This window comes from Microtus pennsylvanicus, chromosome 2 (genome assembly GCF_037038515.1).
Source record: "Microtus pennsylvanicus isolate mMicPen1 chromosome 2, mMicPen1.hap1, whole genome shotgun sequence".
Lineage (NCBI taxonomy): Eukaryota > Metazoa > Chordata > Mammalia > Rodentia > Cricetidae > Microtus > Microtus pennsylvanicus.
In genome coordinates this window covers 141,355,325-141,641,709 of record NC_134580.1, presented here as the reverse complement: position 1 = coordinate 141,641,709, position 286,385 = coordinate 141,355,325, and the positions used below count along the sequence as shown (strand labels likewise).

General features: G+C 51.0%; 1 protein-coding gene across 1 annotated transcript; it reads left to right on the top strand.

The window, feature by feature from the left end:
• The first annotated feature begins 53,749 nt into the window (after nucleotides 1-53,749).
• Nucleotides 53,750-208,343, top strand: Prex1 (phosphatidylinositol-3,4,5-trisphosphate dependent Rac exchange factor 1). The gene is made up of 40 exons (XM_075963110.1): nucleotides 53,750-54,047; nucleotides 122,421-122,492; nucleotides 124,666-124,788; nucleotides 131,423-131,527; nucleotides 138,255-138,356; nucleotides 151,079-151,240; nucleotides 155,050-155,183; nucleotides 159,360-159,478; nucleotides 160,585-160,734; nucleotides 162,552-162,699; nucleotides 169,616-169,716; nucleotides 170,764-170,867; nucleotides 171,014-171,063; nucleotides 173,372-173,447; nucleotides 176,619-176,691; nucleotides 178,972-179,114; nucleotides 180,106-180,198; nucleotides 180,900-181,048; nucleotides 182,778-182,863; nucleotides 184,922-185,058; nucleotides 185,580-185,679; nucleotides 187,258-187,445; nucleotides 187,763-187,924; nucleotides 188,499-188,709; nucleotides 189,124-189,400; nucleotides 191,357-191,563; nucleotides 192,655-192,743; nucleotides 194,714-194,796; nucleotides 194,904-194,994; nucleotides 196,762-196,890; nucleotides 197,089-197,130; nucleotides 197,990-198,210; nucleotides 199,634-199,733; nucleotides 200,498-200,641; nucleotides 200,737-200,851; nucleotides 202,179-202,245; nucleotides 203,875-204,047; nucleotides 204,935-205,037; nucleotides 205,222-205,289; nucleotides 206,809-208,343. Exons 1-40 carry the CDS (start codon nucleotides 53,844-53,846, stop codon nucleotides 206,849-206,851), a joined length of 4,944 nt encoding a protein of 1,647 aa, XP_075819225.1. The 5' UTR covers nucleotides 53,750-53,843; the 3' UTR covers nucleotides 206,852-208,343.
• The last annotated feature ends 78,042 nt before the right edge of the window (nucleotides 208,344-286,385 follow it).

Genomic DNA, 286,385 nt, shown 5'->3' with positions numbered 1-286,385 from the left:
AGGGTCCCTCATCACGCCAGGCCCTCCGCAGGAAGTTGTGAGCGCACATGTCCATTACCCCATCAGCTGTGCAAGAGCCCTGCGAGGGTTTGCAGAGATGGATTCAGGTCAGGGCTCAGAGAGGAGAATGAATTCCCACAGGCACACAGCAGAGAACAGCTCAAGTTAGGGATTCAAACCCAGGGCTGTGTCACTCTGCAGGATAGCTGCAGGCCATTCCACCTTACCAGGAAACTTCCCACCCCTGAAACACTTCCAGAAAGATACAGAAGTGGAAGAAACAAAAACAAAACAAAAATCAAAAAAACAACCCATCTCCTTTATCAGCTACTGGGCAATAGGAAGACTCAAATCCTACAGCCCTCAGCTTAGGGTCCTGGGACTGCTAGGGAGACAGGAATTCCTGATGAAAGGGACCCTGGTTGGCATTGGAGGAATCAGAGGAACTTCCCTAGTGGATGACGTTACCTGCAAGGAGGAACTTGCGCAGTGCTGGAGAGGGCCCTTGCTGTCTGAGATGTAGATGCTGGGATGCAGGACCTGGCCATCAGAGGATGAGGCTCACCTTCTTCTGGAGGGAAGGGCAGCTTGGGAAAGCACTAGCACAGCCCCAGAGTGGTGGCAACAGGAGACTGCCCTTGCACATTGTAGGAAGAAGGCAAACCCTTACCTGGCAGGGGATGGGTGGTGGCAGTTCCAGGGGATGGCTAGCTAGCCAGTCGGTGCTGAGCACGGTTGGGTATAGAAGATCCCAGTGCCGAGTGAGATTCTCAATAGTGATAGGAAGGCCTTAGCTGGCTGAAGCTCAAGGTCATTCTTCCCCTGGCCTGGGACACAGTGGCACCCAAAATGAGTCTGGGAGAGTTAAGGCAGACAGCCAACTTCAATGCCAGTTCTTTCCCCTGTTGTTTATGCCAGCACAGTGACATTCATGACAACTGGCCTTGTCCCTCCCTGCTCCAAATTCATAGCGTAGATCTACCATAAAACCACAAAAGCACTCCGCCTGTTTGTCCTTTATAGACTGGCTATACCATGGCTTATCTGTCTTTGGCTTATTGCCATTACAAAGCCACTATAAGCAGGGCATAAGCGTGTGTTTCCATGGGTGACCGGAGATGACAGGAGGTGAAACAGCCTCACCAGGAGTCCGTTCTGGGCTGCACTGCAAATTTGAGAACAACTTGAGCTATATGAGACCCTGTTTGTTTGGCTCTTTGGTAGGTTTATTTATTTGTTTGTTTTGATTGTGTGTGTGTGTGTGTGTGTGACAGGTTCTGACTATGTAGCCTTGGCTGGCTGGGAACTCAATACATAGATCAGATCTTATAGAGTTCCATCTTCCTCTACCCCCCTGAGTGCTAGGATTAAAATGTAGTCTACCATGCCTGACTGAGACCTTGCCTTTAAAAAGATGAAGAGATTGGACTGGAGAAATGGCTCAGTAGTAGTTAAAAGCACTGGCTGCTCTTCCAGGATTCGGTTCCCAGCACCCACATGGCAGCTTACAACTGTTTGTAACTTCAGTCCCAAGGGATCTGACACCCTCTTCTGACCGCTACAAGCACCAGACACTCAAAGACCTGTGTACAGGCAAAACACCCAGACGCATAAAGTAAACCTCAAAAAATTTAAAAAGAAGAGAGAGAGAGAAAGAGAAACAGGGGATGGTGGGGGAGGAAACAGCACAGCTGAGGGCGATGCAATTTTAATTTCATAAAACCGAAAATTTCCCTCCAAAAGACGGTGTCAGCTTACCGGAACTTATGGTCGTGTTTTCTGGTTGTCACCAGCGCGTGACAACATGAACTTCCACAGTGTAGATTTCACAACCTTCGAGGCTGAGGCATCTCATCAACTATCCGCCATCTGCTTCTCCCCTCTGGCGCTGCCTGGCACCCCCCTTCACCTCCTGATGTATCCGGCAGTTTGTCTTTCATGGTATGAAGCTGCAACATTGGCTCTTAACCCAGGGGTAGAACATTCGCCCAGAATGCATCAGGCTCTTTGTTCGATCCCTACTCCCCACCATCATCCCCCTCCAAAGATGTCTGCCATTGCTGTATGGGACATATTTATAAAACATTTTTGGGGAAGCAGCTATGGAGGGAACCTGGTACTCTGCCACTGAGCCACTTCCCCCATCTTATTTATAAAGCGCCTCCCCCCAGCTGCTTTTAAAGACATTATCTGATAAAGTCTAGCCTGGGCTAAAAAGCACTAAGTAGCTAAGGTTGGCCTTGAACTCCTGATCCTCCAGCTTCCATTCCCACGTGTTGGGATTGCAGGTGTATGCCACCAGACCTGGTGTTATGGGGTGTCAGGGATTGAACCCAGGCTTTTCATGCATGCACCTGCATTTAATCCCAGCACTTGGGAGGTGGAGGCAGGCAGATCTCTGGGAGTTCAAGGCCAGCCTGGTCTACAGAGCGAGTTTCAGGACAGGCTCCAAAGCTACACAGAGAAACCCTGTCATGAAAAACCAAACCAAACCAAACAAAAAAGGTGTGGCTCTCATCTCTAGCCTTTACATATCTAAATGTCCACTATACACTATGTAGCCCAGCGAAGCCTGGGGCAAAGTCAGTAGGTCAGCACCCGGGTTGCCCTAACAATTCTGACCCAAAGTCGGTCTCTTTGAGGATTCATCTCATCTGGGCCTAGCTTCTGGTGTTTCCTGGGAGACAGGCTGCAGGTCACACAGCCGTTGCTTCTGGGGGTCAGATCTGTCTGAACAGTGGCTAGATGGAGCCCGTTGACTCACAGAAGACAGGTCCTGAGCCTGGACTGGACCAGGCTTCTCTTTTACTGGATTGAGCAAGTGGCCCGGGTACAGCGGAAGGAAGTGAGAGGCCCTGTCTCAGGACGACCAGTGTCTGGAGGCAGATCTAAGCAGAAACACTGCCAGGCACCTGGCCAGAGTCTCTTCCTACATCCATATGGTCTTTCCTTCTTTCCTATCTATCTATCTATCTATCTATCTATCTATCTATCTATCTATCTATCTATCTATCTATCTACCTACCTACCTACCTATCTATCTATCTATCTATCTATCTATCTATCTACCTACCTACCTACCTATCTATCTATCTATCTATCTATCTATCTATCTATCTATCTATCTATCTATCTTTTGAGACAGGGTTTCTCTGCGTAGCAGTCCTGACTATACTGGAACTTGCTCTTGTAGACCAGGCTGGCCTCAGACTCACAGAGTTCCTCCTGCCTCTGCCTCTCAAGTGCTGGGATTAAAGGTGTGCACCACCACCGCCTGGCAGCAGCCAATTTTCTTTAGGTTTAAAGATTGAGCAGTCAGAACAGAAAGTCACACGTGCATGGCCACTCTACTGCTGAACCCTGAACCTCAGTGGTCCCCATGACACCACAAGGCTCCTACAAGGACACAATGTCACTGAAAGTCCATGTGTAAGTGCAGGTCCACTCTGTGTGCTGTATCCTTTTGTTAAAATGTGGGCAACCAGGGGTGGAGAGATGGCTTAGTCTTTAAGAGCACTGGCTGCTCTGCCAGAGGACCCAGGTTCAACTCTCAGCACACCAACGGTGGCTCACAACCTTCTGTAATTTCAGTTCCAGGCCATCTGATGCTGTCTTCTGGCCTCCTCAGGCATTGAATGCATGTGGCACACAGACATGCATGAAGGCAAAACACCCAGACACATAAAATAAATGAATGATGTCTTAAGATGCGAGCGGCTTTCTAGATGTGCATGCCATCCTTGCGAATCTCCTCTGAATCATCCCAGTTCTAGTGTGCCTGCTGCCCAAGTGGGCACTGGACTTGTGGCTTTGATGGACTCCAACAAATGCCTAATGCCAAGCCACCATTGGGAGTGTAAGTGGTCACACACATTTATCTTTCTGCTTCAGAGCCCTCCACACCCCTCGGGTTCTCCTTCAACCCTGGCAACTGCTGATCTGTTTGTTCTTTTTGGGGGGGGTGTTTTTCCCAAGACAGGGTTTCCTTGTGTAGTCTTGACTGTCCTGGGACTAACTCTGTAGACCTGGCTGGCCTTGAACTCAGAAATCCACCTGTCTCTGCTTCCCAAGTGCTGTGACTAAAGGCATGTATCACCACCACCTGGCTTGTTTATTCTTCTTTTGTACTGTTTTTGTTTGATTTGGCTTTTTGAGACAGGGTTTCTCTGTGTAGCTCTGGCTGTCCTGGAACTCGCTCTGTAGACCGGGTTGGCCTCAAACTCAGAGATCTGCCTGTTCCACCACACCCGGCTTGATCTGTCCATTTGTCATGGCTTTTGGTATTTTTAGAAAACTGTGGCTCATGTGTGCATGAGTGTGTGGGTTTGTATGCATGTGTTTATGTGTGCATGTGTGTGTGTGTGTGTATGCACATGAATACAAGAGTTCATGAGGGCCCTAGGACTGCTCTCTGAGAGCTAGGGTCCCTCTTGCTTCTGCCACTGTGCAGGGTGCTCCAGGCTAGCAGGCCCTCTCCCTTCAGCTAGTTCCCATCTGTCTCCCATCTCTCTGGAATCTAGAATTACAGCTGTGTGCCACCACCTCTGGCTTTTTACAGAGGCTCCAGGGATCTGAGCCAGGTCATCAGGCTTGCATGCCAAGTGCTGTTTACCTCCTGAGCCATCTCACCGGCCTCCATGCTGTTTCCAGACTGTCATGTGCTTGGGGCTGTACAGCGTGCCGCTTTTCAGAAAAAGGCTTCCACTTGGCAACAGGCATTTAGGTCTCCGCATGGGCCAATAGCGCTTGCCTTCTCTTTCTCTTCTTCTTCTTCTTCTTCTTCTTCTTCTTCTTCTTCTTCTTCTTCTTCTTCTTCTTCTTCTTCTTCTTCTTCTTCTTCTTCTTCTTCTTCCTCTTCCTCTTCCTCTTCCTCTTCCTCTTCCTCTTCCTCTCCTTCTCCTTCTCCTTCTCCTTCTCCTTCTCCTTCTCCTTCTCCTTCTCCTTCTCCTTCTTTGTTTTTCGAGACAGTTTTTCTGTAGCTTTGGAGCTTGTCCTGGAACTAGCTCTTGTAGACCAGGCTGGCCTCAAACACCCAAAGATACGCCTGCCTCTGCCTCCCAAGTGCTGGGATTAAAGGCATGCACCACCACCACCACCCGGCTCTTTTGCTTTTTCTTATCTTCCTGCTGAATAATAGCCCGCTGAGCTGATGCTGGTATCTGTTTCCACTCATCTATGGAGGGACATCTTGGTTGTGTATACGTTTTGGGCAATGATGAATGAAAAGATTTATCTGGAGTCCAGGTCATCGTATGGACTTGCCTCTTTCATTTTGGGGGTAAATATCAAAACAAAGAGTATGATGCTGGCTGAGTGGGATGGTGCACGTATGCTTCATTTTGTAAGAGGCTTCCAAACAGGCTCCTTCAGCGTGCTTAGGGCTCGGTACTCCACCAGCAGGGAAGAACATTCCAGCAGCTCGATGGCTTCAGCAGCATTTAGTGTCCTGAGCCTGCACCCTTAAGCAAAAGCCTTCCCACACTCATGGCTTTCTTTCTGCTCACACATTCCTTAAGTACCAAGTATTTATTGTAGAAATATTTACCATGCTTATGTGAGGAGACGCAGCCACTGCTTCAGGGCCTGAAGAGCCAACAACGAGACAGTACTATTCCCCTCTGAAATGGGCTACGGGAGCCATGATGAAGATGAATACAGACACGTTCCTGACTATGATGTCTGGGTTTTATTCCGTTATGTTTTCAGGGAACCAACGCCAGGCCTTGTGCACACTAGACAAGGGCATCACTACGGAGCTGCGCACCCCCCCATCATCTTGCATGTTATTGACTCCCCTGAAACCCTAAGGGAGCTGCACCAATTTCCCTTGTCACAGCAGCAGAATGAATGCCTGCCTGAGCAGCCTGGAGAAGGAGAGGCTTACTTTGACCCCTCTGGCCATCCACTGTTGTAGGACCATGCTGTGTGAGGTCTGTACACCCTAGGGGATCTGGAGGCAGAGAGAGCTAGACCAGAGGCTGGGTCAGTCAAGTCGACCAGCTGAGCCCCATGTCAAAAAGGTCCTGCAACCTTCTGAAATGGTGCCACCATTGGTGGATACGTATTCAAACACATGAGCCTGTGTGTCTCTCTGTGTGTCTGTGTGTGCAGTCCAGACTCAAATTCTAATAGGAATTATTATTATAGTTAACTCCATTGTATTTATTTTTGTTTATGTGTGTTGTGTGTGTCACATGAGCGCATGTGCCTGTGGAGGCCAAAAGAGGACGTTGGATCCCCTGGAGCTGCAGTTACAGGCAGCTGTGAGCGCTCTTAGCAAGTGAGCCACCTCTCCTGCCCCATCTCTATTTTATAGATGAGGAAACAAAGGCACAGAGAGAGCCGTGTGATTTGCCTGAGATTGACCACATGGTGAAAACGGGCCTGAGAGTAAAACACGGGTGGACTGACAACACATGCTGAGGCCTTTGGTCCAGGTCCACAATCGGGGCAGCTGCGCCTCATGAATGCTGCTCCAGCACAGTTACCAAAGGCAACTCCCACGGAGCTCATCCCTCCTACTTTGGGTGGCAAATGATGTGGTCATTCTGCATCTGGAGGCTTGAAATCTTTTTGCATAAGAAGGTTTCACAGCTGGCTTATGGGAACTGCCAGCATCTAACGGGACTTCATAACCTAACAAACAAATAAAAACCCAGTGAGTTCTTTCTTTCTCTTTTTTTCATTCATTCATTTTTGTTGTTGTTGTTTTGTTTGTTTGTTTGTTTGTTTGTTTTTCCAGACAGGGTTTCTCTGTGTAGCTTTGGACCCTGTCCTAGAGCTCACTTTGTAGACCAGGCTGGCCTTGAACTCATAGAGATCCACCTGCCTCTGCCTCCTGAGTGTTGGGATTAAAGGTGTGAGCCACCACTGCCCTGCTTCTCAGACCTATGGGATTTACAAACACAGCAAATGTTCAGAGAAGCTGTGCAGTATAAAAAACAATAAAAACAGTTACTAGGCTGTTTGGTGGTAGTACAAGACTTTAATCCCAGCACTTTGAAGGCTGAGGCAGGCAGGTCTTCGTGAGTTCAAGTCAGTCTGTTCTACAGAATGAATCCCATGATGGCCAGGGCTAAACAGAGAAACCCTGTCTCAAAAAATCCAAAACCAAACAAACAAAAAACAAAACCAATGACAGCAGACATTGACTAACCTTTAATTCCAGCTCTCAGGAGGCAGATGGTGCTCTGTGAGTTCAAGGCCAGCCCGGTCTACATAGTGAGTTCCAGGACAGCCAGAGCTATATCATAGAGAGACTGTCTCAAAAGAATACACATACCATTAATCTCTGTCTCTACACATGTGCACACACAGAACTTGCCCATGGAGGTTTGAGGCCTTACATACTATAGCCCCCCAGTTAAAAACCACCCACACATCCATCACTTAGTGGCCAAACAGTAAAAATATAGATACCGTGTGAGAGGCAGGAAGCTGACCTACTAGGCAATGCATTGAACGTTGAAGGTGTTATGTTAAGGAAGGAATGAGGCTGTAGCAAAAGGCAGGGTTTCTAGAACTCTACCGAGAGAAGAATGCTCAGTGGGGTGGGGGAGAGAGAGAGACAACGAGAGAGACAGACACATAGAGAGACAGAGAGACACACAGAGAGACAGAGAGACATAGAGAGAGACACACACACAGAGACAAAGAGGTTCCAGATATGTGTGGGGAAGTGGGAGTGGACAGAGAGCCACGGGGGGGGGGGCTACAGGGCATTCGGACAGGCTCTAAAATTGGACGTGGGGATGGATGGTCGCGCAACACCAAACCATCAGACGACGCTCTTTGAAAAAGCGGACTTATAACGGTATATGTGGAATCTCAGGGTACAAGTTAAACAAGTTAAACAATAAATAAGGAAAGCAGATTTTTAAAAGGCTTAATCTATGAGGGCGTAATTACGACAGAAACTGCAAGTTTATGAAAAGGAACATTTTAAAAGCAAAGAAGTTACTGCATAGTTGAACTTCTTTATTGTAGAAAAAAATTAAATACACAGCAAAATGAGGGCAAGGGCCAGGCAAACCCTGTCCCCCTCACTCAGTCTGGTGGCCGCCACTGCCCTTCTGCTTTTAGCTACAATCCCACCCACTCCCTTGAGCTGAATGTTTGAAGTAAATCCCAGTATAACGTCACCCGTAATTGCAGCCATGCTGCGTGAATGTCACTCCCTGGTACCGTGTCTTCCTCACTCCACCGCAGGGGCAGTTTCCTTCCCAGCACCTGCCTTGGGGAAATGAGAATGGATTTGCTTTTCTTGTTAGCATTCGGTCACTGGCAGCCAGACACCTTAAAGATCCCTAGGCTAGACAGTTTTGTGAGCCTGCTTAGACCCTGGCTTTATCTCAGTATCCTCCCTTTCAATTAAGATAAATTCTGAGCAATTATATGTAAACACATACATTGAAGTGTGTGGCTGAAACATTCAAGATGCTCCTTTAAAACAAAAAACAATGAGGCAAACACAACAAACAAACAAATAAAATGGTGGTAAGAGTTTTTCTTTCTCCCCTTGCTGCCTGAAAAGTAGCTGCAATTGCTGGAGCACCTGCAGTCCTGTTGGTATATGAGGAAGATTTAACAGTCACTTTCTGAGAATAAAGGAACAGGGTATAGAAGGACTTGACTTGGTCCTCGATTTTGTGGCACTGCTGGGCTTTTTCCCTCCAGATTTAACACATGTAGGAGGAAAACACACATCTGTGATGTTGCGGCTACTATTCTTTCTGGACTCTCTTAGCTACCGCCCAACACAATACCTCCCAGCTCTCCTCCTCCATATTTTAACTTCTCCCACACATTGATTTTTCCTTGTATATATATTTTATAACCTATTTAAGCCCTTTATAGACTTAGAGTTAAAATAAATAATTTATTGAACAATTACATTACAAATCAAGCCCTTAGCTTCTCATTTCAAAGACTGACAGAAGAAAACACTTCCAGACTGAGGGTCACTTTGCCTGGGAAGCACAAAACCAAAGCTCGGAGGAGAGAGGAAATCCGTCCCTTATTACCCCAAGATGGGCACCACATGGGAATTCAATTTGCAACAGAGTGAGTTTTTAAAATTCAGAAAGCTGAACAAAGGCAGACCACATGTCCCATCGTGACAAGGGCAGCCAGCCAATGGGCAGTAAAATAGAGTATCAGATCACGACTCTGATTTAGACATGAGGGCCTTGGGGCTGGACACGGTGAGGACGTGGCTCTGTCCCCACATACACCATCACCCCTGGTATCTTCAAAGGTCAGCAAGGGAGAGAGAGTCACACAGTAGACAGGGGTCTGTGGCAGGCAGGAGCTGAGGAGAGTTACACAGTAGACAGGGGTCTGTGGCAGGCAGGGGCTGAGGAGAGTCACACAGTAGACAGGGGTCTGTGGCAGGCAGGGGCTGAGGAGAGTCACACAGTAGACAGGGGTCTGTGGCAGGCAGGGGCTGATAGTCCAGGGTTTCTATAAAAATGCACTCAGGCTGAGGAGTTGAGAGCCCGGAACTCTCCTCACAGGGCTGGGGAGACAGATCAGTCAGCAAAGCCCTTGCCACACAGCACAAGGACTGGAGTTTTTGCCCTAGAATCCATATAGAAGAGCAGTATGTGACATCAGCCTGTAATTCCAGTACTTGAGAAGTGGAGACAGGGGGATCCCTGGAGCTCACTGGGCTGGTGTACCAGGGTTTATCTTTTGTGCCACCAACTAGCTCCCAAATCATGACACAGAGACTTATTATTAGTTTTGATTGCTTGGCCTTAGCTTAGCTTGTTTCTAGCTAGCTAGCTCTTTTAACTTAAATTAACCTGTTTCTTTTTATCTTTGTTTTGCCTTGGGGTTTTAAACTTTTTCTTACTTTCTTGCTGTCTCTGTGTCTGTTTGTCTGGTGGCTGCCTGACTTCTAGCCCCGGGTGTCGCCCTGGTTCTTTCCTCTCTCCTTCTCTCATTCTTCTCGAGCCAAGATTTCTCCTCCTACTTATTCTCTCGGCCTGCCAGCCCCACCTATCCATCCTCTGCCTAGCTATTGGCTGTTCAGCTTTCTATTAATCCAATCAGGGGCCTTAGGCAGGCAAGGTGAAACAAATACAACACACTTTACATAATCAGACACACATTCTAAAACTGCCAACTCCAAATATAGCACAAACAAATGTAACACACCTTTGCACAGCTAAAGTAAATATTCCACAGCATAAGCAAATGTTGTTGGTGTTTGTTTACTCTTTAATTCCTTGGTCTTCTGTCTTTTGGAGGGGCCTGCCACCCAGCTCCCAAATCATGACATGGAGGCTCATTCTTTCTTATGAACACCCGGGCCTTAGCTTGGCTAGTTTCTAGCCACCTTTTCTTATCTTAAATTACCCCGACTACCTTTTGCTTCCGGGCTTTTATCTTTCTCTTGTTTCTGTATATCTTACTTTCACTCTGACTCTGCCTCTTGCTGTGTAGCTGGGTGGCTGGGTGGCTGGACCCTGAAGTCCTCCTCCCCTTGTTCTCTTGCTCCTCTTTTTTCAGGTTTTCCTTCTATTCGTACTCTCTGCCTGCTCGCCTCGCCTGTTCTTTCTGTCGGCCGTTCAGCTTCTGTTTTGTTTGTTTTTCAAGACAGGGTTTCTCTGTGTCTCTGGCTGTCTTTGAACTCACTTTGTAGACCAGTCTGGCCTTGAACTCACAGAGATCCTCTTGCCTCTGCCTCCCTGGTCATTCAGGTTGTTTATTAGGACCATCGGGTGTTTTAGACAGGCAAAGAATCACAGCTTCACAGAGTTAAACAAATGCAGCATGAACAAAAGCAATATATCAGGGACCAGCTTCAACAAAAACACCTCTTGCCAGGGTAGGGGTGTGGGAATCGGAAATATAAATAAAGAATACAAAGACGAGCTTAAAACTAATAAAACAGAAAATACAGAATAGTTCCAGGAGGGAGCTCAAGTGAATACTGAAAATTGCCCGCCAGGACAAATTGAACAGTTAGTTGCTTTAACACTTTGAGACATCAAGTCATTAGCATTCTGTTGTTTAGGCAGTGAAGCTGCTCTAGACCAAGTATCCTGAAGGCAGCCATTCCCCAGATAACTTCATATTACAAAAGGAGGGACAGAAGTATGCTTGCATATCCTGACCATCTGTCAGGATGGATTGATATGAGCCATTTTAGTGTCAAAAAACCAAGTAATCATTTCCTGAGTCAAGATGTGTAGTTACACTTGTTAACCATTTGAGCAGCTTCCAAACTCTCTGACCATCAGACAAGGGGGCAATAGGCTCACATTTTTGGGTCTCCACAGCAATACATCATTAAACAAATGTTCCAAAGCATAAACAAAAGTAACACAACTTAAGATAATTTTCTACAACAAATTATGGAATATTAATAAATATGTAACAAATTTTTGCCTAGTTAAACTAGTATTCCACAATAGACAGGAAGTCTAGCTGACTCAGTGAGCTCCAGGTTCAGTGAGAGATCCTGCCTCAAAAAATATGGTGGAGAGCAGCTGATAAAGAGAGATCAAACTCTAGTTTCTACGTATATTGTGCACTTTTAAACACACAGGTCTGTCTGCATGCACACGTGATGGTGTACACACACACACACACACACACACACACTCATACAGGTAGCATGAATAGGGAGTCCAGGAGCCTCTGTGGGGCCCTGCGGTAACCCTTTAGGCATTTCCTCACTGGATGAGCACATCTTGGAGAGCAGAGAGGTAGACAGAGTTAGAACAGAGCTGAGTTGAGCATCAGAATCAACCATCACAGAAACACTTAAGTATTTAAAAGACCTGCGTGGTCACGCTGTCATCATGTGAGCATCAACCCCAGTCACACGAATGTTCTTTTTTATTTCATAAGTAAACATTTTAAAAGTAGAAACAGATTTGAATCTGCATGTGAAAGATGAAATCATAAAATATTAATAATAATGACTTCCATTTGGGGGGAGTGCTTCCTACTAAATACTTCACAGTTCATGGTCTAATGTAACCCTTGCTGGGAAGCCCTGGACAGGGTTCTTCTGGTTAGAAATGACTGAACCCAGAATCTTGGAGGTGAAGGTGCTTGCTTCCAAGCCCAACGACCTGAGTTTGATCCCTGGGACCTAAAGGATGAAAGTAGAGGATTGACTCCCACAAGTTGTCTTCAGACCCCAATGTGTGTGTGTGTGTGTGTGTGTGTGTGTGTGTGTGCATGTGTGTGCATGCACACACATAAATAATAGGCAGACAACAGAAAAGTCCAGTGGGATTCAGGCACAGCTGAACCAAGGGCCTCAAAGCTGTTGTGGGAGTTCCATTTCTTCATCCCTGGCTCTGACTTCACCCAAGGTGTTTCCAGGTGGCTTAAGGCTTCCATTACTCTTCAGTACTCCCAGCAATAAAGTCTTTTATTTATTGTTTATTGTTATCATTTTGAGATAGGGTCTCATGTAGCCCAAGCTAGCCTCAAACTCAATATATAGCCAAGGGTCACCACCAACTTCTTCTTCTTCTTCTTCTTCTTCTTCTTCTTCTTCTTCTTCTTCTTCTTCTTCTTCTTCTTCTTCTTCTTCTTCTTCTTCCTCTTCCTCTTCCTCTTCCTCTTCTTCTTCGTTTTTCGAGACAGTTTTTCTGTAGCTTTGGAGCCTGTCCTGGAACTAACTCTTGTAGACCAGGCTAGCCTCAAACTCACAGAGATCCACAGAGATCTGCCTGCCTCTGCCACCCGAGTTCTGGGATTAAAGGCCTGCCCTTCTACCGCCCAGCAACCTTGAACTTCTTTACCACCTCCCTGCTGAGATTACAGGTGTGTACCAGGCCCATTCTATGTGGTGCTGTGGATTGAACCTAGGCTCTCTACTGAACCACATCCCTGACTCCAGATAATCTTTTTCTCCTAATAATCCCAATGACAGCTCAGGCCTTCCCTGAACCAAATGCCAAGCCATTCAGAATGTTTCTTGCTCTGTGCTCTCATTGGCCAGGCTTGGTCACATGTCCACCTGTAGATCTGAAGTGGGTTAACACTTCCCAGAAGACAAGGTGGACAGGGAGGTGTCACTCAGTTGTTAGAAAACTTGGGAATGCTGGGAATATGGGCAAACAAGAAGTGAGATATTTCCACTTTATCAGGAAACAAACCGAGGCTCTGGCTTTGCCTGTTTGTGGATCTGTGAGAACCTCAGGCTGTAAGAGAGTGATGATGGGGAGACTGTGGGAGGCCTGGCCAGACAGGACCCACTGGGGTAGGACTCTCAAAGCCTCAGTGAAGACTTTGGCTCAGAGAGGGAGTCAGGGTGCAGAGCAGAAGAGTGAAGTGGTTTGATGTGCACTTCAGAAAGGGTCAGGTGCGAGGCAGGTAGACCGCACAAGACTCTGTCTCGAGGCACAAGGTCTGAGGAGGTGGCCTAGCCGATCACTTGCCACTCAAGCAGAGGACTGGACTTCACACCCCAAGAACCCGTTACACCGATGGGCACGGTGGCTTCCCTGTAATTCCAGTATCAGAAATAGAAAGCAGAGACAAGGATTCCCCAGCAATCTGCCTAGCAGGACCGTCCGTCCGTCCATATCTGTGAACTCTGTGGGCGGGGGAGCAAGCTCCAGCTATGGAGTAAAGATTCTTCAATATTTTTTCTTTTATGTATGTATGTATGTATGTATGTATGTATGTATGTATGTATGTATGTATGTATTTATTTTTGTGAGACAGGGTTTCTCTGTGTAACAGTTCTGGTTGTCCTGTAACTTTGTGGACAGAGCTGGTCTCAAATTCACAGAGATCCGCCTGCCTTTGCTTTCCTAGTGCTGGGATTAAAGGCATGCACCACCACTGCTGGGCAGAAAACAGGTTCTTTTTTGTTTTGCTTTGTTTTTTGTTTGTTTGTTTGTTTTGTTTTGTTTTGTTTTTTAATACAAGGTTTCTCTGTAGCTTTGGAGTCTGTCCTGGAACTCCTTCTGTAGACCAGGCTGGCCTCAAACTCACAGAGATGGGGGGGGGGGGGACGGACAGGTGCCTTTAATACAGATTCTTTATAGAAAAAAAGTACCTTCTTCCTTTCCAGACCACCCAGGTCTTAGTCCACTGTGGAGTGTTTCACGAGTGCCCCCTAAGCGGTGCTCACCACTTAGCCTGAGGACACAATTTCCAACAAAAAGTTAAAGACCCAGGTCGGGTGGGAGACCTGCCTGCCTCTCAGGCACCCCCCACCCCCCACCGAGCAGACCCCCCGCTGACAATCAGCCAGGAGGGGAGAAAGGAGAAAGCTAGGCGGGCCCTATTCCTCTGGGTGCCTGGGGGGAGCTGGCTTGGTGAGAAGCCCCTGGCAGCCACAGCCAGCTCTCAAGTTGCCTTGAGTTCCAGTCTGTCCTCTGCAGGATGGATCCTACAATCTGCCTCACGTTCTCCAGAGGCCTCGGTGGCGTCCATCCTGCCCACCTGACCACACAGGTTCCAACCTTAGTCTCTATAGCAACCAGCGGAGGTTTCGCCCAGTTAGGGGTGTCCTTCCTCGGGGTAAGGGATAAGTTTACTGAATCTGTCGCCCCCATCTGCCAGTTCTTCCTCCCCAAATATACGCGCGCACGTGCGTGCGTGTGTGTGTGTGTGTGTGTGTGTGTGTGTGTGTGTAGAAAGAAGAGAAGGAGTTCCAAATCACTCACTGTAGTCCCTTGAGGTGAGAAGGCACAGGAGGTGACTAGGGTATCTGCCACCTTTGCTGTTCCTCAGCTCCCTGTCTGGAGGAGCACTTCCCCAGCGCAATAACTGGCTCTGGGGCAGGACGAGGGCAGCCCCAGTGCCAGTCATATGAAGACTCTGGAGCAGCTAAGTCTGCTCAGGTGTGCAACTGGGAATTGCAAATCTGGCAGTTGGATATGCATGGGGACTCACTTCTGCCATTCCAGCTCCTGGAAGGTGTGAAGAATGGTGTGTGGGGACACGTGCGGCGGCCCCTCCCTCCCACAGACGCCCTGCTGAGCCACTGGGGGTCCCCAGCTAATTGATTTCCCTGAGCCAGGACCTTTCACCTAGGAAGTGACTTACATCAAAGAGGTATTGGTGGCCACACATGTGGCTCCCACCCCCTCCCCTGCCTCCTTCCTGGGAATCAGAGAGCCTGGCCACAGTTTGTGCTGTGACCATGTGACCAGCCCCAAAGGTACTTCTGCCAGTGTCTGACTTCGCTCTTCAGAGTCCGCCATGTCTCTGGTGCTGGGGACTTGAACGCCTCTCCTCAGAGCCCCCCCCCCCATGCTGTTGCCTCTCAGTCTACGTGTCCAGGGCATTAACACTACTGCTAATGAACCTCTTACACCCCAACAATCCACCTGTAAGAAGAAAGAGACAGAGAGGCAGACAAACTATCTCAACAGGCTGAGAGTGCTTTATTGGAGCGGCGAGGGGCCCCAACCTTTCTGTGGGATGGAGATTGAGACATTTAATGGGGCTGGGGGACCCGCATGTATACATAGGGAGCTACCAGGAAGTAACAGCTACTTTTTTGTGTTTTGTGGTTTGCCTGGAAGCAGGATGGGTTGTTTTGATACCAGGGTGAGCATATTGTTTCTGCAGGTAAAGCAGACCTGTAAGCCTGGGGGCCCAGCAATTCTTCATGGCTAGGAACTATTGCCCAGCTCAGCCTGCCTCAATCCCCATGACTTGAGGAAATTACCCAGCACATTTCAGTGTCCCTCTTGAACGCCCACTCAAAACCTTTCAGAAGACTGAGGCAGGAGGATTGCTGAAAGTTCCAGGCCAGGACTGGTGGTGGAGTCCAGTGCGCGAGCACTTGCTTTCCCAGAATCCTCTGCGGGGTCTAATCATGCAACCCGAGAGCCCCTAACCGCATAGCAGAGTTCCATGCCCGGATGCGGGACAGCAGAAGGAGGGGAGCGTGGTTGCTCTCCGAGCTTGGACCCTGGCAGATTCAACAAGCTAGTCTCAACCACCATGCTCAACTCATCATTTAAAGAGACAAATGAGTAAAAATCAAAAACAAAACAAAACAAATAAAACAGCTGTGTTTAGTGCGGCCATGTTTGGAAGAGCAGCAAATAAAGAGGTCCAGGAACCCGCCCCCACCCCAAGCCTGTCTTCTGGTTTGGCATCAAGTTTAGGTTTAAGCAGAAGGTGGAAGGCTCCATAAACAAGCGCTCCTGTTCAAGGTTGGTTCCTCTCATCACTGCAAGGTAGTTTAACCTGTCAGAACTGTGTGGAATCTCTTCCTAGAGGGAGACAAGTGCCCCGCCCCCTCTAGGTGGCATGAGCCTGTCAGCTCCCCTCCCCCAGGCATGGGTTCCTGGGACAGTTTTAATTTTTGGGGGTCCATTGTGTTCCATAGCACAAGTCTCTCTCACTAGGACACTATCACTGCCGGGAATATGGCCTTTTACTTTTTCTTTTTGTGTTTTAGAGTTTCACATAGCTCAGGCTAGCCTCAAATATTCTGTGTAACCCAGGGTGACTTTAATTTCTGAATCTTCCTGCATCTGCCTCTCAAATGCTGGGATTGCAGGTGTACAACTGTAACCAACCCCATTGATGTCACCCTCCTAGGTCACATAGGAATGAAACTGCCTTCCTGTGGTCACATAAATGTGCCATGCCCCTGGCCACTAGCTGTGGTCAGCATTCTGCCTTTGCCCTCTTACCAACCTTCCAACAACTCTGAAGTTCAAGCCCTGGCCAGCTGCCCGGCTTCCTCCTTCCTCTCCATGCTCCTCCTAGAGGTGCTTAGCTTTCCGCTGTCCCTTCCTGGGGTACTCAGCTCTCTGCTGTCCTTTCCTGGGATGCTCAGCTCTCTGCTGTCCTTTCCTGGGGTGCTCAGCTCTCTGCTGTCCTTTCCTGGGGTGCTCAGCTCTCTGCTGTCCCTTCCTGGGATGCTCAGCTCTCTGCTGTTCCTTCCTGGGATGCTCAGCTCTCCGCTGTCCCTTCCTGGGGTGCTCAGCTCTCCGCTGTCCTTTCCTGGGATGCTCAGCTCTCCGCTGTCCTTTCCTGGGATGCTCAGCTCTCCGCTGTCCCTTCCTGGGGTACTCAGCTCTCTGCTGTCCCTTCCTGGGATGCTCAGTTCTCCATCCCAGCCCCAAAGGTCTCTCATTGGTTGTCCCTTTTGCTGACCTAGATTTCCTCATTTCTCATCTATTTCACACTCAGCCTCAGGTTTTGTCCCCTGCTCACAAGGCCCTCCCTGACCCCCCTAGTCTAGATGAAACCCCAGTTGTGTACTGACCTCTCTCTCTCCATGTCCCCAGTGAGCATGGCATTGGGCACCTTTCCTGTATCCACCCACTTTCTAAGACTGTGGCTCCCCAGAGCCTGTGCAGAGACACAGTGATGCCTGAACTTGTCTTGGGTCCCCAGTTTAGAAGAACAGATATGACACTTCCTGCCACTGCCCGCACTTTAACCATCACAGCCTGCTTTGTCCTCTGACAGCCCCAAGGGAGCTCCTGATTTCTTGGGCTAAACTGTAGCAGCAGAGTGAGAGGAGGGTCTTTCCCTCCCAGTCTTGTCTCCCAGAGCACCTAACAAAAGTCTCGCATAATGAACATGCTCCTTCACCCCAGACACACACTACCCTGTTCTCCTGCATGTGCGCGCGAGCGCGCGCGCACACACACACACACACACACACACACACACACACACACACACACACACACTCTTTCTGACATTCTAAAGAACGGGTAGGGAGCCATATTATGGTTCGAATGGGAATGTCCCCACAGTTCCTGTTTGTCCATTGAGTAGGACTGTTTGGGGAGAGGGGTGGTGAGACCTGACTGGAAGATGTGTGGCTGTAGCGGTAGGAGTTAGAGGTCAAAAGCCAGGTGTTTTTCCAGGCCCTTTAGTACTTCCTGGCCAGCTTCATTTGAACGAGCAGTGGCACACATTCCAGCCACCGTGGCCTTCTGGCTGTGATGAACTGTGTCCTCTCCAGCCTCAAGTTGCTTCTGTGAGATCTTTGGAAGACTTTTATTATACTAAAGAGATTGATGAATAAAAGCTCGGGGATAGGCTCTGTGGTACAGGCAGCCTTGTTACAACTGGAGGCATTTTTTTGAAAGGCCTGGGTTTGGATCCTGTTCAGCTACTAACAAGGTAGGCAACTGTTTTCACCCCAGACCCCTCTTGTTTGAGAAGCAGCGCTAAGTGAGTGGGCAGCGGTGCCTGCCAGTTAGGCTGTGTGATGGGAGCTCACCAGGTAACATCCTCAGTGTGTGGGGAACTTTAGCAGGTTACATCCTGAACCCTAACATCCTGGGACGGAGATGGGTGGGGGCTGCAGTGTGGGAGGGTTTAGGTCCTACAGTTTCTCATAGTCCCTACACTCCTTAGTGTCCCCAGTTCCCAGCATTCCTTGGTGTCCCTTGTCTCCTGACAACCACCATTGGTTGCCATGATTATTTTGCCTGCCATATTTTTTCTGGGAACCAGACTAAGAGAAGAGGGACACACTGTGGTCACCAGAGTCATCAGGGTCAGGGCTCTGCCCACCCTCAATAAGCCAGTAGAAGAGACAGCTTAGAGTGAAAGGCAGGGAAAGGAGATTTATTCAGTGTGGCGCACTGGGAAACGGAAAAAATAAAGAGGTCCAGTAATCCCTCCCAAGGCGACTCCCCCCCGCCCCCCCCCCTCGCCACAAGTGCATCCTTGGGGTCTGATGATGTTTAGGGTTAAGCAGTGAGCGAGAATCTGCAGAGTTCATCAGTGCTAGTCAAGATCTGGCCCCACCCATCACGGACACAGCATTGTTGGTTCTAGCCTGTCCTGCCAGGTGGTCTGGCAAGTTTTCAGATACGTGTGAATTCTCTTTCCAGGAGACAATCCCTCCCCCACCAGCTGGCACCTTCTCCTGCATGAGATACTGGGGGAGTTCCAATTTATTGGGGTCCATCGTCTCTATAGCCAACAGGAGGCACTTGTCCCATAGCATAAAGGGACTCTTCAGTCCTCCCAGGATGCTTACACTGCCACACATGCCCCTAGCCAGGTGGTGGCTCTCTGTGCAGCAGTGTGAAGCTCTGTAACTCAGGTGTGCACACCAGGTGTGTACACAGGTGCCCTAGCTTTGCATGAAAATGTTGGGCTCTGCCCCTGTGGGTAGAGACTAAGTCCAGGGGTCCTAGTGTGTCTCTGCAGACCATTGTGTGTTCAAGTTTGAAGCCAGAGTAGGCTGGAGTCTGAGACTCTTTTGCCCCTAAGTGACTGGGTTGCATTGGGCCAGCCTCTTGCCCTCTCTGAGCCTTGTTTAAGGGAACAGTTTAAAGAGGAAGCTCTCCAGGGTCCTTCCCCTCTGGAAACCCCTTCTTCCGTCTCTCCCGTCATTATTTGGACAGAGCTGCAGTGGGCGGGGGCAGGCAGGGAGCAGAGCCCTGAATTCTTGGTGGGCTGTGTGGGTGGCAGTGGGAGTTCCCTTTTCTTTCTTCTTAACTTTCCTTTTTCCTTTTTTTGAACCAGAAGTTATTTTAAACCCTAAGTGGGGAGCTGCTAAAAGCCGCCCGCCTCGGGCCTCACGTGTTACACCAGTTGCGGAGAGAGCGAGCAATTCTGAAATCTTGCATTTTTTGCTCTGCCCCCACCGCAGGGAGAGGCCACCACTCCATCCATCCCTCGCATGACACAGGGGCAGAGTTCAGAGCTCTGGCTCTGGACACCTTTGGCGCCTATGAGGACTGTACCCACACACCTGGGCATGCTCTTGCCTTGGGTGCGCCTGGATGTGCTGTTAGTGAGGGTTCTGGCTCTGTGGACCTAAGGAGTCACCTAGCCCCTGTGTGTGACGGTCATAAACAGGGCAGCCTGAACTCAGGGCCCAAGTCACCTTGAGTTCAGAAAACACAGCTGGAAAATTGCCTGGCAACCATTTACCTGCTATTTCTCATTCTGATTTTGCACTGATCCTTTAGCATAGATACAATGTTTTTTAAAAACATGTTTAATTTAGTGTATGTGTGTATGAGTGCACATGGATGTTGAGGCCAGAGGTCAAGGCCGAGTGTCTCCCTCTCTTGCTCTCCAGCTTCGTTTTTGACACAGCTTCTCTCACTGAACCAGAGCCCACTCCATTAGACCAGCCAGTACAAGCCAGTCAGTGAGCTCCAAGGATCAACTTCTCTGGTGTTGCTGTGGCTGATTTCTTCCCCAATATCAGAACCAGCCTTTCCAGGTTCCATGGAGGACCAGCAGCCCTCCAGCCCTCCAGTATCTAGCTGAGACACCCGGCCCTGTGGACTGAGCAACCACGGTCACAGTTCTCGGCTTCCTGGGTATGAGACGACTGTTGTCACTATTTTAGTGTGAGTTGATGCAAATGTATATATTGGGAGTGGACTTGGGCATTCAAGCTTGTGCAGCGAGCATCTTCATCCACTGAACCGTGTCACTAGCCCCTACAGTAACTTTTTACTGATGGTTTTCTAGCTCTCGGCACTGAGCTGACCCCCTAGCATAGACCACAAATTGACCCCTTCCAAGCAGCCCAGGTCTACAGTTAAGGGGACCACAGTCCAGCCCAGAGAGTCTAAGCACTTGGTGACACAGCACCAAGGCCAGGGCTGGGACTCTCAGCCCAGGGTCCTTGCTCTCTTTGAAACTCTGATAGCATGCAGAATTCACACACTTGCATTTTCCTCTTGACAATATGACTTAAAGACGGTCCTGGCAAGACACAGAGATACCCTTCCTGCAAGCAGCTGGATGCGAGTCTCTTGTGAGGAGGGTCCTTGCTTGTTAAACCAGGGACCTGTGTGGGTGCCAGAGGAAGAGAGCCAATCCAGTCCCACACTGCTGTTGGGTACACCATAGTTTACCAGAGAATCTGCAGAATGACTTGTCACTGGCTCTGTCCTTGTCAAGTGATGTTGCTTGCCAAAGAGGCAACGGTGGCTCTGGGGGGGGGGGGGGGGTTGGTGCTGATTTTGAAGCAGAATCAGGCAAGATCCAGCCCCCCACTTCCCTCATTGCTGGAGTCACCTCCAGAGGTGTGCAGCTTGGCGGGCCAGTCTGCTTTTCTAAAGAGTGGCATTTATCAGGACGGATTTTGTGGCTTAAGATTAAAGGGGACAGGGCTCCGGTCAGCAGGAGCTCCTGCCCTTACCTCGTCCACAGCTGAGGAACTAGATGGAGCCAAGAAGAAAATGGAGCTGGACTTCTCAGAACCCGCAAAGCAGAGAGCCAGACAACAGAGAGGCGAGCCTGGGGTCCCTTCAGTCTGAAATGACCACCTCTGACTTTAAAGAAAGCTGAAATGCAGGCCTGTGACCTAAATTTAAATCCTGCTTCCTACTCTTCCACATGTGGGGACCTTAGCTCAGTGGTTTCACTTCTCTGAGCTCAATTCCTCCATCTATAGCAGTCTAAAGATCAGCTTGACTCCCGGTGGCCTGGAGAGGGTTAATTGCCTCACTAGACACAGAGTTCCTACAGGAATGCCTGGTGTCAAAGGTCCACAATAAATAGTTGTTACTTCATTCTTCACAGAATTCATTGAGTAACTAGGTTTTCATTTGTCCAGTCTCTCTCTGGAGATAGTGTCAGAAGTGGTCCCTCTGGACAGCGCATGAACGTGGTGGCTCCTCTTTGAGCAGTTACAGGAGGAACAAATAAATATATGAAAGAATGAGTGAGTGAATGAATGAATGGAGGAAGTTTCACACATTCCTCCTCAGCCACAGTTGAAGCAGTTCAGAAGTGGGAGGATTTTAATTTTGTCCTCTGGGCTCTTCTGTGTTTTTCTAATCTATGGGGATCTGGTGTTATTACTTCCTGCATCTAGAAGAGAAAGTGATTAAAAAAATGATAATTCCCAGCTGGGTGGTGGCACACACCTTTAGTCCCAGTACTGTGGAGACAGAGGCAGGCAGATCTCTGAGTTCAAGGACAGCCTGGTCTACAGAGTTCCAGGACGGTCAGGTCTACACAGAGAAACCTTGTTTTGAAAATAAAACAAACCACCAACAGCAAAAATGATAAACCCTAATTCATAATGGTGCGTTTGGAAGCAGCCAAGATGTCCTTCAGTGGGTATGGGGGTCGCGGTTGCAGGGGGATTTAGTGAGACAGGCCATTGACTATCTGGACATCAAGTGAAACCTTGGGCATCTGTGGGAAGGGAGGATGCATGTAAAAGGTGGGGATGTTTAGGGCAGGAAACGGCTCCTTATGACAGCACACTGGTGACAACCACAGATTGTGAGCAGAGGCAACACCAAGACAGACTGAGACAACCGCTAACCATGTATGCAATCAGCTCATTGGTGGTCACGAGGGAGCCAGGGGCTGCAAGAAGCTTTCTTCCGGGAATTAGAAGCCCTTTCAATTTTTTTCTGGAAATCTAAATAGACTCTGAAAATGGCTTGTTAGCTCCGTGTGTTGACGCAGGCCTGACCTTCAGGCTTGCACTGTTTCTAAAACACATTCACAACAGACAGAAGTTTCCAGGCTCTTCTCTGTATGCTTTGATCCTTAGTAAGAAGGAGCCATGCATGCCGTAAGGACTGCCTAGGACTGCTTGCAGAACTGGAGCTGAGGAGAGAGGAGGTGCTGTTTTCGAGCCACAGGCACTCAGCCTTCCTGCCCTGCCATGGGGGCTCCACCTTCACTCCCTTCTCTCTAAAGTGGGTTTCCAACAGCGCTCCTCCTTGGGTGGTTGTGAGGGTTAAATGTTGTAGTATGTCCGGGACATAGTAAATACTTGGTTAACGTCACCTACAGTGACCATCGCATTACAGAGACGGTGAGGAGGGTCCGAGGCCAATCTTTGTCTTTTCTGTTTAGTGTTTCAGGAGGATTACAGAACTTCAGTAAGGACAATTTCTAAAATGAATAAACGTGTATGTATAAGTAGGCACATATTTCTGTGTGCAAGCACAAGGAAACCAGAGGTGGGTGCTAGATGCTCTCCACCACATGTCTTGAGACAAAGTCACTGAACCTGGAGCTTACCCATTGGCTAGACTAGCTGGACAGTGAGCTCCAGGGATCTTCCTGTGTCCACCTCCCCGGAGCTGGGATTACAGGCTCCACCACACCCGGCTCTTTTATGGGTGCTGGGGATCAAACTCAGGTTCTCAAGCTTGTGTGGCAAGCTCTTATTGACTAAGCCACTTTCCCAGCCTCAGTAAAGGTATTTTTGGTTTTGCTCTTTGATTTTCTGTCTTGAGATGGACTGGAAGGGAGCTTATTGGAGGGAAGTCCCTAGAGCAAGGTACAGGAACTGATGGGGACTCCCTCCTATCCTCCTGGGAATTCCAGCATAAAGTCAAATTGTGGGGTATCAACGGGGATCTCTCTGCCTGACCTAGTCTATAAAGTCTGTGAGAGTGAAGCCAGAGAAAAGAGAGCAGAGAGCCCTAACCAAAAAACCCCCAGGTGTTTCCAGAGAAATCTCCACCCATGAGACCCTGGCTGAGCTGTCACTGAGGTTGGCCACATCATTTTGTTCAATTCAGGAAAACTCAGCCGCATATGAAGCCCTGGCAGGGAAGGGTGGTACTCTTATGCAGGAAGCCTCAGGTGGCCTCGGCGGTGTTTCCAGACAGAGACGCTGGGATTCGGCAACAGCGGCTAGGCCTTCCAATAGGTTGCTTCCAGGTTTTAAGTCTAGAGGCAGACAAATGAGAGATGCCAGGAGCCAGACAGTTCAGAAGCCCGGGCAAGTTCTGAAGTCTGGTCCCTCACTTGAAGAGATGAGGAACTGAGGCCTCTGGAGACGGAGAGACCTGTTCAAGATCCCCTGAAGTCTGTGTTAGAACTCTAGCTCGAAGAGACAGGATAGCCTGTGAGAGAACTGGCTGCCTTCATGGAGGTTCAGTTCCCAGCACCCACATGGCGACGCTCAACCACCTGTAACTCCAGTTCTTGGGGTCATGATATCCTCTTCTGATCCCTTCCTCCCAGGGTATGACACATTCAGTGGTGCATGCACAGAGAAGCCGGCACGTACACATAAATATAATGGAAAAAGAGAAAAGAACTCCATCTTTACAGCCAACCCCAGCACACACTCATCCTCCTGCACACACCACCACCCTGCACACTCCCATCCTCCTGCACACACACACCCTCCTGCACACACACACCTTCCTGCACACACACACCCTCCTGCACACACACACCCTCCTGCACACACACACCCTCCTGCACACTCCCACCCTCCTGCACACACACACCCTCCTCACACACACCCTCCTCACACACACACCCTCACGCCCCCACCCCTGCAATCCCCACCCCCTCACACCCCTATCCCTGCACATACCCACCTTTCTGCACACCCCCACCCCCGCACACCCTCACCCCTGCTCATCCCCACTCCCTGCACATTCCTGCCCCTGCACACCCCACTCCTGCACACCCCACCCCCACACTCCCCCACCCCCATACACCCACCCCACCACCCTCACCCCTGCACATCCCCACCCCCTGCACACCCCACCCTGCACACCCTCACCCCTGCACATCCCCACCCCCTGCACACCCCACCCCTGCACATCTCCACTCCCCCCCCTGCACACCCTTACTTCCTCACACCCCCACCCTGCCTCAGCCACTAAGGGGATGTTCTGGAATCCAGCATCCTCACTGAGGTCTCACAGAAGCCTGCTCTGAGTGCGAGTGTGATTGTGAGGGGGGCCAGGTGCGAGGTGCGGCTGCAGGGACCTCGCTCAGGGCCCTGCCGCAGAGGCAGATTTGCTCTCCAGACCCTCAGGGAGGCATCACGACCTCTTTTTCATTTTTTTTTTTTGACATGGGGTTTCTCTGTGTAACAATACTAACTGTCCTGGAGCTAGCTCTTGTAGACCAGGCTGGTCTAGATTTTTGTTTTGATTTTTTAATTTTATTTTTTTGGTTTTTTGAGACAAGGTTTCTCTGTGTAGCCTTGACTGTCCTGGAACTCTCTTTGTAAACCAGGCTGGCCTGGAACTCAGAGATCCACCTGCCTCTGCCTCCTGAGTTCTGGGGATTAAAGGCATGTGCCACCAGTCCAGGCCTATTTTTTCTTTAAATTAAAAAATACTTATCATCTCACTCTTTTATTTTTTTAGCCTTTTTTATTTATTTGTTTCTGTGTATATGGTGTGTTGAAATAGGAGCGGCGTATATGGTGTGCGTTCATGTGCTATGTGCATATGTGTGTGTGTGTGTGTGTGTGTGTGTGTGTAGGCCAGAGGTCTATACTGGGTGTCGTCCTCAGTCGCTCGTGTGTGTGTGTGTGTGTGTGTGTGTGTGTGTGTGTGTAGGCCAGAGGTCTATGCTGGGTGTCGTCCTCAGTCGCTCGTGTGTGTGTGTGTGTGTGTGTGTGTGTGTAGGCCAGAGGTCTATACTGGGTGTCGTCCTCAGTCGCTCGTGTGTGTGTGTGTGTGTGTGTGTGTGTGTGTGTGTGTGTGTAGGCAAGAGGTCTATACTGGGTGTCGTCCTCAGTCGCTCGTGTGTGTGTGTGTGTGTGTGTGTGTGTGTGTAGGCAAGAGGTCTATGCTGGGTGTCGTCCTCAGTCGCTCGTGTGTGTGTGTGTGTGTGTGTGTGTGTGGAGGCCCCAGAGGTCTATACTGGGTGTCGTCCTCAGTCGCTCGTGTGTGTGTGTGTGTGTGTGTGTGTGTGTGTGGAGGCCAGAGGTCTATACTGGGTGTCGTCCTCAGTCGCTCGTGTGTGTGTGTGTGTGTGTGTGTGTGTGTGTGTGTAGGCCAGAGGTCTATGCTGGGTGTCGTCCTCAGTCGCTCGTGTGTGTGTGTGTGTGTGTGTGTGTGTGTGTGTGTAGGCCAGAGGTCTATACTGGGTGTCGTCCTCAGTCGCTCGTGTGTGTGTGTGTGTGTGTGTGTGTGTGTGTGTGTGTGGAGGCCAGAGGTCTATACTGGGTGTTGTCCTCAGTCGCTCTCCACCTTACTATTTTTTGTTTGTTTTCTTTTTTAGATTTTCGAGACGGCGTTTCTCTGTGTAGCCCTGGCTGTCCTGGAACTAGCTCTGTAGACCAGGCTGGCCTTGAACTCAGAGATCTGTCTGCCTCTGCCTCCCAAATGCTGAAATTAAAGAAAGAACTACAGTCCCACAAATCCCAGGAATTTTCGCTCCGGGCCTCTGTTTCCTCATCTGGGGCCAGGGCCACGAGCCCAGCTTCTTCTCTATCTCCTAACTGGAACTGTGTAGATTCAAGAAAGTTACGAGGGGGTGCAGGTGAGGGTGGGGATGTGGCCCACTTGCCTGGCTCCTGGGAGGTCCTGGGTCCATAACAGCACCACACAGACAAGCCAGAAGTGTGATGATTGCACTCTGGAAAGCACAGAAGTTGAACCACAGCTCCTGTTGAATTTGTCTTGCAACTTTTCTTCCCAGCAGCCCACAGGGCTAATAGCCTCACCGACTTCTTGTCGTAGTGAAATGGGAAGATCTTAAGGACAGAGACTTTTCTCCACCTGGGAAGAAGTGGGTCAATATTGTCACAGCCTCAGTCTGCTTCTGAAAGCCTTGCTCTGTCCAGAACTCACTTTGTGACCTGGGGTGGGTCTCCTCCCAGCTCTGGGCTCTGCTTTTTCCAGCCCTCAAATGAGAGGGTGAAAAATACACAGGTCCTCTCAGCCCTGGTATTTAGACTGATGAGGACTCACTTGGCAGAAGGGAGGAGAAACCACACTGTCCCAAAGTGCCCCTTGAGCAGGCTGGCCATCCATCCATTACTGACAGTCCTCCAGGCTGAGCTCAGCCTCCCTGGCACTTTCCAGTCCACTAGCTCCTGAGGGGGAGCAGGAGAACTAGCCTCTGTTCTCACTCCAGCTTGGCAAAGAAGAAAGTGAGAACAGGCCTTGCCAGTTTGCCTTTCCTTGCTCATTCTCCCAATTAGCTCCACCCACCCCAGGGCCTTTGCATGACACCCGTCATCCCCAGATTCTCCCCAAGGGTCCTCACACTTCAAAGGCTCCTTTCTCAAACCTCTCCAAGAGGCCTCTCCCATTCCTTCCTTTACACACACACACACACACACACACACACACACACACACACACTCACACACACACACAGATATTCACATACAGATACACACACACAGATACACACACTCACATAGTCACACACTAACACTCACACAGAAACACACACTTGTTGGGGGCTGCAGACCCCTGGCCCCTTGACTTTCTTTGCCTGCCTCAGACCCTTTGCCTGCTGGAGTGAAACAACTTGTTTTCCTGTGCCTGTTGCTGCTCTGAGCACAAGACCCTCATGAGTTCCTGATGGCAGGGGAGTGAATTCTGGTGGGTTTTACAGCTGGAAATCACAAGAGCTGGGGCATGGCTATTTTTTAACCATAATATGCTATATTATAAGCATATAACCCTATATAAGCTTCCCTGGAACGCAATAAAGTGGGCATTCCTTGTTTCAGGGATGACTAGTGTCCCCATGTCTTTGTCTGTGTGTGTGTGTTTTTAAATCTCCAGCTAGTTCCTGGCTCACATACAGTCCTATAGTGCAGGCGCTACACACACCCACACACACTGATACACATACACACACACACACACACACGAGAGATATACACACACTCACATACTTACACACAGATACACACTCACACTTATACATACACACACACAGATACACACACTCACACGCTCTCATACTTATATACACACCCACAGGAGGAAGGGAGAGACAGAGACATACACATATATTTCTTTTTTTAATAATTTATTTTTATTTTAATATTGGTGTTTTGCCTGCATGTATGTCTGTGTGAGGATATTAGAAGCCCTGGAACTAGAATTACAGACAGTTGTGAGCTGCCATGTGGGTGGGGGGAATTGAACATGAGTCCTCTGGAAGAGCAGTCAATGCTCTTAACCACTGAGCCATCTCTCCAGCCCCACATATATTTCTTTTACTTTTATTTTCCTCTTTTCAAAACACAGTTTCCCTGTGTTTCCCTGGCTGACCTGAAACTCACTCTGTAGACCAGGCTGGCCTTGAACTCAGAGATCCACCTGCCTCTGCCTCCCAAGTGCTGGAATTAAAGGTGTGTGCCACCCCCGCCAAGATATATTTCCTTTTTTAATTTTTAGCTTTCTTTTTTTTATTATTTTATGAGTATGGGGGTTCTGCCTGCATGTATATATGCATACCACAGGGGTGCAGTGCCCACAGAGGCCAGAGAGCGCATCAGGATCCTTTCGAACTGGAGTTAAGATGTTTGTAAGTGGCCCTGTGGGTGCTGGGAATTGAACCTGAGTCTTCTGGAAGAGCAGCCACTGCTAACCACTCTCAACCGCAGAGCCATCTCTGCAGCCCCTCTATTTTCAAACAGGGACTCATGTATCCCGGGATCAGCTCAAACTCTCTGTTTAGCCAGGATGGCCTAGAACTATTTGGTCCGCCCTGCTCCATATCCCTGTAGCAGGAGCTACAGGCAGGCACTACACATGCATCGCCGCGCCTGGTTTATGTGGTGATGGCCTCGCGCATGCTAGGCAAGAACGCTACTGACTCCTGCTCCTTTATGTTTTTTTAGAGGGACGGGGTGTCCTGTAGTTCAGGCTGGCCTTAATTTGTTATGTAGCTAAGGATGGCCTTGAATTCCTGACCCTCTCGCTTCCCTCTCGCGTGTGCTGAGAACACAGACTTGCACCGCCGTGCCTGGTTCCTTAGTGGTAGACTTTTCACTGTGGCACGTCGGGAGCAAGTGCTTTTACTCAGGGGTCCATCTTGTTGCTTCTCGAGGCTCTCTGCTACCACGCTAGCTCTGTAGAATGAAGATGTGTGGCTGTTCTGTCTTTTGTCTGTCCTGTCATCTGTGTTGTCCCCAGTCCCCAGCAGGCACCTAGCAGTTCCCAAGGGATACAGAAGTGAAAGTGGGTTCGAAGGAAACATTTCCTTTGTCCCTCCTGTCACTGCCTGGACCCAGGGCCATGGTGGGTTCCCTCTGTGAGACTATCTTCAACAACCAGGATGGTTTTTTTTTTTTTTGGTTTTTTTTTTTTTTTTTTTTTTGGTTTTTCGAGACAGGGTTTCTCTGTGGTTTTGGAGCCTGTCCTGGAACTAGCTCTTGTAGACCAGGCTGGTCTCGAACTCACAGAGATCCGCCTGCCTCTGCCTCCCAAGTGCTGGGATTAAAGGCGTGCGCCACCACCGCCCGGCTAACAACCAGGATGTTTAAAGCGGAATGAGGTGGCTTCCTCGTGACGAACAGCTGTGGACTGTGTCCGGAGGACTTTTCACACAGAAACAGTAGAAAATGGATGACAGGAACCGGCTAGTGAGAAGAGATGTTTGGGTCTGGGAGATGGCTGTACAAGTGTGAGGGCTGACTTTGAACCTCAGCACCTTGTAAAAGCCAGGCGTAGCAGCGGAGTCTGGGGCTCACTGGTCCAGCCAGTCCAGTAGAATTAGCGAGCTCCAGGTTCAGTAGAGACCCAGTCTCAAAAAACCAAGAGGAGAGTGACAGAGAAAGACACCACATGTCAACTTTCTAGTCTCCACACAAGTACACACACAGTGAGACACAACAAGAGGTGTGGGAGGGGGAGGAGGAGGAAGAGGGAGTTATTCCTGCTATCAGGTCCAGAGCTCTCACTTCACAGCTCATCCAGCAGAACTGGTAGGAACAGAGGCCAGTCATTCCGGGGAAGGCCTGGAGGACTTCACTGCTGTTCTTCAAGGGCTGAAGCCCCTGGAGCTGAGGTAGGGGCTTTGGGGCAGGATCTGTCTGACCCCGAGCTGCGTGACCTCAGGTGAGGGGACATTGCAGCTGTCTGCCTGCATGTCAGTATGGGGGAAGGGTCACTGAGCTGAGCCTCTGTGGAGGTGAGGATGGCGGTCAATATGTGTGGTACTCGGCACACTCTAGTTAGTTCAGTGGCGCCCTTTCACGTGTTTCTCTCTGTGGCTCCTTACAAGCCTGCACATACCCTGTGGGCTTCCTGAAGGAGGAGGTATGAAACCTCCGACACCCTGATCACTGCAGCCCCACACCCAGGTCATGTGCTGTTCCTCTGTCTGCTGGTGACTCAACCTGACAGCTGAACAGATGGGAGACCGATGGAGTTTGGCACTCACTGCTCTGCTCCTCCAAGAAGCTGCCTCAAGCAAAGGTCAAGGTGTTGGGTTTCCACCCTTATCCTGAGGGTGTGCAGAGCCCTGGGAGCCCAGGCTAGGGCCACCCCACCCCAGCTCACCCTTGTAGAGCTCTCACCTTATGCCCTGGGCAGATGGTGATGGCTTCTGTCACTCAGGGCTACAGGCCCCAGCACTGCTGGTTGAAGTGGGGCTTGTGAATACTGGCTGCTGAGCTTGACCTCGCTGCTGAGGCACAAGGGTCCGTGAAGGGTTTGCAGAACTCAGGCCTGTTTGCCTCCCGAGCACAGGGGCAGAATGTCCTCAGATCTGCGTGCGTGGAGTGTGCACACGGGGTGTGGACATGGGCAATGACCTTCCCTGTGACATAGCAGTTCAGCAGTGTGATTATGCTCACCTGACCATTAAATGGCGTGATGTGAGCTGGGCATGATATGCACGCCTTTAATTCCAGTACTGGGGGGCAGAGGCGGGCAGATCTCTGTGAGTTTGAGGCCAGCCTGGTCTACAGAGTGAGTTCCAGGACAGTCAGGGCTACACAGAGATACACTGTCTCAAATAAATAAATAAATAAACAAACAAATAAAAGATATAATATGGAGCTTGGTAATGTGCTACAGGTTTGGGAGGCAGGGGCAGGAGGACCAGTGATTTAAGGCCAGCCTTGATTATATAGCCATATGGAGGTCTACTGGGCCTACATGTGGTATGACTTTATTTGTATACCATTATAATTAAATTAATAATTCAGTGTGTATGTGTATGTGTGTGTGTGTGTGTGTGTGTGTGTGTGTGTGTGTGAGAGAGAGAGAGAGAGAGAGAGAGAAAGAGAGAGAGAGAGAGAGAGAGAGAGAGAGAGAGTATCATGCAGCCCTTTGGCTTACTCTATAGAGTCCTGGAGTGCTGGGATTATATAGTCATGCATTAACACGTCTGATTTTTGCTGTGCTGTGCTGGGGATCAATCTCAGGGCTTTGTGTTGAGCTTGTATCCCTGACTCTTCACTTACTTTTTAATAGGTGTGTTAGCATTGCTAAATTCAAACTCCAATGAAATATATGTCTCCTTCTCTCCTGGCCACTCCCACAGTCCATCCTCCTCCCACAGGTGCTCACTGGCCTCTGTCTTCTGCTAGGTGACCGGTTCTCTGTTCGACCATAAGTGTCCCTCCCCTATCTCTTTACAAACGCTGACCGAGAACCACTGTTCCTCATTACTGCTCTGTTCCTCTTGTTGTTGTTGTTGTCTCACTTATTAATAAGTCCCAGGATAAGCAGCTGCCTGGATGCCTTTCAAAGCATGCAACACTCTGAATTTGCAGGGATATGTGTCATATTTTGACTGGTGCCTTATGGATGGATACTTAGGTTATTTCCAATACTTAAAATTACAGACTATGGTACAATGAATCATTGTGGTAGGGGTGGGGTCTAGATTTTGGCTGCTCAGAATATTCCAGAACTAGCAACTGAGGGGGTTGTTAGAATCTCAGTGTTATTGGTTCTACCTCTTCCCCAGATCTGCTGGGTTGGGACCTTCTTTCTTTTTTCAAGGCAGGGTCTCATGTAGCCCAGGCTGGCTTTCAATTTACTCAGTAGTTGAGGAGAACCTTAAACTCTTCATCTTCCTGCTTTTACTTCCAGATTGCTAGAATTATATGCACCCCCTGGCATGCCCAGTCTATGCAGTGCTGGGGAATGGAGCCCAGGGCTTCATGCAAGCTAGGCAAGTGGCCTACCAATGTAGTTACATTCCTGGTCTCTGGGATCTATATATTACAATGATGTTCAGGGACCCAGATATATGTTGAACTTGAAGAAGAAGCTGTCTGAAAAACAAATTCCTAAAAGTGAGGTTACTGAGCTGAGAGTTGGGTGCACATATAATTTAGACAGGTTCAGGCAAATGGATGGCAAAACATGAGTCAGTGCACACACTCCCTTCTCATTCTGAGAGAACCTTATAAAGCTTCTGTGCCCAGCTTGGTTCCTAGCTGGTGGCATTGCTTTGGGGAAGCAAAGATGCTTTGGGGCAGAGCTTAGATGAAGGAAGTAGGCCATAGGGGGATGGAACCAGATCTGCAGTCTCTCTGTCTGGCCTCCTCGTGCACACACTCCTGTTGTCATGATGCTCTGGTCTTACATTTGGGCTGAGGTCATGCCTGCAGTGCTGGAGCCTGTGACTTATCCATTCTCCAAAGGTCTTTTTAATGTTCATGAGGACAATCCCACATAGCCTGATTGTCAGAGATCTTGGGGATCAAGGCTCCCACTTCACAGATGAGAAAAATGTGCTCAGAGTGGCTAAAAGGTGGCCTCCAGTATTTAAATATTTAAGAACAGCCAGATCAATATTTACCAGTAGCAGGTAAGCAGCTCAATGCAGGCCTCCGTCCCTAAAGGCGAGGAGGACAAACATGGCCAACAAGTGAACAGCCAACCAGTTCACACCATGGGACAATGAGCTGGTTACTGGTCTAATGTGGTTCATGGGGGCGATGTTCTTTCTATGGGATCCTGTGAAAGGCTTTTTTTTTTTTTCGAGACAGGCTTCTCTGTAGCTTTGGAGCCTGTCCTGGCACTAGCTCTTGTAGACCAGGCTGGCCTCGAACTCACAGAGATCCGCCTGCCTCTGCCTCCCGAGTGCTGGGATTAAAGGCGTGCGCCACCACCGCCCGGCGGGATCCTGTGAAAGTAAAATGATGGTTAAGTTCCAAGATTACTGTCTGGTATAATTGCAAATAGCCTCTGAGTATTCGGTAGGGTTTTTCTGAAGCTCCTATTTGGAGTTCTGGCCAGAACGTTGTAAAAAAAAATTCACCATTTCAGCTAACTAAGTGATGCTGGTTTTAGACCTGGGCTTAGCACACATTTCATGTGTGGAACCATGCATCGAACATTTTGTATGTTGCAGGGCACACTGGTCTCTGTTTCAAATGCCCACTTGGGCCCTCTAAGTACAAGAACAGCCCCAGATGGTAGGTAAACGAGGGACCATGTGCCAATAAACCTTTATTTATGGACACTGAAATTTGAATTTCATATCGTGTTGTCTTGTCACAGAACTCTTCTGAATTTTCATCCCAGCCATCTGAAAATGTAGAAACCATTCTTAGCTCACAAGCTGCACAAAACTGGTGATAGGGCTGGATTTGGCTGGTGGCCAAAGTTTGGGACCCCAGAAGATGAGAAAGTGGGAAGCAGACAGGCAGGGCAGCTGGGAGGTGACAAGGCAGTGAGGTTTAAGGCAGAAGGTGGGATCACAACACCAGGCTCTCTACCTCCGCTCCAGCCCCACTCCAGCTCCTCTCGACTCTGGAGAGATCTCCCTTGAAATGGGATTTACCCTTAACTCTGGGCAGCACCTTTTGTCCTTAGCAACCAGCATCAGGGCTAAGGGACAGCTCCATCAGACAAGTGGTCATGAACACATGAGTACGAACCCCAAACCCCCAGAAATACCAGGCTCACGGGGGGCTAGACACAGACTCACGGGACTTGCTGGTCAGCTTGTCTAGCCAAATTCAGTTCCAGGTTCAGTGAGAGACTGTCATGAAGAAAGAAGGTGACAGACCTACAAGATGGCTCTATAGGTGAAGGTGCTTGCCGCCAAGCCCGATGACCTGATTCCATCCCAGGAGAGTGACTAAGAAAGACACTTGACTTCTGACCTGTTGTAGAGGATTATTCAAAGGTGTGCTACTTTTGTTTATGCTGCATTTGTTGAACTCTGTGAAGCTGTGATTCTTTGCCTGTGTAAAACACCTGATGGTCTAATAAAGAGCTCACCAGTCAATAGCAAGGCAGGAGAGAGAAATAGGCGGGGCTGGCAGGCAGAGACAATAAATAGGAGAACTCTAGAGAAGAAAAGATCAGGGAATGAGGAAAGTAGCCAGAGAAGGAGGAGGACATCAGGGGACAGCCCCCCAGCTACACAGCCAGCCACAGAGTAAAGGTAAGATTTACAGAAGTAAGGGAATGGAAAAGTCCAGAGGCAAAAGGTAGGTGGGATAATTTTAGGTTAAGGAAAACTGGCTAGAAACAAGCCAAGCTAAGGCTGGGCACATATTAGGAATAAGCCTCCGTGTGTGATTTATTTGGGAGCTGGGTGGCGGGCTCGCAAAGGAGGGGAGTGAAAAGAACAACGCTGGTCTTCACATGTACACACACAAACACATACAACACACACATGTGCATATAAACTAGCACTCACGTGAACACACATTTGTGCACACTAACAAACACCTGCAGAGACACCAACACATACACACGCACACCGGCACGCACATGCCCATGGTAACACACATTGTCTGTATACACTAACACACACTTGCACACACACAGTAAGCTGCAGGGCAGCATGTCTAGTATTCTGTCCCAGAGGCTTATGGAGTGGCCCACACTGGGTCGGACAGTGTTCCCAGCACCAGGGTTGTCACCGTGAATGGAACACACGAGCTCCGGTGGCAGTCACGCTAATGTCCGAGGTGGGTAATGAAACAGTAGGCCAGAGCTGGAGATAGATAACAGTAGACAGTTTTCTTTCTGGATGGATGCTCTCCCTGACTCACACTACATTTGTGTGTGGACTTGGGGATCCTGGGTACTGAGTGATTATGCAAAGGGCTCTCGGCCCTCAAGGGAACCTGCTTGTATTACTTTTGTAAATGGAAATTGACACCACGAGTCCCTGGAACCCTGGTGGGAACCTAAAGTGGTACAGGCCCTTCAGATAGGATTGTCAGTTTCCTATGAAACTTAGCCATGTGTCCCGGCAACTTCACTTTTAAGTATTTGCTCAAGGAAGATGAAAACCTAGCCAGCTGTATTGGTGCACACCTTTAATCTCAGCATTCGGGAGGCAGAGGCTAGTGGATCTCTGAGTTCAAGGCCAACCTAGTCTACCTACTGAGTTCTAGTTAAGGGCTACATGGTACAAACGCTGTCTCCAAAAAAGAAAGAAAGAAAAGAAAGTCAAACAAAGCTCCTCATGCTAACTCATCTGTGAATACCCGAATATTACATGTCATCCGTGGCAGCCCACAGCGTGGACAGGCTAAAAGATGATCCCAGGGCAAATGGCTGACACGTTCACACAGAGGAATACAACTCAGCAGGAAAGAGGACTGAGCCCCGGAGCAGCAGAAGTGGGGACGTCGCTATGAGGAATGAAAGAAACCAGATGGTAGAAAGTGCACGCTGGGCCATGTGATTCCAATTACGTGACAGGCAGGACTAATCTACAGTGACAGATATCAGAAGGATGGATGCTTGTGGGGATTTAGGCAGGGCTGGAAGGGGACCCCAGGGGGATTTCTGGGGGCAGTGGCAATAGTCTTCTTGCTTGGAGGGGCGTACATACAGGCCGCAGGAATCCATCAACATTCTCTAACCCCACATCTTCAGATCTGCCCATTTCACGGCAAGGCAGCCAGCCTTACCTTAGTAACAAACCAGCCAAACCCTGTAAAGCGGGCAGAGGCACCCTGGGCAGACTCAGCCCAGACACAGGCAGCGTGGAAGGCTGTATGGAAACAGGTGATTTTCATTTTCTTCCCTCTGCTCCTCTGGGTTTTGGAAGGAGTCAGAAACCGTGCAAACTTGTGCCTCCAGAGACCAGGAAGAAAGCTTCTGAAGTCATGTGACCTGTGTGTTTATGGAAAAGAACCCGCGGTTACTTTTCTGCATCTTTTGTTGTTTAAGTCTTTTCAGAAAGGGCTTTTTCTTACATTCTTTTAAAGAAACCAAGGGACTAGAGAGGTGGTACAGTGTTAGGAACACTGGCTGCTCTTTCAGAGGACCTGAGTTTGGCTCCTGTACCTGTGTTGGGCAACATGAAAACCTCTCATAGCTCCAGCTTCGGGGGATTCTTGAGCTTCAGATGGCATTTGCACACATGTGGCAAAATACACAAACACACACACACATGCACACACACATACAAGTAAAGTAAAATTAAAAACAGTAAAGTAAAATAAATATTTAATGAAGGCAAGAAAGCCAGGCATCGTGGGTTATTCCTGTAATGACAGCCCATGAGAGGCTGAAGCAGGAGGACCGCCATGAGTTCAAGTTTCATGGTGAGCCTTAGAATGGCTTGGGATACTGAGAGACTGTCTTTAAAATTAAAAGAAAGAAAGGGATGAAAAAGAAAAGAGAAAGAGAAGAAAGAAAGAAAGAAAGAAAGAAAGGAAGAAAGAAAGAAAAAAAGAACCACAGGAGGCTTGGAGGGCTCAGTGGTTAAGAGCACTGTTTGTTCTAGAGCCGTGGTTCCCAGTCATGACCCCTTTGACAAACCTCTATCTCCAAAATATTCATTACTGTTCATTACAGTAGCAAAATTACAGTTGTGAAGCAGCAGTGAAATAATTCTATGGTTGGGGTCACCACAACATGTATTAAAGGGTCACAGCATTAGGAAGGTGGAGAACCAGGGTGGTAGAGGATCAAGTTCAGTTCGCAGCACCCACATGAAAGCTCACTACTGCTGGTAACTCCAGTTCTGGAGATCGGAACCCTCTTCTGGACTGTGGGCACTGAACACATGTGCACACACGTGCACACATATAAATAAATATAAACGGAAGAGGAGGAGTGCTTGGTGGTAGAATATTAATGTTCATGATTTTCATTACACACACACACACACACACACACACACACACGCGCGCGCGCGCGCGCGCACGCACACGCAGCAAGGAAGAGGGAGGACAGGTGAGCGAACAGCCCCCTCAGCCCTTTGGGTTGCTGTTTCTGCAAGGGTGGGGATCAAGCCCAGGGTCCTGAGCTAGTCGGGCCGGTTCTCCACCCTGAAGTTGCAGCCCAGCCCTTTCCCACCATGGGGCAAAAACTGACTCCTCCATGAAGTTCTCCCTGATTTCTCCCTGAGACCTGCACTTCCGCTAACCTCATTCCTAGCCCTGGAGGACTGGGTACTTTCCTTGGGTCTCTGATTGTCATGTCATTGCCAGGTGTCCCTGACTGTCAGCCACTGCCTGGTCCCAGGGCTGATGAGGAACTGAGAGGTGACCTCGAGCTCCTGTGGGGCAGGAAGACAGCCATGGGAGTTTTCAGAAACCCCAGTCACCCTGAAAAAGGTCAGGCGATTTGGTTTTGTCACAGGGCCATGGGGCTCCCTGAGGCTATCTGGTACAGTGGGGTAACCTTTGACCCACTGCACAGAAGTTCTGCAGGAGCCCAGGAGTGTATGGGAAATTTGGGCTGGGAGCCAGGTCAATGCTGGACTCAGGTCCCAACTGTGGGCAATACGACAGGCCGTTCTAGGGGGCAGGAGGGGATTTATTTAACATGCACAGTGGATGTGCTGTAGGGTAGGTGGCAGCAGAGACACCCACACATAGAGATGGTCAGGGAGACCCCGAGGAGGCCTCCAAGACAGAAGCCACTTTGGGATCCTTCCCCACCCAGAAAAAAGAATCAGAAGGGACAAAATACGCCCCCACCCACCACTCTTCCTTTCCATTTTATTTATTCGTTTGCTTGCTCTTGAGGCCGACTTTCACCATACAGCCCGATGTAACTGCCTCTGCCTTCCCAGTGCTTCAGAGCTTGGATTAAAGGCATCCCAGCTTGGTCTGGCAAATAAAATCCAGCTTGGTCTGGCACATAAAATCCTCCTGACAGGCAAATGCCACCAGCCCCAGCCTCGCCTTTCCACAGGCTGCCTCCAGGCTGGAGCAGTCGAGTGTCACTCTGAAAAGTCCAGCTCTGTCCACAGCAGGGAGACAACAAGGGCACAATCTAGGGTGTCCTGGCAGGGCATGAGGTTGGAGGGTGGCTGAAGGAGCCGTGGCTTTGCCTGGTTGATATCTCCTTCGTCTAGTCCCATTGTGGACCCCAGAGGCTCCCAGTCCCTCCCTCCAGGAACAGGAGCTCCCCACTCAGTCACAGTGACCAGCAATTGGTCAAGTCTAGCCAGTCTTCCTGTGAGAAAGGGGAGGTTCTGTGGACACCTGGACCTGCCTGGTTGAGATGGGTCAAGATATGCTCTCCTCTGCTGGTCCCGGCTTGAGCTGTGTTTTGCCGTCTTGTCGTAAAGGTCCTAGAATATCACAGAAGCTAAACAATGAGAGGGCTGAGAGTCCTGGATGTGGACCACCAAGGAGTCAAGGATGGCCTTGAAGGCATCTTCCCAGAGGATACTGGGCCTTCTAAGGTTAGGCAGGTGTGAGAGGCCACCGTCCATTCATTCATCCGGCACACACTCGTGGAGCTACAATGTTACAATGTTGGTCCGTATTCGTGTCACAGTATCAGACACAACAATTTATAAACAACAGACAGGGCTGGGGTCTAGAGAGGACCCTCCTGCTGTGTCATCCCAGAACAGAAGCATAGGAGGCAGCTGAATGTGCTTAATGCATGTGTGTCTCTGTGTGAGCTTATGTGGAGGCCGAGGTTGAATTTTGTTTTGTTTTGTTTTTTTGAGACAGGGTTTTTCTGTGTAACAGTTCTGGCTGTCCTGGAACTTGCTTTGTAGACCAAATTGGCCTCGAACTAGCTGAGATCTGCTTGCCTCTGCCTCCCAAGTGCTGGGATTATAGGTGTGCACCACCGCCTGGCTCAATTTATTTCTTTCTGTGTGTGTGTGTGTGTGTGTGTGTGTGTGCGCGCGCGTGCATGCGCGTGTGAGCACGCACACGGGGTGACTCTGTGAGTGCCTGTCATATATGGGTCAGAGAGGTCAGAAGAGGACAATGGATTCCCTGAAGCTGGCATTATACATGCTTAGGATCTGCCTAACTGGGATGCTGGGCACTAAGCTCAGGTCTTCCACAAGAGCAGCAAGCTCTTTGAACTGCAGGGACATCTCTCCAGGCCCTACACTTTATGTTTTGAGACAGCATCTCTCCTTGAACCTGGAGCTCACTGATTCAGCCAGACTAGCTGGTCGAAAAGCGCCAGGTGTCCTCCTGTCTCCACTCAATTGTCTCTGGGGTTATAAATGCACATGGCCAGACCTGGCTTTTTACATGGGTGTCAGGGATCCCAAGTCAAGTCCCCAGGCAAACACATTAGTCCTTAGGTTATTTTATTTTATTTTATTTTTTGGAGACTGGATGGTTTTGAACTTCTATGTAGCTGAGGATGACCTTGGATACCAGATTTTCCTGCCTCCATTTCCAGGGTGCTGGGATGAGAGGCCTGTGCAACCACGCCCCAATGAACTTTAATGACAGACTAATCCAGTCTGTGGTCTAAGCCCCTCCCACAAAGACATCATCAGGCCATGCAGGAGTCCAGAATCTTCCGGGACTGACCTCCTCTTACAGACCCTGCCATTGCCCTAGGGATAGAGCTTCCAGCACAAGGACTTTGGGAGACACACACAAAGGCAACAGGTCCCTTCAGGCTGGGTTCTGTGCTGGGGCTCAGATGTCGCAGTAGAGAGAAACCCATCATACTTAGTCAGTGAACCGCCCAGGAGAGACAACCTGCGTCCATTCCATTACCATGGCGACCACCGTCCCCATTTACACACGCAGGAGGACAGGCCCCAGACATGAAGTCACACAGCCAGTCAGAGGCCAAGAGCCGATCTGACTTCTGATTTCATAATTTCCAAGTCAGCTGTGCTTGCCACACCAGGCTGGAGAGAGAAAACACAGCCACGTGGAAATGACCTCACGTGTCTCCTGCTCCTCCTCAAAGTGAGCTCGGAGTTGATTGAAAAGCTGCAGCAGGACATACCAGGACAGCTGTGTGGGCGGCAGAGTGGGGGTTCGGATGCACAGGTCATAGTTTCTGAGCTGGGCTTCAGGATCAGATTAACAAAGGCTTTTTGGACGGAGGTGGTCAGGGCAGGGAAACCATAGATGATAGAGGGTAACCTGACTGCCTGCCTCACTTCACATGCCCACACAAAGCCTGCCTCTCCTTTATTTACTGGATGCTGGTGGTATGGGGAAGGGGGGCTGGTGAGCGAGACGTGACAGTGTTTGTCGTTGCAGCTGAAATCCTTAGCCCCCTGCCAGCGGCACCCAGACCTGCGGGTCTGCACTAAGGAGATAGACACACAAGGGTACATTTGAAAACACTCTCTGGCGAGAGCTGTGACTCACGCTCATTACTTCAGGGCTCACGAAAATGCCAAGAGTGAGGGATGGATTCGTCACTTGGAGCAGCTTGCTTCTGAGAATTCGGCCCCCCTGTGGCTGTCCTTGTTCATTAGTTTGGCAAATCTGGAGAGCAACACGTTCGGCTGACGTTCCGCTGATGTCTGGCGTGGGTTGGGGGTTGGGAGACCAGATAGTCTCCATGGAACAAGAATGAGTCTCTATCCTGGGCCAGACTCCCCTGGGGCATGAAGGCTTCTTGTTCAGGTTGTGCCCAAGTTGGAATCTGCTAGGTTGTTGACTGGGACCCCTTCACCCTCATCCGTTCATTCAGTCACTCTACTGAGGTGGGATTTCCCTCTGTACACTGCGAATATGTTTTATTACCATTGGTTAATAAAGAATCTGCTTGGGCCTATGGGCAGCACAAAATAGAGCAAGGCAGGAATTCCAAGCAGAATAGAGGAGAAGAGCAGGTAGAGTCCCAGAGATGTCATGCAGCTGCCGAAGGAGACAGATGCCGGAACATTACCCTGTAAGCCACAGACTTGTGGCAAAACACAGAATAATAGAAATGGGTTAATTTAAGATATAAGAGTTAGTTAATAAGAAACCTAAGCTAATAGGCCAAGAACGTTTTAATTAATATAGTATCTGTGTGATTATTTCCGGTCTGGGTGGGTGGGGAACAAACGAGAGGCCTCCGTCAACACTCTATGATGGACTAAAGAGTATGTTGGGCTTCGTGATTACTCCCTGTATAGGTAATGGAAAAAATGCTTACTAGGCAACTAAGACCAGGAAAATATGGCCTCGGTAAAGATTTAAAGAGAGGGAGCTCTCTCTCTTTCTCTCTCTTTGCTTAAGACTCAGCAGCCACAGGTTCTGGGACATTGTTTTTGTGAATAAAGCTTTATTGAAAGCTGGCCATGCTCACGCATTTTCAATCCCCTTGACACTTCAGAGTTAAGCTATGGGATAGACACTGCACATCCATGAAATGAGAATGATCTGTTGTCTGCCATTCATGGAAGTTAGTGGCACAGTCCAGCATAAAAGAGACCACAGCTTTGTGGGTAAAAAAAAGGCACAAGCCTTTTTTTTTTATTTTTTTGGGGTTTTTCGAGGCAGGGTTTCTATGTGGTTTTGGAGCCTGTCCTGGAACTAGCTCTTGTAGACCAGGCTGGTCTCGAACTCACAGAGATCCACCTGCCTCTGCCTCCCAAGTGCTGGGATTAAAGGCGTGCACCATCACTGCCCGGCTGGCGCAAGCCTTTAATCCCAGCACTCGGGAGGCAGAGGCAGAGGCAGGCAGATCTCAGTGAGTTCGAGTCCAGCGTGGTCTAGAAGAGCTAGTTCCAGGACAGGAACCAAAAGCTACAAAGAAACCTTGTCTCAAAAAAAAAAAAAAATCAAAAAAAAAAAAGCTAACCATCAAGAGTGATGCTCTTAGAAATGGGTTCATCAGGGTCTCTTAGCGGCCACATGTTCACACGAGTCAACCTGGGAGCCAGAACCCGGCTGTGTCTTCAGTTTCCCTAGTAGGTCTGACTTTGGGCAGGTGGGCGTAATCTATACACAGAGAGCCGTCTTGCTCTCCTGTGGATGGATGGCAGATATTTGCTCACCGATTCAAGGGGAAACAGACACAAGGAGGCTGATCTAGAAGGACAGGAGACATTGCTCCCAGCACTGGGGAGTGGAAATACAGAGCACAGCTCTCTGTTGAGAGTGACCTGACCTGACCCACTGTGACCAATGTAAAACACTCAACTGACTAATGGCTTGGCTAAGCACAACAGTGAGACCCTTTCAGACCAGGCTGTTGTGGCTCCACTCACAGCCTCCAAGGTCATTCTAGAGGTCACCAAAAGGGCAAGAAGGAGGGTGTGTGGGAAGGCTTCAGGGATTTGGCCTAGAAGGCCAGGCACAGAGGTCATAGGCTTCCAGGAGCTTAAAAGCCAGTCCCCGTGGTTTTGCCCACATACAAGGGACACTGGGAAATGTAGTCCTCAGGTGTGCTAGACTGGCTGGTGGTCTGTACCAGGTGGTCCAGGCCCAGGATGGAACCCTAAATGATCCTCACAGACAGGAACAGGAGTGACAGACACAGAAGAGAGAAGATGCTGAGGGGAAAAAAAGGAAGAGACACAAAACCAGAAACACACAAAACAGCCCAGCACGAGGTCTTTCTCGCCTTTGTATTTCCCCATGTCTGTTTGGATACACATATATCTAAACAAATGTACGGCAGATGGGCAGAAGGAACACGCTTTAAATACACCTGAGTGGGTGTCTGTGGGGGACGGGACTCTGAGGAGTGGAGAAGAAAGAAGGCAAAAATAAGACATTAAAATCAAACCAAGCTAAGGCTCTAGTCCAAGTTGGGGTAGTGGGCTGGGGCAGAGTAGGGGTTCAGCTTGGGAGAGGATTTGCCTAGAATACAGAAGAATAGAATAGAAGTGGTGGGGCAGGAGAAAAAGAAGTGAGATAAAGAACAAAAGCTACTACCATCAGCCAGGTGATGGTGGCACACACCTTTTATCCTAGCATTAGGGAGGCAGAGGCAGGCGGATCTCTGTGAGTTTGAGGCCAGCCTGGTCTACAGATACAGAGCAAGTTCCAGCACGATCAGGGCTATGCACAGAGAAATCCTGTCTCAAAAAAACCAAAAACAGAAAAGTTATATCCATTGTGGAAAATTTGAGAAATATATAAAGAAATCAATACCCATAATCTAGTCTACAGATGTGACTGTGTGTGTGTGTGTGTGTGTGTGTGTGTGTGTGTGTGTGAGCGAGCCACAGCATACATGTCGAGGTCAGAGGACAACTGGCAGGAAGTCACTTCTCTTCTTCTACCACGTGGGACCTGGGGACAAAACTCAAACTACCTGGCTTAGCAACAAGCTTCCTTGCCTGATGAGCCATCTCGTCTACCCTTTCTGTTATTGTTATAGAATCCCTTACTGTTTTTTCTGTTTGGCTACACAGTGCGCACAGGCCAGGCTACAGCGAGTTTATTTACGACGCGCGTTCCCACTCTCTTCACAGTTCCCATTTCTCACAGCCGTTTTCCCCATTCCACTAAGTATTCTTTGAGCAGATGGTCCGGTGGCTGAATAGTTTCCATGCTGCGGCTGACTAGTCTGTGATTAACTGTTTGCTGACTTGTGGGGATGCAGGTTCTTTCTGGGGTGGGCTGGCGCAGGTGACACCATGACCGCCCTCTTTGGGCAGCAGGTTGTCTGGATGGGTGGTTATTCCTGTCATGCAGATGGCCAGAATGAAAATAATTTGGTCAAAGAGCATGAATCTAAGTGTGTAAGTTTTTATCTTTAAGGCTTTGGGGGCATTTTTAAATTAGGGAAGAAAAGAGAACCCTTTCTTTTAAAGAAAAGAATGCTTAAATAATAAAATGTGGGGCTAGCAAGATGGGCCAGTGGGTAAAGGAGCTGCTAAGTCTGAGCTCTTGTGTTTGATCCCTAGGATCTACGTGTGGAGAGAAATGACTCTCCAAAGTTGTCCTCTAGTCTCTACGTGCCATACCATTACCCTCCCCCAAGCCAAGGTTAAAAAAGAAAACAAAAAGCATAAATGTCACAGATTATTTTAAAGTTAACACATGGCATCTCCACCCTATACTGGGTCTCACAGGCTTATCGGGATAGTAGACCCTCCTAAGCCTAGAGGAAACCCATGCTCAGCTTGTTTGTCCTGGTCCTTTGTCATCTGCCTCTGTCTGTTGCTCTGATAAAATGCCCAGCGGGCCACCAAGTTCACAGGTCACACTGTCGCACCAGCAGAGTGCTCGCCTGTGACCATCATAGTCCTGCAGACTTTCAGAGCTCTCTACAGGGACTCACGTCACAGGCTTTTGTTTTCTTTTACGCTTTTGGGCCAGCAAGGTGGCTCAGTGGGAAGGCACTTGCTGCCAAGCCCGAGTATCTGATCTTGGTATATTCTCTCTCTCTCTCTCTCTCTCTCTCTCTCTCTCTCTCTCTCTCTCTCTGGGCTATCTCACCCCCTTCAGTAGCTTTGACATCACCCATTACTCACCCTGACAGTGTCTCCCCTGGACCTCAGAATTGATCTTACTGTCCACAGAGCATCTCCCCGTGGAGTTTTAAATTGACATCTATAACAGTCAAGCTTCACTATCAACATGATTGGATTAAAAACTACCCAGCGTACTAGAAAGGTACTCCATTGGATGTGTCTGTGAGAATGTCCCCAGAGAGGGTGAACTGAGGGAGAAGACCTGCCCTCAATGTGAGTGTCACTATCTTATGGGCTGAGAAACTGGACCAAGTATAAAGGGGTGGGGGAAGGGAGAGAAGAACATCTGCTTTGCACCAGCAATCCTGTCTCTGCTTCCTGGTCCCTACCCCGATGTGAACAAACAGCCTCATGCACCGGATGCCATGCCTGCCCTGATGTGAAGGTCCAAATCCCCTCAAACTCAGAGGCAAATAAATCCCTCCTCCACTAAATGCCTTCTTAATTGGGCATTTTGTCAAAGCAACACAAAAGCAGCTAATACAGAAAGTTGGTGTCAGCTGGGCTGCGGTGGCACACGCCTTTAATCCCAGCATTTGGGAGGCAGGGGCAGGCGGATCTCTGTGAGTTCAAGGGCCAGCTTGGTCAGCTAGGGCTGTTACAGAGAGGAACCCTATCTTGAAAAACAAAAACAAAATAAGACAAAACAAAAAACAAGAAAGAAAGAAAAAGACGTGGGGCTGTAGCAGAATAACCTGACCAACTGGTTCACAGGCCTTCGAACTGGTTTCGGGAAGAATGTGGAAAAGCTTAGAACCCTGGACTAGAGAAACCCTGGAGTCTTGTAAGCAGCTGGCTGGGCCTCTGTGGCCGGAGTGCTGAAGACCAGACTGCTGATAGGAACGAGGATAGCACAGACTTGCTCCTGTGGCGTCAGAGGGAAGCAGACGCAGCAGGAATCTGGCTAGAGGCCACACGTGAAATAGTCTGACAAAGACTCTGGCTTTGTTCTGAGTAAGGTTGATTTGAAAAGTAACGGACCAATTTGTTTTGTAGAGGAAACGTCAGGAGAACAAAGCAGTCAGGCAGTGGCGTGGTTACTGCTTATGGCTTTTGGTCAGATTTATAATGTAAAAAGAGTATAAGGTGAAGATTAAAAGGAGATTTAAAAAAAAAACAACCCCAAAACCAGTAACAAAGTTGAGAGAACAGGACACAGAATTCAGCTGTATTGTTAAGAGAGCACTGCATTTACAGGGGAACCTCAAGGTTCGTATAGAGAAAGGTGCTTTGAGGGTGAGACTTTGACCACCTAAAACTCCAGGGCATAACAATGCAAATTTGTTTAAAAGAAGACTCCTGGAGAAAAAACAGCCTTCAGGGTACTCCAAGGGAGAACAGATATTTAGGGAAATGCTTTCCCAGGTTAAGCTGCAAAAGCCGCTGCAGCTGTGCAAATGGGGGTCATGCTACTTCTTCAGCCGACAAGGCAATGTGACAGCAGCATCCTTGTGATGCTGGTTGTGCAGCCATGCAAAATGCAAGACCTGTAGGGCCAGGGAGGATGGGGTTGTGGAGGATTGCATCAGGTTCTGGAAAGTCACCAAGGCCAGGAAACACACAGCAAGGCCAGAATTCCTGCAAGGGTGCCCCGAGAGGCTTTTTCGTGAAGCTGTGGAGAAGAAACTCGAGTGGAAGGATGTTAGAGACAGCTGTAGGCACAGAGTGGAGCCAGCACAAAGACGTGCTCTGCAGGGGACAAAACTGGAAAGGCAAGCCACTCAAGCCCTCAGAGGCCAGTGATTCCTTCATGAGACCAAGGTGCCAAACATGAAGTTACAGGATATTGGGTGTTTGCCATCCTGGGCTTCAGAAGTCTTGTCTCCCCTGATCTCTACTGGCTGTGCCCCCAGCCCTCCATTTTTGAAAGAGAGGTGTTTACCTTGTGTCAACGTATACCGGAAGTATGCTACTTGCCTTTTAATTTTACAGGGATTAAGAGTTTGTCTTGGGCTGCAGAAGGTTGGGGCTATTAAAGCCTATGGGGACTTCTGAAGTTGGACTGAATTTCTTTTGTATTACGAGATGGCCGTGACCCTGTGGAGATCAGAGGTGGAAACTTGCGGTTTGAAAATCATGTGCTGGGCTGGTAAGATGACTCAGTGGGTATAGGACTTGGTATGCAGGTTTAACAACTTAGATTAGATATACCTGGACCCTCCAGTGCACTGTGGTAAGCTTGGGCGCGCGCACACACACACTAATAACAAAAATGATGTGGGTTGCATATGGAGTTTTCAAGGGACTTGGGAAAGATGATCTTTACTGTGATCTGATTGTTTCAAAAAACGTTCAGCACATCAGAGAAGTATACCTTTGGATGTGCCTTTAAGAACGTTTCCAGAGAGTTTGATTGACAAGAGAATTTTCATGCTTAAGATGTGCTTCAGCACCCAATGGGTTGTGTTCTGGACCAGATAAACAGGAGACGAGGAGAAAGCTGGCGGAGCACCAGGCTATCCTTTCTCACCCTCCTGATCTGCCCACATGTGAGAAAGCAGCCTTATATTCTGCCGTCTGCTTTCTCCCCACCTCCACTGTGATGAACTGTATCCCTTTAAACTGGGAGCCAAAAATAAACAGTCTCTCCTCTAAGCTGCTTCTGGTCAGGCACTTAGTTACAGCAATGAGGAAAGTAGCTATCATGTGACGGTTTGAAAGGAAACCCTCACAGGCTCATAGACAGAGGCACTATTAGGAGGTGTGGCCTTGTTGGAGGAAGTGTGTCACTGGAGGTGGGCTTTGAGGTTTCGGATGCTCAAGCCAAGCCCAGTGTTACTCTCTTCCTGCTGCCTGCAAATCCAGATGCAGAACTCTTAACTACATCTCTAGCACCTTGGCTGCCTGCATGCCACCATGCTTCCTACCATGATGGTAACAGGCTAAACCTCTGAACTGTAAGCCAGCCCCAAAATAAATGCTTTCCTTTATAAGAGTTGCTATGGTCATGGTGTCTCTTCACAGCAACAGTCTCTCCCCCTCTATTGTGTATGCTTGTCTGTGGGTACAGTGCCTATTTAGGCATGTATGAAGACCAAAAATAGATATAAGGATGCCTTTTTTGTCCTCCACCTTACCTTTTGAGAAAGGCTCTTTCATTGAATGTGGAATTGATGTTTCAGCTAGTCAGCCTGGCCAGCCAGTCCTTGGCATCTGTCCGTCTCCATCTCCCCACACTAGGGCTGCAGGTGTGCCCCACCATGTCTGGCTCTGACATCCATCTGTCTCTCTTCCACACTCTAGGATTGTAGGTGTGCACCATCATGTCTGGCTTTTACACAGATGCTGGTGACATGACCTCAGATCCTCATATTTCCTTCACAAGCATCTCTCACCCAGGGAGACGTCTCCCCAACCCCAGATGTAACAAGTCTTTATGATCATACTCACACCTGACTCCCCTCCTTTTCACAGCTCCCCCTACTGTGATTCCTTACAGTTTCCTGAAGATGAGGGGCTAGCCTCTAGACTCTGCTTGCTGTTCCTGCTGGGCCTCAGGCGCCTGCTTTCCTGGCCTTTTCAGACATAAAAATGTTGGTGCTAGCTGGTACCTTTAACCTGATGTTCACTGCTCTCAGCGTTGTGCCCAGAACACACCAAACATTCAGGGTGAGGTTTCTCTCAAGCTAGAATCCAAAGTGTTTACTGCATTCCTTCCTTCCCTCCCTCCTTCCTTCCTTCCTTCCTTCCTTCCTTCCTTCCTTCCTTCCTTCCTTCCTTCCTTCCTTCCTTTGCTCATCTGGCTGACATTCACTTGCTGGTAGTGTTCCTGCATAGAGGTCACAAGGTTCCCACAGGCCACTGGCAGCATCTTAGAAGTAACAGGTGGTGTGGTACGGACTTGGGTTCTGACATCAGGGTGGCCAAGTTCTGGTCATAGAGGTAGGCGCATAAAAGACTTCTGGATTCCTTCTTTGAGTACCAGAATCTCTCAGAATTTTCTTTTCCTTCCTTTCTTTCTTTCTTTCTTTCTTTCTTTCTTTCTTTCTTTCTTTCTTTCAAAAAAATTTTTTTTTGAGACAGGGTTTTTCTGTGTAGCACTGACTCTCCTGGAACTCACTCTGTAGACCAGGCTGGCTTCAAACTCGGAGATCCGCCTGCCTCTGCCTCCCGAGTGCTGGGATTCAAGGAATGTACCATCATCATCGGCTCTCTTCTCTTTCATCTTCTTCTCCTCCTCCTCCTCTTCTTCCTTCTCTTTCTCATTCTCTTCCTCTTCTTTTTCTCATCTTTTTCCTCTGCTTCCTCTTCTTCTTTTTGAGAAAGCTTTTATTTTTTGTTTTCTGGGCACTGGTGTTTTGTTTGCATGCATGTCTGTGTGAGAGCATCAGATTCCCCAGAACTGGAGTTACGGACAGTTGTGACTGTCATGTGGGTGCTGGGAATTGAACCCAAGTCCTCTGGAAGAGTAGCCAAAACTCTTAACTGCTGCGTCATCTCTCCAGCCTGATTTTGTTGTCCCCCCCCCCGAAACAGCATCTCTCTGTGTAGCTCTGGCTGTCCTGGAACTTGGTCTGTAGACCAGACTGGCTTTGAACTCACACTAGAAGCTGGATTCCCCACATCTGGGTCCCCTATGCCTGTCTTTTGCCTTCCTGGCATGACAGAAACATAAGCTTCTGTAGCTTTATTTTATTGAGACTGGATCTCACATTGCCTTAACTTGCTATGTGGTGAGGATGACTCTTGAACATCTCGCCTCTGCCTCCCAAGCAGAGGCCTGCACCAGCATATTCCCTCTCTCTCTCCCTCTCTCTCTCTCTCTCTCTCTCTCTCTGAGATAGAGTCTTACTGTACAGCCCAGATGGTCTTGAACTCACGACAATTCCCTTGTCTCAGCATCTTCAGTACTGGGATTTAGGGCATGTGCCATCACGCCCAGCATAAGCTTCTATTTGAAAAAAAAAAAGGTTACTATCTCTGCGCATTAGCAAGCTTACGTCCCAACTGCCAGAGAGACACAGTTCAGGTTTCTTCAGAGCCCCTTCTCACCTGTAAAACAGGGATGTTCATGACCCCACGAAGGGAAGAGGGGACAAATCCGATGCATGTCTCAGTCATGCCTGGTGCATGGCGAGGCTCAGAAACACCGATGACGGGGCTGGTGTGACAGAGGGGCTGGGAATAGTCCCAGCACAGCCCCAAAGAAGAACAAAACGACAATGACTGTCTCTCAACTGCTCTTTCGATAAAGACTCCGGGAAACGGTTTGCCTTCGAAATTTGTGAGCCAGCTGCTGCACAAGCGGCATTTGGAGAGGGTGTGGCAATTTGTGTGGAACAAACTGTTGGCCCTCATCAAAGTTGCCACGGAGCACTGCTGGGAATCTGGGTTTGCACTTGGCAGCCCTGTTTTCGATCTCTAGATCCAGGAAACACACAGGGATGAGGGGAGCCAGACTTGTAAACGTGTACCCCTGCATCTGCTGAAGCCATCTGGTGGGCCCACTGCAGAATTCAAGATGCACATGGTTCAAATTCAAGAATTCTTCCCTCCCTTGGAAAGTGGTGTGCTGATCAGTACTCCTGACGATTGTCTGTGTTTTCAAAAAGAAGGAGAGAAGCGGGGCGGTGGCTCAGTAAACAGGGTGCCTGTCCGGCATGCACAATGCCTCAGGTTGCATCCCTAGTACTGCGTCCCAAACCAGGTGTGGTGGTGCATGTCTGTAATCCAGCACTTGGGAAAGTGGAAGCAGCAGGATCAGAAGTTAAAGGTCATCCTTGGTATGAACTGGGTTTGAGGCTAGCCTGGGGTATCTGGGACCTTCTTTCAGAAAAAAGGAGGGTAGATGATGACGGTGCTTCTTTGGAAGATGAGAGTGGCCATATGGTGTGTTATTAATAACCGTGCTGACACAGCAGGCCTGACCTGGGGTTGACTCTACAAACCCTGGCTTGTTGTCTTTACCCTGGAACAGAGGATTCAGCTCATCTAAGTGGGGAGCAATTGAGGAAGAGAAGGCTCGCCAATTAAAGTGCTGTAGCTACAGATCAAGGATACTGCCCTTGATTAACTTAAGAAACAAAGACATTTTAAAAAAATTATAATACAAAAGGTTCAGAGACGGCACTTCTGTAGTTCATTAATTCAGGAAGTCAGAGACACTGAAGATAACAATTTCTTTCCCATCCGTCTTCTTGCATCTGACCCATTGCACATTCAGCAATGTCCTTCCTCGTGGTCTCAAGAGGGCTGCCATACCTCCAGCCATCATGTCCTCACCCAATTAGAATAGTTCATAGTCAAGGTAGGACTGGGCAGCAGTCTAAGCACTTTGGATCTCACAAGCATTTTAATCCACGCAACAGCTCTGTGAGGTAAGAGACTCCTATTGGCCCAGACCGGAACCTTGAAGCTCCAAGACGTTAAGACATTTGCACAAAGTCACTCAGTTAGGAAGCAGTAGTGCTGGACTTTGAACCCAGGTAGCTGATCTCTAGATCAAGCACCCCCAAAGGCTAGGAAAGAAGGCAGGTATGAATGGAGGCAGTAGGCATTTCCCTTCTTCCTCCAACAAGTGTTTGCACTAATAGGATTTGACAGAGCATGGGACCCTGATTTACTCTGAAATTCCTCGGTTGTCATGTGGCAAAACTTTCCATGGAGAGAGGCAACAGCTTTGTCTACTCATGCCATAGGGAGCCCATGACAGACCAAAGTATGGAAACCACCAAAGTCCAATTTGGTGAACCAATGAATTTTACAGGGGTCACTTACAGGAGCAAAAATGACTCAAACACATCACCAGGTCCACTCCAGCATGGGTGACAGCTCACAAAGCTGGGGACCTGGAGCACACTGCACTGCCTGCCGGCAGTCCACAGGCTACAGAGCATCCTTTCTAGGCACCTTGGTTGTCTAAACCTCTTCTTTGGAGCCCAGATGGTTTTGCTTCTTCCAGACAGTGGATTTGGTCTCAGTCTTTGTACTTTTCTCCTCTGAGAGTCTTCTTTGCAGTTCAGCTTCAGTTTGTCTTGAGGGACTCTCTCGGCTTTTAATCCTGGGGCAGGGAAGGGCCTAGTGAACCTGGTGGGTTTCAGGAACCTCCTGAAGCTATTTGGAGTTGTTTGCCTTGAAATTTAAAGAGCTTCTCTTTATGGAAACTGCCATATAACAGTGATGATCCTATTACATCTAGAAAGAGATTTCCCAGGGACACCTGTGTCCATCAGGAAGGCTTCTCTGGAGCAGTTTCTACCGAGACAAAGGGAGTAACCTAACCTAACCGTATGACTCTCTGGGACAGAGTCAAGCTTTAGCCTGAAGCAGGGAAGCTGAGTCTACGTGACCAGCATGGAGCTGAGAGTGGTACAGCTGTCTCTCCAGTTCCCAGGGCAGAGAGACCGCTCCTCCTCTCTTCAACAAACTGTTTAAAGATGAGTGGGAAAGATTTCCACTTATCCCACACACAGTCATACTTAGGAAATGACCAGTCCTAGTTCAGAAACCTGTGAATTCACTCCTGGTCTATTTGGGATGGGGTACAAGGCTCAGCCCTGGTTTTGCTTTTTCCTTAAAATTTATTATCATTTTTTTTGTGTGTGTGTTTGTGTGTGTGTGAGAAAGAGAGAGAGAGAGAGAGAGAGAGAGAGAGAGAGAGAGAGAGAGAGAGAGAGAAAATATAAATGTGCCTGTGGAGACCAGGCCACATGGGATTTGGTTTTCTTCCTTCTACCTTTCTGTGTTCTGGGGATCAAACTCAGGTAGTCAGACTTGGTGGCAAGCACCATTGCCTTTTGAGCTGTCTCCTCAGTTCCTGATTTTCTTCGCTTGTTCCTAGAGAGCCCCAATTGTTAATTATCATTTCAATTTTCTATCATCCCTATATCCAAAGAGTCTGGAATGTTAAGTTGGGAGTGTAGCCCCCAGCCCCAGGGTCTGAGAGTTGTATTGGTCTGGACTCCAAATCCCACAGAGTATTTAAGTGAATTCCCAAAAGAGGATCACGTGGTCCCTTTTTCTTCCTCCTGGTTCCCCCTCGGGGCCACCGAGAGTGCAGGACTCCCATTAAACCTGGATATTTCTTAATTTGGCTTGTTTTGATTTGGCCAGCTGAATTTGGCTGGCTCATTATGTTGTTGTCAGCTAAGGAGCAATGATTTCAAGTCAGGGGCCACTAAACTCAGAAAGGTGCTGTGTCTCCCTAAGGATGGAAACAGTGCTATGCCAGGAAAGTTCCGGGACAAGAGGCTAATGGCCTTTCAGTGACACTCAGCTCCATGACGCATACCCGATGGGCTTACCAGTTCACAGCTGCATACCCAGGATACCTTGCTCATCCAAGGCCCACATCAAATGTCACAGTGCCCAAGGCCCCAAAGGAACAGGGCCATGGATGGTAGCAGCTACCACACTGTCCTCTATCCTAGGACAAACGGTAGTTTTACTCCATCTCTAGGCATCTTGAAGGGGACTAAAAAGGCAATACTGGTCCTGCCCGAGGTGATGACAGTCCAGAGGGGCTATTATATGAAACAGGGACTGAGTCCACAGGAGACAATAGATCTGTGACCAGGTAGGATTGAACCTATGTTTAGACAGGGGCTAGGTCAAGAGGGCAGTTGACACACGCAGGATTAATTACAAACGGAGGTGGACTTCCTAGGCAGTTACAAACAATTCCCAGGGATTACGGCCCAGCCTTGTTCTGGTCCCTAAGAACTGGTCGTTATTGTTCTTCCCATTGTATGGAGGTAAACCGAGGAGCTTTAAGCGGGGGTAGGGGAGGTGGATACCAACCAAGGTCACCAGTGAGGGGCTGCCCTTTGACGGTGCACACTTTGCTGTAAGAGGGGTGAGCAGGTTAGATGAGCTCACGTTAGACTGCAACATCAAGGTCACACGGAGCGGTCGGCTGGAAGCGGAGTTCTCACGGCCTCATCTCGGGTGGGATACGGGCTACACCCTGCACCTGTCACCTGAGTGGGCACCTTTGCTGGGGATGGGGTGAGCCGAGAGAGCAGGCGTAGAGATCCGACAGAAAGAGAAACAGAAGAACGGAAAAAGATGCAGTCAGGGGTTTTCTTCCAAGGTCGCCTCAGGCCCAGGATACAGGCGGCAGCGCGGCGGGACGTCGAAGGGTTCTTCTGGGCGTCCCGCGAAGCGCGTGGTGGTCCCTAGCTCGGTCCCCAGGGGCGTTCCCTACGCGTGGGTGCCGCGAGGACTCGGAGCTGCTTAGTGGGTCTTGGTCTTTACTCAGCAGAACTACGACTCCGGTTAGTCAGGGCGACGAGTCTACAGCCCCGAACTCCGACTGTGCGGCGCGCACACGAACCTGCTCTTGTCCGACGCTCCCTGGCAGCTGTGTTGAAGCTCCGCCCAGTCCCCACTAGGACCCGCCCAGCCCCCCCATTACCTCCCCTACTTCAACCACATCCATTCTCCATTAGTTCCCGCCCAGGTTCCCCCCCCCCCAAAAGTTCCAACCCTGCCCAGTCAGTCCATTTTTACCAGGCCCCGCCCACTCCACGGAAGACCCCGCCCACCCCACACACTCTCTAGCAAAGCCCCGCCCCACTCCGCCCTCCTGCCCCTGGGCTCCGCCCATGCCCCGCCCCCGCTCCGCCTGCCCCGGGCCCGCTGAGCGGCGCCTGTCCGGGATGCGGAGCCCGGACGCCTGAGCCGCGGCGCGATCTCGGCGCGGGAAGTTCGGGCGCCGCGAGGCGATGGAGGCGCCCGGCAGTGGTGGCGGCGACGGCGGCGGGGACCCAGGCGGGGACGGTGTGCAGCCCGACGCCCGCGGCCCCGGCTCCGGGCCGTGCGCGGCCGCCCGCGAGTCGGAGCGGCAGCTGCGCCTCCGTCTGTGCGTGCTCAACGAGATTCTGGGCACCGAGCGCGACTACGTGGGCACCTTGCGCTTCCTACAGTCGGTGAGCTCCCGCCACCTGTGGCCGGCCGGCCCGCGCCGCGCTTTTGTCTGTGGTTCCCCGCCTTGCGCATAGTTTGAAAATGGTTACATCCGCGCGGCCGCTGCCCGGGGCCCCGTTGGGGGTCGGTGTGGGGAGAAGCAGGGACAGGGCCCCCGCGCACCCTCGGCTGTACCGGGGACCTCTGGGCTTCGCAGCCGTGCCCCCAGCTCGAATTACACAGTCACAGCTTTAGACTGCAAAACAGCATCTGAGTGCGCCCTTGTACCACGCACCTTACGCGGTTCTCAGCAGGCTGAGCCGTTATCGGGCTCATCAGTACCGCGCATATATTTTCCGATCTTTAAGACGGGGGAAGAGTTCTGCTCCAGGGAGGTCGAGTCCCTTGCTCTGGATTGCACAGCTTGACTAAGTGGGGTTGGATGCAGGGCAGTGACCTAGGGCAGCCCCTCGGGTGCTTTAAACTCGGGTGCTTAGCTGCTCTTGAGTCTCCAGTGAGAATGAGGAAGGGGCCACTTCCCTACCCTCCTAGGAAGTGAGAAAACTCAAGGGGGGGGGGTGGTGGGATGGGCTGGTCTTGGAGACCTGAGGGCTTTAATCTCCGTACCTCCTGCTGGGGCCGCTTTAACTCCGGTCTTAACCCCGCTTCAGGAAGGGACTCTGTGTGTGTGTGTGTGTGTGTGTGTGTGTGTGTGTGTGTGTGTGTGTGTATGAGAGAGAGAGAGAGAGAGAGAGAGAGAGAGAGAGAGAGAGAGAGAGAGAGAGAGACCCCAGAAAGGAGCATTAAGAGAGAGAGGGAGAGAGGGGAGAGACCCCTGAAAGGGGCATTCTGGGGTTCCCAGTGGCTTGAGGGCGCAGGGGAGTCTGTGTGAGGTCGAGGGTTCCCACTTAGGGAGGAGGGAATATCAAGGACGGGGGAGGAGCTGTGTAGAGGTATTGAAAGCCATTTGGCCCAAGGATCCTTCTGGAAAGGCCTGTGAGAATAATACAGGGTTGGCTTTCTTTCCCATCTCTTCCTTTCTCACAGCTCCCCGGCTTGAAGCTGGCAGTTTCTAAATGAGTGCTGTAGCCACTCTGGCATTGCTGAGCAGTGACAGATTCTAGGGAACTCCTCACTTCCCCCTCAGCAGTGGCTTAGCTTCTCAGCCTTAAAAAGAAACAGGAAATGTAAACCAGTTTTTATATTAACGGGGTGTGTGTGTGTGTGGGGGGAGATACACACTCCCCATGTTCACCCCTGGCCACTGTGCCTGGTTAACTGCGGTTTTAAACTGTCCCCATGAAGAGTCTGGGGAAGCTAGGATAATGGAAATTGATCGGAGTCCACATTCTTGGAATTAAAGAAACCAAAAGAAGTTTCTCGGGCTTTTGTGCCATCCTCAGGACACCTGTTTGTCGTTTGTAGACAGTGATTTTTGCTTGGGTGTGACAGGGTATTCTGAGATGGGGCGCTTCCGCCACCTATGCTGATCTCAGTTTCCCCACCTGTACAAGAGTAGGAGTCCCCAGGCTGCTTTTGTGCCTTGCCCTTACTTGAGTCTCCAAGCTAATGCCAGAAGCAGAGGGCTGATTGTGTAACCTGAGTAGCCTGCCTTGCCCTGGGAGCCCAGGAGGCTACCTCTGGCCTCTGGGGAATGGCCCTCAGGCAACCCAAGGCCATTTAGTCCTGGAAGCCTGGAGTGAGAGCTGCATGCTCCTTGTCACCCCGCTTTCCTTCACGCACCAGCACAGAGGGGCTGGCAGCCTCCTGGGGTTCTCTCTGCCTCAACTTGTTAGCTTTTGTACACCCTGACAGGGGTTCCCTGGACTACTGGCTCTCTGGGAGGGGCCAGTCTAGTCTACAGTGGCAAAATGGGCACTTTAAAAAGTCTAGAGCAAGAGCTGGCCAGATGGCTCAGTGAGTTAAAGGCACTTGCCCCTAAGTCTGAGGACCTGAATTTGATCCCCGAGACCCCACCATGACATACATATCCTTCCCCCAAATATATAAAAGAGTAAATAGATAATATAATATAAAAAGCTCCAAATTTGGAATCAGATTGCTTGGTGTGAGGTCTTTGGATCGGTGGCTTTAGGCATGTTGGATTGAAATCTTCAGTCCTTTATTCCCTTGTAAAATTGGAGAGAATAGATTTTGTTCTGTGGGCTTTTTAGGGTAGGTAAGTTGTGTAACTACTTAGAGCCCTCCGAGCAGTGCCTGCAGGCAGTTAGCTATGCAAATATCAACTGAAATTATGAGTTATAATTATGTGGTAATTACTCTTACAGGTGGGTAGGGTAGTAGGCTCGGCTGCTGGAGAACAAGGTGGATCACAGGAGGCTGCCTGGAGGAAGTAAGGTCTGAGTCTGCAGAAGCCTGGGGGACTTGCAACGAGTTTCCTTTTGACCTTTGAACTCTAGCCAAGGAAAGCACTGGCTCTGTTCTGTTCCCATCCTGGGGCTTTGGGGCTCTTTAGTGTGTCCACTCTGGATTTGGGCTGCACCTAGGCCGTGGGCTGTATCCTTCCTTGTCTCCACAAGGTCCTAGGAGCTCTTTCTAGAGAATCAGAAAGAAGCAGGGTGTTTCGTGGAGATGTTGGCGCAGTCTCAGGTCACTTTGGAGGTTGAGTGACCATGCAGAGATGGACAAAAGGCTTTGGGGCACAGAATGGGATCTTGACTTGGAACCTTTGAGATCCTGAGCTGTCTTGGGCAGTGCTGGTGGGGACAGTAACATGACAGGTGTCGTCTTGTAGGAGCTGACCCTTGTTTACTGTGCAGCATTTTGCAAGAGGCAGCCAATTAACCTACCCCGAGAAAGGTGCTGTTGGTTCCCCACTGATAGATGAGGAAACTGAGGTGGCAGGTTGAAGTGAGCTTCCTGGCTGCCCATGTCCTTTGTGCTAGCTTTGTTGATGGTGCAAAGGTTGAGTGTGGGGCTCTAGAGCGAGATGAACTTGTACCGTGCCTCAGTTTCTACATCTGTACTGTGGGTGTATTGTAGCACCTGTTTGACAGGGGTTTCATGAAACTTGAATGGGCCTGAAGTTAACTCCTACTGCGTGACGACACACGGTAGGTGGTTGGAGACCCGATGATGGTGTTTGGGGCGAGGGTCCATGGAGTCTCTTCCCTAAAGGAAGGGGCTGAGTGAGTTTTTCATCCTGTTTTTGGTTGTTGGTTAGAGTCCTGGCATAATGGACAGAGAACGACTGTCAACTTTGACCTGGGGACTCCCCTTGGCTGAGGACAGAGACCTGTTATTTCCTGGTACCCGGAAGATCTTCTCAGAACCACCCTAGCTGGGGTCTTTGAAAGGAGCAAGGACTATGGGCACAGAGCTCCCAGAATGCATCTAGTGGTTCTGCTTTTTTTGTGGGGTGGGGGTGGGGGGGGGAGGAGACCAAAGATTTTCTCTCTGGAGTCTGCTCACCAAAACAAGAAATTGTGGTTTGCAAGTCACTCTGTGTTCCTAGCTCTGCCCCAGGGAGAAGGCCTGGGGTGCAGGGCACACTAGAGTCTGCAGCTATCCAGTCAGGATGACTAACTCCATGGCTTTGGGCATCTTCACGTGCTTGTGTCTGGAAAAGTAGGGAGCGGAGAAGTGTGGGCAGAGTAGGTCTGCTTTGGGGATGTAAGCAGTAATCATGGAGCTGGGGAGATGGCTCCATGGATAAGGCACTTGCCTTGCAAATGTGAGGACCAGGGTTCAGATCTCTAGAACCCACATAAAAGGTAGGCAGGTGTGACTGTCCGTCTGTAATCTTGGCACTTGGGAGGTGAAGCTGGGACCCTTAGGGAAACGGGGCTAGCTAATGGGAAAGCCGTGGGTCTAGCTGGAGACCCTGCCTCAATATATTAGGGGGAGAGTGACCAAGAAAAACAACTGCCTTCAACTTTGGGTCTCCATAGTCATATGCACACATGTGCATGCTCATACATGCATATATGTGCACCTGCACACATGTGAACATGCATTTGTACAGGCACAGCACAGGGAGCCTGAACCAGACAGAAGCCAATGAAATCCTTCAAAAATTTGTTTAGAAACGTATTACATTTGTTTATTTGTGTGTGTGTGTGTGTGTGTGTGTGTGTGTGTGTGTATATGCCACAGTGCATGTGTGAAGGTCAGGATAGTGTGAGGTTTCTCCCCTATCATGTGAGTTCCAGGAATCAAACTCAGGTCTTCAGTCCTGGAAGCCTGTCTTACCAGCCCCCCAACTTCAATTTATTTATTTGTTTTTGAGGTAATACCTCATGTAGCCCAAGCTGACAGCAGACCTGATGTGCAGTGGAGGATGACCTTGTGTTGTGTGATAAAACTTTGCTTGGGGAGACGAAACACACTCTTTTACACTCCCAGATAGGAAACCCATGACAGACTGAAGTATGGATACCACCAAGCCCAGCTTAGTGAACCAATGAGTTTTATTGGGGTTACTTACAGGAATATGGGTGAGGGGTCACTTACAGGAGCAGGAATGACTCAAAGACAGCTGCATCACCAAAGCCCACCCCAGCATGGGTGACAGCTCACAAAGCTGGGAACCTGGAGCACACTGTACAGCCTGCAGGCAGATTAACAGGCTGGAGAGCATCCTTTCCAGGTGCCCCTGTTGGTCTACATCTCTTCCAGGCAGCTCAGCTGGTCCCTTCTTCCAAGCAGCTGGTCCAGCAGGGACTTTCAGGGAGTTTCTTGAAGCTACTTTTTTTTTGTTGTTTGCCTCCCTGCTTAGGGAGCTAGCCTGCAGGATGGAATGTTTTGATTTTGGAGACAGTGACACAACACTCTGCCCCTTCTCCCTGTCTTACTTCCTTCCCACCCCCCCCTTTCCCCCAGTGATCCCTGAGTCTTGGAAGGGTGTCCATCTATGACTAAGAAGTAGGCCACCATGCCACAGTAACAGTCCCTTGCTCCTAGGAGCTTCATTGGTGGTTATGAGTTGAGACTGATAATACATGATCTGTGGGTGTAAACACCCATATTTAGAAGGCAGGTTTAGCAGGCACATCATATCCATAAAACCATAGAAGTTGCTCCCCCGTTGCGACTTAGGACCGCCCCTAAATCCCAGGTTTTTGTGTTGGCTTACAGTACCAGATGTGAATGAACTCTTTCTTGTGCAGTGAGCCTTAAATCCAGCTGCATGGTTCTGGTTGGTTTCACTCACGATAGCTGAACCACTGTTGCACAAGCAGGTGCATTCTGCCTGGCATGTCAGTATTTTAGCATGCAGGGTCCATAGCCAAGCAGGAATGATGGTGACAGTTCTTCACCAGCCTTCTGCAGTCAAAGCATGCACGTGGGGAGTCCTTAGCCATAGGGTCTTACATCTACGTTTGACATACAATCAACAACAGCAGCAATAGCCTTTATATTTTGTGGGGCCTCAGGAGCTTCCCTGGCTAAGAACTCAGAGAGGTAGCCCACCCCTGGGACTAGGGCTTTCATTTAGTCACTTCATGGCCTCTGAAAGTGTCCTTTAGAGTTATTTTTCTTTAATTAGCCCAGCCCCAGTAGGATTGCAGGATAGGTGGAAGTATCACTGGCTTTCCGAATCCGCAAAACACTCAGGCTACCATTATGTCATCTGTAGAACAAAACCCTTTTCCAGATGATGGACAGGACAAGGCAATATCCCTAGCCACCAACCCATAACAAACTGGGGTTACAAAGATAACCTTGGTGAAGCACTCTGGGAGTCTGCTGCCACCTGTTCTTACGGTCAGGTGACCCCAGAGATTCACAGCTAAGAAGATACTAAAGCCTAGCGTAAACACGCTCTAATATAGCACGGAAAGGTTCCATTCATTTGTATCAATTGCTTTCTCCACAGATCAGGATTGGGTACAGGGCATGGATAGGAGGCACTAACCTAATTAGCTCCCTGTAATCCTTAGGTCATTCTCTCTGAGCTGTTACATTCCATATCCTGGAGTTCTTCCTCAGAGCCTACATTTCTCCACACCCAATAAACTCAGTGGGCCTGACTTAATTTGCTCAGACTTACTCAGGACCAAGAGGCCCTGCTCTCCCCTGCTGCACTTGCTGGCTCTCAGGGTGAGAGCTGCCCTGAGTTTGCCACGTGCATGTTGTTGTATCTTGCTACTTCTTCCGCCATATCTGGTGGTTGGGGGAGTTCCTGACTGGGAAGCCATCTCCACCGCTAGCATAACCTTTTGCTGGAGGTGACTGTACCCTCCTTAGTCTGGGGGGATGATTACCCACTTCTGGGCCAGGCTTGATTGTCTTCACTTGTTCTGGTCTGTCACAGATGTCCTCCGGTGAGTATGAATCTTGCCACATTTGTCTTCCAGTAACCCAGACAGACCTCTGTCTGCTTTACTTTTTTACTACATTGCTCTCTCAGTTTAAAAACTCTCTTTTCATTGTGGCATAAGCCACTGAGATCTGCCAGAGCCTTTCTTTATAAAGATCTTGCCCCATCAATGGACTCAGCAAAGACACTAAAGCCCACACCAGTCCCTGCTGGATCAGTCTCTTCTTTAACTGCTCTGTGAACACAGCTTCCTGGCCCAGTGAGCTGGAGTTCAAGCATGGCCTCTCTCCCGCAACCCGAGACAGGGTTTCTCTGTGTAGCCCTGGCTGTCCTAGAACTCTGTAATCCAGGCTGTCTTTGACATCAGAGATCTGCCTGCCTCTGCCTCTTGAGTGTTGGGAGTAAAGGCGTGAGTCACCATGTCCTGGCTTACAATTCCCCTTATTCCTAGTTCTTTCAGTAGCATGCCCCTCCTCTATGGTTCTGCAGTTCATGGTATTTATGGAGACCTTAGGTGGAGATAACCAAGTGTTCCTAAAGACACTCAAGGACTGATTTCCCTCTTAGTGTCTTAGGTTATGCAGCCTTTGCCTTAAGGAGGGATAGCAAGTTCCACTGCAGCCAGACTGATCCTGTGCATGCCCATGTCCCACAGCCTCACAAGCCAGGCTGAAACAAGCTCTCCCTCTGCGTGTTTAAAAGGCTACCGTACATCCGGCCGGCTAAGTGCTGAATGCTTTCTGATCACACTGGCTTGCACTGGATCCTGGTTAACACACACATCTGCCTGCTGGATTACAGATTTCCCATTTTCTGATCACACTGGCTTGCGTTGGATCCTGGTTAACACACACATCTGCATGCTGGATTACAGATTTCCCCTTTTTCTACTGAAGCTTGGACTTGAGGGGTATGTTTTATTGCTTTTACCAACTCCCATTCTCTTGTTTATCTAAGTCAGCTGTCAAATCAGAGGCTAACATGGCTAGCCACATCTCCCTTTCTTGTTGCAATTGCTCCTTTACACAGACACCCTTCTGCTTAGGTGCCTTTTCTGCTTCAGATGCATTTTTTACTCCATACAATAGAGGCCAGGCAATCTCTGCCACCTCTTGCCAACAGTCTCAATTCTTGTATGCTAATCCCCAAAATGGCAAGATTTCCTCTAAACTGTGTTCAGGTCATCTCCATGTTCATGTGGTAGACCCCACTCCTCCCATACTACATATATGAAGACTGCCATCCCAGGATTGCTCCCACAGACACCCCTAACCTGATGGCTTGGCCTGAGTTGCCTGTCTCACTCACGAGAACCCTGCAAACTGTTGTCATAGCATAGAGGCACACTCTCACACATACAGGAAAGGACAACTCTCTCGGAATTTTCTCTGAGGATGCTTCCTCTTAGGCTGCCTCAGCCTCAGTTGTATGCCTCGATACTCGTAGCCAGGACTATACACTCAGCCCTCCCCAACTCGTCTTTGGGTCTAGTCATGTCCCTGTTTGGGCACCAATTACGTTGTGTGATAAAATGTTTTCCTGGGGAGATAAAAAACACTCATCTACTCACCCCATGTAGAGAACTCAAAATAGACCAAAGCACAGATACCACCAAAGCCCAGCTTGGTGAACCCATGAGTTTTCTTGAGGAATATGGATGGTTGCTTACATGAGCAGGAATGCCTCAAAGACAGCTGTATCACCCAAGCCCGCCCCAGCATGGGTGACAGCTCATGACCCTGGGAACCTGGAGTAGACTGCACAGCCTGCAGGCAGCTCCACAGGTTGGGGAGTGCCCTTGGTTGGTCTAAAGCTCTTTCAGGCAGCTGGGCTGGTCCAGAGTCTTCATTGCTTCTGGTTTTGCTTTTTCTGGCAGGATGGAGCCTAGTGAATCTGGTGAGCTTCAGGGACTTTTTTTTTTTTTTTTGGTTTTTCGAGACAGGGTTTCTCTGAGGCTTTGGAGCCTGTCCTGGAACTAGCTCTGTAGACCAGGCTGGTCTCGAACTCACAGAGATCCGCCTGCCTCTGCCTCCCTAGTGCTGGGATTAAAGGCGTGCGCCACCACCGCCCAGCCTTCAGGGACTTCTTGAAGCTCCTGTTTTGTTGATTCTCTGCTTAAGAAGCTTCCCTGAAAGGTTTTAATCTTGGAGGAGACTCTTATACAATTTTTGGTCCTCCTGTTTTCCCTTCTAAGTGCTGAGGTTACAGGCATTTGCCTGTATACACAGCCCATGTATATATTGCTGGGATTGAACTCGGGACGTCTTGTATGCCAGGCAAGTACTCTACCCACTGAGCTGTTTAATTGCTGGTAGTATTGGAAATGCAACTCAAGGCCTTGCGTATGCTAAGCAAGCATTCTACCACTGAACTGTATCTCTGGCCCCAGTGAGAACCCCGTGGTGATAACATCTCAGATGTCAAGGTTCTGTGGCCCCATTTCTATGTTTTTGCAAGCAGAGTCCTGGACATTGACTACGTTTCTCAGCATGCAGGTATTTATGAGATGCCTGCTATGATCCGGACTATGAGCCAGGCCCTGGGAATGCAGCCGCCAACAGGGCACACGTGGCACTTGTCTCTCGGAGGATGGCTGCACCTATGAATGAACGGCTTTTGCTCAGATATAGGAGGCTTATTCACCATTATCCTTACACTCTCCCTGGTAGCCCTGGATCCCGTCACATCAGGAGAGATGGATGGTGCTGGTGTTTCTGGCCTGGGAGACCTTGGGCAGGAGTAGAGAGAGTATTCCCTTGATCAGGCCAAGGAGCAGGCCCTACTGGGCTGTCTTCCTCGCTCAGGCGCTTTCCTCAGAAGGCTGTCTTTGGAGCAGTGGAGCCTGGCCAGCATCAACAGCCATTTGTCGATTGCTTTTGGTTTTCCTGGAAGATAGTTCTCAGGGTAGGATCCTGACAGAGGGTACTTACCTAAGCCAGTATGTAATGTCTCCTAGCCACTGAGCCAGGGTAGAACAGACCCTCACCCTGGTCTTTAGAAGTCTGCCAGATGGAGAGCAAGCTGAGGATCATGGGCTGAGTCTTTTGTTTACAGGTGAGATGCTATGATCTCTGTGAGAGGCAGTTCCCTGAAGTTAGCCACGGTTCTATCCGCAGATCCCTGGGGACTGTCAAACCCAGAACCAAGATCCCGGAGGAGCCAGCTGCTGAGAAGGCACTCTGTGCTGGTGTTCTGCTTAGTGGGGGCTACCATGTACATTGGGGAACAATTGCCAGTGTCATCTGTCACCAGTTAGATGCCAGAACAGTTTCTGCCCCATAGGACTATCAGGAAAGCCTCAGAGGTTGCCAGACGTCCCATGAGGGTGAAGCAAACAGAGTTTCCTGATAAGAACCCCTGGGCTGGTGGGCCCTTTCTGGCTTCTAGCTTATGGTTCCAACCTTTGGGTGTTCACATGCACTGGCAGCAGTATGGGAGCCCACATGCACATGTGTATGTGTGTGTGTTTAGGTGAGGCCTCTACCAGCGATGTGGCCCCTGTATTCTCTTTCCTAACAGGTAAGAGTGCTGACTCAGGGGCTGGGCCCATATTAGTACTTTGGCCCTGTGACCTTGGACTTAACCCTACACCTCTGTTCGCCGTCTGTGAAGTGTGGCTGCTTGGAGCCATTCCGGATTCCTTCTTGCACTGCATGACGCGATCTGATCTGGAGAAGGTGCCCCGTGCTCTGGATTTACGCTGGTGGCTGCAGACTGTTGTCCCCTTTGGAGAGGAAGGACCTCAAGCCTCCCTGTGCCTGAGCTGGGGAAGTTTAGTGTGCTTTCTCTACTCTTTCAAGGGCGGCTGGGCTCCTCCTTTGTCTTGTGGTCGGGCGCTCAATCTGAGTCTTTCGGTGGCCTAATTCCTTCCCCAATGTGAAGCTGACAATGATCCCTTGACTCTGGGCCAGGGGAGGCCAGGCTGGTGTAGGTCGTGGGCCTCTGGGGCCTGGGTAGTCAGTCTTCTATCTATCTGTTCAAGGGAACAGTGTGGAGGACAAGGTGGCTGCTTCTGCTGAGAGCTTTTATTCCCATTTGGTCAGTGGACATAAGAACCTACTAAGTTGCACCGAGAGCTTTCATTCATGAATTCACTTCCCATTTGGTCAGCAGACACAGAGTACCTACTAGGTTCCAAGTATTGTGTTCTTTCTTGGTATATGACTAGGATGTGATGAACGGGTCCCTACCTCACAGAGTCCTCACAGAAAGAGAGCACTTGAAAACGACCAGTTGGTATGAGAGTGACAACAGGGTGCCCTACTGTGCGCCAGGCACTCCAGGGTCGTCTCTGACCCTTTGCACACGCTCAGCTTCTGTAGATAGCACCGTAGCTGCCGCGCATATGAGGAAAGGAAGGCCCAGAGCGGTTTGAGAAGGTGTTCAGGTCTGCAGCTGGGATGATGACACCTGACATAAAATGAGGGTGACAGATATGATGGCACCTGCTCAAGTGAAGTGGCCAAGAAGGGCCTCTCTGGAGGTGGGAGGTGGGAGAGCTTCAAGAAGTGTGTTACGGGCAGCAGCGGGAGGTGCATGTGCAAAGGCCCTGGGGCGTGGTGCGAACTGACTGGTTGACCGGTCAGAAGCTGAAGTGGTTGGAGGGGAGAAGATGGGGTGTAGTTGCTGTGGTGGGTTGGGGCCAGGTGGCTCAGACTGTGCATGCGTGTGTATGTGTGCACGGGTGTGCGTGTGTGAGTGATATGTGCATGTCTGTGTGCGTGTTGAACACTTTGGGTTCAATGCAGATGTGAAGAACCTATAACCGTGTTCAGCAGCGGTGTGGTGGAAAGCAGCTTGTGTGGAAGTCTCTGGAGCCTCCTCCTTCCTCTGGGTATCTATCTAGGAGGCAGGTGACACACTCCGCCTCCTCCAGGCAGACCCCTTTTGCCTGCAGGTTGCTGTGTTCCCCAGGGTGGCAAGGTCCCTGCTCCCCTCTGGGTCTGGCAGGTCACAGGGGTTATAAACTTGGGCTGTTTATAAGCAGCCTGTAGGTGAGGTCTGCTGGTGGCTGCCTTCTGAGCATCTAAGCCAGGCTGTGGTGTTGTGTGTGATGACCCAGGCTTTCCTGTGATAGAGGAAGACGGCTTTGTTTTCTGCTCAGGAAGTTATTGCTTGATTAAAAACGGTCTGTTGGCACTTGGGGCCCCACCCTGCCCTCAGCCCTGTCATAGGTCCTCTGTGTGGGTCCTGAGCTCTCACCCCTGTCTGGCTGGGGGGAGGGGCTCTGGAGGCTGGAGGCTTGGTCAGGGCCTCAGCTGTTTCTCAGGATCAAGGAATCCTCCTGCATGGGCTGCGGGCTGCTCCATGCCTTAGCCCCTCCTTCTCAATCGCTTCTCTTTAATTGAGATATGATTCATGCGCCATAACCCTCATCCTTCCCAAGCTTAAAGCCTTGTGGTTCTGAGTTTATTGGTGAAGTCGTGCAACCCTCCTCTTAGGCTCCCCCCCCCCCATGTCTCATTTTCTGAAATGCATGAGTCTCTTCACTTCCTCTGCGGAGTCTTCTCCTCCTAGACCCCACCTCCTTCACTGTTTTCAGGCCTTTGCTCACCCCTTCTCTCCCCTAGGTCCTGTCTGACCTCTCATCGCCCCACCTCAGCCTTCCTGTATCTGCTTTTCTGGTGTGTTTTCCCCAGGAGCGGACACTGGGGTGTTTTATTTAATGAATGATGTCTTTCCCTTTCCCCCGGACGTTAACTGGGCCAGGTTGAGGATATTCCTCTGTTTCATTCACTCCTTTCTGGCTTCCAGAATGCCACCTGGAGCGGAGCAGACGAACACTAAAGACTTGTTGAATGGAGAGCCTTGCCTTTTGATATACGTGTCTGTGTTACGTAACGTGATGGGTTTGGATTATGTAACTGCTAGCTAGTATTTTTGTATAGACTCTGGGAACCTGAGATTAAGACAGTCTAGTGTTTTCTAATGTAGCCAAAGATGCGTGGGTGTGTGCAGGCAGAGGGGATTTGGTGCTGAAGAATGTTCTACTATATGGCATCCTGCTTAAGATCACAGGGTCCTGGGCCATTCTATCATAGACTGTCATTGCCTATCTCTGCCTCTGGGGCTGTGTGAACTAGGGCAAGGGGCCATCCCTCTCTGGGCCTTGGTTTCCCTTGCCTGGAAACCAAGTTTGGGATGTTTTGGTCCGTGCATTGCTGTGGTCCATTTCTTTGGATCATGTTTCCCATTTCCTCTGTATCCCTTCTATTTGCACAAGGACAGAGGCTTGAGGTCAGCAGGACCTGCCGTAAGCTGGTGGCTCTCCTTGGCTCAGCACGCCGGACACAGAGCAGGTACCTGACAGGCATGGCTGCCAATGGATGAGAGGCTGGTCCCCAATTGCTGCTGCAAGCCAGCCTTAAGACTGAAAGGAGGAGTCTGTTTCTCAAGTACAGCAAAACAGTCTCCCCTTTCTGTGCTGTGCCACCCAAAGGTGAAAGGGCAAGGAGGCTGCTGTTGTGGGTGGGGCTGCTTTTGTGGGCGGAGCCAGTGCTTCTCTCTGTTCCCTGCTGAGGTCACTTGTCAGGTCCCACAGAGATGCTATGTCCGTCATTGATAATGAGTTCCAGTAAGTTAAGTGGCTTAAAAGAGCCCCTGTGTGTTTCCTAGGGTTTCTGTGGGTCAGAGGTCGGGTGTAGCATGCCGAAACTGCGGTCCAGGTGTCAGCCAGGGCTGGGGTGCCGTCCGAGACTGGGGAGGGAGGGGCTTAGTTTCAACAGTAGTTTATTACTACTGTTACTCTACTGTGTGAGGAGATGGCAGTGCACATAGGGCTTTGCATGTGGTGGGCAGCGTTCTACCACTGAGCTCAGCTACACCCCTACTGTAGGGCAGACTCTATCTAGACAAGTGCTCTACCACTGAGTTACCTCTCCTTCCCCCCAGGAGAGTCTAAGCAAGTTCTCTACCACTAAGCCAGTCATCAGCCCCTCACCCAGGGACTTTAGGTGGGTGCTCTACTGCTGACCCACACCCCTGGGTGATGACTGGGGGATTTCCAGCCTAGTTCTACCATGCCCCCAGGCTGTGCTCTGTGGGAGACTGTGGGCAGAATTCATGTTGCTGTTTTAGAGACACAAGGTTCCACTTTCCCTGCTGGCTACAGTGATCAATGTCACACTTTCCCCTTGCACACTCCTGTCTAGCCCAGTACAGAATATTCAGTAGTTTCTGAAATATTGACTGACTGGGTTATAGGGCTGGAGGGATGAGCCTGGAGCCCTGCTCATGGTACCCTTCCATTGGGGACTTTAGACTCAGACCTGAGGGTAGTGTGGGGTGGCTGCCTGACTGTCCTCTTGCCCCCAGATACCATCTGCTCTTTCTCTGTGAGTTGGCATGGGTCAAGGAAGCCATTCTGCTGCATTAGTGTCTCAATATTGAGGCTTTTCCAGGCAACTTATCCTGTAGTGACTTCTGATGGAATTCTGCAGTGCTCAGAGAGTGTGCTGGGGACTCTCAACCTTTCGAACTGGATTGAAATTTGATCTCTGGCTCAGCATTGGCTGACTGGCTGAGCAACCCTTCCGAATGCATCAGAAAAGAGTGTATGTCCTCTCTTGCTGGGCTGATGGTCTGAGGTGGTCATGAAATTGAGGTGCTTTTCTGGGTGTCTGCAGCTTTCCTGGTTTCAACACCACCTTCTCCGCTGCTCACCAAGAAAGCCGTGGTCTCCAGCAAAGATGGAGATGTCTCAGTTTTTATTTACTTTGTGCATTTTGTTCTGTGTGATGTGACTTTACACTTTTATCTTCTTGAAGAAGTGGTGACCCCTTTGTCACCCTGGAGCAGATTCTGTCCCCTCGCCATGCTCCTTGTCTTGAAGACTATTTTGTTGTTACTGTGAGCTGCCCTTTTTCTTTGCTTTCTACTTCCTGCCCAGGCCTCTTCGTGTCTTTTTATCACCCTGTACATCTCTTACAGGCACCATACGGTTAGGCTGCTTTTTCAAATCCATTCTGACAGCCTCTGCTTTTTAACTAGGCCATTTAGCTCACATATGTTTATTTCTATGATTGACAGACAGGGTTGGTTTTAGATCCAGTGTCTTGCCACATCCTTCTGATTTGTCTGCTAGGCATAGTGACAATTACAAAGGGACAACCTTCCTCTCTCCTAGCCACCCTGCTGGAGGTGGAAGGAATGGACCTAGGAGGTGGGTCGAATTTTACCTCCTCCGTGTGGCTGCCCCACCCCTTGCTTCAGTCACTCTGCTCTGGCCCCATTAACTGTCTTTTTGCTTACAATCTTGCTTCACCCATCCTAGCCTGAGTCTTTCTTTTGCTGTTCCTTCTGTGTGGAGCACCACCACCTACTCTGCCTAGAGAGTGTCCCCACCTTGGCCTCTAGCTCCCTGTCTCCACATCACTGCATTCCCAGGGATTCACACATCCAAACAAGCCAACTGTTTACTCCTCAGACTCTCCAGGAGGTCCCTGGAAGCCACATCCTGTCTGTTCTGGCATGCCATTGGCATATCCCTGGGATCTGGCATAAAACAGGTACCCGTTGGTATTAAAGGAGGGAGTGGATGCATAAGAAGGGTTGGAAATGTTTTACCATGTCAAGGAAGCATCAGCATCGTGATCTGTGGGAATGTACACCCCCAAGAGGCTTCTTGGTCTCTCATTTTGTCACCACACCTGGATATCAGAGGGTCAGAGCTCTGTGCAGTCCTGGCTACCAGCTCGGGGTGGCAGCTGTTGTCTGGGAGGCTCATAGAATCACAGAGGAGTACCACGGCCAAGGGATGCATGCCAGAGGCCTGCATCCCAACCCCGCACAGCTGGTACACGTCCCATCATTATTGTAACACAGGTGCTAGGACTTGAGCCCAGGTAGGCCTGTTCATGGGTCTCCACACAGGGTCTCTAATTAACCTTTAGAGCTGCTTCCTTGCTTTTTCTGCTAGCCCCACCCTGAACACACACGGTCTTGTTACTACTTGGGTCCCTTTGAGAATGACTGTGGACTTGGAGTATATAAACTGGAGTCTCCCAAACAGGAACAATCCCAGGTAACCACAGCTCAGTGTACAAAGTTAGGAAATTTAATCTTGATACTGAATTCTCCACTCTGTAGTTAGTATCTTAAACTCCCCTATTTTCCTCAGTGTCCTGTTCTGGTAGCTTTAATTGTCAACTCTGCACAACCTAGGATTATCTTGAAATAGACTTTCAATTGAGGAATTGCCTAGGTCAACCTGGCCTGTAAGTGTTTCTGTGTGGGAATGTCTTGATTGAGAGTTGATATAGAAGGACCCAGCCCACTGTGGGCGCCACCATCCCCTAGGTGGTCCTGAACTGTGTAAGAAAGCTAGCTGAGAGTCTGGTGGTACATGCCTTTCATCCCAGCGCTCAGAACTCTCTGAGTTCGAGGTCAGTCTGGCCTACAGAGCAAGTTCTGGGAACAGCCACTTATATAGAAAAACCTTGTCTAGGAAAACCAAAAAAGAAGAAGAAGAAGAAGAAGAAGAAGAAGAAGAAGAAGAAGAAGAAGAAGAAGAAGAAGAAGAAGAAGAAGAAGAAAGGCTAGCTGAGGGCAAACATGTCTACCAGCCTGCTAGCAGCACCCTCTCCCCCCCTTGCTTCCTCATCTGTGAAGTGAGGTCCCTGGTTAGAGGTGATGCCATGTGGAAGAGCAAGCAGGTGTGCATTCAGGTGCCCGCCCTGACTTCCTTGAGTGATGGACTGGGACCTGGAATTGTAAGTCAGATGAACCCCTTCTCCCCCAGGGATGAAACTAGGACGCCTCCCCTTGGCATCCCCAGCCCGTCCTAGGCTACTGTTTCTTCCTCTCCCCTTGGTGAGGTTTTCTTTGCGTGCTGGGGTGAAACCAGGCCTTCACACCCACGCTGTGAGTGCTCCCCCCGAGTCCCGCTTTGGGAGATGAGAAGTCCCCACTGCGATGTGTCTCTGCTCACATTTGCCCTGGTGCTTTCCTCAGCTGCCTCTGTGACCTTTGGACCCGGGCTCTTGTGCTTCTGCTTTCTCAGCTGTGAAATGGGACCTCTGGTTTTGTCTCTTAGGGTCCTTCATATTAGCGACACATCTTTTGAGCCCTGCTGTTGGCTTGTTCATGGCTTGAACACTGGCTGCATCAGTGTAGGACAGATAGATGGACATCTGGCTCCCTGGTGGTGTTTTCTGCTGTGGGGCCAGCAGCATAGTAGCCAAGTGCCAGACCTGGACCTGGTTCCTGAATGCACATCCTGCACTGGCTAGCTGTACTTGAGATTGGCATGCCTGTTGTAGAATGGTTGAAGAATGGAGGTTGGTAGGCGGATCATCCCCTTCCCACAGCCAGGCCCTTGGTGCCTTTGCTTGGTCTCTGCTTCCCCTTCTTATGTCGATTATCTGCATCTGTTGGCGTGCCTGCCTCTTCTGCCCTAGACACAATGCAGTGTACTGCTATGAAGCACTCTTGGTCCCCAGGGCCCTTGATGGCCCTGATGAAAGACAGGGAGTTCTGAATCCTCACCATCCAGTTCAGATCCTGGCCACTTACTGGCTGTGTGACCAGTGGTTGCTGCTTTACCTGGTCCCCCCTTTCCAAAAGCGGTGATGCCTTGGACTGATGGGGTGTGGCCTATGGGGGGGGGGGACACCTGCAAGTCTTTTAGGGTGGTGTCTGCCACATAGTAAGCACCCTGTGTATATTAGCTATAAATTATCATAGTAATAAGAGCAGGCTATACTAATAAAACATAAATTATGCTATATATAATACCAGTCTAATAAAGTTTGCATTATTATTCAACCATTCCTCTTATATTGGACATGTGGGAAATTTTCAGTAATTCAGAGTTAGAAGCTGTAGTAGTTTGAATGTAATTGATCCCCATTAGCTCATGGGCACTATTAGGAGGTGTGGCCTTGTTGGAGTAGGTGTGGTGTTGGAGGAAGTGTGCCACTGTGGAGGCAGGCTTTGGGGTCTCATATATACTTAAGATACCACCTAGTTTCTCAGACTACTTCCTGTTGCCTGCAAGATGTAGGACTCTCAACTACTTCTCCAGCACCACGTCTGCTTGCATGCCGCCATGTCCTCCCATGACGATAATAGACTGAAACCTCTAAACTGTAAGCTGCCACCCCAATCAAATGTTTTCCTTGTAAGAGTTGCCATGGTCATGGTGTCTCTTCACAGCAATAGATACCCTAACTAAGACAGAAGCCATGTGTGTCTTTGAGTGTGTATGTGCACTTGAGTGTCTATACGTATGCATGTGTGCATAGGTTGGTCAGAGGACAACATTGGGTGTCCTTTTTCCGGTATTTTCCACTTCTTTTCCTTTTGAGACAGAGTCTCTCCCTGGCCTGTAACTTGCCCAGCAGGCTAGGCTGAAGATGCAGTGAACTCTAGGAATCCTCTTTATTCTGTCTCCCCAGTGCTGTGAAGCAGACTTGGACTTGGGCACCACACCTAGGTTTATTTATTTATTTTTTGAGACAAAGTCTCTCTAAGTTTCTGCTGTCCTGGAACTCACTCTGTAGACCAGGCTGACCTAGAACTTAGAAAGGTCCACCTGCCTCTGTCTCTAAGAGTGCTGGCATTAAAGCACTCGCTGGCTTCACACCTAGCTTTTGAAACATGGTTTTAGGGTTAAACTCAGGCCCTGGTGCTTGCAAGGCAAGCTCATTACCAGCTGGGCCAGCTCGCCAGCCCATGTCGGCTCTTCAACAGTTTTGTAGGACCCTGGGGCATACAATTGGCCCTGGAACGCTGAAATCTTAGGATGAGGTCAGGGCTAACTGAGGCAGAGAGAACACCATCCATGATCTCCCATTCCCAGGAAGGGAAACTGAGGTACCCAGCCAGTTGATGGCTGAGATAGTGTTAGCTTTAACCCTCCCTCCAGTTGCTCTTGAGCACCAAGTGGGTGTGGCAGGAGATGGGGAGTGGGGGCCTCTCTGGATGAGTTGGATGCACTGGCACTGTGTGTCTGGGAAATGCAGTGTCTTTGATTTCAGTGACCAGGACAGGGGAGGTGGCCTGTGTTTCTTGCAGGAAGTCACTGTTGGGGTTAGGTTTCAGCTGAGACTGAGGAGCTGCTATGATCAAATTAGAGCCCCTTCCTTGTCCTCCATAATTAGAATACAGGCTGCAAACTGGACCTCTTCAGGCCAGATCAGACCCGTAAGTGGGTGTTGTTGGCCTGCGCCGTGTTTTAGAGTTTTCTTGTTAGTTGTCAACTTTGATTTTTTTTTTTTAAATCTGGTCAGTGGAGGTGCACACCTTTAATCCCAGCCCTTGGGAGACAGAGGCAGGCAGATCACTGAGTTCCAGGCCATTCTGGTTTACAGAGCAGGTTCCAGGACAGCCAGGGCTACACAGAGAAACCATGTCTCGGGAGAGGTGGGTATCTAGTTCAGATTCCTGCAGGCAGCCCTGGCCACAGGCTTTAGTTTACCATAGTCTTCACTTTTTCCTATGCTCTGCCAACACCAAAAACAGCATCTATGTTGGCTGCCATTGCATTTACACTGTTTTTTTTTTAAATAATTGACTAGTTAAGAGGATAAAGGAGCATTTCTTCTAACATGCTCCTATTGCAGGAGAGAGGTTATTTTGAAGGATCCTCCCTTTGTCTGTTTGTGCTGGGCCATGGGTATTTGAGTTGGAGGTGTCTGCCAGCTCTTGGGTGGTCCTCCTCTTTCTCTGAGGGGAGAAGGTTGTCTCCAGAGGGTCTGATTCTGTGGCCCAGCGTCTTCCTTCCTGTGGCCTGTGGGCAGTCTCTTTAGCGATGTCAGCTGTTGCATAGGCTGCGCTCATCTCCATCTGTCCACCTACTGCTCTGTGTTCCTTTGGGAGGAACCGAGGAGTCTGTGTCCCTGTTCCCCTACCCCTGCCCCCATGTGACGACCCCTCATTTGCCATCAGATCTTCCTGCCTTTACATCTAAACTGGCTCTATTGCTCTTGGTTCTCCTTAGTCCAGTGTTTTTGAAACAGTAGCCACCAGCAAAAGTTAGCTGGCTATCAGGATTCTTTGGTGGCAAGTGACAGAAAAGCCCATCTCTGCTGAGCAGTGAGAGCACACACCTTTAACCCCGAAACTCAGGAGGCAGAGGCAGGCAGATGTTTTGAGTTCGAGGCCAGCCTGGTTTACAGAATAAGTTTCAGGATGGCTACACAGAGAAACCTGTCTCGAAAAACAAAAACAAAAAACCAAGCAAATCCCAACTGGCTTCAATAAGAGCAAGAACTGGGGGCTAGCAAGATGGCTTAGCAGGTAAAGGTGCTTGTGCCAAGCCTGATGGTTGGAGTTTGATCTCTGGGACCTCTGTATTGGAAGGAAAGAATTGACTCCTGCAACTGCGTGCACATATATATTCTCTCTCTCTAGATATACATATACACTCACATACATATGTGTGTATGTATGCATACATATATGTATGTATATAAAATTAAAAATATTAAATGGCGTGCAGTGATGTGCATCTTTAATCATAGCATTCTGGAAGTCTGGGTTGCATAGTGAGAACCTGTCTCGAAAACAAAACCAAAACCAAAAATACCAAATAGTAGCTACAACAACAAAACCCAGCAATTGAGAGGCCTGATTTACAGAAGGGTCATGTCCCAGGTGGGCTCTGGATTGGCTATCACAGATCCTGTGACCGTGTGGTGAGGACCTCCCTGTGCCATGGAGGGGATGTGTGTGTGTACATGCGCGCGTGCGTGCAGGCATATGTGTGTGCATGCGTGTGTGTATGTGTGTGTGCGTATGTGTGCGTGTGTATATGAACGCTCGCATGTGTTTGTGTGTGTGTGCATGTTCCTTGAAAGAAGACTGCAGAGTATTTGGACTGGAGGGGGTCAGGATGTGGGGTGTTTTTTTCTCTTTGTTGGGACCTCTATCCAGGGTTGGAAATCCTTTTCTCTGCTAAGCCCTCTTGCCACCTCTGCTTGCTTTCAAAGCCACAGTCACACTGCCTCCTCCCTGTCTGTTTGGGCTCTTTCCATGGATCTCCTATTAGCACCCGTGGTCACAGGTCTGATGTGTTTGCTCCAAGCACAGTTGGCCTCCCAGGAACTAAGTGTTAGTGAAACAGAGCCTCAGAAAGGTTTTGTAACCTGCGCAGAGTCACACATTCGCTTGCTGTGTGACCTGGGACCCATCCAGCCTGTTTGTATCTGTGAATGGCCTGTCAGTGGTGTTACATTCTTGGGCTGGGGGATGAAATAGGAAGATGGCTTCCAGTGCCTGGCCCAGCCTGAGTTCACAGCGAGTGTTTGTGGAGTGAACCAACTAACTCAGCAGGGGCTTGGGGCCTGCTCCAGGCCTGCTGAGCAGTCCAGGCTGAGGTCAGCCCCAGTGGGAAGCATCCTGTTCTGCTCTGCCCTCCCCTCTCCACACACAGAGATCTGAATGAACAGAACCCAGAATGTTCCGGCAGTGCTGGCTCCCTCTCCAAGCGACAAAGGCATCTTTGTCCTGCTCGGGTGTGAAATCATTCCAGAGGGGGAGACAGTGTAGGCTCTGGAGTCAGCTTGCTGTGTGTGTGTGTGTGTGTGTGTGTGTGTGTGTGTGTGTGTGTGTGTGGTGGTGGGGGGAGGGCGCTGGGCTGAGGTGTCCTCATCCCTGTAGGGCCCTGTAATGGGGAAGCCTTTTCTTTAATACCCCTACTTTCATTTGGGCCAGAATGATTTTTTTTGCCCCTTCTCCAGGGGTGTAGGGAAGAGGGGGTTAGAACCTAAGTCTTCGGACATGCTAGACAAGTGCTCACTCACTGAGCTACCCCTCCCGACAGTGCCCTGTTCTCTTTATTTTTTGAGAGTCTGGCTGTGTAGCCCAGGCTGGGCTCAAGGAGCAGTCCCACTGCCTTAGCTTCCTGGACTAGGGATCGCAGGTGTGCCTGTGCTCAGCCAGCGCTGTAGACTCCTTATCTTGTGGAATGAGAACGATGTGGAGCTGGTTCTGTTGAGGAGCCACGTGTCTGCATCAACCTTCTGTCCTTTCTACTGCATGTGAGCATGGCAGCTGTGATGCCAGGCTGGCATGGCTGCAGGGGACAGGCGGAACAACACGAGTGTTAAACTAGCTTGGCGGTGTCTTTAGAACATCTCAGCAGCTTGGCTCGCTTCCCTGGGGAATCTCTCAAATAAAATCAAGGGAGAAAAGCAGGTGGGGCTGGGAAGAGGGCTCAGTGGGTGAGAACCCTTGCTTTGAAAGCACGAGGGCCTGAGTTAGAATCCCCTGCTTGCATGTAAAAAGCTGTACAGGCCGCAAGCACCTATAAACTCAGCACAGGGGCACAGGGGGTGGGGGCAAAGATAGGCACATCCCAGGAGCTTGCTGGCCAGCCCACTCAGCCCAGTGATGAGTTTCTGGTTCAGTGAGAGACCCTGCCTCAGAACACTAAGGTAAGGAGAATGATAAAGGAAGACACCAGAGGCCCTTTTCTGTCTTCTGCATGCATAGTCATTGGCATGGCTGTACACACACACACACACACACACACACACACACACACGAGCATGTGAAAGACATAAAGCTGTGTTTTTTTTTCTTTTCCCAGCTGTGTTTATAATAACACAGTAAAATAAAAGGAACCAACAGGAAACCACAGAAGTGGTCATTAGCAAATATCGGACTCTGGTTGTTCATTTGCTTGTTAGGCCTATCAAGCAGGCTTTTCAAAGACTGATCTAAACGCTGACCTCTGTCTGGATATGGGGCAGTCCCAATGTTTAGGGAAGAAAACCAACAAAAAAACAAAAAGAGCACAGAAACTGGGCTTGGTCTAATTCCAGGAGGGGAGGTGGAGGCAGGAGGGTCAGGCCTCCTTCGAAGTTCATCCTTGGCTACACAGGCTAGCCCGGGCTACTTGGAATTTTATCTTAAAAAGAAGAGGAAGTAGGAGAAAAACAAAACAAAAACAAGCCAAAAGCTTTTTTTGCGTGGTGCCTCAGTCAGCTTCCTGTTGCTGAGACAGTTATCAGAGGAAGTTGGTTTGAAAGGATGGAAGATACATTTTGGCTCACGGTTTCTGAAGTCACAGCCTTGGTTGGTTCAGTTGCCTTTGGGCCTGTCATAAAGCTGTAAGTGATGGCCATGGGAATAGTTGGAGGAAGCCTGCTCACCTCAGGGTAGCTAAGAAGCTGAGGGGGAGAGAGGGAGGGGCTTGCCCCCCCCCATATTCTCTGCAGTGATCTTTCTCCTGTGAGCTGAGGGTCTTCTGCTAGGCCATGTCTCCTAAAGGTAGCAACCAGACTGGTGACTGAGGCTTTTGGCGGGGGCACTCGAGATCCAGCCCATTGTCTGTGATGGCATGTGCTGGTCAGAAGACAGAGCAGCAGGCGCATAAGCTCAAGGACACCCTAAGCCATTGCTGCACAGAGAAAGCTACTTCAGGGTGGGTACCAGGATACCAGTGTTGGCGGCCTCAGTCTGAGAGAGGGGGAGATGCATCTTCATCTCTGTCTACTTCTGTGCGTTGCTGCGTTGGTTATAATGAACACATTTTCAAATGGGTGTAGAATACATTAATAATAATTCAAGCCGTATCAGCACACAGTAGCTTGGAGAAAGCCACTGCAGGCTGTGCACCAGGCTTTTCTTTGAAGTGCTGAGACTTGAGGTAGACCTGGATTTCCTGCACCGCTGTTTGGCACACATGCACCTTGGCAGGAGATGGTAGTGTGCAGGACCCTGTCCAGGCGCTCTGTGAACCCCTAGTCCTGCTGCGTCAGGGACATAAAAGAGAGTTGCATTATAATCTGTTGTGCACCAAGACTGAGGCTGTCCTCGCCCTCTTGCCGGCTCTGCTGGGTGCCGTCTGTCACCCTCTCCCATCCCTTCACTGTACCTGATGTGGCCCTTTATTCTTCTGGCCCTGCCAGACCTCAGAACAGCTCAGCTCCATCTTCAGCCCCACTCTGCTGGGATGTTACTGCTTGGGAAGATCCCTTCCCTGACTGTCCCATCCATGTGTAGATAGGGTTTGGGTCCATTGGGTTCTCATCCACTGAGTACTTCAGAGGAGCTGGTCCCATAACCTGAATGTCTGTGGTCCTCCTTGCCCCCTGCTCATCACTCCAATCCTTATGGGATTTCTTTTGCCTGGTACAGCTCGACCTTGGCACTGGAGATGCTAGGCCCATGGTTCATAATGGGTGTGAAGGTGAAGCTCCATGCCCCCTTGTCAGAGAACTTCCTAGTCTACAGGCCCAGAGTATGGAAGCCTGTTATCTTTCTCCACATGACCAGCTATGTGACTGGGGGCAAGGTTCTTTACCTGTCTGTCTGTCTCTCTCCTCTGCCTCTGTGTGTGTGTGCCTGTTGGGGACTGTGGACCCCCAGACCCTGAATTTCCTGTGACCCCCCTGCCTGCTGGGGTTAAAAACTTTTTTTTCCTGTAGCTGCTCTGATCAGATAGCTTGTTTTCCTGTGGTTGCAGCTGCTCTGAGCAGGGGAGTGAGACAGGGGAATGGTTTCTGGTGGGCTTGGAGCTGAGAGTTAGAGCGTGGCCATTGGTCAAGGAGACCCTATATAAGCTGCCGTAGAACACAGTAAAGTTGGCCTTCTTGATTTAAGGGGGCATTCTTGGTATTCTTGTTTTCAGGATGACCCGTGTCTCTGTATGTGATACCTTGCCCGACTCGCGAACCATACTGTGGCACGTAGTGCGTAGCATGTAGAGCAGGCGTTGAGCTACATATATCTGTCCATTCATCCGTCCATCTATCCATCCATATCTATCTATCTATCTATCTATCTATCTATCTATCTATCTATCTACCTACCTATCATCTATCTATCTATCTATCTATCTATCTATCTATCTATCTATCTATCTATCTATCTATCATCTGCCTGTATACGTCTGTGTACCTATCTGTAAGTCACCTATCTTTTAGGTTCTCATGGTAATTTCTGATTGAGCCATCTCTCCGACCCCTGTTTATCATTTTGAGCCTTAGCTTTATTCTTCCTAGAGTGGGACACCCCCCCCGCCTCCAACCCTTGTCTGTGCTCCCCCTGAGTCAGGGCAGGATTGGAGAAGTTGTATATTGTGCTGCTGGACATGTGGCAGGTGACTCATGGTAGATGTTGCTCAGGGTAGCCAGCCAAGCCTGGAATTCAGAATACACAGGACAAACGAGTCAGAAAAACAGGAAGAAAAAAAAAAAGAGACCCTTTGGAGAACACCTAGGCTATAGCCCCGGATCCCTTAAACCCAGTGATGGGCCTCTGTAACCATTGTAATGGGTATCCAATCTTGGCTATGGAATGAGGCTCGTTCTGCCTATCAGGAAACATGCAGAGATGTGGTGGCACCGGACTGTCAGGACCGGGAAGGAAGACTACTTTCGGTGGGTAGCACAGAAATGTTGGTAGGTGTCTGGGGCTGAGCAGGTAAAACACTTGACTAATGGGCATGAAGGCCAGAATTCAGATCCCTAGAACCCACGAAAAACTCAGGCAGGTACGATGGCTGCCTGTAACATAGAGACCAGATCTTGGGATAAGTGAACTAGCCAGACCAGCTGGTCACTGGGCTCTGGGGTCAGGGAGACTTTGCCTTGGTGAATAAAGTGGAGCAATGGAGGAAGAGAGCTGATAGCAGCTTCTGACTTTGTGTTGGTTGGTTTTGTGTTAGCCTGACACAAGCTAGAACCATCTAAGACCAGGGACTTTCGATTGAGAAAATGCCTCCGAAAGATTGGCCTGCGGGGCATTTTCTTGATTAAGGATCGATGTGGGGAGGCCGAGCTCACTGGGAATGGTGCCATCCTGGGTGTCCTGGGAGATGTTAGAAAGCAGGCTGAACAAGCCGTGGGGAACAAGTCAGTAAGCAGCATTCCTCTATGGCCTGCGCTTTAGGTCCTGCCTCCAAATCCTGACCTGAGTTCCTGCCCAACTTCCCTCAGTGACGGATTCTGATGTGGAAGTGTAAGCCACATAAACTTTCTTCCTCGAATTACTTTTGGTCATGGATTTATCACAGCAATAGAAAGCAAACTAAGATAACACGTATGTGCACATGTATACATGTTCCTCCCACATGTGAGTATGCATATGCACAGGCAGGCATGCACACACGTACACATATAAAAGGGAACAGACAAACAACTGGTGACCGGAAGGATCTCTGCTGCTGCAGGCAGACAGCACACAGTGTTGATCTCCTGAGTCTCAGTTTCTCATCTGAGCAGTAGGCTGGGATTGGGAGAGAGCCCATGTCCACCCTCCTTCTCTCTTGGGAGCAGAGTGGTGGTTGCAAATCCCATGTTTGTATAAAGTAAAGTCACCCTTTGGGGAGCACGGTCCTTGGTACTGTCCTGTCCCGTCGTCCACCCCCCCCCAGGAGTCTGGGGTTGTGGGGGTCCAGTGACAGGAGGCCCAGGTGACCCGGGTGACCCTATCCTTCAGGTCCTTATCACTTTTGCATTCTGTGACTGATGTCATGTTCTGTTACTGTCAAGGTTATCTGCTGGTTGACCTTTGCCCAAATTCACATCTTCTCTCACTGACTTCTGTGCCAATCTGGGCGACTCTGGTACCAGACATCTCTGTTTGAGTGTCCAGCAGACACCGAGAGCCCACCGTCTTCCCACTGGCTTTGTAGCCTTTTAGCCTTGGCATGGCACTGCTTAGCCTCCTCTGTCTGCTCTTCCTCTGAGCCTGCTCCAGCCACCAGGATATCTCCTGCCCTTTCATCTCAGCAGTAGCCAGAGTCTGGCCACGCCTCTCCTCTTTCTTTCTCATCTCAGCCACACCTTATGGTGCCGGGCTCCGGCTCAGCCTCCTTTGTCTCCACCTCCCCCTGGTTTCCTGCTTCCAGTCCTAGTCCTAGCACTTGGCTCCCCCCCCCCCCACCTTGTGTAAGTCAGGCCTTGCTCCCCTCTGCTCTGAGTAAAAGCCCTGGTCCTGGTGTAGCCCCAGCTGCGTCACAATGTCAACTCCACTCTGTTTCCACTTCTCTGACACCTCCTGCCTCAGGGCCTTAACATGTGCTTGGTCTAAAATGCTCCTGAGGCATCTTACCTCTGTGTACCCCGCTACTGCCACCTGACCTGTGGATACCCCACTCTGACATGTCTGATGAGTTACCTCTGAGTACCCCGCTACCGCCACCTGACCTGTGGATACCCCACTCTGACATGGCTGATGAGCTACCTTTGGGTACCCTGCTACCTGACCTGTGGGTACCCCACTCTGACATGTCTGATAAGTTACCTTTGGGTACCCTGCTACCTGACCTGTGGATACCCCACTCTGACATGTCTGATGAGTTGCCTCTGGGTACCCCACCACCTGACCTGTGGATACCCCACTCTGACATGGCTGATGAGTTACCTCTGGGTACCCCGCCACCTGACCTGTGGATACCCCACTCTGACATGGCTGATGAGTTACTCTGACCTGTGGATACCTCACTCTGACATGGCTGATGAGTTACCCTGACCCGTGGATACCCTACTCTGACATGGCTGATGAGTTACCCTGACCTGTGGATACCCCACTCTGCTCTTTCTGTCACTTCTGGTTCTTGTGTCAGTGGAACCAGAACTCCTGGATTTGAGAGGTTTTGTCTTTTTTGTTTCCTGCTGAGGGAAAGAGCCTCTTGGTCATTGTCACCTGTCTCTTTCCATGATCAGAGGTGACCCACCGTGTGTGTGTCTAGAGGAGAGAGAGTGGACACATAGGTTATAACACTTTGGGGCGGTAAATGCTTGAAGCGGGTGTACCACCCAGGATGTTTGCAGAAATCCCAACTCCGTCTTCAATAAAGATGGCTCCGTGTATTCAGTTGACTCACACCTGGACTTCAGGCACAGCTCGATCCAGGAGCTCCTTGGCCTTCTCCCTGTGTCCTTCCATGACAGAAGCATCGTGTGGAAGAGCACTGCTTTGACTGGCCCGGTTGGGCCACATACTTTTTCCCCAAACACCTCCCAGACTGCTTATACCAGGATAATGCTTAAGGCTCTACTTTAGGAAACTGGGAACTGGGAGCTGTGGAAAGGGGTTTGGAATGGGTCTGTGGAGTTTGCTGGTGGAAGTGGGAGCCCGTGGGCTCTGATGACAGGCAGCTTTGCTTGTCCCTCACCCCTACCTCATGTCTTATAAACATCCCAGTCTTGTTGGGTCCCCTCCCTTTATCACAAGGGGACTCCAGATGGCTTGGCTCATAGGGAGTCTGTCGCTTCATAACTGTTGGCGTGTGTCCCCCTCTCCCCCCTTCTGCATATGTCGCCTCTGGGCCTTTTGGATCTTATTTCGGGGCTGAGAGAGGATGCTCAGGGGGCCCTGGCTGATCCTTACTCTTTCTGGAAGTGAAAGTGTAGTCTGTTTAGCTTGCTGAGCCTTTTGGTTCCCAGGAATGCCCTGAACCAGCCATGCCTGTCCTTCTTAACCTGAGGTCCAAACTGGGACACTTCAGTTTTCCTCTCTGTACTGATGTGGGGCCCCCTGAGTACCTCATAAGCTTTAGGAGACAAGGCTGGGCAAGATGCCACTGGTCACAGTCCTGTTCTTGGGGAAGCCCTCCTTAGTTCTTCCTTCCTTCCTTAGCCTGTCAGAGCTCCTCTCAGGATGCCTGTCAGAACCCAGTCACAGAGGTCCTGGGAATTCCTACACCAATCTTATGTGTTTTAGCTGCAGCCGTCTTGATTTCTCTGACTTGGTTTTACAGCTCTAAAGTTCCACATTTAGGGCAGAAGAGATGCTTGGTGGGTAAGAGTGTTGGTCATACTAGCTGGCGCCCCCTGAGTTTTGACTCCCCCACCCCTCACATAAAAAGCCAGGCATGGCTGCATATGTTCATGCCACCCCAGTGCTGTGGGGGTAGGGACAGTGTTGCTGGAACTTGTCGGCTGCCAGCCTGACTTCAGGTTCAGCGAGAGATGAAAGCCTACCAAGTTTGGATTCGAGTCCAACTCTGGGAAGCTGCGTGACCCAGAGCAGATTATTTAGTCTCTCTGTGCCTTGCTCTTTCTACCCATAAATGGGGAATGACAGGAAAGCTTAGCTCCAGGGATCATCGTGTGGTTCACGGGAGATGATGACATGGGGGCTTGGTGGAATAGTTTTATTCTAGTTCCCTGGTGAGACTTGCTTTGGTCCTCACCTCCATTCCACTGTTGGCTATATCCCTGAGTCAGGCTGGCTCCTCCTCCCCCACCACATCAAAGCCCCTCCCCACTCTCCACCCCCACCCCCTGTTTTGTGGCGCTTGGCCCCAGGCCCAGAGGCCGATTAGAGGGAGATGCTGTCTGGATGTCCAGCAGGAGTAAGGCTTTCAGCAAGGTATAGCCCAGGGCAGGCCACCCCTCCCTACTCCTTTTCTCTCTGATGTCATTTGGGACAGCGCCACCCATGGCTACGTGGGTACCAGTGCCTCCTCTGTATGTGGGTACATGTGGGGGAAAGTGTGGTCTTTAGACCGAAAGCTTCGGTTTGAAGCAGGTGACACCTGGGAGTCGCCTTGACCCACGGGTATAAGTCAAAGGAATTCACACATCTCTCTGTTGTCAGGTGAGCTGATGGGAGAGATCTCCATGCAGTCAGCCCCTGGGCCCCTAACCTGGGTGTGGGGTCTTGAGAAATACCTGGAGTGAGACATATATGAGGCGGTGATTGCTTTCTCAGTGACACGCCTACTTGCTTCTGTTGAAAGTCAGGGTCCTGCCTTGAGGTTAGATTCCCTGACAGCCCGAGAACCAAGACTAGATGTTTCCAGGTCCCTAATCCTGGCAAATGTCCATCACCTGCTGGGAGCCTAAGTGCTTCTGTGCCCACTGTCCCTGGGTGTGCTCTGGGGGCTGGTAGCCTGGGAGTCTGCTCTGACCCCCATTCTCTGTAGACACCCTACCCTTAGACCCCTTCTCAGGGGGCACAGGGCTTGAGTCTGAGATGAGGCAAGGGCCTGCCCTGAAGAGAGGGCAGAACAGTACCTCTGGAGGTGTGGGGGTAGGGGGTAGAGATAAGGGAAGATGCTGTAAGGGCTTTAAGCAGGCAGAAAAGGAGGTCTACCCATGTGCTTCTCTGGGGTCCCTTGGGTCAAGTGAGGAGGCTGAACTAGAAAAGCAACAAGGCTATTGGGGTGCTGTGTACGTCAGTATCTAGCATGGGCCTGTGGCAGCTTGGATCATGTCTTAGTGACCAGGAGACCAAGCAGAGATGGTCACCTGGAATTGGAAGAGGAAGGGTGGATGGAGGTGAGGTGCCTCAGTGGAGGGAATCATCTGTGAGACTTTCGAAAGAAGATGGAGACTTCCAGTTTGTGTGCCGCAGGCTTGGTGACAATTCTGGAGGTGGGAATCTTAGGCGTGCAGGTGGAGGGGCACTTGTGAAGGGCGGGAGGGTGGCTTGTGAAGTCCTCCCAACTCTACTCAGCATCCAGGCCCTGCCCTAAGGGCTGCTGTGCTGAAGAGCTGAAAGATCCAGGGTGTTGGGCACCTGCTGAGGTAGGGGCCAGGTGGTGGCTTAGCACCTCAAACCTGGGTGAGAAAGCACTTGGCTCTTGGCTCTGGCTGCCTGGCAGGCTGTCGTTTCCCTAGGAGTAAGATGGGGTTACAGCAAGGGGAGAAGGGGCATGCAAGGCATGGAAGGTCGGGGTAGAGGCCATCGTGGAGGCCCCTTTGAGTAGGGGTGTAGAGGGTGGGGACAGCCTGGCTGGCTAGGTGAGAAAGTGGGGACAAAGTGGGGCTTGGGATGGTTGTTTTCTCTTCCCTGGGCAAAGATCACTGGGAAGACACACAGAGGGGCTTGGAACAGAGACCACGCTGTGCCTGTCTTTTTGGGGGGATGGGGCCGGAGAAGAGAGCTAGGTCAGCTGTGTGAGCTTTAATACCCATGAACTTGCAATTAAATGCGGAAGTAGAACACAAGAAGGGAGGTAAAAGGGAATATTGTTCCCAGCTCCCTGGGGAAATGGCCAGTCTCCAACATGAATGGGCTTCAGTGTCCTGGGGGGCTGGGGTCCCCCCCTCTGCCTGTCATTTGGCTCTTTGTCCTGCTGTATTGGACCCAGCCACAAAGGCCAGCTTGATTCTCACTTGCTGCTTTCTTGGGGAGCAGTAGGGGGCTTTGCCCCCAGCAGAGAACTCTGTTTGGGAAGGGGTAGTAATGGAATTTGGGGGCTCTGCCATATACGCTGTCCACTATGATCCGCTGGCTAGCTCCATTTTTCCCATGGCATTTACATGTTTGACTCCTTTAGAAAAGTCTTACGTGCAGAATGCACGGTGTTAAGTGAGGCTTGTGGACTTGTGACGTGATGTCTGCGCGATGGGTTTTCAGTTCAGAGAGGGAGGGTCACCAGCACCCACAAGGCTGGCCCTTCTCTGTGTTCCCTTCAGTACCCACAATTCTGATTTGTTGTTTCAAGAAAGCATCTCATGTGTCCCAGACTGGCAAGGATGATGTTGAACACCTGATCCTCCTGCTGGATTACAGGTTGTAGATTATATATTATAGGTTATGCACTGTAACACCTGCTTTATAGGGTGCTGGGGACCTCCTGGATGTTAGGTGAGGGCCCTGCTAACCGAGCCACATTCCAGCCCTGATTTCTGTCACTGAGTGTTAACGTTGCCTGGTTTTGGACTTTAAGCTAGGATGCCGTTGTATGTGACCTTTTGTTTCTTGACAGCCTGTTTATAGGCTCTGGTGGAGGACAGCAGCTACCTGTGTGCTCTCTGTCTGGGGGAGCAGAGCTACTACCTGTGTGCCCTCTGTCTGGGGGAAGCACAGCTACCTGTGTGCCCTCTGTCTGGGGAAAGCACAGCTACCTGTGTGCCCTCTGTCTGGGGAAAGCACAGCTACCTGTGTGCCCTCTGTCTGGGGAGCACAACTACCTGTGTGCTCTCTGTCTGGGGAGCACAGCTACCTGTGTGCCCTCTGTCTGGGGAGGCACAGCTACCTGTGTGCCCTCTGTTTGGGGGGGGCACAGTCACTTGTGTGCCCCCTGTCTAGGAAGTTCGTCTTCTTTCTCAAGCATGCATCCTGGGGAGGGATGCATATGGCATGGTGAGGAAGGAAGGGATGCCTGCCCAACTAGCTGTGTTAGCCAGATCAACCCTGGTGACCAGCGGAGTGACAGATGCCATAATCACATTACCATCACATCCCCTTTGTGTCTTTTAAATTAACTTAACAGTATTATAGTCACTTTAGATATGCTTGTGTAAAACTAGATAGCACAGCTAGGCATAGTGGCAATCCTAGCACTTGGTAGACTGAAACAGGGGGATGGGTTTCAGGTCAGCTTGGTATATACAGTAAAGCCCTGCCTTAAAAGAATCTAGACAGTCTGGGAGATGGCCAGGAAAATTAACAGGCGTAAGCCTGAAGACCTGAGCTCAATTCCTCAGGCCTGCATGGACAAAGAAACACACACACACAGACACACACACGTGGACAAAGAAATACATATACACACACGCGCACGCATGCACACACACACATACACACACCCACTACAAAACCAACCAAATATAATCAACCTTGTGTAGTATGCATATTAAACATGCCCCATGTGTAACATTTACATATGTGTCAGAGGTAGCCATGTATCCATGTGTACAGTGTAGAATATGAGTTAAAGTGACACAGGTTTTGCCACTTTGCTATGGAAGATGTCACATGGTGGCCTTATTTAACCAGTAGTATCTGCTCGGGTCTCCATCAGGTGGATGTACTGTGTGTGTGTTTAAACTAAGCCCTGTTGTTGGACATTGAGGTTGTGCCCATCTGAGTCGTTTAAAACAATGGTCTGGCAGGCCATTCTGGGTCAGGCCTCATCTCTGGGCTGGTACTTTTCCAGGGTCTGGATTCTCTTTGTTAGTAATTTGTGCATTCCTATTTGTTTGTTTGTGTGTTTGAGACAGAGTCTCATTATGTAGTTCCAGCTGTCCTGGAACTCAATTATGTAGACCAGGCTGGCCTTGAACTCACAGAGATCCTCCTGCCTCTGCCTGGGTGTGCTGGGATTAAAGGTGTGTACTACTGTGTCTGGACACTTTTTACTGCTTTAACTATCCGACAGACATGGATGTGTTCTGACAGAAAATGTGCTGCAGGCGAGTAATACCCTGACCTTCCAGACCTTTCGCTGTGAGTTCATGTCGCTGATGGCTAAAACCGAGCCCACCGCAGTGACAGATGACTTTCGGGTGTAGGAGTCTGTGAGTTGAGGCCACAGCCCAGTGATGTCGTCAGACCTCAGAGCCTTGCTCTTCTGTTGGATCTGAGTCTCTCAGGGCAGAGGCCCAGCGTCTGTGCTGGCAGATGCTGGCTTTGAAGAGCAGGTGTCCGTGGCATGGTTTTACGTTCCTTTGTGTGGCGCTGGCCCACTCCTGTCTCCTACCTGCTGTTTCTCAGTGTGGCTGCTGGAGTTCACCAGCTTGTACCCCTCTCCCTGGATACCCTTTTGTCAGGGGACTGATCTGTCCTCAATTTTACCTACTAGCTGAGGCCAGCTCCCTCCCCAGTTGTGACAGTCATACATCATGTGTCCCTTGGGGATGCCTAATGGTGACCATGTGGGTATCTCAGGCCTGTAGCGGAGCTGTGCTGTAGGGGACCCAGCCGCCTTGTCTCAGGCCCTCTGCACACAGGTAAAGCAGGCACAGTAGTATTCTTCTTCCACAGATAAGGAGATGGAGGCTTGGGAAGGTTGACTCATTTTCTTGAGGTTACACAGCAAGCATGTAGCTGAACTGGGATCCCGACTCCCACTCCTTCACACTTGTTGGACACTCACCCAGAACCAGACCTAGTTGTAGGGTCAGCCGGGCATTTGGGGGTGGTGGGATAGGCTCTCACCCCTACTGGCATAGGCTGACATTCTCGGTAGAGTTGGGGTAGGAAGCCAGACGTTGGACGCCCACGTGATGTGTCAGATGGTGATGGGGTCAAGAGATGGGAACGTCACTACTGTGATGCCACCTGACATTTAGTGGTATTTTACAGTGACGGTGGGCGTGGGAGGGTTTCTGTTTGTCAGGTGTGGCACTAGAGTCCCCATGACTAACTCAGAGACTTGCCGCTGAAACGCCTGTGAGGTAACTGCTGCTCAGGTCGGTCTTCCGGTGCACTAGGGGAACTGAGGAGTAAAGATGTTATGTCTTTTGCCAGGAAGTGCGGAGCTCAGGTTCGAGAGTACCTGGTCCCTCTGTCATGCTGCCTCTAGGCCCATTGTCCTGTCCTGGGGAGGCCTGAGAGTCCCCTGCTCAGGCAGTGAGGAAGCCAGAGACAGAACTTAAGCTTTTGTGCCAATTGCTTCCAAGGCTTAAAAGACATCAGGCGTGTAGTTCGTCTTTTGACTGCGTGCTTCTCGTAATTCATTTTATTGCATTTTTACAAAGGTACCAGTCTCAAATGGATTGGGTGTTAAGGAGAGAGAATTCTGTTCCCTGGGGAGATGGAGCAAGCCTGACTCAGGAGGGGAGTGCCCCTGCCACAGATAGTTGGTGAGCTCATGTTGGTCTGAAGGTTGGTTGTGCTCCCTTCTCCCTTTTGTCCTGAGGGAGCCAGGACCATTGAGGGGCTCCACCTACTGAGCAGATGAAGAAACCAATGACGAAGTTGAGGCTCAGGTAGGTGATCAGGACCTGGAGTCCCAACACTTGGAACAGGCCTGGCGCCTGAGTAGAACTGACCCTGTAGACTCTCTGCCCATTCACCAACAACTCTGAGCTCCTGTCCAGTAGGGAGAGCCTGGGCCCCTCTTGGGGATCCCCATTCCTAGCCACTCCTCAGCCACTCTCTTTGTCCCTGTGGCCATGGCAACCTGACTGGCCGCTTGGCACTTCCAGCCCCAGCCCCAGCTCCCAGCCTGGAGCAGCTTCCTCTTCCCACTGTCCTGGGAATCACCTCCCACTCTTACTGCCAGGGGGCTTCTGGGTAGGGCCTTCAGGGAAGACAACTGTTGGGTTTCCAGCCTTCTGACCTCTTCCTTTCCTGGGAGGTTGCTTCTTGATCTCAGTCTCTGGCTTTGCCCTTTTTGTTCCTTTCCATTGCATAGCCTCCTGTGCTCTGGGGCACTGCCAGCCAACGCTGGTCTTCCTTACCCGCCACCCCTCTCAGTGCCTCCCCATCTCTGGCTGCATGCCAGGACTTTACACATGGCTCCTGAATCTCAGAGTGGGCTGGCTCAGAGCCTTGACTGCAGGACCTCCAGGCCTTTTCTCAGCTCAGAGGCAGAACCTTGCTGTAGAGGGGCTCATCTGTACCCTTACCACAGTGCAGGGACCCTAGCTGTCCTTAAGAAAGGGAAGAGTGTCTCTTAGGAGGCCTCTTGCTCCATGGAGACTCCTGGCGAGTGAGGTACTCTCTGGACTTCGAGAGGACCCTCTAGTTCAGAAGGAGAGGAAGGATCACTTCATGGGAAAGCCCTGAGCACACCTGTGTTGGGGAGGTAGACTACAGACCCTGTGTTCTGACTCTGACCCCGTCACGTGAAGAACTTAATCTCTTAGGAAAGCCTCTATGTTTTCTTCCCATCCTCCATGACAAGGACAGTCCCCCCGTGGGTCGTTAAGGTCATCATTTATGAACGGCCGCAGCTGTTCTGTAGCTACGAATAAGTAATGCTTCCACCCAGAGTGCTATACTTGGAGGGTCCTTGGAGACCTTGGTGGGATCGAGGTTAAGAGGTGTCCCAGTGTGGCCTTTGACCTAAGCTTGAGAGGAAGTGGCCTGCCTGAGCAAAGGTCACGGGCCCTGATGCCCACAGCTGGGCATGTCAGGTAGCCAGGTGCATGACCCTGTCCTCTGGCCTTCGCTCCACTTCCATTGTCGGAGTGGATAGGCAAATACTCATCTCTCCTTCAGCTCTCTGAGCCTTGGTTTCCTCATGTGTAAAATGGGGGTCACAGGACACCTGTCTCTCAGATGTGCTTTTGGAGGTTAGAGGTCAACCTCACGTGTGGGTCTTCACCTTGTTTGCTCTTGTCTCCTTCTCTATCTCCCTATTAGAGTGTCATGATTATGGGTATATCTGGCTTGACAAGTGTTCCAGGGATTCGAACCCACACCCTCATGCTTGACTGGTAACTACCCACCGAGGTACCTTCCCAGCCCCTATTTTTATTGAGAATAGAATCCCCGTAGCATGAAATGGACCCTTTCTGTGTAGCCCGCTCTAGTGGGTTCTCTTTGTCATAGTTCCACAGGGTGCCATAGCCACCTACCCCTAGGTTTTAATCTGAGGACTTTAAAGTTTACTTTTACATTTGTTTGTTTGTTTATGTGGGGGTATGCATGCCACCGTACATGTGTGGAGATTAGAGGACAGTTTGAAGGCTCAGTATTTTCTCTGTCATGTGGATAACGGGGATCAACTCAGGTGGTCAGGCCTGGTGGCAAGCACCTTTACCCGCTGAACCATCTTGAAGACCGATAATCCTAGAGCATTTTAATTGCTTTGGAAGTATACCTAAAACCCATTAGTGGTCACTTCCATCCTTCTCCTCACCTGTGGAAACCAGAGACCTATTCTTTATCTGGTTTGAACATCTCATGCTAATCGTATGACACAAGCTGTGGTCCTTTGTGCCTGGCTTCTTTCTCTGAGTGTGCTCAGAGGTCAGTGCAGCAAGTGTCAGAATTCCATTCCTTTTCATGGCTCTGTCATACTCTAGTGTAGGATATACCACATTTGGTTAGTTCGGTCAACTGTTATTTGGGTTTCCACTGCTGGGCTGTTGTGAGGAGTGCTCACGACTGTGAGTGTTTGTGTGTGGCATTTCACACACGTGTGTTTTTATTGTTCTGAGTACACACCCAGATATGGTTTGGGGTTTCTTGGATGGACTGAGTTTGGACAGTGTTAAATGAGATAGGTACTAGCTGTGTGTTAACTCTTGATATTACAGAAGAATTGAGCCTGGACACTGGGGAGACCAGGGGTCCCTTTGACTCCAAGGGTTTCCTGGGTGCAGCCAGCAGTCATGTGGTCTGGATGCTGTTTTGCAGATGAGGAAACTGAGGTGTAGAAGCATGAAGTTTCCAAAAGTCACACAGGAGACAGCAGAGCTTAGTAGGCCCAAGTGAGGCCTGGCAGCTTTGTTGCAGAGCCCAGGCCCCTGATCCACACGCATCTGGGGCTTTTGGAGAACCAGTGACCGTGAGTTCCATGTAAGGGAATGAGCCACTGCTTCCAAGGACAGAGCCACGGTTCCCGGCTACAGTTCATGAGTCCAGCATTGCAAGAGATTTCCAACAGCCGGAAATGCGGACTCTTTGGTATGAAATCATTTGCTTTTTCAAAGCTGGCAAGTCAGTCACATTTGCACCAAACAATTCAGGAGCCAAGCACAACACATCTGTGGGCCACACTGGCTGCCAGCTCCCACTCTGCCCTCTGGTCACTTGCTGGCAGAAGGGAGGAGATCTGCTGGACAAAGGCCTTGACTGAACCAGGGACTCTTCTTTTGGGGGTGCAGCCTGATTCTGGCTCAAGCTTGCTCCCCTTCTGTTCTAATGTGACCCCTCACTGAGTGAGGGAGAGGTTAAAGGTCATTTTGGGATTCCTCATCACCTCTTTGGGTTGTAAAGTCATGAATGCTACCTGTCTGACTTTGAGCAGCAGTGTGCATGATCCCAGGCTGTTGAGTTGAGCTCGGTGCCTCAGTGTTCCCACCTGCTGAGTGGTGCCCCCCTGGAGTGTCTGGCACTCAGAGCTCAGAGGCACTGGTCCTGACCAGTAGCATGCACGCGAATAGGCCGCACTCTACCATCAGGCAGAGGGGCATCTCCCACATGCACTGTCTCTGTGTTTTCGGCAGAAGTGGGTTTCATGTGTGCACGTGGCACAGCACAGCTCGAGCCTGCTAGACGGGGGCTGTTTGCTGCACGTGTGTCTCCTGCGGATGAGCGTGTCATTATTCGTGTGCATACTCCTGTACCTACACCCACTCCCCCTAGCTTGCTTTCCTACATCTCCGGAAATAAATGCACCCTGGGGTTCTTGGGCCCGGAAAACACATCTCTGGGCATTCAGGATGGTTTCAGCTGGTGGTGAGGGGAGCGGGGATGTGGTGGGAGGAGGGACTGGATCCCTGAGCTGGGCTGGTGTGACCCCAGGGTTTGTCTGTGACCCCAGCTGGTGGAGTGGCTGTGGGAAAGGTCCTGGTTCCTCTGTTCACTGTCTTGACACTGGGTGGACTCTGGGTGGATAGAGGGAACTCGGTTTCTCCAGTCCTGCCCACCAATCCCTGGAGCCTTTCTCTGTACCCCCCACACCTTCTGTTTCTTCTCCCCAGCATATGGCAGGCACTCATTTAGGCCCAGGCTCCTTGGAGTCTGAGACAAACCAAAGTGGGCAGTCAGTGTAGAAGAGACCCGGCTACCTTTCTCACTCGGCCACCAGATTCCCTTCCTCCGTCCCAGGCTTCTTATGTCACCTTGCCGCTCGCTCCCCTCTTTCCCTGAGCACTTGTAGACACAGAGCCTTTTGTTCCCCACTTTCTCCCTCTTCCTGCAGAACTCTCTAGGGACGTCAACTCGGTGTTACTCCCCCGCTTCATTTTTGGTTGCGGGGCTGGAGGGCTGAATCTAGTGTCTCAAGGGCTGGAGGGCTGAATCTAGTGTCTCAAGGGCTGGAGGGCTGAATCTAGTGTCTCACTCTGCTCACCATGAGACACGTTAGTCTCATTTTCACTCTTGACTCTGAGATAGGATCCCACTAAGTTGCCCACGCTGGCCCTGAACTCACTCTGGAGCCTGAACTTAGGCTGCCTCAGTCTTTGGAGTAGCTGGGATGACAGTTCCCAGCCAATGGGCCTGACTTCATGTTGCTTCTGAGGAGGTGTGTTGAGCTGGGGCTTTTTCCTGTCCTTGTCCCAGGATGGCTTTAGCCATTGGGTCATTAGATCATGAGCTGACATGTGTGGAGTGTGAGGGCAGTGTCCCATGTGTCCTGAGCTTTAGCCATTGGGTCATTAGATCATGAGCGACACGTGTGGAGTGTGAGGGCAGTGTCCCATGTGTCCTGAGCTTTAGCCATTGGGTCATTAGGTCATGAGCTAACACGTGTGGAGTGTGAGGGCAGTGTCCCTGTGTCCTGAGCTTTGTGCATTTCAATGCCTTTATTTTGCCGGGTGGTGATGACTCACGCCTTTAGTTCCAGGACAGGCTCCAAAGCTATAGAAACCCTGTTTGAAACAAACAAACAGACATCAATGCAATGCCTTTATTTTCCCCTGCTGCCTTGCTGTCAGGGAGCCTGAGACATAAACTCTGTCATGTACACAGGGTCCCTCAGTGAGCAAAAGGCTGAGCTAGGTGGAACTCAGGTCTCAGGGCCTATGCTCCAGATCACAGTACTATGCTGCCCCCTTTGCTGTTGGGCTCATTCAGTATGCTTGCTGAGTACAACTGTGTGCTGGGCCCATTTTCCTCCTCTGTATCCACCATCTAGATACCCACCCACCTACCCACCTATCTATCTATCTACCTGTTTGTCTTTCCACCCACCCACCCATCTATCCATACTTCCACTCACCCGTCCATCTACCCACCCACCCATTCCTTGTATGTCTACCACCCACTCACCCATATATCTGCTTTTGTATCCATCTATCCACCCACCCTCTCGCCTATCTGCTTGTATATTTACCCACTCACCTAACCACTTGAATGTTTATTTATCCATCCCCCCATACCTCCCGTCTACCTATATATCCACCAACTCACACGTCCACGTATACTTCCACATATCCCATCCATCCATCCACCATCCATTCCACTACCCATCCATCCATCCATCCATCCATCCATCCATCCATCCATCCTGACACTATCTTCTTACCTACCTATCCACCCTTCATCAGTCGGCCCATCCACTGTCCATCTGTCATGTGCCCATCCAATCAGTGTTTTCTGAGTTCACTCACTGCAGCATCAGCCTTGTTTTCCACTTAGCAGCCACTGTAATATTTACTGTGATATTTTTACTGGATCTGAGCTGCTGCTTTACAACCTTTCTCTCATCTTTAATGATGCTCATGAGCTCCTGGATTCAGTGTGATAGCCGTTGTTACTGATGTCAAAGTTGACACATTTGCAAGCGATGCTGCCAGGTTGTCCCTCCCAGCATTGCAGGGTCCATGTGGAATATACATTGCTAAGGGTGCAAGGCTGCCAGGCCTGCGCCAGGTCCTGGTGCCCTGGTTTCCCTCAGTGTGGGTCTCTGCTGGCCGTTTCTCCTGTGTGAGAGCATAGATGGCTGGGGTGGCCCTGTGCCTTGTGCACAGCTCTTGTTACAGAACCCTGAGAGGGTACCAGACCTCTCTGCCCTGAGGGTGATGATAGTGAGCTGGAATCCAAGATAGGGTTTTGTTTCTTGATTTGCCAAATGTTTTTCATGCTCCTGGTGGGGGTGGGTACTGGCTGTCTGGGGAAACAGTTCTCATCCCTGTGTTTGACGTGCTTATGTCGGAGGAAGTTTGGGTGGGAGGCAGATGGAAACAGAAGAAACGAGGCAGGGATCATTTCAGATAGTGGCGAGGGCTAGCTATACCTCAGGCAGTGGGCATGGGTGATGGCGTCAGATGGATGCATACGGACTGCCCTAGCCTGTGTGGTCAGGGTAGGCCTCACAAGGGTTAGCTTTGTCAGTGAGCCATGGGAAAGGGCAGCCATGCCGTGCTGGTATGGGGAGTTTGGCAAATGCAGAGGCCCTGGGGTGCAAGGTGGGTGAGAGTGGGGAGGCCGCAGGGCCTGTCAGGCAGAAGCGTGTGGCAGAGTCAAGTGGGGATATGTGGTGACGTGGGAACTGTGGCTTTTTTCCTAGCTATGTGGGAAGCCAGCCCCCGGGGGGACGGGAGGTTTGGAGCAGAGAAGGCGCACGAGGGGAGTTTATTTTGAAAAGTCTTCTGGCGCTGTGTAGATGGGCAGGTTGGCTGCTCAAAACCAGCTAGGAGACACTAGCAGGGAGGAGACAGTAAGCCTGGCTGTTCCTTGGGGGGCTGGAATCCAAGCTGAGTGATAGTTGATGTCAGGGAGGGACAGGAGTTCAGGGACTCACCTCCTTGGCCTGCTACCCTTGGCCTGCTCTAGGGAGGAGCCCCACCCCCCTCCCCAGGCTGTATGATCTGAGCCGAGCCCTGGGCTGTGACTCCAAGGGGGAGCTAGGCTTCTGCATCTCCAGCTTTAGGCAGGAGGTTTCCCCAGGTGACCCTGCCACCTGCCTTCCTGGAGCTATGCACTGTGGGTCATGGTAGGTCAATAGACCTACTGCATCTGAATGTGAGCTTGTTCTGGTCCTGTTTGTCTCAAGGACCAGAGTTGTCTACTGAGACAGATCCATAGTCAAGGAGGTTGAGTTTAGAGGAGCCTTGGAATGGATTGAGAGACCACAGCACTTTCCCTCCCTCCCTCCCTCCCTCCCTCCCTCCCTCCCTCCCTCCCTCCCTCCCTCCCTCCCTCCCTCCCTCCTCATTCACTCACTATTCATTCATTCAGGTATCACTCAAATCTACCCCCTCTTCTACTTGTTCAGTCGTTCATTCTCCCATTCATTCATCCATACATTTACTCATTCATTCATGCCCTCATGCATATTTGTTCATTCACCTACCCACTTTTCATTCATTTACCTACTCATTCATTTTCTCACTCATTCATTCACACATTAATTCATGCATTTGCCTCTGTATTCATTCGTGAATATGTTATATGTTTTAAGCATGTGCCTTCAGGTGGTATGGCCACTAGGTGCTTTGACGATGAACAAGCTTGAAGGTTCGGTGTGAGGACAATGGACAAATAAAACGCACAGAATGCCGGTTGGTGGAGACGAGAACAGGAGCGCAGAGTGCTTGGCGTTGTTCTCCTTTGGCTGACTTGCGTGTAGATAGAGAGTGATGTTGGAATAGTTTGGAAGAAGGTTGGGGCTGGTGCAAGCTGATGTCTGAGGAGGAAAGATTCAGGCAGTGGGCAGAACAAGTGCGGAGACCCTGGTGCTGGTCCCGCTATGTAACTGAAGCAGTGCGGGGGCTGGTGAGGCTGGTGCTGCGTGGCAAGAGCCGGGGTGGAAGGTGAAGTCTGAGGGTGGGGATAGATGCCTCTGCAGTAGATGGAGTGGAAAGTGACACCGTGTGACAGAGACTAAGCCTGAATTTGACTATGCCACCATTCTGGCAGCAGAGGTGACATTCTAAGCTGAGACACTTCTGATACCAGGATATTTAAACACAGACCCCGAAGAATTAAAATCTCTCTAGAAATTTCACGCTGGGAGAAGGGACAGGCTGAAGCCCTGGTGCCAGCCAGAGGGGAAACTTGCCCTTCTGGAGGGCATTTCAAAGTCAAGACGAAGATGGGTCAGTGATGGGCAGGGCCACATCTGTAGCAACCCTGTTTAGGTTTGTAGGTCCCTTGTCCTTTCACCCAAGCTGAGTAAATTCGTTCTCGTCCTTCCACTTTTACCCGTATCTACGGGGACAAGTGGCTGAGCCTAGCATCTTAGGGCTGCTGGAGCCCAGACTTTGTCCACAGCTGGATAGCAGAGAAGCAGTCGATGAACAAGAGCTGAGGAGCCTGGGGCTCCTTAGGTCGGAGCAGGTTGAATGTGGAATGTGTAGGAAAGGAACGCACTGGTGTGAGGCCTCGAAAGTGTCAGCTTGATCAGCATTGTAGGGGGCTGGGGAGGGCTGAGATAGGTATGATCCGAGCCTGGCCACCTTTCTGTTTCTTCATGCTTCCCTATCTGTAGCATGAAGGTAATGATGCCCACCTCAGGGGGGATGGTCTGTTAAATGAGATGCTTCATGAAGACACTTGGGCTGTGACTGGTACTTTTATTCTGAGAGCCCAGGAAGGTCTTGATGTGCTGTGATCATAGGCAGGGTTATCGTCATTATCATCAGCATCATCACCATTGTCAACATTAGCATTCCTGTTATCATCACCATCACCAGCAGCAGCAGCAGCATCGACATCAGTCTGAGTCACAGGATCATCCTTACCAGCCCTGCTGGTGGTCCCAGTGGCCTACCGTCAGGTGCCTCTGTTGTATGTTTTACTCTTTTGGCTTTTTTTGGGGGGGGGTCTACCACCCAACTCCCAAATAAATCACACACAGAGGCTTATTCTTAGTTATGAATGTCTGGCCTTAGCTTGACTTGTTTCTAGCTAGCTTTTCTTACCCTTCCCTCTGGGTTTTTATCTTTCTTACTTCTGTATAGCTTACTTTCCTTCTTACTCCATGACTGGCTGGCTGGCCCCTGATGGCCTCCTCTTGCGCCGCAATCTCCTTCTATTTATTCTCTCTGCCTGCCAGCCCCGCCTATCCTTGCTCCTGCCTTGCTATTGGCCATTCAGCTCTTTATTAGGACTATTGGGTGTTTTAGACAGGCAAAGAATCACAGCTTCCCAGAGTTAAACAAATGCAGCGTAAACAAAAGTCACACACCTGAAAATAATACTCCCCAACATGCCTCACTCTGGAGGAAGACTAGAAGTGGGTGATGAAGGACAGGGTGCCTCTTGTTATAGCCAGGCTGCAACTTCTGGGACCTAGGAGAGCTTTGGGTCCAAGTCCTGGAGTAGCAGCTGAGATTCCAAAGGACACTTGAGGGTAGCTTCTGTGACATTTCCTTGGGTGAACTTGTGTCACAGCCTGATATGTGTCCGTGTTCTGTGCCTTGAAGAAAGCTCTTTGGATTCAGGTGTTTGTAATAAGAGCGGCAGGGCTGCTTCCCGCCACCCGGCTAGCTTATGCCCCGAAATAATTACACGGAAACTGTATTCTTTTAAACACTGCCTGGCCCATTAGTTCCAGCCTCTTATTGGCCAGCTCTTACATATTGATCTAACTCATTTCTAATATTCCTGTGTAGCACCACGAGCTGGCTTACCAGGAAAGATCTTAACCTGCGTCTATCTGGAGTGGGAGAATCATGGCGACTCCCTGACCTGGCTTCTTTCTCCCAGCATTCTGTTCTAAGGGTTGGCCTATCAAATGGGCCTAGGCAGTTTCTTTATTAATTAACCAATGAAAGCAACAGATTAGAAAGAAGTCACTCCCACATCAGGTGTTGGCTTCTTGGCTCCCAGAAACTTTCTCACGGCCTTTCAGATACATGAAATTGATTACAGGTTGTGTTTGGGGTTCTTCTCCTTTGGAGAAGTTTGGCCTTAGGTGTGTCTAGCATCAACCCTGAGGCAGTCTGTAAGGGAAGGAACCTGCCTCCCAACACACACACACACACACACACTCCCCAAACCAAAAAACTAAAAGAATCACTGCTTTTCTTTGCCTGGATTTTTTTTTAAATGGCATTGTTAATTTTTGTGTCTCTTGAAAACAGAAAATAAACCATAGCTGTGTTTCCTGTCCCCAGCATCTGGTGCCCACTTGTCATCTGTGACGTTTGAAGAAAAGATGTGTTCATCATTCAGAATTGGACTGTAGAAATGTACCATTGGGTGCTGCCCTGCTGGGGCTTTTTTCTTTTGAAAACATTTTGCAAGCAGACCTCCCCACGGGCCTCCACAGGTCTTCCCCCAGCTTCCAGATCTGCCCATAAAATTCCTTACAATTTTAGAACATTTTCCTCCCTTTGAGGTAGTCTGTAGCCCAGGCTGACCTCAAACTTGCTGAGGATGACCTTGAACACCTGATAGCCCTGCTCTACCTGCCTGGTTTCTGCAGTGCTGGGGATCAAATCCAGGGTCTCTTGCATTCTAGGCAGGCGCACTCTGCACTGATCCAAGTCCTCAACCCATTTATAAGAAGGTTTGTTCTCTTTTAGCAAGTGCAGGGCCTGCGGGTCAGTGATGGCTGCCAGCTGCCCCCAGGAGCCCGCGATGCTTTGTATCAGCTGCTTAATTTTCATGCTTTTTCATTTATGTGTGTATGTGTATGCTTAAGCATGAGGGTACACACACACGTGCGTGCGTGCACATGGAGGCCACGGGGTGAAGTTCGTGTCTCCCTCAGTTGCCTTCCATTTTACTTTTTACTGAACAGTGGGGCCCAGGGATCCTCGTGTCTCTTCTTCCCAGAGCTGGGATTAAGAGGTGTACCATGCTTGCTTTTTGTACGTGGTTCTGAGGATCTGAACTCATGTCCTGACGCTTTCCTGGCACTTCACCACCTGAACTATCACCCCAGCATGAGTGCCCCCCCTTTAAAAAGTTCTGTGTGTGTGTACACACAGATGTGTGTGTGTCAGAAAAACTTGCAGGAGTCAGTTCTCTTCTTCCCATCCGTGGGACAGGGCACTGAACCCAGGCTGTCAGACTTGGCAGCACGTGCCTGTATCTGCTGAGCCATCTCACCAGCCCTTCAAAAACTTGTGCAATAAAAATCATTACAATGTGTGGGCCGAATCCCTGGACACACAGAACCAGTTTTCACTGGAATGGGAGCCTGATAACGGTCACGGTCACGAGGTTACAAATAGCAGGGGGTGGGGCCTAGAAGCGACTGGAGCGTCGGGGTCTGTCTCCAGGGTGAACGGGAAGGAAGAATGTGCTCAGACTCAGGGAGGGCCTGGGATTGACATGGTGGCACTGCCATCCATCACCATGGTGAGAGAGGAGGCCATGGGAATGGCCTCCTGCCAGCCCTGTGCAGCCTTTGCTGGGCATTTCTGAACCCCAGTGAGACCCAGGGAGTGTGACCTCGAGGGCCATTCCAGTGCTCAGTAGGTTCCGAGGCCTTAAGAGTGCTGTGGGGGAAGGGCAGGAAGGGCCAGGGCCATCAGCCAGAGACCTCCACTCCTCACAGTGACCTGCCTTTCCATCTCTTACCTGGCCATCTCCCTGCCCTTATCTCTCCCCTCTCTTCACCCTCAGACCTCACTCCTCTTCTTCCTGTTCCCCCCTCCCCAACCAGATGCTGAGGGCCCTGCAGGAGGAATCTGCTTCCAGGGCACATAGAGCATAGCTTTGGGTGGTCATTGCTCATTGGTCCTTGCAAAGGGTTCAACTGACCCTGCCACCTCCAGTGTGGCCCTGGGCCCCTTCCTCAGGGAGTTACCTGCTAACCTCTGTTCCTGGGTCCCACCTGTCCCTCCCTCCTGCTCCTTTCTCTGCCTGGAGCAGCCCTATCCCCAGGGCTCAGCTGCTCGAGCCCCTACCACCTGCCTTCTCAGGCTCCTCTCTTCTCAGCCTCTCTGTCCTCAGAAAGCTTGGTTCTTGCCGTTCTGACCCTCAGACCCATCCCTGAGGCAGGGACTCGAAGAGCCCTACACCTCCAAAAGGATTTTTTGCTGTTGATGTTTTAGATCTGAACCGTCTAAGGTCACGCTGGGGAGGTGGCACAGTGGGTGAATGCATGGCTGTGCGAGCCTGAGGACCTGCATTCAAGCCCCAAGGATGGGAGCAAACACCAGATGCTGTAGCCTAGTGTATGTAATCCCAGCCCTCCCATAGGGAGATGGGAGGCAGCGACAGTAGACTCTCTGGAAGCTGCAGGGAGGGGCTGCTAACCTGGCACACACAACAGCAAACCGGCAAGGAGGCGCATCTCAAAGAGTGGAGAGTGAGGACTGACATTTGGTGACTCGCTCCCACGCACGGTTCATTCATGTCCAGCGAGAAGTTGCTGGGTGAACTTGAAGGTCAGCAATAAAAGTTCAGAGAAGCCAGCCAGGGGAGTTTTGGCTGAAGGTCACGTTCACAGCAAGGTGGGAGGCTCCGAAGCCTAAGTTGAATGATCTGACCATGTTCCCTGAAGGACTGGGTGATGGTGGTGGGCATGGTGGCTGGAACCAAGCCTTGCACCACCAAGTGGGACAACTTAAAGCCAGGTTCTTGGGCAGAGTAGACAGCAGTGCAGTTTTTTTATGAATGAATCTCAGTGGAGTTTTGCCTGGTCTTGTCACTGGACACAGGTAGAGACAGGGCCAGTCTTGCTGTTGCCTGCCATCTTCAGGTTGCAGGAGACCTTGGGCAGAGAGTTGATTGACAGTCAAAGCAGCCGTTACTTTTTAAAAATATGAACTCTACCCAGCTGGACTTATGTATCATGACATTTAAGTGTCCATCTAATGGCTTTGCCAGCACTCTGGCGGCTGCAGGCAGAGAGCTGAGAGCTGTCCCCACCCACTCAAGCCTGGGAAGGGCCTGTGGGGCCTGTAGTGTCAAGAGAGGATGCTTCAGGCCATAGTCCACACGCTGGACTCTTCTGGTGGTTCCCCAGTACCTGAGGAAAGGTCAGAATTTTGTCTCCTGAAAAGGGAGGGAGGGTAGGCTTGAGATCTGGGTGAGGCTCAGCAAGTGGGAGGAGAGGGCCCAATGAGGCCTTCACCTTGAAGAAAGCTGAAGTCCTAAGAACAGCTGGTTCTCTTGCTGTCATTAATGGTGTCTAGGAGTGGAAGCAATTTTGCATAGAATTAGCAGAGAATCAATGCTGATTAGTGTCCCTGGGGACGTGTGATCTCCCTGATAACATTGCAGGAGGGCTCAGGCAGTGCCATTAAAGGGAATTGCCCTTGAAGAGCCTTGATAAGAAGTCTTTTCACGGAGCCTTTTCATTTCATTACATTTATTTATTTATACCTATTTAGTGTGTGGGTGTGCACGCGGGTGCGCACGCCCGTGCACATCGTTGGCTTGTGTGTGGAGGTCAGGGAGCAGCTTCCACCATTGGGTCCAGGGTTCAAACTCAGGTTGTTGGTTTTGGCTGTAAGCTCCTTAGCCCCCTGGGCCGTCTCACTGGCCCCTAGTGAGGGCCTTTAGGTCACCTCCTCAAGGACTTGATGTTTCCTTGACAAGAGCAACAACTGCTCTTAACTGATGAACTATCTCTCTAGCACCCCCCCCCCCCAATCCTTTTGGAAACACTATTCTTGAGTGGGCCCATCATGGCACCCCCCCCTTCAGTCTTGTGCCGCCTTTGTCCATTCCACCGGTGTCACACCCCCCCCCCCCCCCCCGAATTCTGCACTCACTGTCGGAGGACACCCGTTTACAAACAGCGTTGCAATGGCTCGCGGCATTGCTCCCTTCCTGATTGTGATGTCTTCAAGGTAGCTGGGCTCAGCTGGCTCCTCCACACTGACAGCTCCTGAAATTCTGTCAGCTGGAAGGAATGCTGGGGCAAGCCAGTGACGCATTCTCGAGCTGGAGTTTTCCTCATCACCCGCACGGACAGCCCATTCATGCGATGTTTTCGCCAGACCTGCTGGGAAAGTGGAGAGATGCAACTTTCCTGGCAGCACCTTGCTGAAACTTGATCTTCAGCTCCCCCGCCTTAGGGTCTGTGAATTCAGCTTGTCTGTTGCAGAGCCACTGAATCTTGAAGTGTTTCTATGGCACCCTTGACCCCCACCTTATTAACACAGCTGATAAGTCCTGGAATTTTGAAGAGCCACCAGGGTAGGATTGACTTCTGTTTGGTAAAGTGTGGGCAGTTTTCACAGCGCTGCCCCGGGGTCTTGTGGAGCTCCAGCTGGTGCCTGGGTGTTGGATTTAGTGCTGAATTTCAGCCCCACAGGGCTCACAAAAATGAGGTTTTCAGTCTGGAGGAAGATCTGAGTCAGCCTTTGCTTCGGAGAGGGCCTGAGCTTCTGGAGTTCCATTTATTCTTGGGTGAATGGTGCTTCATTCAAAGGCAAGAGAGGCAGTGTGGGAAGGGATGGATAGGTCCATGGGAGAACAACATGGCAGCTGTGTTACAATAGGTAGAACATGCTGAGGGGCTTGATTATCCTCTCCCCACCTCACCTCTCAGTCTTGTTTTGAGACAAGATCTTGGGTGTATCCCAGGATGGCCTCAAACTTACCCCATAGCTAATCCTCCTGCCTCACCAAAGTCCTGGGATTATAGATACGTGCCATTCTTATTCCATGGGAATTGCTGTTTAGGGGCATTGACATTCAGGTTTTCAGCATTTGGGGTTATAGACTTCAGGTATTATGATTTTTGTGGGAAGGCGTGGGGGAGTCTGGTTCTTTCCAGCTTTTGATATTAGAGATGCTATTGACCTTGGAGTCATGTGTTTGGAAATGGTGGCAGTTGGTTCTGAAGTCAGGAAGGGTAAGTGAGCAGGATGGCCTAGAAGCGATTGACTTGTTTGGGGCATTTTGGATGTTTTCACCTGAGGGTGAGGTTGGTAATGGGGCTGTCACAGAGGTGTTTTGGGATGCCTCTGTTCTGGAGTACTATACAGAGCCCCCGAGACTACTTTTACCCACAAACAAACAGCCAAGGGCTCCTCGCCTCCCCTCTGTGCCTCTACTCCACTTGCTGGTGTCTCCTGTACCCAGCTCTCTGGATTTCAGACCCGTGTCCTGCTTCCTTAATATTGCCTCACCTGGCGTCTGATGATGTCCCAGATGGAACACGTGATGTACCGAGCTCCTCAGCTCGCCCTCAGCACCCCTTCCTCCTTGCCTGCTTCTTTCTGCACAGGTAACTCCTTCCTCACCCTTGCTCAGTCCAGGAGTTTGGAGTCACGCTGGAGCCTCTCTCTCCAGCATTGCACCTGGCCCTGTTTCACAAGCATACAGCTTATTGCTCACACCAATCTCGCATGCACGTCTGTGCCTCTGGCAACTCCTTCCTCCCAAGCCGTATTCCAGCCATCCCCTAGCTGTCCTGTTTTCCTGACTTTAGCGTCAGGAATGTTTGTCCTGGCCCCAGGGCTCTTTGGGCTTGCCCCCCTGGTTTCTCCTCTCATTTCCCTTTTGTGTTTCTTCCTTAAGCACACCTTGAGCTTTCCCTGCCTCAGTGCTGTGGCCAGTTTATCTCCCAGGTTCTTAGCAACCAAGGTCAAGATGCCCTGTGTGCTTGTGGCTTATTGGATGCCCCTGGAAATGTGCACATAGAGGGACCTATACACTTCTCACTTCCTATTGTATCTCTGCATTCATAAAAGCCAGAGTGAGATATATTAAACAGATAGAACATTTAGAATGGCTTTTTTTGGGTTAAATTGTGTGTGTGTTACATCACACGTGTGGAGTTACTTCCGACAGCAACCCAAGTACATGTTGACCGAGTTTTCTGTCCCACCAGGTCCCACATCAGTTTCGTCCCAAATAAACACACAAAGGTCTACATTAATCATAAACGTATTGGCCTAGTACCTCAGGCTTCTTATTAACTCTTCAAACTTATATTAGCCCATAATTCTTGTCTGTGTTAGCCATGTGGCTTGGTACCTTTTTGGTGAGGCAGTTACATCTTTCTTCCTCTCTGTCTGGGTGACAACTGCAGACTGAGCTTTCCTTTCCCAGAATTCTCCTGTTCTCATTGCACTGCCTCTACTTCCTGCCTGGCTACTTGCCAATCAGCATTTTATTAAACAAGTACAAGAAACAAATCTTTACAGGGTAAAACCATTGTCCCACAGCTAGTACAGAACTACGCTGTCATCCACAAACCTTCTGTTTCCTCTGAGGACCCACCCCTCGGGTCTGTTCTCACCCCCGCAGCCACTCCTCTGTTTCTTACGCCCTATAGTTTTGTTTCTTCTAGAACATATGTATTTCACTGTAGACAGTGTCATGAAAAAAATAGTCCCTATGCTCTCCTCACAAGGTGACTCATTTGATATGCAGTCTTTTGAGGCTCAGCGTGAAACACTTGGGGTTCAACCAGGGTGTCTGTGTGTCAGCATGTTCCTTTTAGAGCGGCAGCATCCCATGGTTCAATGTGTCACAGCCTCTTGACTCATCCAGGGCCATAGAGGCCTTCTCCGTCAGTGAGTGATGTGGATGTCTGTGATAAGCGTGTGCGCACAGCTAGCCCGCGAATACGAGTTCTCTCAGGAATAAACACCAGGAGCGGACTTGTTGGGTTGTGTGGAATATGCATTTTTAGTGCCATGTGAAGCTGCAGGTGGCTTTGCAAAGGTGCTGGGGCACTCTTCGTTTCCCACTAGCAGGATCTGAGAGATTGGTGCTTTCACGTTCTTGACAGCAGTTGGTATTGTCAGTTTGCCTTTTAAGTCATTTCCGATAGACATGAAGAAGTACCAAGTTGTGGTTTTTTTTTTTTTTGGTCTCTTCCTCACCAGTGGTATTGAGTAGCTTTTCAGGTGCCTGTCTTCTGCTCTCATATCGTTTTTGCATAGCCGTGTGTTCAAGACTGATTTTTTATTGCAGTTTTCATGTTTCTGCTTATGTAGTAGAACCTTAACCTCCAGGCTGACATGCATGACTGGTGCTGTCTTGGCATCAGAGTAGCTGGGACTAAGGAGCTGGCTTAGTGGGCAAAGGCGCTTGTCTCCAAGCCTGGTGACTTGAGTTTAAGCCCCCAACTCCTCCAAGCTGTCCTCTGACCTCGACCTCCAAAGTGCACCATTGCTTGCATGCTCCCATCAAATAAACAGATCAATGAAATAAAAAAGTTGACTAAGTCACAGTAGCTATGACCCTTCGCACAAGGCCGTCATGAGAGCAGAGAAGACCTTCAGACCCTCCCACCCCACGGGATTCTAGCCACAGCTCCCTCCTGCCTCTGCGCATGATCTGCAGCTACTGCGATGCACAGAGGTGGAAGGGTGGCTGGGATGGGGTCCCCTGTGGCACAGCTTTTTTTTCCGTGAGTCATCATGCAGGCTGGGATGGGTTTTTGCATCATGTGGCTGTTTGGGGGATCACCCTTGCTCTTGGAACGTACCCTAATGAACTCACTGGTTCACCAAGCTGGGCATGGGTTGGGAGGTGTTTCTTTGGTCTCTGGCTGCCGGCCTGGAGTTAGGCATTTCTGTGTGAATCCCCAGGAGAAGTCACATAAGACACTAATTTTAAAGCTAGGTCGTTTGGTTTCTTCGTTGAGGTTAGGGGTATGGTCTGAACTTCAGTCCCTCGCTGTGATGTCATTTATGCATTCCCCCACCCAGCCCTAGCTTGTTTTCCATTGTCTTAGCTGTGCCTTCTGCATAGCAAAAAACCAGTTTCTATGCTGACTTAGCACTTATCTTCCTTTGTGCTTCTGAATGTCACTTACAAGTGATTTGATGTCACTTTGCTTTACCTCAAGCCGCAAAAATATTTTCCCTTTGTTTTCTTCTTTAAGCTTCCTGGTTTTAAAATTTGCATTTAAATGTGAATTTATGTGGGCGTGGTATATGTGTGTGTGTGGTATGTGTGTATGTGCTGTGTGAGTGTATGTGTGTGGTGACTGGGTTTATGCATGTGTACATGTGTGTGGTGTATGCACACGTGGTATGTGTACATATGTGTGGGTATGCATGCCTATGCATTACCCGTGGAGGCCACAGGTAAACTTGAGCAAACTTAGCTTATTTCTCTCTACCTTATTTTTTAGGAGAATCTCACACTGAAAGTGAACTTTGCTGTTTTGGCTAGCTGGCTCAGTCAGTGAGATCCCAGGAACTCCCTGTTTATGCACCACAGTGATGGGGTTTTAGGTGTGTGCTGCCAGGCCTGACTTCCTACGTGTGTGCTGTGGATCTGAACTTGAGTCCTCATGCCTGTGCAGCAAGCGCTTTACCCACGGAGTCACGCCTCGAGCCTGTGTGAGCCATTATCAATTTTCTTTTGTGTGAAGCGTGCCGTTGGAGATTCATTAGTCTGTACTTTGTGACTGTTTGTTGAAGACCACCTTTCTCTGTTGGCTTCCTCTCATGTCTTTGATTAGCTGCATCCTGCCTTCGTGAGAGCCTGCTTACATGTCTGCTCATTTCCATGGACCCACGCCCTTCCCCTAATTCCGTGTACCATCATAATTATTATGACTTCACAGTCATTCTGAAGATTGAGTCGTGGGAGTCCCAATGTTCTTTCTCAAAATCGTTTTGGCTTTTCTCGTTTCTTTGCTTTTTCTTAGACATTTTTATAATACAAACTAGCAAGGGTTTTGACGCTGGAAAATGCTATAAGAACCTGCATGTTTGATTTCTCCAACGAAAGCTGAACTGCCTGTCTCCACCTTTGCCTTGGCGCGGATTTGAGAGTGGTGGACACCCTTTCAGACCAGTGTCCGCCCTCTCTACTTCCTCTCCTTCTTGTCCTTAGCAGGACTTGCCTCCTTCCTTCCCCAGATACATGGCTTCTGTAGTCGTTGGTGTCTTAGTCCTGGGGACCCTGAGTGTCTTTGACTGTGGGATCTGGAATGCTGACAGCTAAGAGGAAGAGGAAGAGGACGATGATGGGAGCTGCCAGGCTCAGCCAGGACCCATCTGTGGTGTGGCTTAGCTCCTGGTGAATGGCCTCTCCGAAGGTCTTTGGCGCAGAGGACTAATGTTACCGAGTCTGTAGGAGAGGACTAGTAGCTGCTACCACAGGAAGTTGTTGGGGAAATTAAATGAAACATTGACTCTCAGACTCCACAGCCTGTGTTTGCTGCTGTTATTTTTGTTTTTTATATACTAGTATGGTGATGGCACGTGTGTTGGAGGCACTGATCTGCATTCTAGAGGGGAGGCTGGGTAATTAGAGATACCCCGTGGACCATGCAGGCACTGTGCTGCAGAGCTCCGAGATGAGGCGTGCAGCTCAGACTGGTCCCATGCTCTGTGCCCTGCGATTCAGAATCCCCTGGACTTGTGAGGCCCTGTGAGTCATGTTGCCTTAGAGCTGAGACTGTGAGTCCCTTCCCGTGCCCTCCAAAAACCGTATGTGGCCTCTGGGGCCCCAGCTGCAGTTGCCATGGAGTCCAGCTGTCATCCCATCACACTGTTGCTAGGCAGGTGTCTGGTTGCCGGGTGCTACCTCCTTGGACTCCTTGGCTGCCAGAGAGCCTGTATGGGGCTGCTTCGGAGTGGGGCCCACATGGGGCCCGCATGGTTCTCTTAGTAGATGCTGTAGCCAGGGAGGCTTTTGGGTGGCGCTGTCTGAGCAGTCCTTAACTTGGGGTCTGGATGGTCCAGCTCTAGCATCACACATTAGACCCCCAAGTCTGGGCAGGTCTCAGGTCTTTATTTCATACATGGAGACAAGAAGACTCATGATGTGAGGGAGGGAAGACGGGGTCCCTAGTTACTGCCACCATGGGACCATTGGCACTGCCCAAGGTGGAGGATGTATTCTGCCTTGCACACTGAGGACTCTGAGGGGCTTGGGGGGATCTTTCCATGCCATTTGGTACATAGTCCTTCTTCCTTAGGGTTACCCTGTCCTGCTTAGAACAGTCTTTTGTTTCCCTCCCTCGTGGTTTGGTGTCTCTTCTCATCCCCGACCTGCATCCCTGAGGCCATTGGCTGCTCCTCGGTCCTGCTTTGCTGCTTTGCTCACACATCAAGCAGGCTTCGCTGCAGACCCCCTGCACCTGCTCTCCCGCTGCCTGGCCTGGGCTCCCCACGGTTGGGAGAAGAAGGTTTCTTCCCTTCTTTTGTCTCTTTGTCTGGGGTCCTTCCTGGCTATAGCATGGAAAGCAGCCCTTCCTTGCCTTCCTGCCCCTCTCCTGCTTTGTACCTGCCCACAAGGTAGAGGTTTTGCATCTTGCTTACGTTCTGTCCCCAGGAATGAGACCACAGCACCAGCCTATGGGGTGGTAGCAGAAGCCTGCACAACTTCCCTTGAGTCCAATTCTGACCTCATGGAAAATCCCAGCAGGGCAGCCTGCACCAGACCTGGGCTGGCCTGTTGTTTTAGCCCATTGGCTAAACCGCTTCTGGCTCTCCAGCTTCTATGTGAAACTGGGCCTGAGGTGATGTGACACCGTCCCAAATATCTGCCGTCTTGTTCAGGCGCTAAGGCATGGAGACAAGATAGCAACTCAGGGTCCCTCAGCACAGAAGAGACAACCCTGGGATTCGAACCTCTGAATCAGAGCTCTGAACCCCGGAAGCCACTCTGCCCTTATTTCTGGGACCCATCCATAGTGGATTGGGCACGGGGAGTGGCGCATTGGGGGAGGCAGAGGACACAGCAAATGGCAGCTTTCACACCCCCACCCCTGATTGCCCAGCCTACCTCTTCGGCTCTTGGCTTCAGCTCCCAGCGGGCTCCTCTACCAACCTGCCCTGATGGTGACTGCTGAGGTCGCCTTGCACAGACCTCTCTTCCAAACATGCTTGTAGCCAACTCGATCTTGTGCAGGCATTTGCCAACAGGGGCCCCATCTCCACCACCAGATTTAAAATGCCTCAGATTGGACTCTTTCTACCTGACACCCTCCAGACCACAGCCTGCCCTGTTTCTGTAAAAGTGACTGTGGCCTAGCCGTGTTGGAGGCCAGAGGCCAGGGAGCTAGATTCCATGCCCTCTCCTCTCCTGTGTTCCACCTTATAAATCACACGGGCTCTGCCTTGAGAATACCAGAACCTAGTTTTCAGTCTGCCATTGTCTCTTCCCAGCCCCTCCTCCTCCACGCTCAGCCTCGGTCCTTCTCCTGCCTACAATGCTCTGTGACTCCTGCCTTACTCAGCGGAAAGTCAAAGACCCTTTGTTGGTCCACAGGGTGCTGCCTGCTGGGCTCCTGCTGGGCTCTGGGTTCATTTCCTCCTCCACTCACCCTTGCTCCTGTGAGTCATCCTCGCCGTACTCTGAACACGGGTGGGCCACTGCTGCCTCAGTGCCTTAGTGCGTGTCAGGAACAGTGTTCCTAGATGCCCACCAAGCCGATTCTTCAGCCTCATTTAGGTATCTGCTTGATGATCCTGCTTTGGTTTCTCATTGTTCCTGCTTGGCCACATCATGCCCGCTTGTCAAGGTCACATTCAGGGCCTCTCTCAAGTCTTCTGTCACTTTTCTGGTATTAGTCACTTTCTCTGGAGAGCCAGTGGCTGGCCCACATTCAAAACCCAAGGCAGCAGGTCCCGAGCTGTGACTACAGCACTGTTCACATTGAACAGATGAGGAAACAAAAGTCTTAGAAAGGGCGGATCACCCTAGATCACAGGTTGGCATATGGTGTTTCCTGTATCCTGTATCAGTGGGCCTTGGAATTGATTGGAGGCAAACCGAGGGAAAGGGGGCTTCTGGCCTTCTTTCACTCCCTTCCTCCCCATACACTTTTTTTTTGTTTGTTTCTTTTTGAGACAGGGTTTCTCTGTGTAGCCCTGACTGTCCTGGAACTCACTCTGTAGACCAGGCTGGCCTCCAATGCACAGAGATCCCCTGCCTCTTCCTCCTGAATCCTGGGGTTAAAGGTGTGCACCACCATGCCAGCTGCTGACCACTATTTCCCAGGAACCTCCATGCCTTTTCTTCCCCATGACTGTACCAAATCATCACAGAGTTCAGACAGCAGAAACTTCTAACACAGTTCTAGGGCTCAGAAGTCTGAGCTGTGCCCTGAGGAGCTAAAGTCAAGTTGTCAGTGGCCTGGTTCCCCTGGAGATTCTGGGGTAGGAGGGATCTGTTGACCCGCCTTTCCAGCTTCTAGAAGCTGCTCAGTCATGTCTGTGGGCTAGGGCTCTGCACCTGACCCGTCATTTCCTTCTGGTCCGTAGATGACCTTGGGCCCATAGACAGCCCAGGTGTGCTCTCCATTTCAAGGTCATTTCCCTTAGCTCGGGAGGTCACCAGCAGCCAGCCCCGGTGGTCGGAGGCCTGTGGGGCCTCCCTGAGAGCCCCGTGCTGCTTGCCGTCTCTGGGCCCCTTGGTCTTGGTACTCCCCCAGAAGATGTCCTTCTCTTCCCCTGGTCACAGGTTGGGCTGGTGCTAGACCCCAGGGACACAGAACCTGTTACAGGGCCTGGGGGAATGACTTTTATGTCGTTACCATCTGGAGTCGGGAGTGGGAAGTGAGTGACAGTTGGGACATGAGACTGGGCCAGAGTGGACGCTGCAGAAGGTCACTGCTTTGATGCTGGATAGCCCAGAGGTTGGAGCTCAGCTCGGTCCGCTTGGTAAAATGTTCTAGAACTGTGGCTTCAGCCATTGGGAACCTCAGGTGTGTTTGTTTTGTTTCATTTTGTTTTTTGAGACAGGGTTTCGCTGTAGCTTTGGAGCCTGTCCTGGAACTAACTCTTGTAGACCAGGCTGGCCTCGAACTCATGTCTTCTGTTCAGTGGGGTGAGGCTGGTGGAAGGAGGCTATGCCGGGGAAGTTGTGGGAACTTTACTCACACCCGAGCTTAGTCAAGCAACTCTGTTGGTCTGTTCTGAGACCTGCTCCGCACCTGGGAGCTTCGGATACCCTAGACTCCCCTCCCCAGGGTCACAGCTGCCCCAGCAAAGAACAAACAAGAAAACCTCGAGTCACATGGGCCACCCCCTCCTGTCCGGCTAGGGGCACCACTATTGTCACCCTCTCTTCTCTGCACGTCTCCTGGTCCTCCACAGTCCCTGGTAGACTGAGGGGCTGGACTAAAGTTGGTCCAGGGACAATTGTTTAGGGACTTGGGGAGGGGGGAACTTAACCCTTGGACCTGGGTGTGGGGAGGATCCCAGAACAATTGTCTCAGATGTCAAGTGTCAGACCTTCTGAGAACAGCATATCCCATCCATTGTCCCAGAGTGCAGGAGCAGTGGGACCCTAGGATGACCAGCTGCCTTGCCCTGCGCTCTGGGACCCTTGAGTGACTGGCTTTCCTTTGTCCTCACATTCCGGTAGGAAATGCCACCTAAATTAGGCCTGTTCCCAGACATCGCCGGTTTGTGGGCTTGTCACTTTTGCTCCCAGCCACCTGCTATGCAAGCTTCTGTGACCGAGGCTGGGGACTGAGACTTGCAGGGTGCTTTTGTCCACTTCGTCTGTCCAGGCAGGGGGTCTTTGTATTTTTTTTAAGTGTATCTCTGCATTCTGCATATAGCAGTCCCCTGGACTCGAGGAAGTGTGATCCTAGTGGGTTTGAGTATCAGGGTTGTGTCGCCATTACTGCTGCCAGATGCAATGATATTTATTTCATCACCTGAAAAGAAGCCACTAGAGCCGTTGTGTCTCTACTCTCCAGAGAATGGAGCTGAGACATAGAGTTCATTGTTCCCATTCCTCAGAGAAGGGAGGCAAGGCCCAGGGAGGCTTTTGTGGTTCACAGCAGACTGGGGCACAGCCAACACTTGAACCCCTGACACCTATTCTAGTTACAGTTTTGTTAGCTGGGTCAGCTGGCTGTGGCTCGCACCCAGACAATACCTGGAGGCAGGCTTAGTTGTCTGACTACAGGAAGGAAGCCAGGGAATCCGCCAGATGGCTCCCATAGCAGGGATCTACCTACCCTCATATCAAGGGAGCATGCCCCACACATGGCTTCCAACCATCCCTGCAGAAACTCCTAGCAATCAAATGTCAAGGAACTGTGGTGGAGAACCCTTGTCTTAGTTAAACTGTGGTGACCCCATTGTTCACAGGAAAAAGAAATTGAAGGGCTTAAAGGAAAGAGGGGGAGGAGCTGGGGTCTGGGTAAGAGAGATTCAAAGGTAGATTGTGGATCTAGGGTATAACAATGAGGAGACTCAGCAGGAAAAGGTCTGTGCTCCATTAGTGATGTCTGCCCCAGGCATGGGTTTGGGAAGCCTCCTTGAGTTTCCTTTAGCTGGGTCTGTGTAGTACAGGGTCTCACCTCGTGCCCACTGCTGCAGGCAGGAGGGATAAGCCAGCATTGAGTGTGTTGCATGGGAAAACTAAAGGAGCTTGCCCTGGGGGAAGGTGGTAGCTGCCTGAACGCCAGCTATCTGCATCCTTATGGGCACTTGGAGAATCATGTGCCCATTTTCCCCAAAGAGGCTGGGGTTGTAGTATTAATGGGATATCCGATATTCAAACCCACCTAAACAGGGTGTGGGTTGCTGTAGGATGGCTACATGTTGTAGAGCCGGCTCTGAGTGGGCCCTGGGTGAGGGCTGGCAGGGGAGGAATGGGTAGGGCTATGTGGGGAAAGGCTGCTTCCCCTCTGCGGCCTCTCCTCCCCCACTGTTGCATGGCTCACAGCAGGTTGTAGCAACTTGGGTTTTGCTTCAAGTTCCTCTTTGATGGAGTGCAGGGTGGGTGCCTCTCATCAGGACCTGGAAGGGAGATGGAGTGGAAGGTATGTGGAATGGATGACTGACGGATGTGTAAATCTTCACATCTAGCATATACTGAAGTACTGATGGGTCAGGCATGTGTACTGAGAGCTTCACCCTAGGCTCTGGCACACCACAGCGGCCTAAATGGACAACCCAACAGGTTGGCAGGAGAACAGAAGTAGCGCCTCTGGTGTGGGATTTGTCTGCCAGCATGAAAGTGGAGGAAGTGAAAGAGTGGAAGGTCAGGTGCTTCAGACAGGGCAGTCTAGGAAGCCCCAGAGCCTCTGCACAGGTTGTCCCCTCTGTCTACAATGCCCTTTCCCCCAGATGCTTGCAGAGCTCCTTCTCCCTTCATGGGGTGGCTCAGACACTCACTAGATTGTCTCCACCTCTCCTTTAGTCCCTCTGCTGAGCAACTGTCTGTCTACTCACTCCCACAGATAGCCCGCTGGTTCCAGGAAGTCCTGGCAGTGAGTGGGTCACCTTTTCTAAAGAGTCAGAATTGACTCAGAGGTGCTGGGGGGGGGAGGGGCAGTCTGCTGGGCATAGGCATGGGCAGGGTGTCCAGGGCGTGGCAGGTGGCTTTGTTGCTGTTGACAGGCCACACTGTTCCTCTGTCACTGCAGGAGACTTGGCGAGACAGTAAGTTCAGGTTGGAAAACAGTCTCCAAAAGGTACTAATAATCCAAGCCTCGTAGTGTGGACCTGACCTCTGCTATTTGAGAGGCTGAGGCAGAAGAATTTCAAGTTCCATGCCTCTTGGCAACAGAGTGAGTTCAAGGCTCGCCTGGACAACCCGATAGAACCTTACTATATCAGTTACTCAACTGTTGCTGTGGCAGAATGAATACCTTGACAGCAGCAGCCTGAGGACTGGAAGGTTTATTCTGGCTCACAGTTCCAGGGTGCAGCCCATCATGGCGGAGAGGGCCTGGCGGCAGAAGCACAAGGTGGCTGGTCACATGGCATCTGCTGTCAGGACACCTGGAGAGGAATACTGTCCCCAGTTCGCTTTCTCCTTTTTATGTAGTATGGGACCCCAGCCGATGGAACGGTGGTTGCCTCAACCTAATCTAGGTAGTCCCTCACCGGGCACGTGTAGGGATTCTCAGTGGTTCTAGATTCTGTCAAGGTGACAGTTGTATAGCAGCCATCACTCTATCGTAAAATAAAAACTGACCGCAGAGCTGGGGTGCAGCTCAGTGGTAGAGTGCTTGCCTAGAATGATGGGGTCCTGTGCTCAGCCCCCAGTGCCACAAACAAGCCGAAGCTTACACAGCACAGCTGGGATGGGACATGTGGCCACGCTGGCTGTCTGACTCCTTAGTGGTGATTGACTGGTGTCCAAAGCTTTCTCAGGAAACTGTGTGGAGCCCTTCACACCCAGCTCCCGCTCTCTGGAGACCCCTGTAATCTGCAGATAGTGCTGTGGTGGGCTGGGAGCCCTCCCACTGTCGAGGACATTGTGTGACTGCGCCACTCCTGTGTGTCATGTGGTGTGTTGTGTGGTGGCCTCTGAAATGCTTGCTGCAGCTGAGGTACCCACTCCTTCCATGTTTTATAGAGGCGGAAACTAAGGCCTGGAGTAGGGGGTGAATGACCTGCTCACGCCCACTGTGCTCACGCCCACTCTCGTGTCATTGGCAAAACTAGACCTTTGTGCTCACTCTGCACTGCTCAGGGTTGGGGCCCTTGCATGCCTATGTGGGGCCCAGACAGTTTATTGAGCTGAAAATGAGATGAGACCCGGTGAGCGCCCCTGTCCCTGGTTATTGTCCTGGCTAAGGGATCGTCAGTGGCTTTTCTCCAGATCATTAAATGGACTTCTGTGTCATGAAATTGTCATTGTGTGACTGTCCTGGACTGGGGTGGAAGGTGTCACTATCCCCTGAATGATAGGATAGCATGTCATTCATGGAAATGAAATCTTTGTGCTTGCATGAGGTTCATGATCTTCCTAGGAGCCAAACTAGGATTGTGAGTGGGTGGTGCATAGGACTGGGGCTATTGCAGGGCTCAAGGGGTGTTTGGGGGGACTTCCCCACATCTGGCTATGGGGGTCTGCTGGGAGTGGGCTGTGGCAGCCCTTCTGATGCCTTATAAGGCTGATCTATTACTGTTAAAGGGATGGTTTATTCTGAATTTTCTGCCAGGGTGCTATTGGTTCACCATCTTATGCTTTCTTGGGCCCTTGGTCAATGGATCACAGTGGGGGCTGAGTCCCACAGGCACCTTACTTCCTTTGTCCTTGGTGTGATCGAGGGGTACCCCCACCAGAGCTCTCAAGTTTCACCATATGTCGAGTGAGGTCACCCCAGCTGAGGTCTGGGTGTCCTTGGGGACAGAGGCCCCTGTCCCTCAGCAGCTCAAGTTGCCATTGTCTGTCTCCAGGAATGAGCACAGGGCTCTGCCCTGTTCTGCATCTCCAGGGAGACCTGTATCCTCACCAGGCTGTGATAGCGGTTCCAGACAGATGGTGCGGGTCCCCAGGCAGCTGCTGGCTGCTATGAGAGCCAGGGCCATCTGTGGCTCGCAGTTACTCACTGGAGATGAGCATTTGGGCTGGGTTCTCACCTTGAGGCCAGACCACGGCATCCCAGCCTGTGGCGCTGAGTGAATGCTTCACAGCTTGGCACTCTCAGTTCCCTTGCTCTGTAAAATGGGCACACGGGACAGCACCTCCCTCCTGGTGCTACAAAGTTTGGAAAGTGGCTGGCAGTGATAGCATACACCTGCAGTCCCAACTGCTTAGGTGGCTGAGGCAGGAGGATCCTTTGAGCCCAGGAGATTGAAGTCAACCTGTGTGATATAGAGACCCAAGGCCTGGTCTCAAAACCAAAAGCAAAATAGCAGGGCTCCAGGCATGATCATCAATTAGGTCCCAGCTTCTCTCTCTTGTTTCTCACCCTCCTTCCCAGTCTTCCTCCCTGCCTGGGATTTCCTGAGGTCACATCATGGGCCATGTGTAATGCAGGCGGAGACTGTAGTGAGTGGACCTTTGCTCTGTGCCTGGCAGCAGACAGTGAGGGAGAGGCCTTGGAGGTCAGGGCTCTGTGCACAACCTCAGGAACTAACAGTCCTCTTATGGTGTGTGTGTGTGTGTGTGTGCGCGCGCGCGCGCGGGTGCAGAACATATCCAACAGTGAGCATCAGGGCCTAGATGGAGACAGGTGTCAAGGAGGCCGTGAAGCTGGGACTGAGTGACTGGCACGGGGCAGGAGATTCCCATTCTCCCAGGGTCACATGGCCAGGGCAGGTTTTGGTCTGGGTTGTGATGGGTAACTCCTGAGGAAGGCTCTTCAGCCCTGCAACTGCGGCAGACATCCCTAGTCAATTATGCCTATCTTCCTGCTGGACCCTAGCTCTGGGGACCGTAAAGACACATGCATTGTGTGTCCCAGCAGTATGTGGGAACCACTGTCCATGTTCAGGTTTTGGTTTGGGTGACAGGTGCTGTCTCTTCATCCCCAGAACTCAGTCTGCCTCGTAGAATCGACAGACAAGAAGGCCTCCCCGGTGGTCTGAGACCTTGGTGTGAGAACCATTGAGAACCTGTGTGCTTCCTTCTGGGTGCGGGGTCAGGGGAGCTCTCACCCACTATTTAAACTTGGCTCAGCCAAGCTGTAGGTCTGCTTGATGCTCATTGCCAGGAGTCTGGGTCCCTAATCTTTATCCAGCCATTTTACCTTGGAGCAATTTGCACACCTGAGCTGGGCAGCCTCTCTGTCCCCAAGGGGGACTCACATACCCCAACCTGGCAGATGTAGTCACCATCCCAGAAGAACTCACCCTGCACCTTGGGGATGTGTTCAGGGAGCCTTGTTGACAGGGGGACACTTGACACTGGTGCAGTATTAACAGTCACTCATGTTTGTGATTATATAAGGGAAGGAACAGCTGGGGTCCCCAAGAGTCACACATGGATTCAGAGAAGTGGCCTGCCTGGGAGTAGGCACACCAGAAAGCATGGGAGTACAGTGATGTGGGATTCCTCTCTGTATGATGTGAATACCATTGGTTAATAAAGAAACTGTCTTGGGCCTGTCCAGAGCAGAATAGAGGTAAGGTAGGGAAAACTAAACTGAATGCTGGGAGAAAGGAGGCGGAGTCAGAGAGAAGCCATGTAGCCCCGCCATTGACAGATTCTGGAACTTTACCTGGTAAGCCACAGCCTTGTGGCAATACACAGATTAATGGAGATGGGTTAATTAAGATATGAGTTAGCCAGAAATATGCTTAAGCTATGGGCCAAGCAGTGATTTAATTAATACAGTTTCTGTGTGGTTCTTTAGGGAGTCTGGGTGGCCCAGAAATGAACCAGCAGCTGGGAAACGAATAAGCGGCCAAGCAGCCTCCTACTACAGTACAGAGAGAGGCTGTATGCAAACTTTGCTGTCCTGCCAGCTGCTCTCCCAAATAACCACACAGAGACTTAATATTAATTATAAATGCTTGGCTGATAGCTTAAACTTGTTTTTAACTAGCTCTTATAGCTTAAATTACTATATTTCTATTAATCTCTGTGCTGCCCTGAGGCTCATTTATCTCATGTGTGTACTTCCCATCCTGCTCGCTCTGTGTCTCATGGGGTCTCCTCAAGATTCCTCAGACTCCTGTGACTCTGCCCTTCTTCCCAGAATCCTGTCAGTTTGACTATCCACCTAATCTCTTCCCGCCTAACTATTGCCCAGGCAGCTCTTTTATTAAACCAATCAGAAGGTTCCTTGGCAAAGACACATCTTCATAGTGTACACAAAGATTATTCCATAGCAAGAGACAGGTGTTTGCATTGTAGAGCAAGTTGCCTGGTGGCCACTCAAGCCTCATGCCATGTGGGGAGATGGCATCTTGTCTTCTGGTCACTAAGACCAGAGGTGGAGGTTCTAGGAAGCGAGGCTTTTGATGCAGAAGTTTCCAGAACTATGGTTGAGCAGGAAAGTAAATGTGATTGATTGGTGATGTCTGCCACAGCTAAAGGGGGGAGGAGGTAGACTGTGGGCTTGCTGTCTCCAGCAGGCTTTTTCTAGTCCACCACCTCCCACTTGCCTGGAGTGTAGCCTGTTCAGGTTCTTTATCTGTTAGTGGACCAGTTCTTGCCAGGCATGGCTGAGACCTGTTAACCCTGCCCTGCACGTGGAGGAAGCCTCAGGACCCAGATGCTTATAGGTGCATATGAGCACAGGCAGGGTAGAAGCCTGTGTAGAATTGAGCCTGGTGTCCACGTGGCAGGTGCTAACACAGGCTCACCCCTGCCATGCTGCTGGGACCCTTTGTCCTCAGTCACCTGTGACTGCAGCACGGATCAGGATATGGATTGTTCTCAGTGCCCCAGGTCCCTAAACACACCTGGCCAGCCAGTTCCACCTCTCTTGGCTTCATGGTTGGCCTTTGAGGAGCCCTCGCCTCGCTAGAGCTTGCTCAATCTGTGTGGTGATGAGCCTACCATTTACTGTATCCTTGATGTATGTCATAATTGCTGTCATTTTGGGATGAGGGGGCTGGATGGATGCTGAGAGACTGGGTGGTCCAGGGGTGGACAGGGCCCTGGGGGAGCTGTAGGGAGCATCTCAGGATGGTGTCCTGCTTCAGGGAGGTCCCCGAGATGTGAACTGCCTTCATCTGAGTGTTCCTCTGCCGTCATGCCTTGGGTCCCTCAGCAGCCCCATCAGTACAGAGGATGCCAGCACTGCCTGCAGGCTTGGTGTGGTACTGGGGCTGCTATGACCAGGCTCAGAGCCCCCGCTGGCCCATTCTTCCCATGTCACGAGCTGTTTTTGGTGCCCAGTGCCTGTGTTGGCGTGTGTGCACATCCTCCGTGGGTGGCCCGAGCCATCCATTGTCCCAGCACAATAGCAGTAGGTCCAGCTCCCATGAAGAAAGCGGACAGGAAGCTCCATCTAGGTCAGCCCAGCAGCACTCATGCTTCCTGCCAGGCGCCTGTGCTGGGCGGGGCTACCTTTGTCTCCCTGTCTGGGTGGCTGGAGACAGCTTCCCATGGCACCCCAGGCCTGGCTGCTGCACCCTCTAGAAACCTCTCCCCCCTCCCTTTGCCTTCTGTTGATTTCGGAGTGTCTGCTGTGGACCAGACGCTGTTCTTGGCCACGAGAGACCAATGAGTCCAGCGTGAGAGATGTGAAGTTCCTGCCTTTCTGACCTACGTCACTTTATGCTGTTTCATTTACAACACACACCAAACACATATATATATACACACACCATAATACACAACCACACATATATACACACACATATCACACACACACCGACAATACATATATACACACTACACATATATATACACACCATATGCTTGAACACATACACACTAGCACACATGTATACATGTACATACACACTGACACACACATCACACACACACATACCACATACATATATACATACACCATACATATACAGCTCACACACATATCCACATACACATATACACTGACACATACATATATACACACCACACACATATACACACACCTCATACACACAAACACACACTGACATACACATGTATACATAGATATACACATACTTACACACTGACACACACATGCATACATACAACATACACATTGACACATCATATATACACACCACACACATACACACATACCATACACTCAAACACATATGTACTAACACACAAGTATACATAGACATATACACTGACATACACATACATACCACACTGACACATACATACACATTTCACACATATATACACAAGCCATATACACAAACACATACACACTGACATACACATGTATACACACACACATACATACACACTTCATATTTGGGGAGAGTAAACTAAGATTCAGAGAAGCTGGTTTACTTTCCTGAGGTCACACAGCAGAATGGAGGAAGATCTGTGGTTTAACCCAAAACCCAGTGGACCAGCAGCGCCTTTGTCACCTGCTTCTGCCTCCCCGATACCAGCACAGTCCCTGCCGTCTCCCTGGCACGTGGGGAATCTCCTTAGACAAGTGTGGTGGGATAGGACATGCTCTTAATTAGCCCAAGACAGGGAGGCCACACGCTTGCCTGGCTCAGTCCCCTTGGGCCCACACTGTAACCAGATGTGACAGGTTGATAGCCGATGCTGGGACAAGTCTATGAACTCATTTTCCCAGGGGTCTCTATGTGACCACTGCCCTGTTAACCTGGGCCAGCCCTTACATTCTGAGCCCAAAGTCTCTGTGGGAAGCTAGCCTCAGTTTCCCTTAGGTTCTGACTTGGGTCTCTCTCTTCCTCCATGTCCTTTCCATCCTTAGCTATCCCTGTAGCTTCCACAGTAGGTCCTCCTCTGCTGTCTGTCCCACCCAAGCTCCGTAGCCACCATCACCTCTCCTGGGTACACTCCACCATCTCTCCTGGGTACACTCCACCATCTCTCCTGGGTACACTCCATCATCTCTCCTGGGTACACTCCACCATCTCTACTGGGTGCACTCCACCATCTCTCCTCGGTACATACTCCACCATCTCTCCTGGGTACACTCCACCATCTCTCCTGGGTACACTCCACCATCTCTCCTGGGTACACTCCACCATCTCTCCTGGGTACATACTCCACCATCTCTCCTGGGTACATACTCCATCATCTCTCCTGGGTACACTCCACCATCTCTCCTGGGTACACTCCACCATCTCCTCGGTACACTCCACCATCTCCTCGGTACACTCCACCATCCCTCCTGGGTACACTCCACCATCTCTCCTGGGTACACTCCACCATCTCTCCTGGGTACACTCCACCATCTCTCCTGGGTACACTCCACCATCCCTCCTGGGTACACTCCACCATCTCTCCTGGGTACACTCCACCATCTCTCCTGGGTACACTCCACCATCTCTCCTGGGTACACTCCACCATCCCTCCTGGGTACACTCCACCATCTCTCCTGGGTACACCCCACCATCTCTCCTGGGTACACTCCATCATCTCTCCTGGGTACACCCCACCATCCCTCCTGGGTACACTCCACCATCTCTCCTGGGTACACCCCACCATCCCTCCTGGGTACACTCCACCATCTCTCCTGGGTACACTCCACCATCTCTCCTGGGTACACTCCATCATCTCTCCTGGGTACACCCCACCATCTCTCCTGGGTACACTCCACCATCTCTCCTGGGTACACTCCATCACCTCTCCTGGGTACACCCCACCATCTCTCCTGGGTACACTCCACCATCTCTCCTGGGTACACTCCATCATCTCTCCTGGGTACATACACCCCACCATCTCTCCTGGGTACACTCCACCATCTCTCCTGGGTACACTCCATCACCTCTCCTGGGTACACCCCACCATCTCTCCTGGGTACACTCCACCATCTCTCCTGGGTACACTCCATCACCTCTCCTGGGTACACTCCACCATCTCTCCTGGGTACACTCCATCATCTCTCCTGGGTACACTCCACCATCTCTCCTGGGTACACTCCATCACCTCTCCTGGGTACACTCCACCATCTCTCCTGGGTACACTCCACCATCCCTCCTGGGTACACTCCATCACCTCTCCTGGGTACACTCCACCATCTCTCCTGGGTACACTCCACCATCCCTCCTGGGTACACTCCACCATCTCTCCTGGGTACACTCCACCATCCCTCCTGGGTACACTCCACCATCCCTCCTGGGTACACTCCACCATCCCTCCTGGGTACACTCCACCATCTCTCCTGGGTACACTCCACCAACTCTCCTGGGTACACTCCACCATCCCTCCTGGGTACACTCCACCATCCCTCCTGGGTACACTCCACCATCTCTCCTGGGTACACTCCATCATCTCTCCTGGGTACACTCCACCATCCCTCCTGGGTACACTCCACCATCTCTCCTGGGTACACTCCACCATCTCTCCTGGGTACACTCCATCACCTCTCCTGGGTACACTCCATCATCTCTCCTGGGTACACTCCACCATCCCTCCTGGGTACACTCCACCAACTCTCCTGGGTACACTCCACCATCTCTCCTGGGTACACTCCACCATCCCTCCTGGGTACACTCCACCAACTCTCCTGGGTACACTCCACCATCTCTCCTCGGTACACTCCACCATCTCTCCTTGGTACACTCTACCACCTCTCCTCGGCATACTTCATCATCTCTCTTCCTACATTCCACCATCTCTCCTCAGTACACTCTGTTTCCTCCACTCTTACACTGAACCCATGACGTCTACTTCTTCCCAGTGACAGGTCTTTCTCTAGCACTCCAGAAGCCACATCTGTAACCTCAGCACCAGGGATAGGGAGGCAGGAGGATTGAATTTTAGGCCAGCCAAAATATAAGGAAGGATGTTAGGGTACAGGGAGGGAGGAAGGGAAACTGAATTAGGAGATATGTTAAAATTCCTAATTTTAAAATCCAGGTGGGAAACCAAAACCAAGCGATCAAACAAACAAAAAATAGACAAACAATAAAAATTCCTAATTTCGTTTTCTCAAAAAAAGGAGGGGTATGGGCTAGAGATGCAGCCCAGTACTATGGTGCCTGTCCAACATGCAGAAGGGGGTGGAGTTTCATCCCAGCCCCCCTTCCACCGTCATCCCGTCTGGTGACTCTGGGTAGCCATCTTCTTACAGGCCCCATGTGCAGGGGAAGGGCAGTGGCTCTGTCTTGTGTGAGCACTCATTCGGTTTAGAGTGTCCCGTGTGCTGCTGTTTTAGTGTGAAGAGAAGAGACAGTGGGAATAGATGTGTGTGCATGTGAACACACGCTTGTGTGTGTGGCCATCTGGGACACCGTGAGTGAGGTTCCCATGGGGACAGTGAGGGCCTCAGTGGGTAGGGCTGAGGTATAAAAGAGATGCGTCCTGTTTTTGTCATTTTATTTTTTGTTTGAGTCATATAAATGTCTTAAAGCATAAAAGGGAAAACACTACAGAAAGGGGTCATTGTTGGGTGGTCTGTGAGGTATTTGTGTGAGGATGCAGGTATGAGTGTGTTTCTTTAGACTGTAGGTTTGGGGGGTTGGGGGTGGGGCTCTGTGTTAGCTCCACACAGCTTCCAGTTCTCAAGGGTAAATTGGGGCCAGGAATGGCTTCTTCCCTGTGGAGATTGGGGTGTTACTTGCAGATGCTCAGTAAGGTTTTCACTGAGCAGCAGGAGGTGGGGATGGGGCTGCCCAGGAAAGTAGACTGTCAGCAATGGGCACCTCTTCTAAGTCCTTACCCATGTACCTGGACCATACAACCTCTCAGGTCCTAGTCAGCATTTGAACCCGCATTCCTCTGGCAGGGGTGTCCAGGATGGGGTGTGGCCACTTATCTCTGCTTGCTCTTGTCTTCACAGGCCTTCCTGCAGCGCATCAGGCAGAATGTGGCTGACTCCGTGGAGAAGGGCCTCACAGAGGAGAACGTCAAGGTGAGGGCTTGGGCATCGCTGTTGCTGCTGGCCCTGTTCCTTCCGGGTGACTCTGAACTCCAGGAGTTCAGAGGCCTTGCTCCTGGGCACTGCCTGCCTCCTACCCGCAGCTTGCTCTCCGCAGCCCTGGAAGGCCTCCCTTGGGAGGGAGACTGCACCCCAGGCCCCATTCTCAGTACAGACGCAGCGTGGCCATTCTGCCTTCTCACCTCCTGTCCATTGTGGTGCCTCTGAAAAATCTCTCCCCGAGTGCCTGGGAGCCTGGTGCCTCCTGCCGCCCTCCTACCCCTGCAGTGGGCACGGACTGTCAAGGCAGGCCCATGAGTCACTGGGCCAGCTTCATTCTGGCTGTGGCGCTGGGGAGTCTGGGCAGTGTCAATGGGCCGTCTGTGTGCCTCTGAGGCCTGTGCTGGCCAGCGCTCTGACCTCAATTTCTAGAAACCTTTTATTTTGTGCTCTGAAAGGCCTGGACCAGGAGGAAATGGATGTGAGGGGCTATGTGTATCTGAAGTACCCAGGATTCACCATCTCTGTGGTCAGAGATGACCCCTTCTTATGTCCTGACTCTTGTCAATTACATGCATGTTAAGAATTCTGACCTGCTCTTTTAATCTGCTGGAAGGCATTGCCACTGCACAGCTGGTCCCGAAGGATGGGATGGTGGGGATGGTAATGGGATGCCTATTCTCTGGGACCTATTGCTTCATCTATCTTTCCGTCCACCCGTCCGTCCATCCGTCCGTCCATCCATCCATCCGTCCATCCATCCATCCATCCATCCGTCTATCCTTCCATCGTCCGCCCGTCCATCCATCCATCAACAGATATTCACTGAGCTCTTACATTTTATTATACTGATTTATTATGTACTTATGTTAGAGCTTGAAAGCTGCTACTATCTCTTAAAATCGCACATTGTTAGTCTTTAAGAAATTGCCTTTCTGTCAGGTCTTATCCGCCATTCAACAAGGGCTGTAAGTCCTGAGGGATTAGCTAGCTGTACCACACCTGGGTTTGTCCAGTGAAGGCAAGGGGGGAGCGTCCATGTTGAGCGGGCTCACCGCCCCTCCCAGCCAGCCCTCCCCCAACAGATGAGGCTTCCACTGTCATTGATTATTTTTGTCTTTTTTAAAGACAGGGTTTCTCTGTGTAGCCCTGGCTGTCCTGGAACTCGCGCTTTAGTTTAGGCTGGCTGCGAACTCAAGAGATCCTCCTGCCCCTGCTTCCCTAGTTCAGGAACAGAGGGGTGCGCTGCCATGTGCAGCCCGGTTTTTACCTGTTCTTAAACTTTATGACAAGAAACTCTTTTGTGTCTGGTGCCCTTTGTCATACATCTGTGGAATTCGTTTGTGTTGCAGTGTGCAGCCCTGGCCCACGCTTTCCCTTGCTCAGTAACATCCACACTGCGCCCGTTCCACAGTCTAGTCTCCTATGCTGTTTCCCCTAGGGGCTGTTCTGACCATTTCTCAGTATGTCTTTTGAGTGGGCATTTCTCGTTTCTTTTGGGTATACAGTCAAGGGACGGACACTTCTGTAGTCCTTTCACAAAGTAAGTGTGACATCAAGGTCTAGAATGTCACCTTCAGCAGAACCAGGTTCAACCACGGGAGCTGAACTAGGCTGAAGGGAAAGTGAGCAGTGGCCAGATGCTTCTCCTGGCCACCTTTCTGTGATAAGCAGTCCCCACCAGGGTGGAGCAGGATGTGGGCTTCTGGCTGCTCTAGGTCTGGCAGTGACTGAGGAGCAGGCTCTGACCCTCGGCCCTGTCATTTCACCGTGTGCTGTTACGGGAGTAGGGCCATGGGAGTGCACTTGCTGGTGCATGTGATCCTGTGGCCAGATAGGGTCTGAAGATTACTGGTGTGGCCTGCAGGGAGCGTTGCTCCGATACCTCCACAGCTGGCTGGCTGGGATGTCAGTGCTTGCTCCCCGAGCTTCCAGTTTTCAAGGGCAAATTGGGGCCAGGAATGGCTTCTTCCCTGTGGAGATTGAGGTGTTACCAGTGAGTTTGCCAATCCAGATCAAGTCTGCCACTTGCCTGTACAGCTGCTGCCTGGCTCAGGAGAACTTTACCCACTGTTGCTTGTTAATGTACCCTGGGGTGCAGGCTTTTCTGGGAATGGCCCCTCTCTCTCTGAACCCCGATTGACTTTGACCTCTTGGTCCCTCCTAGATCCTTTTCTCCAACATTGAGGACATCTTGGAGGTCCATAAGGACTTTTTGGCTGCCCTGGAGTACTGCTTACAGCCCGAGCCTCAGTCTCAGCACGAACTTGGAAACGTTTTCTTGAAATTTGTAAGTATGGGGGCTGGGAGGAAGGGTCAGTGGGTGGGAATGCTTGTGTAAGCTTGTGGACTCGAGTTTGAGCCTTCAGTCAGCATTGGCTCTGTTGTGGTGTTTGTCTGCCTGTCCCTATGGTCTGGCTCTCCCAGTCACCTCCCAAGAGTCTACGGAGCATGGCCTGTGCGCAGTCATCAGACCTTCTGCTGGGTCTCATGCTAGGCTCTTGGTGAGCTTGTGTGAGCCCCTGGGCCTCAGTAGGCCTTGCTCTTCTGACCTCCCCAGGCCCAGAGCCCTGGTCAAGAGTTTGGAAACAGGCTGTCCTCTGATCTGCTCGAGGTCCTCTGGAAACACAAATCTGGTTGCTTCTCCCCTCTTCTAGAACTTTCATTAGCCCCCACTTTGTCAGAATAAATTCCCCACATCGCTGCAGGCCTGCCACTTCCTAGAGCCTGACCCCTCACCCAGCCATACAGTCTCTTTATTAGTCTAGAACATTCTAAACTGTCCCTCTGGCAGGTCTTCTAGAGTAGTGGTAATATAGGGATAAGAGACCTTGATGGTCTGTCTCTAAAGGGCAGGTGCGATGGCTCAGCAGGTAAGAACACTTGCTACCTAACCTGGTGACCAGCATTTGATCCCCAGGACCGACGTGTTGGAAGGAAAGGTCTGCCTCCAGTAAATTGTTTTCTGATCTCTGCATATGCGACATGCCATTCTTGTGCCTAGACAGATAATCTGTTTTATATTATTTTATTTTTTGAGACAGTGTCTCACCATCTAACTCTGGCTGGCTGGAACTTGCTATATAGATAGGGCTGGCTTTGAACTCAGAGATCTGTCCACCTCTGTCTTGAGTGCTGATATTGAAGTTATGAGCCACATCACCCACTAGAAATTAAATTTTAAAAAAAAGAGGAGGAAAGAAATAAGAGTCTAGCTCAAGTTCATCTGCCTGCTCCATGGGCCAGCAAATAGAGGAAGGACAAGCCCAAGGTTGTCACCACATGTTTGACAACAGAACTGGATGTAGAAACCTTGAACCAGATCTCTGCAGGTTACCTATTCAAGCTCTGAGGTTGAGGTCTCTGCCGCATCTGTCTGCTGGGATTACTGGGATCATCAGTTCATTTAAAAACCATGAATAAACTTACTTAGCAGGGGGAGTGGTGTCCCCACTGGAGGGGACAGTGGATGGCTGCTGCAGCAGACAGAAGGAACTCAGGTGACATTGGCACAGTGGAGGAGAGCATCTGTGCTGCCTCAGGCCAAGGCCGCCTGAAGATTCCTGGACCAGGAATCTGTGGGGTGCAGAGCTGTAATATCAGTGCTTGGGAGGCTGAGATAGGGGGAGCAGGAGTTCTGGGCCAGCCTGGGCTACTTAGACTGTGTCTCAAAAACTGGGGAAAAAAATAGAGGCAGCTGGATGGAGGAGACCCTGACTTTGCCTGCACACCTGGCTGAACCCCTCCTTGCGGCAGTTCTGCAGCCGAGAAAGCAGCCTCCAGGCTGCTCAGCATGAGTCAGTGTTTTTAATTTCAAATCATGTTTTAATTTAAAATGTAGCACCCTCACTTTCTCTGCCCCCATGCTGGGGGGTGAGTCATGATGGCTTGGGATTTTTCCAGTAGCTGGAGGCAGGTGTGCAGGTGGCTTTCTGGGAGTAGCTGATGAGGTCAGCTGAGTGCCACGCTTGTCTAGACCTAAGCTGCACACCATCTGGGAGGGTGCCAGAGTTGGGGTGGCCTTAGGAGCTGTGCACAGTGGCAGTGAAGGGGCCCCACTTTGGGGTAGGCAGTCATTTGCTTAGCCCCTGGCTCTTAGCAGGGATTTAGTGGTCAGTGCCAGCAAACAGTACCATGCTATTACTGGTGGACCCACAGGGACAGCATGGTATCCACTCTAGCCCTAAAGGTCACATTCGGCTTTATTCTTCATTGTTACCTTCCTGGGAACCCCAGGCAGCATCTAGGCTGTGGGAGTAGGAATTGGCCAGGCTACAGACCCTCTGCTACCCACTCAGTCCTTAGAAAGAACCTACACCCTCAGCTACAACCACTGTGTATTGAGTTTGCATAGACAAACACCCACTGGCCCTTTCCTCTGTGCAGGGTATCATTCTAAGAGCCCCACGATTACCAGCTTGCTAAAACTGCACCATTATGAGGGAGGTGGCACACAACTGTATTCCCAGCCTGGGAAAACTGAGGCAGGTGGATTGCCTCAAATGTGTAGCCAGCCTGGACTATGTAGTGAGTTTAAGGCCAGCCTGGGCTAAAGAGTGGAACTCTGTGTCTCCAAACTTCAATAGCTTTTGAAGATGGTTACTGTCACTACCTATTGTACAGATGGGGAAACTGAGGCCCAGAGAGACTAAATTCTAGTTTGAGTTTGGGTAAGTAGTCAGTGTCAGAACTGGGATTAAACCTGAGACATTCTGACACTGGAATCTGTCACAGTTGTGACACTGGCTCCTAAAATACACGTAGAAATCTGAGTGCCAGGCACAGTGGCGTGAGCCTGTGGCACTAGGCGAGGCAGACCTGCTCCCTTCTGCTGACATCCTGCTAGGTAGGTGACATGCGGAGTAACAGATCTCTTTAGATAGCCACACAGATGGTGACAGATATGAGGTGCAGGGTTTGTGGCGTGACTAGATGCTTCTGGGGACCACTCAGGGTCAGGGTTACTGGATGCAGCAAACAGGAACACAGGATGCTTTTCAGGTATATGTTAGTGCCACATGCGGTATTAGGGATGTGCCCTGCACAATGGCTTGTTGTGTGTGCCCTTCTCCGGGTCTAGGTCTTCCTATGGTTTGGAGCTGAAAACATCTTCTCCTGGGTATTTTCACAGCTATGACCACCCACAAGGCTCCCTTGGTAGCTGGGTCTTCTTAACCCACGGCTGAATGTCCTTACCTACCACATCTGTGTGTCTAGCCATGTGTCTGTCTTCCTTCCTGGAAGAACACTTAGCTCCTCTGCCCCTAGGAGAGACAAACCTTATACACAGGGACTTGATGGTGTCAGAGCAGGGTCTGCATCCACAGACCAAGGCCTTCCCAGCTGTGGCTGGGAAGCTTGCTGTGAGGGCAGTGGGTGGCTGAACTGGATATGAGAAGGGGAGGGTACTTTTTGTAGTCAGTGTTCCGTTGCTCTGAAGAGACACCCTGACCACAGCAACTCTTATAAAAGAAAGCATTTAATTGGGGCCCGCTTACAGTTTCAGAGCTTTAATCCATCTTCATCATGGCAGGAAGCATGGTGGCACATGATGTGGGAGTGATTTCTTATTAATAAAGAAACTGCCTAGACCCATTTGATAGGCCAACCCTTAGGTAGGCGGAGTAAACAGAACGGAATGCTGGGAGAAAGAAGCTGAGTCAAGGAGTCGCCATGGTTCTCCCACTCCAGACAGAGGCAGGTTAAGATCATTCCTGGTAAGCCAGCTTGTGGGCTACACAGATTAATAGAAATGGGTTAGATCAATATGTAAAAGCTAGCCAATAAGAAACTGAAACTAATGGGTCAGGCAGTGTTTAAAAGAATACAGTTTCCGTGTAATTATTTCGGGGCATAAGCTAAAGCTAGCCGTACAGGCGGCGGGGGTGCCGGGGACGCAGCCCCACTGTCCCTATTTCAACAGGCACACAGGCAGACATGGTGCTGGAGAGGTAGCTGACACCTACATCCAGATCTGCAGACACCAGGAAGAGAGTGACACGAGGCCTGGCTTGGGCTTTTAAAACCCCAGAGCCCATCCCCAGTGACTTCCTCCAACAAGGCCACACCTCTTAATTCTTTCAAGTAGTGCCACTCCCTGGAGTCTAAGTATTCAAATCTTGTGAGCCTGTGGCAGGCATTCTTATTCAGGCCACCATGGTGCTACTTGCTACTCCTAGCCGCTCCAGGCAGCAAGTCTGGGCCCTGCCCTTCTGGCAAGCTGAAGGAAGGGGTGACCTAAGAGATTGTCCTTTCCCTTACTTCCCTCTCTGCACCTGTAGCAGACATTACCAATCAATCACAGTGTTCTGTCTCTGAGTCCTTAGGGGTTCCCAGAGTGCCAGCATCTCCAGCTTCATTGCCATTGACTGGGGTTGCCATATAGGAAGAGCCAGACCTTTCCTTGTTTTCTGGCCTGGCTCATGGTGGTTTAGATGGAGGTGGCAGGGAGATATCATTTCGTTATGTTTGAGCCTTGAGCTTTGCATTTTCTTCTTAGAAGATGATTTTGCACCCAGTCAGCAGCTCACCTGTTGTTCCAGCTTCAGGGGATCTGATGCCCTCTTCTGGTCTCTCTGGGTTTTGTGTTCATGTATGTGATTCACAAGAGAAACACACACACACACACACACACACACACACACACACACACACACACACTGGTCAAGAGGATCCTTACCATCTTTGACAAAAGCAGTAACTTAGGCTTCAGTGAAGAAAGGTCTATTTTTGGTGCATGTCAGCGAAATAAATCTTTTGGGGTGTGACTTGGTTTCAGGCATCACTAGATCCAGGTACCCTATGACATTTTTAGGATCATTATTCTCTGTCCTTGGTCTGTTTCCCATGTATTGGTTTTATTCTTAGAGGGTAGTGGTGGCATATAGGGGCATCTCTTATGATGGCTGAGGTAGCCCGTATGTCTCTTCCAGAACACTATGCTTCTTTAAGGGCCCCTGTTGGTCACCCTTGCCAGGACAGGAAACTCTCTGATTGGCTGCCTATCACTCACTTTTCACATCACTTCTTTAAGGGCCCCTGTTGGTCACCCTTGCCAGGACAGGAAACTCTGTGATTGGCTGCCTATCAGTCACTTTTCACATCACTGAGAGAGTACCAGATGAGAACGATTTAAGGAGAAACTTGGATTTTGATTTGCAGTTCAGATAACATCCACCATTGGTGGGACAAGCATGGTGGATCAGGAAGCTGAGAGCTCTGGTTACAGCCTTCAAGGCCCATCCCTTGCCACTCAGTTCTTCTGGCCAGGCCCTATGTTCTACAGGTTCTGCAGTCTCTCCCAAACACTCTTGTCCGCTGGAGACCAAGAGTTTAAAGATGATCCTGCAGGGGATGTTAAACCTTTCTGGCCCTTGCTTTTGTCTGTCAGTACCTCTGTGGGCTTACACAGGTTGCAGGTAACGGTTGGGTCTCCTCAAATCCGTGTGGTTCTGTGCATAGTATCTGCTGATTCTAGTATTTTGAGTACGTAGCTTGAGTGTTGTAATGCCCAGATGGTCGGGATTCACCCCGCGGTGTATGTATGTGTGCATGCTGGGTAATGGTGGCGTTTCTTATGTCGGTACTTCCCCAGCAGTTTGTATTTGTTGCTTATGCTTTTTGTAGCTACTTCTTGGAGGGTACCTGGAGTGCCCTGCAGTGTTTACCACGTACCAGCCTTTTCCCTCAGCTCACACATATCAGTTAATCCTCCAGCAGCCCAGATGTCAGGAACATGTTATTCATAGAAACCAAGGAGGTTGTGGGGGGGGAGGGCGGAGCTCCCTGGGCAGGGTCACTGCTGCTCGGGCAGTGTGGTATTGGGTGTCCCTCCTCACGATGTTACGGGGTCCCTCAGAGCTTAGCCTATGGATTTGTGGCTTAAGCTGTGAGATGACGGGAACGTTTTTTCCTTGCTTTTTCGGGTGTATGGGTCAGTACTAACCTCATGAGGCTGTGGTGAAGAGTGACTGTCCACAGTCATTGAGATTGCAGAGTGCCCTTGACTCAGTGCTTGGTCTACACCTGATATAGCTGTTGCCTCTGGCGATAAGGCTGTTTCTCAGGACGGACACTCAGATCTGTGGAGTGCAGAGCACTTGTGGCAGGCTGAGACTCCTGTTGGTTTGGAAACCCCCGTCCTTCCTTTATTTCCCTCTTCTGTCTCCCTCCCAGGCTTTTGTGGAGGAAATGGTCCCCGTCTTGCTCCTTCTTCTGTCTCCCTCCCCCATCTTCCTCCTTGGGCTTCCTCTTTCCTGTACCCTCTGTAGGAAGCATGGGCTGTCGCGGCCCCTTTAGAAACAGGATGAGCTGCTTGCCCTGCAGACCCACCTCTTCCTTCCTTAGCTTTTCGGGGTCTCTGGTCCATCCTCTACCTCCGATCCAGGCTCTGCATCCCCAGGGGCCTCCCCAGGACATCCTTTTTTGGGGCTTTTGGAGTGAGGAATGTGTAGCCGAAAGTTTCCTCCTGAGAAGGTTCTGTCCTGTCCAGTTCTGAAACCGTGATTAGTGGATAAGGACCTGGTGACCCTTAGGTGACTTCTGGGCTGGAACAAGACCATCTTTGGGCTTAGGGTCATCTGGAGGTCAACAGAGGTAGCCTCCTGCTGTAACAACTTCCTGACATTTATTAGCATCACCTTGCTATTGAGGACACCAAGACCCAGGGTGCAGGTGGGACCTTAGGTTCACAGCTATTGGTGTCCAGGCCCAGATCCCTTTGCTTAGTCCTTGTCCTGGACCCTCATGCTGTACTTACTGCCTCCCATCCCCAGGTCACCCAGGCTGCTAGAGACAAGTGAGGCAACTGGACCCAGCCCTGAAGCTTTATCTGGAGGCCTGAGCCTGTAGCCTGTCCAAGGCCCCAGGGAGTCCCCTCTTCCTGCCTGTGTCCTGCCTCTCACAGCTCTGCCCTTGTCTTACAGAAGGACAAGTTCTGTGTGTACGAGGAGTACTGTAGCAACCACGAGAAGGCCCTGCGGCTGTTGGTGGAGCTCAACAAGGTCCCTACCGTGCGTGCCTTCCTCCTGGTAAGTGCCCCTGCCCCTGCCCCCCATCTCTCCACCATCCCCTGCCTGCCTGCCTGCCGCAACTGCCCACAGCTCCCATTTGAGAATTCCCTGGGCTATTTACAAAAACAGGCAGTGGCCAGATTGGAGTCAACTGCCAACTTCTGGTCTAAAGTAATGGTAAGGGATCAAAGTGGGTTCTGGGGGTCAAACTCAGGGGCAGGCTTGGGCACCAAGTGCTGTCACCTGCTGATCTGTCCTGCTTGCCCCGCCTCCCACCTTTTGAAGCGGGATCTTACTCTGTAGTTCACACTGTTAGGATTCCTGAGGTAATAAGCATGCGCCACAGTGCTTGGTAAAATGTTGGGTTTAATGCTGGTCAGCCCTGTGACCAGCTAAAATTTCTAAGAAGACATTAGGACAACAGTGGATTGTCTCTGTCAACAGTAGATTTGGGAACTTCATGATGTCAAGTGCCTCTCGGTCTGGGATTGAAAAGGGCTCCAGTCCTGCTCTGACTTCTGAGTCCCTGAATATTCGGCCAGGGACACCCCACTCCATGCTGCCATTTTCTGTGGGAATGTAGAATTTGGTTCATGACGTGGAATGGTTTGATGATGTAGCTGGGAACTTGAGCTCACAGGGATCCAACCTGCACCACAACACCCCATCTCCCCCCACCCCCATCATCTCTGTGCACAGCCTCCGGTCAAGCATCCCCATGTTTGATGCAAACATGGCATGTATTTCCTTCACTGGTGAGTTCCTACTGCCTGGCCCAGGGCCAGTGAGCATCTGAGGAGGCAAATTGGCCAACTCTCTTCCATTTTTGTCTTCAATTCATCAAGCTTTTGTGGCCGGTTCTACCCCACCCTAGCCCTCTGCACCTTTGAACTTTGCTCAGGAGGTCACTCTGGCCCCATCTGTGCCTTTCACCACCTCTGTTCTACCTTAGTCCCTGCTGCCTAGACTCCACCCTTGGAGGATGTCCCCGGCCACTTCAGGGGCTCTGGGAGGCAGGAAGAAGGCAGGAAGGTGAGCAGGGCATTGTAAAGGAAGAGGACCCCTCCTCTTCCTTCTCATGCTGCCTTCCTGGTGGGCCAGGCTGCCCCACTCCGGCAGCAGTTGCCCAGGGGCTGTGTAGACAGGGAGGAGTGTGGGGTGTTGCCATGTGCCATCTGTTTCCCTCCTTGCTGGCATCTCACAGCTTCTGGCCACCTGCAAAAGAGCTGTCATGGATGTTATGGGAGGTGACTGTGTTGGGAACAGACAAACTGGCTCTGTTTGAGATGGACTGTGCACTTGCTGAGGGACTCGGCTCGGGGACTCTGACTTTCTGTGCCTCTGTTTTTCTGTCTGTTAAGTGGTTGATTCATGAATTCAGTCTGGCTTTGTGTTGAGAGCTTGTCATCTTGAGGGGCTGGATCGGTGTCTGGCAGGTACTGCAGTGGACAAGGCAGATGCCTCTGCCCTCATGGGGACAGTCCAGTTAGAGTCCTACATGGTATATTGTGTGGCCTTAAGTTCTCTGAAGGAGATCCGGTGCTGAGGATGGCGGGATGCGAGAGGGAAGGAAGGAGTGGCTGCTGTTTTAGTTTGGGCTTTGGGATAATGGTCTCTAAGGTGACAGTGAAGCAGGAACATGGATATGGCGGGAGAGAAGCAGGGGTCATTACCGGGGAAAGATTTCCAGGCGGGAGAAATGCAGTGCAAAGGCCCTGTGGGAGGTGTGTGGAGGGAAGGCTGGAGGACAGAGGGGTGAGCCTGAGGGGAAAGGAGGAAGAGAAAAGGCCAGAGGCGAGAAGAGAGCAGTAGCACTGGAGGACTTCATCTCCACAAGAGCCCAAGACCTGGAAAAGCCTCATGGAGTTGGATTATCACCTGTGCACTGAGTGCCCTCCGTGTGGGTCTGACCCATGATCAGCGAGCTCCGTCCCCAGGGAGAGCATGGTGGGACTCCAGAGACTAGCAGTGTCACTCTGGGTGGGGTGGGAAGCCGTGGGGTTGAGTAGAGGATGGCTCAAATGAATTTGTGCGGGAAAGGTCCCTTGGCTTTGTGAGGTCAGAGCAAGGTTAGGCACATCTCTTCAGGCCGCTGAATGAACATGTACCATGTCAGCAGCTTTAAATGAGACCATGTGCCCCACTTAGTGTGGGGAAGTCAGAGGCTCAAAATCGAGGGGTCTCAAGGCCCCGCTCCCTTGGAGCCCTCCAGGAAAGCCATCCTCCCTCCTCCAGCCCCACGTGGTCCTGTCTTGAGCCCCTCACCCATTCCCATCTCCTCCTTCCATGGCCTACCTTCTCCTCTTACATAACTTCATGTCCTCTCCTTGGCCCATGACTTCATTTCAGCCAGTCACATCTGTGGAGATCCTGTTTCCAAATAAGATCACATTCTTGTGTCTGGGTGGGTGTGGCATTTGGGGTAACATCATTTCGTACACCACAAGGCTACTGCAACAGTCTGGGCAGAGGCACTGATGTCCAGGGGCAGGGATTGGGCTGGTGTCTATAGAGAATGAAAATCCAGTTGACAGTCTCCCTGGGAGCTGGTCTTGGGGAGCAGAAGGCTCCAAGATGGCGCCAGGACAAGGTCTACTCTGGTTTTCCTTTCTGTCAGGGCAAAATACTGTGGCAGAGGCAGCAGCAAGCTTTGTTTATTAAAATACAAGTGAAATGCCACTGTATTTCCCGTCTATCTAACATAAAAAGATGGTTGTAACTAATATGAGAAAACTATATATAGTAAGTACAATGGCTGTATACAATATATAGACAATAAACACATCAACAATGTGTAGTCCATTTGCATTTGACAAATTCAGAGAAAATACTTCGTATCTATCCTAGCTTGTGAGTTCAAAGTCTTATACTTAATTTACTTTCTATCACAACTTGCTTTCTGCATCTGGTAAACAAGGAAAACTATAATTAGCTAGTCCTCAACTCCCTCAGAGACCCAAGAAGGAAATAATACTAACTGAGTAAGCTGGAGGTACTAGCAAGTGACTTCCAAAAAAAAAAAAATGTGAGTAGTGACAGAAACAGCTGACTGCCTGGGCAGTCACCCAAAGTTCCTCTGCAACAATAGGGCCTACAGACATAGCATAAGCTCACAGTTCCAGGGTCCAGTTTGTCACTGTGGGGAAGTCAAGGCTGGAACTTAAAGTAGCTGGCCAGCTGGTCACGTCACATCCCCAGTCAAGATTAGAGAGGGAACAAATGCATGCGGGGCTTAGCACCCAGCTCTCATCCTCCTCTCCTAAAAAGTCTAGGACACAACCTAGGGAATAGTACTGCCCACACTGGGCTGGTCTCTCCACAACAATTAGTATAGTCGAGACAATTCCCCACAGACATGACCACAGGCCAGTCTGATCTAGACAGTTGCTCATTGATACTGTTTTCCCAGGTGAGCCTAGGCTGGGCCAAGCTGACAATTAAAAGTAAGCATCACAGGACCCTAACATTTGGTCTACTAGAGTAGCTGTGCCCTCAGATGGTGAGGGCTGGTCTGGGAGCAGGTGAGCAGGAATACCCTTTTAGTTGAGAGGCAAGGCATGTAGGGGAGCCTGGAGCCTGGAGTGCAGGGAAGGGGCCAGGCTGGAGGAGGGAGCTGGACACTCTTCAGTCAAGGCTGCTCTAAAGCCATGGGTCTAAGTGTGTCTACACGTGGGAAGTTAAAGTGGCTAGCACAGAGGGCCAGGATGGCCACAGGGTGACACTAATCTGAGGGTCATAGGCGTGTATGGGTTTTGAGTTATTCTGTCTCCAGGCCCCGGAGAGGCAGGAGAGCAGCGAACACAGCCTGTGCATTTGCTTGCTTTCTTTCAAATGAGAGTCAAAAGAGGATTGAATGTAGCTCAGTTGGAGTGCTTGCCCAGAGTGCATTAAACCCTGTGTTCCATACCTAGCACCACATAAACAGGGCATAGTGTCGCATGCCTATAATCCCGGGACTCAGGAGATGGAGGCAGAAAGATTAGAAATTCAAGGTCGTCTTTTCCTACACAGTGAGTCCACAGCTAGTCTGGGGCGCATGAGACCCTTTCTCAAAAAAAGAAAAGGAAAATCCAGAGTCTGGAGTTTGGAACTTTGGGAAAGGTGGTAGCTGTGGCCGTACTGTTTGAGTCTAAAGGGCTTTTGACCATTCCCTGCCAGGCTCCTGGGCTTCTGGAGACTTCTCTCTCCTCCTCAGCTCTCTGTTCTTTGCCTGGAGCTGACGTCACCTAGGCAGCTTGTGGTGAGCGCTGGCTTAGAGGACAAAGGCCCAAGTGTGCACAGTGTGGGGTCTGGCATCACCCAGCTGCCTCAGCCAGGACCCCTTGTCTGTGCCAGGGACAGATGCAGAGGCTGAGGCCGTATAGGCAGCCACAGCCGCGTCCCAGGGTACAGAATTGTGCTTCTCAGAGAAGGGAGCTTGTGATGATGCCCAGAGGGCAGTTGGGCATCCCTGGTACTCAGGCCAACTGAGGGTGCCACGGCTTCCCATGGAAAATGGAGTCGGCCAGCACACTTGTTCCTGAGGCTGCTGCGTGTGTGTATCTCTAGAACATGCTGAGAACACAGGGAAGCATAGATGGGAATTCTGGTTCCTGAGGGTCTGGGTTCATTGCTCTCTGCAGAAGAGGAAGGCTAAGGTGTTGTGATGCCATCCTTCCTTAGTTTGCTGACTTAGCTATGCGTGTCTACACTACACACTGTGAGCCTAAGGTACCAAGACTGTCCGCCTCAGACATGAAATTCATGCTTCCAGCATCTACAACGTGAGTTCTCTTGTCAGAACCCCTCAAATGGAAGGACACTGCCTGTGACATGGAATAAATGGCCTCCTGTATTAGCACTGGGTGGAGGGAGTCTTGAGAGGGACTGGGGAGATGGTAGAGTAAGCCAGGGCCTGCACTGGACCCCTGCACCTGTGAAGCCAGTTGTGGCGGGACATCTGTGATCCCAGCATTGGGGAGGTGGAGAAAGGAGGACCCTTGGGGCTCACTGGGAAGCCAGCCTAGCCAAATCAGTGTGAGTTCCAGGTTCAGTGAGAGATCCTGTCTCAGAAAAGGTGTGATCCACGAGTGATGGCACACACCTTTAATCCAGCACTTGGGAGGCTGAGGCAGGGGCCTGGGCAGTGGCAGGTAGAGCTCTGTGAGTTCAAGGCTAGCCTGATCAACAGAGAGAGTTCCAGACGGGTCAGGGATACGTAGTGAGACCTTGTCTCAAAAATAAATCAGTAAATATAATAGAAAATGACAACTTGGCATTGACCTCTGGCCTCAATACACACTTCTAGTAGCGTGCACAGCTGTAACCCCCATCTGTGACATACTAGTCCGGGAGTTGAGGGCTGGACACCCCAGACTCCAGTGTCTGAGATAGTTACAGTCTCCAGGTCTTGGCTGGTTGGCGGTCAGGCTCCGGGTTGTTGTCACATACACAGATCATGATTTTTTTTTTTTAAATCATTGCTGGGGTAGGAGAAGGCTTTGTGGGCCAGGCCCAGAATGAGCAGAGAGGCAAGGTGGCACATGGAGGCAGGGCTGTGCTGGAGGTGGTGGCAGCAAGTTGTTCAGTCTGGACTAAGCTGGGTGTATGTGAGAGTTCTGGTAACCCTTGTAGAATTCTGGCTTTGGGCTCTGCCTGTTTAGAAGCATTCACATCTCCCCATTTCACGGGTAAGTCCCCAGTTCCCAGCCTGCTGCTTCATCTTGTTTTGTTCTCTATGAATAGCCATTTGGGGCCTGGAGACATGGGCCAAAGGCCAAGAGTTCATACCAGTCTTCCAGAGGACCAGATTGGATCTCACAACCCCCTATAATTCAAGGTACAGGGGATCTGAGACTCTTCTGGCTTCCCCCGGTACCTGCACCCACGTGGCATCTATTCACACAGACACACACGTACAAGTGAAAAGAGAAACCGGCAGAAAGCAGACAGCAGTTGGGTTTCTTTCCATGCCTCTAAATGACTTATAAATGGGGTTGTGCTGTCCATAACCTTGTTCTTCTGTCTTGCTCCAGTAGGTTTTGGGGTTTACATATGCTGTTATGTTCAGTCCTGGTTCTCCCATGTTCCCTGATGTTTGGGGTGCTCTTGTATGAATCTGCTACACATTAATTTAAACAAAAACACATATGCTTTGCTTCTCTAGCAACCTAAATAAGACAACTTGACTGTCCCATCTTCCTGTCTCTTGGCATGCATGCGTGTGTGCATGTATGCACGCATATGTCCATGCATGTATGAATGTATTAAATTTCTCTAGACCAGAATGACAAATTTTTCTATAAAAGGCTCCAGAGCCAGGGGTTTTGGACTTGCAGTTCTGTGGTTCTTCTTAACTCCCGAGGGACTGTGTGTGTTGTGACCTTATAAAGCAGCGCCTGAATGCTGAATGCTGTATGAGTGAGATCAGGCCCCAGGCCGCACTGTTCGACCTCTATAAAGACTCCTACAGGGAAGCCGGGTGAGGTGGTGCACACCTTTAATCCTAGCACTCAGGAGACAGAGACGGATCTCTGTGAGCTAGAGGCCAGCCTAGTCTACAAAGTGAGTTCTGGGACAGCCAGGGCTACACAGAGAAACCTTATCTGGAAGAATAAACAAACAAGACTCCTGCAGGGTTCTAGAATTGGCCCCTCTTCTAGGTTGCTGAACTGCCTCCCTACCTACCTTTAGTATGTTTAGAGAGTTTCCACACTCCCGTGTTGTCCTTGGCCCCTATTAATGATGATCTCATGTCCCTTTATAGAGCTGCATGCTGCTGGGAGGCCGGAAGACCACAGACATCCCTCTGGAGGGTTACCTGCTATCGCCCATCCAGAGGATCTGCAAGTACCCCCTCCTGCTCAAGGTGAGACTCCTCGGTCCTGTCCCCAGGCAAAAGCGGCCAGCCCTGACAGGCCCACCGACAGGAGAAGCTCTTAACTTTCAGGAGCTATGGCATCTACTGGCAGAGTTGGCCCTGGTCCAGGCCGGACCCACACCGGCCCCTGCCTCTTTCTCTGCAGTTCTCTGGGCTTCCATGCCTCTTGTCATCTCTGTTGAGGCAGATGGCTGTCGGCATCTGGACTCACACCCTGTCGGGTTTAAAGCCAGTAGGAAGCCCTGAGCTTCTCTCTTGGAGTTCTGACGGACAGCCCGAGAGTCACTCCGGCTGTGGCCAGCCATCTGTGGCTGAGGGAATGGTGTATTCCTAATGGCTTGGATTTGAGTCATGTGGTTTGACATGAACCAATTACAGGAAACTTTGGCTTGGACCACTGATCTTCTTCCAACCTGCTTAGACCCTCGCTTTTCCTTTGAACCAGTCTCTAGCCACTGGGTAGTGCTGTGCTCTGGTTGGCTGAGATGGGCCCTGTCTTAGGGTTTCTATTGCTTGATGAAACACCATAACCAGAAAGCAAGTTGGGGAGGAAAGGGTTATTTGGCTTACATTTCCACATTGCTGTTCATCACTGAAGGAAGTCAGGACAGGAACAAGGCAGGAGTTGGTGCAGAGATGGGGGGGGGGGTGCTGCTTATTGACTTGCTTCTCATGGCTTGCTCAGCCTTCTCTCTTACAGAATCCAGGACCACCATCCCAGGGATGGCACCACCCACCATGGGCTGGGCCCTTCCCCACTGATCACTTGAGAAAATGTATTAGAGCTGGATCTCATGGAGGCATTTCCTCAGCTGAGGCTCCTTTCTCTCTTATGACTCTAGGTTGTGTCAAGTTGACACACAGAACCAGCCACTACAGGCACCCACATTCTGCTCCAGTGACAGTGTGCAGAGTTGGACTGTGTTCTGATTGGCTGAGATTTGTGTCAGGTGCTCAGACTTGAACCTTAAGCCAGTTACTAGAACCCATATGCCACAGTCCCAAGGAGGGACAGACAGGCTGGCACCAAAACCTGGGCTCCTTCTGGCGGGCGTAGAATGACTTGGCACAACCATCCATGCATCTGCTGTCACCTTCCCTGCTGGCCTCCTCGGTCTGCCCTTGGCTGAGCAGTTCAGGGTAGACCTGACCCCAGACCGCTCCAGTCTCAGCTTCAAAATCGGCAGTTGGGCAGGTCCCACGCTATGTGGCTGACTTTGTCCCCATCTGCTGCTCAGTCCTGCTGTCCCAGGCCTTACAAATGGTGATGGCTGCTGGCTAGTGCCAGCCTTGGCTGTCCTGAGGCCTGTCTGGTACTGGTTCTTGGGCTCCTGCTGGCAGGCTAATCACTGCTTGTGTCTCATTCATGAACCCGCTCATAGAGTCCACCTATGTCCTTGTTCTGTGAACTGGGAGGGTAAGAAAGGTGCTCTGGAAATCTTGGTCCTCACTTTGTGCTGGAGCAGTAGGTGACCTGAAACATCTGAACTGACAAGAATCTGGGTCTGTCAGCAGTACTGGGGTCATGATTCTTATGTGTGTATTGGGGGATATGTTATGAGTGGGTGCCAGAGACCCAACCTTGGATATATTTATGGGGAGCCATCTACCTGTTTTTGAGGTACAGTGTCTTTCTGGGGTGCTCTGTTGGGCTAAACTGGCTGGCTGTTGAGCCCCAGAAACCTGTCTGCCTGTCTCTGCTTCTCCAGTGATGTGATTACAATCGTGTCACCGCGCCTAGCTTTTATGTGAGTGCTGAGGGTCGAACGCAGGTCCTAGTGCTTGCAGAGCAGGACTGAGCCATCTCCCCAGCCTAGGACACTATGCTCTAACACAGGAAACCGTGGCAGTGGATTCAGCCATCCCCGTGCTTTCTCCAGCTCTCAGGTGCTTGTACCTTTCAGGGAGTCCAGTGGAAGCTCAGCCATGTCCTCCTGTGGCTCCAATGGCCACACAGGCAGTGGACAGTCTGGGCTCAGAAGCTGCAAGTAGAACCGGACTCTAAGAAAAGACATCTTCTCTTTTTGCATCCATACTAGATCCTAGTGCTCAGGCAGACATACACTGTGGGCTTTAGAGAGAGGATTGGTAGACCAGGGCTTTGTGGCCAGATCTAGTCAGAAACAGCCAGAAAAGTTTGCTCATACAACTTGTAAGCTAAAAATGGGGCTTACGCTTTTGCAAAGCTTTCTTTTTCTTTTCTGGTTTTGCAAACCAGAGCAAAACCACCACCAAAGAACCCCAGACAAACCAGAGTGTGCTATAGGGTCTGGTGCTGCTGGTTGAGCCTGGCTGCGTGCTCTCTGCCCCTGTCGGGCCCCTTGCTGCTCCTGCGTAAGTGCTGGGCTCTATAGCCTTGGCTGCCCGTGTCTGAGTTTCAGCTGTACGGTTTATTAGCCTTGGCTCTTGAGTAAGTCTGGCCACGTCTTGTGCCTCAGTTTCCTCTTTGTGATACAGAACTGGTGGTAGTAGTGATTCTGGATTTGTTTTAAAGTGCCCTGCAGCTTGGTTGAGAGGGCAGATGAGGCCATCGGGACACAGAGAAAGGGAAATGGCTGCCCCAGACCACAGGAGCCAGTACTGACCAGTCTCGTTTTAGAGTCTTAACCCCGGCTCCAAAGTAGCACATCTGTCAAAGAAGCATGCCTGGGAGCTAAGTCACCACGGTGCTTGAGGGTGAAGCCTGCAGTCCTTGTCACTTCCCTAAATGGGGCCTGAGAACATTGATGGCTTCATGGCTCAATGGCTAGTCTACTTTTCTGGGTTCTAAGCCTGACTTTTGGGGGAAAACTCTTACCTGCAGCCCCAGAGCTGAGTCGAATTGTTAACCCCTTGGTTTCTAAGTCTTGACCAAGTCTAGGGTCATAGGAGTTTATACAGAACAGATGCTGTGATATATGTCAATAACTCAGGAGGAAGGACCCGTGTGGCCTCGAAGCCTGGTGGACCTGAGGCCTGTTCCCTTTTTCTCTTAGTCCCAAAGGACTCCTGTCCCAGGAAGATGGAGGCAGCTGGGGCAAACCGCTGGCTGCCTCTGCAGGAAGCACCCACAGGAAGTGGTGGAGGTCTGGCCATGCCCTTTTGACAGCTGTGCACACTGCTGCTCTCTCCTCTCTCTCCAGCTGTGTGTATCGGGAGCCTGAAGGCTGCTGGGGACCAGCCAGCAGGGCCTGAGATTCCTATGGGGACATGCATGCTCTCTGACCAGACAACCGTTCGGTTTCCCCGCCTTAGCACCCACCGCTGGAACATTTGTATCAGCAAGCAGCAGGGGCCAAGGGCCTTTTACACCCTTGGGGGGGGCTCCTTTGCTCACAGTTTCCAGGGCATTCTAAAAGATGACCCTGTGCACGCAGCAGCTGACTCCAACCCCAGCCTGCTCCCTCTGCCATGCAAACATGCACCCACAGATGTCCTCAGTTCTGTGAGCCTCCTTGTTCTCACTCAGCTCCCAATGGTGCAGGCTGCAGGCTTGGGGAGCCTGGGGTGGGGGATGAATAGTGAAAGCCTTTTGGGAACAGCCCCAAAAGCTGAACTTGAACATTGCCTAAGAATAGCCAGAACATTCTATTTTGGCTCCTGAACCCGGGCTCTGGATAGACTGTTGGCGTTTTCAGGCTTTATTGAGTTTTCCATCAATGTTTCCAGGGAGATGATTCAGAGCCGGGTGACGTCTTGATGTGTGGCGAGCAGGTCCCTGGGGGAAGCCAGCTGATATTGGCCCTTTTGATTGCACCTGGCCTTTGCTGTGACCCTGCTTGTCCTGGCTGCTGACATGGCCCTGAGTCCACAGCTGGGGCAACAGACTGTAACCTGGACCTTGAGGCTTCCAGATCTTGGTGGGTCTACAAGGATTTTGAAGTGTCATGGGGTGAGCAGGGGGTCCTAGGTGACTGAGAGGGACCTTGGCCACTAGTTCCTGGTCTCCTTTGCTCCTTATGCCCCTGACCTCTGATGTAGGTCCCGCTGGCTCCATCATGGCCTCTTTGCCTTGTCTCAGTAGTGAGTTGTCTTCATCCATTGTGACTTACAAAAAAAGTTACAAGTATATTCACGGATTGAGCCACCAAAACCCACAGTAAGCCTGCAGTGTTTTTAGTACCCTAGGAAGGAGGCCCCGTCCTCTGAACAGTGTGTGCCCACCTCCTTCTGCCTCCTTCCACCTCCTCCTCTGTCTCTGAATTTACTTTTTCTGGATGCTTTATACAGAAGGAGTCATAAATCTTATCCTTGTGTGTCTGGCCTTTTTCAGTTGGTATCATGTACTTCACACTGTGGCGTGGGTTCATAGTTCATTCCCTTTTCATGACTGAGCAGCACTCCCCTATAAGCTGGGCCACGCCTTACTGCCCAATCATTGGCTGGTGGACATTTAGGACACTGCCATGACCATCCACAGCTCTCAGCACACACATCCCTGTTCTCCACATGCTGACTCTCACCCTCCCCAGCATGGCTTCCCTCCCAGCCTACCCCTTGTCTCCATCCCAGGAATCAGCCACTTCATCCTGGAGGCTTCTCAGGCCAAACTTTGGTTCATCTGTGGCCCCTACTCTCCCTCACTCCACTCCAGCTGGTGAAGAAGCCCTGTTGTCTGCGCTGCGGAGCCTGCCCAGGGTTGGCAGCTTGCTGACTCCTACACTCTGCCTCTCCTGAGGCTACCCCAAACCAGCGGGCCTCCCTACCTTTACCTCCACCCCTACTGCTCTCCTCAGCTCTCATCCCCCCTACACGGAAAGTGTCTTCCTCTGCTCTCATATTGGATCTTCCCTGGGGTGTGCCCAGATCACCTTTCCAGGGTTCTGCTTCACTTTCTCTCTGCCGCCTTTTAGCTGTGTGACCGGGGAGTTTGCTGGACCTCTCTGTTTTTGCTTCCCTAGTGGAGATGGTTCTTGTAATTCTGGTTTTCTGTGTGGATTGGACAGTGTGTGGGAGACTTGTGTTGGCACCCTGAGTGTGTCACAGTCACACCTGGCGTGTAGTCTCTGATGATGTCTGAGATGTGACTGAAGCACTGGGCCTCTGTTTCCTAGTGTTAGTAGTGCAGTTATAGTTATTGTAAAGAGGGCGGATGAAGGAGTGGAGGGACCTCTGAGACGCTTCAGTAAACACGAGCTATTTTGATTGACACCAGGTCTGCTTCCACCTTGAATAGCAACATGCTTACTTTGGCCTGCATTTGCTTCAGCCTCTTACAGTTGAGCTGTCTTGTCCTTAGGTTTAAGAAGGGTCTGGGAACACTAGAAAGGCTCCGTTTGCAATCTGATCTGATAATGTGACCCTAGCTCAGTTGCTTTCTGTTTATTGTGTGTATTGATAGGAATCGTATGTCTGTCTGTTTGTGTATATTTCTCTCCCTCTTTCCTGGGGACTGAACCCAGGGCTTCCATATGCTAGGTAAGCACCTGCTCTCTGAACTATACCCCACCCTCTTTTATTCTGAGACAGGGCCTCAGTAAGTTGCCCAGGTTGGCCTTGAACTGTCTCCTCTCCTTCCTCAGATGGGGCCTGATGTGGCCTGTATTTCTGTCTTCTCTTCACCCCCTGCTGTCATTTCTTTCCATCTCTCTCTAGGATGGTTTTCGTGCTGAGGTTGGGGGTCAACCCCCCCTTTTCTCGTGCTGCAGCTGTCTGAGGAAGTGTCACCCGTCTTCATGTTGTCTCTGGAACACCATCTCTGTAGTGCCTGGAGCTGACACCTTTGCAATGGCTTCCTGGGGAGGCTGGCCCTCCAGTCCCTAACTGGTGGATTCTAGAGGGTTGTGGTGATGCCCTGAGCATGCACCACACACACAGGCACATACACAACAGCCCTCAAATGAGTTGGGCAGCATGGCCTTGGCACAGCTGGTCAGGGCTGTGGCATGTGGTCCTGTAAGGGGAAGCCACCTTGCAGCCCATCGGTCACTGTCAGGTGGACATGGGCTATGCTGGCTGGGGACTGGCTTGGAGGTCTCTGGGGTGAGGTTAGCTGTGCCGACTCTGGACCTGAACAGCCAGCGCCTTGCTCCTGCGTGGGTGGATCTAGGAGCAGGGGTCTGCCGACATCACTGTTTCCATCTCTGCTCATCTTGGAGGCTTGGTTTCCTGGATCTCACGGGGCAGAATTGTTCAAGATATTTGCATCGAGTTTTCATATAGTTTGCCTGTGTCAAGGCTTTCTCTGCTGCGGTGGGCAGCTTTTCAAGTTCTAGAAGTTTTCACTTCTTGTTTTCTTTTCCCACTTTTCTTTTTTTGGTGTGTGTGTGTGTGGTATGTGTGTGCATGTGTTATGTACTTGTTTTTGTATGTGTTCATATGCATTTGTTTGGAGGTCAGAGGTCAATGTCAAATGTCTTCTATTGATCTCCACCTTATTTTGTAGACCCAGCTGACCTCAAACTTCCTTCCTCTGCCTCCCAAGTGCTGGAAATAAAAGCATGCATCGCTTCGCTGACTCTGATTTATTTTTTTATTTTTTATTTTTATTTTTTTTTTAATATAATGTAAGTGTTGAGGATCCAGACTCAGGCTCTCAGGTTGTGACTGAGCCATCTCCGCAGCCACACCTTTTCTTTGACGAGTCACCATTCTGTTGATGTGAACGGACACCATGACCAAGGCAACTTATAAAAGTTTAACTTGGGGTTTGCTCCCAGCTTCTGAGGGCAAGTTCATTGTCATCAAGGTGGAGTGCAGTGAAAGCATGGGGAAATAGCTGAGAGCTTTCCATCCTGATGTAGGGTAGCAGAGAGAGCCTTGACGGGGTGGGGCGGGACATAGGGGGTGGGGGAGAGGGAGGAGAGCAGCGCCGCCTGCAATGAGTGGGCTTTTGAATCTCAAAGCTCCACCTCCCAGCACACACCTCCTCCGAGGCCACACACCTCCTAATTCTTCCCAGACAGTTCTATTCCCTGGTGACTAAGCCCTCAAACCTCTGAGCCAGTGGGGGCTGTTCTCATTCAGACCTCCACCTCCTAAGATGCTCTCCGCTTGCATCCCACTGTTACCCTCAGTGTTACTGGAGGGACCCCAGAACTGCACTTAGTGTGGGCAGTGTCCTCTGAGCTAGGTTGAAAAGCCTAGTGCAGGGGCCTTTGTGAGCAGAGCTTGTGTTGGAAGGCCCCATCTATATTCAGCCCCAGGAAGTGGGGGCGTTGTTCTGTTTGGTCTAGCCTGTGGTTGACACCCCTTCCTTGCTAGCCCCCCCTTTCTCTGTAGAGGTGCTGGCATGGCGTCCTTGACTTATTTCAGCTTTCAGGCATCTACCAATAAGGGCAGTGATGGCTTCAGTGTATTTCCCAGCGACAAACCCATCTTTGTCTACCCCACAGTTGATGATGGAAAACCCGATTATCATTTCATGTCATTAGCCACCTCAACACTGTGGAAACCTAACTAAAACTTGCTTTTTCAGAAGAGAATGGAGAACAGCCAGGACTCCCGGCAGGACTGGCTTCAGCCACAGCGTTATCTGGGGCTGTGGCAAGGCATCCCCGGGCCAGTGTCTCCAGCTGTTCCTCCCTGAAGTTTCCAGCTCAGCGGACCCTTTGCTCAGGTGGCTCCTGCTCAGGCACCGCAGCCTCAGCTCACATCCTCAGGGAACTGAGGGATTACCCTCTGACCCTCCCAACCCGAGTCTCAGCCAAAGCTCTTGTTGGGTGGGTCCCTTCCTGAGGTAGAGGCTGGAAGACTTAGACTCTGACTTGAACCCCCACTGGGAGCCTGACGTAGTAGCCCAGGAGAGGGTCAGGAATTGTGGGCTTCATGGCACATTGGCTCCCCATTCTTCTTCACGCTTTCCCGTAAACCTCAGTTGGGCCCCAGGGAGACAGAACAAGCAAGCAGTTGCTTATCCCATCACCTTTGCTTGTCGTCCAGCTGGGCCTGGGGTTGGAAGCTCATGTTCTGGGTTGTACTCTGGTGGTCATGCCTTGGCAGGACCACCCCTGCTTTGGGGGCAGAATGGAGTTGCTTAGGGTCCTACCTGTGGGCACCATCTTGGTACTTGTGATTGCAGGGGGCAGAGGCATGAGGTAGCTTGCAGAAACCCAGGCCCTTTGCCCTATTTCCTCCCTTCCAGGAACCCCAGGCCACTCATGAAACCACACGGGCTGGAGCGGATGCTGGGGAGGGCCACAGCCTGGCTTATGCGGTGGCTCTCTGCTCCCCTCCCCCCCAGGGCCAGCCTCTTCTAAACGCTTTGTGAGAGCATAACAGGAGGAGACCTGTAACCATAGCTAGCATCTACCAGGCCCCACTTCCTGTCTGTGGCCTTCACAGGCTCTGCTGATCATGCCTCAGTTTCTTCATTGGGGTGGAAATGCTTGGTGATGTTGGTAACAGTGCTGGGTGCATAGCCTGGGCTCTTATCTGCCACTTATATGATCTGAACCTGAACAGCCCTGGTGTTGTTCTCACTGTATAGAGACAGCAGCAATTGCATTACTGTTGTCATGGAAATGATGGTAATGATGATAAACATTGTGCTCACTTGGTCTGAGAAGATGCTTACATTCACTTTTGTATCTGTTGTTGGGTCAGCTGGGGATGGGATGTGACCCAATTTCACGGTGAGCACACTCTGCCCCCAAGAGTTCGGTTCACTTGCCGAGGTCACACGGCAGAGAAGGGTGGAGGTGAGCTTTCTGGTGTCCATCTCTTGGCAGCAGCACCTGGGATGCTGTTGGATTAGCAAGATGCAGCGCCTGAATCTCTCTTATTGATGGGGTGCTCATGCCCTTATCAGGCAGACCTCTTTCTCCTGGAAAACTCTGGCAAACCCAAGGGTGTGATTGCTCCACCCAGCTGCAGTCTGCATCTGCACACTTTGACCTACTGAACTCCAGAAAAGCCCAGTGATTTCTTTGTCATAGCCCCTCTCCCACAAAATTGCTTGGCAAATAGCTAAGAACCTCTTTGGGCGCTGGAAGTTCTCACAGCTATCTCACTTTGGATGTGGGTCCCTGGGTTTTCAGATGGGAGTCTGTCTCCTTGGAGCCTGGTTCTGTTCTGACTCCGAGCAACCTGAATCCTGCTGAGTTCTGAATTGGGCAGGAAATCCTCACCTTTTACCACTTAGGGGGAGGGGGAGGCGGTTCCCAGGGTAAACACAGGTGATTGGGTATGGGAGCAGCCTCCTTTATCAGCTTTGTCCGTGGCTCTCTTCACCTGTTTTATTTTTACTTGTGTGCCTGTGGTTGTCAGAGGGGCCAGATTCCTGGGAGCTGGAGTTACAGGTCCTTGAGACACCTAATATGTGTGCTGGGAACTGAATCATGGTCCTTTGGAAAGCAACAAGTGTTCTTAACTGCTCAGCCAGCTCCCTGCCCCTCACACACATCACTTACTTTAAAATTACTTTATCATTATGTGTGTGTGTGTGTGTGTGTGTGTGTGTGTGTGTGTTTGAGTGTGAGTGTGTGCATATCCGTGCATGCAAGGTTGTATGTGGTGGAGGTCAAAAGATGACCTTGGGTGTCTGTGTTTGGGTACCTTCCATCTTGTGAGATAGGCTCTCTCGCTGGTCTTCATTGTGTTGGCTGGGCTAGCTGGCTCGCAGGCTTCCGTGGTCTATCTATCTTCACTTCCCATCTCACCATCTCTGGGCTTACAGGTGCACACCACCACACCTGGCTTTTTAGGTGGGCTCTGGGGATCCAAGCTCAGGTCTTCCTGCTTGCAAATGCTTTAACTCCCTCTACCCCAGCCCTCTTCCAAGCCCTGGATTGTCTTTTTGCTGTTTGGTTGTGGCATCTGTCTAGTTTGGAAATGGCTCCACTGACTCTTCTTCCCCCCTCTTGGATGGTGTCCTTGGTACATGATGGCTTTGAACTTGATGAATCTGAGTGCCACATTTGTGAGGCTGATTTACATGTGAGTGTGTCTGGGAACACATTGGCTGACCTGAGGTGACCAGGGCTCCTTTCTGCATCCTTCTCTCTCGGTTGTATGGTCTCGGTTCTTCCATTTGGGGTTCAGTACATTCTGGGTTAGTTTCTGGTGCAGTAGAGGAAGTGGTCTGATTTGATTTGCACAGGGGTGTGCGACTGCCCTGCACCGTTGTTCAGAAGGCTGCCCCCAGGAGTGCGCAGTGAGGCTGGAAGTGAACAGGCTGCTCTTTCGGGTTTCTGTCCCGCCGCTCGGCTCTCCCCCACTGCCCTCCGCCTGCTCTTCGCAGTGTAGTGTTGCCCCCTGAGAGCCTGGCTGGATGGCCCAAGGAAGCCGCCTGTGCAGAGGCTCGGGATGGGGATGGCTCTTAGTTCTTGGAGCTTCTTGGAGTGTAGCCAATGCTCCCCTGTGACTCTAGACACCAAAGTCTGCACTTCCCCTGCAGCTTGGGCCAGTTACCAGTCTGGCCTTTGTGCTTGGTTTCTGTTCCCACCCTCATTGCTGACCTCAGGCAGAAATAGAGGTGAAGGCAGTCAGCTGGGAACGGGAACCGACCCTTTTCTCCTTTTGACTGGGCCTTGGCTGCCCTGTAGAGGACCCCTCTGAGGAGGGACTGGACTTTAACAAGCAGGAGCCAGCTGCTGTCTGTGAACAAGCTGCTGGCCATTCTGGCCTCCTGAGACTTTGCCGGCCAGGCCAGAGTGCAACTGGTACCTGCTTTATCCCTTGCTGTCCTATCTGTGAGGAAGCTGGCAGTCCGAGTTCAGATCCCAGCCCCTCCTCCCCATGGCTGGGGCTACCACAGTCTTCTCTGTTAGACAGTCTGGGACCTGTCTTTCAAGCTCAGCCAGGGTACTCTGGGGGTGTTCTGTGTTATTTTCGTCATCACTGGCTTTCTAGTGACAGGTTCGTAGGGGGTGATGCTCAAGGAAGCATGTCTATCTAGTTAGCGTGCAAAACCACTCTGGAATCCAGTGCAGGAGAGCCAGGGGACATTGCTGGTGAATACAGGGAATGGAGACCTGCATGGTGGCAGAGCCTGGGCCATCTGGTGATGTCTGGTTTAGGAGCTTTCTCTGATGTTGTCCTCATGCACTGACTGAGAAAGGCTGTGATCTGGCATAGGCACCGCCACCTCAGCATCGTCCCCACCACTGCTGGCCGTAAGTCTCCTCCGTGTCTCACATACCACACCTAGCGAGTGGCTGGAACCTTTTGTTTGAGACCAGCTGGAAGTCAGTTGGCCTAACATGCAGGAAGCCCAGCTTTCCGCCCTCAGCACTGTATAAATTGAGCATGGTGGTGTATGCCTTTAATCCCAGCTCTCAGGATGCAGAGGCAGGGGGATCAGGAGTTTAAGGTTCCTCGGCTACATAGTGAGCTTGAGGCTAGCTTAGATGACATGAGGCCATGTTTCTAGAAAACACGGTCTGGCCCCTGTCTTTGTCTGAGATGGGAGTGTGGGGGGAGGGGCCGAACTGATGGCAGCTGGGTCCTGGGTGGAGAAATGGCTGGATGCTTTTTGTACTCTGTACTCTGAAGGAGAGGCCTATTTATTTACTTTTCTTTCATGTTCTGGCGATTGAACCCAGGATGAGCCTTGAGCACATTGGACCAATGGTTACCACTCAGCCACACTTGTACCCCAAGAGGTACCCCTACCCATTTCACCACGAAAGCTGGGGCAACAATTGTGTCTATGGCTGCCTCTGTCACCTGCCCATCTTCCTGTTCTGTCTTGTGGTTCCCTCACCCGGCCCCCCAATCACCTTCCATTCCTTGTCTTGCCCAGTGTCTTTCCACCCTCATTCCCTTTGCAGCTGCTCTGTCTGCCACGTTGTTCCCTAAGTGTATCGGACCTCCCAGTCTGAAGCTCATTTCCTGATGTCTACTCTAGCTCCTCACAGAGTTTCTCACTGCTGGCTATCATGACAGAGACTTGATCTGTCTTCGCTTTTCTGTCTCTCTCTTCTATAATGGGCTAGGGTGGTCTTATTTCTGTTTTCTTGTGTATTCAGATTCTGACTTCAAGGACACTCAGGTGATACCCACAGAATAAATTAATGAATGAGTGAGTGAGTGAGTGAGTGAGTAAAAAAATGGATGTCTTAGTTACTTTTTTGTTCATGGAATGACAGACCTGATGAAATCAGCTCAAGGGAGGAAGAACTTATTATGGTTCATCGCTTTAAGTATAGTTCATCAGGAGCAGTGGGGTGGCTGGTCTCTTGTGTCTGTTTTAGGGTACAGTCCATCAGGAGCAGTGGGGTGGTTGGTCTCCTGTGTCTGTTTTAGGGTACAGCCCATCAGGAGCATTAGGGTGGCTGGTTTCCTTGTGTCTGTTTTAGGGTACAGTTCATCAGGAGCAGTGGGGTGGTTGGTCTCCTGTGTCTGTTTTAGGGTACAGTCCATCAGGAGCAGTGGGGTGGTTGGTCTCCTGTGTCTGTTTTAGGGTACAGTCCATCAGGAGCAGTGGGGTGGTTGGTCTCCTGTGTCTGTAGTCAGGAAGCAGACAAAAACAAATGCTAGTAGTGCTCAGCTCCCATTCTCCTTTGGGTTCAGTCTGGAAAGCCCAGCCTGTGGGATGGCACCCCGTGCCTCCTGGGCTGGTCCACCCTGTTAAACCTCTGGGGAATCACCTTCCTAGACACCCAGAGATGTATGTTCTTGGTGACCCAAGTCCAGTTGCGTTCACTATGAAGACTGACAATTCGCGTGAATGCACAAGCTTGTGCAAACTTAGCTCACCAGCTCCTCAGCACACTGGTTCGACATGGCTCCCCCTCTGCCCAGGATATGCCTGGACTGATGTCCTTCTTTTCTGCCTTCTCCCACACTAGGAGCTGGCCAAGAGGACCCCTGGCAAGCACCCTGACCACCCCGCAGTACAGAGTGCCCTGCAGGCCATGAAGACGGTTTGCTCCAACATCAATGAGACCAAGAGGCAGATGGAGAAGCTGGAGGCGCTGGAGCAGCTGCAGTCTCACATAGAGGGCTGGGAGGTACGTGGTCAGGTGGGAGAACCCTGGGCTGAGGGTGCTGGGCCCTCACTTGCAGTACAGATCACAGCCTGGTGCTTTTGTTTGGCCCGCCCTGTGCTTGCTTACAAGTGGCTTAGTTGATTTTCAATGAAACATAAAATCGCAGATTTCAAATTTCCGTAGACAGATTGATAGAACTACTGTTTCCCTGCAGCTGCCACTGAGACTCCTGTTCCCTTAGCTCCGCCCCTGCGGGCCACACTCCCTCAGCAAGTGTGCTGTGCCTGGCCTACCCGCTGCCTACAGGTCTTGGCGTTTATGCTCCCAGCATCAAGGGCCGGTTCCATATCTGAACATGTTCCATATCTGAAAGCATCTCTTTACCTGTGACTGTGGCAAATACCTGGCGGAAACCACGAGAGGGAGGGAGGTTTATTGTGGCTCAGTTGGCAGGTACAGTCCATCATGGTAGAGAAGTCATGGGCAGGCACTTCACACGGATGGTCACGGCACACCCACAGGAAGCAAGCAGAAACGAGATAGCTCCCTGCTCCTTTGTATGCAGTCTGGGACACCAGCTCAGGAGGTGACACCACCCACATTTTAGGTGGATTTTCATACCTTAGTAAACATAATCTGGAAACTCTCCCAGTGAAATGCCAGAAGGGGGTTTGGACCCTGTCAGGATGGCAGTGTCAGCCTTCCATACCACCCCAGGTCAGGACTCTGGTTCTGTATGTCCTTGCTAGCTGAGTGACTGCTTTTAACTTCTCTGACCCTGGTACCTTGTTTTTTACCTTCGTCTGTTGCAGGTGTTATTTCCCTGGGATCCAACTGTAATTTCTCAGGGTTGTTTGTGGGACGGATCGCCCCAGAGTGTAACTGACCTTCTTTAAATCACACTTATTTGTGGGTGTGTGCACGGTGTGCCCCAGCGCATGTATAGAGGTCAGAGGACAATTTGTGGGAGGCGACTCATTTGCTTCCACCGTGTGGGACCTGGGCATTGAACTCAGGGTCATCAGGCTTGGCAGCAAGCCCCTTTACCCACTGAACCGCCCCTCAGCCAATAACCAAATGACTTTCTTAACCCTCACTTCTTGCTTCCATTATCGAACGTTTTCTGTGTGTCTATAGAAGGACAATGGAAAAATACAGCTGAGTCTAAAGGGCAGCTCAGCTGGAGTGAGAGATTAGGGGCTGAGATGAAAGGTTCTGGGTCAGACACTGCTGTCTGGACGCCCCCTCCCCTCACCCGCCAGGCCCTGGGTGGCCCTGGATGTCTGGGATTTAGTATTCTTTTCTTGTACTCCCCCACCCTGGGTTGAGGGCCCAGCTGCAGAGAAGACTGGGGCTTTGTTCAGAGAATACGGGTGACATGTCCCCTGCACTTTCCTTCACTGGGCATTTCCTCTGTGAGAGCCCCAACTCCCAGACTCCCTTGCCAGATGGGCTTTGGAATGGGCATTAAGGTTTGGCCTCCATCAAGTTGGAAGGTGGGAGAGAAAAGGTTCCCGCTTGTGTGGGAGAGGGGCTGCCCCAGGAGGGTCTTGTTTTCTGTGGCGTTAGGAGAGTGCTTCCCCTCCCCCAGCTTCCTGGGCAGGGAGGTTCCAGTCACCAGCCTGAGTTGGCAGGTTGGTGTGTTCAGCAGTCAAGGTAAGGCAGCCGACCTGGCATCTGGCTCCTTTGGCTATGGGGGCTGCACATGGCTTTGCCTAAAGCGCAGGTCACATGACCAGCCTTCCCTCTGTCACAGGCCACTGTCCTGCGCTCCCTGCAGCATCTAGGTACACATGGGCATGGACTGTCTGCCCTGGGGCTGTGGTGGGGATGGGGGCAGCTCCAAGGGGCTCACATTGCAGCTTGTGAGCAGTGAAGAGGTGGATGTGTGGCCAGCCAGGCTGGGTAGGTGACTCTGATCCAACAGGACTGTGTTTTTCCTATGACTTGGGCATGTCTACCACCAGTGTCTAAACCTGATGGCTGTCCTTTCCCTGTGGAAAGAGATACGGAAGGTACGAGAGAGGTTGGAAGGTGGTGATATGTCACCGGCTTCTTGGCATGATTAGGTCTCTTGACCATGCTTGGTGCTCAAGAAGCTGGGAAATACAGTTTATTGGTCAGACAGCCAGTGCCTGCAAAATTCCCTCCCCAAGATGAATGCAGGGGAGCAAGGATGTTGGTTGCCTCAGTGGGTGTTCTGTACTTGTGTATTTCTGGCCAGCTCCCTCTCCTCAGCTCTTAGGATCTATGTAACCTGGCCCTGCCCTGCCAGGACTCTTCATAGAGTAGGTGCTGGCTCTGAGGATTCAGAGTGACACTTTCCTAGTCCCTGTCTTTGCCCCTCCGTGGCACCTTCCTAATTCTCTGCCCCAAGTCTTACGGTGCTCAGTCAACTTCATGCACACCCTGTGTGTTAGCCGCACTGACATGGGGTGCTTATCCCACAGCTCTTAGTGATGCCAGGGACCTTCAGTGAACCTAGCACTCCCAAAGTTCTGCCCTGCTGGCCCCCACGTGACTGCTGAGCCCCTACTGCAGCCCGGGGAAGGTTGCTAGGTGCTGGAGATCTCACACACACACTTGGTGGTGGCCCTGTCCTTACAGAAGTGCTGATCTTGTAGGGGGGACTTAACAAGCCAGACTGCAAATTAGGTCACAGGGAAAGACAGACACAGGACATTCAGACAAACTCAACCCCCTGCAGGACCAGATGCTGAGCCCCTGGGTCTGCCATTAGCCATGTGAATTGGTGTGTCCGCTCCTTGCACCCCTAAGTGTCTGCTGTAGTAGAACCTGCAGTCTACTGACAGTGCTGTGCCCACACAGCCATCCGACAGATTGTGTTGGCTTTCTGTGTGCTGGATGGCTAGTGCTGTCAATTTGACAGGAGTTACCTAGGAAACAAGCCTCCAGGTAGATCTGTGAGGGAGTACTTGGCCTCTGGGCATGCCTCTAAGGGTTTCCAGGGTTAGATTAGTGGATGTGGGAAGGTCTAAGCTACGGCAGGGCCTTTCCCTGGCTGGAATACTGGACTATCCAGGTGGAGAAAGACCTAAACAGCAGCATGTATTCATGATTCTCTGTATAGGTTTTTTTTTTCTTCTTCTCTTTGGGAGTCTGCTACCCAACTCCCAAATACATAAAGACTTATTCTTTTATGAATGCCCAGCCTTAGTTTGGTTTATTTCTAGCCAGTTTTTCTTAACTTAAATTATCCGTCTACCTTTTGCCTCTGGGCTTTTACTTTTCTCTATTTTTTTGTATGTCTTTTCTTCTTATTCCATGTCTGGCTGGGTGGCTGGGTGATTGAGTGATTGTGTAGCTGGGTGGCTGGCCCTGGCATCCTCCTCTCCTCCTTTTCTCGCTCTTCCCTCTTCTCTTTTTCTCCTTTTGTTTATTCTGTCTGCCATCTCTGCCTATCCTTTCTCCTGCCTGGCTGTTGGCTGTTCAGCTTTTAGCCCAATCAGGTGTTTTAGACAGGCAAAGTAACACAGCTTCACAGAGTTAAACAAATGCAACATAAAAGTATGCAACACATCCTTGTATTATTAAACAAATGTTCCACAGCATAACGATGTAGCACATCTTCAGCTATTATTCCACAACATCTCTGCTTCTGATTGTGGCTGGGATGCATCCAGCTGCCTCAAGCTTCTGCTGTCATGAGCACCCCGCCATCATGGACTGTTAACCTTGAACTGCAGAGCAGAGAGCAGCCCTTCCTCCCTTGAGTTGCCTTTGCCAGGGTGCTTTCCTGTGCAGCAAGGAAAGGTGCTAAGACAGGTGTGTTCTTGGCTGCTCATTCCTGCCCTCCATCCTCTCCCCAGGGCTCTAACCTCACGGACATCTGCACCCAGCTCCTCCTTCAGGGCACTCTGCTGAAGATCTCTGCAGGCAACATCCAGGAGAGAGCCTTCTTCCTCTTTGACAACCTGCTTGTCTACTGTAAGCGGAAATCCAGGTATGTTGCTAGGACTGGGCCAGGTTGCCCAGGTGATTCGCCGGGGCAGGCCAGTGCGAAATGCCCCTTTCTTCAAGTGACACCTCGGGCTTGTCACATCTCTCCCTGGGCTTTTTCTTCTGAGTATTTAGGGAGTTATTCTAAATGGATGTATAGTATAAGCTGAATATGTTAATTTTAATTTTCTAGTAACCATATTAAATAAAAATAAAAAGAAACAGGTGAACTGGGGTTTAATAGTGAATTCAACCCAAGATGCTCACATGTTATATCTAATTTTAATTATATGTAACTGTCAACAAGTTTTGAAAAGCAATAAGGAGGTGTTTTGCCATATGTTTTAGCGTTCAGTCTTTGAAGTGGTTTATGTATTAGCTTTACACTGCAGTGGGTCCCAGTCATATTTTCCTTGTGACCTGGGAACACTGTGTCATACAGCATAGCTCTAGATGATTGTAGAGGCTCACCAGCATCTGAGATCCTAAGGTTCCCAGGGTGCAGAGTTGGAGGTGAGAAAGCTCTCACTGCTGGGCGGGGAGAAGAGAATGGTTCGCCAGCATCTTCACATCTCTCACTGAGAGCCCCTTGGGTCATCTTAGCAGACGGTGTCCCCTGCTTCCTTTCTGTTTCCTGTGAGTTGTCCTGAGAGTGAAACAGTAACCTTCAGAGGCTTCTCCCTGCCTTATCTGGCCGAGGCTGCAGCGGTCTCAGAGCATTGTGGCTTTCTGGCCTTAAAGCCCATTGTCTCAGGGCTCAGTTTTCAGTTTCCCAGCTCCTGAGCCCCTGTGGGAAATCCGGCCACAGGGGATGGGTGGCCATTCCATATGCATGTGAAGCCTCAGTTTCCTCTTTTACAATGGGCCACATCCGTCCTCTGCTTGTTTGCCTCAGAATTTGACCACTTCTCTATCTCCATGACTTCTCCTGACTGTGCCTCAGTTTCCTTGTTTGTAAAACAGTAGATTCTCCTGAATGTACCTTACGGGGTCATTGTGGAGGTGAAGGTAGTAAGTGTCTGGTGCACGAAGTTGGGGCTGGATGCTGGTGCCATCCGCATGGACCTCACACTCATTTTGGGGTTCTTGGTGCCACCCGTGGGCAGCCCCAGAGCGCAGAGCCCCTTTCTGTTTTGGAGGCTGCTCTTTCTTGGCTCAGGCCTCGGCCTCCCGATGTGTCATCTCCCAGTGTAGACATGCTCAGCCTGCCTTCTCTCCAGGTGTTCTGCTTTTGCTCTGTAATGATCTCTGTTGTTGTCCCATGTCACCTGTCCTGCTGGCGTCACCGCCAGAGGCCTCCTCTGACCATCCTAAGGCTGCTGTGAATTGTCACCCCCAGTCCTTCCCTGCCCTGGCTGTTAGAAGCAGGCACTTTTCCCAGAGCACCAGGGTTTGGAAACAGAATGTCCCTTCAGAACCCTGTGACTAACTCCAGCTGCTGGCTGCGCTGTCCCAGCCCTGGCTTCTTTGCCATGCCCTTCTTCCTCCGTGTCGCCTGCCCTAGGAGGAACAGCAGTTTTTTCCACCATCTTGGCTTCTTCAGGGACTATCTTTGGCCTTCCTGTGTTCATCCTAAGCTCTCTGAAGGCTGCTCCCTCCTTAGTGACACAGCGTGCTGGCCTGTGGGAAAGGGCACACCTGTCCCCTGGGAGGACAAGGAACGAGGCCACTGTCCAGCTTCTAGATTAGCAGCCAGAAGACTGAGTGCCTGCGGGCAGGTCAGGTGCTGGTGGATGGAGCCTGGCTGACTGGGATGGCTGCAGGAAGTACCCGATGTGCCTAGGCAGCTGCTGGCTCTCTTGGTCCCTGTCTGGGATGTGGGTGGAATGGCCCGTGACACAGAGAGCCCCCTTTGGCCACCAAAGGAGGAAGAGGACATTCTAAAAGTCAGCCCTCTCAGTTACAGAAGGGGAAACTGAGGCCCAGAAGAGCTAAGTCTTACACCTTGTAGCTGCCTGCTGTGTTCTGAGAGGCCAGAGTCATAGTGGCTGAAAGCCCTCAGGTCCTACTGCTGCTGCACGACTTTAGGTGAATGCCGTTTTCGTGTCTGTTATGTGTGCTGAAGCCCTGATGTCCTATGGGGTGTGCTTTACACCTCATCTAGGCCTCACTGTGAAGTGGCTGGGACAGTGCCAGGCTCACGAGTGAAAAAGAGGAGACCATTTCTATTTGACTTCCTTTGGGTATTTTGCACGTAGGTCACCTGTGTCTGAGCTGGACTTGTCTTTTTGTCCACACTCCTGTTCCAAACCTTTATCTCCTCAGTTCTTCCTTATTCCAAGAAGTAATGCCAAAATCTCTGTCGGTTAGGGTTCTCTGAGACATAGACCTAGTATGTATGTTCATAATGCACCTGCATGTTCACAGACAGAAACGTGCACTCATGCACACAGGCAGATAACCATGTACAAACTGATGCATATCCATACACGTGTGCACCCATGCATTCCCATGGTGTTTTGTACCTGCATACATATACATACGTGCACAGGCATACACAACATGCACATGTTCATACATATATGTATACACATGTATTCCCACACATCAGTGTACCTGCATACACGGGTGTGCACACAGAAATACACACATGCATACCCATGTGTACATGGAAGCAGGAGGGTGAACTTTGGTGTATATACAAATGCACACATGCTTGTAAATTTATAATAAAGCAGAGTCCTGCCAGCCAGTGTTTGAGGAAGCACATGGTTCCTCTTAACTCTCACACAGTCTGTCCCTCATTACGGGCCCAGGGAGCCGGAGTCTGGCAAACATACTCAGTGCCCTGCTGCTCCAGTCCTCACCGCTCAGCTCCTCCATGGAGCAGGAGCTCAGGTCTCCCCACATACAGCTGCATTCTCAGGGAGGTCTGGCCAGCCTGCGGTCCAGGGTCCATACTGTTGAATTTACCCAGCTGCAGTAAGTTTGTCTCAGGTAGAGACACCTGACCATAGTCCTAGCAGGCTCTGTAAGGATAGCTCCACCCCGTGGATCAAGGAGATGCAGAGGGCCTTTGCTGTGATCAGTGAGCTCCGTACCCCCTCTCCCAACACAAGACAAGTTCCCCACTATTTCATGTGCTTTCCCCGTGGTCCAGCGTTTAGCAGAGTGCCTGGCACCTAGTAGCCATTTCCAAGGACTTACTGGATTGCGTCTTACCTGATTCCCTGCCCGTAGGAAGCCCTGCCAGATGTTGTTATTGTTTTTGTTTGTTTGTTTATTGTTTGATATCTTAATTTATTTGGGTGACTGTAACAAAATGACATTAACTGGGTATCATAAAGGATATAGTTTTTTCAATGTATCCAACCTAGGTAGTCCAAGGGCAAGGCACCAGGAGACATGCTCAGTAGGCTTCCTCTGCTTTCTGTTGTGTGTATGGTGGAAGGTATCTCTCTGAGGCCTTTCTGTAAAATACACTAATCCACCAACCTCTGTGCTCCAACTGCCTCTCCTGGCCTCACCCCCAACCCCCAACTCTTGCATCAGGGTTTGGAAGGCAGCAGATGAATGTGAGAGGCCCCATGTTCAGATTGCAGGGGTGACTGATGTAGGGACGACAGAAATCTCCCGCGTGAAAGCGTGTGTCGGGGTAGGGGGTGATGGATGCGTGAATAGATGGATAGGGCAGGATGGTAGTTGCATTGGAAGGTAGGCAGATGAATGAATGGGTGCATGGACGCATGGGAGAGTGAGTATATGGAGAGCTGGTTTATGAGGTGGCTGGATGAATGAATGAGTTTGTGGGTAGATAGATGGATGAATAGTATTTGGATGGGTGGGTAGATTATAGATAGATGGTTAATAAATAGTTGGTTATAGATGGCTGGATGGACGATGGTTAGGTGTGTGTGTGTGTGTGTGTGTGAGAGAGAGAGAGAGAGAGAGAGAGAGAGAGAGAGAGAGAGTGAGTCAGCTAGTCCAGTGTGCTGAATTTCTGTTGTTGGTCCCCCATGAGTCTCCATTAGCTGAAGAGTTGATTTGTGAGATCAACCAAGCTCTTAACCTATGTTTCAGATGGGAAACCATGATTAGTAGAGAAGAAACTCACTCAGTTGCCTGCCCACCAGCAGCCACCCCATGTTCCACACCCTAGTCCAGAGCTCTTCTCTGTCCCTGGATGCCTCTCTGTGTTGCTGTCCCTTGTAGGGGATGCTGACTCCCTGCTGTCTTTCAGGGTCACTGGCAGCAAGAAATCTACCAAGAGGACCAAGTCCATCAATGGCTCCCTGTACATCTTCAGGGGTCGGATCAACACCGAAGTCATGGAAGTGGAGAATGTGGAGGATGGGACAGGTGGGCCCTGCCCCTCTCCGCTAAACCCCTCCCTTCCTGCCTTGGACCTCTCTCTATGTCTTTGTGTACCGTGTGTGTGCAGTGCTCATGGAGGCCAGAGGAAGGCCTCGAATGATCTGGAACTGGAGTTACAGACAGTTGTGAGCTGCCATGTGGGTGCTGGGAATTGAACCCTGGTCCTCTGGAAGAGTAGCCAGTACTCTTAGCTACCAAGCTGTCTCTCCAGCCCCTCACTTTAGGCATTTTATAATGCAGTCCTTTTTTTTTCTGCCTAAAGTATTTTTTTTACCATGGGTATTGTGGTGCACACCTTTAACCCCAGCACTTGAGAGGCAGAGGCAGGCAGATGTCTATGAATTTGAGACCAGTCTGGTTTACATAGTGAGTTCCAGGCTGGCCAGGGCTATGTAGTGAGATACTGTCTAAAAGCAAAATATCACCTCCTTAGTTTCCATTGCCCAGTATTTCACTTTAAATTTCTCTGGTTTTCAAAGTCATGCCTATAAAATGGCTTTAGATGCATGTGACCGTGTACATGCTTTTCCGTGTGTATAGTAAGGTGATCATAGTGCCCTGTCTGCATTCTACATGGCTCTTGCATTCCGTGTGCTGACCCTGGGATGCATCCTTGTCTCATGTGGCTGTATAACATCTATTGTCTGAACAATCCACAGGCAGGTAACCAAAGCTTAGGGTAGTTTCGCCATTCACTGAAACCGGGGATGCCGCGTCTCAGGAGATGTTCTGTGAGCCTGTCTGGGGAAGGTTCTAATGTGGTTTTGAGCTGTGGCACATGCAGGCCCACGGTCCTAAGTACTGTTTTGCTGTCATGTTTTCAGAGAGGATTGCTCCCCTAAGCTCTGGGCAAGCGTCTCCTCCACTACTACGTTTGTGCCCACATGAGCGAGGTCACGACACCTGTGTCACTGTGGTGCTTGAAGGGACTGTGCAGATCTTTGCCTATGAGAGAGAAGCTAGCCAACAATGGTTGGGGGGAAGGTTTAGCCCCTCAAGCCTGGCCCTGGTGGTGCTCATCATTTTGCGGGCTATTGGGAGTTGCATAGCTGTCTGTGTACTGACCCACGTTTGCCTCTCGTCCCTATCAGCCGATTACCACAGCAATGGCTACACTGTCACCAATGGCTGGAAAATCCACAACACGGCCAAGAACAAGTGGTTTGTGTGTATGGCCAAGACTGCGGAGGAGAAACAGAAGTGGTTGGATGCCCTGATCCGAGAGCGGGAACAGCGAGAGAGTGGGTTCCTGGGCGGGTCCTGGGCTGCCAAGGAGGTTGATGGGGTTCTTATAGGGTGAGGACTGTGCCTAGGGCACGGATCTTGGTCCCTTGCAGAAGCGTTGAAGCTACACACAGCAGGTGTTTTGATGGGCGGGGACATCTGTGACTATGTTAGGACCTGGTGGGGTCAGTCAGTTGTACCACAGCCCCCATGTGGCTTACTGGTCACCAGAGCATCTGGAAACAGCATCTTCTTTCCCCTGCAGCTAAGATGTTTGCCCAAACCTTTGTTTGTTGGTCCCTGAGTGGGAGTCTGGGGGATGGTCCTCAGAGTGCCCCTTAGGCATGGTAGAGAGCACCTCAGGACACTAACCAAAGTGGTTCACTGAAAGACAGCACAGGGTTTGAGGTGACAGACCAGGGATGGGTGGGCTCTGACCGTGTCTCTGCCTTGAACTACTATGGAGCACACCAAGCTGGAAACTTTAGGGTCTGGTGTGCTTCGTACAAGTTACTTCAGTGACCTGCGCCTGAGCGGACTCACTCTCCTGCTGCAGAGGCTATGGTCCTGCTGCCCAAGGCCTTAGATTTGACCATGGTTGCAAACGCAACATCATCTCCTCATTTGACCCAGGATCAAATTGGGCCTCAGTTTCCCCTATGCACATCCTGCTGACCTGAAACCCTAGCTGGTCTATGCATCGTAGGCACCTTACATTTGCCATGGTTCCATCACCCTCGGAGCCTGCTCAGTCTGCTTCCCAGCTCTTTGTAGCGGTAGATGGGCTTTCCACTCACCCAGTGCTGAGACACACCCTCAGGGCCACCCCTCATTGTCCCTCTTCATTCAGGAGATCATCGTGATCCTGTAAGCCTGCCCTTTGTGTGCACGGCCCAGACCACCTGCCTCTCTCCACCTCACACTACCCAAGTCACTGTCCTCACTCAGTGTCTCCACCCATTTCCTAGGGAAAGCGGGGCCTTTAGGTAGCACTTCCCATCTTAAATATCAAGCCAGAACGTATTAAAATACCAGGAAGCCAGATAAGCTCCTGTCTTTGGCCTTTGGGTGGGCAAGGGCTCAACGTCTGAAACTGTTCAGGGCTGGGGTGGGGTCGGTACTGGGGCAGGGAGTTGGCCTGGCTGGGTGGGGTTGATCTGAGCTTTTGTGGTTAGAATCAAGAGCTGTGGTTAGCACTGGGTATATGTCATTAAGAGGTGTGTGTGGTCCAAGGGGACCTTGTCCTTAGATGTGAGTGTTGTCTGAAGTCCAACCTCAGGGCTGGGCACACAGGGATGGGTTTACACTGTGGTCTGTGGTCATAGCCCAGGTCAGGATATGGAGCCAAACATCTTGGGATAAAATCTTGAAGTCACCTATTCTGACAACATAAGTTCCCTGGGCCTCAGCTTTCTGTTTGTAAAATGGGGATGGTTGTGGCTCTTTTTGTGAGGAGCACGGGGCATGTGTCTGAGGCCATGAAACACCCATTTTCTGTTGCTCTTGTTGTCTGGATGGGGTGGGATTTAGAGAGAGACCATGAGTAGAGTTAAGGATGGGGCCCCATGTAGATGGCGTGGAGGGGCAGGGCCGTGTGTGTTGGGGTAGGATAAGGCTTTGAGGCTTGGCTCTGAGTTAAAGGACCACCAGTTACCCTGGGACTAAACTTGGGTCCCTTCCCAGTCCTTCTGAGCAGTTTCTGGTAGGTGTGTGACATTGACCAGGGGTCAGAAAGTGCTCTATGGCTATGCTAGTGTGAAGTTGGCAGGCGTGAATACTAGAACCCCAGACTGCCTCCTGTAACCCCCCCCTCCGCAATCTTGTCCCCATGCAGGCCTGAAGCTGGGCATGGAGCGTGATGCGTACGTCATGATCGCGGAGAAGGGGGAGAAGCTGTATCACTTGATGATGAGCAAGAAGGTGAACTTGATCAAAGACCGCCGACGGAAGCTGAGCACTGTGCCCAAGTGCTTCCTTGGCAAGTGAGTGGCATCCCATCCCAGCTGGCCACCTTCCTTTCCCACCCTACTTCTGCTTTGCCCTGCCCTGCCCTGCCCCGCCCTGCCCGTACGCCCTTTCTCTTGTCTGGGATCTCCCTGCACAGCCACCTTACGCCCCCTCAGACCTGTAGAGCAGACTCAGATGAGGGTCAGGGCTGGCAGGGTTCTGCTGTAGTTCTGCCTGCTGTGTTTGCTCCTGACCCACTGGGTAATCTGCTTCCTGTAATGGAGTCCATGATAAAAGCTGAGATCTTCCTGACGCATCAGGCTGGCCACACTCTGCTTATCTCTGTCTGTTCTGCCGTGGCCAAGGCAGAGGAGGCTGTGCTGTGCTGGAGATGGAATTCGGAGGGTCTGGGGCAGGCTAGAGCTTGGTGGCCTGCATGGTACAGAGAAAACTGGAAATAGTGTCAGTTGTCCTGGACTAGATTGGAGATGAACGTGTGGGGCAGGCATTTAGATGGCCTCTGAGTCAGGAGATCTGCTTTGTAGGCTACCGTGTACTTAGAGGAGTCTGGGCCAGCAGCGTTGGGGAAGGGACAAGCAGAGGCCTCTGTGGACAGTGGTCAGAGAGGTGGGGGCCCTGGGTAGGGGTCGGTTCTTACAAGCTAGTTGAAGACATGGGTGGAGACAATGAAGGAAGGAGCCAGACAGGAACCTGGTTTTAGAAATATGAAAATACAGAATCCAGCTGAGTATTCATGTCCACCGCAGCCTATGGAGTTAGGAGATGGCCCAGGGTCGGCCTGAGTATTCATGTCCACCGCAGCCTGTGGAGTTAGGCGATGGCCCAGGGTCGGCCCTGAGGCCCGCTCTTAAACAGGCTAGGGGTGGGAGTTTTGGGGAAACCAGGATTTTTGGATTGCTCCATCCATTGTCCTTGGGGTTCAGCAGTCCTGGCTCTCTGAGGCTTTGTGGAAAGGAGAGACCTGGGTCCAGGAGCTTGAAAGGTTAGAGGGGCCCCTGGCTGTCTCCATTGCTAATCCCTGATTCCACTTCATAGAAGGCTTTTCTCTAGCAGCTCTCCCACTTCTGCCTGGGGGAGCACTGGAGAGCCTTCCTGCCAGCCCCGCCGGATGGGATAACCTGTCTGTGATTAAGGCTTCTGAGGCCCGGCTGTCCTCAGGATTAGAGGAGATTCCTCTTGCTGCCCATTTGAACCCCAGCCAGCATCGCGGCTCATGTAACCACGGGGCCCAGAGGACCTGACTTCCCGTTAAGAGAACATGTTTCTTCAGGCTTGGCTTCCTTCTGCACCTGTCTGGGCTTCCAGCACTCCTTCCCCGCCAATGTGTAGCTCACGAAATCTCCAGGAGCCCTGGTACCCTCTGTAAGACTGATAGGTGGTGGGGACACAGGTCTCTCCCTCACTCAGTCAGATCTTTGACATACATTCACATTTGGCAATCGCTTTTAATCTCACATAACACCGTGAGGCAAGTCACTGCCATTGTCCCTATTTTAAAGAAACTGAGGCATATAGAGGGAAAAGGTTTTGTGTGAAGTCACAGTGCCATGTGTGGAGATGGGATTCACACTCAGGACAGGGTGACTCCAGAGCTGGTGTTCTTTCTCACTGCCTCCATGCTTGCTTCGCTTTACTCTCTCTTCCGCATTTCCCCCCATCATTGCTTTCTGTCTGCTGCTGGACAGGGACTCCCTGGTTGTGGTGTGTCTGGTTTATCTTCATAACCTTTTAGGGCAGGGCTTTGAGTCAGACTGGGGCTGTGTCTTCCCCATCTTCCTGCTGGATGACTTTGGACACTGGGTTAATGTCTGTCAGTCTCAGTCAATGACAAGGAAGAAGAAGGGCTGGAGGACCCAGTGGGAATGCAGAAGCGCTAAGCACGATGCTGGCCAGGGCACTGAGAACACATGCTGGGCCATGCATGCTTCATGGTACAGGGACTGGTGGGAAGAAGTGGCCAGTTTGTGCTCCATGCAGAAAGTAGCAGACTTCACATTTCAGTGATAAAATCTGTGTACTGTGGGAAGCATACTCGTGCATATGCGTGTGCGTGCATGTGCGTGTCCACCTGCCTCCCAGCATCCTCAGATTAACTAGAGAGACAAAATTGCTCCCTCCCTAAATCCCTTTCTGATTGCCAGCAGGCAGCAGGGAATAGACAAACATCTTGCTGACAGGGAGATGACCGTCCCTACAGGAATAGGTCAGTAGACAAATGGTCAAATTAAAGAAGGAAGCCTTTGGACCAGTGAATGCTGCAAGGCAGTAGTAGAGTGATGTAAGGGGAGAATTGTGGAGCTGATTTAGCCAGGTAAGATGGGCCTCTTAGGAAGGTTACATTTTAACCAAGATCTGTGTGACAAGCAAGAATCAGCCAGGAGAAGACCTAAGAAACAGCATGCCTGGGTAGGACATCACAGATGCAAGAGTCCAGTGGCTTGGTTGAGCTGTGGTACTGGAGTGGCAAAGGATGGCATGAGACCCAGGAATTAGCAGGGCTTCATTTGGTAGCACTGAGTCATGGGTCAGGTTTTTGTTTAGGTGCTCAGTAGTTGAAAGAGATGAGTTGTCAGGCTTGGGCCACTTGGAACAAGGTGTGCCAGTCAGATGGTTCGGGGAGGTTTCTTGAAGGCGAAAGCATTTGCTGCAAACTTCGACAGTAGTTAGATGTCAGGCTACACATTGGGAGTTCTGAGGTGGGAGACTTTGCTGAAGTAACTATATACACAGCTGTGTACAACAGACCAAACTGAGCACTGCAGTCCTGGCACTCATGGGGCTGAGGTTCGAGCAGTGGGCAAGGCAGGTAGGCCTGGGTGACTAGCAAGAGCCTGTCTTAGTAATGGAGACCCTGTCTCAAAAGATAAGGCAGAGAATGATGGTGGAAGATAGCCCATCATTGACCTTTGGCCTCACGCACACACAGGACGTGAACAGGCATTGCCATGGACATTGGCAGGGACTTTGTTCATGGGACTCAGGTGTGCTTATCAAACCCAGGCTCTAGGCACTGGAGATCTCGGCCTGTGCAGGAGACAGGCAAAAGGATGTTCGGTTCTGGGGAGTATGTGGCACAGGGCCACTGGTCAGGTGGCTCTCAGCAAAGAATGGCAGAGGTGTGCCCAGGTGTTCCCTGTGCCCAGCCTTGGCCTTGACCTGCAGCAGGCTGAACCATGTCCACTGGGCAGGGAAAGGGAGAGTGGAAGCAGCCTAGCTGTGCGTGGACCCCACATTCCATCTCAGTCCCATTACGCCGGTGGGCACCCCACCTGGTCTCAGTGCCTCCCACAGCGGAGGGAACGTCTTTCTGGAAACCCGGGCTGTTTCCCTTTGTAACCCAACCCAGAGCTACTGTCAGATCCCCGTTCCCTGCTCGGAGCTGCTGTACGTTCTGATGTCTAATTCGGAACACCTCTCCTCCACCCTGAGACCCTGCTGGCCCAGTACAAGTGGAAGCCTGGAGAGGGGGTTCAAGAAAATACGGGGTTAGACAGCTGCATTTAACAACTGGGAGCTTTGTAGGAACTATCGAGTGCTCCCCTTTCGGAGAGTTGAACCCACAGGGTTGCCATGGGCTCTTAGAGCAATAGCTTCAGCTTTGGCTGGTTTGGCACAGTCTCCCCCCTCCCCCGGCCAGCACCCCCGTTCAGAGTTCGAGGTTCCTGCGGAAGAAGAGATTAACTTTATCTCCTTACCCCCTGGGTCCCAGTTTAAAGTTTCACAGGATTAAAAAGTCCACCCACTAATTCCAGATGTCCTCAAGCAAACCAGTTGTTTGAGCTGCATCCTGTTGAGTTGCGTCCAGCTGCATCTTGTTCCCCAGAAAGGGGCAGCTTTGCTTCAGTTCTGCCCAGTAAGCTAAAGATCCAGCTTGGTTTCCCAAAGGGTAGCAGGACCCAGCGTGGGCAGTCACCACTCAATTGCTCTGTTTTGTCCTCCATCTGTCTTCTGCCCCTGCAGTCACTTTGGGATACTTCCTGTCCCCACTCTGGCTACAGACCCCTAGTTAGGGGAGGCCCTGGATAAGACAGCTGGTCAACAGCCCTTGACTGGGTCTCCAGACTCCAGCCTCTGAGAGTGGGCACACCAACATCTGTTTGCCCTCTGGGGTTGCTGGCAGTTCTTGCCTTATCCCAAGAGTTGAGACTTTGAGAAAGAATCAGAGGTGGGGGCAGGGGTGTCGCGTAGGGGGACACAGAACCTGGAAAGTTCCCACCTAGGGTTCCAGAAATGTACCTATTTCTTTTCCACCTCTCTGGGTGTCCTGTAGGCTTTCTGAATGCCTCTTAGTGTTGCTACCTACATGAGGGCAGGTCCTTCTTCTGCCAGCACAGAAAGCTAAAAATAGCGCCCCCTGCTGTAGCCGGAGGTGGGACAGCTGGTTTTCATAGAGAGGGGGCCGGGCACTGCTGCCCACGCTCGTAGGTCCTGCCTGCTCTGGGCTCACCCTCTTCCGCTGACTCCAGTGGGCTGAGATCTGCTGAGCTCACGTGGCCACAGGGGCTGGGACCTCAGAGGCCTGGCTGAGTCTGACCCCTGGACTGTCACCGGGAGCCAGAAAAGCTCACCTGTCTCATCCGTGCACCAACCTTCCTGTGGACCCTAGAACATTCTTTCTTGCTCATTCCTCATTTGCTGCATAGAGGACTCTTGAGTTTCAGAGTGTGTCAGGGAAAGAGCCACAAATAAGATCAACCCCATCATCCAGGGGTTGCATTCTGGGTGTCTGTGTGGGCAGGGAAGGAAACTGAAGAACGCTCATAGAAGTCTATTAAGCCATGCTGCAGAGACTGCTTGGCACAGAATGGAAGGGTATCAGGATGGGTGGGCTGCTGGGTCGGGCCCTGGGGGTGGTATGGAAAGAAGAGCCAGGGAAGGGCATTTCGGGGTAGACTAGCAGCAATTGCAAAGGCCCTGATGCATGATGGAGTCTAGGAACTTTTGTTTTTCATTTTCTTTTTGTTTGTTTGTTTGGTTTGGTTTTTGAGACAGGGTTTCTCTATATAGCCCAGGCTGTCCTGGAACTCACTCTGTAGCCAGGCTGGCCTTGAACTCACAGAAATTCACCTGCTTCTGCCTTTTGAGCCACCACCCCCTAGTTGGAATTTTTTTTTTGGATGTGGATTGGGGGTGGCTGATGAAGGTGCACATATATCTGGGCAAATGTGTGGGACAACTGAGGTAGAGCTGAAGTCCCTTCTGATGAAAGGGGAAGCTATTGGATTATTGTGAGGACAGGGAGCATGTGATTTGAGCCATCTCTCCAGTCAGCTTTCTGGGCTTGGCATTGCCTCCTGCTGATTTTGTGTGTTTCGTCTACATACTACTTCCATACACACATACACCCCCATCTAGTATCAGCTCACCCCCATCTAGCTACACCCTCCTCCAGCTATCCGTGTGTACTTCCACCATCCACCCAGCATTTCCTGTCCACTCAGCCAGCCCCCTCCCCCTGACTCCATATCTACTCATTCGTTCAGCGTTGATCTCTTTGATGGTTCATCGTCATCCATTCTTGTCATTTGCCTTCACATCACATGGCCTGGTGTCTGTCCCTTGGCTCATGCCTCCATCCACAAATCTACCATGGAGTCATGTCTACCCATTCCTTCCCCGCCACCCATCCAACACCTGTCCTCTATCTGTCCATCATTCTTTCACCCTTCTGCTCCTCCATCTAACCACACCCATCCATCACTCATCATCTATCCATCCATCCATAACCTTCCCACCTTCCACTTACCTGTCATCCCTTTATCCATCCACTCATAATCTACACACTACCCATTCATCTGTCATCCACACTCTCCTAAGCCACCCCACCTAGCCTTCCATGTACCCATCCATCTGCTCATCTACCCACCCACCCATCCACCCACCCACCCACCCATCCATCTGCTCATCTACCCACCCACCCATCCACCCACCCACCCACCCATCCACCCACCCATCCATCCATCCATCCATCCATCCATCCATCCATCCACCCATCCATCCATCTGCTCATCTACCCATCCATCCACCCACCCATCCACCCACCCACCCATCCATCCACCCACCCACCCATCCACCCACCCACCCACCCATCCACCCATCCATCCATCCATCCATCCATCCATCCATCCATCCATCCACCCATCCATCCACCCATCCATCTGCTCATCTACCCACCCACCCACCCATCCATCCACCCATCCACCCATCCATCCATCCATCCATCCACCCATCCATCCATCTGCTCATCTACCCACCCATCCATCCATCCATCCATCCATCCATCCATCCATCCATCCACCCATCCATCCACCCATCCATCCACCCATCCATCCATCTGCTCATCTACCCACCCATCCATCCACCCACCCACCCATCCATCCACCCATCCACCCACCCACCCATCCATCCACCCATCCCATCCATCCATCTGCTCATCTTCCCATCCATCCACCCATCCATCCATCCATCCTTTATTCATCTGCTAACTGTCAACCATCCCTCTCTTCTTTCACCCTTCTATCTATACGTCTCCCTACGCACTAGCCCATCACTCACCTATCCGACCACCTGTTGTGTATCTCTCAATCATTCATTCACACATCTCTGCCCCCATCATTCCTCCATTTACCAAACATCCACCATCCTTCCAACTGCACCTATCCGCTCATCCATTCATGTGCTTGCTACCCACCCATTCATTCATCCCCTCCCCCCCACAACACCTCCACGGTGGATGAAGCAGATCTGTGTGTGATTGGTCTTAGTCACCTGAAAAGGCACAGGTAAACCACTGTCTCTTGGGCCATGGCTCCTGGTTTTGTGTGCCTGCAGGAAGATCTGCCTATCATTCCTGGGGTGGGTGGGGCCAGGCCAGCTTGGTTCTGGTTCCAGGGTTGGGGACCATCTCATCATATCTTCTGTTCCTGGCAGTGAGTTTGTTGCCTGGCTCCTGGAAATTGGCGAGATCAGCAAAACAGAAGAAGGGATCAACTTGGGCCAAGCCCTGCTGGAGAATGGCATCATTCACCATGGTGAGTGGAAGAGGTGTGGCACGGTAGCTTGATGGCGGGGAAGCGGCCCTTTCCCCAGAAGTCTGTTCCCATACTTCGAAGGCGTGGCCCAGGACCACAGCTGCCTCATGACATTTCTCCAAGGTGGCAGAATGAGTGTTTCCTTGGGCACCAGCGAGGGAGGATGCCTCACAACAGTTGGCCAGGGGGGTAGAACTTTCTATTTGCCCCTCCAGAAAGAACAAGCCCTCTGCTTAGGTTTTAGCTAACTCGTAGGTGTCTGTTGCATGTCCCTTGCAGCAGACACTGCTTGCACGCCTGTGAATGGGACAGATGGAGCGTCCTGTCCTCACAGAGCTGACCTCGTGCTTGGAGGGGAGACGAAGAAGGGAGCAGAGGGTATCGGTGTGGCATGATTGAGCTGGGAGAGCACAGAGTAGCGGTCAGGAGCTTGGGGGTACCTTCCCTAGCAATGAGGGAGGCAAGTGGGCTCTAGGTCATCATCTAGGCAGGGGGATGCTGACTGGTCTACAAGGAGCAGCAAGGAAGGCAGTGAGACTGCCTCCTGAGTGGACAGGGGCATGGTAGGAAGTAAGACCAGGTGACTCGGAGCTGGGGAAAGACTCAGCTGTGAGGTCTGGAAAGCTCATGGGGGTCACTGTCGAATGACTCCAGCCATGGCTGGTGCTGTGGAGAGGACAGACCTGCCACACTAAGCCCTGGCCCAACCCTGGCGGTTGTGTGGGTCCCCCGAGCCAACCAGAAGCCACTGAGTGTCCAGGTGGTAGTGAAGCATCTTCGTTCTTAGAGATTTGGACTTTTGGCTGTACACAGAATCTGTATCTGGGTCTAAGTCCCCAGCAGAATAGGAGGATAGCTGTGCAGATCCCAGCTGTGTGGGCTCTCCCCTGGAGTGCTTGGTTCCCATTCAAAGGGCAGGGCAAATCAGAGGTGTCTACAGGTGTCAGCCTGCCCAGGCTGTGTCTCTCAAGTCCCTCAATGTACTGGGGGACCAGAGGGTGGCGGTGGAGGGTGTTCCCAGCCTCACCAGTCCCTGGGTCTTTCCAGTCTCTGACAAACATCAGTTCAAGAACGAGCAGGTGATGTATCGCTTCCGCTACGATGACGGCACCTACAAGGCTCGCAGCGAGCTGGAGGACATCATGTCCAAGGTAGGACGTCCTTCAGCCTGTGGCCCCGATCCAGCTAGAGGTCCCTGCAGAACAAGCCTATGTCCCTCATAGCCTGCCCCTGCCCACCCTCATTTTCCCAGCAGTCTAGAAGATGTAGCTGATTCAGACCTTGCTCTTGCTTGTAGGGCGTGAGACTCTACTGCCGTCTGCATAGCCTCTACACCCCTGTGATCAAGTAAGTCCCCATGGCGTACCTTCCTGACAGTATCTGCATGGCCCCACCAGTACCTGGACCTCTCTGAGACTCAGGCTTCTCCATCAGACAGGGTTAATCACTGAGCTCCTCTGTCAGGCCATCAGGATGAAGTGAGTGGATTTGTGGGGTGTCCTGCAGGGATAGTAAGGGGCAGGTTGACATTGACTGGATCTATGTACTGGTTCCCAGCTGCGTGACCCTGGACAGTCCTCCACCTTCCTGTGCCTCACCATTCCTGTCTGAGGCAGTGTGTGAAGTGGGATGCACCTCAGGGCCTCTGCGCTTGCTGCTGCTGTGGGATGCTCTCTCCTACATAGCCTTGGCTCTCATGGCTTCCCAGAGCCTCCCTGTCAGGTCGGCTTCCCTGGCTGCCTTTACATTTTAATTTCCTGGAATGGGGCCCCAGGAAGGGACACATGCTCCGCCACTGAGTTCCATCTCAAGCCTGTCCTGGCACCCTCCCTGTGTCCCACCCAGGAACAGAGTCATGCTTTCTGGTGCTCTGTGCCTGTGTTTGTCACCCCCAGGGACACCTGTCCCCATGAGGTTTGCAAATGCTCCAGGATACGGAGCATTTGCATTTTTTTTTCTTTTCTGAGACGAGGTCCCTCTGGGTAATCCTGTCTGTCCTTTGTAGACCAGGCTGGCCTTGAACTCACAGAAATTCACCTGTTTCTGCCTCCCAAGTGCTGGGATTAAAGGTGTCTGCCAGCACCACCTGGCAGATTTTTTTTTAATTTAATAAACTTTTATTTTCATTTTATGGGCTGCTTGAGCCTGAATTCAAATGGCTATGTGGCAGGGCATTGACCTCGAGTGGCGCAATCCAGCACTAGTGTTTGTTGAGTGACTGTTTCTATTCCAGCCAGCGGGCTCGCCAGCAGCTTAAAGTTACAGTGCTGAAGTCACGGAAAGTATGCTCGTAGGCTCCTGGCATCAGAAACGAGTGGGTCAGTCTCTGTTAGGAAGCCTGTGGTTGTGGGTGGAGAGACAAGGACAGGGCGACATGACTGTTGTCCCAGGGACTTCATCCATCCAGTTCGTGGTCTGTGATGTCAGGCCCTGCAAACGCTTCACCCACAGCCCTGCCTCCTCTCTCATTCCTTTTGCTGCTCTGTGCTGGTCCTAGGAGGTAGTGGCAGACGGGCCCAGCCTCTTCCTGGATTCCAGTGACCTCTGCCTGTGTCCAGTGGCCTCCTGGGCCCCTCTGGCCTCTGCTGGTGCCCAGCGGCCTTCTTAGCTCTGTGACCTCTGCCTGTTTGTTCCCTACTGGCTTTCCCTGGGCCTTCCAACCTGCTGGCCTGACTTCCTTTTTCTTTTTTTAGATTGTGGTGGGGATGTACTAGGATCCTTGCTTCGTCTCACAGCTGACCATACCTAATCCTGAACATACTTCAGCAGCTCCAACCAGAGCTGTAGAACTCTGTGTTCATCAGCTTAAGGCTGAGTTTGTCACTGTTTGACTGCTCAGGTCCCACAGCTCCAAAGGCTAGCCATGTAGAGTGCGTACTTTACCAGGACACCCCTGTGCCCTCCAGGTTTAGGTTTTGCTCTGTTCTTAGAGCCCAGCCTGCCCTTAGCCACGTGTGTGTCAGCACCAAAACAAGGCAGAGGAATGGGGGAGCCTCGCTCACCCTTCTTAGAAAATCAAGGTTCCCCAGCCATGGACTGTGGATGTTTGGCCAGGAGAGGTCCTTGCTGTAGAGACATCTGGTGCTATACGATGCTCATGGTCCTCAGTGTGGCACTCCACCCCAGGGCAAACCTGTCTGTGCTGGCAAAGCTGCCTCAAGAGCCATGACTCCACAAAGAAGTCCCCTGGTCTAGAGAGTGTCTGCAGCCCGAGGCCTTCTCTTCATCTTCTGGTGGGGCAGCTGGCCCATAAGTCAGGAGTGGGTCAACCTCTTCTCCATGTCTGTTGAAGATCTTCCAGCTGGAGCAGGCTCCAGAAACCAACATGCCCCTCCCCCATGCAAGCCAGTCATTGTCCAACATGCCTCCCCCCTCCCATGCAGCCAGTCGTTGTCCAACATGCCTCCCCCCTCCCATGCAGCCAGTCATTGCCCAACATGCCTCCCCCCCATGCAGCCAGTCATTGCCCAACATGGCTCCCCCATGCAGCCAGCCATTGTTCAACATGCCTCCCCCCCATGCAGCCAGTCATTGTCCAACATGCCTCCCCGCCCATGCAGCCAGTCATTGTCCAACATGCTCCCCCCATGCAGCCAGTCATTGTCCAACATGCCTCCCTCCCATGCCACCACTCATTTGTCCTCCTCTTCCTCAGGGACCGTGATTACCACCTGAAGACTTACAAATCTGTGGTCCCTGGGAGCAAGCTGGTGGACTGGCTGTTGGCGCAAGTGAGTATGAGCAGCCCCAGACTCTGTGGTTTGGGATTAGCCATGTAGCTGGGGACAGCAGCGTAGCTAGGGGCAGACCCAGCTCCTTTCTGCTCTCTGTGTCTAGAGGGTGACCACACAGGGAACCTCTTAGCAAGGGACTATGTCTCTGGGCAGCGGCTTCCTTTCATGTAGTGTCCTGGTGCTCAGTGCCGGTGTTTACGCCCAGCCTTCTACCTTTCCGCCATCCGACTGTGCGGTCTTCAGGCTGGCTGCTTCGTCGTCACACAGTGGCAGCCCCAGCTCCAGGCATTGCACCCACACAGAACTGCAAAGGCAAGCAGCAGGGAGAGTTGAGCCTTTTCATTTCATGTAATGTTAAGGGAGAAATGCCTCAAGTTCTCCCTGTCCAAATGGTTTGTCCTCTCAGGTGTCACCAACCGGGAGGAGCCCCACTTAAATGCTTAATCCAGTCCATGTGAAAGAGACCAGGAGTGTTGAGGGGTCCTGGATGTCTCAGGATCCAGCCTGGGGTGCCTGGGGACAGGCTCACATGCATGGGTGGTGAGTCAGAGTTGAGACCCTAAAGGTCAGGAGTACCTAGCTCAGAGAAACCAGCCATGCTATGTGTGACCTCAGACCGTGGTGTGTCATCTTATTTGACCCTCAGGACGCACTGAACCCTTCCAGTGTAACAAATGGGGAGCCTAAGGCTTAGGTCATGTGACTTGTTCTGAGTGCACAGCCAGATAGGGAGTGCTGTGTGGGGACGCACCGCCTTGATAATAACCCAGCCATGGGCTTATGGTGACCAGGAGCAGCACATGCTGGCCTTCCTCCTTTGTGCCTTCTGGACCCAAGGGCCAGTGCCAGCAGCAGGGCAGAGAAAGTGGACAGTTGCGTCCTCTGAGCACCCCTTGCATTAATCACCGGGGCCCAGCAGATGGTGTTGCTAATGGTCTGGACATCTTAGTCACAGGAGGGGCCACATGGGCCATGCAGGGAGTGGACACAGATAAATGCAGTGTGGCAGAGCCACCACCTTGGGGCCAGTGATTGCCCTTTGGAATCTTAGTTTCCCTGTCTGTGATGTGATGGCTCACACAACCCTCAGAAAGCCTCCTTGTCATCGGGCAACCTGGATCCGCCCTCCCGTTTGTGCCTTAGTTTCCCCAGCTGTCAAGGAGTCAGTCAGTGGAGAGATGGAGCGTGGTGGGCATGGTGTCTGTGGTGATCTGTGTGCATCCAACCCTGTTTTGCTTCCACTGGTCCCTTGAAAAGTCAGGTGACGAGATGGGGATGGCTTTTCTGTGTGCCAGGTGGGGGTGTGTGCCAGGCAGGGGTGTGCACATTTTGCTCCCAGGAGCTTGGGGAAAACCCCATGACTCTCAGTTTAGAGACAGCAGCAACTAGAGATGAGTTAGAGGACACCGCCCAAGTTGTCCTCCCCCTCCCCCTCCAACTTGTCCTCATCTGGGGCACCCATATCTGTCACCATGGCTTACCCTGTGTCCCGAGGAGCCTCCTTGTTGATAGGACAGGCGGGCTAGGCTGGTTCTGAGCCCTTTGCAAGCCAAGTGGACGCCAGAGGCCCACTAGTCCTCTTGGACCGAACACCCAACCAAGGCTACCTGGATTGGCAGTCAGTCCCCTACGGGTAGGGGCAGTTGCTGCGGACTGTTCCTCCCTGTTGCCTCCTCTGTCCTAACTCCAATTTTGCCATCCCCCTGCCACTGGCCTAGGATCCCTTAGGAGCTGTTTGTCTTCTCTGTGATCCTCAGCTGATAATACAGTGAGCGCTGAGGCCAAGAGTCTCTCAGCCCCTCTCCAGGGTCCCCAATCTTCCCCCACAATTCCTTCTGGAGTCCCTACACCTGGTCCTCATGACTGGCCTCACAGCTGCTGGAAAAGCAATCAGGTCCCTTTGGCTGGGAGTACCCTCCTCCACCCTCTACAAGGAAGGTCAGGCCTGCTTGGCTAGGTGTCTGGCAGCCCTTCTCTTCTGTGTACTGTAACAGTTGCATGCAGGGCTGGCTGCCTGTGTGTCTGGAAGCCTCTGAGCCTGGCCCCTAGCCGTCGAGGTGCTCCCAATCACAGTCCTTGATTCAGTCGGCAGCTGTGCCTGAGCCTGCCTGCCCAACTCCATGCTAAGGTTCTGGTCTCTCTCTACCTGGTTAGCAGTGAGGGTTTTTTTTTGAGTTCTAAGTCCGTTGTGTTGGGATACACCTGTGCTTCAAGCATTTGGGAGGCCAAAGTAGGGGAGGGGGAGAATCCAAATTCTTGCCTGAACTGCAAGCAACACAAATATGCTGGTTTGGGGAGGGGTGGGAACTAAGGGCAGGCACCAGGAGTCAGGTCCCTGCTCCCCATCCTTTGAGATCAGCCAGGTGTCCCAAGTTCTGCTGACATGTTGTAAAGACAGAAAACCTAAATGAAAGGTGACTGTCGGAGGCCACATATCTAGAAACGCGCAGCCGTCAGTATTTCAGCGGCATCCGCATGAGTCAGACTTCTGCCCATGATGCCATCACATCCTCACATGGCTTTGTCACTGGTGTCCTCTTTCCAGAGGTCTGCAGAAGCCGTTGCAGGCTTTTCAGGCACCATAGATTTCATTTCTGCCACCAGGGACACGTCTACAGACGTAGAGAACAGAACAGACTGGGATCTGTGCCTCTCAGGAGAGCAGCACAGAGGTTGGTGGCCCGGCACACTAAGGCGCACACGAGGTCTTTGGGAACCACACTGTCTGTGTCCTTCTGCTCTGCCACCATTGCAGTAGTTTACCTTGCGGTCACATTTTGATCTAGAATGATTGCAGAAGCACTGGGTGTCACTCCTTTGTTCCGGGCAGCAGTCTGTGGGCACAGGGGACTTAGCACACTTGCTGGAGGATTTTGCTTGTGTCCACCTTAACTACCCAGGTTGTTGTGGAAGGGGGCGAGAGTTTCCTTACTAGGGAGGGATCGGGAAAGGGCCGTTGTTAGGCAACCAGAAACATCTAACAGCTTGACTCTCTCGTTAGGAGTTCATTAGGAGTAGGTTCCAAACAGGTTTGGCGACCTTGATATTCAGTATGGCAAATCTCTGCCCTCATGCAGCCTGTGTCTCCCGAGTGGCAGCCTGCCATGGGTTGCCCTTAGAGGACTCAGTGCTGGCTCCCCTCATGGCATCCCCTTCTGTTCATTGCAGGGGGACTGCCAGACACGAGAGGAGGCAGTGGCGCTTGGTGTGGGTCTGTGCAACAACGGTTTCATGCACCATGGTAAGTGCAGGGCCTAGAACTCTGCTCGGGGCCTCGGGAGCCAGTTTTGCGTATGTGGTGTCTCAGCATTGAATGCTGTGCCTTGGCCTCCCCTGCCCCCCAGGTGTCTCCCATCAGTGTTGCTGGTCATCTTCTCCCTTCTAGCCTCTGCCTCCTTTCAACGGGTGACCACTGTGTGCCCGGCATGGTGCCGGGTGGTGCCATGGAGAGGCTCAGAATCTGGTATATGTGCATGTGTGTCCCACTCTGTGTATCAGACAACCCAACATGTCTTATGCATGGATGAACAGGTGCTGTGGTGGCTTGCCCTGGCTTGGACACAGATACAGGCTGCAGAAGTGTGAGTTGGTGGCAGGAGACTGGTCCTGGCAGGCCTCAGGTCATCTCCCTGCCTCCAGGTGCTTTGCTGTAACTCAGAGTTAGTGAACTTGCTCTGCAAAGGGCCAGGCAGGAGGTGCTGAAGCAGCCACCACAACACTGGAACAAAAGGGGTGTGGCTAGGTGCTGATAAAACTTTATTTAGGAAAATAGGCTGGGAGCCATTTGTCTGTCTGTGCCCATGGCCCAGGTCTAGGCTCACCTTAGCTCACTCCCCCTAGGCTTAGCTCCCCTGTAGCCTCAGTTTCTCTCCAGGAGCCTTACAGTCTTATCCCCTCAGCTGAAGGGACCAGGCTTGGCCACCCATTGGGGCTGTTTCCTTCTCAGAAGCTGTTTGTACCCTCTGATAGCGCTGGCCCTGCCGCCTGTCCTCTGCAGGAGCCTCTCATTTGTGGCTGAGGATAATTGTGGTCCACTCAGCCTTGTTCCCGGAAGGCAGCTGTCTGGGGATGCTATACAAGGAGGGGCACTTGGGCAGCCCTGATGCCCTCAGGGCCCTTCAGGGAGGGAGATGGCAGGCTCTGAAGCTCCCCCGCACCCTGCCACGAACTCAAATATGTGCTAAAATAGGAAAGGGCTGAAAGTTAGGGTGTGGCTGTGGCAAAAGAGCAGGGTTAGCTCAGAGTGGAGGAAGGGATGGCACCTCCCACCATGTCTGAACTGAGCCTCGGAACCGCGGGAGTCTTCAGGGAGGGACTTAAGCAGAGAGGGAAAGCGAGGCTCACCGTAGCAGCCTTAGAGCCGTCCCAGGGACTTGGTCTTCTTATTCTGCTAGAGGAGAAAGCTGAAGCACAAAGAGGTTAAAGTATTAGATGGAAGGATTTGAACCCAGGTCTGTGTGCTCAAAGCTGGGAAAAGGGAGCAGGGCCTCCCTTGGCTGTGCTGGTGACTCAGAAGTCTCAGTACTGCCATGTCTGCTGGGACTTCACGGCTCAGATGCAGCGCTGACTCTTCCTCCAGCTCTGGAATCCTCTAACCCCATGTTTACAATGGAGACTAAATAAGCAGGCTGCCTGGAGCCTGGCTGCCCTGCTTCGGATGCAAGTAGCAATTTGTGTGTCTGTTCTGAAGAGGTGATGGGGTGACCCGGGAACACTCACACACAGGTAGTTTCCCTGGAGGAGGAGGAACCGCCACCTTGAAGAAGTGGTGTCTGGAGGCATCTGTGCTCGGGCTGCCTTACCCCAGAGGCTCATAGGCCTTCGACAGCTGCTAACTCTGGGCTTTGCTGTACCCTCTGTTGTGTTTCTCTGCGTAGCCCAGGCTGTCCTGAAACTCACACTGTAGACCAGGCTGGCCTCTAACTAGGAGATCCACCTGCCTCTGGCTCCCAAGTGCTGGGATTAGAGGCATGCGCCACTATGCCTGGTCTTTTTGTTTGTTTTTTATATGATTTCTTGTTTTAAATTTGTGTGTGTGCTCGCCTGTGCATCACATCCCCCGGAGCTGGGCTTGCAGGTGGTTGTGAGCTACCCAGTATGGGTGTTGGGAACCAGCCTGTGTGTGTATGTGTGTGGCTGCGTTCATGTGCACGTGAGGCAAGAGGTGGACATTAGATGTCTTTCCTCAGTCACTTTTCATTTTGATTTTTGAGACAGGATCTGTCTCTGAACCCAGAGCTGAGGTAGACCTGGGCTGCACCTGGCATTTATATGGCTACTGCGAATCCGAACTCGGGTCTTAATGCTTGCGCACGGCTTCAGCCGTGTCAGATTTTTAAAGAATCAGATAGCTTGCCCTTCATGTGGCGTTCACACTTTGGTACACAATTTTGCTTTAGTGTAATACTCTCTTGGCCAAGCCACATTTGTCCAGGGCTTGCTTCTAGCCTGTGGCTGCCGGTTGGCAAAGGCTACCGAGCCACTGCCATCTGACCACGTACTGTGTGTCTGTGGCTTACAGTTCTCGAGAAGAGTGAATTCAAGGATGAATCCCAATACTTCCGCTTCCACGCCGACGAGGAGATGGAGGGGACTAGCAGCAAGAACAAACAGCTTCGCAATGACTTCAAGCTGGTGGAGAACATCCTGGCCAAGCGGTTACTGGTAGGAGCACAGTGGGACTACCATACCTTTCTTCCCGAGTCTCCTGCGGCTCGGGAGTGGAGCAGCTTCAGCCAGTGGCCAGAGCAGGGCATGCAGCTCTAAGCACGAGTCTCGGGCACAGGAAGCCAGGTCACCGTGCCAGCCAAGATTGCATTCCTCCCAACTGGGGTTGCAGGTGCTCCTGTTTTTTCATCTACCCCACACCCATAACCTCACGGTGCCTCCCTAGTTACCTACGGCACTGTAGGTTTCAGGAGTCTGTGTCCTGCCTGCATTAAGGAGCCTTGAGGGTCTGCAGTCGGGAACATTTCCCTGCTAAGTCAGGAATGCTGGTATCTTAGCCCACCTGGGTGCTGTGCCTGCTGTCTGGCACACTTCCCCCATCTCTGAGATTCTCGAGTGTTGCTCCCCCTGACGTTCCTCTTGCTGTGTTCCCCAGACACATTCCCCTCCAGTCACGATCAACAGCACAGCTGGGGCAGGTTCAGTAGTGTCCCCAGTGCCCACGGAGCTCCTGCTGACTCACTGTGGGTACGTGTGTACCCGCACACCAACTCCCAGGATCCCAGCACATTTCCTGGCCATCCTGCCCTGGGGAAAGTGTCCCCCCCAGTTCCCTTTTACCCATTCTTCTGGCAGATAGGATCCATTCCCTTCATGTTAAAGGGCTACTGAGCCCTTGATGTGAGGACAGCAGAGAGACTCTGGGATGCAGGGGTGGGAGGGTGGGAGAAGCAAGCCGACAGGTGATCAGTACTGGCCTCTGGGACGAGAGGGTGGCATCCCCTCATTCAACATAGATGTGTTTTGTGCCTACTGTGCCCCACGACATTCTGCTATCACTCCAGTCCACTGGCCTGGCCCTGCAGTCCAGTCTGCACCCTTACCCTGCAGACTTGGGGCCCCAGCTGCTGGATCGTAGTCCGTGGTGAGCAGGGTGGTGTTGCTCCCACCTCGCTGCCTCAAGTGCGTCTTGGCCTCGGGCTTTCAGATCCCGCCGCAGGAAGACGACTACGGCTTCGATCTCGAGGAGAAGAACAAGGCTGTGGTGGTGAAGTCTGTGCAGAGGGGCTCACTGGCAGAGGTGAGACCCCAGGGTGGCCACTCAGTAGGGCAGTGTCCCAGCTGGCAGAGGTGAGACCCCAGGGTCCACTCAGTGGGGCAGTGTCCCATCTGAGCATGTCTGCTGGCAGAGGTGAGAACCCAGGGTGGCCACTCATTCAGTGGGGCAGTGTCCCAGCCGGGTATGTCTTCATGTCTTTGGAGGTGGGGCAGCTCAGCAGGTTCTGGGATGCCGGCTGATGCCTTTCCTATTTTGCTTCTATGGGGAACTTAGTCTGGAACTTGTCTGAGATGCAGGGTAGCTGGGAAATGGGACTGCGGTTCTGGCGTGTTCCACCAGCGCCACCTGCTGTACTCCTGGGGATGTACAGGGAAAGCAGAAGTCTCTCTTGAAGGGGTTCTTTCTCAGTTGGCTCGGGGCACCTCATGGCCTACTGGGTTAGCAGGAGGTGGGGGTTGGGGGTGGGGGGCTAGAAGTTTGGGTCATGTTGATGTTCATTCCACATTCTTGGTCACATTCTCATGGTCACAAAGTGGCCACCCCACTGACCTTTGTGCCATGACAAGCAGTGGCTGGCCCTGACCATTTCCTCCCATGGGAATTGCCACCCACCCTTGCCTCCTTGATCTTTTATTTACAGCTCAGAGCTCAGAGCCTGGGCTCACACACCTCTTACCACTCGTCCAGAGGGAATGAATGAGCTTCCTGGTGCTTCTCTCTAGATGGCTGGCCTGCAGGTGGGGAGGAAGATCTACTCCATCAACGAGGACTTGGTGTTCCTGCGGCCCTTCTCTGAGGTGGAGACAATCCTCAACCAGTCTTTCTGTTCCCGCCGCCCGCTACGCCTCCTGGTGGCCACCAAGGCCAAAGAGTGAGTGTGGCCCCAAGGCAAACTCAGGTCTTCCTGATCTAATTGCATGTGTCCCAAGTGCACGTGTGTGAGTGGTGTCTCAGACTTGGGGACACAGGCCCATCTGTGTAGATACAGTTCCTACCTTCCGTAGATTCAGGTGGAGTTGGGGTGTGGACAGGGGACAGGTGTACACAGGACAGGAGTGAGGTGATTAGTCAGATGGAGGTGGATATGTATGGTTGAAGAAGACAGAGTGTGCAGAGAATAGGGGCCAGAGAGATGCCACTGGGGACTGTGGTGACTCTCAGAGATTACTGAGAGTCTGGGAGGGAATCCTGGGGCTGAGGGCTCTGGAAGGATGAAGAATCTGGCACAAAGACCCCCAGGTCACCTTGTTCACGGTGTGGTAGAGGGACAGAGGCAGTGAGGGGTTGGAGTGGAGTGGGAGACAGGAGAGGTGGATACAGCCCAGGGGCCAAGCCCTGTGGCTCCTTATGCCTGTGGCAAGGTCCCATGGATGGCCACTGGAGATGGAAGCTTCCCCCGGGCTGCAGGTAGACGCAGGTGGCAAGCTGGCAGCTGCACAGCTTGCAGGTCAGGGTGGACCACGTCTAGATGTAGTGCAGAGGGCATACTTGTATTTTAAGATTATGTATTTGGTGCCATAATTTCCTGTAATTGGTCCAAATGTTGGCTGTGAGCTGTGGAGAGTTTTCAGTGGACCGGCGGGGAGGAGGGAGTCAAACGACCCTTTCTCAGGGGTCATCTAAGACCACTGGAAAACAGAGATTTGCATTACAATTCATAACCCCAACAATATTACAGTTATGAAATAGCAATGAAAATGATTTATGGTTGGGGGTCACCACAACATGAGGAACTGTATGAAAGGGACTCAGCATTAGGACGTTTGAGGACCACTGGTTTAGACTATTTCTGTAAGAAGAGATGATGTGGGGGAAAGGTGACAGGTAAGGCTTGTCTGCTAGGTGCCAGAGGTGGAAGTCCTCAGGGTTTAAAGTTCTGAGAACAGGCTCTCAGGGCGATTCTTCCTGCCTGGTAGGCATAGAAGGAACCATACTGTGTGGTAGGGACATGGCTGAGGCAGGGCGACAGAAAGCTGCATGGCAGTTCAAGATAAGTGACACCTGCCATTCCCCTTAGCTGGTGCCTCTCCTTGATACCTGCTACCCCAGCTTGTGTCTCCCATGATATCTAGCCCCCAGCTGTTCCCTCCCCTTGATATCTGCCTCCCCAGCTAGTGCATCCCCTTGATAACCATACCCCCCAAGCTCGTGCCTCCCCAGCTAGTGTGTCCCCTTGGTATCCACCCCCAGCTGGTATCTCCCCTTGATATCCACCCCCTCAGCTGGTGTCTCCCCTTGATATCCACCCCCAGCTGGTGTCTCCCCCTTGATATCCACCCCCTCAGCTGATGTCTCCCCTTGATATCCACCCCCTCAGCTGGTGCTTCTTCTTGATTCCCACACCTCCAGCCTTGCCTCCCCTTGATATGTGTTGCCTTCTCAGCTGGCATTGTCCCTCTCTGCTTTGGTTGATGGCCTTTTGACTCTTTGCCATGAGCTTTGGGGATCTGGTTGACTGTGTTTCTGGGTACCATTCCTTTCAGGGCTGATTTCTAAGAGGCCTTGGGGATAGGGTAGGGTAGTGGTAGAAAGGGACTTCTAAGGGAGTAGGAGCCACACTTCTTTTTCTCATGGCCTGTCCCTGCCCCTGTGCCTGCTAGGACCATCAAAGTCCCTGACCACCCAGAGGCTCTGTCCTTCCAGATCCGAGGAGCAGCCCCGCCGTGTGTCTTTGCTGTGGGCAGAGGTGAGCTGGAGCCTGGTGTGCGGAGCTTCTTGGGGCTGCATTCTGCTCATGGGGAGACATGGGCCTGGTGCTCCTGTACTCTGGTATCTACTACTCTAGCCGGGACCTGCACAGGCCGTTGTAGGAGGGGAGAAGGAGCAACCAGGAGACATGGGAAGTGCTGGGACTGAGGCGGGGGAAGGGAGGCATGCCATTTAGATGGGCTGGATGTCCCCCAGGCAGGCAGGCAGACAGACAGACAGGCATAGAATTCAAAAGGCACCAGAACTCTGAATTTGGAGGCCCCACAGAATCACTTCTGTGCCCATATTGAACCCATGGATGACCAATCTGATGTTCCCATGGTTTGTGCTGGTTTTCTTTGGGGGCCATTGAAGGTGCTGTTCTGTTGTCTGTGAGGCCCAGGAGACCCCTGATTCTGGTTTCCTGATAGTCTCCCGGCGACTCCCTTTAACATTTGTATTTTCTCCTTTCTGCTTAGGGTTCTACTTGCATTGATTATATTTTAGTTTTATTATTTTATCTGTTAGTATTTTTGCTTGTGTATATACATGTGCGCAGTGTCTGTGGAGGTTAGAAAGAGGGTGTTGCATCTCCTGAAACTGGAGCTAGAGACAGTTGTGACCCACTTTGTAGGTGCTAGGAGTTGAACTCTGGCCCTCTGGAGAAGCAGCCAGTGTTCTTAGCCACCGACCCATCTCTCCAGCCCCTGGGGCTGCTGTATATCACCAATTAACAGAACACACATCAGTGGAGGCAGCTAGGATCTGACAGTATTTTACAGTGGGCTGTATCGCATGTATCTTTAAAAGGCCATTTCTTACTGTGCTAGTTTGTTCTCTCTCCAGGAGATCCCTGGCATTGTCTGTAGGCAGTTTTTGGTTGTCACCATGAGGGAAGGTATGTTATAGCATCTAGTGGCCAGATGTGGATGTCGTTGGCATCCTGTAGGATCCAGGACAGCCTCAGAGAACACCAGGGGCCCCACATCAGGTGTCAGAGAGCTAGGTAAGGTGGGCGGGAGGGGGGGTACTCTACCCGAGTAGCTGTTGAGGTCTGTGGTTGTTCACAGTGTGTGTGGCCGTGTCACTTGGCGGTTCTCAGCTGTAAGAAAGTGCCTGAGTTGGTAGATTTAGAAGAAAGGTTCAGTGTGGCTCAGGGTCAGAGTTGCTCTGGCCTTTGGAGAGAGCATCACAGCAGATGGGTCTGGCAGAGTGAAACCATTCACACACAACTAGAGTGACGACTTAAGAGGACAGGGACTCCCAGTCCCTGTCGAAGGCCTGTCACCAGTGACCAAGACCTCCCTCTCCCCATCTCTTCAAGCTTCAGTAGCCTCCCAGCAGCATCTGCCGGGGTCCAGCCGTCAGCGTGTGAGACCTTGGCTGGAACTAAGAAAGGGCTGGCACGTAGTGAGTACTAGCGGTTTCCCATGCCCAGATGTCTTGAGTCTCCCAGAGTCCCGTAACGAGATGTGCTGTGTATGAATGCCACAGATGAGGTCACTGAGGCCCAGAGAAGTGAGGTAGCACGTTGTAGGCTGCAGGGCAGCTGCACAGTTGGAAGCCGGAGACTGAGGCCTGCACTGACCACGGTCCTCCAGGCCTGCACATGTCCTAAGTAGAGGCAGCCGACCATTTCTGTCTGTCTCTAGACTTGTCAGTTAACCCACAAAAGCCTGGGTCAAGAGCCACTGTTTGGGCCTTGTGGTAGAGTTGAGAGGGATGGGCTTGAGTCGGGCAACCATATTTTGACCTGGCTTTTCTGAGCCTGTGCCCTGAGGTAGCTTTGGTGTTTCTCTCTGTCACTTGGCTTTGGTCTTTCGCTATGAGGTCATGCAGGGTTCTAAAAGACAGGGGTCTGAGGTACCACCTTGGGCTAATTGCCAGTTGTCACTAAATGGGGACACCAGCTCTGCCCTGCCCATTGCGGGTGTCAGTGGCAGCTCTCTGGTTGGCAGGTGGGAGAAGCCACAGCTTCTAGATGCAGCTGTTGGCAGGGGCAGCCTGAACGTGGCTCCTCTGCCTGGCTCTGGCCTCAAGTGCTCCTGTTCCCCAGGCTCCGAGGCTGTGGCTGCTGGGCTTTGTGCAGGCCAGTGCATCCTGAAGGTCAATGGCAACAATGTGGCCAATGATGGCGCCCTCGAGGTCTTGGAGCACTTTCAAGCTTTTCGCAACCGCCGGGAGGAGGCCCTGGTGAGCACTCAGCAAGAAGGTGGGAGCCTGGGGAGATCTGGGCTGGGATGTGAGCCCTGCCAGCCTAGGTTTTCCTTGCTGAGCTGAGTGGGAAGGGCCCTTTACAAATGGGGCTTTGTAACTGTAGTGTGTAACATGTGCTGTATGCCACGAGCCACATTGACTGCAGAAACCGCTCTTGCGTGGATGGGGGCCAGGGTTCTGGTGGATGTTGACAGTCGCTCTGATGTCCACACTCACTCTCAGCAAGTGTTTACCGAGTGCCTGTCATGCGCTGTCGTGCTTCTTGGCCTTCGGGATTTAGGAGAGATGGGGACGCTTTGGCTGTGCCTCTAGTGATTTCAAAGCTGTGCTCCTGAGCTCCTATGTGGAGCTGAGGACTGAGTGTGGCCCGTGTTCCAGAGTAACATTTTAGAGGTCTCTTCAGAGGTGGCCTCATGGATGGGCATAGGACTTGTCTTGGCCTGTCCCTTCCCCTCCAAGCATGGGGGGCCTGGTCCACTGATAGTGGCTCTTTGCAGGGTCTGTACCAGTGGGTCTACCATAGCCATGAGGATGCTCAGCAGGCACGGGCCAGTCAGGGGGATGAAGACCCCCAGGAAGAGGACCAGCCTGACTCAGGTAAGGGACTGGGAGTGGGAGGAGCTTCAGTCTGGGGTCCAGGTCCATCCCATTTGGCCCTCAGAAGTGCAGCCTGTGCCAGTCCCCTTGGCTCTGTGACAGCTCAGTGTGGGCCCCCATCTTTAGTCGCTCACACTGAGGCCTCACAGCCCAGAAGAGTCTCTCTGGGTCCTGTTTCTTTCTGGGACTCTTGGGAGTCCCCTGACTTGTCTGTTTCAGCTTCTAGAAACTTCTCACCTGCCTCAGCTCCTGATTCTCCTGCTGGCTGATGGCCCAGTCCTGACAACTCTTTTTCTGACTCTCCCTCCGTCTGCCCACGAAGGACCCTTATGACAACTCTTCCCGTTTACTCCTCACTGATTCGTTGGTTGCTTACTTAACAGCCCACTTGCTGACAGTGCGGCAGATCCATGGGTTATGGGATCAGAAGTGTGTGTCTTCTGTGGGCCACTGTCCTATCTTGGCCTGCAGTGTCCCCTCTAGAGTGCCTTTTGGTTCTCTATCAGTCAATTCACTTCCTCCGCTGGCTGTTGACAGGCACCACAAACTTACTGTGGCCTCATTGACACTGGCTTTCCCCAAACCTGCCCCTGGTTCATCTTTATCCTTCTGGATTCTCGGGCCTCTTTTTTTGTCCTTCCTCCCTGGTTCCTGCGGCACTCTGTCCACACTCTCTGCCCTTCTTTCCACACCCAGGGTATGACCAGTTCCCACAACCTTTGCTGGGACTGGTTTGGTCTGGTTTTTACCAGGATTATTGCAGCAGCTTGCTCACTGTCCTCTTCTGTTTGACCTCTGCCACATGTCACACACACAGTGTCCTCACAAAATGAGAACAGAGCCTTCTGTGGCCTTCTCCCTGCTCAGGGGCAAGACGAAATCCTGACCTCAGCCCCCAAAGCCTGGGGTGGGGGTGTTTGGGGGGGGGTGTGTGTGCGCGCGCATGCGCGCGCGCAAGTGTGTCTGGGCCAGCCTGGCTCCTGGTGTCGCCTCCCTTCTCTTTCTTTCTTTGCCCTCTGTTCTGCATCTAGCTGAATATATTTCTACCCCAGCTTCACACTGTGCGCACTGCCTGGGCCACTGCTCTCCCTTCACTCCGATGTCTGCTCAGATATCATCACCTCCTCAGAGGTCACCCCCTGTCCTAAAAACATAAGTCCTTCCTGGAGCTGGACCGCAGGAGGGTGTGGGCTGAGCCGAGTCAGCAAGCTTCAGCACTGGCTCGATTATCACCTCGCACCTCTCAGCCTCTCAGGTGGCTCTTTACATGGTGGCCCTGGCAACTTGGAGTCCACTTGAGAAAGAATGTCTCCTCCCTCCCTTCTATGGAGACAGTGGGGATCCAGATGGCAGTTCCCTGCTGTCTGTGGCACCAAAGTGGGCAGGTGGGGTCAGTCTCCACTGGGAATGTGGTACTTGGGCCAGCGCTTGGGAGGGTGGTTGGGTTAGTGGACCAGCAAGCAGGTGAAGCTACAGTGTGCTTGTTGGTGTGTGGCCCACCACAGCCCGCCCAAGGTGGCAGTTTCGCTCCTAGGGCTCAGTGCTAGTCTCAATGTAGTTTGCCCCTCTGGCTTCCAGCCCTGCCTCTGCTGTCCCTGGGTCCCCAGCTGAGCCTGCACGAGGACAGTGCCGTGGTGAGCCTGACGGTGGACAATGTGCACTTGGAGCACGGTGTGGTCTACGAGTATATGAGCACAGCCGGAGCCAAATGCCACGTGCTGGAGAAGATCGTGGAGCCCCGCGGCTGCTTCCGCTTGGCTGCCAAGGTCTTACCCTATTCCCAAGTCCCACCCCAGGCATCCCCACTCCACCCTTCAGGCCCTGACTGGCTGTGTTCTGGCCCCAGGTCAGGGTAGCTGATTCCTTTGCCTGGCATCGAGTCCCTTCCCCAGTGCTTACCAACTGTGGAACTGTTGGGGAAGATGGTTACTATCCTTTTAGCCTCACTTTTCCTTTCTCCAAAATGGGTGTGTCACAGCACCAACCTCTTAGGGTGTCACGGTGCAGAAAGGGGCCCCACAGGTAAGAACACTCTGCCCCCATGGTACACAGACAAGCTCAGAAGCTGTCCTCCCTCCCACAGATCCTTGAGGCCTTTGCTGCCGACGACAGTGTCTTCGTGCAGAACTGTGGGCGGCTCATGGCCATGAGTAGCGCCATTATCACCATGTCCCACTACGAGTTCCACAACATCTGTGACACCAAGCTGGGCAGCATCAGCCAGAGGATCAACTGCTACCAGGAGGTACTTGCTGCCCACGCTCCACTTCCAGCTTTTCTGCCATGTTCACCCGAGTGAGACTAAGCTTCATGGGCTCAGTCGTGGGCAGACTGTAGATGGCCCTTCAGGCATGGTCGTATCTGGGTGCCTGAGCAGTTCCTGTGGGAATTTGTTTGCCCATATCAGCTTCACTCTGAGGCTGGGCCTTCACTGCTGATCAGATGGCCTGTGACTCTAGCTGCAGCATCCCCTGACCAAATGGCCTCCCAGGGTGCTCCTGGGTGCCCCTTGCCTTGCCCTGGCCCCAGCATTGTAGTATGAGGAGGTGACCGTGCCTGAACCTCATAACTGAGGGTCGGGAGACATGGTTCCTAAGATAGTACAGCAGCTAAACTAGAGAAGGGAACCTGTCAGTGCTCGGGGTCACAGGTCCTGCGAGGCTATCCCTGTGAGAGACACTCGGGGGACCTACTTCATTCACGGCGCTCCTGTTTTCTCCGAGCAGGAATGTCGGGTCTAGAAGCCAGGATAAAGTGGCTCCAGGGGTATTCAAGGACCCACTGATGCCACCTCACACTCCCTTGTCCCCACCTCTCAGTTTGCAGTCCAACTGAAGAGCAGGGTCAGCCCCCCCTTCAAGCAGGCACCCCTGGAGCCCCACCCGCTGTGTGGCCTGGACTTCTGCCCCACCAACTGTCACGTCAACCTCATGGAAGTGTCCTACCCCAAGACCACCCCTTCGGTGGGCAGGTCCTTCAGTATCCGCTTCGGACGCAAACCCTCCCTCATCGGCCTTGACCCAGAACAAGGTACTTGCGTGCATCTCTTAGATATTGTATTAGATCTCACCTTACAGATGAGGATGCAGAAAAATGTCCAGAGGCCACTATCCAGGATGGTGTCAGTGGCTCCACAGTCACCAGGGACCCAGGCTCCTATCTTTCTGTGTGCCATCTTTTGTTTGAGTCTTTCGTCTTCACGATGCCTCTCATGGTAGAATATGGCTGCCAGAGTACCGGCCATCACGTCTGCACTCTAGGTAGGAGAAAAGATCTCAGTAGTTAGAATGTATTACCAACAGCTCTTTTCTCAGGGTGACCTAGTTCTAAGAGTGTCACACAGGTCATAGTTGTGGTTGTATTCCTTTGTGCAGAGGTTCAGGCAGGGTTCCCTCTGTGTGAGCTGGGACCTGTTTCTCATAAGCTCCCCTACCTTCACTGCAGGCCACCTGAACCCCATGGCCTACACACAGCACTGTATTACCACCATGGCTGCCCCCGCCTGGAAATGCACATCTGCAGTAGACGGGGACTCCCAAGGCCAGGGTCTCGATGACAGCAGCTTCGGGTCAGCCGGTAGCAGTCCCAACCAGCACGACCGGGGCCTGAGCTTTCTGCTCAAACAGGAAGACCGCGAGATCCAGGATGCGTACCTGCAACTGTTCACCAAGCTGGACGTGGCCCTCAAGGAGATGAAGCAGTATGTCACCCAGATCAATAGGTGAGGCCTGGCCCTGGGGCAGCTGGGGCTTCTCAGCCCAACCCTCTCTGCAGCCACTCTGAGCATCTCAGGTCCTGTGCAGCATTGCCTGGCTCTACCCACCTGCTGCCTTGAGCATCTGTGACAACCAAGTCCCTTCTTTCCAAGGAGAGCCTTCTCTAAGGAAGTGAGAGGCAAAGGCAGTGTCTTCCTGAGGCTAAAGCGCCTGTCTGTGAGAGTCTCTCTGATTTGACATTGCAGCAAATCGGGCCAATGACAAGGTGTCCCTGTTTCTGTAGGACACTGTGATGCACAAAACCGCTGCCAGCTCTGGGCAGTGATAGCTCCACGCTCACTACTCAGGAGGTGGACAGAGGTTGGTTAAACAGCGCCTGAGGTTGCTTTTGCTAAAGCCAGGAACAGGCAGTCCTGTGTAGCACATAACAAATAAATGTCCAGGCTGTGGATGCAGGAAAGAAGAGGAGGAGGAGATGGAAGGACAAGAGGAGGAAGTGGTGGTGGTGGATTAGGGAAAGGAGGAGGTGGAGGAGGAGCAGCAGGAGGAGGAGCATGTGCCATTATAGATCAAGAGACCTGAGAAATGCGTTAGCCAGGAACAGTGTCTGGGCCAGTGTAGGGACCTGCTTCCCGTACACTACCTGGAGGGAGCGTGTGGACCCAGCCAGGGCCATTTGTGTGAGACCAGGTGCCAAGTAATGCTGAGGGGAATTAATTTTGTGTGACACTGCGAAAGCTGTGCAGTCAAGTTTAAGAACGGTAAGAAAGCCTCCAACCAGGGCTAGAGAGAAGGCTCAGCAGTTAGGAGCACTGGCTGCTCTTCCTAGAGGACCCAAGTTCAATTCCCAGCACCCACATGGCAGCTCACAGCTGTTTGTAACTCCAGTTCCAGGGGTCTGGAACCTTACAGATGTACACTCAAGCAAAAAATAAACAAGCAAATAAGTAAATCAATATAAAAAGAATAGAAAAAAAGGCAAGCTCCTTCCTACCTTGGTCTGCGTTGTGGGGTCTCTGGGCGTGTAGGGTATCTGGCTACTGCTTGCGCAGGGTCATGATATCCTCCTCCACTTGACAGCCCAGACTGTCTCCACACACTGCCCTATAGCCCCTGGTGGGCACATTTATGTAAAATTCTTACCGTCACTTACGGGTGCTAGGTGAGGCCCAGTGTCTCTTATATGCTTCAACACTATCAGCAGCCTGCCACGTGGGTCCTGCTGTCACCCCGTTTTCCAGAGGAGGAAACAAGGCTCAGAAGGAATAACTGGTCTCTAGCCTAGGAAATGCCTGCGTGAGAGGGCAGCGGGCCCATCTAGCTACAGAGTCCATACTCTTAGCTGATATTCACTGTGGCTGCCTGCCAGAGGCCAGAGTCTGTCCACCACATGCTCTGCTTTTTAAATGAAGTTTTACTGTGGACATACCTGCCAGTGGTGTGCTGCAGTGTTGGAGTTGGTGGCTGTAACTGGGGTGCTCTGACCTCTGCAGCAGCAGAGTTGGTGGCTGTCACCCAGGTTCTGTGACCTGCAGACCCTGGGTTTCTTGTTTACTTTTCTTTTTTTTTTTCTTTTGAGACAGTCTCATGGAGCTGAGGCTGCCCTAGAGCTTGCTATGTAGCTGAGACTGACCTTGAACTCTTGACTACACACACACACACACACACACACACACACACACACACACACACACATATTCCAGCCTCCAGAGTGCTAGGGACTACAGGTGTGACCTTCCCAGCCTGTGTGAGGTGTTTATAGTCAGGTCCAGCAGGAGGCAGTGCTGAGCACCCATGGAGTTGATGGCAGGACTTCAAGGGAGGGAAAGACCTACTGGGTGACTCCATCACTCCCCCCACCCCCCGTGGAGTCAGAGATGAGGTGGAGCTGAGCCCCACCTGGTGTGGCAGTGCCGCCGGCTTATATCCTTACCTCCAGTGCCTTTGCCTTGCTCTGGCAGGCTACTGTCTACCATCACAGAGCCGACCTCAGCTGTCCTCTGTGACCCACCCTCGGTGGAGGAGACCTCATCTTCCCCGCCAGTCAGCGAGGAGAGCGAAGTGGACAGGACTGACCATGGAGGCATCAAGAAGGTGTGTTTCAAGGTCTCAGAGGATGAGCAGGAAGACTCAGGCCACGACACCATGAGCTACCGTGACTCCTACAGGTGCGTGTGACCATCGAGGCCTGTGGAAAAGGCAAGACTGTGATGTTTCCCAAGATGCAGGGGCTCAGTCTCTGGGATAACAGTGTGTGTTTGGTGGGTCAGGGGGATCTGAGCCTCTCAGAGAATGTTCCAGAATGCCTCCTTGGCTCCCTTGTCCTGAGCTGAGGCCTCCGAGCCTGGTATGTGGACACCGTTCATTCTGGGTACTCCATATGTTCACAGGTGTAGGAGAGCCAGGGTTCTGTGATGTGTGTGTGGGGGGGGGCTCTGTAGACCCAAGGAGACAGACATTTTCTTGAGTTTTCTGCAAGGATGGGAGTGGTACTTCTGCAATTGTTAAATTTATCCTGAAAATACCAGCAGGGTATTAACTACTGACCGGACAAAAACCAGAACTTGCTGGGATGTGACAGGTGACCTTCATTACTACAGAGAAGGGAACCCAGTGGAAATGACATGGTGTCTGACTCGGGGTCAGAATCTGTCTCAGCCTTCAGTATGTGGGCAAAGTCTGAAGGCGCAGGATTGGGGAAGCCAGCCTGCCTGGTGTCAGTTCCCTTTCTATGCTCACGAGGTCTACCTGGTCCCCATCACCACCTTTCACCGTGACTCTGCAGCAGGATGTCCTGACTGCTTTGGCATTCTGTGTCCTTGGGGCACTGTCCCAGGTCCGTGTCTCCCCCCCCCCTCGCACCTCCGCCTCTTTTCTTACATCTTTGGCTCTTGGATTTTTGCTTTGTCACAAAGCTGTGGGATCAGTGTTGGCAGGGTGGCTTCTTGCTCCCTTGTCCTGCTGAGTTCTTTTTGGTCAGGTGTGGTGTGGGCAGGTGTGTCCAGGGCTCATGAGAGCAGCAGAGTGTTCAGAAACCTGGGTGACGCTGACACCTGAGTGATGGGAGTCCTGCCTGTGTTTCTGAGCTGGACCTGAGTGAGTTTGCTCATCTCAGACATGGGTACCGGCCCAGCCGGACTAACCCTCTGCTGCCTCTAGCCGGGCATCCGTCCAAGGCGAGGAGTTTTGTCTGCACCTCAGAAGGTGAGCTCCAGGGGCTGGGATTAGGGTAACTCAGGTGTTTCTTGTCCCATTGCAGCGAATGTAACAGCAATCGTGACTCTGTCCTGTCCTACACCAGCGTGAGAAGCAACAGCTCCTACCTGGGCAGTGATGAAATGGGCTCAGGTGAGCAGGCGGTGGCCATGAGAGTATAGCCTTGGATAAAGGGGCTTTTCTGGGGCGTCCTGATGGCAGGGTCGCAGTGGGGATCTGGGGGCTTGTTCTGCCGCATTTTATCATGCTCCTTGGCATCATGGGATGGGACAAGTTTTTCAGAAAATATTTACTGTATGCTCAAGATCAGCTAGGGGTCCTGGGGACACAGCAGCCAGTGGAATGAAGGAAAGAACCAGCTATTACTAGTGTCGGAGACATGGAACAAGTGAACACACACACGCACGCACGCACGCGCGCGCACACACACACACACACACACACACACACACACACACACACACGCATGCACTCACGCACGGCACGCACCCTCCCACCCACCCACCCCAAGTGACATTGCCGTGTGTGCTGTGTGCCTGTGAGAGACCTCTGATCTCATTCAAGCCATGCAAGCTGAGGGATTCCCTAAAAGTGACCCCCCCATTCTGCCCAAAATTCAAACAGCACAGAAAGTTCAAAGAAGTGTGTGAAAAGCTGGGTTTTCTTTCTCCCATCAGTGGCTTTTACTACTGTGAGGCTACTGTCTAGGGGTGGTCAGAAGGTTGGCATGAAGGTAGACGACTGGACCAACATTAGCCTCGCCTGATGACCTAGATAGTGCTGTGCTGGGGGCATTGAGCCAGAGCCAGACACTTGGCGGTTTTAGTTTTCATTTTAGTTATCTGTCAGCTTCAGACTTTAAAAAAATAAAATCATTGTATACGTGGGTATCACTTAGTGGTGGAGCAGTTGCCCAGTATGTATGGGGTCCTGATTCGGTCCCCAGCTCTGGAAGAAAAAAAAAAGGAAAAATTCATCTTCTGACCAGGCTTCACCTTCACACGTTTTATTATTGAATACCCCCTCGTGTCCCCTGTGAGGTGTCACCCTCCTGGGTCTCAGGCTACCACATCAGCTCTCCATTTCCCATGTGTCCAGTGAAGTCTGCAGTGAAGTCTGTCCATGAGGATATAATCTTAATTCTACAGCAGTTTAATGGAAGGAAGGAAAGGGGAAGGAAGTCGAGGTGAGAGCAGACTTTACATACTTGGGTAGCACATGAGCTGTGTGATGGATGGGAAGGCATCTGGGGAGCACTGCTGAGGGTGCTCGTGTGAGGGCTGGTAAGATTAGCTGGGAGCACTACGGAGTGTGCTCCGTGATGGAGCTGGTAAGATAGCCTTGGAGCACTGCTGAGGGTGCTCGTGTGAGGGCTACTCAAGTAGGCTGGGAGCCCTGCTAAGGAGGCTTGTGTGATGGATCTGGTAAAATAGGCTGGGAGCACTGCCGAGGGTGCTCGCGTGAGGGCTGGTAAGATAGGCTTGGTGACTCATGCCTGTAATCCTAGCATTCAGGAGGCTGAGGTAGAAGGATTGCTGGAAATTTGAGGCTAGCCTAGGCTGCATAGTGAGTTAAGAGGCCAGCCTGGGTATACAGAGTGAGACCATCTTGAAAGTCAAGACCAGTGAGGTGTCTTTGTGGGTGAAGGTGTGTGGCTGTTCAGTCTGGTAACCCAAGTGTGATTTCCTGGGCCCAAAAGTTGTCCTCTGACCTCCCCGTGAGCCCAACAGCCACCCCCAACAACATAAGTAAATAGAATTAAATATATTTTGGAAAAGAAAGACATTCTGGGGAAGGAAGGACTAGCTGAGTGATGGTTGGGGAGCCCACACTAGTCTCTCTTCGGCTTTCAGAGTAGAAACTACCACCTACTTGCTAACCCCGCGAGGCTTCAATGTCCATGGCTGCACTCACAGTTGATAAAACTGAGGCTCACAGGTGTGAAGGCTCTGGCCAGGGGTTGGCCGGGGCCTGGGCTTGTCAGATTCACATTCCTTGTGGGTCTGAGGCTCTGTAGCCATGGTAACTCATCAGGAAAACAGTTGGGAAGGTGGGAGGTGGGACAGCTGTGGCTGACGGCCATGGTGCTTTCTTCGTGCCAGGGGATGAGTTGCCCTGTGACATGCGCATCCCATCTGACAAGCAGGACAAACTTCACGGCTGCCTAGAGCATCTCTTTAACCAGGTAGGACCATTGCCCCACCTGTGCCTTGGCCCGCTCATCACCCTGTGACTAGGGGGCATGCTGTGGGTGGCAGCCTCACTGCACTCATGGGAGCTTCTTGTCCTTAGGTGGATTCCATCAATGCTCTGCTCAAGGGTCCTGTGATGAACAGGGCATTTGAAGAGACCAAGCATTTCCCCATGGAGCACAGCTGGCAAGGTGAGGGGACGTCCAAGGGCATGGCCACGTGCTGGTTCTGTCCCGCATCTGTGCGATAGCTCTGGAAGGGCCTTGGTTCTGTCAGTTCACTGCTGTGTTTACTCAAACTGAACCGAGATTTTCTTTTTCTTTTTTTCTGGGCCTGAGAATGGGGACAGCCTGGAGCGTGAGCTCAGTCCCTGTGCCGTCCTTACGTAGCTTTGCTTCCAGAGTCTGCGCATCGGTGTTGGTCGTTTTCGTCTGTGGTCTGTTTTATCGCTGATGTAACTTTTTAACACTAAACAAAACTCTTCTTATCGGAAATTTAGTGTCACAAATACCGTATTAAGCTCCATGTAGTTGAAAAACCAATATAACGTGCCACTAATTAGCGATAAACCAAAGCCACAAATCTAGTGGAAGCAATACCAAAAATTCCTCTCTACACGCTGGTCCTGGTGCCTGCTTAGAGCTTACTGAGAGGGATTCCCGAGGAAAAGAAGTCCCGAGGGCCTCCCTGGCATCAAAGGATGGGAAGGGGGAGAGATGAGCATCCCAGGTCCATCCACACACATATTCCAGCCATGTAGCCATTTCCCTCCCTACTTGTTTTCCCTGCATCCATATACCCACCCACCTCCATCGATCTATACACATCTCCCTACTCGCCATCCATCCCCTCCACCCACCTCCTCTCCATCTGCCTGTACATATTCGCGTACCGTCCGTCCGTCCGTCCATCCCTACCCTCCATCCACCTACCCATACATTCACCCACATCCACCTATCCATTTATCTGTACACATTCACATCCGTCCATCATCATCTGCCCTCTACCCACCTACCTTCCATCCATCTATACACATTTACCTACCCTTGGTCCGTCATCTCTCCATCATCATCCCCCCTCCATCCGGGCACACATCTCCACCCTCACCCACCTCCGTCCATCCTCCTGCCTACTCGTTCTCAACCACCCACATCCACCTACCCATCTGCAGTCCATCCACCCACCTGCCCACATTAACCATCTACCCATGAACCCACATCTATGTCTCCACTTGTCCATTCCTTCATCTAGGCACCGGAAACTGATTCCAGCCTGTTCCAGGCCTGATCTGGACACTGCCTCTGAGATGAGTCAGTGGCTTCCCGACCGCTGGGGTTACTTGCTGTGTATGGGAAACCAGATGCAGATAGGTGGCCATCATAGGGCAGAAGTGGCAAAGAATCTGGGAACCTTGGACTTGTCCCAGGAACACTTTCCTAGTGATGGGCCTCAGACGTCAGAGGCAGAGGAAACAACCACAGGGGTCTCAGAAACCTGAACAGGGTCGGGTGCCTGCCTGACCTATGCCTGGGCCTGCTGAGGGCAGATTCAAGGTCCAGTAGCTTCATAGCCTGCCTGCCTGACCTTAGATAATGTTCATCGTTTCTGCTCCATTCCGGGGTTGCTCCTTCTGTGTAGGGAAAGGTTACTTGGCTACCACTCATCTGCCAGCTCAGTCGATTGTGGCTATGAGGAGGTAATACCTGAGAAGCCAGCGGTGATTGATTTGTAATGTCTGCTGGGTTGGTTACAGCTGTGGGGGGACTGAGACCGATTAACAGTGTCTGCTGTGGATGTGGTTTGTGACGCTTACCATAATTTTGCCCTCCACAACCCATGAGTCCTGGTAGTTTCCTTGATCTAGGCTAGTGAGTCCTGTAACCTGGTGACGGGACACAGGCCTTTGTGCCTCCATCCCTCTTCTGACCTCGCACCTTCATGCCACTGTGTTGTCTCAGAGTTCAAACAAAAAGAAGAGTGCACGGTCCGTGGACGGAACTTGATCCAGATCAGCATCCAGGAGGACCCTTGGAACCTACCCAGCTCTATCAGGACCCTGGTGGACAACATCCAGCGATATGTGGAAGGTCAGTGGGCAGGGGGGATGTCACACATGTTAGTGGCCTTTTGGTGCTGATATAGACTGTGATGTCGTCTGGAAGTAGGCCTATCCATGTGGCTCTGTCTTCATGTCTAGTGAGTGTTCTGACTCGGTAAGGCCCCAGGCGGCCTGTGTGGCTGGAGGAGCCCTGCTCAGCCTCCTCCTCTCTCCTTCTTCCTTCCAGATGGAAAGAACCAGCTGCTCCTGGCTCTGCTGAAGTGCACAGGTGAGAACAGGTTCTGAAGGGGACCCTGGGAGTTTGCAGTGGGCGCCGAGGACACAGGCTGGGGAAATATCAGTCTGAGGGCCAGCGGTGTCCCCCTGGAGCCCCTCAGCACCTGCACTGAGTGGCAAAGGCTGCCAGCCTCACCAAGAACGACTTGAACCTCACCTCTTTCTCTGGGGCTAGGCAGGAGATGAGCCTAGGCCCTGGGACTGTTCAGTGCTGCATACTAGGCCTGCTGGGTGTTGACAGGGATACTGAGCAAAAGATGGGGGGCGAGAAAGGTAGGTCCTTAGTCAGTAGAGCCCAGCCTTGGAAGAGTGGGAGAATGGGGCTGTGAGAGCCCAGGGCGTGTGTGTGTGTGTGTGTGCCGCGCGTGTGTGTGTGTCCCCATGACCCATATGTGCCTTTTCTCACCCAACTGACCAGCTGCTTGGCATTGCCCAGGTCCTCCATCCATTGTGCTGGTTGGGGCCCGGGCATGAGGAGGTGAGGCATGGGGAGAGCACTCTTAGGACTGGTCTTGAATGTGCAGCTTAGCACTGCTAGTATTCACGTCGCCGAGGCAGAGAGGGCACGTGGTTCATGGCAGGACAGGTGGGGCAGGGTTTGGACACGGCCTTGGGAAAGACCACACGTTTGTTTCTAAAGAGAGCAGATAATTGGGCAGTGGGGTAGTGAGCTTTGGAGTGGATCTGTCCGCTTTTGAGGAATCTATCTTTGTGGAACTGACTTTTGGTTTCTGAATTGTACATTCAAAGTTGTCCACTGGCCCCTTGTGGGTGTAGCTGGTCCTGGGTGTAGGTGTTGAGGCTGGAGGTGCCCAGGACAACTCACCCAGAGGCTCCTGCACCTCCCACAGACACGGAGCTGCAGCTGCGCCGGGACGCTGTCTTCTGTCAGGCCCTGGTGGCCGCGGTGTGCACCTTCTCAGAGCAACTGCTGGCCGCCCTTGACTACCGCTACAACAATAACGGCGAGTATGAAGAGAGTAGCCGAGACGCCAGCCGTAAGTGGCTGGAGCAGGTGGCGGCCACAGGTGTCCTGCTGCATTGGCAGTCTCTTCTGACACCAGCCACTGTGGTAAGTGGCCGGGTGGGTGACAGTGTGGGAGGTATACAATTGTGGGCCTCTCAGCTCCTGTTTACCCAGGGGTTCTTGTCGCAGTGATTCGCTGGATTTATGAGATTGTGGATGAACTGTGGTTCCTTGGCTCTGTGGCAGTGGTTCTCAACCTGTGGGTCACGACCCCTCCAACAAACTTCTGTCTCCAAAAATATTTACATTATGACTCATAGCAGTAGCAAAAATACAGTTATGAAGTAGCAACGAAAACAAGTTTTTGGTTGGCGTCACCACAAAATGAAGAACTGTTAAAGGGTCACAGCAGCATTAGGAAGGTTGAGAACCACTGCTCTGTGGTGTCCTGGGAAAAGAAATACATAAAGCTGTGGTTTTGCCTTGTGACAGTTGAGGAGTTGGGTGGGGCAGGGGCATATTACTTGTGTCTAGTGCACGTGTAGCAGGCAGATGTGTAGCCACAGCAGCTCCAGAACAAGTGGCTCCAGAGATTACCCCACCCCCACACATACACAGTGCAGCCTAAGATCACCCCCTGCTGGCCACTGATGTGCACTGCTTCTGGTCTCCAGGAAAGCACCCCGCCCCAACACACACACACACACACACACACACACACACACACACACACACACACCACACCCATGCCAGCCCTCCCTGAACTCTGCTCAGGATGGAACACTAGACCCAGCTCATTCACTGACATCACCAGCACTGAGCTGGCCCTGGATCTGCGGCTCACTTCCTAGCAGGAGAGGGGACTGAGAGTAGGGAGGGGGACATCAAGCAGGGAGTGGTCTGGGAAGGCAGCTTTTGAGCTGAGGCCTCTGCCAGCCAGAATGATGGTCTGAGGAAGAGATCCCAGAAGGAAGGGCATGTGCACAGGCCTGAGCAGAGGTACGTGCGGCCTGAGGGGAGCAGGCAGGGGCCAGGAAAGCAAGCTTGGTTGGGTGGTCTGCAGGTAAAAGGCGACTCAGAAGCTGCAGCCTGGAGACTCATGTAGCCTGGGCTAAATAAGGAAGCGTGTGACCCTGGGGAGGGCCGATTAGGGGACTGGATGGAGAAGGAGCCCCTCTGGGCAGCCTTGGTGAAGAGTGTCTGGGATTGCTGGAGGAGGCAGACTGTGTCCTGGCACTTGGCCTGTCAGGTTGGTCATGCTGCTTGATGGGGTTAGGGGACCAGCATAGGGAAAGTCTCAAGGGACCAATCTGAGGGGCTGAGAAAGGGAGTGCAGATGCTCACGGAGTCAGCTGGTTTCAGATGGGCCACGCAGCAAATCAGATGGGGCACTGGCCAGGCAGTGGGATGGACGTCACTCATGCAGGGCCACACTCAGGACACCCACAGCCCAGTCAGCCTCGTGGCATCTCTAGGGAGGCCCAGGCCAGGCTGACCTCTGAGTCTTCATCGTATCCTCTCCCTGCAGAAGGAGGAACGGACCATGCTTGAGGACATCTGGGTGACCCTGTCGGAGCTGGACAATGTCACCTTCTCCTTTAAGCAGCTGGATGAGACTTCTGTGGCCAGTGAGTTATGTGTTACACGATGTCCTCCCTTCCTGCCCTGAGAGTCAGGCTGCTCGGAGCCACCCTGGCTTTCCCCTGCTGCCAGCCTAGCAGTCTAATCCGACCAGTTTCCAGTGCTTCAAACCTCACGTCCCAGGATGAGTCTCAGAGTCAGCCTTGGGGAGCACATGGGAAAGGAGTGGCATGCTTCCCTGGCGAAGTCTTCAGTTGACAGCAGCTTCGTGCCTGGAGACTGGGTTGGGCTCAGGGAAGAAGCGGTGATTGATTAGTGATGCCTGCATGGTGCAGGTACAGGCTCTGAGTCACGTTTTTTTCTTCCTTATGGGTGCTGATAAGATACAGGGCCTGTGTTTATACGGTTTTTGCCAGGGAGAGTTGCCTCTCTACCTGGGGCAGAGTCAGTGTTCAGGGTCAAGAGGAAAGCAGTGGGGGACCATGGGCTGTGGGAACAGGGAGCGGCCATCACAGGCTGGTCTGGAGGGCATGTGGGCTGTTCAAAGTTTAGCATGACGGGCAGTGGGGGTGGGGAGATTGAGGATGCCCTTCTGGGATGGTGGGGCAAGGAGGCCTCAGATAGTCAGAAACATAGAGGTCCCAGCATGCCACCCTGAAGCTGGGAAGATAAGAGGGTCTGAGGCTACCCCTGTGAGTCAAGAGAGTTGGAAGTATAAGATTAGCCCTCTTGAGTGCCACTCTGGGGCAGATATGCCTGGACTCCCCTCTGGCCTCTTAGTGAGCCCCCTGCTTTGCCTCACCCTCCACAGACACCAATGTCTTCTACCACATTGAGGGCAGCAGGCAGGCACTGAAGGTCGTCTTCTACCTGGACGGCTTCCACTTCTCCAGGCTGCCCTCCCGCCTGGAGGGCGGGGCTAGCCTCAGGCTGCACACTGTACTCTTCACAAAAGGTGAGCAACCCGGCTGGGGGCCCTGGTGAGGGAGGCGGACCAGACCACTGAGCACCTTAAGGCCCAGCCCCTCCCCTCACTTGCCTTCCCTCTAGCTCTGGAGAATACGGAGGGGCCTCCGCCCCCAGGCAGTCAGGCTGCGGAAGACCTGCAGCAGGAGATCAATGCCCAGTCGCTGGAGAAGGTGCAGCAGTACTACAGAAAGCTCAGGTAGCTGCTGCAGGTTGGCAGGGGTGGGGGGTGGGGGGTGGGGGGGTGGGGGGGTGAGGACACATCCTGTAAAGCCGTGAGCCCTCTGGAGTTCATACGGCACTGGGCACAGAGGCCACTGCTAACCCATTGTACAGCTGGCTATACTGAGGCCCACGTGGCCTGCCCCAGGTCACACAGCCAGATGAGCCCAATCTCTTCGGCTTATTCCTCCCTGTCCAGGGAGGTTACCACTGGGATCTTTGTGCTCCTAGCACTGGGTCCTGTTCTGAGGAGAACTTCCAGAGAAAAGTGGAGAGAGAGGAGACAGAACTTTGTCCAGGGCAAGTACAGCTTGGGCTGGGAAAGCAGCTAAGATCATATGGTCTCACTACAGCCAACTACAGCCACACCCACACCCACACCCCTCCAATATACCCACAGTCTCACCTTCACCAGACCTGGACCCGGCTCCCAACCATGGCCCTTCTCATTGCTCTCTCTGCAAGGAATTGGGGTCAGGTGGAGGCTGGGTTTCCCTGGAGAGGGGCACTCTCTTCCCAGAGCCCCTCTGACCATATGGAAATTGGAAAATATGGAAATTGAAGCTTCCATTCATTTGCTAGGCAATAAGACCCAGGGCACAACTTACAATTTGTAATTGTCATCTGTCGGTCCTGTGTCTATCTGACTAGCCCCCCCCCCCCGTTTTTTATCCTTTGTTCAGAGTGTTCATGGGCCCTGTGCTGACCTGGCGCTTGGAAAGCTGTCCTGTTCTTCATAAACACTTGTTCTGTCAAGGCTGGGCTGCTAAATCCAGCCCATCCCTTGTGTATAAATAAAGTTTTATTCACACGCAGCCAAGACAGTTTCTTCCTGCACCCTTTGTGACTTTTTTTTGCTGGTTTTGGCAGAAGACAAAGACTCTGGTTAAAAGGGCCAGTGCTTTCTGGTTGATCCATTTAGAAGGATTTAGAGGGAGAGAATAAAGACAGGCTTGTAAACCCAGAACAGTTTTGTGCCAGTTGCAAGGGATTTTCAGCAGAGAGAAAGCAGGGATGGGATGGAGGAGCAGGGATGGGAGAGATGTTGTTTAGAACAATCAGGCGGAGGTGGCGTTTTGAAGCCAGAGACCCTTTCTTGCTTCCCTAGGGCTACTGAAGGAGCAGGTGACAGTTGGCACATACAGCCCAGCAGAGCCACTCAGTGACTTCTTCTGAGAGTCCAGGGAGGATGCAGGGCTGTAGCTGTAGGGCAGGGGCCCAGGGCAGGGGTGTGGCCAGAGTGCGTGCGTGCATCTGTGCGTGCGTGTGATGGCAGGATCCTCAGCCACGTCTGTTTCATTCAGGGCATTCTACCTGGAACGGTCCAACCTCCCCACAGATGCCGGCACCACGGCTGTGAAGATCGACCAGGTATGCTGCTGCTCTGGAAGCTTGGGCAGGGTGGGGACACTTGGGCTGAGTAGTAGGGTTACAGCCCTAACCAGAATCAGACCTAGAAGCCCCCAAAGCTCCCACAGCCTCTGCCAGCTTGCTTTCTTTTCCCAGGACAAAGGTTCTCAACCTGTGGGTTGTGACCCCTTTGGGGTCAAATGAACCTTTCACAGGGGTCACTTAAGACCATCAGAAAGCAGGTATTTACATTATAGTTCATAACAGTAGCAAAATTACAGTTACGAGGTAGCAATGAAAATAATTTTATGGTTGGGGTCACCACAACGTGAGGAACTGTATTGAAGGATCTCAACATTAGGAAGCTTGAGAACCTCTGTCCTGGGACTTTCTTGGGGACATGCTCTTGCTTAGGGCGTTCTCATGAGCCCTTTCTTTGTCATATGTCTTTTTTTTTTTTTTTTTTTTTTTTTTTTTTTTTTTTTTTTTTTTTTGGTTTTTTGAGACAGGGTTTCTCTGTGTAACAGCCCTGGCTGTCCTGGAGCTTACTTTGTAGACCAGGTTGGTCTTGAACTCACTGAGATCTCATGCCTCTGCCTTCCAAGTGCTGGGATGAAAGGTGTGCCCCACCACCGCCTGGGCACCACTGTCTGGCAAAATCTTAGTTTTTATTTATTTTTTTCCCAAGACAGGGTTTTTCTATGTAGCCCTGGCTGTCCTGGGACTCACTCTGTAGACCAGGCTGGCCTTGAAATCACTGAACTCCACCTGCCTCTGCCTCCCGAGTGCTGGGATTAAAGGTGTGTGCCATTACTGCCTGGCTTCTTTGTCACGTTTCTTGTGCTGAGACCCCTAAGGGTCAGAGTATTAGCTGTCATGCCCCATGTAGATCCACACAGTATTCCTTCTGCTTCAGGTTATTGCTGGGCATTTAGAAGTCAAAAATCCTCCATTAAAACTAGAGGCTTTGTCATTTCTTGGCCTCTTGGCAGAGAGCAAGTGTCATGTCTGTTCTTACTAGTTTAGAGCCTCGTTGGTCCTCTGTCTAAGGAAACAACAAAATAGCGACTTCCACACAGAGAAGCCAATAGAGAAATGGAATGGTCTGAGATCTAACTGCAGGGCCAGTTCCATTGCATCATGATGGGCCTGAGTGGTTTCTGCCTCTCACCCACAATGCATCTCTCTGGCCTGGTTTCCCCAGGCCCAGGCAGGCCTTGAACTTGGAACAGGTTGTGAGGAATTGACCTTGGGGCTCAGAGGCTGTGAGCTCTGAGGAGCATGGGCACCACCTTGGGGGATTTTTGTAGTCTGTTGTCTACAAACCAGAGTGTTCCAACTACACATGGCTAAGGAAGACAGCAAAAGGAGAGACCACTCAAGCTAGCTGTGACAGGTTCAGAGAGGATAGAAAGGTTACTCACTTAGCTTTAGATGGGACTGCACTTTGCAGGAGCAGAGCCAGCTCGGAAGAAACAATAAATGCTAAACACCATTTACAGGGCGGTGGGAGCTACAGATGGTTCTTGAGCTCCGAAAGGGACATGGGGGAGACAGCTGTGTAACAGCTGGATTAGAAGGATGACAGGGAATGTGGTGAAGGTCTCAGGGCAGCGAGCCTTTCCATGACACCTGTCATATCTCTTGCAGCTGATCCGTCCCATCAATGCCCTGGATGAACTCTATCGTCTCATGAAGTCCTTCGTGCACCCCAAAGCTGGTGCTGCTGGGAGCCTGGGTGCCGGTCTCATCCCCATCTCCTCTGAGCTCTGCTACCGCCTAGGGGCGTGCCAGATCACCATGTGCGGCACCGGCATGCAGCGGTGAGCCTGCGCCAAGGCCAGATGGGACATAGGGGGACTGGGTAGGCTCTGGGTATTTAGGGGCTCACGCATATAAGTGGGAGGGTTGGGTTCAAATCTGGGAACTGCAGTGCCCATGTTTCGGGCCCCAATTTACCCGCTGGTAAAATGCAGTTGCCGAGGTCAGTGAGCCTGGGAGGGCTGTGCACCGGTCTGGTTCTAGCCCATCCAGGAGGGAGACACTCACCGTGAGCGGTTCATCTTGCCATTGTCTACCCAGGGGAATGGCTGCTTCCTTATAACTGTCAAGCCAGTGTGACGCCATCCCAGAGATGCCCACCATGTCTAGAGACTTTTGTGGTCTTTCTGACTGGGGAGGAAGGGAGGGGGGATAAACAGCAGGTGGAGACCAGAGAAACTCCTGAGTGTCTTACAGTGCAGGGGATGACACACCATCTCAGAGATGGCCTGGTGTGTTACAGTTAGGGAAACTGAGGTATAGGGCACAGGGAGACAGGATAGAGGAGTAGATTAAGAACCCAAAAGGTCTGTCTCCCAGCCTGGTCTCAGGAGCAGACTTAAGGCACACACCTCTGTCCCCTCTCTGACCCCCTAAGAGAGCCTCCAAAGACCATCCCTCAGCCAGGTGTTCACAGCAGCCTCTGCCTGGGGTTCTTGCAGAAAGCTCCAGAAAGTCCCTGGTTCATGGTACTGCCTTAGGGGGTGTGGGTATCATGCATTGAGGGGATGGAAGGTGATAGTTACTAGAAGGACTGAGTGGAGGATCCAGGAACCTTCCTGAGAGGCAGCAGACACCTGGGGATAGTGGGAAGAAGGGAGCCAGTGGTGGGCAGGAAGTGGTGGGCAGGAAGTGGTCCTTATCTTCCCTCTCCCTTCACCCACTGCAGGAGCACCCTGAGTGTGTCCCTGGAACAGGCAGCCATCCTGGCGCGGAGTCACGGGCTGCTACCCAAGTGTGTCATGCAGGCCACAGACATCATGCGCAAGCAGGTGGGCCCTGTGGCCAGGGATCCTGATCAGCCCTGTGGGATGTGGTTCATCTTGGGCCTGGTCCTCGGCCCCAGATACCTTGCTCAGTCTCGGCTGTTTACATTTCTTACCCCACCCAGCTCCCTGCTTCCCCCTCAGCCTTGAGCTCCACAGGGCCCAGGCCTGACAGCAGTTTTCCTTCTAGGGTCCCCGAGTGGAGATTTTGGCCAAAAACCTTCGAATCAAGGACCCCATGCCCCAAGGTGCACCACGGTGAGTGACCACCCAGCCTCTCCAGCTCCCATCATCTTCCCAGGAAGGCCAAGGCCTGCTTGGCATAAGACTCTGGGTCTCACCCCAAACAGAGCCCCAGTGTTCTGTGAGCCACCTCTCACTATGGTAACTCGAAAGGCCTCAACCATGGCTTAGCCTGCTACCCAGCGTCTGAGCAACTGCTGGGCTCCCTCCCCTATCCCTGATGGTGACTCTGCCAGTCCTGTGGCAGCAGTCTCCTGTCATCTTCAGCAGCCAGCTCCTCTCGAGGGGCCATGCATGACTCCTCAGTGGCTGCCCAAGAGTTCTGAATAACTCTGTTCTGAAATAGTGGCTTCAGGCAGTGTCTCTGAAGTGACAGTGCCCCCACAGAACCCCAGCGTGTCCCTGGTCAGCGCCTTGGTGTGCTGTTGCCACTGCCCTGATGTAAGCGTAAATGAATGCAAACAGATTGTAAAATATATACACAGCTTTAATGGGGAAATTAGACTTACAGTACCACGGTTCCCCGCGGAGAACAGGAAGCAGAAGGGGCGGCTGCACGCATGCCGGGCAGATTTATAGGTAAACATTCGCCCGAGGCGGACATGCCCCCTAAGGCTTAACCCTACCCCCTGAAGCCTGTTCACGTCCCTTGTCTGCCATGTTTTCCTGTTTCAATTCATCTTCATGCTCTCACAGCGCCTGGCCTGTTCAGGAATGGTGACGCCCACCCTCTTATGAACCCAGTTGACCCCGCAGCAGCCCTGCAGGCAAGATCCTGCTGAGATCCCCTCAGCAGGCAAGCACACAGAGGCCCAGAGATGTTCAGCGTCTTGTTGGAGGTCACACAGCTAGTAGCAGACAGAGCTGGAATGTTGACCCAGGACAGTCTAGGCCTAGACATTTAGTCCTCACCCCAGTGCCATTGCTCACTCCAGTTCACCATGGTGACCTCCTGTCTAGTTTCCTGCCCCTGAAGTCATCCCTCTGCATGGCTGCCTCTCCTCGGAGCCCAGCACACACTCCTTCACTGAAGGCTTACATACCTCAGTGTCCCTCCTTGCAGCCTTTCCAAAACCAAGGAGCCATCCTGGCTACAAGCAGACAGACACAAACTCTGTGAGACGGGGGTAACTTAGAGCTATTGCCCAGTGTCTGTACCCTATAGGCATCCGAATACACACGCCATTTGGAAACGCCTCGCCTACCTCTAGAGCAGTGGTTCTCAACCTTCCTAATGCTACACCCTCATGTTGTGGTGACCTCCAGCCGTAAATTACCTTATTGCTGCTTCATAACTATGATTTTGTTACTGTTCCGAATCATAATGCAAATGTCTGATATGCGACCCCAAAGCGGGTCACGATCCCCAGGCTGAGAACCACTGCTCTAGAGGGACAGGATCTGCCTTTGAGAGGGCGGCTTCAATACTTCTCACTCTCTGTATCTTACTGGGCGTGAGTGCTAGATAAAAGGGGAAGTAGCTATTGTGGCGGCCACTCGGCCCCTCCTCATGCTCTCTGCCTCCACTTGCCAGCCTCTACCGCCTCTGCCAGCCTCCAGTGGATGGAGACCTATGAACATCAGCTGCTCCTGCTAGACCACTGCCTCTGCAGCTGCGACGTGGAGGACATGGAGGGGCCACAAGGTGCCCCGAGGCTTCTGCAACAGCTGTGTAGAGATATCCCCAGCGGACCCTGCTGTCACCATCCAGGACAAGTCTCCCCGGACTGGCTGATCACTCCTGGGCTGGCAGGTTCTCTATACTTCTGCCTAAGGCCTGAGGGCTGCTAGGGCCCCCAGAACTCATGAGTGTAGTTGGGGCCTGAATGCCTGCTCTCACCCAAGTCCTCTACACAAGGAAAGGTCATAGGGTCCAGTAGCTGGAGGCCTGCAGACCCAGCTCCTCAGATGGCAAAGCTGCACTTTGAGCCTGGGATTCCTCCCGGGTCCACATTCCTGGAGACCGTGCCTGTTTCCTGTCCTGGCTGAAGCTTCCGCATATGCCCCTGGCCCCTTACTAACTAGCTCAGCAAACTCGGGACAGCTAGGCCTCTACTAGGAGAGGACACTGGGCTGAGCAGCCGTCACCTCGTGGACACTTGAGAGCCTTGCTGGCTTCAATATGACCCACCGCCATCGGAATTTGAGCCGCCAGCTCTGGACACCAGATTGGCTCTGATGTTAATTTATATGGCGCAACATCTCTGTGGTTGATATTTTGTATTTCTTTCTTATCGTTATTGTTAGTGTTGCCAAGAATTTCTCTTCCCTAAGTTTTCTCATTATGTCTTTGACACTTTAAACTTCAGAGAAAAGTATATTTGCCTAATGGGACCAACATAAAGTAGTATCAGCAACTTTATTCAGTTCTACTAAAAAAACAAAACAAAACAAAAGAAACTAAATTATTTAAAAAGTTAAAAAGTTTAAGACATCATTGTTTCCATTTCAAAATCTTAAGGTTGTGAGGTGTGGCTCACAGGGTCTGCTGCCTCTCCCCCTGCCTCAGTACCCCAGCATCGGGCCCATGTTGGACTCTGTTGTTGAATGACTGGATCAGGGTTGAGAGGTGGCCAGACCTAGATGTGGCTTAGAGCTGGACTGTGTGTCATATGTTTTTGTGTTGCTGTCTCAGAGCAGGGCATTATGGGACTTCTTGGAGAACAAGAGTTAGGAACCTGTTGTCTGCCTTCTGGGTAGGGGGCTGCTCATGGGCACCCCTTGGCTCTTTGTCTGCTCCCCAACTTCTGTGGACATCTAGAGGGATACAGTAGCATGGCGGGGGGGAGCGGGGATCTTGTCACCCCTGCCTGGCTGTAAGGCTGGGTTGTGGGGAGCATGGTCTCCTCGGTTCCCAGAGGCCACCTTTCTCCTGCTAGGGGGTAAACTTTTGTTGATATGTTTTGTTTGTCTGGAGATTCAGGGCCCTGTGTTATCCCTGCTGAGGGGATGGGGACGGGTTCCGAGGGCCAGGGCATCAAGCCTGGTTTATCTTAAATGTACAGATTCTATTCGTTAAATCCATGATAGATTTTTTTATTATTAAAAGTCAGTATATAATACAAATAAGGTGTGTTCTGCCTGTCTGGTGGTGAGTGGCATGGGATGGGTTCCAGCTCAGATGATTAGATTCTGAGGCCAGTGGCCCTGAGCCAACAACGTGAACACTGTGTCTCAGGTCCCTCCTAAGGAACAAAGGTAGCTCCGTGCAACAAATGGTGTGTTTTACATTGAATTCTAACCTTCCTTTGGATTCTAACCTCTTAAATTCATTGTTGACAGGAGAGAAATGTGATTGGCATCTTTCTAGAAGTTTCCTTCCTGGTCCTGGGTATTTTCCATGGGTCAGAGCAAGTCCACAGAGTATCGTAGAACAGTTGTCCATCCCATTGTCTGAGACATTGGATCTGAGCAAAAGTTTAACACCCTCACTTACGGCCTGGAGAGACAGCCCAGCAATAAGAACACTGCTCTTCCAGAGAACCCACACGACAGCTCACAACCATCTGTGACTCCAGTTCCAGGCAATCCGACACCCTCTTTTGGCCTCTGTGGACACCAGACACACGTGGTACACAGATGTACATTGCAGACAAGACACTCATATACACAAATCTTTTTAAAAAAAAATTTGAGGCAGTTGGAATCCAAGTTAGCCACAAACATGCCAATCAGAAGACTCCACATAAGCCATCCATAACATCATTTTTGCACACAGACCTGGGCCTAGGTGGGTCCCACGCTGTTCATGGATGTTTTATCTCCTTAGGCCAAAGGGGTCTTCATGAGTTGCCAGGATTTGTAGGCCAAGCCAAGCCAGTCACTTCTTGAACTGAATTCAACCTTCAGGCCTTGACTAGTCCTGGATGTCCCCTTCCCCTTTCCTCTATCTTCCTTCCTCCTCTTCTATTCACCTCCCTTTCCTCACATTGGGAAAGTGTTTTCCCTGTCTGTTTCTCACGTAAGGTCCCTCCTGGTCTCCACCTGTGACCTTGCTTTTCAGTTCCAGTTTCAAATGGCCCCAGGCTGTTGAACTCTCTGCGGGCTTCTGCAAGGGTTTCAGGCCATGGGATAGCATCTTCTTGACCATCTGGAGCCAGCACCTGGGTTTCAGGAACGTTACTAAGAACTGTCACTTGTGTGCAGTTGGAGTTGCCAGGGGGTCTGCGGTGTACACAGGAGTCCGGCCCGGGGATTTGCAGACAGAAGGTCCCCAGAAATGAGACGGAGACCAGAGGCAGCGTGTCTGTGACTTTGAGCCTGTCGCATTCATTCCTGTATCTGGTGGGAAGAGCCGGGAACATCAGTTGCATAGCTTGACATGACCGGGTGCCGCGGTCTGGGGTTCGCTTTGGTGGGGCTGACAGCAGGCTGGGAGGGCCTGTCTTGTGACTGTCAACTCTCTCACCTGGCCTCTGACCTGGCATCCCCTGTGCTTACCGAGAGGGATGTCACTGCCTCTCTCATTTTTTTTTTTTAAGCAATGGAGACACCACACCACCCTCTCAGAACAGCCTGGCCCTGAAGTAACTTTCTGAAGGCCTGGAGAGCCCAGCCTGTCCAGCAGGGGGCGCCAGGGACCGTGGAATGCCCAGAGGTTGCGGTTGCCTGGTGGGGGTCCTTCCTAGGGATACAGAGCCTGACCCTGGGCACCCACATTGGGGATAGCACCTGCCTGAAGGTGCAGGTGTAGCCAATGTTTGGACAAGGAGACCTGCTGCCTGGCTAACTCCATAGAAGCATTCCCCCCCACACACACTGGTTTCTCTACATTTTACCCCCTTTGGGTCTCTTTGTCTCTCTCTCTCTCTCTCTCTGTCTCTGTCTCTCTCATCATTTTTGTCTTGTTCTACCCCAACCTGCTGCCCGCCCACCTTTTCAGGTTTTTGTCCCGTGGTGGGTCTTTGGTACGATTCTGTTTTCCTGTTCTTTCCTTTCTTCTCTCCTTGCCTTTTGTCTTTCTTCCATTTGTATCTATAACACAAGGACATTGGTACACCATAGAGGTGCTTGTGAGGGATACAACAGCTAACCCATGTTTACTGTCTTTCTCAACTGCCCCCCCCACACTCACTTAGAACTGTGGCCACCAGGTGGCGGTGTGGGCCAGGCTGTCTTCAGAGGAGTTCCCGGACAGCTCCAGCGTTAGAGGCAGGCATTGCGGTGGTGGTAGGGGAGTGTTCAGGAGTGACTTGAAGGTAGAGATTCCCCATGTGGCATGTGACTCAGTATGTCCCTGCCTCTCTCTGCTCTTGTCCTCCACCTGTGGTGAGAGACCCAGCCAGTCCCTCAGAGGGAATTTCTCACTCTCTAGTCAGCCCACCTGGCCCGGTTTCTTTGAAAGACAAGTTGTGACATTCAGAACCATCCAGAGACACTGTACAGGTGTGCTGCTCGGTGGCTTGAAGGACACCTGCTACCCCTGTGAAGCCCCACCCCACAAAGGAGAAAAATGGGCTCAGCTGGCTTAAGGAGCAGATGGTCACGTGAGCTTGAATGGCACGTTCATAAGTACCTGGTGCTGCTCCAAGTCAGAGGACATTGCATATGGCAGGGGGAGGCACCCACACCGCTGGGTTTCTTGGACTGTCTTCTAGATGTGCTATGGGAGAACCTGACTTTAGTTCTTAAACCAGAACCAGTGGAGAGGAAAATGGGGGAAGAAAGAATTGAATGGGTCTGTTTGCAAAAGAAAGTGTCTTTGTTGCTGGGTGTGCTGGCGCACGCATTTAATCCCAACACTTATGAGGTAGAGGCAGGTGGATCTCTGTGAGTTCGAGGCCAGCCTGGTCTACGGAACAAGTTCTAGGAAAGCCAAGACTGTTACACAGAGAAACCCTGACTCAAAAAACTACAAGAAGAAGAGGAGGATGAGAAGGAAGAGAAGGAGGAGGAGGAAGAGGAGGAGGAGGAGAAAAAAAAGAAAAGAGAAGAAAGTGTCTTTGTTTTTGTGAACTCTGCCTTGCACACTTCCCAGGATGAGTGAATTTTTAATCTTAGGATCAACTTGATTGGATCTGTGATCAGCTAAGAGATTGCCTTTGAGTGGGTCTGTGGGGGTATTTCCCTGAGATGGCGGGGGCAGGGGAGGCCATCCCCCAGAGTGGATGGCTCCTTCCAGGGTGGCACAGATAGCAAGAGCCATCTCATCCATCTCCACATCCGCGGTTTGCTCGGGGACTCCCAAAGTGGCACAGTGGTCTCCCAGAGACGGAAGCCAGTCACAGGGTCCTGCCCCTTTCTCAGTGAATGGTGGAGATCAAACCACTTTGACCGATGAAATGCTATGACAGGGAACTTCTGCAGCTCTCTCCTTTGGGGCTGGTGCAGGCTGGAGGAGGAGTCATGTGACAGGCACAGCTTGGGTGACTGCCGTGGGGATGCTGTGACTGATGATCCTTCATCAGGGCTGGAGGTGCATCCTGTAGCTGCAGGGATCGGTCAGAGGTAACTAACGTGGGAGAAGGAGGCCCGTGTGGGCAGGCCTGGCCCTGGGGAGGTCTTACAGGTGTTTATAAGTAGAGCCGATTATCTGCTCTCTACCCGGAGCCCCCAGGAAAGCACAGCAAGGCCGCTGATCCCACTGGAGGTGGATCCGTGGGTTTGCTTCACCTAGGTTCTGCTGCACTTAGGCCAAAGAGTATGGAGGAGGTCAGGCTGAGAACACAGGAGCTGGAATGTTCTGGACCACATAGAACCAGGGCCAGAGGGTATCACCTCCCCTCAGCATGGGCACTCAGGATCGCAGTCATGGGATGCGGCTACCCTCCCCATGTGGCACCCTCATGCTGAATGTGATGACCTGGGTTTGAGACTGATGTGAAGTAGATGGTCCTGGGTTCAAGTTCTACACTTGCTCTTGACTGGTTGCATGGAAGTCAAGGAGCTGGCCACCCGAGAAAGGAGGTGGATTCTGAGAGGAGCTCTGACTTTCAGCAAGCCTAGACCCAGTCGAGGGACTGACAATGTCACGGGCTCAACATGCTTCTGCCACAGTTGGCTTCTGCTCTGTCATGCTCAGGGTGGCACGTGGCAGCTGGTTTCTGCCCTGTCATGCCCAGGGTGGCACGTGGCAGCTGGTTGCTGCCCTGTCAATCCCAGGGTGGCACGTGGCAGCTGGTTTCTGCCCTGTCATGCCCAGGGTGGCATGTGGCAGCTGGTTTCTGCTCTGTCATGCCCAGGGTGGCATGTGGCAGCTGGTTTCTGCTCTGTCATGCACAGGGTGGCACTGGCTACTTTGCCATCTATTCTAGAGCACGGGATTCCCTAGGACAACTTGGGAGCCCCATGTCTTCCAGCTGCTTCTTCCAGATCTCCTGAGCCAGGGGTGACATCAAGTGCCTTTCCTTTGAGAGAAGGAAAGAAAACTGGCCTCTTGTGATTAGTGGGAATTGTGTTCTGTTTATACAGCCACTCCAGAAGATTCTATCTGCTGCAGGAAGAGGGGAGCTTTGTGCTCATCGCAGCAGTTAGTGAATAATGGCTTCAATGGGGACACGTGTGTAAGTGTATGGTGAACCTGTGTGTGTGCTCATGTGTGTGCACACTCATGGCTGCATCCTGGGCACCTGTGCATGTTCTGTCTGCACTGCTTTCGCTCCAGCTCCTCAGTATCCCCTGACCCTCGGAGGTGTGAGGTCTCTGATTCTGGATGTGGTATGACCGCTGTCTCAAGCTCCCGCCATCCTGACGTCCCCACAGTGATGGAGAGGATCCCCTGGGATTGTGAGCTGACATAAACCTTCTCTCCCCTAAGTTACTTACAGTCAGGACATTTGATCAGAGCAACAGACGAATGAAGCTAGGACAAAGGTCAGCTCCACCAGGGCCAGAGCAAAGCAGTGTCCAGCCCACCGAGGGGATGAATGACGGGTGGGGAGATGACCCAGATGGCCACACAAGCACAAGGACCCCACGTGAACCCCCAGCACCGCTGTAGAAACAACAGCAACAAATAACTCCCTCCTCCCCCAAAACAAAACACATGTGCTTTAACCCCGGGAAGACTGGTGGATCCCCTCAACTTACTGGTCCCAGCCTGACTGAACTGGTGAGCTCCAGGTTCAGTGACCTAGCCTCATGTCTCAAAAAGTAAAGTAGAAAATGATAAAGCTAGATGCTTCACATTGATTTCTGGCCTCCACACGCACACAGACACACATGCACACACGCATCTGCATGTGCATAGACATGTAACAAGTACTCATAAACACGTGTGTTTACTACACTCATACATACATATGCACATACCCTCATATAAACAGATGCACACCACACACACACACACACACACACACACACACACACACGAATAGAAAGCTCGCTCTGGCCCCATGAGCAGACACAGCTAACACTTGCCTCCCTGCATCCCTTCTCTCTCAAAGCCTCCTGCATCTGAGAGCTGAGGGAGAATTTCTTTATTCTGATGAATATGTATTACTTCTTCCCAGACAAGATATGCAGGTTTTAATAAGGAGTGTCTAGGGAAACAATGTTTAAATCCAGGGACATCACCCCAATAATGAGACTATAAGGTGGTGATGAGGGTGGTGGGGATAGTTAGGGCACAGGGCCCCCTGGGGAGGCATGGGATCACAGGACAGCTAGGTCTCCCTGGATCCAGGGGAGGGTGTACTTGATCCTGGGTCGGTAAGGAGTTAGACATGTCTTCCTCTTTGTGGTTACACATCCGCGAAGCCTCCGTTAGGTGGCTGTTATATGAGAAGCCGTATCTCCGGGGCCTTGACCTACATGTGTGCAGTGTGTATGAGTGAAGGGTGTATGTCCCTCAAAAATCTGACGTCATCATGCTATCACTCTGGTTGTGGGTTTGACGCCTCCCTGTGGGCTCTTCTAGAGGATCATGGAAAGAAATGCCCTAAAATGGCTGTCCAAGGGTCACCTTACTCCTTGAATATGCCACCCACTTCATAAATATTCATGAAACCATCATTAGCCTCTGTAACAGTGGACCCTGGGGCAGCCCCTCCAGTCCCTTTGTAGTGTTTGCTTTGATACACAGACTTCTGTTTCAATTGTATCTGTCTCTGACTAAATTCTTTCCTTCAAGAAGACAAGAACCAAGAGATCCTCTTAACATTCCTGAGTGCGGCACAAGGTTGGTGACATCTGCTCAGTCGCCTCCCCTGAGTCTGACTTTGGACAAGTCACCTCTGTATTTGAGACTGTTACACATCACACACACACAGACCTGTGATGCCCCCAGGTCTGTTACTTTGTGAGTGCCAGGGCTTGACCCAGTACACTGTGTGGATTATGGAAATGAGCAAGGGCCTACCTGTCATGGAGGGAATATTCTTGGAAAAGAAAATTCTAGAATGAGTAGCTAAGTCAGAAGGACATTGGCCTTCACACACAGAAGTGCTTGCGGCTCATCCGGGAGAGCTGGCTGGCCCAGGTCAGGTGGTTTTCAGATCCACGGATGAGCGCAAACCCCAGTGGGGTTGTTCCCCAGCTCCAGCTACCTTGTTCCCTCTCCAATAACCACTGTGTGCAAGTCAGACACCTCTCAGAGCGCCTGCTGCCACACAGGTGCCGTTCCTAGGGTTTGCAGAGAAAATAGACTCTGTCAGCTCTTGGAGATGAGTTAGAAATATATGCATGGTGTGTGTGTGTGTGTGTGCGTGCATACGCTCGTGTGCATGCGTGTATATACGTGTCTGCCATGTGGAGTCCAAAGGACAACTTGGAGGAGATGGTTCTCTCATTCCACCGTGAGGGTCCCAAGCTCAAACTTCATGTTGTCAGACTTGGCAGCAGGTGCCTCTATCCACTGAGCCATCTTTCTAGCGCTGAGAATGCTATTTTATACTCAAAGGCCACCTTCGTTTTCCTTCCTTGGGTGTCAAGCCATGCCTGACTTTCTGACTTCTCTTCATTTGGAACTTACTACCGGGGTCGGCAGGGCCTAAGGACCCCGGGTCTGTTACTGCTTATTTGCATATTGAAAGACGATGTATTTCACTGCAAATGATCGTCCTTTTATTTCCTTCTCGCGATCCACTTAGGGCGCCCTGATGAGCTTTTAAGTGGGTGTGCCACGCTACAGGTTAATTATTTAAGGCTTTCAATTCAGGGCAGTGGAGAGTTGTTAAGTACACTTCTCTGGGAGGTGGTGGGGTCAGACAAGGTGAAGAGTCCCTGGCTTGAGTCCACTAGGAATCATGTCCTGGGGCCAGGGAGACTGGGCTCACTACCATGGCTCTCAGCTGCCATGGCTCTCAGCTGCTGTGGCTCTCAGCTGCTGTGGCTCTCAGCTGTCGTGGCTCTCAGCTGCTGTGGCTCTCAGCTGCCGTGGCTCTCAGATGCCGTGGCTCTCAGATGCCGTGGCTCTCAGATGCCGTGGCTCTCAGCTGCCGTGGCTCTCAGCTGCCGTGGCTCTCAGCTGCAGTGGCTCTCAGCTGTGGCTCGCAGCTGCCGTGGCTCTCAGATGCCGTGGCTCTCAGATGCCGTGGCTCTCAGATGCCATGGCTCTCTACTGCAGGCAGGGCCACTTTGGATTTGAGCAGCAGCTGAAGGATGAGTGTAGCTACTGGGCTAATAGTGATGTCCACTGTGCTGTCCACACACAGCCCTCTGCCAGGTATCCGTGCTGCCACTGAGCCATAGTGGGTGTCGGGGAAGAAGCTGCCTCCGTGGGTAGGCCAGCAGGGGAGGGTTGAGTTTGCCTGGACTGGTGGTTGGAACCGCCATACTTGTGGCCGCTGACTTGATTTCCATGACTGTACTGAATTACCAGCAGGAATCTGCTGGTGGCTGCTTCTGCTTGGCTCCTGGTTCTTTTCCTATGTTCACCCGATTTCTAGTGGGGTGTGTACTTCATAAATATTCTTTGTATGAATAAACATACTGTAAGTTTGAGGGACGGACATATGATAAATTTCCTTGTGTTTTATTTTTACTTTTTTTCATTGTGTTTTATCATATGTGTTGGTGTTTTGCATATATGTATGTCTGTGTGCTATGTGCATGCTTGGTGCATGCCACAACCAGGCGGAAGCAGCCTCCTTCTGTCTCCCTACAAGGTAATGGCAAGACTTCCTTGTAAGGAACCCTGTCCTTCCTTTCAGCCCCACATACCTGTCACCAGCCACAGTCACATGCACCAAGGGCAGGAATGGTGTCTGGCTTTGGGGGGATGGGGTGACAGAGATGATACAATGAAATAGTTGCAATAGTTTGCAGTCAGGAGTGGGGAGCCTGGGGAGCTTGTGTGGGAATGCTGAAGGCCATCGAGATCCATGGAAACGAGGAATGTGTTTTTCTGGGGCACTTGCTAGGGATTCTGATTTTGGTTTGTAAACATTGCATTTAGTTATATGTGTGTGTTTGTGGCTGTACACACCATTGCTCGGATGTGGAAGTCAGTTCTCTCCTCCCACCATGTGGGTCTCAGGTATCAGACTCAAGTCCCTTTACCTGCCAAGTCATCTGGTTGACCCAGATATTCTGAATTTAATGGTGAGTTTGTGAGGGGGAAAGTGTCTTTGTCCACTTGGTTGGTGGCCCACTCAGTCAAGTCAGGCTGCAGGAAGTCATGGTGAAGCCCAGCAGGAAGTCACAGGTAAAGTCCAACAAGAAGTCACAGGTAAAATCCAACAGGAAGTCACAGGTAAAGCCCAGCAGGAAGTCCCTGGCAGAGCCCAATAAGGGGTCTCTGTGGCAGTGTACTGTGATAGCAGAGACCTTTACTGTAAGGTGGTACATCGTGGAAGGTTCTGGCTGAGAGGTGTTAGCTTAAATACAATAAATGCATCAACCACCTTTTCCTTACTCAGTCCTACTCTAGGGGACCAGAGATGAGGACTGAATGTCTGTTGGAGTGTCTTGCAGACTTAGATTCTAGGATAGGACTCAGCTTTCACATCTGTGCAATGGTCATACGACAATAATAACAGAGGTCACAATCAGATGCCCAACATCCGAATCCAGCACAGAGCTTCTGGTCACCAGGGCAACATGCTTAGGGCACTAACAGGCTCGAGCATCTGGGATGGCTTGTCAAAAGGGCCTGGGCACCTGCACACCGTCACAGTGTTGGCTAATGTTACCATCCCCCGCCCCAGCCACCACCATGGAAGATGTCACCAGCAGAGCCAATCCAGTCAGCTTTCTGAGCACATGGAAGTCTGGGGCCCAGAAAAGCTTGGTTCTCACTGATTTCTAGAGCGAGGCCAGGGACCTGACACTCTGGAGATGCCCAACAAAGATCCCATTCTAGGGCTGCCTTTAGCTCCCAGTCTTTCCGAGATTTTGTTATCCCCGACAGGACTTGAGGGAACAAAAGTGGGGGAAGGGGAAGTCACCTACTCAGTGTCACAGACTGAACAGAGTTGGTTTCAAAATCAGTCTGACACCTGCTCTTGCTTCAACCCGTAGCCCTGTGCTTGTGAACTCTTGTCTCGAGGTGGCTTCCTTTAAGCCACTTTTTGCCAGTTCAGGGAGGGCCAGCCCCTCTCCCAGACAGCACAGCGGCTCCCAACGGCAATCTACTATCCTCTTCATGTCGATAACAGCCCCAAAGAGATAAATCTAGCAATGTGTGTGTGATCAGCAGTCTCACTGTCCCCCCAAGACATAAATTTATGGGGCATCCACACTTGGGGGGTCATCATTCCCAATAGTTTATAGTATCGAGCCGCCTTTATTTCCCCGGTAAATCTAATTTATATGGACGAGCAGATCGGGCTGTGCTGTTCCAGGCATTGGAAGGCTGTGAATCATTCACAGGGCTTTAGGAAACTTGGGGAGATTAAGGTTTTGCATAATGCAAATCAGGAGGGAAAGATGTTTGCTCTGCCTCCGCAGTGGATGCAATTAGCACAATGAACACCAAAAGAGATTCATTTTCCTGGGACGCAGAGAGGTCTTCTTGGTATGCAGGAGAGCACAGTTCTTTGCAGCACAAGAGCCCAAGCCGAAGCCAGCCAAGCGCCAGTGACTGTTTGATTTGCAACTTTAAAGAATTTAAGGATGAATAAAACATCGAGTTAATTTTCAAAAGGCTGTTGTCAAATGGCCTAAGATCTGAGCATTTGCTGGGCTCAAAAGTCAAGACAGCACTTTAGGTGTGTTCTGGGCCCTGGTTATGAAATCCTGTATGCTTCTGGAATTTTCTTCCACCCAGCTTTGGCCCCTTCAGGACCTTAAGTCCCAACCTTTTTTTCCCTGGAAGTTCCGCTTGTATACCCTAGCCGCCCTAGCCCCTTTGTTTCTAGGTCACATAATGGTGCAGTAAACATTGACTGACCACCATCTGTGAGCCAGGCAGGGTGCACTAGGAGGGTGGGGCACAGCAGGTGCCCTTGACCTCCTGCTGGAGTTGATGCCTTTCTAGTGGGGGATGGGCGGTGTTATATTAAGAGGTGATAGGTATGTGGAGGACAAAAACCCATGACAGTGACTGGTTACATGGAGGAGCCAAGAACTCTTGGGCGTGTGAGACTCTGAGACAGGTGAGGCCCCAAGGAACAGGGCCTGTGAGCTATTTCTTCTGAGTCCAGCACCCCTCCCCACTCTCCCCCCCATGTTGCTGGGGTGTCCCATGAATATGGAATGAATAATGGACACCCACATACTGTCTTTCCTCCTGCCGCCCGGGGAGGATGGCAGGCCAAGAACAGAGGCACGGACTGGGAGGTGACAGCAAAGGCTGTTCGACCACAGCTGCTCCGGCTGCCAGGTGTGGATATGACCTCAGGTCACAGTATCCAGGGACAAAGGAGGTGGCTTGTAGCTTTAGACAGAGTAGCTGGGGACAGGCACACTGGATCCTCATGGAGGTGTGGGCAGATGTGAGGCATCTCTGGAGGCCTAACACAGGCACGGGGAGCCAGTACCGCAACTGGAAAGATCCCCATTTCAGAGGGGTGGCCAGAGAGAGTGAGTAGGAAGATGAGAGCTGGGTACCAATGTGCAGGTTGTGTACAGCCCATGCACCCATGCAGTCACCCAAGCATTCATGCATGCATGCATCCATCCTCCCATGCATACATGCTTGCATCTACCATCCACCCACTTCCCAACCATTCATTCACTGAACATGTATGTTCCTAGCTAGCCAGTGAACCAGGCTTCAGAGTAGCAACTATGGGGGTCCAGCAGGGGCTAGGGGTAGCGAAGCTCTGATCCTTGAGGCTCATGTTCTGCTGAGATCATGGAAATTAAGAAACACTCCAGGAAGGAAGGAGATTCCCCCAGCATCACGGAGATGCAGAGCGCAGGGCGATGAGTTGGGGGAGGAGCCAGGGAGCCATCAGGACCTCTTCACAGGGTGGGCAGTGGTGAGGGAGGTAAGCAGAGTCATGAGAACCCCTAGCCTCTGCCTGGCAAGCCCAGTGAAATCGTCACCATTGGCTCTTGAGCAACGCTTCTCTCTCCCGTACACCCATTTAGCAGATAAGAAGACAGAGGCTCCTTGGTCCACAGGTCCTGGTTTCTGCTCCTGGGGCTTCTGTAGTCTGGGAACTGGGGAGGAGAATGACCTTCTCCTCCTTCTGAGGCCAGTGTGAGGCTGTGGGAGGTTCTAAGATAAAGGTCTGTGCTGGTCACACTTGGAAGATTCTGGGAATGGAGAATTTCCAGCTGGGAGGAGCCCCGTCCCTGTGTGTTGAGAACCTGAGAACTCTCTGGGGACCCGAGAATGGGCTTTATCTGGGCCAATTGGCTGGTTGGGACTCTGCCAGAACTCAGGGTTGAGGTTGTAGGTGGTTGGATTGTGCTAGGCTGGTACTGAGGCTGCAGAGAGGTAGGGCCTGGTGTCTTCTGGCTCTTCTGCCCTCTCTGAGCTCAGACTTACTCTAGGCTGGGGCAGTGGCTCATCACCTGTAGAGCCTCTGGGCTCCTGACCGTCCCTGGTCTCCTGTGGTCACCCTGTCTCCACATGGTCATAGGGACTTCTTCGGGACCTTGAGCCATTCTTACTCATCCTGCTCAGAACCTCTTAGGGCCTCCCCTGCAAACAGAGAAAGCTGATGCCTGGGAGGACACAGGGGTGCCCATGCCCAGAGCCAGGGGCTTCCAGGAAGCTTCAGTGATGCTGTCCCTTCGCAGTGGGGAGAACCCGCAGGCATCTGTGCAGTGACTGGCTACATGGAGGAGCCAAGAACTCTTGGGCGTGTGAGACTCTGAGACAGGTGAGGCCCCAAGGAACAGGGCCTGTGAGCTATTTCTTCTGAGTCCAGCACCCCTCCCCACTCTGCTCCCCCATGTTGCTGGGGTGTCCATGAATATAGAATGAATAATGGACACCCACATACTGTCTTTCCTCCTGCCGCCCTGGGAGGATGGCAGGCCAGGAACAGAGGCACGGACTGGGAGGTGACAGCAAAGGCTGTTCAACCACAGCTGCTCCGGCTGCCAGGTGTGGATATGACCTCAGGTCACAGTATCCGGGGAAGAGATGTGATGGGCATCTGCCTGGCCAGACCCCCATTGTCACATGAAAGGCAGGCGGGACCTGACGAGGTCTGGGGCACCATCTGCTCTGGAGTGCTTTGTGCTGAGAGCTACGTGTGAGCCATGCATCCCACCCCAGGGAGGCACAGCCACAGAGAAGGCGGCTGGCAGGGACTCTGAGGGTGGTCTGGGGTCTCTGTCTCCATCTGTACGCAGCCCCTCCCAGGGGGCTCTGAGCTCAGCACATCTCAGAACCAAGAACTCTGAGGATAGACATGGATATTGGCCTCTTGGAGCTGTTGTGGACTCGTCTGTCCATGGAGAAAAGAGATGGCCCCTGGGCTGTGTCCCCCACACTACGCCCCCCCCTTCTCTTTCTGTTACTTTACCATCCAGCAAAGCAGGTGTTTTTCTCTTGACCCTTGTCTGGCTCCTGCTGTGACAGGCGGATCCTGGAGGAGAGAACTGGTCCTTTTTGCTGTCAGCTGTTGGAAGTGCACTGGTTTCAGGCTGCTTCTTGTCCCGACTGCTCCCTTGTAGCTGGACTGGGATGCTCTGGTGTAACCTCTGCCCAAGGACCTCGCTGCACTGGCAGCCGTGAGCCTGGTAAGGCCCCACCCTGTGCACTGTGGGCCTGGCAACTGGAGAGCGGGAGGGTTCGAGGGCCACTGCTTCCGCTCTGTCACTTTGCCCCGACCCTCTCCCTGACAGGACATGATGATGGGGAATTTTCCAGTCCAGTCTTGGGAGAGGATGTGACGTCTAGAGCCTTCACCTGCTGGGTGCCACCGAGAGCAACTGGACCAGGCTAGGTTCACGGTGCACAGGGAGGAAGTAGCACCTATAGTTTCTGTAGCCCAGAGTGTTTCCTCCTAACACACAGGGTGAGAAAGGGGAGTGCACGGGGCACCCTGCTTGCTGTCTCCCCCTCAGGGGCTTGGTAGGTCTTTCCTGGGGCTGACCAGACCTAAAGAGGCTCAAGGTCACAGTAGATACACGATTTCTCCCTCTCTCTCTCTCTTCCTTCCTCCCTCCAAATTCACAACCTTTTTCTTAGTTGTTGTTACATATACATATATATGTATATATAATATCTATATACATATAATATATATTCCTAAATACATAAATGCAACCTGCTCAATCGGTACAATGTTAGCTGTATGTATGTTTTTAGGGCTGACCATTTGGTATTGAATATCAATGGTGTGCTCTTTCTCCCACTCTCCGCATTCCCGGTTTTCTGTAGTTTTCTCTGCAGGGTTGAGGCCTGGGATGTCATCCCAATGTGTCGTCCTTGTCCAGGCCACATTTAGGCAGTCATGCTGGTGAGACTTTACGGGTGGATCTTCTCTAACATTTCCAGCAGACAGACTCACAGCCAACTCCTGTTCCTCCGGCCCTGACATTCTCATCACCCCCTCTTCCACAGTGTTCAGAGCCTAAGGTGCAGGTTACCTTGTAGATGGATCAGCGGGGTCTGGGTTTCACAACTCTGTGTTTGAATTGGCTGTCGTGTTTCTGTAGTTCCCTTGATGAAGGGTGAGGACTGCACTCATCCTTGGAGGTTTGCTTTTCTATTGCTGTGAAGAGACCAAGGCAACGTATAAAAGAAGAAATTTGTGGGGGAGCTGACCATGCTGTGGCCTTTCTGCCCTCCTGTCATGTGAACTTTTCCTGGGGAGACACAAACAAATGTTCACTCATTCCATATGGCCAACCAAAGTAACGATTAAACCAATATCCAACTTGGAGAACCAATGAGTTTGCTGGGTTTACTTGCATAAATATCAATCAATGAGAGGTTATGGGAGTATGGGATACCCCCAAAAAGCACAGCACCAAAAAAATCTCACCCCAGCCTGGATGTATCTTCCCTATAGCTTCCCCATAATGTCATAGATGAAGTCCCCTCCTAACTGTCCATACTGTTTATACTACATCGTCTCCTGAGACTACAAGACCACGGGCTTCTGGAGGCAGGGTTGTGTACAGCTAACAGGCAACTGCAGGTAAGTCCAGGAGGGCATAGCTGGAATCTCAGGTGAGGGTTGGATGACGCTCCCGAACCCTTTCTTTGTTGACAGGCCTGGGTCTTGAGGGTCTCTTGTTTGCAGGCCTAGTGCTCCCTATGAAGATGGAAATGTCGGCCATGCTCAGAGACAGTGTTCACAACAGCATTAACAAAACTCTGTCCTGTCCCGGAGTCTCTGTACCTGCCTCAGAGAGCTCCCTCTGCAGATAGCTCTCTCCCCAGTCCCCCCCTTGAGGCTCTGCCCACCTTGAGGTAGATGGTGTGTAGCCAAAAAAGACCAAGACAGGTTGGGGCAGGTTGGGGCAGGAGAACCAGAACTGGGCAGATGGACCCCCGGGAAGAAGTCAGGTTGGTGGCTGCCACTCTGAGGAAGGGGGGGGGACTGAAATGTCTGGAGGTGACTGGGCAGTTGTCCTTCACTGTCACTCTCTCAGAACCCTCCATACCTTCTGGTCAGCCTTCCCTGCTGACTGCTCAACACCACGTGACTGGTAGGTTTCCTCCATTCCAGCGCACGATGCCTGGCTTGCTCAGCGTCTGCCTGACGAGTGTCTGGTAAATCCTGACTGACTGAATAAACCATCAACGTGCAGCCTGCCACATCTGTCTGCTCCCACATGCCTGAATATGCATGCACCTGGTCCTTGCAGGAAGAGGGTCTCCTCCGACAGCACAGGTCTCAGGGGGTTGCTTCAAAGGTATCTGTTGACTGCCAGCTGGCTCTGCAGAATCAGGACCTGCTGCTTGTCTAGGGGAGCCCTCCCCTTCTCCTACCCTCCTCTCCTCCCCCCTCCTCCCTTGCCCTTTGCAGAGGCCTTCACGTTGTCTCCCAGCCTCCATCCTCACCTCTTCGCTGTGCCTAAGTCTGTAGAGACAGGGAGAAAACTACACCGTGAAGCACCTTTGGAGTGGAGCCTGCCCTGCGGGGAGGGACCTCACCGGCTTCTCTGGAAGGTTCCACCCTGCCTCTGCCATGGAGGCCTCACTCATTCTCCTGGCCCGATCCCATTTGGTTCCTCTGGGTCCCTGTTGGATGCAGTATCTCCAAGGCTAGCAGTATGCTGCTCACACCCCCATGGGCTAGGGCTGCCTTTGGGGGCTCCCCTTGCCCTTCCCGAAGACTTGGCATCAGACAGTCACAGATAGAACATACAATGTAACCATAGGCCATAAAAGCCAAGATAAAACTTTAAAGCTTTGTAAATATTTAAAAGTAATGAAATTGAATTCCAACACTCCTAAAATGGTAGAAAATCCCAGGGCTCCTGGTGACGAGGGTACGTCATCCAACACAGTAAAAACACACACATTAGACATTAGAAATTCTCAGCCCGGCCCATAAATCAGAAATAAAACTAACACATACACTGTGGGAGGCATCAAACATCCCCGTAGGTCTATCTCTGTTGGTCTGAGAATTTAGGGGTTCTGTTTTGTAACACTGGAATGGGTGGGGGTGTCCCACACTGTGATCTGGAGCTGACAGGACGGGGTGGTGCTCGTGAGTTCAGGGTTCTTCTGTTCTTCATCTTGGTAGTTTAATTTCAAAAACAGCAGTTCAGCTTCTTTTGAGGGAGCATTAGCCTGTAGCTCAGCCTGGGACTGGAGGGAGGTGTGGGAGGAGAGGAAGGAGGGGAAGAGGAGGGAGGGGAGTGGAAAAGGAGGCAGGGGAGGGGAAGAGAAGGGAGGGGAGGGGAGAGGAGGGAAGGAAGGGGGAGGGGAGAAGAGGGAGGGAGAGAAGGAAAAGAGGGAGGGGGAGAGGAAGAGTTCCAGCCACACTCTCACCGACTCACGACAGGCTGCTCTGAGTTACCCATTAGGGCAGGCTGCTCTGAGTTACCGATTAGGCCACCTGCCCATCCACACGGGTGAGCTTGGTGCTGAGCTTTATCCTACCCTTTACTCTCTGGTTGACAAAGTCCCGCTGCCTGGATTCTACTGTCTCGTCCTCGCTGGCCCTAAAGTTGGGCGTCCCAGGCACTGTCTCCCAACCTCTGCCCCCTTGATCTTGGGCACAGTCCCCTTCGTTCACAACCTCATTTCTTGCCCTGAAATTGTTCTTAAAGTCTGCTCCCGGGTCTCTAAACTCTAAGACCGGGACCCCATTAACTTCATACTTACTGTACAGGGAATACTTTTGCTAAGTAGCTTATTGAATCTCTATTGCAACCTAGACAAGATTCAAGCTGCACAGCCAAGTCCTGGAGTAAGGCTGAAACTGGGGACAGAGGGCCTTGTCCTCCGTTGTCTTGAAGTCCTCTGAGCAGAAGCACAGATCTAGGACCCTGCATTGCTTTAAGGCCTTGGGTCGTGGTGACTAATTTCATGTGGTCCCCTCTCCCTGTGATGGCTAGAATTAAAGCCCTAAGGTCTTCCTGGCTGTGTTCCTTTGTCCCAGGCCAATGCCTAGCCCCACTTCCTCCATTTCCACAGGCTCCTGGAACTGCCTGGGTGGAAGCAGTTCTATCCTTGCAGAGGGCACGAGGTCTTTGTGCTCACCAGTAAGCACCAGGGAAACCAGGAATGTTAAGTATGTAGGCTGTCTCTTCGGTGAAAGGGATTTAAACCTGTTTTTCACCCAGACAGCTCTAAGTGGATGCTGTTAATAGCCTAAAGGTCAAAGTTATCTGTAAGGCCAGGTCACACCCAAATCCCCCAGAATACTGTGTTTATCCCAGACTTTCCCTCTGTAGACCTTTGAGCTTTGTTTCTCGACAATGGAACCCATCCTGAGAGGAGATGTCATGCACATGTATTATACACACATGCACTATACACACATGTACCATACACACATGTACTATACACATATGCACTATACACACATGTACTATACACACATGCACTATACACACACGTACTATACACACATGTACCATACACACATGTACTAAAACACATGCACTATACACACATGTACTATACACACATGCATTATATACACATGTACTATACACACATGTACTATACACACCTGTACTATACACCCATGTACTATACACACATGTACTAAAACACATGCACTATACACACATGCACTATACACACATGTACTATACACACATGCATTATATACACATGTACTATACACACATGTACTATACACACCTGTACTATACACCCATGTACTATACACATGTACTATACATACATGTGCCATACACACATGTACTATACACACATGTACTATACACATGTACTATACACATGTACTATACACACATGTACTATAGAGCCTGCTGACCTCTACACTCTCTGCATGATCAAGACCACACCAGATCCTAGGTCCTTAATCTATAAACCCAGCTTCCGGGTGTAGGTCACATGCTCTTTGCAAAAGAGTTCTGATGTAGTCGCCTTAAGCTTTACTGTGCACATGGGATAGAAATAATTCTTACCGGGAACCTACTTTCCATAATTGTGCTGTGCTTAAACAGGTCTAAAATAAACTGTACAGTGTCAGATTCTAGAAGTTTGAACCAACACCTGCTAACTAAGGTCGTGCTGAACTGGACTTTCTTCCTACGCTGTGGACAGGGTTTCTATGCAGGCCATAGCATTTGCAGGATGTCCCAGATATCCAGGCCATTCCCCTCTGGTTTTCAAAACAACCACAACATTTTTTGGATTCCTGAAAGTGTCACAAGTCCCCAGGACCGTTCCCACTGCACATCATGGACCATGTGACCTGCAGTCCTGTAGTTTCCCACAGTGGGGTTTGCAGTCTGGGGTGATCCAGGATACACTGGGTTAAAGTCAGTCCTGTGTGACCTTGGAAAAAAATAGAAACCTCTCTGTTCTTCATCTGCATAATGGAATACTAGGTCTTGACCCTGTGGGAATCCAGGGACCCTGTCTTGTCACTTTTCTGCTGCTGTGACGGGACACCATGATCAAGGCAGCTTATAGAAGAAAGAGTTGATTGGGAGCTTATAGTTGCAGAGATTTAAAGTCCATGACCATCACGGGGGGCTGCAGGCAGCGGGCAGGCAGGCGTGGCCCTGGAGCAGTAGCTGAATGCGCACATTTGCTCCACAAGCAGGAGCAGAGAAAACTAACTGGACTGGAGTGGGCTTTCTCTGTGTAACCCTGGCTGTCCTGAGACTCACTTTGTAGACCAGGCTGACCTCGAACTCACAAACATCCACCTGCCTCTGCCTCCCGAGTGCTGGAATTAAAGGTGCGCGCCACCACACTCAGCTTGGAGTGGACTTTTGAAACCACAAGCCCACCACCCTCAGTGACACACCTCTTCCAAGAAGGCCCCACTGCCCCATCCTTCCCAAATAGTTCTACCAACTGGACCAAGCACTCAAAGGCAGGAGTCTCTGGGGGCCATTCTCATCCAAACCACCATGGACTTGCAAATGTAACTGGCTGGCTCGGGAGACATTAATTCAGCGGGTTGTGCTGTGGCCTGGCTGTACAGCTGTCCACCTTTGCCCTCAAGGCCCCAGGCTCTGCAGAATCCCCTGGGCAGAAATGCTGGGCTGCGTGTCCATCAATACTTCAGATGACGAGTGCCTGCTCCAAGATTAAAGCACATTGATTAGATGCCAGGCCCAGAGCAACAAGGCATCTTCACACGGTGCTTTAGATTCCGCTCCCTCTTGGGCTTGAGAATTGGACTGCACCTTACACGTGAGCCCTACCAGTGGGGTGACCTGCATTTCTGCACCTTTGCACCAGGCTCCTCTGAGACTGACCCTGACACAAAGGGCACGGGCACCTCCCACTCGGTGAATATTTATGGAGGGCTGCATGCTGAGCCCTGTCTCCAGGTATGCCAGTGAATAACAGAGAAAAATCACCATGGTTTACAGCCTAATGAGGAAGAAGGGGGATAGAAGGAAGGGCGAGAGGAAAGATGGAGGGAGGGAGGAAAAGAGATAAGAGAGGAGAGGAAATGGAGGGGGAGGGAAGAGGAGAAGGGAAGGAAGGGAAGAGGAAGAAAGGAAAGAAGGAAGGAAGGAAGGGAGGGAGGGAAAGAAGGGAGAGAGGAAGAGACAGACTCTATGAGAAGCAGAGAGGTGCCCTAGTGGTACCCCAGCTCCTGCTTCTTTGCCCCTAGGGCCTTAGTTCCTCAGCTCCCCTTCCCAGGGCTGTTGATCCCTGGAGACTGTTCGGAGCTGGCTCTGCTAATTGATATAAATGACCTGCCTCTCACTGTCGCGTCAGCTCAGCACACTTTCATATTAATTGGGCTGGAAGACGAAAATTAAGTGCTTTAGTTTGCCATCGTTCAAGATGAGAAATGTGGAAGTGGAGTATTGAGAGAAGAGAGGGAGAGAGAGAGAGAGAGAGAGAGAGAGAGGGAGAGGGGGGGCGGGGGGGCGGGGTGAGCAGTGGAGTCCCTTAGGGGAGGCTATAGAGGCTCCCTGGTGAGGGGACCAGACTCCTGGGGGTAGCCTGGTAGCCGTTTTGGTGTTCGTGGGTTTATGCCCATTCTGTGGGGCTCAGTCCAGCTCATGGCTGCCCCTGTGGGCATCTCTCCCTGACCCCCAGTCATGCATAGGCACTGCTCCTGACCCCTGAGTCAGACAGACCTAAAGTCACAAGGACTGGAAAGCCAGTCTTCAGTCTGAAGCCAAAGGGAGTGTACCGCCCACTCTGCCAAGTCCTACCATGGTGGAGCTGTTACCCCCTCCCACCTCCCATCAGGCAGCAACCAGAACCCAGCCAGCTTCCCTCAGCCTGGAGGCTGCTCTTGCCCCTTCCTTGTTGGGGGGAACCCCGCCAGAGCTGCCACCCCAGCCTCTTCCTGGTATTGCTATGCTGTAGTTATCAGGGTTCACCTGATTGGACCCGCCTGTTGATGTCCGCAAACAGGAAGTGGGTCAAGGTAGTGGGATATTCTCAGGACCAGGGACTGCCCCCTGGGGCCTTAGAACAAGAGATAGAGCTGCATGCTATCATGAAAGCCCCTGGCTGGGGCTCAGCTCTAATGGGGAGCCCAACTGGTCCACTGTCTCCTACCCCAAAACATATGACCCAAATGTGGAGGGTGGGACTCCCCAAAGGTTATCACCGCACAGTGTCCAGAGAGAAAGGGAGAGCAAAGTATGGGTCACCTATCACGTTAGTGAGGGCTCTCTGGGCGCAGAGCAGACAGTGTCCTGTTCTGTGTGCACTGACAGCTATGTCCTAGCCTGGGAGGGTAAATAAGATTTCTCTTTCAATTTCTATGACAAAACCCTTGGCAGAAGCAACTCAAGAGAAACAGGACTGACTTTTGCCTCAGGGAGACACAGTCCTTCATGGTGCAGAGAACACAGCACCCACAAAGAAGCTGTCCTTCCCATAGCTCCCCCTGACTGGCCACCCAGAAGACCAGGGATGAGCTCAGCTTGGTTGGTCAGCTTGCTCTGAAGTGGTAGAAAGTCAGTCTTCATGGATACGTGGAGAGGGAGGTGTCCTTGTCTGCGTAACTCAAGCTCCGCTGTAAGGGCTTTAGGCTCAGCTGGATGCAGAGGTGCCAACCACTAAATTGTTGCTGTCTCTACTTCCTGGCTGCTTCTCATCCAGCCAGCTGGTCGGCATAGAGTGGCCAAGAGGAGGACCAGTGTGCCTCAACTCATCTGACCCTCGGTATCCCAAACCAAGGCCCTGTCTCAGCTAGAGCTGCCTGAGAATTACGTGAGAAGGGCTCAGAAGAGGGCCGAGCATTGGGTAGTTCTGAACACACATGAGCCGCGATCATGCAGCCCCACACACTCCCTTCCACATACGCATGCACATCTGCCCACCAACACGCATGCACCTGCCAGTGCCTGGAGCACGTACCACTCTCCCGGAGATGTGTGTTCATCCAAAAGGGGACAGACAGGTTGAGTGATGTAGAAGGAATGACCGATGGAGGTGATGAAGACTGGTTCTGCCTGTTTTTCTGTTTTCTGCTTGGAGCCTCAGTTTTACTTAACTGTCAAATGGGGTGCTTGCCCTCACCTTGCACAGTGTCTCGCAAACCACGAAAAACAGTTTAGACCAGCTTCATCCGGGAGAGATGCTTGGGCTCCTTGGAAGCTGTGGCTGTCTCCTGACTGCCTTCGGGTCTCTGAGGTGACTTTTCCCATAGGCTGACTGTTCTAGTCTGTTTTCTGTTGCTCTGATGAAACACTCTGACCCAACCCAAAGCAACCTAGGGGAGGAAAGACTTTATTTGGCTTAGATTTCCAGGAAAGAGTCTGTCCATCACTGACGGAAGAAGCCAGGGCAGAAACTGAAACAGGAACCGAAGCAGCAAACATGGAGGAGGAAGAGGAGGAGGAGGAGGAGGAGGAGGAGGAGGAGGAGGAGGAGGAGGAGGAGGAGGCTGTTTATTGAACCACTCGATACCTTATGCTCAATGAACTTTCTTTCGAAGCCCAAAATCACCTCCTGGGAATGGTGACACCCACAGTGGGCCGGGCTCCCCTACATCACCTAGCAACCAAGACAATGCCTCTCAGACATGGCCGATGGCGAAGCTGATCTTGGCAATCCCTCAGTTGAGGTCTCCTCTTCCCAGGTGACTCTGGAGTGTGTGAAGTTGATAGTAAAAACCAACCAGGATACTGACCTCCCTCTGGAACAGTAGGGAGGACCCTAAGCGCATGGGAACAAGAGTCTCCTGTCTCAGCCACCCCTGCAGATGACAGCCACCCCCATCCCCACACAGATGAAAAGCTGAGGGTCCTCCTAGGTATGGAGTGACTCAGCTGTTTTAGTTAGGATTTAAAGTTAGGAGATACCATGACCACACAACTCTTATAGAGGAAAACATCACCAGGGCTGTCTTACAGTTCCAGACGATTAGTCCATTATCGTCATGGCAGGGAGCATGGCAGTGTGCAGGCAGACATGGTGCTGGAGAAGAGGCTGAGAACTCTACATCTTGATCTCGCAGGCAGCAGACAGAGACTGTCACTTCAGGCCTAGCTTGAGACCTCAAAGCCCATCTCCACAGTGACACACTTCCCCCAACAAGGCCACACCTCCTACTAGTGTTCCTCCTTGTGGACATACTCACACAGGAGTCTCTGCAGGTCATCCCTCTTCAAACCACTCCAACAGGTCACAGGTACAGCCCTGACCCAATCAACAGAGTCAGAGAAATGAGGCACTCTGGCTAGATTTTGACCCCCTACCATGGACATAGGACTTTCTTATTGATAAGAAGGTGGCTTAGTAGGGGTATATGTTGTGGAATTTTGTTTAACTAAAAATAAAGATGTGTTACAAATTTTTTGTGTGGTAGAATAACTGTTTAACTATGTAAAGAGGCGTTGCATTTCTTTATCCTGCATTTGTTTAACTATGCAAAGATGTGTTGCTGTTTTTCCTGCCTGCCTAAAGACCTGATTAGTCTAACAACAAGCTGAATGGCCAATAGCTGGTCAGAGTTCAAAGGTGGAGGCTGTGCAGAAGTAGCTCAAATAGTTAAAACAAACTGGGCTGAGCCACCAAGCTGTGTAATAGTCCTAGAGATTACGAAGGTTTAGGATCCTACATCCCGTTTGCCTCACAACACTGGACAGTTAACTGCCAGCATGGCCACTCCTCAGGATTAAAATTACCTCACAAAAAGATGGAAGCACCTGGGAGTTTGTGTTTGAGCTCAGTTAAGGCACAGCTACCTCCTCCAAGTTAAAAGAAACTAAATTCTATGTCTGGTCCGGGCAGGAGACCCAACATTCTAAGCCTTGAACATGGCATAAGGCTGTCTCCTCCCTTTAAGACTTAACCCAGTGGGGCCAGTCAATTCTCCAGCAGGAAGAGGGGAGGACTAATTAACCCTTAATGAGACTTGACCTTCCCTTCTCAGGAGCCCCTCCCTCTGGCCAAGGCTGGTAGAGTATCCACCCTGTAGTGCTGCAGAGCCTCCCAGAAAGTTCAACTTTTCCCTCCTTTATTTCTCTCTCTTTGTCTTGGGACGCTGGCCAAAGCCTGGGCACAGTTTCCTGGCCACTCTGGGCCTTCTCGTTTCTTTTCTCTGAAGCCATTCAGCTCTGCCGTGTGGTTGCTTGTCTACAAGGGAGCTGCTCATCCGACATGTGGTTGGCTTTCTCTCTCTCTTCTCTATCTCCCTCCTGGGGGAAGCTGCCAAGATTTACAGCTAGGCCAGCTGGGAATTTTTCCTTTAAACTCTAACAAATTGTCCTTGAATTTTCTGCCAAGTCTATTTCTAATTCTTTTATCAATGAGACGAAGAAACTCAAAGACGGAACCCTAAGTTACTCAGTAACCAAACTTGTTTTCTCCAACTTCAGCTTGGGGAGCTACAGAGAAAACCGTACCCAGTTCTTGCCATGAGTCAACCTTCCCACTGCCATGGACCATGGGTAGAGTCACCCTGGCACCTAGTTCTGTGACTTTGGTGGGTGTGGAACTCCTCCATCCAAAGCATAAGAAAGACCATGGCGGTGGTCTCCTGGGGGTGTGCAAGGACACTAACCAGGCCACCTAGAGCACAGACTGTGTGTCACAGTGTGGGCACAGGCACACTTGTGCACACCCGGTTCTCTGTCTTCACTCTGTGGCTCGGGGCTGCCCTCCCACTCAGGATTTTTATAGCTAACTCATCACTCAGTGGGTAAGTTTAGAAACAGAATGTGTAATTAGCATTGTAGAAGTCTTAAGTTAGTGTGGAAAAAAACAAAAGGGATAAAACAAAATAGCAGATCTATCTGAGTATCAGCCTCAAGCCCGCATCCTCTGCCCTAGAGGAAATACAAGGCTGGCCTGGGAAGGCGGGGAGGGAGGACTTGTCATATGCAAGTGTCCAGCATGTCCTCGGCCCAGTCCACCACCTCACAGCTCTGAGTTCCATGCCATGACAGCTATCGTGATTGGCTCTCTCTCCTCCAAGTTGCTGCCATACTGCTAGGACCTCTCTGCACGTGCCTGGCCCCTTTCTATTGTCTCCAAAGGCTTTGCTCTAGCTTATGCCCACCCCCTGGGGAAGGAGCTGGCGTCCCAGAGAGGATCCCTTCCTCGCGAGCTACAAGGTGAATGACTCCAGTGGAGGCCATGGGAAGTCAGTATTGTTTGTACCCTGTCACCGTTGTACTGAGCTCCAGAGCAGCCTGTGGGGGGAGAGGTCCAAAGGGCTCAACGTGGGGGGAAAAGGCAGAGGACTAACGGGAAGAAGGGGCAGGGTGAGCGGGTGTGACAGACACAAGTGGGAACCCAGACTCAAGCAAATGAGAAAACTGACCCACGTCCGGGTTTGGAATAGGTGGAATCCAAGGTCACAGGCCAGAGCAGCTGAAGCTGTGTCTTACACAAAAGGACAAAAACACCCCACCCATGGCACCAGTGATTCTTTTTCTAACTTCACCTTCGGAGTCTGTGGAGGGGCCTCAGGGTCCTAAAGGTTGGGTGGTTTTCTGTCCTTTCCTTTCTCCTAGATAAGATTTCATCTGAGAAAAATGTGTATGTGTGTGTGTATGTAGAGCTGATAGATAAATTTAAATTCAAAATTTTCAGTTAAATTTGAATTTCAGATAAATAACGAATTAATTTATTTTAGTATAACTCTGTCCCAAGCAATGTTCGGTACATATTTATATAAAAATTTTATTTTTTTGTTGATCTGAAATTCAATTTTTTTTTTCTAATTCCAGGAGAATTTGCGATGTGTGTGTTTAAGGGCAAAAAAGGATTTAAAAATGAATCTGTTACCATATGCCGTACTCCTTCAGGCCTTAACTGTGGGAGGCCCTGCAAATAAGATTCTAGACCATTCTTCTGTCTCCATGAAGGAAGCACAATCCAATCATGGGGCAGTCAGCTGTGTTCATGAGGGAAGGGGGACCAGGCTGGGATGCTGTCGTTTGGTCATGGGGCTGCCTCTTGTTTGTTGTTGTTGGAAGACCAGATGTGGTGAAGGCAGAGTGTGTGCGGTCTTTCTCTCAGAAGGAGGGGTGAATCTAGCCTGTGAGTGCCAGTGCACGTGTGTGTGTGTGTGTGTGTGTGTGTGTGTGTGTGTGTGTGTGTGCGCGCGCGCGCGCGCGCGTGCGCGTGCGGTCACTGCAGGCAGGGCCTGCGTCATGGTCATCATACATAGCCCGGGGACCCAAGGGACCGGAGAGTCAGCAGTACCTTTTGGCTATGTTTTACCATTATTTCCAGCAAGCCCCACGGGCCTCATCCTCCTGGATACGGTTAGCTTTACTGTCAACTTGACACAACTTGAAAGACCCAGGAAGAGACTCTCAATGAGGTATTGTCTGTATTGGGTTGGCCTATGGGGAAATATTTTAATTAAGTTAATGATGTGTGAAGACCCAGCCCACTGTGGGTGGTGCCATTTCCTAGGCAGGGGTCCTCCGCTATAGATGGAGAATTAGAGCTGAGCACAAAGGGGCTAGCAGGCCGACAAGCTATCACCTACGAGGTCCTTCTCTCTGCTCTTGACTGCAGATGTGATAGGCCTATAACCTGGAATTTTAAACAGAAATAAGCCCCCCTCCCCCCTAGTTTGTTTTTTATTAGAGTGTTTTATCACAGGAACAGAAATGAAACCAGAACGCCAGGCAGCTGGGGACCGGTGGCCCCATTTGGAGACTCAATGCCTGCTGGAGACAAGAGAGTCCTTGGAGCCCAGCTGTCCTCAGCTTGGGAGGTCACTTGACTCGGGTGTGGTCCCCAGGACCTTCATCTCCAGCCCCTACCGCTTCCAACGGTGCCATATAGGACATCTTTTCCCCTGTGTCCTGCATGCTTCGTGACATGTCCTGCTATAACCGTCGAGCTGGGCGTCAGCCTGTCATGCCCCGCAGGCAGCCCCAGCTCCCTCCCGTGGTGGGTGTGAACACACAAGAACCTCTCTTTTGGCACACACAGCTACATTCTTCCTTCTGCGTCCTCCTCAGTAGCCGTCCGTGGAGAAACTCAGTAGCCGGCTGCGGAGGAGCTCACTCGGCTCTTTTCCTGAGTTTTCTCCTCTGAGTGGTTTTGGCACGGCCCCTTTCTGGCCGGGTTTGGGCTGAAACGTAAAGCAGACATGATTTCATGAGGCTGTAAAACTCAAGCTTTGGATGGGTTTCTATCAAATCGCTGTGGGAAGGAGACAGGTTAAAAACAAGGAAAATAATGAGGGGGTCTGGGAGAAGTCAGGATGCTCCGAGGCCCGGGGGTGAGGTTGCCAAGTGGGGTGCAGGTGTCTCTCACAGCTCGCTGGGGTTTCTGAAGGCCCCCTCGAGGGTGAAGGGGAAGCACCTGTGTGAGGATAGCAATCCACAGGCTTGAAAGCAGAATTCCAGGATCCTCTGTGTAATACAGCTCCACAGCCAACACTGCCTGGGCCTTTATTTAAACCCAAGCTGTCTTGTTGGTGGAACACAATTACATTAGGGGGAAAATGTTTATATGTCTTGAGATATTACAATTATGAAAACAGCTACATAAACCCCTGTTAAGTTAGAAGAAAGTTAATTGTGTTCCGTGCTACCTCCTGGGCCAGTGTACTGATGTGGATTTATTTCAGCAAAATATAGCTAATCTTGAAGCCCAGAACACATATTCTCCCTTAATTACAAATAATTGTACAGAATGATTTACACTAGTGTACGGAGCCCAGAAAAGCATGTTCCAGAATAAAGGATAAGGATGGGAGTTGGGGAGCTACAGACAGGCATCGTGGTCAACTCAGGGACCGATGCCGTTAGAATCCTGAGCAGAGACAGTGAGATGCCCCCTCCACCTCAGAATAGAGGAGGCCCAGCACAAACGTGCATGTGGACAGTGTGGTGAGGAGTGAGTACATGCTGTGTGTGGTTCTCTGTGGATCTTAGAGCAAGGGTGTGTTCTCAAGGGGGAGACTCAGGACCCATTGAGTCACAAATACAAGCTCACTCCGAGCACCTGGGGCACAGTGCTTGCCAAGCCCGTGTGCCCCGATCATGTTCCCCAGCATCTCAGAAACTGGGCATGATGCTGCAAGCCTGCAATCCCAGCACTAGGGAGGTGGAGGCAGGAGGCTCAGACTTTCAAAGCCATCCTTGACTACAGAGAAAGTTTGAGATTATCTTCAATAAGCAAACAACCAATTTAAAAAAAATCCAAAAGACATGTGTGAGTTGAGCCACGGTGATTAAACAAGAGCATGCAGAAGCACCCTGGCAGCACCAGGTTGTCCCCTGGGCTCTGCTTCCAGAAGCTAGAGACTCTTTAGCTGACCTGGGTTGCAGTTTCCTCGTCTTTTTGTTGGTTCATTTGTTTTTGAGACAGGGTCTCAGTGTTGTAGCCTTGACTGTCCTGGAACTCATTCTATAGATCAGGCTAGCCTGGAACTCACTCTGTAGACAAGGCTGGCCTGGAACTCAGAAGTAACTGGAGGTTTCTCTCCCACCTGCCAGTTCCTGAATAACCCCTCAAGGACTTAATGTTAATTATACATGTTTGGCTGATGGCTCAGGCTTATTATTAGCTAGCTCTTACATTTAAATTAGCCCATATTTTTTATCTATGCTTTTCCACATGGTTTGTGGCTTGTTATCTCATTTTCTACATATCATGCTTCCTGAGTGTCTAGATGGCACCTCTCTCAGACTCCGCCCTTTTCCTCCTGTATCTCTTCTTGGATTATTTCCCACCTGGCTCTATTTTGCCTTGCCATAGGCCAAAGCTGCTTCATTTATCAACCAATGAGAGCAACACATATTCACCACATACAGAACGGCATCTCACAGTACCCAGAGATCCTCCTGCCTCTCTGTCCCGAGTGTTGGGATAAAGGTGGGCTCAGTTTTCTTATCTTAAGAATGGGATGGTAGGGCTGGAGAGATGGCTCAGAGGTTAAGAGCATTGCCTGCTCTTCCAAAGGTCCTGAGTTCAATTCCCAGCAACCACATGGTGGCTCACAACCATCTGTAATGGGGTCTGGTGTTCTCATCTGGCCTGCAGACATACACAGAGACAGAATATTGTATACCAAATAATAAATAAATATTTAAAAAGAATGGGATGGTATCAAAGACACTATGGACTATCACATACATGAAATGAAAGAGAATCTGGGTGAATAGCCCAGGTTCTAGGGTTCCCTTGGGTCTCTTCAGACCATCATGTCCCAGGGAGAACATGCCAAGAGGAAGATCCTACAGAGAGGTCCTGGAAAGAGCTCTAACTTCAGACTATCAGAACGTGGCCTCCTGGGCCTCAGAAGCCTCAGCTTCTTCACCTTAAGAATGGGCTGAGGGTGTGGCATTCAGCTGGTTTGAGGGGAGCTACTGTCACTGAGCCGTGTCCTGGGGTTAAGAGCTGGGGGAAGGTTTCCTATAGGAGCGAACAGTGCAGGGACACTATCATACCTGCCGTGTTTTCCCCAAGAGGCTCATTAATGTATGCCTTCATCTGACACACTTGTGAAGCTGAGACAAGTGACATTTGGCTACTCCGCCCCATTTCAGAGGATCAGCTAAAGCCCTCTGTGTATTGGGGATCGGGCCATCTTTTGCTGAAACACCATGAGTCTAGAATGATAAAAGTTTCCCTAGACATTGCCAAACGTCCCCGGGGGACATATCCACTCTTGGCCGAGAATCACTGAGTTAAGGTCGGATACTGAAGCAGATGTAACTGTGGCCATCACAAAGAGGTGATGGCAAAGTTGTGGCTGAAATGGACTTCAGAACTACCGCCATGAAACTGAGGACTAGGAAGGGTCTGAGAACATAGGGCATGAAGAAAAGGCACATGCCATCCACACGGGTACACTTCTGTAGATTTCTTATGCCCATGTGCACATAGGACACATACACTGCCACCCTCCTCAGCACCGCACTGAGAGTGTGGCAAGGAGTGGGGCTGTTGCTGTGGTAGACATGATCGTGTGGATTGTGGGTTTTTGGAAATGGTTCTTGGGAGGGAGGTGAAAGAATTAGAGCCATGGGCCGGAGAACCTTCAGAATGCTGTAAGCAGAACGTAGTTAGCATAACCTTTCTGGCAGGAGTGTTGAGAAGAATGAGGGCAGTAAGGACCATGCTCAGGAGGCTTCGGGGGGTAGCAAGGACTCGAGGGACCAGAGGTCACAGATGTTATGTACTTATGAACAAGGGCTGCATTCTTTCCTGGAAATTCTAAGGAAGCTGAGTTCTGAAGGAGTCGAGTAGGCTGTTTATGGGAGGGCATTTTAGATCAACACAACATCCAGGTGGTGGCATGGTTACTGCTCCCTGCTCTCTGTCAGCTCTGCAGTGAGAAAATGAGAGACACATGGGGAAAAGTGTTTGTTTTGGTGAGGAACGGAGTGTACTCACACTTACGGATCCTCACTAGGTTGGTGCACAAAGGATCTTTAGTTATCAAAGAGATCAGTGGTAATAAAGGGGACAACAGGGAAGGAGCAGCCTGCTGAAGGCTCCATCTGTGAAAATTCAAATGTTTTGGAAAGACAGGGCCGAAACTGAGATTGCTGTTGAGGGGTCCTGTGCTGGGAAACACACAGGAGGTGTTTTCCCAGAGTTGGCTGTCAAGGTACAGAATCTGGCAGCGTGGTAGCAGGTGATCAGACTGTGTCTTGAACTAACATTAAAACTTGGTAGCATGGTCTACATGCTGCTGAGCTTGTGGGCAAGGAGAATGGAGAAAATCTACAGGGTCATAGAGAGTTGTGCCGAGATTTGAGAAGGCTGCAGAGGTCGGGCAGCTTGAGGCCGGATGGAGGTATCTACACGGAGATTCTGGGAGGATGTTTGGTCAGGCTGTGGGGGTGACACCTAAGTCATGGTGGGGGACCTGGCATGCTGGAGAGGTCCTTCCATTCGTCCTTCTGAAATGGGGACATTTATTCAGTGCCATTGTCCTGTGGTGACATAACTTCCCTTCTGAGTTTACGGTGCCTCACTGTTAAGATCGCAAGGTATACATCGTGAAGATCCAAGTCCTAGCTTTGCCCATATATGGTAATCTCTTCTTACTTTTATCTTACGCTAAGAAAAGACTGTTTCATTTCCTAGTCTGAGCCGCCTACACAGCAGTCAGCGTGAAACTTGGAAAGGTTGTTTCTAAGGTGTAGCAGGTGGCTTTTCTGCTCTAACTTCATGGTACTAAAATGGGTAGACCACACATTTGCAAAATGTATAGTTTGGTAAGTTTTTAAAAGCATATTTATTTACTTACTTGTTTGTTTATTGTGTGTATATAAACCACAGTGCCCGTGTGGAAGTCAGAGGGCAGCTGGTAAAAGTTGGTTCTCTCCCCTCACCGTGTGTGAGTCAGTGGTTAAACTCGGGTCATCAGTCTTGGCAGAGAGCACCTTTACCCAGTGAGCCATGCCAGTGACCCTAATCTGGTAAGCCATGTCACACATATGCAGTCCTGAAACTATGACCTTGTCGTTCAAGATAGTAAACAAAACTATTGGGCCAGCAAGATGACTTGAGAGAACCTGCCCTCAACCATAATGACCTGAGTCTCATCCTCAGGACCCACATGGTGGAAGGAGACAGCAGACTCCAAAGGCCTGTTCTCTACCCTACAGACACACACCACACACACACACCATACACACACACACACACTGTATACTAAGAAGTGGGGCTATTGATGTGATAAATGTGCTCATGCCATTTGTAGATCTTTGGAAGTGGTTTTCAGGAGGGACACAGGCCAGAGAACTGTTAGGGTGCCGTAAGCAGAGCGTTATGGGCTGTTCTGGTGGGAGTGTGGGCATGAAAGTGATGGGAGAAATGAGGACCATGAGGACCATGAGGACCGTGAGGACCATGAGGACCGTGAGGACCATGAGGAATGTGAGGACTGTGAAGACCATGAGGACCGTGAGGACCATGAGGAATGTGAGGACTGTGAAGACCATGAGGACCGTGAGGACCATGCCTACAAAGCTTCAGAGAGAACAAGGACGGTAGAGGCCATGCGTTGTATTCTGGTGAACAATGGCTACATGCTGCCCACATCCTGAACAATCACGGGAGGCTGAATTCCAGAAAGTGGAGGTCATTGTGTCCTGTGACAGGAGACTGAGGGAAGAGCTTTGGGGATGATATGCAGTCTATGTGTGGCCCTCCTGGAGACAAGTTTCTCATACATCTAGACAGGTTGTCAATCTGGAAGTCACTTGTCTCCTGCTTACCCAGTGCTATAAAACAGCCCGGGCCCCTGATGGCTGCACCTGCAGGTGGAGGAGAGGTTATTTTTAGCAGGTGGCAGGTGGTACCGCGGCCCCAGTCAGCACTTTCTGCAGAGGTTGGAGTCTCCTCACACTGAGCGGTGGGCGATCCAGGATCCCTTCAGCTCAGCAGTATTGCAGATGCCTGGGGTAGGAGGCCCCAGCATGATAGCAGAAGACCCAAGTTCCCCGTGTGTCCCAGGATGTTGACCCCAGTGCTGTAGGTGGCCTCAGCCCCTTCACTTGTTCATCTACAGAGCGCTTGAATCCACCAGAGCCAGCTGTTGGCCTCCAGCTGGAGGACTGGCCAGGCTGTGTGGTCAGCTCTATCACAGTTGAGTGGGGCTTATTGGCTGTTAGTCAGGGCCATGTCATTTTGTAAAGCTCCTCCATTTCGTTTGAAATGTGACAGTCCCTGAAGCTACAGTGATATGATTTCCAGAACTACAGTAAATATTTTTTTTCTAGATTTTTCCTCCCCCCATAGATAGTTAATTCAGAGCTGTGTGACTACAAGCGCTGTGGGCCACTCATCAATCATGGAGCATAGTGTTGTGGTAAACCCTGCAGGTCCCCAAGAGGCAGCAGTGGGCAACGGGCCACAAGACCACCGCAGGCCTTGAAGTCAGCCAGTCCCAGGCAGGGAGCCACACGGTGGGTGAGAGACAGAGACCTATTAGGCACTCCATGCAGAGAAAGTGGGTATTTATTTGGTGGGTTTATGGAAGGGAAAGGGAGGGGGAAATTTTAGGACCAGGGAATTGAGAGGGGGTATATCTGACCTGTTTAAGGTAGATCCTTTAATTATCTGTTTAAGGTAGATTCTTTAATTCTGCTCCATGGAACTCACAAGAATTTTTTGGGTTTGTGAAAACATAAGTTTTAAACAGCAGCAGAATGACTGTGACAGATATTTTTGATAATGAAAAGTATCCTTAAGACTATGGAAGGCAGCGTGAGAGGGAAATTTGATAGCATGCACTTGTTCTCATACCTTTATAACTTGTAGGTACATGCCTTAATATTTGCTGAAATTTTTTTGGTGAGGTTGTCTTTTTAAACTGACAAAACCTCTCAGCTGTCAAACCGAATCAGAGAGCTTTGAGAAGAATAAAATTTTACTTGAGTTACTGATTAAAAAGCGACAGAGAACTTACTTGGTTGGCACCTAGAGCTACTTCTCGGGTCCTCCATGGTCACCGAGGGTCCTATTTGCCTTTTGCTGTTTAGCTCAGGGCCTGCCAGGCTCCAGAAGATCCTGTGGGCTAAGAAATCTGTAGGAAGACAAGCCTACCTTGACCTGAGCAACTAGGCTGTCAATTCCGGTGATTCTGTCCACTGTCTGGAGATCTTCAGTTTAGATGAAAGGCAGTTTTGACCAGTGGTCAGCGCTTGGCAGTTGAAACAAATTGCAGATGGATGTTGTTCTGTGCCCATTTGTCTTCTGTCTTCTTTGGAGGAAATAGAGTGCTGCTGCTAGAAGCCAACCTGTCTCCTTTTGTTATGAAAAGTTTTTTAATAATTAAATATTTAAATGCCATATTCCCCAGATCTCTGAGCAGCTGAGGGCTGTTTACCAGGTATAGATGAGTTATAACTACAGTATAGAATCTGCCTGGAGAGCTGAGTCTGAGTTTGACTGTACTGGCTGTCAACTTAACAGGTAAAGCAGTGTTGGATTAAGAGACTTAAAAGTATATACCATTTAAAACATGAGACTTATTGCTTTGTAGTCTGGAATGAGATACAATGAGCAGACAATTATAACATTTAACAGTAAACATAGGTGCATTTAAGTTACATGTATGAACACACACACAGAGTGAACAGGAATTGGGCGAAGTAGATGCTTTGGTGGGCCCTACCAAAGGCATGCCACTGCACAAAACACACATGCAACAGAGTCAGCACAGGGTAACCAGCCAGGGACTACCTCACTAAAGAGGGTGGGATTTGGTCACCTGTCCTGGCCATCAGTTAAGATGGTGGTGAAGTCACCTGACCTCAGTCAAAATGGCGGCGGTCACGTGCAATATGGAGACACCACATTTTTTTGAGTCGCCAGAGTTTTAAACATAATAACAAGAGAGGCCTAGAGGTATGATCTGCCCTGTTGTCAAGCTGCTATACCACAAGCTGTGGCAGGAAGGCTGGGAAATGGAAAACAGCTGCCTCACGGATTCGACTAATCTTGTCAGTTTCTGTGGGATCAGTAGTAGTGGCAGCAGGGATAGTTTGAGGAAAAGTGGAGCCAGCGGGACACTGGCAGAGCATTCACAGGTGGGTGGTTGAGAGTTTGAGGGTTTGAACCATAGCTGAAAACGTGAAAACCTGCGAAAACACCAAAGGGCCTATAGGAGGACGTCTCCTCTCTATAGGAGGATTGTGGATGAAACAGCAACACCGCACAGCCTACAGGAAGACGTCTCTTCTCCACAGGCTGCTCCAAGTGGTCTCTCACAGCGGGGACCACTTACAAGGGGTCCAAAAGAAAAGAGAAGAACATGAAAGGAGAAAGAACAATCTGGGCCCCTGGGCCCCAAATTGAATGCACCGCACAGTGTGCAGTGGTAGCGCGGGTGGACCAATCCTGGGTTGTCCAATCATGGTTTTAGCTACGGGAAGGAACCAGAGATGAAATGAATGTCAGTGAAGGGCTCAACCTTAGCCTTGAAGGCTGTGGTTGGCTGACCGGAAGGGGAAACTCACTACTGAAGCTGCTAGTGTGCGTAGAGGTTGGTGTTTAGGCAGATAGGACACAGAGCTGTTGTGAAGAAACCCCATTCCTGAGCCCAGGGTTCTGGAAACGTGGAGAGAGCCTGGCCGAGTCACGAGCACCAAATGTTATGGTTAAAACAAAACGCAGCAGGTCCCTGAGTGGCAGCAGTGGGTAGCGGGCATGAGACCATGGCAGGCCAAGAAGGTGGCTGGTCCCAGGCAGGGAGCTGCACGGTGGGTGAGAGACAGAGACCTATTAGGCAGGCCATACAGGGGTGGGCGGGGGTGGGGGGTGGGGAGGGAGAGAGGCAGAAGCTGCCTCCTCAGGAGAAAGACAAAAAGGAAGGAACTCAGGCGGGGAGTGGAAGGAAGATCTGCTTGCCTCAGTGGATGGGGGAGGGAGTGGGTAGGGCTTGTTTCTTAAAGGGACAGGACAGACCATCACACATAGGACATCACCCTTTTTGATTCTTTGCCAGAGGGTTGAGGACTCCTCAGAGGCTGCTTCTGCCCCACTAGTAGTGGCCTAGTAGCCTGGAATAAAGACTACATTTCCCAGAATGCCTTGTGGCCCATATGTGACCAATGAGGTACGGTCATTGACCTTTTGCTGTGTTAATTGGCTGGAAAGGTCAGGTGAGTTGATAACCTGGGGAGATCCTCAGCTTTCTTATCTATTTTTTTGGAAGGGTAACTCTGTCTGTTTCAGCTGGCCTTAAAACTCAGGACTCTTTCCTTGGCTAAATTGCAGAAAAACTCAACTTTAGGGGCCAAGGCTAAAAGGGATTTTTTGGCCTGTGCAAGGGGCTGTTTTGCACAGGACTCAGGGAGAAGCCAGCGGCCACAGGGAAAGCATATTTTAAAGTGTGGGAAATGTGAGCAAAATGAGCTGTCTTTCTCATCGAAGAGCTAAACAAGACAAAACTCCCTAAAAAATGTTCAGAAGCCAGTGGGCAGAAATTCAAATTCCTGCATGGTCAGCCGTTCTTTGAGTCTTCCCAGAACCTGCACTGCTCTGTATTAGCCAATGGCGTGAGAATGTAAGCTGAGCTGGGACTACTCAGAGTAAGCCATATGTGTTGGATATTTGCTTGCTTGCTGTAGTGGGCTACAAATCCTTCTATGGAAGTAAAACTTTTTGTCTTGCCAAATACTTTGGGTTCTGTGGTCATTTTCTGAGGCCTCAGAACTGTCTTACACAAGGTAAATATTTACTCCATATCGAGACTACACACAATTGTGTCTTGCTTTGGGCTACTTTTTGTTAGTGGGAAATGTTGACAGATGGAGGTTTGACTCGGGTGAAGTTCAGGGACGGTGGTAAGGGTGGCAGCCATGATTAGAGTCTATCTCAAAAGCTCATAGGATGCAGGGAACATCCCCTATCTGTTTATCCATAGTCTGGGACCAGTCTCAGTTGGTTGAGTCTGGGGTTTGCACAGTACAACCGTTCAGGTCACACCCAGTTCTGGCATAAAGGACCCAGGACCCAGTAAGTGAGGGGCTGGCCTGCAGGGAAGTCATTCAGAGTCCTTCTTGCCCATTGGGCAAGGCTCCTTCTGCTTATTTCTGCTTTCCCAGATTGCTCCCCCAAGGTGGCTGTGATGGACCTGCCTTGAAGGTGACCTTGGAGCAGCCCAGGAGTGAGAGATGCCCTGGTTCCTGGGCCATTTCTGCCAACTCCAGTATAAAGATAAGGATGTGTTGTTTGGCAACCTCATCTCTTTTCCCTGTACCTTCCAGACCTCATCTTCCCATCCCAGCCCTAAGGGCAGTCATGATTTCCTGAACCTATTTCAATTTTGGGTCACTTGTTTAAGGCCAATGACTTCTTGGGATCATATTTTTTTCTGTTTTGGAAACATTCCTGTCCTCTGAGAAGCCTGCATCCAGTGATAAAGGTGGGGTTTCTATCTGTATTGCAACCTTCCTGGGATAACTTCTTGGCTGGGGCCTCTGAGCTGGGACTCAGCTGAGCCTTCCAGACACCACCGCTTTGTGTTTCCTGGGGCTCACGCCAGGGGTCTTCCTTCCCATTTTACAGCCGAGGGCAATGAAGTTCCATCAGGAGATGAGACTTGGTACTCAGTGAAGTGGTTGGGCCTCACACTTCCCTCCACTGCTCACTCTGACAATTTAAATTTGGTCTCCTTTCTCATGTCTGCCCTTCCCAGATGCTCTTTTCCTCCCAGCATGGGTACACCTTTCTGGAAGGCCTGAGGAGGAAATTTTCTAGGTTTTGTGGATGTTCATGGTCTCTGTTTCAGGCCATGAACAGACAGGGCGGTGGTCTCATCTCAGACACATTTGCTGGCTTGTTGCCTGATCCCCTTGTATGTTGCTTCTCTACATGATAAACACCATAGCTAAAAGAAACACGGGGAAGAAAGGGTTTGTTTCATCTTCTACTTCCCAGTAACAGACCATCACTGAGGGAAGTTGGGGGCAGGAACTGAAGCAGGGCAGGAGCAGGGAGGCAGGAACTAAAGCAGAGGTTATGGAGAAACACTGCTTACTGGCTTGCTCAGCCACCCTTCTTAGAGAGCTCAGACCTAGCTGCCTAGGAGTGTCACCGCCCACAGTGGGCTGTGTCCTCCTACATCAACTAGAATTAAGAAAATGTCTTGCCAACCTGGCTTCAGGCCAATTTGAGCTAGGCAATTCTTCAGTTGAAGTTGTCTCTTCCCAGGTGAGTCTAGGTTATGTAGAGGTGACAACAGTTGCAGGATAATTTGTTTGGACTGATACTCTGAGACTGATAATAAAGTTTACCGTGATCAGAGGGGGGACTCAGTGATTGGCTGACTGGAAGCAGCCATAGAGGCTTTGGAGGACCCAGATAGAGGGGCACAGGGAGATATAGGGAGGGGCTTAGAGGAGATTCAAGGCCTTTTGATCTGGAAGTGTGGAGAGTTAGGCTCAGCTCTTTGGATCTATTAAGATTTTACTCTTATGTCTGACTTCTGAGTTTTTATTGATATTAAAATAACTTAGATAAACGCACGAGCCCACTGAAACTGACTGCAATACCCCTGACTTAAATTTTCCTTAAATAAATAAACCTTAAGCAACTTTCATTCAAAAGGAAAACTGTCCTCAGAGCAAAATGGGGTGAAGTGTAGGGGAGGGTGGAGATGGGAGGGTGGGAAGGTGAAGGGGGATGCTGGAGGGTGGGAATGGAGGAGCCAGAAACGTCTCCTGCCATGAAAGAAAGTCAGCTAGAACAGTGGTGCTCAACCTTCCTAACGCTGTGATCATTTCACACGGTTCCTCATTTGCAGTGACCCCAACCATACAATTAATTTCATTGCTATTTCATAACTATAATTTTTCCACTTTTATGAATCATAATGTAAATATATGTGTTTTCTGATGGTCTCGGGGGACCCCCTGTGAAAGGGTCATTCAACCCTAAGGGGGTCGAGCCCCACAGGTCGAGAAACATTGCCTTGAGAAAAGAGCAATTTGTTGACCCACAGGGCTGCATCCTGCCTTTGACCCAGCCTGCTTTCTTTGATCACCATGATGATAAACCAGGCTTAGAAACTGCTAAAAACATATTAGCACCAAATTAACATGTTTTCTTAGATGTCGGAAGAACCAGGGAAGGATCCTTGCAGAGTGTAGCGAGTGCCCTTCTCAGGCATTCACCCCATGGTCCCATTTCAGCCCTGGGATTTTCAGCCTCAAGTGGGAAGACATGAGCAGTGAAGGGTGTGGGAGAACCCTGAACTTGGGACTGGTGAGTGGGGATCTCATACTGCCAGTCGGGGTGCAGGACTCAGGACCAAAGAGAGTAAACGGAACCCTGGAGGCCCTGGGCTGGCTGCAAAGGCTGCCTAAGGCATAAAGCACCTGCCAGAGAAACTCCACCTGATGCCAAGCAGTGAATGACAGCTGGGGAGGTTGCTCAGTGGGCAGAGCGTCTGCCTAGCAACAAGAAGCCCTGCCTTCTGGGGTAAACTGGGTGAGGTAGCACACCACCCTGACTCCAGAACTGTGGAGGTGGAGGCAGGAGAATCAAGATTTCCGTCTCTTTCTTGAGCCCACAGGGAGTTTGAGGTCAGCCTGAGGGACATGAGACCCTATCTCAAACAAACCATGCCAAAGCCACAAAAAACAGGAGATCGCGCCCATTTGCCTTTGTCTTTTTCCCACCTCCCACCCTGTGTCTCTTACTTTCTCCAGTTCTCTTATTTACACACACACACACACACACACACACACACACTTTGCTTCTGCTAAAAAATATATTTTGGTTATCTTTTACTTTGGCAAACACTTCCCCATCCTTCCCCGGGAACAGCCAAGCAAAGAATTAATTTAGATTTGTGCGACACGGGCCTCTTATTAAATGACTGCCACTATCTCTCGGAAGCCCTGGTGACTGGTTTAATGATCTCGCTCTTTACATCCTTTAAAAAAATGTGTGGCATGCCTCTGGCTCAGTCTCCATTCTGCTGGCAGCTTTAGGCTCCCTTATCTTCCTCCACACTCTGAATTCAATCCCACAATCCCCACCTCTACTCACAGTCCTCATCCCTGGCCGTGGCCCCTCTTCTGTCTGTTCCTCTTGGTTGACATTTCCCATTTTTTTTTCCATTCCTAATGAAAAACCTATTTCATTCAGGATTGCATTTTACACTGGAAAGAGACAATGATGACTGTGTTCTATGGAAGCCATTGCTGGAGGTTTCCATCAGCCAGCAGGACTGGAGACTCCTGCACAGCTGGTGAAACGGAGACAGCCATTTAATTCACAGAGGTGAATGTGGAAGAGAGGAAGTTATCTCTTGAGTGCTGGCTCTCGATGGAGTGTGACGGAAGACGGGGATTACACTGGGCCTTCAGCCTCTCGGCAAATAGGATGCAGGAAAGGGCTTAAAATCTGTTTGCAGCAAGCTGGAAGACGCTGGACATTTCCACACCAGCAGGTCTTGGAAAGGGCGCTTCTCACAGCCATTGCGTTTCCCCCTTTCTTTCTCGGTCTTAGAGGGTCTCATATAGCCTAGGCTAGTCTCAAACTATGAAGCCAAAGATCTTCTGAACCTCCTGCTCCCACCTCTTGAGTGTTGAGATTACAGGTGTGTGCTGCAATGCTCAGTTTATATATGCTGGGGCTTGAATCCAGGGCTTTGTGTGTGCTAGGCTGTCACACACCCTCTGACCTGCATCCCAGAGCCGTGTACTTGATGTCCACTTCTATCTGCTTGCTTGAGTCCTTGGCCCTGCAGGAACATCAGCCAGCTGGGACACTGGGCTGGAGCAGGCAGAGGCTGCAGAGACACAAAGGTCTCATTGGTCAGTCCCCTTCCATCCCGCCTAGGGCTTGGGCTGGGGAGAGGGTGGGACATGCTTGGAAGGGGGTGCAGGCACCCTAACAAACAGGACTGTGGATGGAGGCTAGCGGTCCTTCTTTGCTCTTGCCGTGACCCCAGCCTGTAGAAGTAACAGCAAAGAACAGATGAAGGGCTGCGTAGGGAGCTGGCGGGGGAGGTGGGCACAGAGAGCACTGTCATAACGTGTTCGGGTGATTTAGGAACGCAATTCAGAACAAACCACATTTGTTTTCATATTCTAATATCGGAAGTCAGAATGTATCTCCATGGTGATGTGCTGGGGTTCATTGTCGGTGTGATTCTTAGCAATTTGTGAGAAGCTGGTCTTGAGGCTCAGGGCTTCTTCAGCAAATTACACATAGAACCGCCTTTTTGCCTGAGAAAATTTTATGTGTACACAATTTTTTATGTCTATTTTTATAGGTACACAGATGATACCTTTGCTTCTTATAAAATGGTGTGGAAATTCATTTTAGGGCAATCCTTTGATGCACATGTGGTTTTATTATTTATTAAAGGTGCAGGGAAATTTACATACCAATGAGACGGATATGCTTGCCTGTTTAACACCGTGCAATCCTAAAATGTACTAATTTGATACTTACATGCCGAGGAATGCTGCTAGGAAAATATCAAAGTTCTTGTTTTGGGTAATTAAATGAGTATGTTTCAGTAAGAGCACAGAGCTTTGTACATTAAACAAAACACTACAATTCCTAACGTACAATGGCCTCAGATTTGAACCGGGTTGCTTGGGGCAGCGTTGGCTTCCGTCTGGTGGCACGAGCTTTATGCACAATGCACACGTGTGGTCCACCTGCTGGCTACACACATGGCACAAGAGGCGACGCTAGCTAGCGCCATCAGAAGCTGGTGGGACTTGACACATGCTTGATTTTGAATCCATTTTTGGTTATTGCACATAGAAACCCTTTTATTGCAAAGTTTCCACCAGCTCCGTGTTCAGATCTACGTTCGCAGGCAGGGAGGTTCCAGACTCATTTGAGAAGGCTTTGTCCTAGCCAATGGCACTTAGAGTTCATGAAATTCTCTGGTCTCTCTGGGGGTAATAATGCCGTCAAGAGAAGAGAAAAGCACATGAGTTCCCTTATCCATGGGACTTCTATTCCAGGATCACCAATGGGTTCGAAAGCCAAACCCTATAAATATGCTATGTCTTTCCCCCACATTTACAGCAAGGTCTGTTTTACAGATTAGGCCTGTGAGGGGCTAACAATCATGTTATAGAGGGGCCCGCTTGTTTGTCCCAGCTGCCCAGCTAGCTTACACCCAAAATAATCACACAGAAACTGTATTGATTAAAACACTGCCTGGCCCATTAGCACTAACTTCTTATAGGCTAACTCTTACATCTTGATTTAACCCATTTCTATTAATCTGTATATCGCCACGTGGCAGTGGCTTATCGGGAAAGATTCTAACCGGTGGCATCCATCTCAGGTGGAGGAGCCATGGCTTCTCCCTGACTCTGCCTTCTTCCTCCCAGAATTCAGCTGTTTTCCCTGCCTACCTAAGTTCTGCCCTATCAAAAGGCCAATGCAATTTTTTTATTCATTAACCAATGAAAGCAACACACAAACAGAAGGAACTCCTACACCACAACCACAATGAATAATTTGACAGTGTGTCACTGTGGGGCTTGTTATTAGACAAAGGAAGGGTCTCGTGAACATAGTGTTAAGGTCCTGGTCACATTGCCCAGTCAGGAAGCCGGGAGAGATGAATGCAGGTGATCGACTTGCCTTCGCCTTCTATTCAGGCTGGAATTTCAGCCCTTAGTTAGGGTAGGTCTTCACTCTTAATGAAATAGTTCTTAGAGTGTCCTCACAGACATTCCTGGCGGTGTGCTCTTGCGGTGGTTTTAAATTCTGTCAAACTGGTAGTCCAGATGAGCCGTGGTGGCTCTGGTGGCATTTGATGGTCTGATAACCCAGACGGCTACCAGGTTCCAATGGGATGGATGCACTGCAGCACTGCTTCTGGTGAGACAAAATTTAAAACTTAGGAGTTACTTTTTTTTCCAGAATTTTCTATGCTGCAGTTTTCAGAACACTGGAAAGAGAAGCCATGGGTAAGAGAGGGTTGACACAGTCAGATGTGCCAGACAGGGGATAAATGTCAGGAAACATGCAACTCAGCCAGGAAGGAGGGTTGAAGGGAGGTTAATGAAGCGACAATGAATGCAGGAAGGACAGGGTCATAAGAGTCAGCTGTGCCCAGGACAAGACCCAGCCGACTGCAACTAAAGGGACTGGGATACCATAGTATTGAAACCTCAGCTGAGGGACACCTGGCGGAGGCTGAGGCTAGCAGAGAGATGCAGCCGCTATGGACGCTGCGGACAGGAGGACAGGAGGACAGAAGGACAGAAGGTTGACATCCCAGCCTCACCCAGCTGCAGCGGGTCTTTCCAAACTTTAGTCAGATTCCCAGTGGAAGCCAGAGGCTAGGAAGCCTGTGAGGCCACTACTGAGATCAAGTGTCCAGGGTCCATGGTGGGGCGTTGAGGAGGGCAGGGCCTGCATCTGCAGGGGCAGAGGAGGTCACCATTCTGCCCTCTATGGGGATAGACCGCAGTGATGCAACATACAGGTGATAGTTCACACAGGGTGGAGGGCTTTGCTGGATGCAGGACTTCGGTGCAGGAACCAGGATGTACCCCTTTGGGGGTGCTGCTGTTGAGTGAAGTGCACGCATACACCAGGGGCTGTGATCTCTATGCAGTGTGTTCAGGAACTGGGCCTATGTAGAGCTGTAGGGTGGCGTGTGGGTACAGGAGCAACCCTTCCTTTCTGCTGGTTCCGGGGCCACAGAGGCCCAAACCTGAAACCTGCAATTTCCAGGTTCTCCTGAAAGGAAGCAGCGAGGAGAGCTCTTCCTCCTCCTCCTCCTCCTCCTCCTCCTCCTCCTCCTCCTCCTCCTCCTCCTGCTGCTGCTGCTGCTGCTGCTGCTGCGACCCTGACCAACACAAGTTTTGAGTTTTACCTCCAAAAGCTGGACAGATCATTAGAACAATGAAAAGTTCTGGAAGGGTATCTTAGACGCTGGCGATCCTCAGTTGAGCTTTCATCCCTGATTTGTGAGTTCCAGAGAGAGTTACTGAGCTGTCCTCAAGATGTGAGGACAATTGTATTGTTTCTGGATGAGTAACAGGTAAGAGGGTGTGTCCCTGGAGAGGAGGAGGCTGACCCCCCCCCTCCTGTGAAGCTCTGGAGGCCATAGTACAGGATTCTTTGCAGATGGACAGGTCGGGATATCAGTGATCCTCTTTTCTCCTCTAGGAGAACTTAGTAAGAGATCCCGGGAGTCCACTCTGTAGGGCTCTTCCAGGACACGTTCCTCCCCTCCCCCCAGGGCAGCGAGATCACAGAGTATCCTGGCCGCCAACTGTTCCAACAAGGCCGAATTCCTCACTGCCCTTTTCAGACTTGCGCCCGTTCCCTTCCAGCCCGTGGGAGATGGATGGTTTCATTACTTGCGGCACTCGGCAATAAATCTCGCAGTTGCGGTGGAAGCGAGCTCTTTCCCGTGCCACCTCCCGTCCTGTGATTCATCACAGTTAATCTTTCCTTTACCCCTGAAGCTGGGGGCTGGGGAGGAGCAGAGGCCTGGGGACTGAGGGGCTGTCACTCCTCAGAGGCTGAGGAGAAGGGACTGACTGCAGACAGGGCCAGGCTCCAGGTGGGCTGGAGCAATGGCAGCCTCCGCGTGAGGGCTGTAAAGGGAAGCGGCCAGCGCAGCCCTTAGGGACCTCCACGCCTGGTCCGTTTGCCAAGAAAATCTCCCAGAGAAGAAGGGGAGAAAGCTGAACGTCAGACAGAAAAGAAGCAGCCAGAAAGTTCTCCGCCGGGGGAGTGCTGAAGAATCTAATTCACGATGAAATGTGTTCTTGTTTGTGTACAATTAATTTTCCTCCCAAATGAAGGGCTTTGTCTCTCACTCTGTGTTTCAATAGCAACCGCGTAATTAAGGCAGCGCGTGCGTCTCTGCTCGGAAAGGAGCTGCTCGGTGTTAACATGGTGGGAAGCAAACTTTGCTTCCTTGCTTCCTGGGTCTAAAAAGAGGAAAACAAAGAGCCAAAGAAAATAGCTTCAAATAGAGACTTGGCTCCCGCAGGGCTGATGTCATTTGGAAAACGTGAGCTGGACGGCTCTGTGAGCGGAGGGGCCACAGGAACCCTGTTCAGGCTGCGGGGAGCTGGGTGAGGAGGCTGGAGGTTGCCCCAGGAGTAGCAGGAGCCAGGTCCTGCTTCGAGGCCATGCAGAGGCCAAGGGGCAGGTGTGCATGAGACAGTTTTTCAATTCAGGATTATTTTCATAGTGAACACTCAAACACAGTCTCATTTTTCTTGATATATTTTATTTTGTTGATTTCTATAGAGAGTTATGTTGTTTTTTTTTTAAGCCTGGACACTGAAAAGGTACATTTATGAGGGTTTTTTCCAGAGACGGTTAATGGAGGGGGATGGTGTACTCTGAATGTGTCCACCAACATCTATAGGTGAGGGGCTTGGTGGGAGTAAAAGGAATAACCGAAGGACATCTGAGAACTCGGGCTTACCTTTCCTTCCCCCTCCCCCTTTGCCTCTCCTGGTCTCTCCTGCCCTTCACCCCTCTGTGTCCTCCCTGGCTACCCTGAGCTGTCCTGTACCTCTGAAACCCTGAGACAAAACAATTCCTTCGTCAGCTAAAGGAATAAGAACTGGCCCGTTAGGTCTCAAGCCCGGGACACAGGGCTAACCGAGGTGCCTATTTAACATATCAAAGCAAACCTGGTTGCCAGGTTCCCCCAGCATCCCCCAGTCTATACCTTCTAGCTGGTCTACCCCATTCTCTACCCTAAACTTCTCCAGCTCCAGGGCTGGGTTGCCTTTCCCCCAGATGCCCTTCCTTGTGTAACCCAGTCATTTTGGTTACCTGTTCTTCTTTGTCTGCCCTAGCCTCTCCTGGTCCTCCCCTCTCCCTTCCCCTTTCCCTTCTAGGGTCAGGTTCAGTCTAGACTCTCCCAGATGTCCCTGCCTCAGGCTATGCTCTCCCCTTTAATAAATAAACCTTCTCCTCCACCACACCTCGAGCAGTGGTGACCTTCCTTTGGATTTCTTTCCCCCCACTCATAGCCTTCCTTCCTTACTTTTTCTCATATACTTCCCATTTGATTAAGAACAAGCTCCCGCTCCCTCCCTCTCTCCCGCCATTCTTCACTTCTATCTAGATATTAACCTCTGGAGTTTTGAAACAAACAAACAAGAAACCGAAGACCAGTTCTGCCTGTCAGCACCAGCTGCAGTAACCGGCTGGCTTTTCTCAGGTTAGGCAAAAGGCAGTTCTATCTCTTCTGCATGGCTCAGCTCTGTTTTCAATTTTGAGACAGGGTTTCACTGTGTATCCCTGGCTGTCCTGGAACTCGCTCTGTAGACCAGGCTGGCCTCAAACTCACAGAGATCCTCCTGCCGCTGCCATTAAAGGTGTGCACCACCAGCGCCCAGCTCAATTTGGCTCTTAACAAATTCCTAGTACACGTGTTCAGAGCAGTACAGGTGAGTGTCATGAATCCTTTCTGGAGGATTGCCATGACTCATCTAAGACATCCATCTACATGAGTATGTGTGCACATCTGTGCACGTATGTGTGCGTTTGCATGTATATAGGGAATTCAAGGCCAACCTGAGCTGCATGAGACCCTGTCTCAAGAGAAGAGAGAACTAGAGTGACTTTTGTTTCTTGTTCTGGTAGGAATAACTGCACACTGAATCTTTGAATTTTTGTACTTTTCATCCAGGGGATGGATCTCCAGCATGGCCGCTTGAGTGCGCTCTTCTGAGGGCCTTCTCTATCCTGGCTTCAGTTTCCTTTCTCTTCAACTCTTAAGAGGTCTTTACATATGACAGAAGCACACAGTTAACTACATCGTTAAGTAATACAAGCAGCAGGTGGAGGCAAAGGACAAGTCAGGGTTGGCAAGACTGCCCGGTGGGGAAGGGTGCTTGCTATCAACCCGGGTGCCTTGAGTTTGAATTCTGGGACTATATGGTGGGGTGAGAGACCTGACTCCTGAAGGCTGTCCTCTGACCTGTATACGTGTGTGAGTTCATGTGAGTACGTGCTCGTATGTGTACACACACACACACACACACATACATTAAAAATGTAAAAACAGAATAAATGGACGCATTAGCTGAACCCATTTTTTGTTTTCTTGATGAGTTGGCCGAAAGTGAAGCCCATGAATAATTAAGGGGCGACGCATGGTGGCCACGTTTCAAGGAGCTCATTCCTCAGCTGTCACCTTCCCTGGGCTGCACGACAAGACCTGCTGAAGATTCCCTTAATTGAATTTTATTTGAGAAGATGAGACACGGCTGTCCCCCCCTTCATTCTTACAAACTGGGTGATATTGTCTCTGAACAATGCTGTCCTGCGTGGAAGAGCTGGATCGTCCCCACCTTCCCTCTTCTGCCCGAGGAACAGCATCACCTGAGGCTCCTCAGGTCATCTGTCGTCCTTGAAGGATCCTTCCTGACAGCATCTGAAAACCATGGCTCCTGAGACAGAAGAAAACATGCTATGCCCTGCCAGGCCAAGCTTCCCTCCTGCAGTCTGGAGCCTGCCCAGTGCCTGTGCTGTGCTAACGACCTCTGTTCCCAGGGTGGCCCTTCCTCTCTGTCACCTCTGGAGTTGCACGGTGACACCTTCTCTCTCCATGTCCCTGAAGCCCTCTCGGCTTGGCATGGTCTCCCTGCCTTCCTTCCTTCCCCAGCTCACTCTCCCAATGCCCGTGTGTGTATCTGAACTGCATCCTGCCAAGCTGTCACCTGCCCCAGCTTGTGGGGAAGGACGCTGTCAAGTTCAAGGTCCCTGGCAGGTAAACAGCACAAATTCAGGTTCACAGACGTCATCTCCCTCCTGCATCAACTGCCCATCAGGAAAATCAGAGCTTGGTGCCTCTAGGGAAGGAACAGGTGATGTATGAGCCTGTCTGCGGGTACCAGGTCCTGATCTGTGTCCCTGTGAATAAGAAGCCACTTAAGAGTGTCAGGCAAGCGGGGCCTGGCCCTCCTCCTGCCTCTAACTTTGACTTGGCTTTTGTGGAGTCTTTGTGGTGGTAACATGGCAGAGCCCAGGTCATTAGATCAGCACCACAGAGGCAGGGTGTAGAATAGTGTCAAAAGTCCAGCCCCTGCTCCCCAACAGAGCATTCTGTTGTCAGAGGCCGCTCGTTCATTCCCAGCTGCCCAGACCCAAAATAATCACTCAGAAACCATATTATTTACAATACTGTTTGGCGTCTTTTTTTAAATATATATATATATTTATTTATTTATTTATTTATTATGTATACAATATTCTGTCTGTGTGTATGTCTGCAGGCCAGAAGAGGGCATCAGACGTCATTACAGATGGTTGTGAGCCACCATGTGGTTGCCGGGAATTGAACTCAGGACCTTTGGAAGAGCAGGCAATGCTCTTAACCACTGAGCCATCTCTCCAGCCCCTGTTTGGCGTCTTTATAGCTAGCTCTTATATCATAAATTAATCCATTTCTTTTTTTTTTTTTGATTTTTCGAAACAGGGTTTCTCTGTGGTTTTGGAGCCTGTCCTGGAACTAGCTCTTGTAGACCAGGCTGATCTCGAACTCACAGAGATCCACCTGCCTCTGCCTCCCAAGTGCTGGGATTAAAGGCGTGCGCCACCACCGCCCGACCAATCCATTTCTATTAATCTGTGTATCGCCACGTGGTTGTGGCCTACTGGTAAGCTTCCATCCGGTGTCTGTCTCCTGTGGCGGCTCCATGGCTTCTTCTTGACTCCACCTACTCTCTCCTCCTCTGTCTGCTTGGAATTCCCACCTTGTTCTATTCTGCTAAGCCACTGGCCCGAAACAACTTTATTCATTAACCAATAAAAGCAACACATATAAGGACTTCCCATACTGGCATTCTGTGTTGCAAATGTGAGAACTGCCCAGGGACTCACGAGTCCAGAGTTGATGAGGAGAGCTGAGTGAGGGGCCTGGGAATTTGAGTCAGAGACGTCTATCATAAGATGAACATCATTCAGACACAGTTTACTGATTCTGCCCCACAATCTTCTCTATGCCCAGGGAATGAACTTCAGGCATGTAGGCATTAATGAAAATGGTGACCAACATGTTACTTAGAGACCTGGAGACCAGGTACGCCTGTTCTTGTCCTCATCTGCCACATGTCCAAGTGCTGGACTAACCCCCACTCTGTTTGTGCCTCTGTTTCCTCATTGATAAATATGTAGTCCTGCTGATAGTCCTTGGTGTCCCCCAGCACAAGACAAAAGAGATGGAGGGGAACCTGGTGTCCCTGGAGGAAACCCGTATTCCAGGATGTCTGGAATGGGTGCTGGGGAGAACCGAGTCTCTCGGTTAGCAGCAATCAACCCTAGGTGAGGGGTTCAGAACTGCGGAGCTCTCCCTTGTCATTTCAGATCCATTGCTCATTTATTTTATTTTATTTTATTTTATTTTATTTTATTTTATTTTATTTTATTTTGGTTTTTCATGACAAGGTTTCTCTGTGTCACCCTGACTATGCTGGAACTCGCTCTGTAGAGCAGGCTGGCGTCAAACTCAGAGATCGACCTGCCTCTGCCTCCCAAATGCTGAAATTAAGGGTGTGTGCACCACACTCTGTTTCATTGCTTAACTAGAACCTTTGGAGTCCAGCCCAAGACTCTCTTCAGGGTTCAGATTGCACACAACACCGAGTGCAAAGGACCTGGGTATCGGAGGGAGAGCAAACTCTCTCACACTGTGCTTTTTGGATCAGTCTCCTTATTGTTCTGTGTCTATTCTAATTCTCCTGTTCTAACTCTAAGTCCTCCTAACTTCTCCTCCTCTAGCCTAAAAACTCTTCTTCTTACAGGAGCCTTGAAGAGATAAAAAAGTTACAAGAGTTACATCTCAGGGGTCAAAAGCACATTCCTAGGGTAAGTGGTAGGGAGCTGCACCATTCCTGGGAGGGGAAGAGAGACTTTCAAGAGCATGATGGAAGTTCCTCTCCCCTAGCCTCTTAAAAAAAAAAACCCAAAGAACATTTTTGGGAAAGAAGGGGTGGGCTGACCCCACTCAGCTGTGTTGTTGTGGGATATTCTATCACACTGTGAATCCTCAGTCTGCATTTATGTTTGTTAAATAAAATTAACCTTGGGCCAGGAAGCGGAGCCAGCAACTAGTTGGCAGAAAGCAATCAGAGAGCCAGAGGGAGTCTGGAAGAGGGACCGAGAGATGCACAGGAAGCAGTAGGGAGGGACTTTGATGTGGTGGTCATTTTTGGTTGGGCAGAGAGGAAGTACACTCTCTTTGGAGACACCTGTGAAGAGAGAACACCAGCTAGTTGCTCCTCCATCTCTCTGAGCTAGCAGGGTTTCACCCTAGCCTCTGACTCCCAAGTCTTACTGATAAATAGAATAATAGAGATTTTGTTAAAAACTGCATTTGGTGGCAGTAGCAGGAGGCAGATCTGGTGGGATGTAGACGTTCTGCCAGGCTGCTGAGAAGTGGGCGAGTCACCAGGGAGCCACAATTACTCCTGTGTAACCCCTGGGCCGGTGGGAAAAAACACACGGTGGTCCATGAGCATGCAAGGGAAGGTGACTCCAAGGCTGCAGAGGTGAACACACTGGCTCCCAAGTCAGACCATGCTGGCTCTGTTCCCAGCCCTGCCATTTGCTGCTCCGACTGTGGCCATCTTCACTCCCCCCCACCTCTTCCTTTCTTTCTTTTTCATTTTTGAGGTTCTCATGTAACCCAGGCTGGTTTTGCACTCAATTTCTAACTGAGAATGACCTTTGAACTTTTGATCCTCCTGATCCTCCTGCCTCCACCTCCCAAGTGCCCAGATTACAGGCATGTGCCACCATATCCAGGCTGGATAAATGGTTTCCTTTTAATCCTCTCAGAGGTCCTGCTAGCATCAGAGGTCAATGACCTCCGAACATCACAGCAACAAGACAAGAACACAGTGGGTGGGAGGTGAGGACATTGTAGGTCCCTGGGAGGGGACTAACAATTGGAGGTCAACAGAGAACAAGGGACTCCAAGTAGACTCGGTTGGGAACTCAGGGACAGGATTCAATCATCCTGTTCTAAAATCGCCAAGTACTCAACACTGCTTTTTAAAAGGATAACTTTTCAAAACGATACACTTCTTTCTCAGAGTTGTGAAGTTGATGAATTTTAAGGTGGGCAGAAAGCAGAAAACCTGCCCAAGCATCTCAAAGTAAGAGAGACACCGAGTTAAGAGTAAAGAGCTGATTTTCACACAGCAACGAATTCTTTTAAGTATTTCTTCCCTTAGTTTGTCTTATAAGCTTCAACATCAGAATTTTTATTGAAAATAAAGTATTCATTATTAAAGAAAAGGCCTGTCTCTTTTATGAAGTCTCCTTTTTGCAGAAATTACTGGAAACTACCATGCTTATCATGGGACTGGCATATTAATCAGGGTTCTCTAGAGGAATAGGTAGAATGAATACCCACCCTGTTCTGTGTGTATATGGAGGGGATTTATCAGAATGGCTTACAGGCTGTATGGTCCAGCTAGTCCAGCAATGGCTGTCTACCAATGGAAGGGCCAAGAACCCGGTAGTTGTCCAGTCTTCGAGGTTGCATGTCTGAGCTGCTCTTCAGTAGACACTGGCTTCTCAAAGAAGCAGGCTCTGATGCTGGGGAAGGAATGGACTTGCCAGGGAGAGTGAGAGCAGGCAGCAAAGAGCAAAAAAACCTCACAGGTGTACCCAGGTGCGTGGGTTTTAGTTCATTCCAGATGTAGTCAAGCCGACATCCAAGACTAGCCATGACAGGTGGCTGTTGGTAACGTTGAGCAACTCTTTTCTCCTGATTCGGGAAGAGTCCATCGTATTTGTATGGTCGGGAGACATGCCAATATAAGAAAGAAAAAGAAGACCATGTGTGCCGGCTCCACCGTGCGTGATTGCTGTCGGGGTTTTAGTCTCACTGTGGAGTCTGGACTCACCTTGATCTTTTCGTCATCCTGCCTTCCGCGTGACATTACAGCGTCCCTAGGAAGCTCAGCTCTTGGAATGCTGCTCTAGCTCACTCTGCTCCCTCTGGTCTATGACGGGAGGGCATTACCCCTGCTGCTGTCTCTCGCTATGTTTTCCACTTCTTATAATTCCAGCATTTTCTGTGATGTCGACAATTTCCTGTCAGTGTTTCTTCCCACGTTCCTTTGTCTGAAGCCTCCCTGCCTTGCTCTTTGGTCCTGTTTATCTGCAGCCTGCAGAGTGTCAGTGTTTTGGTTACAACTTGTTGACGGCAGAGTGACCCGAGACTTCCCCTGAGGCCCTGCTGTAGGGAGAAGTAACACAGCTCCTTCTCTAAAGCCAGAAATATGCTGGCAGAGTAATGGCCTGAAGCCAGGACCTTGAGCTAACTACGACTTTGGCCCCAAGACACTTACACTTCCCATTGTAGGGGTCTGTGGTTATCAGTCCCAAGGTGGCTATGTGCTCGCTTTGTGATACTCTTGAGACATTCTGTTCCACATTGCTTGATTACCTTGCCTCTGATTCTGTCCCACTTCCCCCACAGGTAGCATAAAATATATGGTACCTCTTAATAAGCTTGCTTGGTATAAGCCATCGGCTTGTGCAAGATCTCCTGACCCCAGCTTTCCTATCTTCTTTATATTTTCATCTCATGGCCTTGCCTCTTAGGACCCTGTCACGGAAGGACAACCTGCTGGCTCAGATCACACCTCATGCTTCACTGAGCACACTGCTGCCTTTGTCTCATGGACGCTTCCCTGAGACAACTCTTGTGTGCTCAGCCAGTGCTTTAGGGAGCAAGTGTGTCCGTGTCATTTTCCAAATGGCTTTTGGAGACACTGGGTCTCGTGACCTCACTGGTGGGCATCCTGTACACCTGCCACCAAATCCTCAGGACACAGACAGTATACGTTGCTGAAAAGACCTAAGCAAATCTATTACGGCACGTTTTGTAGCTTGGCTTCAGAGAGTCTGTTCAAGGGAGCAGCCCCTTGTCTCATCTCAGGACCAGATAGGGACCAGACTTGTCTTGAGGCCACCAAAATAAAGGGTGTGCCAGGCAGCAGCAGTGCATTCTAGATGTGGTAGCCACAACTGTTCTGTGCCAAACCCAAGGATAGCCCTGCTCAGGGACTCAGGGGTTAGTCTTTGGCTCTCAGCAATTCTGGGATGGAGTTAGAGTTGGCAGGTGGCTAGCGTCTGGCTCCTGGCTGTCGCAGACTCACCCTGGCAGCCTCCTGAGTGTGGGGTGCTGTGGGTCCAGGCATGTTTACAGCACTATCTCTTTGAGGCCCCCGCTTTGCAGCTCCCCCCCCCATGGTTTCCCCAAGTGTCCCAAGCTTATTTGCTGGATTCTGTATTGACTGCAATTTACCATTCTGATCACAGCCAGTTCATCTCCCCCTCCTCCCCGCCCCTAGGCAACAGTGGGATCCTAGTGATTGCTCAGGATGGCAGTGGCCTGAGTGTCCCTGTCTCATTTCAGGGGCCTGAGTGTCCCTGTCTCATTTCAGGGGACTGATGTGTGACATGACCCTGCAGGTGTGGGGAATCTAATCTCTGAGATGACTTTCCAGGGCACAGAGCTGTGTGTGTGTGTGTGACCTGGGTTGGGAAGGATGCTCTCTGCAGCCCATTTGTCAGCCCCAGAGGCCTTCCTGGCAGATATGCAAATCAACCCAACTGCCAACATTCCCTGTTCCAGGAGGGCAGAACCCATGAGCCCTCAGGTCACAGTGGGCAGGAGGCCCAGGGCAGGAGAGGGGCAGTTGGTGACATGACCATTGGGGGAGATGTTGGGAGGTGGAATCTCAGCTGAGAACCCGAGTCAAGGTGCCAGGGCTAGAGCCCAGGTGACTGTCCCCCCCCCCCCCACCATGTCCCTGTGTCTCTCCATTTCTTGTCCCTGAGGGGTTCTCCTTATGACAATCTTGATGTTTCTGGAGCCATGTTGTTACCCCATGATGTCCTATAAGAACGCTTCTAGGGCACAAGACTTTGTGGATCACAAGTTTCGGGGTGTTGCTTGAGTTGTGACCAGTGACAGAACCCACATTCAGTCCTGAGGCAGAGCAAGGCAGCGTGAGCAGAGATCAGGAGCGGAAGCCGCAGGTCTCCCTGGTTATAGAAGCAGTAGCCAGGCCTTTGAGGCGGTGGGAGCAGGAGCACTGGCTTGGGATCATCAGTCTAGGAACTCAGGTGCTCTAGGTGAATTCAGATTCCAGAGGAAATGGACAGCTGTGTCCTAGCAGGAGACACAGCCAGACCGATGTCCCCTTTCAGAATCTGTTTCAGGTCCATCTTTCACACAGCTCTGTCAGGAACGAACCTCTCTCAGCTCTCATAAGGTAGTCTTAAAGTTGGGGATATGCTGTGAAGCATCAAGACCAGAGTTTGGTGTTACAAATTAAAAACGCTGTACAACAGGACTCACGTGGGAGGTTACTGGAAGAGGAGAGAAGAGGCAGAAAAGGGGGCAGAGAAGGGGGCAGAGAGGGGGGCAAAGAGGAGGTAGAAACCGGTTCCTGGACAAGAGCGGTGGAAGAGAGAGACAGAGGGAGGGGGAGGGGAAGGAAGGGAAGGGGAGGGGGAGAGAAGGGGAGGGGGAGGGGAAGAGGGAGAGAGAGGAGGTGGGCAGTGCGGCTTTTTATAAGGGAATGTAGCGAATGTGCACAGGGGTTGCTCTTAGTGGCTGCAGCTGAGACGGTATCCCGTCAGGACCCCAAGGGCAGGCCAGTGCAGATGCCTGAATACTCACATTTGGATCCGCAGAACCTATGTCAAAGCTGGGCACAGAGACCTGTGTCGGTAACCACAGAATTCGGTGGGGATGATGGTGGCAGAGACAGCCTGATCCTGAAGCTCACTGACCATGAGCGAGTCTGTGGTTTAAAGAGAGATAATGTCTCAAAAAAATAGAGACAAGCAACTGAAAAAGATGTGAAGCTGCCTGTTGACCTCTACACATCTCTCTCTCTCTCTCTCTCTCTCTCTCTCTCTCTCTCTGTCTCTCTCTGTCTCTCTCTGTCTCTCTCTCTCTCTCTCTCTCTCTCTCTCTCTCTCTCTCTCTCACACACACACACACACACACACTCACACACATTCACACACATCCACACACATACTCACACCACATACACAAGACACACACCACTCTTTCTCTCACACACACACATTCACACACACACACACTCACACACACCACCCACCCCAAATGGAAACCAGCTCTGTGCCTAAACACCTATTTTGCCATATATTCCCTCTCCTACCCGGGACCCTAAAATAAACATAAACCCACATCAGAGAAAGACAGATGTGTGAGCTGGGCGGGGATGGGGGTGGGGTGGCAGCTTCAATCTGTCAAATGGCCTTTTTCCTGCAGGAAATGCCAGCAGATGGAAATGAACTGAGTCTTTCACAGAGCTGGTTACAGTCAGAGGTGAGGGGCTCTGGAGCCACCTTTACTCGGGAAATACCATGGAGGGATAGAAACGGCGCGTGGTGCCTGAGTCCATGCTCCCCAGAGGACAGAGCCAATGGGATGTTTACTGAACTCTCAGAAAATGCCCTGTGAGAACATGCTGCTTGGCTGTGCGGCAGCTTCAGAGTGAGGGCACAGGGGGGCTTCAAGAAAGGGGGTGTCACTGGGTTTCCCTGGTCTGTGCAAAAACAGAGCCTTCCAAGGAAATCCATTGTCTTGGTCCTGTTTAGTCTGCTTTTCTTGTCTTGGTGAGGCAGGCTTTATTCTGGTTCACAGTATAAGAGGGTGTGGTCCATCATGGTGGAGAAGGCGTAATCTGGAGTTCAAGACTTCACATCTCCTCAGGAAGCCGGCTGGGCTTATTGTGACTTGAGCGTGCATGAGGTGTCCTCTATAGGCTCACGTGTTCGGACACGCGGTCTCCATGAGCGTGCATGAGGTGTCCTCTATAGGCTCACGTGTTCGGACACGCGGTCTCCATGAGCGTGCGTGAGGTGTCCTCCATAGGCTCACGTGTTCGGACACGCGGTCTCCATGAGCATGCATGAGGTGTCCTCCATAGGCTCACATGTTCTGACGCTGTCTCCGGCTGCTGGTACTGTTTGAGAAGGTTGTGGAACCTTTCAAAGGTGGAGCCTCTCTGCAGGAAGTGGGTCACTGGGACTGGGCCTTGAAGCTTTTTCAGTCCCACCCAACTGCATGCTCACTTTCTGCCCACTGAGTGTGGATGCTTCTGGCATCGATGCCCAGTAGCCTAGATCCCTCAGGGGCTGGATGCCAGAAGAAGATGTCCCTTGTTAAGCTGCTTTTGTTAAAGCACTTATCACAGCCATGGGAAAAAGAAAACAAAATCAACAAAACAAAGCAAAACAAAATTAAAAAGCAAAAGACAACCTAGGATAGGTCTGTCTTAGCTACTGCTCATTGTTCTGAAGAGACACGACAACCAAGGCAACTTTTAAAATACAGCATTTAATTGGGGGGGCTTGCTTATGGCTTCAGGGTCTGTGCTGGGGTGGGAGAGCTTGGTGGCAGGCAGGTGGCAGGCAGGCAGGCATGGCCTTGGAGCAGTAGCTGAGAGTTCACCTGTCTGCAAGCTGCTGGCTGAGAAAAGAGCCTAGGACTGGGGTGGACTTTTGAAACCTCAAAGCCCACCCCCAGGGACAGGTCCTCTCTAACAAGGCCACATCTTCTAATCCTTTCCAAACAGTTCCACTAACTGGGGACCAAGCATTTAAATTTAGGAACCTCTGGGGAGCATTCTCATTCAAACCACCCCAGGACTCTAATCCTCAAGATCTGCCCAAGCAGCCCACTCCCTCCGGCGGTGCCCTACTCCTGAAGTTTCCACAGCACCTCAGAACAGCACCACAACTGACACACGAGCAGAGGGGGACATTATATCCCACTCAACAAGTCTCCCACCAGGGACCTCCTCAGCCAGGGAGGGCGAGACTACTGTCCAGCAGGGGCCCTGCAGGCTGTGGGCCCAGAGGGAAGCATGGTGGCAGAGGCAGAAGGCCGGCTGGTGACATTGCATCTGTACCCAGGAAGCAGAGTGTGAACAGGAAGAGGGGGTGAGCTATGAAGCTTCAGGACCTGATCTCCAGTGATCCATTTTCTCTATCGAGGCTCTACCTTCTAAAGGCTCCACAACCTTCTAACCAGAACCACCAGCAGCTGGAGGTCAGTTGTTCAAAAGGTCACTGTGGGGAACATTGTATTACACTGGAAGTACAGAAAGAGAGTCAGGCAAAGGGCCTGTGAAGTGTATTTTTAAAGGCTGATGAGGGCTGGGCTGTGAGCATGGAAGCTCTCTGTGGTGATGTGGTTTCAGTTCACTGAGAATAGAGTTTGTTCTCTTGGCATTCATCTGACCTACCTACTAAGGAGCCAGGAGCATGAATAATGAATGGATGGGTAGATGGATAGAGGGATGCATGGATGAATGAATGGATGGAGGGATACATATATGTATGTATGAATGGATGGGTGGGTAGATACATATATGCTTGTATGAATGGTGGGTAGGTGGAAAGATGGATAGATACATACATGTATGTATGAATGGTGCGTGGGTGGGTGGATGGATACGTATATGTATGTATGAATGGTGGTAGGTAGAAATATGAATAGATACATATATGTATGTATGCATGTATGAATGAATGGATTGATGTATGCATGAATAGCTGGTCTGAGTCTTGAAAGACGAACAAAGCAGTTTGGGCCACACTGACCCAGGAGACTATTGAGGGAACTTGCCTTGTCCTGAGGTCATGGGTTGATAACTTCCTATCCGGGCCTTGGTTTCCCTGTTGGTAGGATGAAAGCAGATCTAAATAATCCTAAAGTTCTCTTTAGCAGATCAATGCCTGTGCCTCTGATGTTTGTCTTATGGAGTCCTAAAAAGAAGCAGATGAAGTCCTGAGACCCAAACAGCTAAGAGGGGTACCCCTGGAAAATCACACCTGGTGGCCCGCCTGGTCCTTTGAGTTCCATGCCATCTTTTTTCCATTACTGTGGCTACAGGATACATGTTCCTCCCATCTCTTGTCTCTCTCTACAATGACCCTGGGCAATAGCATTCACAACAGACATTATAATGGGGCAAGTGATCAGGAGGAGAAACAAGGCCAGGAACACTGTGCTTTCATTCATTCATTCATTCATTCATTCATCCCTCCTCCTCCTCCTCCTCCTCCTCCTCCTCTTCCTCCTCCTCCTCCTCCTCCTCCTCCTCCTCCTCCTCCTCCTCCTCCTCCTCCTCCTCCTCCTCTTCTTCTTCTTCTTCTTCTTCTTCTTCTTCTTCTTCTTCTTCTCAGGGTGTCAAAACACAGGTTGACTTGGAACTCACTGTATAGCCCTCTCCTTTCCTGCACAGTCATTTGTTGAGCAAGTGTATAAACAGAAAACCCAAACTCAGCCCAGTTCAGAAAACACCCATGTACAGTGCCCGTCCAGCTTCCAAAGCAACAAGAACTATGGGGCGTTTGCTGCCTGGTGCTGAGACCTCTGTGCATCTTGACATGTAAAGTGATGTGTTTCGAAACTCATCCATGAGAGAGTAGCCGGGGTGCCTCTAAGGGGTGTGAGATGACTTTGGGGTGCTCCTGAGTCAGCAGGAAGCTGCACGGAACCTCATGAGTCTCTGTCTTTGACTTTGGGCAGAGAGACTCTGCTGAGGGCTGGCTTGACTTGCCTGCTCAGACTTTCAGTCCTTGGCAGAACAAATCTGGTGTGGCCTCAGCTGGGGCCGTCAATGGCTCCTGCTGGCGAAGTGACTTCCGTGGCTTCTTTGTTTGGCGGCTTCTATTTATGGCAAGTAATATTGATTTCTTTCTGCATTTGCAGAACAAGATCATCTGATTTCCCTTAAAACTTTTATTTCAGCGAAGTAAGTACCCGTTTTCAGATGCATTTTGATGAGGCCATGTTACAGACAACATGCAGCTATTTTAAAGCCTGGTGGGAGCTCGGCAGTGCTCTTCATAAGCACCGGTCACATGTGTGGAACGCAGGTCCTGGCCCCAGCTCTGACTCTCCTTCTGCAGCCAAGGGAAGAGGGCGGCGCTCTCTGGTTTTCCCATTACCCTCCTCCTGTGCCTTTACCCTTAACCTGCCGCCCACCTCCATCTCCTTCCCTTCCCCAGTCTTCCCACCCCAATATATGCAGTCAAGATAATCCCCAAAGATATGCCCAGCAACAGGTCTCCCAGGTGGCAAACTTGACAACCGAGATTAACTGTACACACACACACACACACACACACACACACACACACACACACACCACATACTTTCCCATAGCATACACCCTTACCTATACATACATATACCACACACTCATCCTTCATCAGAGCAGGCATGTCAGCCACCTTTAGAATGCCTGTTAACCTCCTCACAAAGCCTCATGGGACCTGCCTATCATAGGAGGGAGTCCTGGTAACCCTAGTGGTCCCTCACTTCTCCATAGCAACCAATCTGACTCCTGTTTGTTGGTTTAAAAGTCCTGAGCTAATATGATCTTTCATGTTAATTCATGCTGTGTGTGTGTAGGGGTGGAGAATGTAGTATACACACATACACATATACACACAGACACACATATATTCATACACACAGTAAGAAGCACACACTCACATACAGTTACATACTCAATACACTCACAAATACTCATACACACATACTAACACACAGTCACATATACACACTCAGCACTGTGCACACATACTCACAGACACAGTCAGGCACACAATACTCATATACTCACAATCACATGCTCACAAACTCCTACACGCACACATACACAAACTGTTGTACACACACATCCACACACACACACACACACACACACATGCACACAGAGCTGATCTGCATGAATTAGCAGAAGGGACTTCATCAATCCGGTCTTTTACCTGGCGAAGAGATGTCAGGCTTTCCTTGAAGAGGTGAGGGGCCACTGGGGTCACCCAGGAGTCACAGTGATGGGGTGACCAGGCTGTGGAAACCTGAGCCAGGAGGCAGGCTCTAGGTTCTGCATTCCTAGGATTAAAGAGACTTCTTTTCCTAGACTCCTGCCCCAGCCTCCTACAGATCCTGGATAATGGCCGACCATGAGACATGCTTATCAGCCCCTGACCTTCTTCAGCTGGCTGCTCACTGTGGCCTGGTGGATCCCCTAGCCTCTGTGTTGCCTGGATTGCAGACATGTTTGGAGAGGTAGGTGGTGACTCCATGTCACAGGCTGGGGATGGTGACAGTGATGGCTGGTCAGGCTCACTGCTGGCAGCAGCTGTTATGACAGGACCCTGTGTGGCTGGAGGCTGGCTGCAGTCAGGAGTCCAGGCATGATCTCAGAGAGTCCCAGCTCTGCCGTCTCCACTGTCCCTGTCTCTGTGATCAGAAAGGGCCATCTTGTCCTGTTCCTGGGGGCACTGAGGGCAGTTAGACTGAGCTGCACTGGGGTGTGTGGCTGCTTCCAAGTCCACAAATTATAGCAACAATCTGTTCCAGTTCCTGGCTCATGTTCACGCTTTTACAAGATCAGTTAGTGTCCAGGGGCCCCTTAACCGTAGCCCATTACTCTGTGTTTGTAAGCTTTTATTTTGTCTGGGTTCACAGCGAGAAAGGGCTTTGCAGCACAAGCCACATTCATGGCAGGAGAAGGGAGAACATCAGTTTGAAGTCCTAATTCTCTCCGCTTTCCACTCTTGTCGAGTCTTGGCCTCTGTGGCCAGTTACAGACACATTGAAGCGTTAGCAGCCAGCTCCCAAATCAGAGGGAAGGTTTAACGAGCGTGTTAGCATCAGATAAAATGCGGCTGATCAAGCGTGTTACACAAAACACATGTTCCTTCTCCGTGCTAAAGAGGCAAGCCATCAAAGCTCAGAGTTTAGAGCACTGGCTGCTCTTCCAAAGGATTGGGATCTGGTTCCCAGCACTCACGTGGCAGCTCACCACCATGTAATCCCAGTTCTGGGTGATCCGGCACCCTCTTCTGGCCTACTCAGGCACTGGGATCACAGGAAGTACACAGACATGAATGCAGGCCAAACAACCATACACAGAGAATAAAAATAAATCTTTCTTTTAAAAAGAGGTAAGCCACTGAGGTGCAAGTTTAATATTTAGAAACAGGTAAATGAAGTCTGCTTTTGCTATAGGAAGCAGGAGCCTTGGCAGCAAGGACTGGCCGCCTTCCATCTCCGGTATGATTTCTAGTTGTTTGTGCAATGCCTCGCTCTTCCCAGAACCTTTCCTTCCATCCAGTGCACTTGCTTGTCATGCCTCTCTCTAGATCTCTCCATGACAAAATAACAGCAACAAAATGCCCACAAACACCAGCGCTGCTGGCTTTCCCACAAACGCTCCCTCCTCCCTGACTCTGCCTGGAGCTGTCCTTGATGCAAGGGACACCACGTGGGCTTCCTGCCTGCTTCCCTCACTCCGTCACCCAGGGTTAAGTTGTGGTCAACTGTGGCTTTTGGGAAGCCCAGTCCTGATAGTACTTTTGGGAACCTCTCCTGTTCTGCTCACACCCGTTCTGCACATGGCCTCCCTAACCTCCAGTTCTAGACTTGGGCTCGTGTTATCTAGTATTATAGCCTGGATATGGGCTCATATGCCCGCCAGTATCTCCTAGTCCCCCTTCTCTACAGCACAGCAATTCACTGGTAGTTGTGTGACCCAAATCAGGGCAGAATGAGCCAGAGGAAAAGAAGCAGGACCTGTTACAGTGGAGCTGTGAAACTGAGCCACCAAGTAGAGAAACACGGCCCCAAAACCCACTAAACCCTCTCTGCACAATGGTGAGAAAACTGCATGGAGGGATTGACAGACACAGAATGAACATGCAATTCATTTGTTATATATTTATATTTATTTATTTATTTATTTATTTATTTATTTATTTATTTATTACCTCCCCCTTGCCTCACTTTCCCCACTGTCTCTAGCAATCAGCTTCCAAATGACGCCATCTCATTACACCCTTGTCCTGGGTCAAAGCCCCTGGCTTGTCTCTCCCTCTCAGGAGTGGTGCGGGAGAAGAGTCTGTATTCTGTCAATCATGTTATAAATAAACGCTGATTGGCCAGGCAGGAAATATAGGCGGGAAAACCAGACAGGAAGTAGAAATGATGTAATGAGAACAGGAGAATTCTGGGAAGGAGGAAGTTGATTCCTCCCACTCCTGATCAGACCACCAAAGCAGCAGGATGTGATCTGCCCCACTGAAAAAAGGTTCTGAGCCACATGGCTAACATAGACCAGAAAAATGGGTTAATCAAGATGTGAGAGTTAGCCAGTGAGAGGCTAGAACTAATGGGCCAATCAGCTTTATAACTTATAGAGATCTATGTGTGATTTTCTTTGGGGCTAAACAGTTGTGGGGTACCTGGTGGGAGGACAGAACCCCCAAACAAACAAGCCAGCACCTCATGTTACACAGGAGCAAGGGAATTTAACAGATTTAAGCATGGAAATGTTGCTGAACTGGCTTCAGACAGAATTCGATCCAGAGACTCCCCTTGCACGAGGCTCAGATCAGCAGGGCATGTATCTAGCCTTTTCTCTTGTCTCCTGCCAAGGCTCAGGGAACATTTCAGAAGAAGAGGTGAAAAGGCGGTAAGAGCCAGAGCGGGGAGGGGAGTGTGAAATGCCCACTGCCAGGCATGACATGGGGATTACCTGCACAAGAAGGGGCTCACGGGGCCCCACCTTTCATGAGGATAATGGTTATGGGTGAGGGGCAAACATTTTCTTCAGTGGTGTGGCCACTAATGAAACTCATTGGAACACACACCACACATACATGCATACATGAGCACACACGCATGCATACACTAGCACACACACATGCATACACGAGCACACACGCATGCATACACGAGTACACACACGTACACACACGCGCGTGCATGCATGCATACACGAGCGCACACACGTACACACATGCACATACACATGCCCACCATGAGGGTTGGGAAGAGGAAGGGAATTAGTGAGAATGGAGGGGAACTAGAGGGCAACCAGGTGAACATGCATGAAACACATTACTCACGTGTGTGAAAATACTAGAATGGGCCCATTAATACCCGTGATTAATACATGCTGATACAAGCACTTTAGGAAAGGAAGAAAACCAGTTCCCTCCACTGGACCATTTCAGGTCAGGTGACAACTGTCGGCTCAATCACGACCACCAGGAGCATAAGGATCAGGCCAAATGTGCCTTCATGCGTCTCCTGTCTCATGACTGAGTGGGAAGAGCCCTCGGATTGTGTCCACCGAGATGTTGCCGACATTGGCCTCACAATACGGAACTCGGACAGTAAAGGATAAGACTCTCGGGAGACCAAGGCAGCTGGAGAGAGGCTGGGGGTGGGGTCAAAGAGGTCACAGAGTACTCCCACCTGGACTACCATCCCCTCCCAACATGACTTTGCGGCCCCACTTTCATCTTCCTACATCAGAGATTGTGACATTTAGAAAGAGACCCATGTTGGGATGAGCAGGGTGACTGTCCCAGCCTCCTCACTGAGGACCAAGAAGCACAGCAAAGCCCTGTGGACACAGGCTGCTTTCTCATTTCGGGGCCTCTTCCCACACTTGACATCTCCTATGATTTATGAAAAACAGATTAAAGTTCAAGTATCAGTGGGATTGCATCTTGCTATGAGTGACCCAGGCTTAGAAAATGGGCTGGAGTCAAGTGTGGGAGTTTACTCTGTGTCCTGTGATTGGCTGGGCTGAGCAGTTACGTGCTGAGAAGAGGGATGTGTCCATCCGTTTCTTCATGATGGGTCCCCTGATATGGGTGGCTTCTAGCTTTTGGGTTCCTCATGGTACAAAATAGCAGCCTCAGCTCCAGTCCTTACACCTGGGCCCCAGCCAGCAGGAGCTAGGAAGAGAAGTCAAATGGCGTAAGGGAATAAGGGCAATAGTTTTTTGTTGTTGTTGTTTTTGTTTTTTAAAGTAAATTCCACCATGACTCCAGTTGCAAACTATTGCTGGTTGTTTTACTCTTTTGGGTTTTTTTGGGGGATCACCACTCAGCTCCCAAATAAATCACACATGGAGTCTTATTTTTTCTTATGAATGCCCAGCCTTAGCTCGGCTTGTTTCTTGCCAGCTTTTCTTATCTTAAATTATCCCATCTATCTTTTGCCTCTGGGCTTTTCTCTTTCTCTATTCTGTAGACCTTTCTTTACTTCTTTCTCTGTGGCTTGCTGTGTAACTGGGAGGCTGGCCCCTGACGTCCTTCTCTCCTCGTTCTATCTTGCTCCTCCTTCCTCTCTTCTCAGATTTCTCCTCCTATTTATTCTCTCTGCCTGCCAGCCCCACCTAGCCTTTCTCCTGCCTCGCTATTGGCCATTTAGATCTTTATTAGACCATCAGGTGTTTTAGACAGGCAAAGAATCACAGCTTCACAGAGTTCAACAAATGCAACATAAACAAATGCAATACATCTTTGCATCACTAAAGCAAATGTCCCACAGCATAAACAAATGTAACACATCTTAAAATAATATTCCATAACAAGAAACCATACTTGTTCTGCTGCATTCAGTGTTTTAAGAACTGATTAACACAACACGTGGTAACGATAATTACATTATCAAGCGTTAGTAACTACCATCACTCATACGCAGATTGTGCTTTCACTGTGAAATGCCCCTTGCTGGTCTGGAACCTCCAGGGGGTGGAGCCTTGCTGGAGAAAGTCTCACTGGGGCTGGCCCTTGAAGTTACAGGGTCTAGCCTTCACTTCTGTTCCTTCTCTGCTTCAGGCTGGCAGATGCGCTGGGACTGACCAGCCTCCTGCCTGTGCCACCGTGCCCTTCCAACCATGACAGAATCTATCACCTCAAATTGAGCAGAACAAACCATTCCCTAAACTGTTTACTGTTGTCATAGCAATGAGAAAAATGGTCATCACCCAGGTATAAATGTGTTTCCCACTCAGCCTCACAATGACCTCACAGGGGCTAAACAATCTCCCCTAGATGTCCACATCCGGTCCCTTACATCTATGACTGTGCTTCTACACTGCAGTGGTGCTTGGACTAAGGCTCTTGGTTGGAGAGGTCATCCCTGATTATCCTGGTAGGCTCGTCGCAATCCCAAGAGTCCTTGTGTGAGGGAGGCGGGAGGTCAGAGGTCAGGCAAGACTCTGCACCTATGACTTTGAAGATGGGGGAGGTGGAGTCAAGAAGCTTGTGGGCCTCTGGAAGCTGGAGAAGGGGGGCTGGGCCCTCGAGGAGAAGAGCTGTTTGGACCATTTGAAGTTCTCCGGGGCTGTGACAATGAGCGTGTGTTGTTTGCCTGTTACAGCAGCCTTAGCCAATGAACGGTGTAGAAACTTTACCTTTCCATTTGCAAGGGAAGAAACTGAGGCACAGAGAGGACAAGTAACTTGCCTAAGGCCATGCAGCTTTCATGTCACATGAGCAGTCGTGGTCAGGACCCAGGGAGCTTGCTCAGAAATGCAGCCTTTCGACCGACGTTGCTGCATGGATGGTGTGTGTGGCTCATAGGAGTCGCCCTAATTTTGTACTTAGATTTAGGGGTCCAGTCTTTCAACAATTTCATTGCATTGTTTTAGAAAATTTCAAACATACATGAATGCAGAAGGACTGAGGTAGTAAAAGCCAGGCCGGGATTACAACAGCCCATCCCACACCCAAACTCCCGCTGCAACCAGCTCTTTCAGGGTCTGCCCCGTCCTTGCATCCATCTGGGGGAAACCAAACATCACATTTATCCATGGCTACCTGTAAAAGGTAAGGCGTCTTCTGTTTCTGAAGCTAGATGCTGACAAGATTGGTGCTGGGTTTATTGTGGAAGACCGTGAGAGGGCTCTATAGGCACATGGTCTCAACCCTAGCACTCGGTCCCAGGCTTTGATGACCCTTGACTGTTCTAAAATGCCATTCGTAAACAACACACTTTGCACCTGTAGCCCTCAGAATGAAACGGTCGGCTGACCAGGGTACCCCAGTCCTTTCCCCACCTCAATGCCCATTCTCTTGTGTTTCTGCTCAGCATGCTGCTCTCTGCCACTCTCGTTCTGACTGAGAGCAGTGAGTGGTCACCACACCACAGTGGCCACGCTGTGATCTGGGCACTGTGCCATCCTGAAATTTCCTCTATGAAGCTAGTTCACTGCTTTTGAGCTCAGCATCACATTTTCAGGAAGCTATGCATGGCTCTAGCCCAGTTCCTGACGGTGTCCTTGTTCCCCTATGAAGCCTTGTGAGCCAGTCTTTTCTGTCTACATCTCCTCAGAACCCTGGTCTTCCACGCTCCCACCAGAAGTGCCCTCCTCATTTAGGTTCTTGCACCCCAGGGTTTCTCCAGCTCACGTTTTCCCATAAACCAGCCCCAAAGGCTATAAATTAGAAGGCTCGTTTACCATGGCGATGACCCCACAACCCCACGCCTCAGCACCTACTTAGTTCCTTTTCCTGGCACTGACAGAGAAACACTGACAGAAACGACTCAGGGAAACAAGGCTTTATTATCTCAGGGGTTAAGAAGAGGCACCCACCGTCTATCGCCATGGGAAGGCATGGTAGCAGGAGCGTGGTATGACCGGTCACATTCAGGAGGCAGAGGAAGGGGTTTCCCTCCTCAGGTAAACCTTCCGGGAGGCACAGCCCTGGGTGTCTGCCTGTGACTCCTGAGTCACTCAAGTTGACAAGGGAAGTTAACATCCAGTCAGAGAAAATGGATGAACACAGACCATCTTGACACATTGGCCCAGGAGAAAGTCCTCTGACCCCTGGATTGGGCACACAGGAGTGAGGAGTATGTGGAGAGAGAGGACGAGGAGACCAGGGCAGGGCGGGGTGCAGCCAGTGTGTGGCTGTGGGGAGATGTCCTCACGGGCTTTAGAAGCAGCCAGGCCAGGGTGGCGTGCCAGGAGCAGGGAGTCAGTCATGTGCAAGGGGAAGGTGGAACTGGAGACTCCGTGTCTGGATGGTCCTGGTGGGCGGACTTAATTCTGTCTAGAGACACAATGGGCTCCATCTCTCATTTTCAACTTGCTGCTGGGAGCGGGCGGCCTCTCTTTCTGGAAACATCCCACAGGAGCAAAGCCCTCAGCATATTTAACTTCACCTCAACTGTGGACGTCTTTTTGACGATCCCGCCCCTTGCATCTCTCTCCTGCTCTTTGGCCTTCCTCTTGGCCTGTCCTTATGAACTCCTTGCCCCTCTGACATCAAAGCCATACAATTTCCTGTGCACTGCTGAGGTGATTAAACACAAGTCCAGGTGCAGCTGCCATCCTGTGTCAATGCCCACAGAGAAGGAACAGGAGGGACAAAGGGAATAATTACAAGCCCTCCAATAGATCAGCCAGCACGGGGAAATAACAGAGGAGGCAGTTTTCTAGCCTTTCATTGGATGCCCGGATCAATGCGACTTTGAAACGAGGGGCAGTGGCGGGCAACGAACATAGGGTCTGCCTGGTCCTGGGAGTCTGGGAACCCTGCGTTCATGGGAATTCACTAATTCTGTACTTATTGAGCACTTATTGTGTACCTGGCATGGCTCGCAGTGCCTCATGGGTGCCACCTCACTGTGTCCCCCACATCCATGCAGAGGGGTCACAATGTTGCTGAGTCCGCAGACGAGGGACCCGCAGGTGTGGGCAGAACAAAATGTAGCTTCTGGGCAGCGTGGGATCCTGAGCTCTGCCATCTGAACTCTCGGTTAACAGAGCTCATCTGCTCTACCTGGGAAGCTGGGCGACAGCCCCCCCCCCCACTACACCGTGCGATCCTTACTCCCTCCTAAAGCTGTCGAGCACACCTGGGTAAGGAGTCTTACTAGTCCCACTAGCCAGCTCCCAAATAATGACACAAAGACCTATTAACTTCAAAAGTTCAGCCTATAGCTTAGGCTTGCTCTTAACTAGCTTTCAACTTAAATTAATCCATTTACATTAATCTACATTCTGACATGTGGTATATTACCTGTGTATTCTCTATGTGTCTATGGGTTTCTCTCTTGTGCCTAGATTCCCCCCTTCTCTTCCTTTCTCTCCTTGGAAGTCCCGTCTTTACCTCATGCCTAGCTATTGGCTGTTCAGCTTTTTATTATACCAATCATAGCACTTCATCTCACACAGTGTACAAATATCCCACAGCACACCTCAGGTTCAAATCTCCTTCTCTCTGAGTGTCTGCATATAAGTGACCAATGCACATGCATGTTTGTATGTGTGCACACATGTCGGCACACATGAGCAGGGACACACTGTTAGGCACTGTACACATCCCTGTTGTACTATCCCTGATCTGTGTGTCCTGCAGGCACAGCTCCATGTGGGGTCCGGGGTGTCCCAGAGGTGAACCTCCTTGCCTCAGGGATCCTCATCTAGGGCAGAAGGAGGGAGGGGCCTAACACCAGGCTGACTTAGTAACCTCAACCTGGTGTGTGTGCCCCCTTTCCATGTCTCATCTTCCTCCTCTGGAAATGCGGGGGCGGAGGTCATCTACTTTTCCCACGAGGCTGCTGAAATCAGATTTGCTCTAGGGTTTAGGACCCTGCCAGGGCCAAGTCAGTGCCAGTGCATCAGCAGATGTTTCTCTCTCTCTCTCTCTCTCTCTCTCTCTCTCTCTCTCTCTGTTGGCGTGTGTACACATGTTTGTATGTCAGTGCACATGCATTTGCGTGTGTGCAAGCTCACATGTGCACACATGTACACGTAGAGACCAGAGACAAACTCAGATGTTGTCCTCAGAAAGGCTGTCCACTTGGCTGTTTTGAGACAGGGTCTCGGTAGCCTGGAGCTCACCAGATAGGCTGGGCTACTGCACACCTCGAAATGAAACAAGCCTAAGGCCTCACTGCTACAACCCTACTTTACCCACCACACATTTCCTTTTGATTCTGCTCTGCTGCTGCCATCTGTCACCCCAACTCTGGGTTACAAGTGTGGACCACCCACCTTTTTGTTTTTGTTCTTATCTTTTCATGGGTTTTGGGAATTGAACTCAGGACCTCACACTCTTAAGGCAAACACTTTACCAGTTGAGCTAATTCCACAGTCCCGGCTGCTGTTGTTCTTGTTGCTATTATACGATTAGATTCACTGTGGAAGGTTATGGCCAGTATGGTCCCCTGATCCTGCTGGACCTTTGCAGCTTCTCCTTCTAACCTGTCCCCTCAGCAGGTAACTCCTGGGACCCTGCCTCAGCCTGCAGGCTCTTCTTATTCTTTCAAAGATGGCTTCTTCACCCAGACCCTGTCTTGTCTTGCCCCAGGCAGAAGCCATCAACCTCTAACTTAAACATATGCATATTCTTCCACCAAAGTAGTCCTATTTTAGGAAAGTGTCCCATAGAAACCAAGGCTCATATATATGCGCATACATATGCATACATATGCCGTGGAAAATAAATATTCAAAGGTATTTATTCCAATGCTGATCATGGTTGATTATAGTTGATCATAGAACCTGAAAATATTTCGGAGCTCTGCACCAGCATCGGCAATGTCATCAGCACAGAGTGGATTTGTGCTGCTGTGCCACCAGGCGATGCCGTCTTTAGGGACCACCCTGGCGCATGGGCACGCATTGAATGACTTAAGAACACACTGGGTCCGTGAGATGAGCTTGGGCTGCCAATTCTGTTTATCTTGACTGACACTGTTGTCATGATGTATTTTAGTAACAGATAACACATTAGCCATCTACATATGTGTGAACATGTACACAGATCAACACACTCAGACATACAGTTAAATGTTCAGGAAGTGGGGAACCTCAAGACCCTGGAGACTGACTTCCATCAGCTCTGAGGGGGGTTCCTCTGGAAAAGAGGAATAGAATCAGGAACCACCCAGCATGAGCATGAGTGCATGTGTGTGTTCATGCATGTGTGTGCGTGTCCATGCAAGTGTGTTCAGTGTGTGATATGCATGTGTATGTGTGTGGTGTGCTTGTGTGTGTTCATGCATGTGTACACAGTGCGTGTTTATGCACGTGTGCGTGGTGTGTGTGTTTGTGCGTGTGTGGTGTATGTGTTCATGTATGTGCGTGGTGTACACGGGTATGTGTTCATACATGTGTGTGGCATGTGTTCAAGCATGTATGTGTGTTCATACATATGTGTGCAGTATGTGATGCGCATGTGTGTGTACAGTGTGAATGTGTGCAAGAGTATGGTATATGAGTGTGGTGTGCATGTGTGAAGGTGGTGTGTGTGTGTGCACACGTATGTGTAGCCTTCAGACACGGAGAGGCTGGCTCACTAGGGATGAAGATTCTGTCCCTCTTCACCTGAGCAAGGAGTAGGAAGCCCCAAGAGGCCTTTGTGTCTGAGGTTTCTCACCTCATCCTGGGCAGGGTGGAGAAGCAACCAGGGAAAGGCAAGGACAAGAGGAGCCCAGGTGAGCAGGCAGACATCAGAGAGCCTCTGCCGCTGGAACTATACAGCCATGTGTGGGTGGGGGGGGGGGGTAGCGGGGCATTGCCTCTTGAGAGGTGCAATGGTGGATCAGGGTGCTGTCTGCAGTCAGTGGGAGACATCTGGTGTCTCTGGATGACAGACAGTGCACGGGACCGGTCTACATCAGGCAGTCTTGCATTCGGCTCTAGTTTGAGATGGCCCACCAACTGCTTCTGGCAGTCAGCAGACTTCACTTGCAATGAATTGAAGTTCTCTGAAGAAGGCACGACTATACTGAAGATTTTGCAGACCGTTTGACCTTGGCTAAATAAAACATCAGATTGTGGAGAGATGGAATTTGCTGACCGAGTACTAAAGTTATCTTGAACTGTCTTAAGCCACAAGCTAAAACAAATCATTCCTCCATTAAATATTTCATCATTAAAACGTTACTATTTTGGCTCATGGCTTCAGAGAATTCAGTCAGGGGTCACTTGGCTCTGCAGGCCTGGGGGAACAATGGTGTTGGGCCTGTGCAGCAGAGGGCGCCTTCACTCACAGGAAGCAGGGTGAAGGGGACCAAGGAGCAGATGATCCTGAGGATCCACCCATAGGGAGCTACTTCACCAGCTAGGTAGGCCCCACCTCCTCTCATTTCTGGAATCTCCCCAATTAGCTCTACCAGTCGACATGTAAGCCTGTGCGGGAATGTTCCCAGCAGGCACTGCTGCCAACCTCTGCATCCAACCTGGTCTCCTTGTGACTAAAATTGAAGACCCTGGGATGTGCCGTTGAGCCCAAGGCGTCTCCAGCCTCCGGCAGCCCTAAGGCTGTGGTGAGAGAAGACAACCTCTCAATCCTGTAGAAAATGGCTTCCTGGATTACAGGAGCTGTCTACCTGATATCCCATGGTTGGCAGCGAAGGGACAGAGACACAGCTCCACATTGCCACCGTCGGCTGCCTGAGGTACTCCCCTAGACTTTTAGGGACCTTAGCTCAGGCCAGATTAGGCTTCGTAGCTTCTGCACAGAAGAGAATTAGGGACTCATCAGTGTAGTGAAGTAGAGATGGAGATTTTATTAGAGGCATTTAACATGGCCTTATGTGTGGGGTTAGGAGAGGAAAGAGGTGTTTAGAAGAGAGGAAGACATATACAAGAGGGAGGATGGGCTCCCCAAGAGGAGAAGGGGAAGTAAGAGCTGCCCCAAGGTGGGGATGGGCTTTTCCAAAAGAGAGAGGTTCTCAAGTTACATCTCAAAAGTTGCTCAGAAAACTCGGTCCCACCTCTTCTCTCTCTGCAAATGGGGTTTCTAGAGACCCCTGGAAGTTTGCAGGTGCATGGTGGGAAGGGAGAAGGCCCCAAGTCATTGGTCACCATGGTGCTGGAATGCCTGCTTTGCGTCTGGTGAAGGCTTCAACAGGATTCCAGAGTGAGGGTCTCTCTCTCTTCTCATGTCCGGCCCCCCAGTTTCTCCTGCCTTGTTATGCTGCCACCCCTCCAATGCACTGACAAACACCTTGACTTCTTCATAGCTTTCTCTTACCTGTGGCTATAAAGCTTACCATAGCAATCAGGTTCAGTGGGTCAGTGTTGTAGCCCAGGGCTGCTCCTCTGTAGCTTAAAACAAACGATCTCCTTATTTCTTCAAAGCAGAATTGCTGTATCATATCATCAACCCCAGGGGAAGCTCCACTTTCTGTGGAACCAGTGACTGCCCAGTTTAGACAGTTCTTCCTTTTCCTGGTGTGTTGGTGACTTTTGAACTGCTGCACCCAAGAAGCCTGGCGGAGAAACTTGGGAGAGGAAAGAATCTCTGCCTCATGATCTCAGAGAATTTCAGTTCATCGCAGCGTAAGGCGCCGGGTGGGGCGGAGGCAGGGAGAGCAGCCCTGAGTAAAGCAGCAGTGGTGTGGTGTGGGGGCCACTCACGTGACAGGGGACAAAGAAGCAGACAGGGGTGGTGGCTGTGGCTACGGAGACATGGGGGACGCACTCCTGTCAGCCTCAGACGCTGTCTGATGCCAGGTCTTTGCTTTCGGGTTGGTGGAAGCTAGTAGTCTGCTAAGTTAACAGATTCCAAAAGTTTTTATCTGGTAGTCACCAGCTGTCAGTTCACACACAGAGGTGGGCAAGGAATGGCTATTACAGAGGGGAGGCCTGGCCCAGGAAAAGGTAATCAAGCTCCTGAACCTGCCGTGTTCCAACCTCTCCGTGTACCCCAGGGCTAATCGGTCGGTCGGTCTCTGCTGGGACAGCTGCCTTTCGGGCATCCCCAACGGCACCGTAAAAAGGGTTTCCTATTTGGTTTGCTCAAAACTTTGCTAGTGGTGACATCAGCAATCATGCATCATGTGGCATTTGGGGTACCCACCCAACACACTGGTCGCCAGTCGTGGGTAGGAAGTTGATTTGCTCTTCACGGTCACCTGCGCCTGATCATTTGCACATGCGCAGAGGCGCTGCCACGCTACAAATTCCTACGCCTCTTTCGTTTTTCCTATTTTTATGTTCTAGTTTGGACATCAAATTAAAAAACAAAATCAAACAAATCAAGTATGGGACCAGATGAATTAGAGGACTGGAATTCGGATCCCAGCACCCATCCTGGGCGGCTCACAAAGGTCTGTAACTACACCTCCAGAAGGTTTGATGTCCCCTGCCGGCAGGCAGACACACACAGAATAATAAATCTTAAGTATATAGATCTATGACTTTCATTTAAAATTTTGACTAAAGCGAAAAATGAATTTTTTAAAAAATATTTCTTTATTATGTATACAATATTCTGCCTGTGTGTATGCCTGCAGGCCAGAAGAGAGCATCAGACCTCACTACAGATGGTTGTGAGCGACTGTGTGGTTGCTGGGAATTGAACTCAGGACTTTTGGAAGAACAGGCAATGCTCTTAACCACTGAGTCATCTATCCAGCTCCGAAAAATGAATTTTTGAAACTGTTTCTAAAATTCAGCTCGGGGGTTGTTTGGCTGAGAATGCAGTCGTCCGAGTGGCAGCTCTGTCCCCAGGGAGCAGAGACCCCATTTGAAGGAGCTTTTCGAGTGCTTTTGCTGAATTGAGTCAGGTTTTCATAGAAAAGCGCCTTGAATTTCTTCTTATCTGGCAATTCCTCCTCTGCCAAGACTCCTCTTGTGGCCACTGCTGGAGGCTGGTGTAATTTTTATCTTTACATCCTCAGGCTGTAGAAACACCCCTGGAATTGTTCCCCATCAAGTGTGGTGACCTGGCTCCACTTTGTTACAGATGCTGCTGAGGCTGCTGCCAAATTTAGGCCACCGTCAGTGGGCAAATAATTTGTCCCTCCATAGGAGACAGAGCAACAGCGACATGGAAGAGCAGGGCAGGGGAGCTTAGTCGTGCAGATGGCAGGAGCACAGAGGACAGGGGAGAGGCCGCATTCACAATCTGCAGCAGCCTGGTCCCAGAGCCTGGAGCCTGGAGGTGGCTATGGAAACCCTGGCCAGAGCAGCCAGTGCTCAGCATAGCCACAGAGGCTCCAGACAGGAGCAAACAGCACAGGTTCCCAGGACACAGGGAGGCAGGAAATTAGCCAGAGGCTGACTTGTCCTTAGCAGGACACAAATGTGGGTCATTCCATGTGGAATCCAGGCCCTGCAGTACAGTGACTGGTTCTCACAGGGGGATGGGTGGGGTGGATGGATGGTGACTTAGCAGCCAGGGGAGGTCTCTTGGATACTGGGGAGGGGGGGGGGAGCTGTCATTGTGATTCATGGCACCTCTGACATCACAGGGCGCCTTTTGTGATGCAAAGTCAAACATTGTCTAGACACACACCAGGGGGCCAGAGAACTTGTGCTGTCCTGTTGTAACCCAGGGAATGAGACTGGAGACATTGACAGACAGACAGACAGACAGACATGCAGGCAGGCAGGCATGCACACTTGCGCGCGCGCGCACATACACACACACACACACACACACACACACGAGAGAGAGAGAGAGAGAGAGAGAGAGAGAGAGAGAGAGAGAGAGAGGGAGAAAGAGGATAGAGACAGATGAGAGACAGAGATTCAGAGAGGGAGACAGACAGACAGACAGACTTATAACTGTTCACTATGCCCTATGCACACCAGTGGCACACTAGTTGATAATTATTCTGTGTCAGACTCTGTTCTAAAGCTCTCAGATAAATGCCCTGATGTGATGCTCATCTGTGACCATCGCTGGCCCCATTCCACAGATGAGGAAAACAAGGTTAGGGAAGCATCCAGTGATCACACAGTGACCCAGAGGAGTTGGCCTGGCATCCACACTACTGAACTATCACCTGCCCTCTGAACTATCCACCATCCCTGGGGAGGGACCAGCATGCAACTCGTGGCCTGGGAGTCAGTGAAGCAGTTGAAGCCACTTTCCTAGCTTTGCCATCCTGAGTTTCACGACCTCGGTCTAGGGAGGGGTCATCTGCAAGCATGAGAGGCTGGACCGGAAGCTCAGACTGCTTCTGTGGTCTTGGGATATCTCTGACTTCCAAGCACACTAAGGCCACCATGGGTGCTCTAGTTAAATTGAGACCTGGGCTCATTCCATACGGGCGACAAGATGAGAACTACGAGTCTCGAGAGCCCAAGCGTAGGCAGACAGGGTGAAGGAAGCTAGAGACCGAGACAGGAATGACATTGATGGGGGAGGCCTATGACACCAGTCAGGCCCAGGGCCTTCTCACATTCTACCCCTTCCCAAGCTGCTGCTTCTTGGTGTCACCTGTAACCTTCACCTCTGAGGCCCTCGGCCTCTTGTCAGCCTCCATCAAGAAGAAAGGGGGAGGCAAGAGAAGAGGAAGAGGCTGAGGAGCAAAGTCTATCTTTTCAGTAGCAGTCATGTGCTTCCACCATTGGCTAGAACTGTCACATGACTCAGCACAGCCAGGAGCCTGGACATCGCACACAGAGCTGTGGTCATCATGGTCCTGTTGGTAAGGAGCAAGGGCACATGGGACAGAACATGGCAGCATCTGCCACAGTCGAATACTCTGGCCGACAAGCTTGTGTGTAGCCGTTAGCAGAGGACCATGGTGTCCATCACCCCAGACAGCTGTGCTTGGGAGTGACGGAGGTCACTTCACCACAGGCTCCCATCCTGAAGATTCCATCTGGGCTTGGGTTACGCCAGGCAGCCAGCATCTCCCTCTGATATCCCAAAATCTCCCCCCTCTGTACACAGCCTCCTAAGAACACCCAAGCTCGCTCATTTGGGGTACATCCCCATCACCCCAACTCTAAGAACCTCATCCTGTGTAGCCTCAGCAGCCACAATATGCAGACTTGCTGAGGTGCCACAAGCCCTGTGTTGGCTGTGGAGCTCACCACCATATCCAGCAATTTGGAGGCCACCCCAGGAAGAAATAAATCACCAACCTATAGGAACCACAGTGGCTATTATCTCTGCTTAAAAACAGCCCTGGGTTCTTGATGTGGGACTGTTGACAGGCTCTGCTGCCTTCACTCAGCCATGCATATCAACTAGTGACTGTCATAATGAGTGACTTGTAGTTTTGGATGGGTGCACATAAAATCCCTGCCCTACATGAAGCCTTGGCCCGAGAGGCGGGAGACTCTTGGACACACAGGTGTGGTCTCATTGACAGTGACCACCTGAAAGGGCCTGACCTGCTGGTTATGATGCAGACAGTTAGGTAGGTGGGATGTGCAGTCTATGCTGTGTTACAGCATCCAGAGACCCTTCCTCAAGTAAAATGCAGCCTCAGAAAATAAGTTGAGGACAATCCGACAGCAACAGTGCTTGGTAACCACTGTGGAAGAACATGTGACCCACATGCAGCCACGATCTGGATTCAGTGGCCACCAAGATTGGCCTGCTGCTCTCTCTCTAGTCCCTGAGGAATTGTTTGAAAGTGGATCCCAGGGCTCCAGCATTGTCTTCTGAGACCTCTTCAAGATCCCAGTGGCCTCTGATGCTCAGAGAGCCCCTGACTGCTGCCAAATGCCTTTCACCGGCTGCCTTGCCAGAAGTTTGGCAAGGGCTGCTCCACCTTAAGTCTGTATGGGAAGTCACATCTGGAACCACTCCTCTGCCATGTCATGGTGTCTGTCACCTTTTAATTGCTCCCACTCAATAGGACAGGTGGCATTGAGCGACCCAGGAAAGAGGTGACAGTTTCAATTAAAGTAGATGGGCATGTTGACACTCAAAAGACCAGCTCTTCAAATTGGCTTTGGCAGGTGACAGGGCACGTCATGAGGTGTCCTGGGTCACTGCTGGGAGCACTGACCACCCCTCACTGCTAACGGCTGTTGCAGGTTGTATCTCCTCAGTTAGCTCGCTGACCTGTCCTGGGCAGTTACCATTCTCTGCCATAGTCACTGTGTGAAGAAACCCCCAGTTCAGGTAGCAGGAAGAGGAAAGGGAGGAGCTATGACTGCACAGGCACTATAAGCGGATGTAAGGGGTGGCCATTGTGGCCTGCTGACCCCCTAGGCCATGGGCATGAGCTGTGGAGGTCAGAGCCACTGGTTTGCTTTCAGAAGGACAGTGGCCCAAGTGTCGATCTCTTTAAAGCTCTGCATCTTATTAAAATCTCAGAGCCCCCAGTGTGTCATGCGAGTCCCTCCTTCACAGCTGGGGACACCAGGGCTCAAGAAGGTGTATTTGCTCACGATGTCTTCCAGAGATGGAACAGGTCCAGGCTCAGGTTTCTCCTGTCCTTCTTTGATGCCTCTCAGCCCGATCAAAATGGCCTGGTTTTCTCACTCCACCTCTGAGCTAACTCCCCACTGCCTTTCTTTACTGAGCCTCGAGGAGTTCCAGATCTTTCCATCTCTAAACAGCCTGTCTCAGGAGGGAGAGAATGTTCCGAGAGGAAATGGAGCATGGGTAGTCCAGGGGGAGGGCTGTCAGTTTTCCTGGTCTCTCAGCCAGCTTCCAGCTGCTCTGAGACAGAAGCTGGGTCTTCTGGGAGCTCCTAAGGGTGCTGACTCCTGTAAAATGGGAATAATCCTGCAGGTGCCTCAGGCAGATGATTCTAGAAGGGTTTGGCTCCAGGTTCTCCCTCTGGGAGTAGTGAGGTCCCTGAAATGATTTGCTCTTCCCAAGGGACCCTTCAGATAAGAGAATCCCCTGGGTGGGGTGGGGTGAATGACCTCTAACTATGTGGCTTTCAGGTGTGTGACATTGTCAGATTTAAGATATCCTCAGCTGAGTGTTGCTGAGGAATAATTCTCTTGTACAAGAGGATTTGTTTCTCAAATTGGTTTAATAGACCAAACTAAGGATGATGGGAAGCAGAAGGGTGGAGTCAGAGCCACCGGCAAATGCAGAGAGGCAAGATGAAAATGCCATACTGAGAAAAAGTACCAAGCCACGTAGCTATACATAAGTAAGAATTATGGGTTAATTTAAGTGTAAGAGTTAGCTAGTAAGAAGCCTGAGCTATTTGGCCGAGCATTTATAAGTAACATTAGGCCTCTGAGTCAATTATTTGGGAAATAGCTACCAGGTATTTGGGAACAGGTGAATGGGAGAGAAATAACCATTTATAGAGTGCCTTCCGCAGGGCCACATGAAAGGTACAAGACAGAACCAAATTTAAATGCAGATCTTAGGGATTTGAAAGCTCCTTGGCTTTGCTTGCAGCAGCCTGGTGGTCATTCTCACGGTTTCCCTTGGGGGCTGTTTTTCATCACTGTCTCATTAAGAGAAACTAGATTCTTCTGCAAGGACTCCAGCTTGTGTTAGCCTTTTCTGACTGAGCAGGTGTGAGACACTGTGGCTGCTGCCACGGCTATCGAAAGAGTGGATGCCAAGCGTCCATCATGTGAGCTCTTACTGCTAATAGCCCAGCGGAAACCAGAAAGCACTTCCCATGGCCTCAAACTGCAGCTATTTTCTTGGTTCTAGCATTACCTTTGCCTGAGTGTCACAGGCCACTGAAGATGTCTCCTTGTATGCAGACCCCGAGCCAGGCCAGCTTAGCCTTGAACTGGCAACACACTGCAAAATTCTACCATGGTTGCGTCTCTTATGGCCAGACTTTGGGGCCAGGATGCTGACATCAGTGCCTACATCTCCTTAGAGGTGGGAGAGAGAACCACAGAGAGAACCCAGAGCAGGACTCTGGGGATGGGACAGTGAGGACGGTCAGTTGTGTGTTGATGAGCTCGGCTCTATGCCTGATCCTGACAAGATGGGCGTGTGTGACCACTCTTTTTGAAAGCAATGGGACCAAGTAAATATAATTTCCCCAAAGTTCTCTGCTTCAGCAGAGAAAAGCTGTAACTCCAGGTACCCAGAAACTTGAGTTGGGTTTGTGTTCTGACCCTGCTGTTGGGGAAGGGGATTCTCCTCACAGACTGGTGAGGAAAACCTGCTCATCTGGAAGTTTATTGTGAGAATGTGAAGCCCACACATTCTGGCTCAACTCTAGGAACCAATAACAGTGGGGAATGGGGTGTGCTCACTGGATCAGGCCAATCACAGCCTGCTCCTGAGGCTGGAGGTGGGGTCAGCCCCAGGGGATTGCCGTGGAAGGTGGAGAAGGGTCAGGTGCCCACAGTGGGGGACTGCACTTGGCCAAATGGGAAGTGACATCGTGCCGCTTCCCACAGTTCTGCTGTGTTGTCTGAGGGTCGGAGGAGGCAGGAGGTTCAGTGTTCTGAGATCCACAAAGCTGATGGCTGTAGGTGGAGGGACAGTGTGACAATGACTGTCATGGTTCAACGCCCCCGAAAGTTATTAATGTGAAGTTGGTTCTTTCAGGATGACGGAGCACTTGGTGCCCAGTATCTCAATTAAACAAGCCAAAATACTCCCTTTTAATATTGTGAAACCAGTATTGCACGAAATTGAGTTTTTAATTAAAATTATTTTTTTCATTACACAAGTGTATCCCTCTGTAGCAAAACTAGTACCCAAAGGATGATTTCAAGTCCTCAAGTCGCAGCATGCATTGGCAGTGGATGTGTGGGACACACAGGGATACTGAGGGTCAGAGAAGAGCTGGCATATGGGTTCAAGCAGACTGGAGAGACACTGGGCACCTGTGT

Excerpts from the sequence above, each read along its gene's own strand:
- Prex1 (XM_075963110.1), top strand. The coding sequence starts at position 53,844 with ATGGAGGCGCCCGGCAGTGGTGGCGGCGACGGCGGCGGGGACCCAGGC. Across the intron at positions 179,115-180,105 it reads TCCTGGCCAAGCGGTTACTG|ATCCCGCCGCAGGAAGACGA; the intron begins GTAGGAGCACAG and ends TCGGGCTTTCAG. Across the intron at positions 194,995-196,761 it reads CATGGAGCACAGCTGGCAAG|AGTTCAAACAAAAAGAAGAG; the intron begins GTGAGGGGACGT and ends GTGTTGTCTCAG.